At 40.9% G+C, this 228,459-nt stretch overlaps 3 protein-coding genes and 1 non-coding gene across 5 annotated transcripts; 1 reads left to right on the forward strand and 3 right to left on the reverse strand.

The window, feature by feature from the left end:
* Positions 1-4,922: 4,922 nt before the first annotated feature.
* LYN (LYN proto-oncogene, Src family tyrosine kinase) lies at positions 4,923-152,037 on the forward strand. 2 transcript variants are annotated; one of them, XM_007531519.3, is made up of 13 exons: positions 4,923-5,193; positions 77,625-77,761; positions 87,248-87,293; positions 88,422-88,527; positions 91,394-91,492; positions 91,612-91,715; positions 92,245-92,394; positions 93,261-93,413; positions 103,497-103,679; positions 106,666-106,742; positions 141,915-142,068; positions 143,415-143,546; positions 150,082-152,037. In XM_007531519.3, exons 2-13 carry the CDS (start codon positions 77,630-77,632, stop codon positions 150,282-150,284), a joined length of 1,539 nt encoding a protein of 512 aa, XP_007531581.1. In that variant the 5' UTR covers positions 4,923-5,193; positions 77,625-77,629; the 3' UTR covers positions 150,285-152,037. The 2 variants fall into 2 exon arrangements, with proteins under 2 accessions (XP_007531581.1, XP_007531582.1); XM_007531520.3 differs by having other exon boundaries at positions 4,950-5,193; positions 77,625-77,698.
* Positions 152,038-189,871: 37,834 nt separating this feature from the next.
* Positions 189,872-191,429, reverse strand: RPS20 (ribosomal protein S20). Its single transcript, XM_016191866.2, has 4 exons — positions 191,271-191,429; positions 190,812-190,911; positions 190,412-190,485; positions 189,872-190,093 (listed from the first exon to the last, which is right to left on the reverse strand). Exons 1-4 carry the CDS (start codon positions 191,271-191,273, stop codon positions 189,911-189,913), a joined length of 360 nt encoding a protein of 119 aa, XP_016047352.1. The 5' UTR covers positions 191,274-191,429; the 3' UTR covers positions 189,872-189,910.
* On the reverse strand, positions 190,689-190,758 carry LOC132532471 (small nucleolar RNA U54). Its single transcript, XR_009544430.1, has one exon. It is a non-coding gene; the product is annotated as a small nucleolar RNA U54 (small nucleolar RNA).
* A 28,397-nt stretch (positions 191,430-219,826) lies between the features above and the next one.
* MOS (MOS proto-oncogene, serine/threonine kinase) lies at positions 219,827-220,897 on the reverse strand. The gene has a single exon (XM_007531526.2). The coding sequence runs from the start codon at positions 220,883-220,885 to the stop codon at positions 219,827-219,829; it is 1,059 nt and encodes a 352-aa protein (XP_007531588.1). The 5' UTR covers positions 220,886-220,897.
* Positions 220,898-228,459: the final 7,562 nt, after the last annotated feature.

Raw genomic sequence — 228,459 nt, forward strand, 5'->3', positions numbered from 1 at the left:
GCTTTTCTAAGATGTGGACTTTTCATAGACCTTTAAGGAGAAAAGGGTAGACAAAGTATTCAGAAGATATGAAAAGAATCTGAGTAGTGTGGATAAACATGGTTTTGTTTGTTTTTCAAAAAAATAATAATAAAGAGATAAACTTAGCTAGGATAGCTGTGAGGGGCTGGAGATGGTGGAGCAGGTGCACAGTGAGCTCCACCCAATGAAGCTTGACTCCTTACTCCTACTGATATTCTACCAAAAACTACAGGAGCCATTCCAGATAGATTTATTATCATCAGACACAAAAAAATTTGGGAAAAATCTTATTTTCCATATCCATTTAGCCAAGACCTTGATGACTTCTCTCTCTCACCCTCTCTCTCTTTCTCTCTCTGTCTCTCCCTCCCTCCCTCCCTCCCTCTCTTTCTCTTTCTCATTGTCACTGGGTCTCACCTCCCTGTGTCAACTTATGAAAAAAATTTTATGAGTGATTTGTTTGATATTGACTTACAAAGCTACAAGACATTTTCACATCATTTCCACTACAAGAATTTTGTGTCCCCACTTCCTCTATTGGAAACTGCAGTAGTTCTCCCAAGATCACAGATACGGGTTGACTATTATTTCTATAATCGTATATATATTTGCCCATTTTTTTCTATGATCATGCTTTCTCTTCCTTTCTAAGTTACACCTACTGCTTCCAAGTGTCCTTCATTTTTTTTTTTTTTTTCCTTTCTCTTTTTCCTCTTCTCTCTCTGGGTCCTGGTAGAATTGGTGTTCAGAGGATTCTGAGCATCTTCTCCTAACATTTACCTCTCTAGGAGTATGCACCAAAATTCTTTATGGGATGCAGAAGGTAGAAGGTCTCTGGTTTCTATAAGTGCTTCTCTGCTGTACATGAGCATTGGCAGGTGGATCCATATCCCTAGCCTGTTTTTATCTTTCCATAGTGGGATTGGGCTCTGGAGAGGTGAGTTTCTGGTACACACTGGTGAGGTCATCTACCCAGGGCATTCAGGATGAAATCATGATTGTAGCATTCAAAAATCTGTGGCTGAAATGCAGTAAGATATAGGGATGCATTGGATCGACCTTCTCATGGTGCATCCCGTGAGTACCCATTTATTGGGGAAACTGACGATCCTTCCTAGCCGACTGAATCCACATGGATCCCAGTTACTTTCAAAGCCAGCAACAAGCAGCTCCTGACAGCTTTCAACCTGACCTTGTTGACTGGCTACGGAAGAAGGGCAAACTCTAGAAGAAGAAGAAGTAAGATATAAAATCAGGATAAGATGTTTAATAAACAAGAACCAAAAACAGTAGGAATAGAGCAGAGGATAGAGATTTTTGGGTGAAAAGAAGACAATAGGTCTATCTTAGATATGTTCATAGGGGCCCATGACTTTGGTAATCTTTGCTGGAGCTTGATAGCTAACATAGTGGTGGACTAAACTATTGTCCTGGAAGATGGTGTCAGAGTTGAGAATAGGACTAGAGAGGTGGACCAGGACAGAAAATAGCTCCCAAACTTGAAGAAAATACATAAATACAATTAGCTATTTACCATGTCAATCTGACCTGGGACTCATATATATTCATATTTAGAAGCCTGTATAATTTATACAGGAGCCTGTATAATTTCCGAGTCCCTGTCATTCTGTATTCACAGTCCATGGTCACAGCTAGGAATATTCTAGGCTCTGGGTCAACTTTTTTTCAAATAGAAAAAGACAGCAACAGGGGCTGGGCAATAGTGCAGTGGGTTAAGCACATGTGATATGAAGTGCAAGGACTGGCACAAGGACCCCTGTTTGAGCCCCTGGCTCCCCACATGCAGGGGGCTTGCTTCATAAGTGGGAAACAGGATGCAGATGTCTATCTTTCTTTCCGCTCTCCGTCCTCCCTCCTCTCTCAATTTCTCTCTATTATATCCATTTTTTTTTAAAGCAGAAATAATGGCTGCCAGGAGCAGTGGATTTGTAGTGCAGGCACTGAGCCTCAGTAATAACCCTGGAAACAAAAGAAAAAGAAAGAAAGAAAGAAAGAAAGAAAGAAAGAAAGAAAGAAAGAAAGAAAGAAAATAAAAAGCCAGCAACAGACAGGGGAAAGTATCACAACACTGAAACTTTCTTCAATGAGGTGGAGGCTGAGTTTGAACCAGGGTCCTTCAAGACAAAACAGTAACATGATATAGGTGAATAATTTTGTCTGCTTTAGGTTTACTACATTTGAAAAGGCATCCTGAAGTTTGTGTCTTACTCCACAAACCCTGTAATAGATTTTGATCACGTACTTAGCACCTTCCAACATGTATCTCATCCTCTCTTCTCCAGCAGAAACTAAAGAATGGCACACACACAGGTCTAACATCACAGGTCAAAGCAAGCTTTTTGTTTGTCTGTCAATTAAGGCAGTAGTTTGCACACCATAGTACTGTATTACAGTAACAAAATGATTCTGCTCTATTAGATTGTTTTACAAGTTGACAAGTTGGCTTGTCAATGTGATTGATTTGCCTTGACCTCTGGACTATGATTGCCAGCCTTTTTACAGCTAATGTTAATAAAAGATAATCAACACTGGGGTCCTGGTATGTGATGATGGAAAAGAACCTAGTTGCAGATGAAAGTGTTCTGCAGACCTACCTTGGGGACATGAGAAATGGTATCCATGTGTCAACAACTATACTGTAAATCATTAACAACCTATTAAAATGATAGAAAATAATGGTCTATTTATTTCCTTAAAATATATATAAAAATAACAAAGAGGGGGCAGGTGGTGGTGCACCTACTTGAGCACACATTACAATGCACAAGGACACAGGTTCGAGCCCCCCCCCCCCACCTGCAGGGGGAAAGCTTTGCAAGTGGTGAAGCGGTGCTACAGGTGTCTCTCTTTCTTTCTCCCTCCCTCCCCCTACCCTCTTGATTTCTGGCTGTCTCTATCCAATAAATAAAGTTAGTAAAAAAATTGCAGGGGCCGGGTGGTGATGCACTTGGTTGAGTGCATATATTACAATGTGCAAGGTCATGGGTTCGAGCCCCTGGTTCCCACCTGCAGGGGGAAATCTTTACGAGTAGTAAAGCAGGGCTGCAGGTGTTTCTGTTTCTCTCCCTCTCTATCACACCCCTCCCTCTTGATTTCTGGCTGTCTCTATCCAATAAATAAAGAACTTTAATTTTTTTAATTTTTAAATAAAAATAACAAAGAGAATCAAAATGTACTCAAGATCCTGGAGTTCAGAGGTCCTACTAAGTGTCTGCTATTATTAACACAAAGACCACATGTGCACTGACTGTCTTTCCTGTATACTCTATAGAATTGTGCAACACCTAAGCACTTAGTGAGTTTGAATGCAAGTTTACAGACAAAATCATTCTGTTTGTCAAGCACTGTATCTTTGCAGGGAAGCAAAGATAGCAGAAGTGAGATAGTAACTGTGCTAGGCACAGCACCAGCCATTTTATTTTCCTAATAACCCTGAGGAAGAGGCATTTTATTTCCATTTTCCCTAGAGATTGAAGCTATGAGGATGTGAGCAATTTCCAGAGCACTTAATTCCACAGACCTCTTGGGTGTGAGTCAATGCTATGAGTATGGCATGTACCATTTTAAAAAATGTTTATTATTATATGTAGGTAGATAGATTGTTATAGAAGTAATAGTCAACCCATATCTGTGACCTTGGGAGAACCATTGCAGTTTCCAATGTAAGGAATGGGAACACAGAACTCTAGTGGTGGGAATGGTGTGGAATCATAACCATTATCTTCTAATTTTGAAAGCCAATATTAAATCACTAATAGTAAAAATATTTTATTTATGATGGAAAAGGAGTAGAGAGAAGCAGAGCATCATTGTGGCACAGGAGATGCTGGGGATCAAACTCAGGGACCTCATGCTTTTTCTCCCTTTTATTATCTATTAATTTGTTTTTATTATTTTTATTTTAATTTTTATTGATAGAGACAGCCAGAAATCAAAAGGGAAGGGGGAGATAGGGAAAGAGGCAGAGAGACACCTGCAGCAATGTTTCACCACTTGCTAAGCTTTCCTTCTGCAGGTGGTGATCAGGGGGCTCAAACCTGGGTTCTTACACATTGTAACCTGTACACTCAGCCAGGTTGACGACCACCCGCCCCCCGTCTCCCCTTTTTATTAGTAATTTAATATTGATTTACAAAATTATGAGATAACAGGGGTACAATTCCACACCATTCCCACCACCAGAGTTCTGTATCCCCATTCCCTCCATTGGAAAGTATATTCTCCTAAGGTCACAGGTATGTGTTGACTATTATTTCTATAGCTATCTATATTTATATATATATTTGCCCCTCCCCCTTAATGGTCCTGCCTTCTCTTTTTTTCTAACTCGCTTACACTTATTGCTACTTCCGAATGTTCTTCCTTTTTTCCTTTCCTCTCTCTGCGTTTTCATGGAATTGGAATTCAGAGCTCTCTGGACATCTTCCCCTAACATTTTCCCCTAACATTCTGCGCGTATGAGCCCATAAATCCCATGGACATTTTTAAGAAACTTTCTCTGTACGTATGAATAACTCTGAACATCAACTCAGAACTCCAAATGCTGGAGAAAGGAATGTGCATCCCGCCTCTTAAAGCCCTGGGAGAGTAGGCTGAAAGGAAAGGAAAGGAGAAGTTTTCCTTGACGTGTCGACTCGGGAATAGCTCCCTGGAAGCTCCTTCTGTCTCCCAGGAGAAGGCGGGAGAGGAAGGGTCCCGTCGAGGTCGCCTTCGCAGGCTACGCCCGGGTCTCCAGGTTTCTTGCCCTCCACGTCCAGCGCTATGGCGACAACCACACCAAAGACCCAAACCTTGGGCAGGGGCCAGACGGTCACTTCCCCGCCCTCCCTCCAGCGCAGTATGCAAATCCAAGCACCAGGAAGTAGCTGGGACCTCTCGGCCGAGCCCAGCGACCGCCAGTTCCTCTCCAGCCGGGCCACCCGCCGCTCGCTCCCCGGCCGCGGCGCCTCCGAACTCCGACGCGCTGCAGCCTCCAGCCCGCTGCAGGCGGGGCGACCGCGCCAGCCGGGTCCCGAGCCCGCGAGACCTCGCTGCGCCTCCGCCGCCCGCCGCCTGCCGAGGTGCGCTCTGCTGGGCCGCCCCGTCGCGCCCCCCGCGCTGAGCCCGGGCCACCGTGGAGCGCCGCCGCCCAGCAGGTCCCACCGCGAGCTGGTGAGTCCCCTGCGCCCAGAGCGCGCGTGGGGGAGGGTGCCGGGAGGGACCGAGTGAGTGCGGGAGCCCGGAGTCCCTGCGGCCGGCCACGGGCCTGGGCGGGGGCCAAGCGTCCGCTTCCTGGCACCTCGGGCGGCGGGAGGGCACCCAGATGCCCTCTGCTTGGGTGTGACCCGCCCCGGGGGAGCGAGCCGGGGTGGGGGGCGGGGGCGGCTCTGCAGGTGTCGCCTAGGCAGAGCCGCGCAGGGGCGTGGTGGGCGGAGAGGTGCTGGGTGGGAGCCTTCGTCGGTGCCTTTGGGGGTTGGGGGGCGCAGCTTCTTTTCCAAGCAGAGTGGAGCACATTTTCTTTTCCATGCAGAGCTGGGGTCCTGGCGGGGGGCTCCTTGAATTGCATGTTCTGGTTTGCTACAACCAGTGCTCCCCTCCCTCCCTCCCTTTTTTTTTTTTTGAATGGGGCTCAGCCAAGATCCTCTTCCAGGCTCTTGGGCAACTGAGGACTTTGGTGGCCCCCAGGGCTACAGGAGTCCCATGCTAACCTTCCCACTGAGCTGGGCGCCTCTCCGCCTGTGGGGATCAGTCCTGTGCCGCCTCAGGCTGAGAGGAAGCTGAAGTTATTTTAAGAATTCAGGGGTTGCCTTTCCTTGGCCTTAGGGGGAGGGTAGAAGCGCCAGTTCCCACTGTCGTGCGTTATCCTGACTGGCTGCAGCCTCTTCGTCGTGGCTGTGCATGTGTGGTGTCCCTTCTCACAGCTGACGTGTGCATGTGGTTGTATCTCCTCCATTCGGGGTGTGTGTGTGTCTGTGAGCTCTAAGTCCTCCAAATTCACACAGCTTCCTTGCCATCTCAGAAACCCAAGCTGAGAACTTGTTAGGGAAGATTTGCATCCTGTAACAACCTGAATTGGGGCCTTGCATTTTCCTAGTAATGTGCGAACTTGGCCTTACTCTTGATTTTCCCTGTCCGGGTTTCTTCCATCTTTGAGAGAACATCTACCTCCTGAATTGTTTCTTATAGACAAAGTCCCAAGTACAGTACAGCAGTGTTCCAGAAGTGGCGCTGTTATGTGATTTAGGGCAAGAGATTCTGTTATAGCAAGGCTTCCTGGTTCTTTACAATGAGATGATTCAAAACCTAAGGCTACAGTTCTCCTTTAGCCACATAGTAAATGTACTTGATAAATGCATCAGGGGGTTGGGACTCTAAAGAAGAGCCTTGTAGTCTCATTCACCCTAAGAACTATTCAGTGAGAATATTTGGCTTGCTTTTGAGCTGTTGGTGCCCTCCAGCTCACTGTAGGGTTTAGAAGGGCAGGGATGATTTTCTGTGCAGGCAGCAGTTGAAGTAGTGTGCTGAGAGACTATAAGCATTTTCTAGGTACTTAAACGTGTTTTCCTGTTAAAGAGGAGTGAGATTCAATTTGTAGCTGGTCTCCAACTTGGAGCTCAACATTTTGACACTGGGAGACATTAAATTTGATCATAAGAGGCCTTTGGTGACTGGACTTTTTTTTTTTTATGCAGAATGGCATGAGTTGGTTCTTGAATGAAGGGTGAAGGAAAGCCTGTGGGGTGGGGGTGGGGAGGGAAGAAAATGGGATCCAGGAAACCTCAGTTTGGATCTCTTCTACTATTCACCAAAACTGGGATTTGGGACAATTTACTTGGACCATTTATTCAGTTTCCTCTTCTATAGCATTACAAGAGTGATATTATGGTTAATCTGCTTATGTTTAGTCTATATTCACTACGACAATGAAAACTTAGTGAAAGCAACTCTTTAAAAAGACTGGGCCAGTGAGAAGACATGATGGATATGCAAAAGACTTTCATGCCTGAAGCTCTAATGTCCCAGGTTTAATCCCCAGCATCACCCTATGCCAGAGCTGAGCAGTGCTGTGGTCATTGTCTGATATCTCTCTCACTAATATAAAATAAACAAAATGGTTTTTTAAAAAATTTTTCTTTAACAAATAATTTTTAAAAAATCGCTTTTCTTAAAGAGTTGGGGGATGGAACACTGGAAGCATTGTTCTGGCATGTGTAAAGTACCAGCAATTGAATCTGGAGTCTCATGCATGCAAGTCCTGTGCTCTCTTTGCTGAGCCACCTTTTTTGTCTTGTCTAAAATGGTAGCACGGGTTCTTATTACATACTTAACATCGCTTAAAAGAAGGAATGCTCTAAGCCTGACCCAGTCACACCAACAGGAAGAAACAGGACTGAGCTCTGTGCATGAGAAACCTGCTAGTCCTCTCTGTTCTAGTTTCTGAAATGGGAATTTGAAGAACTTGAACTATCATCCAGTACTGTGTGGTGTTACTGGCTTGATTGTGATTTGTAGTGCTAAATGGGGTGTGCAAAAACAGTTTGCTCAATCAAGGAGGCCCACATCATCTTAGAGTTATTGGTGCTACAGAGATAACATGGAGAATCTATGATATCACCCCCTTTAGTGGCATGCTATTTTAGAGAATAGTGTTCCAGGTTTTTTAATCACTGATTTTCAAATACTTTCAGTTCCACTATATTTGTTTTCAAAAGCAGATCACTGAGACATCTGAGGTTCCAGTTGGTTCAGAGAAATAGAATTGTATTTTAACACTTAGGGTAGACTACCCATAAGCAAACCCATATTGATTTTAATTTGTGTAAATAAGAACACAGTATGTCCCTGTATCTACAGCATGGGGCATGGCTACCATTCACACCGATCTTAATGGCCTCTGTGGCTTCAGGTTTTGGCAAGATTAACATTGAATTATTGCTAGTGGAGACACTGACAGCAGATGATACACTCACAGCAGAGGAGTCCTATGACTTTTCTTGCATTCTTCCTGGCAGTGATGGTGCAGGGCTCTGAGGTCTTCTTCCACTTTAATTTCATTTGAACCTCTCCTAGTACTCTGGGTTAAGCAGGGAGAGAGACACAGAAGAGGTTTGGTGACATATCCAAGTTCATGAACCAGGTAGCTTAAGTGGGAATTTGTGAATAGTTATGTTTTCTAGCTCTACTTTAGAATTTTTCTACTTTTTTTTATTTTGGGGAAGACATTCAGTGACTTATTTCAAAGGAATTAATTTATCAGTAAATTGATATTTTTTACTTTATGTATATATATATATATATATATATATATATATATATATCTTTTTATTTATTTATTTATTTATTGGCATTAGGGTCTCATGCATGTGCAGTTTTACCATCCTGGCCTCTTTTTCATTCAGATAGAGAGAAAAAAAGTATTGAAACTCTCACAGTGCCATAGCACCTCTCATATGATTCTGGAGTTCTAGCCTGGGCTGCATGCATGACAAGGAAGGAGGGCGGGGAAGTGACCGTCTGGACCCTGCCCAAGGTTTGGGTCTTTGGTGTGGTTGTCACCATAGTGCAGGACATGGAGGCCAAGGAACTTGGAGACTTGGACACAACCTGCCTACCCACTGAGCTATCTTTTCAGACCACTTACATAAATCGACATTTACTTATTTATGACAGAGAGAGGGAGGGAGAGAAGGAGGGGGGGGGGGAAGAAAACCAGAGCATCATTCTGCTCTGTTGTATTTGATGCAGGAGATTAAATACAAGACCTCATAAATGCATAAAATAGCACTCAACCAACTGTGCCACCTCTTGGGCTTCTTACATAAACATTTTTTTAAAGAGAAAAAGAATCATAAAGCAATTTTCTTCAACCACTTGGTAACTGTCTGAACAAAACAGCTGATTACTCAGGACAAAGAAGCTAATGCCCCAGAGCTTCTGTGCCTGTCAATACTGCTTCAGGCTTGGGGAGGGAGTTCTGATAATTGTTAAGGTGACACCTACACTGACTGAAATCAGAGCAGCTCTTGTGACTGCCTTGGGGCATTATCAAGTGTTCATTGATTAGTAGGGAAGTTTGTCAGTGGATTCCTCCTAGCCTCTAGCAAACCTCCCCATGAGAACCTTTGTGTGGTTGTTACAATAGGGGGAGCATCATGTGAGATGAAAATATAAAGGTGGCAGGGCCCATAGGATAGACACACATTAAAGCATGCATCCCAGGGTTGGGCAGTAGCGCAGCAGGTTAAGCACATGTGGGGCAAAGTGCAAGGACCGGTTCCAGCCCTGACTCCCCACCTGCAGGGGGGTCACTTCACAAGCGATGAAGCAGGTCTGCAGGTATCTTTCTCTCCCCCTCTCAGTCATCCCCTCCTCTCTCCATTTCTCTCTGTCCTATCCAACAGCAATGACAATAATAACTACAACGACAATAAAACAACAAGGGCTACAAAAGGGGAGAAGCAAAATTGAAAAAAAAAACATGCATCCCACATCTTGAGCAACTTTGGAGAAAGATACCCTTCAAAGCCCATAATTCTATAATAAGATGTCCATTGTTGCCCGTCTTTAGCAACTGCTAATGAAGAAAAAGACATGGAGGGAGAACTGTTTTTTTGTTTCAGAAATATTGAAAGATTTCTTATAGCTACCTGATTTTTTTGAGATTTAAGTTGTGACACTTTGCATTCATTCTATGGCCATCTCTAAAAATATATTTTAAGGGTGTTCCCATTTGGAGGAGAAGTTTTAAGTAGAGAAAAAAAAACAGTATGAAAGTCTTACAATTGAAGAACTGGAGTTTTTAGAACGAGCCAGTTTAAAGACTTGGACTAAAATAAATAAGACTCGGACCTTCTTTGAAATATCTTTGGTCTGGGTTATCTGGGAAGCTTTTGCATTTTAGAAGAGCAAGTTTAATAATTTCCTAGGATGATGTTTTTAATTTTATTTTTTTAATCTGTATGTATTTGATAGAGACAGCTAGAAATTGAGAGGAAGGGAAGATAGAGAGAGGAGACAGACACCTGCAGTCCTGCTTCACCACTTGTGAAGCTTTTCCCCTGTAGGTGGGGACCAGGGACTCAAACAAACCAGGGTCATTGAGCACTGTAACTTGTGTGCTCAAACAGGTGTGCCACCTTTTAAAAGTGTTAATGTTTTTCTCTTCTCCTACTTCTCCTCCTTCTCCTTCTCCTTCTCCTTCTCCTTCTCCTTCTCCTTCTTCTTCTTCTTCTTCTTCTTCTTCTTTTTTGGCTTATGGTGGTATGGGGGATTGAACCTGGGACATTGCAGCCTCAAAACATGAGAATCTCTTTGCGTAACCATTATGCCCAAAGGGTTTATCTTCATTGATAATGTGCAAGGTTTGATGATGGTCTTTATTCTTCATTCTTGAACTACTTCTTCAGTCTTGTCCCATGCTTTACTTTACCATAATCCTAAATAAGCTATCAGGATTTCTCATTTGCCACAGAGCTATTGAATAGTTCTTCAAATTTGTATTTACAATTCTGGTATAATTTTCATTTGTATAGAACTCAACCGAAGTGTTGATTAAAGCTGTCAGTATGTTGCTGTTCTCCCTTATCTAGCCTTTTAATCATGAATTGACATCAAAGGAGGTGGTCATTTATGGAATAAGGTTATTGATTAGTCTTTATATTGTAAATATGTTCATGTTTCATAATATTAAGACATTTAGATGATGTCCCTTAAGATTACAGAAATAAAGATGAGTTTTCAGAATGCATTTCTGTAGATGTTTTCTTTCTTTTTTCTTTTTTCTTTTTGACTTTTATACAGGTGGGTCCAAATCCTTTAAACATTTTTTTACTAGTTTTAGCCAAATAGATAGGTGGGTAGGTAGGTAGATATGAAGAAAGAAAGGAAGCTCCTTAGCTCTCAATTATGGTGCTGGACACTGAACCTAGGACCTCAGAACTTTAGGGATGAATGTCTTCTCCATAAATATTATGCTGTCTCCCTAGCTTCAATACATATTTCTTAATGACCCAGGCTCTGTTATTGCTGAGTTGTAGAGTACTGGAAGAAGTCTTCCTCACTAGCTCTGAGGGTCTTGTAGTCTGTCTAACTTCCTTCTACAGTTCACACATTAGATAAAGTCAAATATTGCTGAGCCTTTCCTAACTCCCACTCCTTTCCAACATTTGGGCATTCAGGGAGCTAGCCTGACTCTTTTGGGCCCACTTTCAGACCCTGGTGAGAGTGCACAATGAGGCTAAAGAGATGGGTCTGGATTCATTCTGCTTTTAGTGAGAGTGACGGTGCCTTCCTGGCATTTGTGATTTCTGGGTACCTCCCATCTTTCTATAAATGTTAACCCCCACCACATGGGGGTGAGAGAAATGGAGAAGCTGGTCTCAGAGAGACCTTATGGAGAGGGAGGACCACTTCTGCTTTCCACAGGGAAGCTGTGTCAGGGAAGCTATGTCACAGAGAGCAAAACTGAACAGAAGGCCCCAGAGAAGGCCTGACAGAGGAGACCTGAAAGGAAGTGATACTTCCTCCTGCTTCTAAGGCCCCAGGCCTGGTCATTTGCCTGTAGCCCCACCTTCTTTGCCACCCAGTGTTGGTCCTTTCTACTGCCTCTTGCTGTGTTCATTTTCAGTTTGGGAGAGACAGGAGAGGTGAGGGCAGAAGAAAGAAAAGTTAGTTGAATCTAGTCATCTGTCTAGAGCCTTCTCTAGTAAAGTTCATGGTGGCCATATTCAATTTTCCAGCATCAGAAAAAAAATGTATATTTTGAAATTTGTCATCATAGAAACTCTTAAGAAACTCAAGTAGATGTTTTGAAATCTCTTAATGTTTGGTCAATATGATCATTTCTTTTTTTTTTTTCTTTTCCTCCAGGGTTATTGCTGGGCTTGGTGCCTGCACCATGAATCCACTGCTCCTGGAGGTCATTTTTTCCCCTTTTGTTGCCCTTGTTGTTGTAGCCTCCTTGTGGTTATTATTATTACCATTGTTGATGTTGTTCGTTGTTGGATAAGACAGAGAGAAATGGAGAGAGGAGGGGAAGATAGAGAGGGTGAGAGAAAGATAGACACCTGCAGACCTGCCTGTGAAGCAACTCCCCCACAGGTGGGGAGCCGGGGGCTCTAACCGGGATCCTTACACCCGTCTTTGTGCTTTGCGCCACGTGCACTTAACCCACTGTGTCACTGCCCGACCCCCAATATGATCATTTCTTAATGCCACCTATAATGATACAGTGCTGGGTTTCTTTTCATTATTTGTTAAAAGATTTATTTATTGTTATGAGAGAGAAGAGAATGAGTAGAGAGATCAGAGCATTATTCATCTCTGGCATATGGAATGTGAGGAATTGAACTTGGGTTCTTAGGCTTAAAAGTTATACATATAATTGCTGAATTATCTCCTTTGTCTTGGTGCTTTTAAAAAATATTTATTAGTGTTTTAACAGTGCTTTATAAGATTATGAAATCACATAAGTATAGTTATTTTAAAAAAGGATTTACTTTGCCTCATCATATATTATTTTACTCTTTATTTTTTATATTTATTTATTCCCTTTTGTTGCCCTTGTTGTTTTATTATTATTGTTGTTGTTATTGATGTTGTCATTGCTGGATAGAACAGAGAGAAATGGAGAGAGGAGGGGAAGACAGAGAGGAGAGAAAGATACCTGTAGACCTGCTTTACCACTTGTGAATCGACTCCCCCTGCATATGGATAGGTGGAGGCTTAAACCGGGATCCTTACACCAGTCCTTGCGCTTTGTACCCTGTGCGCTTAACCTGCTGTGCTACTGCCCGGCTCCTACTCTTTATTTTAAATGAAAGAGAGATACAGAGAAAGAAACCAGAGCACTGCTCAGCTCTGGCTTATGGTGGTGCTGGGGGTTGAGCCTGAGACCTCGGAGCCTCAGACATGAAAGTCTTTTGCACAACCACTATGCTATCTCCACAGCCCCACAGGGGCATAGTTTCACACAACACCTACCATCAAAGTTCTGTGTCGTGTTCTCCTTCCCCAACTCTCTCACCTCAGATAGCTCCCAACAGTTCTCACAATGTGTTAGACTAGTTGGTTAAATTTTGTTATTGTTGCAAGTTTACATGTTTCAATTCCCTAAACTAGCAATCCATCTTGTAGTTGTCTTTCACCTCCTTCCTTGCTTCACTAAGTAAAATCACCTCGAGTTCCATTCATTTTTATTCCAAAGGATATAACATCATTGTTTTAACTGCAGAGTAATATTACATTGAATATGTATCCTGTACCTTTATCCAGTTATCTGTTTGTTGATGGACTTTTATGTTGCTTCTGTATTGGCTATTGTGAGTAATGCAGTTGTAAACATAGGGATGCAAATGTCCCTTTGGATTAGTATTTTCAGGATTAGTATTGCAAGATCATAAGGTATTTTCATTTTTATTTGTTCACAATAGTCCCATACTATTTTCTATAGGGGCTCTAAATATATACCCCCTATGCCTTTAAAATTAATGTATAATGGTGTTTGGGTGTTGTGATTCTGAGTAGTCCTACCCTTGGAGGAATGGTGATGGGTTATGAATGTTGCAAAAAGAGACATCATTTTCTTGAAGAAATGTCTACTAGTTCGGTTATACTTAGTCTTAAATTCAGCACAGCCTCTTGAGTTTCACCTGTGAGTCAGGCATAGTATCCAGAGTCGGAATGTAAATGTGCTCTCCTCATAAGAGGAAAGGCCTCTAGGACAGAAGGAAGAAAGAAAGATGGGCTCAGACCTTGAGCTTTTGAGCATTTCACACTAAGGCATCTATGATGTTGCCAAAAAGGAGTCAGTAAGCACTTAGTAAGCCTAGAGTCAGAGCTCTGTGATTCGCTGGAGAACCAACAGGGACTTCCACAGAGGTAAATTTGAGGCTAGACAATAACCTTTGTTGCTATTTGATATAACATCAAATATCATCCTCAGAAGACCTAGTCTTGTAGTCACTAGCAAATAGGTACTTGATAGTGGTCCCAAGTGGTGGTGCTATTTCTATTTTCACTTCTCTCTTTCTCTTTCTCTCTCTCCCCTTTCCTTCCCTTCCTTCCTTCTTTCCTTCCTTCCTTCCTTCCTTCTTTCCTTCCGTCCTTCTTTCTCAGTTGCTTATGGTGACTCCAGGGATTAGACCTGGGACCGCAGGCATGACAGCCTGTTGCATAATCAGCTACAGTATCTCTCCAGCCCATCATCATCTCTTGCTTTTTTCCTTTAAGCAGAGGTCTTCTCAGCTCTGTCGTAGGGTGGTGCCAGGGACTGAATCTGGACTTCAGAGCCTCAGGCATGAAAGTATTTTGCATAACACTTGTGCTATCTCCCAGGCCATAATTTTTTCTTTTACTTAAAAAAAAAATACACATAGAAAGGTACAAAACTAGAAAAGTCTGGGGGGTTGGGTGGCGGTACACCTGGTTGAGCACACATGATACAATGCATAAGTACCCTTGTTCAAGCCCCAGGTCCCCACCTGCAGGGGGAAAGCTTCACGAGTGGTGAAGCAGGGCTGCAAGTGACTCACTGTCTCTCTCCTTCTCTATCTCCCCCTTCCTCTCAATTTCTCTGTCTCTATCTAATAAACAAAGATAATAATAATTTTTAAAAAACCTAGAAAAGTCTATCTCAGTGCAAATGTAGATGTAACCACCCCCAGGTCAAAAAAGCAAAGCCACATTCACACTCAACATCTCCCTGTGTACCCTCCAAACCCATTCTCCTCGAAGCCATCTACTACCCTCATGTAGTTTTAACAGTACAGACATTTTAATAATGAAGTGCAAGACACTGAAAAGCAGCACTAAGCCAAAAAGGTCTAGCAGAGAAACAGATTTTCAAGCTATGGGTTTGGCAGTAGCCAGCATCTCTGTGTGTTGAATTAATATAATTGACAGGGAGAGCAAGTTCTCCTGTTTTCTATCCTGATTCTTCAGTTGTCAAGGCTCTCACATGAGTTTGATCAGAATCTTATTTAAATGCCTTTTTGTCCCACTGTTAGTAAATATATATATATTGTTGGCACTGGCCATATATGGCATGTTTTTCTACCCATCTCTGTGTAGCTAAGTCAATTTATAAATGCAAATGTGCGGGTGTGATAAGGGTGGTTTCCAGTGACCCACATCTAATCAAACATCCTGCTGTGTGACACAGAGCCAGTGTGTGTGGCAAAGCACTCACTTGTTTTGAGACTTCAGTTATGATAATCTGCAGTAAGAGAGGACTCATTCTTTGGCTGTGGAGCCACCCAGCACCCTTATTTACTGACTGTGTACAGCTTCATGCAATGTTGACATTTATTTTTGCTGGAAAGGAGGGAGAACCGTGATTTGGTTTGTGGAATTTATTAATCCCTCAAGTAATGGTTCATGTGTTCATCATTCAGAAAACATTGCCTGGCCGTGCATTACTCATGAATATTCAGTGCTGATGATTTGCCATCACTTCTCTGAACTCCCAATAACAGAAGCTCTCCACACAAACTCAAGAAGTGGAAATACTCAAAGCCAGGGATCTAGCTCAGCGTTAGAGTGCAGGGGTTGACTGCATGATCCCCACACAGTGTAAACCAAAGCCGAGGGGTACTTTGGCTTCTCCCTCAACAAATAAATAAATAGGGGCCGGTGGTTGTGCGGCAGGTTAAGCGCACATGGTGCAAAGCGCAAGGACTGGTGTAAGAATCCCTGTTCGAGCCCCTGGCTCCCCACCTGCAGAGGGGGTCGCTTCATGAGTGGTGAAGCAGGTCTGCAGGTGTCTGTCTTTCTCCCTCTCTATGTTCCCCTCCTCTCTCCATTTCTCTCTGTCTTATCCAACAACAACAATGATAAAGAACAAGGGCAACAAAGGGGAAAAAATGGCCTCCAGGAGCAGTGGATTCATAGTGCAGGCACTGAGCCCTAGCTATAACCTTGGAGGCAAATAAAATAAAATAAAACTAAATAAATAAATAGATTTAAATGCAGTTGTAGGGAAATTTTCTATTAAGATAACAAATAAAATGCTTCCCAAAAAGTACATCAAGGAGTCTAAGTTTCTATTTCCTATAAAATAGGAAGAATACACATAGACAGTGGAGTTCTTGGGTGCCTGTCTTCAAGTTGTGGTCCAGGTCCAGTTCAATGTCCTCAATGCCTACACCCCAACAGGAGATGCTGAGTCCGTGGTTTGACTGCCTTTCACTCTAGCCCCAACTTGATTTCCCTCCTGCCAGTGTTTCACATGCTGGGCATTCTGTACTTTCTTTCACTGCTACCTTTGCTGGTGAAGCCAGACATGGCCCAAAGTCAGGTGCTACACACAGCTGAACACTGGCATGCCAGCTATTGCATTGAGAGAAAAAGCTTGTTTATTGCCATTTGACCATACAGTGGAGGCCAGAGTGCTGTTCACAGCAAATTCTCCCTGGTCTCCGGGGGCATTTATACAGGTAGAGCTGGCAGAGTTAGGGGAGAGGTTGAAGGGGATGGGTGAGTGTGGGCTAGGGGGTATATTGGGGCTTGGAAAACCAGGAGATGAATTTCAGGGCAAGCAGAATGGGGGACCAAGGCGGCTAGAGTTTCCTCTCCTGGATCGCAGCAAATTTTCTGTGAATTTCTTCCTCAGACAAAGCCTATTAAATAGTGTGGTCTGGGAGGTGGCTTAGTGGATTAAGCATTAGACTCACAAGCATAAGTCCCCAAATTCAATCCCCAGCAGCACATGTACCAGAGTGATATCTGGTTCTTTCTCTCTCTCTCTCTCTCTCCTTCTATCTTTCTCATTAATAATAGGTTTTTAACTACTCTTCACTTAAAAATTATTTTATTTTTGAATGAAACTGAACCACTACATTTCACCAAATACAAAGGTAAATTCCAAGTGGATCAAGGATTTGAATGTTAGGCCAGAAACTATCACTTAGAGGGAAATATTGGTAGAACTCTTTTTCCATATAAATTTTTTAAAGATTTTATTTATTTATTTATTTATTTATTTATTTATTTATGAGAAACATAGGAGGAGAGAGAAAGAGCCAGACATCACACTGGTACATGTGCTGCCAAGGATTGAACTCAGGACCTCATGCTTGAGAGTCCTCTGCTTTATCCACTGCGCTACCACCTGGACCACTACTATATAAATTTTAAAGACATTTTCAATGAAACAAATCCAATTACAAAGAAGACTAAGGAAAGCATAAACCTATGGGACTACATCAAATTAAAGAGCTTCTGCACAGCAAAAGAAACCACTACCCAAACCAAGAGACCCCTCACAGAATGGGAGAAGATCATTACATTGCCATACATCAGACAAGAGTTTAATATATAACCGAAATATATAAAGAGCTTGCCAAACTCAACAACAAGAAAACAAATAACCCCATCCAAAAAGTGGAGAGGACATGGACAGAATATTCATCACAGAAGAGATCCAAAAGGCCAAGAAACACATGAAAAAATGTTCCAAGTCTTTGATTGTCAGAGAAATGCAAATAAAGACAACAATGAGATACCACTTCACTCCTGTGAGAATGTCACACATCAGAAAAGGTAACAGCAGCAAATGCTGGAGAGGTTGTGGAGTCAAAGGAACCCTCCTGCGTTGCTGGTGGGAATGTTAGCTCGTCCATCCTCTGTGGAGAATAGTGTGGAGAACTTTCAGAAGGCTAGAAATGGACCTGCCCTATGATCCTGCAATTCCTCATCTGGGGATATATCCTAAGGAACCCAACACACCCATCCAAAAAGATCTGTATACATATATGTTGTTAGTAGCACAATTTGTATTAATAGCCAAAACCTGGAAGCAACCCAGGTGTCCAACAACAGATTAGTGGCTGAGCAAATTATGGTATATATACATAATAGAATACTATTCAGGTATAAAAAATGATGACTTAACTGTTTTCAGCCCATCTTGCATGCACCTTGAAAAATTCCTGTTAAGTGAAATAAGTCAGAAACAGAAGGATGAATATGGGATGACCTCACTCTCAGTCAGAAGTTGAAAAACAAGATCAGAAGAGAAAACACAAGTAGAACCTGAACTGGAATTGGCATATTGCACCAAAGTAAAAGACTCTGAGGTGGGTGGTGGGGAGAATACAGGTCCAAAAAGGATGACAGAGGACCTAGTGGGGGTTGTATTGTAATATGGAAAACTGGGAAATGTTATGCATGTAAAAACTATTGTACTTACTGTCAAATGTAAAACATTAATTTTCCAATAAAGAAATTAAAAAATATTTTATTTTTAATCAAATATTATTTATTTTAACCAAAGCACTGCTTATCTCTGGTTTATGTTGGTACCAGCAATTGAACCTGAGACCTCAGAGGCTCAGGCATGAAATTCTTTTGTGGGTGAGGGAGACAGCATAATGGTTATGCAAACAGACTCTGAGGCCTGAGGCTCCAAAGTCCCAGGTTCAATCACCCACACCACTATAAGCGAGAGCTGAGCAGTGCTCTGGTGTTTCTCTCTCTATGTGTGCCTCTCTCTCTGCATCTCTCTAAAAAATAAAATTATATATATAATGTCTTTTGCATAACCACTGTGTTATCTTCCAAAGCCTAGTCTTCATTTCTTTGTTTCTTCTCCTTCTCTTCTTCTGTTGTTGTCCTTATTGTGCTTATCTTCTTCCCTCTCCCTTTTCCCTTGTCCTCCTTCTTTTTCAACTACTGCTCCTCCTCTTTATCTTTTTATTTTGAGTAAGGCTGAACAATAACAGGTGGGGATGAGTCTTTGATCTTTATCATTTCCTTCCTGAATTTCCAAATTCAATTTTAGGGTATTAATTCTTCCTGAGCTTGACCCAGTCTATCAATTTCAGGTCACTCACTCCCTCTAGGATGGTGTCAGACTGTCCTGTCCTGTTGGGGCCAAGATTTCATTGGCAGTCCCAAATTGCAACTGAGAGATTGAACAAGTCAGCTGTGGGGATGGGAGAAAGACCACATTCTGCCAAGGAGACTAACTATAGCAGAGGAATTTTTAAGTGGAGAAGTGCATTCCTCACTTGAGAATAAACAAAGAGAGGAGGGGAAATAACCATGTTGGACTTTTACTATTTTGTTGAAGAATGCAGGGTATGTATTAGTAATAGCAGTATAACTTGTGAGAAATATGTGGCTATGGTGTGGACACTGGCATTTCTGAGGAGCAGAGTGAGGTCAGAGTTAAAAACTAAGAGTCAGATATTGGTTCTCATCCAAGCTCTAGGCTTAGAGCATCAAGCTTTGCCATTAGATGAGAGTTGTTAAATGCTTCAAGTCTCATTTTTCTGATTAAGAGAGTGATGACATGCTTGTCTCATATCTCAACTACTTGCAAGGATTGAGTGAGGTGATATACTAGAAAGTTTCTGGACAAATCGAATTCATTACAAATTTCAGGGTATAGTTTTGGATTGAACTATAGGACTCCTAATCTTTTCCCTACTAGTTCTGACAAACCACAATAAAGTTCATTCTTCTTAAAAGGTTCTGGCAGAAGGCAAGGGGGTTGTTTCTTAAGCAGTGAAACAGATCTGCAGGTACCTATCTTTCTCCCTTTCTGTTTTCCCCATCTCTCTCAATTTCTCTCTGTTCTATCAAAACAAAACAAGACAAAACAAACAAAAACAGCTGCAGGAGCAGTGGATTCATAGTGCAGGCACAGGCACCAAGCATTAGCAATAACCCTGGGGGCAAAAAAGTCCAATCTTGCAGCCTGGGAGGTGGTACTGAGGGGAAAGTACTATACTCTTAAACAAAAGGTCTCAAATTTGACTCCTAGCATTACATGTGTCAAAGTGATGTTCTGGTTCTTTCTCTCCTCCTCTTCCTCTCTCTTATTAACATGCAAATAAATCTTTAAAATTAAATAAAAGTCCAATTATTATTTTTTCTTTCTATCTTATTATTATTATAGGACAGAGAGAAATTGAGAGGGAAGGGGAGACAGAGAAGGAGAGACAGATAGACACCTGCAGACCTGCTTCACCACTTGTGAAGCATCCCCACTGCAGGTGGGGAGTAGGGGCTAGAAACGTATCCCTGTGTGAGTCTTTGTACATAGAACTATTTGCACTTAACTGGGTGCACCACCGCCTGGCCCCCAAAAGTCCAATTTTTAAACATATAAGTTACCTTTTCAACAGGATTGAGCCTGTCTTACAGATAAGCGCAGAGAGTAGAAACTTTGCATGACTTGGAAGAGGTTTTCTCACCTTCATTTCATTGGCCTCCATTTACAGTGAAAGAGCTGTCACTTGATGGACTGCACTGATAGCCAAACCACCAACCAGGGTTTTGTGCAGGCCCTTTGTCCTAAAGGTTCTTGGATTGACCTCATGGCAATCTTGGCCTAATTTCTTCCTGACAAGGAATCAACCTTGTACACTGGAATTGTGATTCAGGAGACTCTTATCACGCCATATAACTGCATGTTCAGATTTGAGATTAAGAATAATTTCTCAGTTATCTCTTGAAAATGCACTACTCCCTTATAATAACTTGCATGCAGCTTGAAATCTGATCTAAGAACACTTTGATCAGAGAGAAGCTAGCTACTTAGATACAGCGTAAACTTGTGACTTCACCTGTAGTGATGCTACGACTTGACTGTGTAGAACCCTGAGTTCTAACATCCCCTTTTTTTCTCTTTTTTTTTAACCATAACTCCCCATTCTTCCAGGCCTTGCCTTCCCCATGCCCTAAGCCATGGTGGATCTCATTTCTGTTTCTATATATTTCATTTTTAATGACATTTAATTCTTAGCTTTTGATGTTTCCCAGCCTGAACGATGCATACCCTTACTAAGTTAATTTGCAGACTTGTGAGGTGTGATTTATAAAGCAATTTTTGTGCTGCTTAATATTGTCATTGTGAAGAAGCTACATTGTGTCTTAAGGAAGATACTCACAGGCTGGGGAGACAGCATAATGGTTATGCAAAAGACTTTCATGCCTGAGACTCCAAGTTTCCAGGTTCAGTCCCCAGCACCTCTCTCTCTCCTCCAATTTCTTTCTACTTCTATCCAACCAATAATAAATAAAATGTATTTTTTAAATTATTCAAGATGGTAGAGGGCTGTGACATTCACACAAGAATAAAATTTATTTGAGGAGGAGTCCCAGAGAGCTGAGTATTAAATTCTAAGAGTAAACAACGGATATTTTGTCCTGATGTTTGCCCCTTCCTACTATCTGAGAGTTATGTGATGCTCGTAGCTCCCAGGCTTACTCTGTGGGGGGAGAGGTCTCTGAACCCCTGAGCCCCACCTAGAAAATGAACATGTTCTCATGGGTGGTTGTAAGCATCAAGTGAGAGAGGACCATTTGAGCTTCGTCTTTCTTGTTGTTGTGAGAAACAGTGTTGTAAAGGGATGATGAACAGGGGACCCCAGTCCATGATTTGACTCTACCTTTGGAAGAAGAAATGATCATTCCTGTAGGCATAATCTTGAAGAAGTCACTTAGCTTCTTATTGACTCCTTGTGGCCATCAGTTGTCTGATGACTAATAATGAAAAAGGCCTTTGAAGTATAGCTGTGATTGTTTGTGCAGATGAACTTGAAACATAAAAGAAGTTCAACAAATGTTTAATATTTGCTTTTATTTTTAATGAAATAGTCATCCTGGGCCATCAGAATGTTTAGGAATCTTAAGTTGTGCTTCTGTATGGAAGTTACTGAAAAGATTCCCGAAGGCTTCAGTATGTAGTCTGAACTCAGATGCACACTTGAACTAGAGCCAGCATTGTGTTTTGTAATGTTTGTTAAAGCTCAGAAGCTCTGCATTGCTAAAAGGAAAAGAATGTTTGGATGAACAATGATGGACATGGAAGAACCTACCCTGGAGTGACTTCAGTTTTCCATGTATTCTTTAGCTTCTGCGAATTTCTGGCTCTTAGTCTTACTGCACACTAGCTACTGATGAACCACTTGATCCAATTTAAAATAGTTTTAGACAAAAGAATGATATAAGGGAATGGAGAAAAAGAATCTGGGAATGAGCCCTGCTGGCATAAAAGGGAAAACAAGTGTCTCCCAAAATTGGAAGAGTTTCCTAATGATGCCAATACAGTTTACATTTGTTTGCCTTTTATATCAGGTAATAATTACCTTCTACAGAAAACATTAAGAATAGCAACCATATATTATTGAATGTTTGTCCTCTGTTAGGTAACCAATTACTACCAGAGTGTGTTGTTGATAAGAAAAGTAAGCTCAAAGATAAGAAAAGTAATCTCTAAGAAAATAAATAATTTGCTCTTTTGACTATTAAGTATATGGGACCTGAGACTGACTGATTCTCAGGATGATGTATTATGTAACTTAGAGGGTTTTTTTTTTTTTTGTCATGGTTTGAACATGTAGAATGTAGTGTTATGACTTTAGTTTGTCAAGCTAACTTTATACACTAGCTTAAATATAAACACAGGACTGTGGTTACCCCAGAGACACTAATACACAAGTGTAGCAGTCTTACTAAGCACACCTGTGTCACTTGTATGACAGTAATTATTCTAAGCACTGTGTGTGTGTGTGTGTGTGTGTGTGTGTGTGTGTGTGTGTGTGTGTGTGTCCTGGGCCTTCACCACTTCAGGTCAACTTTTCAGGTAGACAGAGAGACATGGAAAGACACCAAGCACTGAAGCTTCCTCCAGTGTAGTGGGGGCTGGACCCAAACCTAGATCACCTGCATGACCAAGCAGGTGAACTACTCAGGTGAGCTATTCTGGCAACCCCTGAAGTCTTCCTTTAATCTTCACAACACCCCGTGCAACTGGAGCAGTCACCATCCCATTCTTGCAGATCAATAGATGTTAATGAACTTGCTCCACATCCTCTCTGCAAGGTGGAGTTGGAGCCAAAGCCTCCAGCCCAACGTCCTGCTTGCTGTGTGCCTCTGAATCTAATGTGCCTCTTCTCCATCCGAGGGGAAGGAAAAACCCCAGCGGGGCAAAAACCTGTGAGTATAGCCACAGTGAGAAAGAGCCCCCCCCCATGCTGTCCATCTGATTTAGTTGCTACAGTGATCACAGCTTGAAAAGATGAAGAGAACAATCATTGAGATCATAATGAAAATGTTAGCCAAGAGAGATAGCTCACTAGGAAGAGTGTGAGCTTTCCAAAGCCTATGGTGCAGGTTTGAGCCCTCCCTGGCACCACTTGGAGGTACCACAGCTGCTACAGAGGGAAACTCCAGTGCTGTGGTGGTGTCTCTCCCTCTCTTGCCTTCTGCCTTCTGTCTCACTATCTGAATGGAAAAAGTCAGCTTGAGAACTGTGACACCTCAACCAGGGACAGGAACTAGAGGAAGCAATCTCATTGAAAACTGAAACATTGTTTTATATAAAGGCTTAACAATCATCAGGATTAAGCTAGGTGAATTTATCTACATTGGTATCAACTGGCAATTTATTTTTTTAAAATCTATTTTGACTGTCATCCTGTGTGGAAAAAACCATTTGCAGGGGGATTGATGATTTATAGTTGACAGTACATACAATAGTTGGTACATGTGTAACATTTCTCAGTTTTCTACAAAATACTCTAATCCCCCACCTCAGTCCTCCTTCACCATTGTGCTCTAGGATCTAAACACTCCCCTCTGCCCCCCAGAGTCCTTTACTTTGGTGTAATACATCAAACTGAGGACATGTTCTGCTTTGTGTTTTCCCTTCTGTTCTTATTGTTTTTTAAATAATTTATTCCCTTTTTGTTGCCCTTGTTTTATTGTTGTAGTTATTATTGTTGTTGTTATTGATGTCATCATTGTTGGATAGAACACAGAGAAATGGAGAGAGGAGGGGAAGACAGGGAGGGGGAGAGAAAGACAGACACCTGCAGACCTGCTTCACTGCTTATGAAGTGACTCCCCTGCAGGTGGGAAGCCGGGGGCTTGAACCGGGATCCTTATGGCAGTCCTTGTGCTTTGCACCACCTGTGCTTAACCCGCTACACTACCACCTGACTTCCTTCTGTTTTTATTTTTCAACTTCTCTCTTTGAGTGAGATCATCCCATATTCATCCTTCTCTTTCTTGATATTAAGTCTTTTTTTCAGCATGTATTTGACATTTTTTTCTCTCACTAAAAAAAAAAAAATTTATCCAGTTTATACTTTCCTTCCCATTAAGCAATAACTCTGATATCTTGCATTCAAATAACTCTTTGCCTTAAATTTCTACTACAGAAAATTTGGACTTTGAAATGGGTTAATAAGTTGACTAGTTAATAGTTAACTAATGGCAAAAGGAAGGATCAGACCCCAAGAATATGATTCATGCAGTCATTCTAGGTTTTCCCTTTTAGACTTTCTTGATGGTGAAATTGAGTAACAAAGGACTAAAGTTCTGAGGGAGAAGCTAGAGTTCTCTAATGGCAAGGAGAGAGAGAGGAGAAGGAGGAGAAGGAGGAGAAGGAGAAGGAGAAAAAGAAGAAGGAGGAGGAGGAGGAGGAGGAGAAGGAGAAGAAGAGGAAGACAGAGAAGAAGAGATGCAAAGAGACTTTCATCCCTGAGTTTCTGAAGTTCCAGGTTCAATTCTCTGCACCACCATAAGCAGTGCTCTGGTATTAAAAAGTTTCAGGTTCAGGTGGTAGCACACTGTTGAGCACCCACATCACTATGCACAGGAACCCAGGTTTGATCCTCAGGTCCCTATTTGCAGGGGTATGGGAAGCTTCAGTAGTGGTCAAACAGTGTGGCAGGTGTCTGCCTTTCTCTCTCCCTCTCTATCTTTCTTCCTTCTCATTTTCTCTCTGCCCTATCAAATATAAGAAAAACAAAATAAAATAAAGCAAAAACAAGTCTCGTCAAAATTAAACAAATAGAATTTGTCTCAACGTAGACCAGATTTAAAAGCTGAACCCTCCTTTGAGATATTTATTTCAAGTAACTTAGTAGGGGACAATAGAAACCACCAAAGCTTTAGTATGCGAGGCCTGTGGGATAGAAATGAAAAAGGTGAAATACACATCAACAAGAGAAGCAGGAACTGGATTACACTTTAGTCTTTTGGCTGCCAGTGTTTCATAAATGAATAGGCTGGAAATGTTCTGCTGCTTTGAGTTTTATCTTTAGGATCAGGAGGTAAGTTATTTCCTAGGAAGCTATTCTTCACTGGAAGTTTCTTTTACATCTGTGTTGTTGGTCTAATCCAAATAATTTGGAGTTCATTGAGCCCCTCCCATCTGAAAGTGACTTGTCATTAACCTGACTCTGGCTAATGTAGAATTTAAAGTGTTTTTATTCTTCATGTAGATCTTGAGGTTTTATATAGTAACATTTTATCATTCATAAGAATATTTGTTCTCTGAGAGCAGATTTTGAACAAGGCAGTCGGCTCATTTCTAAAATAATGGGAAATGACAGAAAATTTTGAAATGGATAAACCTGAGCTCTCAGTGAATAATATTTTGCATAAAGTGTACCCCAAAGTTAACATGGTGTAAATACTTCCATTTTCTTTATGACTATGATGTAAATAAATATAGGACTATATAAGTTTGTTTGTAGTTGTCAGATGTTTAGAACAAAAGATTCTCAAAAGTGAGAATCTGGTAGGAAATTCAGCTTTACTGAATATCAACAAATTCATTTGCAATCATGATCCTTATCAGAGTTGTTTTTCTTCTGAGTTTTATGTTGTTTTTTTTTTATTTTTTAGTTTTGAGTTCAGGTAAGGGGCTAGATTGGAAATGCATGAATTTCAATTTTCTCCCTTTAAAAAGGGCATGGAGGGTTGGCCTGTGGTACATTAAATTAAGCATTACCATGCTCAAGGATCCAGGATCAAGCCCCTGGTTTGCATCTTCAAGGGAGAAGTTTCACAAGCAGTAGAGCCATGCTGTAGGTGTCTCTCCCCTTCTCTATCTTCCCTTTCATTCTCCATTTCTCTCTCTATATACATCAAAAATAAAATAGGGATGAAATTGTAATGCCACGTGGGATAATTACTATAGTGGTTTACAGTAGGGTGCCTGAAGTTAAACCAACCAAGAAATTTCCATTGCTTTGATATCAATTCTAATGCAAAGTTCATTTAAAACAAAAGTCATTTTGGGCCAGATGGTGGTGTACCCAGCTGAACATACATGTTAGGTGAGTAAAGATCTTAGTTTAAACCCCCAGTCACCACTTGCAGGGAGAAAGCTTCATAAGTAATGAAGCAGTGCTGTAGGTCTTGGTGTCTCTGTCTCTGTCTCTGTGTGTGTGTGTATGTGTCTCCCTCTCACACATACTCTTTCCCCCATCTTCATCTTGTCACTCATTTTTTTTTTAAAGACAGCAACTATTTATTCCCATTTGTTGCCCTTGTTTTATTGTAGTTATTGATGTCATTGTTGTTGGACAGGACAGAGAGAAATGGAGAGAGGAGGGCAAGACAGAAAGGTGGAGAGAAAGATAGACATCTGCAGACCTGCTTCACCGCCTGTGAAGCAACTCCTCTGCAGGTGGGGAGCCGGGGGCTCGAACCGGCATCCTTATGCCGGTCCTTGTGCTTTGCGCCACGTGCGCTTAACCCATTGTGCTACCGCCTGACTCCCATCACTCAATTTCTATCGCTATCCAATAAATAAATAATATATATACTCTAGATTATCTTATTTCAACTTTTTGAATGAATGGAATGCAAATTTCTATTTTCAGAACAGAAGAGGTTGTAGTTCAGGGCTTTTCTGGCTGTTTTCAACCCTGAATGATCACTGGAGAGTGTTTGGACTTCCCCATGCCTACCTTCTTCTTCTAGCGTTTGCCCTTTTTCCGTAGCCAGTCAACAGCGTCAGGTTGAGCCTGATGTCTGCTTGTTGCTGGCTTTGAAAGTGACTGGGATCCATGTGGATTCAGTTGGCTAGGAAGGATCGTCAGTTTCCCCAATAAATGGGTACTCACGGGATGCACCACGAGAAGGTCGATCCAATGCATCCCAAATGCATGCCTACCTATGTCTCAACCAATGAAACAGAATCATTGGACACCCAGGCATCAGCAATTTCTCAAAGTTTCCCCAAGATTCAAATTGCATACTGAGGTTGAGAAGTATTTCATTAGATCTAGACATCTCAGGAATCTTAGGACAGATATATATGTATCCAAATTAATCATATGTATATAATAATCATATGTTAATAATGTGTGTGTGTGTGTGTGTGTGTGTGTGTGTGTGTGTGTGTGTGTGACTAAGAGCAATGAATTAAAAGGCCAGATAGTTCAGTGGTAGAACACAGGACCTGAACACACAACATACTAGATTTAACCCCTAGCACTGCATGTACCAGAGCTAACTTATAATAAAATTAAAAATCATTAAAAATATTTTTTAAATCACTTTATTAAAAATATATAGGGATGTTGTCATTGGGGTATATATAGTTCCAATCTCCCCAAGATAAGGGTCACCACATCTCAGTCTCCATCCACCCATCATCTTCCTCTTACTTCAGTCACTAAGTCCCCAGCTCCCCTAACCCATGCCTACCTGTTCCTGACTCTCAGATCTCCTGTGATAGGCCACAGAGCATTACATCTTCACCCTGTTTTGTCTTTTGCTTTATTTCTTAGGGACTCAATTATGAGTGTGATTATCACCTTTCTCTTTTCCTTTTGGCTTATTTTGCTTAATATGATTCTCTCCAGTTCCATCTGTGTTGTAGGAAAAGAAAAAATTTCTGGTGGGTGAGACAACATAATGTTTACCCTGAGGCTCCAGGTCCCAGGTTCAGTCAGTTATACCACCGTAAGCCAGAACTAAGAAATGCTCTGGGAAGAGGGAGAGAGAGAGAGAGAGAATGGGCAGAGAGAGAGAGAGAGAGAATGGGTTAAGAGAGAGAGAGAGAGAATGGGTTGAGAGAGAGAGAGAGAGAAGATAGATGAGAGAAAGGATGGAATGTAGGTTTCATCTTATAGCTGAGTAATATTTCATTATGAAAAGTAATATTTAAAAAACATTAGTGAATTACAGTAGTCCTGTTGATATCTTGTCAATTCCCAACTGAGTGTCAGATGATCTGGAATGCTGAGACATGCCCAGATTAGCTACCTCAGGTTCTCTCAGTTGATGAAAAGTGACCACATTGGGCACTTGTTGGGAAGGGTGATAGTTTCTGTGGGCTGGAATGCTTGCTGAATCTTTCCAATACACTGACGTATCTGGAGTGGAACAGGGACACACTTCCTGTAGGGACACCAAAATGATAGTACCTTTGCTATGTTATAAGTTACGTGAAGGCTCATAGAGCTCCTCTTGCTCTGGATTCTCTCTCCAGTGCAAGGGGACTCTCTACAACATTGTTCCTGTAGTTCTGAGGGTCACTTCTTTGTCTTGCTTTCTGCAAAGCAAGGTTTTATCAAAATGACTCAGGAGTGAGAAAGGTGATGTTGTAGGAGCCTATGAAGTAGCATAGTTCAGTAGTTCATGTCTGCTTTCTTTTATTTTACAACCAGCAGGTTAACTAAGATGCTTAGAAATGGGATGCCTGTCTATTCAAAGGGCTGGGATGGTAAGATCTGCCCTGTCAGCTCTAGACAAGTTACCCCATCTCTGCACTAGAGGCTCTGTTGCCATCTGTTAGAATCCTATGTTGAAGTTGGTTGAAAAAGGGTATGTGGAAGAGCTTTTCTACAAAGGAAAAAGAAAGAAATGAAATGATCCCCATTTGAACTGCAGCTGAACTAGAGGTGTAAGCCCTCCTTGGGGGAAAAGAGCTGCTCTTCTCCCCACCACCCCCACCACCTCCAAATCATTCTTGGGGTTCAGTGACCCATTCTTGTCTACTACAAGGCTAATAATGCAAATGCAGTGATAATGTGGAAGACGAGAGTGTAAAAAGTATGCCCAGTACAGGTATCTCATGGACATTTTTTTTTAAATTCAGCCTCTCTACCTCTCAACCAAGAGGATCTACAACTAGATATTTTTAAAGACAAATATTTTATTTTTAATTTTTTTATTTGATAGAACAGAGATAAACTGGGGTTGGGGGTGGAGCAGAGTGAGAAAGAGAGCTGCAGCACTGCTTCGCCACTCCTGAAGCTTTCCTCCTACAGGTGGGGCTATGGACTGGAACCTGGTTCTTGTGCACGGTAATGTGGGCATTCAACTGGGTACACCACCACCACCAGTCCCCAGCTCTTAGATATTTAAACAAGAGAATTGGAGATATATGTGCAAAAAGAGGTGTGTACAGTGATACTCATAGTACCTTCACTCGTATTAAAAAAAAAAAAAAGAAAAAAAGCATGTGGAAAATGCCTCAAATGTACATATGAGAAGAGTGGTTCAATCCATTTGGATGACATTCAGATTATTATTATTTTTTAAAATCGGATACATAATGTAACAATAACTGGTTGAATCTCAAAAACACTAAATGATCCCATGTCAGTTCTGGGTTGGGGGCATTTCCAAAATTTTCTTCATGAAATTATATGCACATATATTTTTATCCCTGATTCTATTTTTTCCCATAATTTTATTAAGGGATTAATGGTCTATAGTACAGTTGTTGGCACATGGGTACAATTTCTTATCTCCCCATGATAGGTATCTGGAAAATACTCTTCTAACTTAGGTTCTTGTATTTTTTTTTTTTTTTAACCAGAGCACTGCTCAGCTCTGGCTTACAGTGGTAGGAGAGGGGGCGATTAAACCTGGGACTTTGGAGCCTCAGGCATGACAGTCTCTTTGCATAACCATTATGCTATCTACCCTCCACTCCCTAACTTAGGTTCTTTTCAATCATCATGTACCAGAACCCCAAAGCCTCCCACCTCCCCATCCCCTAGTCCCCTCCTTACACTGTCTACTCAGAGTCCTTTGCCTTAGTGCAACATACCAAACTCAGTCCAAGCTTTACATTGTGCTTTCCCTTTCTTATTTTTTTTAAAGATCTTATTTATTTGTTAATGAGAAAGATAGGAGGAGGAGAGAGAGAGTTATAGAAGGAACCAGACATTACTTTGGTACATGTGCTGGCCAGGATTGAACTCAGGACCTCATGCTTGGAAGTCCAATGCTTATCTACTGCGACATCTCCCAAACCACGCCTTTTCCTTTTCTATGTTTCTTCTTTCTGTCTTTTCATTCTACAGGACAGAGAGAAATTGAGAGGGAGAGGGGAGATAGAGAGAGAAAGACAGACATCTGCAGACCTGCTTTACTACTCATGAAGTGTCCTCACTGCAGGTAGGGATCGTGACTTGAGCCCAGGTCCTTGCTCGGATCCTTGCACATAATACTGTGTACACTTAAGCAGGTGCGCCACCGCTCAGCCCACCCTGAGCTTGTTCCTTAGGTTTGTCCATGAGTGAGATCATCTGGACTCATCTTCTTTTTGGTTTTTGTCTCACTTTATATGATTCCTTCAGGCTTCATCCAAAATAAGAAGTAAAGGAGATGACTTCATTTTCAGTAGCCAAGTAGTATTCTATTGGGTACATATACTGCCACTTCCTTTTTTCTTTTCTTTCTTTCTTTTCTTTTTTTTTTCCATCTGGGGTTATCGCTGGGGCTAGGTGCTGGCACAAATCCACTGCTCCAAGTGGCCATTTTTTACATTTTATTGGGTAGGACAGAGGAGAGAGGAGGGAAAGATACAGAAGGAGGGAGAAAGATGCCTGCAAACCTGCTTCTCTGCTTCTCTGATTGAGTACTTGTGAAGTGCCCACCCCCTACAGATGGGGCTCTGGGGCTCTAACCTGGATCTTTTTGAGGGTCCTCACACTTAGAACTATGTGTGCTTAACTGGGTGTGCCACCGCCCAGCCCCCTATGCTACAACTTTCTTAGCCACTTATCTATCATTTGACAACAGGGTAGCTTCCAAGTTTAGGCTAGTACAAATTATGCTTCTAGAACACAGGTATGTACAGATCTCTTTGGATGATTGTATTTGTTTCCTTTGGATGTATCCCCAGGAGAGGACTTGCTGGGTCATAGAGTAGGCCCACTTTTAGCATTCTGAGAACTCTCTAGATTGCTCTGCATAGGGGTTGGACTGAATAGCATTCCCACTAGCAGTGTAGAAGGGTTCTTTTACTCCCATATTCTCTCCAACATTTATTGTTACTGTCCTTTCTAATGTATGACATTCTCATAGGAGTAAAGTGATATCTCACTGTTGTCTATATTTTGTGTTTATATATGTATATGAATAAACAAAATATTAAATATATACATATGTTTTAATGTATTTTCTAATTTATTTTTTTGTTGAGAGAGTAATGTTTTATAGTTGACAGTAAATACAATAGTTTGTACATGCATAACATTTCCCAGTTTTCCACATAGCAATACAACCCCACTAGTTCCTCTGCCATCATGCTCCATGACCTGAACCCTCCCCCCCAACTCTCCCCACCCAGGGATAGGGAAGAAGAAGGGCTGAGAGAAAGAAAGACACCTCAGTATTGCTTCACTACTTGTGAAGCTTTTCCCCTTCAGGTGGGGACTAGGGGCTTGAACCTAGGTCTTAGTGCATTATAGCATGTACACTCAACCTTGTACTCCACAACCCAGCCCACTGTGCTCACATTTTTACAGCCCTTTCTGTCAAATGATTACAGGAGCTCTGTGAGCATTTCAAGTCAGAAAGTTAGAGTAGTTGGTCTGGCTTCCTGACACTTGCTGATTTGATATGTTTGCTCTGCTCGTTTTCTTTCCTCCTGATTAGAGGCAGCCAGTGGATGGGCCACTTGCACCACTGACTTGTGCTCTTCCTTGTCCGCTTCACCCTGTGGTTTCCGGTCATGACTGCCTTAGAATTGCCTCTAAAAAAAAAAAAAAAAGAATTGTCTCTAAACAGAACAAAAGGGCCCTGACAACCACTGCCAGCATTTTATTCTAATGGCAATCTCTTAAAGAGTTGAAACTAGACTTTCAGCTTTTCTTCCCCCTGCCTTTGGAAATTTCAACAGTTCCCAGGAATGGGGATGAGAAAATTACGAAAAGGAATTAATGTGGGTTGCTGTTTTAGGCCCTTGGTCGTTTTCCGTTCAAGTTGTGCCACGACCAATCCCCGGACAGCCTCTTCTTCCTCTTCTAAGTGTGAAAACCAGAAATAGTAGCATGTGATGAAGACTTTCATTCTCAGACAACTAAACCATTTGTAACCTTTTTAGTCGAGTCGTTCCCCTTCTAGACCCACTGTTAAACAACATGCCTAGCATTTCCTTCTTGGTGCTTACTTATATGCATTTTCTTTATAATGAGACTGCTAGGGCCCAGGGAGGCAGCTTATCCTGTTAGAGCACCAGATGCTGCAGGTTCAAGCCCCAGCACCACCCACCTTATACCAGTGTCAAGTAGTGTTCTGGTGTCTTCCCTTTCTCCCATCCAAGTACTAACTAGGCCTAACCCTACTTAGCTTCTGAGGTCGGACATGTTCAGGGTGGTAGGCCTGTAGACTATTGACTCATTCATTCTTTTCCTCTCATAACAAACCATTTTATTTTTAAAGTGATTAATTGTACTTGGGAGAGAGCACAAATGCTATGCAAAAGGCTTTTGTGCCTTAGGCCCTGAGGTCCCAGGTTCAATCCCTAGCACCACCATAAGCCAGAGCTGAGCAGTGCTTTGGTGTTTCTTTCTGTATCTCATTAAAAATATCAGTAATAGGGGGTTGGATGGTAGTGCAGCGGGTTAAGCACACATGGTGCAAAGCACAAAGTGTAAGAATCCCAGTTCAAGCCCCACCTGCAAGGGGGGATCACTTTGCAAGCAGTGAAGCACATCTGCAGGTGTCCGTCTTTCTCTGCCCCTCTCTGTCTTCCCCTCATCTCTTGATTTCTCTCTGTCCTATCCAAAAACAATGACAATAACAACCACAACAAGGTCAACAACAACAGCAACAAAATGGGAAAAATACCCTCTAGGAGCAGTGGATTTGTAGTGCTGGCACCGAGCCCCAGTGATAACCCTGGAGGCAAAAAAAAAAATTATATATATATATATATATATCAGTAATAGATAAAATAAAATGTTTTATAAAGTGAATGATTGCAGAATAAAAATATCCTTAAACTGTAGGATAAAACAGTAATTCTATCATACAACTCCCATGTCTATTTGCAAAGTGCTTCCATCCCTCTGCACAGTCTATGAACACTATAGACTTCATTAGGGCCCCATATGTAGTGATCCTCTAGTACTTTATGCCCACTGTACCCTAGTATTTATATATTTAGAACATAGGTTTAAGTTTGAATCTGGGTTCCACCACTGACTAATCATAAGACCTTTGGAAAAATTACTTAACCTCTCTTAACCTTTCATCTGTAAAATTTGAATCTGCATTATAGGCTATTTTGAGAATAAAATTAAAGAATGCATTAAAAGTGGTTTCTAAAATTTTTGGCAAACACACCTCCAAAGATGTTAAATTTATATATATATTTAAAAGGATAAAATTAGGGCTGGGGACGTACCATAATGATAATGGGTATGCACAAAGCTTTTATCCCTAAGGCACCAAAGGTTTCAGGTTCAATCCCCATCACCACCATAAGCCAGAGCTGAGCAATGCTCTAGCTTAAAAAAAAAAAAGTAAGGATAAAATGAAACTTCTAAAAGCAAATAATTCCTAGGGCTTTTTAAGAACTATGGTAGTTATCTTTGGGAGATGGGAGGGTGGGGATATAGAACTTGGGTGGTGGGTCCAGTGTGGAACTATATTCTCTGATCTTATAATCTTGTAACCCACTATTAATCACAAATAGAAAAAATCTACAAAACAAAAGGCTACAGCTTACATCCAAATGGAATGTTTTTCGTTAGAATAAAAGAGCCTTTGGTTTCAGTGCATCTGATGATTTTCATCTTGTCAAAATTGGCTTAGGCTTATAGTATCTCTGTGTCATTCAGTATTTGGGTCACCACCTGCCTTTTGTCCTTCTACAATCATTAGATTTTTTTTTAATTACTACTTTTAAACACAAGGAACCTCTCTAATAACTGTTCCTGCTATCTGTACAGGCTAAGCGAATCTGAACTCAGAGAGGGTGCCCTACCCCTCCAGTGACAGGTAGGATAATATGATGTAGGAAAAGTTGTTTAAGAATGCCAACATTTTATCGTAGAAATTAAACGTTCAGAAGTGAATACTACTTAGAATTTAAGGAAACCTCAATTTACCAATGAGAAATTCATTTATTCATCAGCAAGTTGATACTGAGGGCCTATTAAATGCCAGGTTCTTAGGTGGAGACAGTGATCAAGACCTAAAGTTTGACTGAATTCACATGAAAGTACAAACAGTAAAGCTTATCATGTTGCTCTATTTTCAAAGACATTCATATATTGGTAGGGGGCAGTGCTGCTTAAGTCAAATCAGCATAGAAGTTACTATATTGATTGCTATAAACACCCGCAATCTCCAAATGAATTATTTAATTCAGGGGTCTGCATCATTCAGGGCCCGAGTCTGAATTTTTTTTATTTGCACCCCCACCCCCAAGAGTCTGAATTTTTTTTAAACACAGTAATTCCTATGAAATGGCAAGTCTGAAAAGTACTGGCTTGAGTGGAAAAATTGAAGTTGTTCATTTAAATGTCTCAGAGAAGGAGCCTTGGAGAAACTTAGAGGAGAAATCATTGCTAGTGAATTAAATTAGTTCATTAATTAACCAACTCAGTACAGTTTACTGAGTGTCTCTTCCTTCTTTTCCTCCTCTTCCCCTCATTCTCCTCTTTCTTTTATTTTATTTTTATTGTTTTTTAAATTATTGCCACACAGCTTCTCTTATGCGTTTTTTAAATATTTATTTATTTATTCACTTTTGTTGCCCTTGTGGTTGTAGTTATTATTGGTGTTGTTATTGGTGTCGTTGTTGGATAGGACAGAGAGAAATGGAGAGAGGATGGGAAGACAGAGAGGGGGGAGAGAAAGATAGACACCTGTAGGCCTGCTTCACCGCTTGTGAAGTGACCCCCCTGCAGGTGGGGAGCCGGGGGCTCGAACCAGGATCCTGACACCAGTCCTTGCGCTTTGTGCCACCTGCACTTAACCCGCTGTGCTATGGCCCGACTCCCCTCTTTCTTTTATTAACATCAGGGTTATTGCTGAGGCTCAGTGCCTGCACAAGGAAGCCATCCCTTCCAGTGGCCACTTTTTCTTTTCTTTCCTTTTTTCCTTTTATTTGATAGGATAGAAAGAAATTGAGAGGGGAAAGAAAGACCCCTACAGACCTGCTTCACTGCTCATGAAACTTCCTCCCAATAGCTGGGACCTAGAGGAATTGTACCAGGTCCTCATTCATAATAGTAGCATGTGCAGTCAACCAGGTGTGCAGCCACTACTTGGCCCCCAACTGAGTGTCTTTTTTTTTTCAACTGAGAGTCTTCTAACAGACTTGGCATTGTTCTGGGCATGAAGATGGTAAGTAGAAGGCAGGAAACATGTCCTGTTCCTGAGCAGGTAGGAACTTGGAAGAAAACTTGCAGTTTCACCTGGAGACGGTAGTTGAAACCATTATTTGAAATGAGAAGGAGGGTGGGGTATTTCAGAAAGGAAGCATGGAGGAGGTGCAGCAGACTCCTGTGTGTTGAGTTTCCATAGGACTGGTCTGTAGGATGGGCTGGAAGGAGAAGAGCAGTTTATAAAACTAGGAGGGTACATTATATGAAGGGAGTTACTGTCCAGGTATGATGGTATGAGGAACAAGGAAATGGGAGAAGTGTTGCAGTTGTTTTTGGAGAGATGACTAGATGACTAGAATAGCAGAGTACAGTATAAAGAGTGAGTGGTGACTGTGTGTGTGTGTGTGTGTGTGTGTGTGTGTGTGTGTGTGTGTGTGTGTGGCGCAGTGGGAGGGGAGGGAGTTGGATGGGGGAGGAAAGCTGGCCAGTTGAAGAGTTTTTTTTAGTACACTCTGGTGACACATGATAGGGTCCTAAAGAGGGCTGGGGGAAATGCTGTCCTGCTGCTCCCTTTAACTCTGTATTTATTTAAAGTAAAATATGGTAAGATAATCCCATCTTAGGATGGTCTAATATATCCATACAGCAAGAGTAGAACAAGTGGAATGCTCTTATTTCCTAGGGGTAAACAAACTAGCACAAGTATTGAACTCGGGGAGAGACTGTGGATTAGCCCCAATCATCTATCTGCCCAACAGGAACCCTGGTTAGACTAGTTTGTACCCCAGCAGCTGCCTGCTCTGGAACCTTCTCTGAGGTCTCCATTTCCAGGACTCAGAGTGGGGATCCATCTGGATGACAGAATAACCATGGTGGCTGTGTTCTGTGAACGTTAGTTACCCTCATTCATTTACCTCATGCTCTTATTGCAGACATGAGAAAACACTTATGAAGAATGAAATTTGGTGTATTTACTGACTTGGTAAAATAAGAAAGATGAAGGAGGTTGCCGTTCTTTTAACCTCACTGTTACTGCCAGTTTTGTTTGTAACAGTGGAGCCAAGCTTCAAACAAATGCAGAGAATGTGAACAATGCTGAGAGATTTGTTTCAAGTGGGATTCAGAGCCAGCTTAACTTGAAATTGACTCTTAGCCAGCTGTGTGTGTGTGTATGAGGTTTCACCTGCTGTGCACTGAAATAACTTAATGATATGCAGTTAAACGGGGTGAATACAAATGGGTTTGTTAATTAGATGAACAAGTTACATTTTATAATCTTATCATGTTAGCCATGGATTGATGACAAGAGGCACACTCTACTTATTTATTATTATCAGTTCTCCCTCTGCCATATGTGTCTTCTCTTCTCCCTCCCCCTCCCTTTCATCTTTTTTTTTAAATTTTTTTTCTTGTTTTCCTTATATTTATTTATTTATCTACTTTGGATAGAGACAGAGAAAAATTGAGGTGGGGGGAGATAGAAGGAAAAAGGGAGATACCTACAGTACTGCTTCACCTCTCATGAAGCTTCCCTCCTGCAGGTGGGGACCAGGAGCTTGAACCCAGATCCTTATGTACTGTAACATGCACACTCTACTACTAGATGGGCCACTTCCCAGCCCCACCTCCTCCTCCTTTTTTGTATTTTCATGGATTTCACTGACTTTTTCAGATAGAAAGAGACAGAGAAGGAGAGTGGGAGAGATACCACAGCACCAAGGCTTCCTCCAGTGCAGCGGAGGACAGGCTCCAACCTCAGTTGCATGCCTGGCAAAGCAGGGGCGTTATCCAGGTGAGCTCTCTAGCTGGCTCTCAAATGTGTCTTCTTATTTCAATTTGCACTATGTTGTATTGCAACTGTCCAGTCTCTCCTAGTATTATTCTAGTATAGAATTGCATTCTGCCTATTTTCCACACTGTTGCTCTTACTTTTTGTTGTTGTTGTTATTTGTGAGGCTCAATGTAAACTTATATACCACAACTCCAGATACCCTTAAGCCTCTGATAGTCAGTTTTAATGATTATTAGTTGTAGCTTGTCTAAATATTTTTCTTTTACTAAATTCAGATTCTTAGGGGCTGGGTGGTAGTGCACTGGGTGAGTGCGTATGTTACGATGTGAAAGGACCCAGGTTCAGGTTCAAACCCCTGGTCCCCACCGACAGGGAGAAACCTTTTTTGAGTGGTGAATCAGGGCTGCAGGTGTCTCTTTTCCTCTCGATCTCACCCCTTACTCTGGATTTCTGGCTGTCTGTATCCAATAAGTAAATAAAGATAACTAAATCCAGATTATTTGAGGCTTGATTCTTTATACAATTAGAACCAAATAATGAGCGATTTACAGGTTCTAGACTAAAATTTTGAAGGCTCTTTGTCTGTTTTGTTTTTTCTTCAATTTTGCTATGTCTTTGTCTCTGTGCCTTGAGCATCACTGTCTTGTATTCAGAGTAAGGAGGTTAAACTACCTAAAGGGTGTGTGTGGAATTGGCACACAAATCCTCTGGAGGATTTACCAAGTCTAGACTGCTGATCTCATTTCCTAGATGGTCTGATTCAGCAGATTAGATGATTTGGTAAGAATTTACCTTTTTTAGCACAATCCCAGCAGATGTTGAAATTGCTGGTAAAGATGATATCTTAAGTCAACTCTTGCTCAAAAATTTAGGCTTTCTGTTCTTCCGTAAGGCCTCATGAGGAGACATGAAACATTGCATGCATGCACGAATAACTATCTACTCATTTCCGCTCTCAATTTTCACAGGTGTTTTCTGTAATTATTACTTTTGCTCCTGTAACCTTCTAGTCTCACCCCTGTGCTCTGTCTTCTCTGTCAAGCAGCTCTCTCTCTCTCTCTCTCTCTCTCTCTCTCACACACACACACACACACACACACTCACAATCTTTCAGGAGAGAGAGAGAGATAGACAAACATACTCTATCTTTTAATATCAGAGGGCAGGTCATACACCCCATTCAGTGTGGCACCATTTTGGAGCACAGTCTGAAGTGCAGACTATCATTTGTTGTTGCTGTTCATGTGATTTTGTCTTCTCTGAAGAGTGGCTTGCTTGAGAGTATGCATCCCAAATCTGGTTCACCTATTCAACTGCCACCTTCTCAAAAAGCATACTATTCAAAATCACAGTCTATCTACCTCTGTCACTTTGGAAAAGTGGAAAAGTTATTTTACCTTTCTCCAAACCTCTTACTTGTTAAATAAGGTTAATGGTAGTATCTGATAGGTTATTGTAAGAACTGGATGAAATAAGTCATATAAGTGCTTGAGATAATACCAGATACATAGCATTAAAATAAATAGATGTTAGTCTTTATTAACTCTTGTGGGGGCAGTGCTTGAATTGGAAGGTAAATTCAGCATGACTTAGATATGAAGATAGTGCAATTATCCTAGATAGGCCATGCACCAGACTTTTAAAATACTCACTTTCACCATTAAATAAGCAAAGAAGATAGTCCTGCTTCTTGTTCAACTCCATTAAAACTTCAGTAGTAATCACATTCTCCAAGATTAAAAAGAAGCAGCACTATCCAAAAAAAAAAAAAAAAAAAGACGTGTAAGGATAAAACAGAACAAAAATTATGATCTCTAAAATGAAAGAATGCTTATTCAATAAGCATGGAGTGACTGTATTTTTTTATACTTTTTTTTTTTATTTAAGAAAGGAGACATTAACAAAACCGTAGGATAGGAGGGGTGCAACTCCACACAATTCCCACCACCCAATCTCCATATCACATCCCCTTCCCTGATAGCTTTCCCATTCTCTATCCCTCTGGGAGCATGGACCCAGGGTCGTTGTGGGTTGCAGAAGGTAGAAGGTCTGGCTTCTGTAATTGCTTCCCCGCTGAACATAGGCATTGACTGGTCGGTCCATATTCCCAGTCTGCCTCTCTCTTTCCCTAGTAGGGTGGGTCTCTGGGGAAGTGGAGCTCCAGGACACATTGGTGGGGTCGTCAGTCCAGGGAAGTCTGGTTGGCATCATGTTAGCATCCGGAACCTGGTGGCTGAAAAAAGAGTTAACATACAAAGCCAATCAATGGACTGTCTTTTGTAGACTGTCAGACACGCATGTGTTTACATTTTAATACTTACAAAATCAAAGTTAATGGCACGTTAGTATTTTGAAGGGTAGCCCTTTTTTAACTGTTACATGAGATAATGGCATAAAAATTAGTGGTATGTTAGGTTTAGGAGAATAGAGAACTTTTATGTCTATGTCATTTTATGTCTAATCATTCCACTTTATGCTAAGTTATTTCTTGTGATAGTTAAACTTGCTGGCTTTAAAGAAACACTCATATTTTGGGGGGCTGAGCAAGGAGGGGAGGGAGATTATTAGGTAGAAATAGTGAATAAGTTCAACGTGTGCTTTTAATGTAGTACATTGAAACTGATGAGTTTGTATTTCCCACTGTATGTGATTAAGCAGTTTTATTTGCCCATTTAAAAGCAATGCTTCTAAGGCCTTCTACTTCTGTTAGACTTCCTCAGGTTGCTTCAGGTAATTTGGAAAGACTGACATCTGATTTCCAGACATGTCACTGCTTTGGAAGGATATGTGCTAAACGTAGATCACAGAGTAATATATATATATATTTATATCTGAGGACAGTGGGTGGAGACTGTTTCACTAAAACTATTGTTCTGGAAGTATCCTGTCTTTGATGATGATTCCTGAGCACCAGATGTTAAGGAAGATATAAATCCCTCATCATGTACTGAATTTCACAGTGCCCCTCCCTCCAACCCTTGCCTCCCACCACCGAAAAGGACACAGGTTGGCTCTATCCTGGAAACAAGAGATGATGACATGCTTTTTATATTGTACAAAATAGTCCATTGCTGCCTTAGGGTGTGTGTGTGTTGTCTCAGACAGAAAAATAAAACCAGGTTATGTTTCACTTGGGGCAGTGTTTGAGGTCAGGGGAGTTATTTTGAAAATGGACTTTAAAAGTTTTTTTTTTAATTTTTTTTTAAATTTATAAACTGGAGATATTGACAAGACCATAGGATAAGAGAAGTACAGTTGCACACAATCCCACCCCCAGAACTCCCTATCCCAGCCCCCCTCCCCCTCCCCTTAAAAGCTTTCCTATTCTTTATCCCTCTGGGAGTATGGACCCAGGACATTATGGGGTGCAGAAGATGGAAGGTCTGGCTTCTGTAGTTGCTTCCCTGCTGAACATGGGCATTGGCAGGTCGATCCATACTCCTAGCCTGTCTCTCTTTCCCTAGTGAGGCAGGGATCTGGGGAAGTGGGGTTCCAGGACATATTGGTGGGGAAGTCTACCCAGGGAAGTCTGGTCGGCATCATGGTATCTTCTGGAACTTGGTGCCTGAAAAAGAGTTAAGACATAAAGCAGAACAAATTGTTGACTAATCATGAACCTAAAGGCAAGAACATTGAAGATGAAGATTTGGGGTCTCCATTTTGGAAAAAGCTAGTAGGTCTATTTTAGGTATATTCCAAGGGGCCCCTGGCTTTACTAGTTTTTGCCTGAGATAGCTAACATGCTGGTGGACCCAACATATTGTCTGGGGAGATGGTGTCATAGTTGGGGAAAGGACTAGAAAGCTGGATCAGGGAAGAGTGTAACTCCCACGTATGGGAAACGTGTATAAATATTGTTCATTGTCAACCCCATCAATTTGATCTGGGGCCCATATTCAGCACAGGAGCCTATGGAACCTCTGCATCCCTGTAGGTCTGAGCTGGCATTTTGTAGTCATGGCTAGGAACATTCCAGGCTGCACTAATTTCAGGGCCCATCTTTCTTGAGTGGAAGAGTATGTTGTCCAACCTCCCTTCAGAGAATGAAACAGTCCCTACCAACATTGAGGACAGGGTCCTGTAGGGCCCCACAAAGGAGTCTATAATCATATTTTGCCAGACTTGTGGAGTTGAGGGAGTGGAGAAGGGGAAGATCATAGAATGAATTGATAACACCATCTAAAGAAAAAAGGAAAGGAAAAGAGTTCCCCAAATATGCACACAGTGGATAATTTTCCTCCATTTACACAAAGATATAATAGACTGAATTCCTTGAGAAGAGGGTCATGTTATATAGGCATTTCTGCCTCTAGTGTTTCAAAATATATTCGGCAAATGGAGATTATGCCAGTTTCACAGATACATAAAATTTGCATTGAAGAGGTGAATATTTCGTTTGACCTATTTAAGAGTGAGGAGGAGATGATGTAGGTCCAGGAAATTTTAAAAGAATTGTGAGGATACTCTGTTGGGAAAGGTAATAGAGTCCCCTAAATTTTGCTCAGTTGAAGATCTGTGTTTGTCCGATAGGATTACACAACTGATTTTTACTTACTTACTCACTTACTTATTAGTTTTTATTTTAACCAGAGCACTACTTGGTTCTAGCTTATGGTGGCACTGTAGATTGAACCTGGGATACAAGAGCTTCAGGATTGGAAGTCTTTTTTGTATAACCACTATGCAATGGACCACACAAATAAGACTAATTTAAACTAAATGACTTGTTGCATTGGTGGAAGTTTCTTGGGTTTCTATGGAAACCTCCTTTGGCTCACTTAAGCAAGAATGGGGAGTTATTGGAAGGAAGCTGAGGTATTGCACAAAATTGCATAAAACCAAAGAAGAGCTGAGCAAGCAAACTGCAGTGGGAAGGAACCAGGGTGGTCTGAGGCTGGTGGAGTTCTCTCATCTGCTGCTGACATTTTAGTCTCAGCTCCATACCCCCCTCCCACCGCCAGCTTTTTTCTCTCTGATTCATACTGCAAGCTCTGCATTGCTTTTTCCTTTCTCAGAGGCCTTATCCTATGCACAGCCTGCTCTCCTAGGCCTATTACTCACTCTCCTCTACCCTGGTTTTATTTTTTTCACTGTACTTAACCATCACCTAAACACTTGACATTTATTCTTTACCTGTGGAGATTTAAATATATGAATAAACCAACACCTGGGAGAGTGCCTCCTTTGCTGTGTGAAAGACCCAAATTCCAGCCCCTGCCACAGTGGGGGAAGCTGTGGTGCAATGGTATGTATGTATGTACGTACGTACGTATGTATGTATGTATGTATATATGTGTGTATGTATGTATGTGTCTATCTGCAAAAGTCAGAACAGAGCAGTGAAGCCACAATGATGGCAAAAATAAACAAATAAGTAAATAAATAAATGTTTTGTTTTAATGTTTTGTCTTTTCTTTTTTTTTTTTTTTTTTTTTTTTAAGAAAGGAGACATTAACAAAATCATAGGATGGGGGAGTAATGTTTTGTCTTTTCAACCAGAGCACTGCTTGCTCTGGCTTATGGTGCTGTGGGGGATTGAACCTGGAACCTTGAAGCCTTAGGCATGAGGATTTGTTTACATAACCATTATGCTATTTTCCTTGCACAATAAAAAAAGAAAGAAAATACTGATGCCCATATCCAGTCACACTCCACCCCCCAAGATTCTGACTTAAAGGCTAACAGATTTTCAGAAGGGTTAATAAGGAATAATAATTTGAACATAACCAGATATTTGGGGTTCAAATTCAACTTGTGCCCATGTTTCTTTGACAACCACTTACAGTGGTCCCAGGGCATCGAGATTCTGAGCACCTATCTCATAGTTTCCCACAAGGGGCCAGTGAAGCTGTGGAAACTTCCACCTTGCTGGGGGACAGAACCTGAGGCGGTGACTTCGGCAACCAAAGACATTAGTAGGACATTCCTAATGGGGAGAAATCTAATATTAGGAGGTGTTACTTAGGAGAACACATTTTTAACACAAGTGATAGGCAAGGAAAAGATCTCAATTAATTACAAGGACAGGAAAACTTGCTAGCCTTCAAGACTAATTAACAGCATGTGAAGGGTATCTGTATGTGAGTCTGCACTTAAAACTAGTTTAGTTAGAAGAGGAGCAAGAAATAAGGAGGGAATTAAATATGTATAGTTACATATACAAATACACATATACAGAGAGGTGAGAGACAAACAAGACATCATTCTCACATATGTGGGTCAAACTCAGAACCTCATCAATAAAGAGCCAATGATCACTGAAGCTTTAACTGTTTTTTGTCCCTTCAGCAAATTGAGATCTAATATAGTTTTTGTGCTTTAGAGTTTTGGTGAGAAATATATATACACACACACACACATATATGTCTAGTCAGCATAAAAATGTGAAGCTCTGTTATATAGCAATTCTGAAAATAACAGGATTGGCTAAACTTCACAGATTATTTTTTTTATTTCTTTATTGGGGAATTAATGTTTTACGTTCAACAGTAAATACAATAGTTTGTACATGCATAACATTTCCCAGTTTTCCATATAACAATACAACCCCCACTAGGTCCTCTGTCATCCGTCTTGGATCTGTATTTTGGTGCAATATGCCAATTCTAGTTCAGGTTCTACTTGTGTTTTCTTTTCTGATCTTGTTTTTTCAACTTCTGACTGAGAGTGAGAGTGCTGTTACCTTTTCTGATGTGTGACATTCTCACAGGAGTGAAGTGGTATCTTATTGTGTCTTTATTTGCATTTCTCTGACAACCAAAGATTTGGAGAATTTTTTCATGTGTTTCTCAGCCTTTTGTATCTCTTCTGTGGTGAATATTCTGTCCATGCCGTCCCCCCCCCCCCATTTTTGGATGGGGTTATTTGTTGTCTTATTGTTGAGTTTGGCAAGCTCTTTATATATGTTCGTTATTAAACTCTTGTCTGATGTATGGCATGTAAAGATCTTCTCCCATTCTGTGAGGGGTCTCTTGGTTTGGGTAGTAGTTTCTTTAGCTGTGCAGAAGCTTTTTAATTTTATGTAGTCCCATAGGTTTATGCTTGCCTTAGTCTTCTTTGTAATTGGATTCGTTTCATTGAAGATGTGTTTAAAATTTATGCAGAAAAGAGTTTTGCCAATATTTTCCTCTAAGTATCTGATAGTTTATGGTCTAACATCCAAGTTCTTGATCCACTTGGAATTTGCTTTTTTATTTGGTGAAATATAGTAGTTCAGTTTCATTCTTCTGCATGTTTCAACCCATTTTATCCAACTTCATTTGTTGAAGAGACTCTGCTTTCCCCAATTCATAGTCTGGGCACCTTTGTCAAAGATTAGATGTCCATAGGTGTGGGGGCTTATTTCTGGGCTCTCAATTCTATTCCACTGGTCAGTACGTCTATTCATGTTCCAGTACCAAGCAGTTTTGATGACAGTGGCTCTATAATACAATCTGGGAGTGTGATGCCTCTGGTTCTGTTCTTTCTTCTCCAGATTGTTTTGACAATTCAACTTCACAGATTCTTGAAAACCTCCTCTCTATCAGGGTAATTTGGAAATGACCGATTGTAACACAGAGCAGGCGTCTTTGGGTTCTTGCGGAAAGAATCTGTAATCTGGACCAACCAGTCAACGTCCATGTTCAGCGGGGAAGCAATTACAGAAGCCAGACCTTCCACCTTCTGCAACCCACAACAACCCTGGGTCCATACTCCCAGAGGGATAGAGAATGGGAAAGCTATCAGGGGAGGGGATGGGATATAGAGATTGAGTAGTGGGAATTGTGTGGAGTTGTACCCCTCCTACCCTATGGTTTTATTAATGTATCCTTTCTTAAATAAAAAATAAAAATAAAAAAAGAATCTGTAATCCATTTGGTTTTAACCATTAGGCAAATGTAGCTTCCTGGTCTCAGTAAGAGAAAGTACACCCACAAAAAGAAAAACTCAGGCCCGTGGGAACAAGTAACTTCCTCTTCCTGGGGGCTGCTTGAAAACCCTAATGCCTGTCATGAGTCCCTTTCCTGCCCAGTGTGAGGTGGAGAAGCATCCAAGAGGCTAGAGGGCACTGAGGAGAGAATAGCTCCTTTGGGGTAAGTCACTGAATTTCAAGGTTTGACTGAGTTGTAAGGTTTGAAACAAACCTCTTAAGGCAAAGAAGCTGGCTAGGCACATCTCTATGGTTCTGTGAATAACTGAGAACGTGAAGTACTATGGGACTGTCTTTGTGTCAGTATTCTGCTCCATTGTCTATTTTTTTCTTCAGAGTAACATGCTCCAGTGCAAATTTTTTCATTTGGTGACAAAATCAGAAAAGTCAAAGCCAGTTGGAAAATATCTACAAATGCAGAATGCATCTTTGTGTCAAATAGGTAGTTGTGGGCTATAAACAGAATAAAATGATTTCACAGATTAATTGAGAGCAGGCTGCCCTGAGTTGGGATCCCATCTGAAATGCAGACCACCTAAATTAGAGCAAACAGAAGGGGCTGGTGGGCTTTAGTAGAGAAGGAGGCATGGAAATGGCTCTTTAGAAATTACCTGGGAGATTTTAGAAATTGTAGAGCCTTAGTCTCAGCAGAATCCACACTCTTAAAGGCTCCTTCATAATTTCTAGTTACGGTTTTGTTTGTGCATGAGTCTTCACCTAACATGCAATCATATCACTGCAATCTTACTTTCTTTGTTTGGGGTAACTAGAAGGGGAAACTGGAAGTAACATTTGCTTAGGAAGTTCATTTGCTTAGGGTGCAGCCTCTGACAGATACTATTTCATTTAATCCTTATAGTAACCTCTGAAGGAGAAAAATTCTGCATTTTTACAGATTAGTGAAATGAGACTCAAGTAATATGTTAATGTCTATATGATTATTAATGAATAAAAGAACTGGGTTGGATGCAAATTTCCTCATACCAAAGCCCTATATCAATTCACATCAGGTAATTTTTTTTAATAGAGACCTTCAATGCAGTTCTTTGAATGTTCATGGGTTCTTAGATAATGTGGGTATATTTATTGTTGTTCTAGACCACATACATCTGAGAGTACAATTTGGGGAGCTTTAATCAATTTGTTGATTATCTATTATAAGTCAAAATGGATTAGACAGTGATAAAAATGAGAAATTCTGGGTTGTGGTAGGTATCTTGCACATGTGATTTCACTACTCCTGGACTGGCTGAATCCATAATAGTTAGATCTTAAGTAGATCTTTTTTTTTTTTTTTTTGTCTCCAGGCTTATTGCTGGGGCTTGGTGCCTGCACTAGGAATCCACTGCTCCTGAAGGCCATTTTTTTCCTTATTGTTGTTTTAATCCGTGTTGTTGTTACTATTATTGTTGTCGTTGTTGGATAGGACAGAGAGAAATTGAGAGAGAAGGGGAAGACAGAGAGGGGGAGAGAAAGATAGACACCTGCAGACCTGCTTCACTGCCTGTAAAGCGACTCCTCTGCAAGTGGGGAGCCGTGGTCAGGGATCCTTACTTACGAGGGTCCTTGTGCTTTGCGCCACGTGCACTTAACCCACTGCGCTACCGCCTGGCCCCAAAGTAGAGCTTTAAATACCTCATATTACATGGCATTTTTTAGAGACATGAAACATTTGGTAAAGGGGAAAAACATCAAAGTAAGGGGGTAGGGTGGTGGCGCACCTGGTTGAGCATGTTACAATGCACAATGACCCAGCTTTGAACCCCTGGACCCCACCTGCAGGGGGAAAGCTTTGTGAGTGGTGAAGCAGGACTGCAGGTGTCTCTCTATTTCTCTCCCTCTCTATTTCCCCTTCCTCTCTCGATTTTTGACTGTCTATCCAACAGATAAATAAAGATAATTTAAAAAAATTAAAAATTTTAAATAAAAGCATCAAAGTACACTGCATATCTAGTCCATGCCTTTTCTTAAGCCTAGAAACAAACCAAGCACAGTTAAATCATGAAATTGATAGAGCTAGATGGAGAATCAGTTCCAAAGTATAAAATGGTGTACTATGGAGGTCACAAACATGAGAGAGGTTCTAAGCCTGGGCAATTAGTTGGTGGTAAAAATGAGAAATTTTAGGGGCCATGTAGTGGCACACTTGGTATAGGGCATATATTACCATGCACAAGAACATGGGTTCAAGTCCCTGGGCTCCACCTGCAGGGAGGAAGCTTCATGCGCAATAAAGCAATACTGCAGGTATCTGCCCCCACACACCCTCTTGCCTCTCTCAACTTCTCTCTGTACCTTTCAAAAAGAGTAAAAAGAAATTTGACTAAGAAAAATGAAATATCTAAATTAAGGGTCCACAAAATATCTCATTTGGGTAATGTGCTGCTTTGCCATGAGTGTGACCCAGGTTCAAGCCCAGCATTTACTGTGTTGAAGGAAGCTTTATGCTGTGATTTCTTTTCCTCTTTTTCTGTCTTGATATAAAACAAATAAATGTGATTGTTAAGAGGAATATAGTACAGTCTAATGTGCTGAATGATCTAGTATTTCTCTTTGTCCAACAGATTTGTAATTGTGTTTTCAGTGACTACTCATTATTATTATCAATGTCATTATTTTTAAATATTTATTCCCTTTTGTTGCCCTTGTTTTTATTGTTGTAATTATTGTTGTTTTTATTGTTGTCATTGTTGTTGGATAGGACAGAGAGAAATGGAGAGAGGAGGGGAAGACAGGGAGGGGGAGACAAAGATAGACAACTGCAGACCTGCTTCACCACCTGTGAAGCGACTCCCCTGCAGGTGGGGATCCTTGTGCCGGTCCTTGTGCTTTGCACCACCTGCGCGTAACCCACTGCACTACCACCCCACTCCCCATTGTTACTATTTTACCAAAGCATTGCTCAGCTCTGGCTTATGATAGTGCTGGGGATTGAATCTAAGACTTTGGAGCTTCAGGCATGAATGTTGTTAGCATAACCATTATGCTGTATCCCCAGTTCAGTGGACATTTAAAATATCCCAAGAGGCCTGAAGAACTTTTTTTTTTTGCATTTCTTTTATTTATTTATTTTTATTTAATTTTTAAAATTTATTTTTTATTTAAGAAAGGATAAAGTAACAAAACCATAGGGTAGGAGGGGTACAACTCCACACACTTCCCACTACCCAGTCTCCATATCCCATCCCCTCCCCTGATAGCTTTCCCATTCTCTATCCCTCTGGGAGTATCGACCCAGGGTCGTTGTGGGTTGCAGAAGGTGGAAGGTCTGGCTTCTGTAATTGCTTCCCCACTGAACATGGACGTTGACTGGTCGGTCTATACTCCCAGCCTGTTTCTCTCTTTCCCTAGTGGGGAAGGGTTCTGGGGAAGCAGAGCTCCAGGACACATTTGTGGGGTTGTCTGTCCAGGGAAGTCTGGTCAGCATCATGCTAGCATCTGGAACCTGGTGGTTGACAAGAGAGTTAACATACAAAGGCAAACAAAATATTGCCCAATCATGGGCCTAAAGGCTGAAATAGTTTAGATGAAGAGTTGGGGGGGGGTCCTCCATTTTATAGATAGCTAGTAGACATATTTTAGTTATAATCCAAAGGGCCTGTGGCTATACTAGTTTTTTTTTTTTCTTTTTTCCCCTGAGCTTGAACTCTGATATGCAGGTGGATCCAAGTTATTGTCTGGGGACATGATGTCATGAATGGAAAAAAGGACTAGAAAGCTGGATCAGGGAAGAGAGTAGCTCCCTAATATGGGAAAGGGCTGTAAATATTGTTGACTGTAAACCCCACCGATTTGATCTGCTCTGAGGCCCATATTCAGCTTAGGAGCCTATGTGACTTCTGCATCCCTCTGGATCTGAGCTCACATTCTGTGGTCATGAGTAGGAATGTTCCAAGCTGCCCCAGTATTGACCCATGTTCCTCAGTTATAGCATAGAGTATGTTGTCCATCCTCCTTTCGGAGGATGAAACATTCTCTACCATTGTTGGTCCAAGTTGAGGACAAGGTCCTATGGGGGTCCACAGAGGAGTCTGTTGTGTTGCTCCTAATAGATATGACCAGTAACAATGGAGAGAGGGATTTATTTGATGTCTAGGCCCATCATGTCTGTTTGGGAATCTCAGGACTCCCCAGTTAGGGCCCCAGCTGATGGGGTGAGGCCTGAAGAACTTGAGACAAGACAAGTTCATTAGGTTCCCTTGTCCAGACCTGGACACACCATCCTTCTCATTAATCTAATGGCATTTCTTGTCCAAAACAATTTTAAGAAAGTAATTTTAAGTACTTTCATGACTTCCAGCTTCAACACTTTTACCTTTAAACCTCCGAAGTAAGTTTATTTTTTATTCATCAAATTTTTAAAAAGTCATATTCTGTGTTCTTCTTTTAAAATCATTGAAAATCCTATGGAAAGCTCCCTTATTTTTCCAAAATAATAGATTTTTCTTCCTTTTTTCAACTAAAGTGACACTTTTAAATACTCAGTAAGTAGGGTAAATTAGTAGGATAGTTAGCCAACTAATTATTATAATTCTTACCTTTCAGTGTTACTTCAAAACACTGGCAGAGGGAAGCAAAGAGGAAGATAAAGCTAAGCCATTAAGCATGATTTTTATCAAGTTTTCAGTTAAAATATTCTGTGCTTTCTTTATTATTATTTCCAATTTACTTATTTATTATTTTACCAGTGGACTGTTCAGCTCTGGCTTGTGGTGGTGCAGGGGATTGAACCTGGGACTTTGGGGCCACACACATGAGTTTTTTTGCATAACTATTATGCTTCTCAGTCCGCCATCTTCCGGGTACCCCCCCCCCAACTATTATGCTATTTACCCTGTCCAAAAGATTCTATGTTTTCCATAGGGAAAGTGATAACCAACATTTTCTCTAGAGAAGTTTCCTAAAATCTCTGTATTTGGAATGAGTTTAAAGTCACTCTCTCTAGTCTATGTCGATATATATATTGACAAGTCACTGATTTGGCTTCAAGCCAAATCCAAAGAATAGTTTCAGATTCCCTCTCAGCTTTTTGTATTTAAACGATTGGTGCTTTGACCGCTGGTCTTTGCCCAGCTTTTTAACCTCATCCTTTGCTACAAGCTCCTGTTGTCAGACCATGGGAAGTTAAGGCTGTCATGGCTCTATCTCCCTTGAATAAATTGAAAATTCACCTTAATCTCATGGAGACCAATGTTATCCTGATCATCCCTGTGTGAGGAAATTGAGGCTAGCTGTCCTGCCCAGATACCACAGCAAGACAGTAGCAACACCTGTAGGTGTCTGCCTGGCCTCAGCTACTGGAAATGTTGAAGAGTCCACTCTGGGTTCCAGTGGTAGGTAGGTAAACATAAGTGGCTCATTGTACCTGCTTTTAAATTTTGCAGCTATTAGGTTGTTGAAAAAGTCATGATCTATTTTTATATGTTTATTTATATTTGTTTTTCCCTTTTTGTTGCCCTTGTTTTTTAATTTTTGTTGTAGTTGTTATTGATGTTGTCATTGCTGGATAGAACAGAGAGAAATGGAGTGAGGAGGGGAAGACAGAGGGGGAAAGAAAGATAGACACCTGCAGACCTGCTTCACCACCTGTGAAGCGACCCTCCTGCAGGTGGGAAATCTGGGGCTCGAACTGGGATCCTTATGCCAGTCCTTGCACTTTGTGTCATGTGCGCATAACCCACGCACTACTGCCTGACTCCCTGATCTATTTTTTCTATATAAAAGTGTGTCTCATGACTTTTCCAACAGCCCAATGTTTTTAAAAATGAAAGTAAAACATTGTAACTTGAACATTGTTAGGTAGTCGAAGAGTAAAAAATAAAATGACACTGTAGGAGAAAAAAAATCTTAAAATTTTATTTCATTTAAAATATTCTTTGAAAATTTTATTTTATTTTGTTTTACTGAGAGGTGAATGCCGAGAAAAAGATTAGAGTACTTATGGTGGTGCTGGGCATTGAAGCTGAGACCTCAGAACCTCAGGCATGAAAGTCTTTGCTTGACCATATGCTGTCTCCCCAGTCCAATTTAATTTAATTTATTTACTTGATAGGATAGAGATAAATTGAGAAGGGAAGGGGAGGTAAAAAGGGAGAGAGAAAGATCGACATCCACAGCCCTGCTTCACAACTCGTGAAGCTTCCCGGCTGCAGGTAGGGAGTGAAGGCTTGAATCCAGGTCCTGACACAGATTAAGTCACCTGTGCTACTCAAGCCAGGTGCACCACTGTCCAGCCGGCCATAAAAACTTTGAATTTAGTTCAATTCTAATATTTCTTTTCAAATTTTTTCTACATGTGTTATCACAACACATACAAAACTGGTCTTCCTTGCTTGGAAGATTATCTGAGCTGTTAAAGCACAGGACTCACATGCCTGAGGCTCCAGGTTCAATTCCCATACCGCACACACTAGAGTAGTACTCTGGCATCTCTCTATCTCTCTCAATAAGTAAATCTTTAAAAAAAATTCTTACCTTGATTTTGTAAGTTTTTGTTTTGTTACCTACTCCTCTTGGGTATCCTAAAATGTTAATTCTGATTATATTCAAGATGATACCTGGACTTCCCTGGATTGAAGACACCACCAATGTGTCCTGGAGCTCAGCTTCCCCAGAGACCCATCCTACTAGGGAAAGAGAGAGGTAGACTGGGAGTATGGACCGACCAGTCAACGCCCATGTTCAGCGGGGAAGCAATTACAGAAGCCAGACCTTCTACCTTCTGCAACCCTCAATGACCCTGGGTCCATGCTCCCAGAGGGATAGAGAATGGGAAAGCTATCGGGGGAGGGGGTGGGATATGGAGATTGGGCGGTGGGAATTGTGTGGAGTTGTACCCCTCCTACCCTATGGTTTTGTTAATTAATCCTTTCTTAAATAAAAAAAAAAAAAAAAGATGATACCTGCACATAGTTAGTATCTTTCCAAATGCTTATCTGCCTCCTTTTATCTTCTCATATCTTTTGCTGATTTATTTTTAATCTTTTTTATTTTTTATTTATTGATTTATTTTATTTATTCCCCTTTTTTGCCCTTGTTGTTTTATTGTTGTAGTTACTATTGTTGTCGTCGTTGTTGGATAGGACAGAGAGGAAGGAAGAGAGGAGGGGAAGACAGAGAGGGGGAGAGAAAGACACCTGCAGACCAGCTTCTCTGCTTGTGAAGTGACTCCCCTGCAGGTGGGGAGCCGGGGGCTCGAACTGGAATCCCTACACTGGTCCTTGATCTTTACACCATGTGCACTTAACCCGCTGTGCTACCGCCAGACTCCCTACTTATTTATTTATTTAGCCTCCAGGTATGAATCCACTGCTCCTGGAGTATATCCTTTTTTTTTTTTCCTTTCTTTCTTCCTTTGTTTTGTTCCTGTTGTTACTGATAAGACAGAGAGAAATTAAGGGAGGAGGGGAGGACAGAGAGGGGGTGTGAAAGATAGATTACCTGCAAACCTGCTCTTGTGAAGCGACTCCCTGCAGGTGGGAAACCGGGGACTCATACTTAGATCCTTGTGCTTCACACTATGTGCACTTAACCCGATGATGCACTACCGCCCGGCCCCCTTCTGCTCATTTATTAATTGGGTTGTCTTATTACTAACTTTTAAGACTTCGTGATATATTTTGAGTAGCAACACCTTATTTTTACTGCTTTTTCACAAAGATTATTTTCTCCCAGTCTGTGACTTGACTTTTTAAATGGTATCTTTTTTTTTATTAGTGATTTAATATTGATTTACAAAATTGTAACAGGGGTATAATTCCACACCATTCCCACCACCAGAGGGTTTTTTAAAAATATTTTTAAATTTTGCTTTTTTTCCCCTTTAGTTGCCCTTGTTGTTTTATTGTTGTAGTTATTATTGTTGTTGATAATGTCGTCATTGTTGGATAGAACAGGAAGAGAAAGATAGACACCCGCAGACCTGCTTCACCGCTTATGAAGTGATTCCCCCCCCCCCCCCCCGCAGGTGGGGAGTCTGGGGCTCGAACACAGATCGTTACTCAGGTCTTTGCGCTTCGGTCACATGCACGACAGAGAGAAATTGAGAGAGGAGGAGGAGATAGAGAGGGATAGAGATAGAGAGGCACCTGCAGACCTGCTTCACCACTCGTGAAGCTTCCCCCGTGCAGGTGGGGACCAGGGGCTCAAACCTGGGTCTTTGCACACTGTAATGTATGTGCTCAATCAGGTGTGCCACCACCTAACCCCCTGCCCATTATTTTCTGTGGCCCTGTTGTATCTTCCTTTCTAAGTCACACCTACTACTTCTAATGTCCCCCACCCCTTTTTTTCTTTTCTCTCTCTGGGTCTGATGGGATTGAAGTTCAGAGCCCTCTAGTCTTCTTTCCCTAACACTTCTCCCCTTCCAGGAATATGGACCACAGTTCTTTATGGGGAGAAGAAAGTGGCAGGTCTGACTTCTGTAATTGCTTCTCTGCTGGACATGGGCATTGGCAGGTCAATCCATGCCCCCAGCTTAAATAGTGTCTTTTGCAGAGAAGGAATCCAACTTTGGAATTTTTTTTTTCTTTCATGAATACTGTGTTTGGTATTGTATCTAAAAATACATTCCAAACCCAAGATCCTCTCATTTCCCCTGTGTTATCTTCCAGGAACTACATAATCTTGTATTTAATTCTGTTACCTATTTTTAGTTAACTGTTATACATTATGTGGGAATTGAGCCCAGATTTTTATTATTTTTTATATATAGATGCCCTGCTGTTTAAGGACCATTTGTTGAAGACTATCCTTTATCCATTATCCTCTTATTACTTTAGATTTATTTATTGAGGCCAGGCAGTGGTGCACCTGGTTAAGCCCACACATTACATTGCACAAGGACTCAAGTTCAAACCCCTGTTTCCCCCCACCTGCAGGGGGAAAGCTTCTCAAGTAGTGAAGCAGGGCTTCAGGTGTCTCTCTGTCTCTCTCCCTCTCTGTTCCCCCCTCAATTTCTCTCTGTCTCTATCCAATAATAAATAAATAATATATAAAATAAAAAAAATTATTACCATCAGGTTATCACTGGAGCTCAGTGCCTGCATAACAAATCCACTCTCCTGATTATCTTATCTCTATCTATCTGTCTCTCTGTCTATCTATCTATCTATCTCTATCTCTCCTCTGCTTTTCTTTATTTCTCCTTTTCTTTCTTTTGTTATAAAGATAGAGAGAAACTGAGAAGGAGAGAAATGAGAGACACCTGCAGTTCTACTTCACCACTCATGAAGCTTCCCCTCTGCAGGTGGGGACTAGGGACTTGAACCAGGATCTTTGCACATAGCAACATGTGCGGTTTACAAGGTGTTCCACCACACACAATATACTTTTAAATGAGGTTATATGTTACTTTCAGTGAAAACAAAATCTACGAGCATCTAGTATTGTTTTGACTTCTTCAGATATTAAATTGTCAACAGCCAACCAAGGTCATTTAACATCAATAAAGTATATTGTTCTTGATTCAGTGTATAACAGAAAAATTACCAGTAATTAAAACTTAGGATTCCCAGTAATACAATGCAGCTTTCCCCCGTTTTTTACTTGTGATTAATAGTAGGTTATAGTATTTTTGAGATTACAATATATAGTTCCACATCATACCCAACACCAAGGTTGTGTCCCCACCCTCCCATTTCCAAAAGATAACCACCATAGTTCCTACAAGTCTTAGAAAGTTTGCTTGCTTCTGTGGTTTTTTTTCAAGCTCATGTGAATCAGTTCTCTAAATTCCACATGTGAATGAAACCTTCCAGTAGTTATCTTTCATTCCATTACTTATTTCACTAAGCATAGTTACTTCTAATTCCATCCATTTTTGTCCCAAAGAACACAATATCATGTTTTTTGATGCAATGTAACTTTTCTTAGGGTACATTTGGCAATGTCAAGAGACATTTTCTATTGCCATAGCCAGTGGTGAGGAAGAGGAGGGGGGACTACTGACACCCAGTGGGTAGAGGCCAAGGATGCTGCCAGCTCACCTGCACTGCACAGGGCAGCCTCCTGGAACACAGAGGTTTGGGGCTCATGATGCCCATATTAATGAGCTTGAGAAGCCCAGTTGTAGGACTGGGAAGATAGCGCAATGGTTATGTAAAAAGCCTTTCATGATTGAGACACCAAAGGTCCCAGATTCAGTTCCTAGCACCACCACAGGCCAGAGCCAGTAAAATAAGTAAATAAATAAAAGCATAGAAGGAAGGAAAGAAGGGAGCCGGGCAGTAGCACAGCGGTTAAGCACACATGGCGCAAAGTGCAAGGACCAGTGTAAGGATCCCGGTTCAAGCCCTGGACTCCTCACCTGTAGGGGAGTCGCTTCACAGGCGGTGAAGCAGGTCTGCAGGTGTCTTTCTCTCCCCCTCTCTGTCTTCCCTACTCTCTCCATTTCACTCTGTCCTATCCAACAACAATGACAGCAATAACAACAACAAAACTACAACAATAAAAAACAAGGGCAACAAAAGGGAATAAATGTAAAAAAAGAAAAAGAAAAAGAAAGAAGGAAAGGAGGCAGGAAGTTGTAGACAAGCAGATTTATTTACATTCCTGGACATGTTTTCCATTTTGTGTTAGCATTTAGATAGCCTGAACTTTTATAGATTTGTAGTCCACATCTAACAATTGTGCAGAAAACCAATTTATTATATAATATTCAGCCTCTTTAAACCATTTGGGGTTTAGTTTCACTTTTTCCTGATTTCATAGTGGTATTTATTATGTCAGACACATTTATGTAAAGTTGGCTTAACTCTTAAAGTAGAAAGTTTGTGTATATATATATATATATATATATATATATATATATATGTATATATAAACAGAGGTGGTTGGACTGTTGATCATAAAAATGTGAGATACAAACAAATGTGATGTTTAAGTCCTTCTTATTAGTTGTACATGCATACTTGAAACGTTGCTTTTGATTTCCTCTTTGAGCCCTGAAATATTTCCCTAAAATATTTCAGTTTTTATGAGCTCATCTTGTTTTCAGAGTGTTCCCTCTTATTAAGAGTAGCAAAGCCATACAAACTATTTTTCAGCAATCCCTGCTGCCTTCCTGTGTGTGAAATTGCTCAACTGAGAGTTATGCAAATTGTGACCAGCCATGGGGGAGAGGCTTCTTATTGCACATTATTGGAGGAACACCCATATCTGATATATTTGCTCTCAGCTGTACACCTGTCATAAAAGAGCCAGTAACCTGAATTCTTATGCTCAACCCCTCTGCTCTAGACTCCAGACTTTAAGGTGAAGCAGTTCTGCAGTTCTTCCTCTCCCTCTCTCTGTCTTCCCTTCCTCTCTCCATTTCTCTCTGTCCTCTCCAACACCGACAACAATAATAACTACAACAATAAAACAACAAGGGCAACAAAAGGGAATAAATAAATAAAAAGTATACAGCCCAGTGTTTTTTGATATACTCAGGATATTGTAAAACAATTGCCACTTTATAATTCTAGAGCCAAGTGCAGCTTTATGGGTTTGTAGAACTTGTGCTTTCTATAATCTTTTGCAGGAGTACATTTGAAGAACTGTTCTCTCCCTTTCCCCCTTCCTCTCCCCCTCCCCACACCCTTCCCTCCCTCTCTTCCTGCCCCTCCCTTTTCATCCCTCTCCCTGCCTCCAGATAAGTTATCACTGGGGCTTGGTTCTGGCACTGCTCCTGGGGGCCACTTTTTCCCTTTTATTTTCCCCCCATAGAATAAGAGAAATTGGGAGTCGGGTTGTAGCGCAGCGGGTTAAGCGCAGGTGGCACAAAGCACAAGGACCAGCATAAGGATCCCGGTTAGAACCCCGGCTCCCCACCTGCAGGGGAGTCGCTTCACAGGCGGTGAAGCAGGTCTGCAGGTGTCTATCTTTCTCTCCTCCTCTCTGTCTTCCCCTCCTCTCTCCATTTCTCTCTGTCCTATCTAACAACGACAATAACAATAATAACTACAACAATAAAACAACAAGGGCAACAAAAGGGAATAAATAAATAAAATAAATATTAAAAAAATAAAATAAAATAGAAAGAATGAGAGAAATTGAAAGGGGAGGAGGAAACAGAAAGGGAGAATAAATAGACACCTGTAGTAGACCTGCTTCACTTCTCATGAAGCGTTCCCACTGTGGGTGGTGCTGTGAGTACTTAACCAGCTCACTATGCCACTGCCTGGCCTTGGTTTTTTTGTTTGTTTGTTTGTTTTTGTTTTTTAATCCTAGTATTGAAGGCTATGATTACAACATATATTTCATCTACTTTTCATTTATTTTGTCAAAATAATTTTCCTTAATAGACCCTTATTGCAGTTAGGCAGTTTATACATGTTATCCATCCTCAAAGAACTTACCAACTATGTAAACTATTATTTTGTCTCCTTGTTTTTCTTTCTTTTGTTTCTTATTAAAGATTTAATATTTATCTACAACAATGTAAGGTAGTAGAGGTATAATTACATACGGTTTCTACCATCCAGAGCTCTGTGTCCTGTCCTTTCCATAGGAAACTCCAGTAGTTCTCCCAAGGTCACTGACATGGGCTGGTTCTTTATATATATAATTTTTATTTATAAAAGGGAAACACTGAGGCAGGGGTAGGTAGCATAATGCTTATGCAAAGAGACTCCAAAATGGAAACACTGACAAAAACCACAGGGTAAAATAAATAGACACCTGTACAACTCCACACAATTCCCACCACCAGAACTCCGAATCCCATCACCTCACCTGGTAGCTTTCCTATTCTTTATCCCTCTGGGAGCATGGACCAAAAGACATTATGGAGTGCAGAAGGTGGAAGGTCTGGTTTCTGTAATTGCTTCCTGGTGAACATGGGCGTTGACAGGTCAATACATACTCCAGGCCTGTCTCTCTCTGTCCGTGGTGGGGCGGGGCTCTGGGGAAGTGGAGCTCCAGGACACGTTGGTGGGGTCATTTGCCCAGGGAAGTCCGGTTGGCATCATGGTAGCATCTGGAACCTGGTGGCTGAGAGAAGAATTAACATAAAGCCAAACAAATTGTTGACTAATCATGAACTTAAAGGCTGGAATAGTTCACATGAACAGTTGGGGAGTCTCCATTTTGTAGATAGTCCTATTTTAGTTATATTCCAAAGGGTCCATGACTATACTAGTGTTTTTTTGTTTGTTTTTTCTGAGCCTGACATCTGATATGCAGGTGGATCCAAGTTATTGTCTAGGGAGATGATGTCATGGCTGGAAAAAAGGACCAGAAAGCTGGATCAGGGAAGAGAGTAGCTCCCAAATATGAGAAAGGTGTATAAATATTGTTGACTGTAAACCCCATCGATTGATGTGATTTGGGGCCCATATTCATCTTAGGAACCTCTGTGACCTCTGCATCCCTCTGGATCTGAGCTCACATTCTGTGGTCATGAGTAGGAATGTTCCAAGCTGCCCCAATTTCAGAACCCATCTTCCTCAGGTGGAAGATAGTATGTTGTTCAGCCTCCTTTAGGAGGATGGAACATTCTCTGCTGTTGTTGATCATGTTGAGGGCAAGGTCCTATGGGGGCCCACAAGGGGTCTATTTTGTTTTTCCTGATAGAAATGACCAGTAACAATGAAGAGAGGGATTTATTCGAGGTCTAGGCCCATCAAGTCTGTTTGGGAATCTCAGGACTCCCTGACTAGTGCCCCAGATGATGAGGTGGCCTGCTAATAACTAAGGAGTCATGGCTAAAGTATGCCAGTCTCTTGTCCTTATTCAGCTTTTGTAGTCTTTGCTTTGATAAGGTTTGCCTTGGAGTGACTGAGGGAAGTGTAATAGGAAGTAAATGAGGAGGGTATCTAAGTCTAAGTAGACACTATTTCTTTATGAACTTTTGTCAGACTAGCTTCATGAGCGGAGACAGATGACCAGGTACTCATGGCTGGGTTGTATGTAGTATCTCTTTATTCATGAGGAACGCAGCACAATCTAAGCCAAGCTAAGCTAAAATTAAACTAAACTAAACTGAAAACTCACAAACCTGTCCTTATATATACTTGCCAAGTAGAGAGTAAACAGGATGTGATGTAGAGAGGGTGGAGCGAAAAGAGCATGGTGGAAGGAAAAGAGAGTGGTGGAAAATCAGGGTGTGACAAGGAGAGGGGGTGGAGCAGGCGAGAATTCTACCACAGAACCACCAATGCCCTGGAGGGAGGGTGGTGCTTAATTAGTGATTTATGTAAATAGACCACAGCTTTGAGTGGTATCAAACCAATGCCATACAGGCATGCGGTGCTTAGTTAAGCAGGATTAGAGACAGAAGCCGGGGGAGCTGGCATACTACCCAACAAACTTTATGATGTCTTGTTAGGTCTTTCTACTTATTTGCTGCATTACTGACTCACTGCAGACTATTGTGCATTTTTGCATGGACTGGTTCTATATATATGTATTTTTTTCCCTCATGTTTTTCAGTGGTGCTGCTTTTACTTCATTTCTAATCCACTCCTATGTTGTTGAGCGCAGGCCGCAGAGAAGAGAGGAGGGGTCAGGAGCGAAGAGGAAACACAAATCTTTATTTGCGCTGGCACCTCAGAGTTGGGTGCTAGAGAAGCAGGTTGGGTCACGTGGAGGTAGCGAAAATGGCCGCCTCACGCAGTAACCTTTCCTGTGTCTGAACACCGGAGTGAAGCGCTGGCAAGAGAGCGAGGTGCGGAAAACGAAGGGCTTTTATAGGAGTAGCTTTCACAAGAATGGGAAGGGGGAGAAGTAACCATAGCACTCCAGGATAGGATGATAACTCTCGTGAGAATGGGAGGGGGGAGGAGTAACCAAAGCACTCCAAATATCGCAGGGATATAGACAATGTCCTGAGGGCATAACATGGCGGAACAGGCACTCCCAGAATGTCCCAACTCTCACGGGAACTAGTAGCCTGAGGGGAAAACATGGCAGGTGTGAATGCATCTGCACAATTTCCCAGCATCTCCCCCTTTCCTTTTATCTAATGCCCAGGGCAACAGTGTGTAAAGTCTGTGAACTACTAAGGGTCAGTCTATGAAAAACCAACAACGTGAAGGGAAGAAAGCTGCTGTAAAATTGTCTAAAGTGTTCAAAGGGTATACCAGCGAGTCCGATAGAAGTCTCAGTCCAAAGTAGGCGACTAGGGGGAGAAATGGCAGGGGATGAAATGCTGCATGAGGAAGGTCAGCCTCTGGAATTCTGCTTTTCTGTAGAAAGTGAGCTGGAACCGCCAAAACGTGACAGGTCAAAGCAAAAGCAGGAAAGGCAGACAGGCAGTAAAAAGGTTCTGTCCTTGGAGTCTGTGAATCAGGTTCTTCAGATCGCGTCAGGTGACATCTAGGGTTTCGGGGGGTGTGCCACTGTAGTCGTGCCATCTAGTGGGTGATGTCAGGGTGTGCAGGGGTCCAGATGTTTTTTTCTGGGATTCCTGTGGAAGAAACACAAACAATCTGCTTCTCGTGGTTATCAGGGCATCTGATTTGAATGCTTTATAGAAAAAGAGGTTTGGTGCCTTGACCAACTGAGTATTGGGGGATGTATCTTTCCAATTCATTTATGATTATATCAAAGGGGGAGATGCTGGGAAATTGTGCAGATGCATTCACATCTGCCATGTTTTCCCCTCAGGCTACTAGTTCCTGTGAGAGTTGGGACATTCTGGGAGTGCCTGTTCCGCCATGTTATGCCCTCAGGACATTGTCTATATCCCTGCGATATTTGGAGTGCTTTGGTTACTCCTCCCATTTCCCATTCTCGTGAAAGCTACTCCTATAAAAGCCCTTCGTTTTCCGCACCTCGTTCTCTTGCCAGTGCTTCACTCCGGTGTTCAGACACAGGAAAGGTTACTGCGTGAGGCGGCCATTTTCGCTACCTCCACGTGGCCCAACCTGCTTCTCTAGCACCCAACTCTGAGGTGCCAGCGCAAATAAAGATTTGTATTTCCTCTTCGCTCCGGACCCCTCCTCTCTCTCTTCTCCGCGGCCTGCACGCAACAACACTCCTACACTTATTACTACTTCCAAGTGTCTTTCCTTTTGTCCTTTTCTTTCTTAGATAAGCAAAACCATGTCTGGCTTCCTCTGGTGTTTTCCAGATTTGCTTCCCTTTCGTTGATAGTATAAAAACAAGATTCCAAGGACCAGTCAGTGGCACACCTGGTTAAGTGAACACACTACTAAAAACATGATTATGGCTTCAGGTCCTGGTAGAATGGGGATAGAGAACTCTCTGGTTTACTTCCTGTATCGTTTATCCCTCTGGATATATGGACCAAAATTCTTCTTTGGGGTGAAGAAGATGGCAGTCTTGGTTTCTGTAGTTGCTTCTCCATTGGACCTGGTTGTTGGCAAGTTGATCCAAATCCCTAGCCTGTTTCTATCTTTCCCTAGTGGGGTAGGGCTCTGGAGAGGTGAGGTGCCAGGAGGTGAAGTCTAGACTGTTCACCAAGCAAAATTCCTAATACAATTAAGTTAAAGTAGAAGCATCTTCCAAAAGTACTTGAGTGTGTTGAGCAAGTTATAAAAGTATAGTGTATTATGAGCCTAAGAGTTGCTGACATTGTCAACAGAAGTTTAAACTGAGGTATGAGGTAGTGTTTCTGAGGGGCATCCCCTTCAGCTTGGTGCTAAGGTCAGCCAGAGTCAAGGAAATATGAACTGTGGCACTACACAGTGAAGCATGAAGAGAAATTATTCATTTAAGTTGCTTTTATCTATGGAAATTTGGGTATAATATGCAGTCACTATGTTAGAATGAGGTACTTCCCTGCAGTCTTCCAGAAATTTGTTATAAATGTATTGATCAATGGTTCTATAGTAGTTAACAATCTCTTTTTGTTGAGCGATTAGTGTATTATATAATCCTACTAAGTATACATGGAGGCCCTGGAGAAATGTGTTGTCAATTTTGGTGCAATCTACTTTGGAATTTGAAGTAATGTTAATAAATGCCAGTGTATAGTTACAGCTAAGTTATGGTAAAAGTCATCATTCTAGAAGAACTTTCTATGGAAGACTTAGGCAAGACAATAAAATATCCAAAATTTGAATCTATGGTCTCTTTAAAAATGTTCTCTTTCCACTTGAGTTATTTGTAACAGCAGTAAAGGACTCTGGAGTGAGGGGAGGGTTCAGGTCCTAGAACATGATGTCAAAGGACCTAGACGGGGTTGAATTGTTATGTGGAAAGCCGAGAAATGTTATACATGTACAAACTACTGTATTTTATTTTATTTTTTACTGTACTTTACTGTTGACTGTAAACCGTTAATTCACCCAATAAAAAAGTAAAATGGAGAAAAATTGAGTTCAAACGTTTGCAGAAATATCTAAGTACACTGCAGAGATAGATTGTCATGAAATTACATTTTAAAATTTCTGAGTCAACCAGTGCCCTGTTCTTCCAGGATTCTGGGTTTAGAGTTTATTGCAGCACAGCTTGGGAATAGATCTGGAAATGGAAAAGGCCTTAATACCACTGGATTCACTCTGCACATTATGGTGTCTGGGAGAACCAGGGATGTCCTCCTCTGCTTGTCCTGTTGACTGTGCTGTACTTCCTCCACAAATCATCCCTCAGGCATATGGCTTTTCATATGACTACCTGATGCTTGTGTTCAGTCAGCCAAATACAACCACAGTCTAAAACAAACATAAGAAGCTTCAGCATGTGTACACACACACACACACCTTTTTTTTTTTTGCCTCCAGGGTTATTGTTGGGGCTTGATGCCTGCACTACAAATCCACTGCTCCTGGAGGCCATTTTTCCTATTCTATTGCCCTTGTTGCCTTTGTTGCTATTGCTGTTGTTGTTGATGGATGGGATAGAGAGAAATCGAGAGAGGGGAAGGAGACAGAGAGGGAGAGAAAGACAGACACCTGCAGACGTGCTTCACTGCTTGTGAAGCACGTCTCAACGTGCTCAAACTGGGATCCTTATGCGGATCCTTGGGCTTCGTGCCGTGTGCGCTTAAGCCACTGTGCTACCGCCCTGCCCCCACACACATCTATTTTGTTCATATTCTTTTACTTTCCAAATATAAACAATTGAGGTTTACTTTAAATTCTAGTGTTCTAATATATCATCATGAATACCATATCATTATAATAATTCACAGTATTTAACTAGAATACATATGATTCAGAAGAGCAAGATGAAATGTATAGATTCTCTTTATTATCTGAAAAAGAGAATATATTGTTTAGATAGGTTTCTAGACCCAAATTCACATTTTAGAATTTATCAAAGTAAGGATATGGTACAAAATGCACAGAGCGTCATCTGCTGTTTTTCTTTTGAAATTATTAAGTGTTAGAATTTTAAATTAAGTTGGGGGTGAGAATGTTCTGCAGACACCTAGCTCAGGGAGATGAGAAATTGTACCCAAATGTCAGCAACTGTACTGTAAACAGTTAACTCCCCCTAATAAAATTATTTTTTAAAAAAAGAATATATGCGACTACATTCTTATTAGAACACTAAACCATAAAGAAACTATATTAGTTGTAGTCTACAGTTGGACTGTACAGACACATTTGTAGTTTACAGTTTTTCAATATCTCTTGGACAGAGATGCTATGAAGCTCTTATGACCTGAGATTGACTCTACAGAAAAGATATGAAGGGAGGCTGGATGGTGGCACACTCAGTAGAATCACACACATGCACAGGGTTCAGGCCCTTGGTCCCTACCTGCAGGGGGAAGCTTCACAAGCAGTGAAGCAGTGCTGCAGATGTCTTTCTTTCTCTTACCCTTTCTGTTTCCCATTTCCATCTCAGTTTCTTTCTCTATCCAGTAAGTAAACAAGTTATTATTATTTTTTTTTAAAAGGCAAGGAAATATAACCAGATAGTTACTAAACAGTTAGAATAATTAGGCATACAAAAAAAAAAAAAACACCTGTTTTATTTTGTTACACATTACCTAAATTTGACACAAACACCCAGATCCTCAAAGGGGATACTGGCCTAAGGTGTAAACCAGGGTTTTACATAAAGGCCATGGACTGGGTTTGGGATTTTGTGTATCACAGGAAGTATAAATTTGTAGAATAATAATAATAAAAAAATCTTATTTCTGTATCTGGTAGTCAGCTCTCTTAGATACAACATTCCCCTCTTCACTACTTTAGGATAGATTATCTGACATAAGCTCATCTCTTTGATAATGCATTTCCTCGGGTAAGAATGATGTAATAGTAAGGAATACTTTCCCCTAGTACCCTGCATAAATAACTAGACCTTTAGGTTTCTGTCAAATCTAATTTAGGTTACTTTTCTGAGGCTCCAAGGTCCCAGGTTCAGTTCCCAACACCACCATTAACCAGAGCTGAATAGCAGTCTGGTAAATTAAATAAATAAACCTTTTTAAAAAAATAATGATAATATAAAGTAATTTTACATGAAAAGGGATAGTACTGTTAGAATACACAGTGCTTTATCATGTTCACATCTGAATGAACATTCCTTAACCTTATATTTTGATGTTCATTGGATGAGTTTCTAAAATTCTCCTAGTCAATTAAAAGGATAAATTGCTTTATTTAATTAGGGTAAAAGAAATAAGCTTTAATTTCTGAGATAAAGTGAAATGTTTTGTTTATAGGATTTAATGAGTTTTTATCATATTTGTTAAAATTCAAGAGGATCATAGAGCAATTCTCCCTTAATGAAAAGGTTCAGAACACAACCAGATGTTGGAATATTTCTATTCACTTATCTGGTCACAGTTCTTAGGCAAAAAAATCCATTGTTGAGTCATATGCATAACAAAAAGGTTATAAAAAAGCAGTAGTTCCCAATGGAATGTGAAATAGTTGTGACATTTATTAAATCCAAATTTAAATGCATAATTATTTTCATTTGTTACTCATTTACTTAGCACCTGCTTTAAGTTAAACATGAGTATTAAAAAGAATCAGATATTTTAAGGAATCCATAATCTAGTAGAAGAAAGTCATGAGAAAATATAACATAGTAGAGTAGGATACTAAAGGACTAGAAATCAGAAGTCAGAAACATTAGGGAATTTGTAGAGACTCGTGTCTTTTATTTAGTTTTATTTTATTATTGATTCAATAAGGATCAACAAGATTGTGGGATAAGAGGAGTACAATTCCATACAACCCCCACCACCAGAGTTCTGTATCCCATCCCCTCCACTGGAAGGTTCCCTATTCTTTATCCCACTGGGAGTAAGGACCAAAGATCTTTATGGGGTGCAAAAAGTGGGAGGTCTGGATAGAGAACAAAGGCTTCCTCAGCTGGGGCATTGTCCTATCTGTAAGAGTGTTAGATTCATCCTCAGTATTCTCAAAGCCTAGGTAGAAGTAGCTTTCTCTACTATCCCAGCTTTGACCACAATGAGGAGGGAGGGTTATATGTTCCTAGATCTTATAACCAGGCTGTCTTCTCCCAGTTGCTCCTTGGGCATATTTAACTGTGTTGTTTATCCCTCCAAGGACTTCCAGGGAAGAGAATTGCACAGACCCTGACAGTGAAATAGTGGCTAGATGATGGGTCCATACTTTTGACACTGAAGATTCTATAACCCCCGAAAGAGATTAAGACAAAGATGGGTCAGTGTTCTCTCCAAGACACTGCCAGCTAGAATGAATATGTATATTATATCACCTGACACTGTCAGTGTACACTTCTTCTCTTCCCCTAATGTTCCCTGACAGATAGGAGAAATTTATGAAGATGGTGCTTTCCTTCAATGACTCTAACCAAAGTTTGAGAGAAAACTGGGTCTCAGTAGGTTGATCATTTTGTTGTTGTTGATCCGTATGAGTTCATTGTGCATTTTGGATATTAATTTATTATCAAACATGTGAGTTGCAAATATCTTCTTTTCTTTTTATTGGGGAGATTAATGGTTTATAATAAATACAGTTGATAGTACGCATATAACATTTCTCAGTTTTCTGAAAAACTCTCTCTCACTTCCAGCCTAGGTCCTCCCTCACTATCATGCACCAGGACCTGAAAGTACCCCCTCACCCCCCAGGTCCTTTAGTTTGGTGCAATACACCAAGCCCAGTCCAAGTTCTACTTTGTGTTTCCCATTTCTGTTCTTATTTTTCAACTTATGTCCATGAATGAGATCATCTTGTATTCATCCTTCTTTCTGGCTTACCTCACTTAACATGATTTCTCTAAACTCCATCCAAGTTGAAGGGAAGAACGTGAATTTATCATTCTTATTAGCTAAGTAGTATTCCATTGTACTTGTGTGTGTGTGTGTATGTGTGTGTGCATATATATACCACAACCTTCTCAATCACTCATCTGTTGTAGGATACCTGGGTTGCTTCCAGGTTTTGGTTATTTTGTACTGTTGTGAACATAGGTATACAAACATCTTTTTGGATGGGTGTGTTTGGTTCCTTAGGATATATCCCCAGGAGAGGAATTATAGGGTTATAGGAAAGGTACAGTTCTAGCCTTCTGAGAGTTCTCCAGACTGCTCTCCACAGTGGTTGGACCAATTGGCATACCCACCAGCAGTGCAGGAGGGTTCCATTTTCCCCATAAAAAATTTGTTGTTGCTATCCTTTATGATGTAAGACATTTTACAGGGGTGAAGAGGTATCTCATTTTTGGCTTTATTTGCATGTCTCTAATAATCAATGACTTGGAACATTTTTTCAGATGTCTGTGACCTTTTGGATTTCTTCTTTGGTGAATATTTTGTTCATATTCTCTCCCCACTTTTGGATGAGATCATTTTGTTTTTGTTGAGTTTGGTAAGCTGTTTATATATTTTGGTAATTCTATTTATGTCTAATGTATGACATGTAAAGATTCTCTCCAATTCTGTAGGCAGTCTCTTTGTTTGGGTGGTAGTTTTTTTTGCTGTGCAGAAGCTTTTCACTTTTATGTGGTCCCATTTGGTTTATTTTTATTTTTGGTTTTGCCTTCTTTGCATGGGACTTGTGTCATGCAAATATCTTCTAATCAGTAGGTTGCATTTCCATTTTGTGGTGGACCTTTAACTTGCTATGAGGAAAAATGTGGTGACTTTTCAACTACAATACCTATATTTGATTCACAACTGTCTATGAGGGTGAGGTGGAACATAAAGGAATCATAAACAATGGATAGCCCGTGGATTATACTCCACATCACACATCCAACGGCCTTTTATTTTCATCCCTTCTCTTCTCTTAGCCAGTGTCCTCAGAAGGTCCCACTATCACTAGCCATGGATCTCTCCCAGCCTAGTTTGATGCCTACACCACTCTCTCTGAGATTGAAGTCTGCTCATGCCATTTATTTTTCTCTGCTAAAACATCCCACAGTTTCCTGCTGTAATAAGGTCCTCCCTGCTTGGCATGACTGACATAAGTGATACCCCATAGAATACTTTCTAATCTGTTCTCCCTCCTTCACACACACATAGTCTCTTACTCACTTTCTCCAGGAATTTCTAACATCTTGAACAAGTGGGGGTTTGTTTATTTGTCTGTTTGTTTACTCCAGAGCACTGCTTAGTTCTTTTTTTGATATATTTTTAAAATTTTTATTTCTAAAAAGGAAACTAACAAAACCATAGGAGAAGAGGCGTACAACTTCGCACAATTCCCACCACCAGAACTCTGTATCCCATCCCCTCCCCTCATAGCTTTCCAATAATTTTAACCCTCTGGGAGCATGGACCCAAGATCCTTGTAGGATGCAGAAGGTGGAAGGTCTGGCTTCTGTAGTAGCTTCCCCACTGAACATGGGCGTTGACAGGTTGATCCATACTCTGAGCCTGTCTTTGTCTTTCCCTAGTGGGGAAGGTCTCTGGGGAAGCAGAACTCCAGGACACATTGGTGGGGATGTCTGTCCAGGGAAATCTGGTCACATCCTGCTAGCATCTGGAACCTGGTGGCTAAAAAGAGAGTTAACATACAAAGCCAAACAAATTGTGGACCAATCATGGACTTAAGGGCTGGAATAGTGCAGATGAAGAGTTGGGGGGGGGGGGTACTTGATTTTGTAGATAGCTAGTAGGCATATTTTAGTTAAATTCCAAAGGGCCTGTAGCTATAGTAGTTTTTTTCCCCCCCGTTTTTCTTTTTCCCCCTGAGCCTGAAATCTGATATGCAGGTGGATCCAAGTTATTGTCTGGGGACATGATGTCATAGCTGCAAAAGGACCAGAAAGCTGAATCAGGGAAGAGCTCCCTAATATGGGAAAGGGGTATAACAATACAATATTTATTGTTGACTGTAAACCCCATCGATTTGATGTGATCTGGGGCCCATAATCATCTTAGGAGCCTATGTAACCTCTGTATCCCTCTAGATCTGAGCTCACATTTTATGGTTATGAGTAGGAGCATTCCATGCTGCCCCAATATGGATCCATCTTCCTCAGGTGTAGTATAGAGTATGTTTTCCATCCTCCCTTTGGAGGATGGAACATTCTCTACCATTGTTAATCCAAGTTGAGGGCAAGGTCCTATGGGGGCCCACAAAGGGGTCTGTTCTGTTTTTCCTGATATAAATGACCAGTAACAATGGAAAGAGGGATTTATTCTAGGTCTAGGCCCATCAAGTCTGCTTGGGAATCTCAGGACTCCCAGATTAGGGCCCCAGCTGACGGAATGGCCTGCTAGTGACTTTCTTCTTCTTCTAGCGTTTGCCCTTCTTCCGTAGCCAGTTAACAGCGTCAGGTTGAGCCTGATGTAAAGTTTCGAGACCTCCTTTGAATCTGGAGAGGTGGCAGTCGTTGACTATGTGGGTCATAGTCTGTCTGTAGCTGCAGGGGCAGTTCGGGTCATCTCTGGCTCCCCAGCGGTGGAACATAGCGGCTCACCAGCCATGGCCTGTTTGATAGCGATTGAGGAGGGCCCAATCATAACGAGCTAGGTCAAAGCCGGGTTGACGCTTGCAGGGGTCTGTGATGAGGTGTCATCATTAAAGTATTCCAGTCTCTTGCCCTTATTCAGCTTTTTCAGTCCTTGCTTTGCTAAGGTTAGCTTTGGAGTGAGTGAGAGATAGGAAGTAGATGAGGAGGGTATCTAAGTCTAAGTAGACACTATTTCATTATGAACTTGATACTGACTCACTAGAGACTATTGTGTATTTTTGCTTTCAGGTATATATTTTGCCCTAATTTATGGATACATGTGAACATATGCCCTATCTTATGGGATCTGGTCTAAATCTAGGTTTTGGGACTTGTTAGGAAGTGAATCTCCTGGGATGGAATTAGAGAATACCATGAAAGGAAAGGTCTTACCCGAATAATGAAGGTGAAGGGTTGGCGTTCTACGGCTGACATCTCTAGACCCAGTCTGAAGTGAAGCATGCTGAGGTGGTACTCGTTGCATTGATTAGGTTGGGATTAGCAGGTGCAATATCATTTGGTATGACTTGAGAGAAGGGTGCAGGAAAGTGAGCCCCACCTCAGAGGTTCCAGGACTGGGGGAAATATAGGCTCTATAGAGGAAGCAGGAGGTTCCTGCTGTCTTAGGGTTTAAGAAGACAATAGCTAGTTATTGCTATAATCACATTGCTAGGCAATTGGGTTAACTTTGAAAAATCCCTTTGATAGGATTTGCTGTATTATACACACCATCACCATATTTTATGTCCTTAGACATTATTTGCATATAGCTATGCCACTGGTTGCTTCTGTTCTCCTTGGACTAAGCTTTTAAGACGGTCAGTATATCAAAGACTCAGCCTATGTATTAAAAAGACTCAGTCTGTGCTTTTTTAAAGTTTGAGACATTCAATCAGTTTTTCCCCTCTCATATTACTTAGTGATTTATATGACTACAAATTAATAGGAGTGTACATAAACACCATTCCCACTACCAAAAAGTCTGTGTTCCATCCCCCTTCCCTTCCTCCCACCCCCACCTCATGAAGTTGAACATCCACCCTCACCTTCCACCCAGGGTTTTTCTTTGGTGCCCTACTACAAATTTAGTCAGATCCTGCTTTGAGTTTCCCTTTCTGTTATTCTTTCTCAGCTTCCGTTTATGAGTGGGATCATCCCATACCTGTCTTTATCTTTCTGACTTAGCTCACTTAACATAATCCCTTCTAGCTCCATCCAAGTTGGGTCTGAGAAGGTGGGTCCATTGTTCTTAATAACTGTGTAGTATTCCATTGTGTATATATACCACAGCTTTCTCAGCCACTCATCTGTTGTTGGGCACCTGGGTTGCTTCCAGGTTTTAGCTATTGTAAATTGTGTTGCTATGAACATAGGTGTACACATATCTCTTTGGTTGGGTATTATGGAGTCCTTGGTGAGGTGGTATCTCAGTGTTGTCTTTATTTGCATTGCTCTGATAATCAGCGACCTGGAGCAATTTTTCATATGTTTGATAGCCTTTTGGATCTCTTCTGTAGTGAATGTTCTGTTCATATCCTCTGCCCATTTTTGGATGGGGTCATTGGCTTTTTTGTTGTTAAGTTTGCTGAGCTCTTTGTATATTTTGGTTATTAGTCTATTGTCTGATGTACGGCACGTGGTGGAGCTGGGAATTGATTGAACCTGGGGCTTTGGAACCTTAGACATGAGAATTTCTGCATTACCATTATGATATTTCCTCCATAGTTAAGCAAGTTCTTTTTTTGTAAAGTTATTCATAATACTTCTTATTTAGTCCTTCAGCATCTTCACCAAATCTATAGGTGATAATAAAAACATGGCCTCTCCTATTTTCCCAAACTTTCCCTCCTCCTTTATTTAATTAGATATTTAGCAGTGCTTTACAAAAGTGTAACATTTCAGGAATATAATTTTACATCTACACATAGTGTAAATTACTGCAGCCTCCACCAAAGTTCTATGCCCCCCCTCCAGCCCCATAACTACACTAGTTTTCAGAAAATCCAATAAACAGTTTGGAGACCTTTTTTTTTTTTTTTGTAAATTTAGTTGTTTAGTGATCTGTATTACACATATAAATGAAACTCTTTAGTATTTGTCCTTCACCCTTTTATTTATTTCAACTTAATTACCTCCAGTTCTATCCATTTTGCTCCAAATGATCTAAATTTATGATTTCTCATTACACATGTGTGTAGTTACTCACTATAGTAATATTCCATTAAATAAATATAGTATCACATGACTTATTTAATATTTTATTATATAATGGATAAAGACAGAGAAATTGAGAAGGAAAGGGAGATAGAGAGATAGATACCTGATGCACTACTTTACTGCCTGTGAAGCTTCCCCCCCGCAGGTGGGGACTGGGGGTTTGAACCAAAGTCTTTGTGCATGGTAATGTGTGGTCTACCAGGTGCACCACCATTCAGCCTTCCTCATAACTTCTTTATCCAGTCATCTGTCCTTGGGCATTTAAGGTACTTTCATATTTTGGCTATTGTGAATAATGGAGCTAGATTCACTAACATTCTCATTCTTTGTAAATTAATTATCCACCATTCATCCTGACTTGCTTTTTTTATCCAGTTTGACTTAAGTGTTGAGATCTGCAGGCACCATGAGATGCATTCTAACATAGCTTTGTATGTATATCCTAAGACATGGAGCCCTCCACCCCAATCCCAATACCATTCTCCATTGAGAAAACCTAACCACCCACTAGCACGTTCACACGTATTCAGTTCTCCCCAGTGATCCTTTGCCCAGGATTCATTCAAGATACACACATTTTGGGCTTTATGTCTCTTTTAGTGTAGAATAGTTCTGCATCTTTGACTTTTCCCCCTTGTAACGTGGTGTGTGTGTGTGTGTGTGTGTGTGTGTGTGTGTGTGTGTTAGTTGCAGGGCCTCATACACATCTAATTTCACTGTCCTTCCTGATTTTTTTCAGCTGAGAGAGACAGATACAGATGGGTGAGGTAACACAGCACCTGCAGGATGTGAAACTCTCATGGGGTATGCTGGGACTTGAACCTAGGCTACACATGTGGCAAGGCATGCACCCTACCAGATAAACTTATCTCTCCACTGCCTCCGCCTGGTTACTTTTGAAGTAAGCAGGATAGCTGTCTCCAGCACACAGATTGGACTTGCTGATCATTGTGTTCCTCTAGCTTTTGTATGTACACTAAAAGTTCTAGAGATCTCCCTGTCCCTTTTAGAACAATGATGGGGGGGTTCTCACCCTTTCCGTCTTCACGTTCCTTTTTATTGATAAGGTTGAGAAGAGTGTGTGGGCAGCCCCCTGTGCAGCAGTGCGAGCCACCCACTCCATTCATGCTCTGAGCACCTCCTCTTAGCAAGTGCTGTATTCAGGACAGTGAAGAAACAGACTGGGAGCCATTCCTCATCAGCTCTGCTTCTTTAAGGTTGAGAGCACAGAGAATCTGATAAATAACAGATATGCAAGTCACAGTGAGGAAGAGGAGTGATATTTTCTACAGGGAAGTTGGGGATAATAGTATCTGAGGAGGTTAGGAAAGGTAGATCTGGAGGAAAACAGAGGTAAACCCCAGCCAGAGTGCACGGTTGAGTGGGTGGTGGTTCGAGGCTGGTGACAGGCATGCTGGTTCATGATGCAGCTTGGTCTGGGCATTCCCACTCTATGTGGGGGAGCAGGGTGTTAGAAAGAGCAGAACATGCAATGTGGCCAACCCCACTTCCTCAGGGGTCTGCCCTGGGAGGAGGCCTTTCCTGTTACCATGACTCTTTGTGCATACAGTCTCATTTTAATAACTGATCAGGCCAATACCACTTTTGAGGAAGTGAAAGGGAATCAAGACTAGAAGGAGAGGTGGACAGGGAAAGAACGTGTCTACTTACAGACCAACTCCAAGATCCATCTCTTCTTTGCAGATTGACTTTAAATCCATCTTCACTTCAAAAATGTTCACATGTGGAAAAAAAAAAAAAGTGCTGTTTTGAATCAAAGAAGTACTTGCTTCCGCTTTGTTTTGGGAACCACAGCTGGCTAGTTTCAGAAGGAGGTGTGACTGACTAGCCCTTAGAGGCTTCATACCTCAGCTAGCGATGTGGTAAACAAGTTGAAGTTCACAGAGCCATTGGAAATGTGCAGGACCGAAGGCAGCGGAGAGCTGTGACAACTTAAAAAGGAGCCCTTGAGATGGTTCGAAGCAATACCTCCCCACAGCAAGCATTCCCTAATCTCACCACCCATCATCCAAGCTTGAAGCCATTCTCTCCTCCTCTTAGGTTCTAGCCAGTAGTTCCCAGGAGGCAGCACTTCAGGCCTACACAGATTACATGACGACCCCAAGAGAATCTCCTGGGATCTGTCCATGGCCTCTGTTGAGTTGAGTGGAGTTTAGATGAAATCACAGTCTTGTAACAGGTTTTGGCTTTCACATGTGGACTGGACCACAAGGCTGTACTGACAGGCAAGGTTCATGTCTGATTCCCATTTGTGTGTGATGCTAAGACCTCAAGCACATGCAGCCTCACTGCTCCAGGGCTGACATTTTTCTGTCTCTTTTACTAGAGAGAGTGACCCAGAAAGAGGAGAGACAACATGGCACTGGAGCTTCCCCTTGAGCCAAGGCATTCCTATTTGGCACTGGAGCTCAAACCTGGGCCATGCACATGGCAGCATGGGCACCCTGTTGGCAAGCTATTCCTGACCAGATGATCCCAATTTTTAAAAACTGCTTTGGCTGGAAAAGTGGCTCAGCAGTAGAGTGTGGGACTTCCATCTGTAAGGCCCTAGGTTCAATTCCTGAGACTAGTGCTGTGGTATCTCTTTGTTCCGTGTGTGTGTGTGTGTGTGTACATACACTTTTACGTTTTATTTTTAAATATTTTCTTTGTTTATAAATTAATTATTTGTCATCATCATCATTATTTCTAGAGCACTGCTCAATTCTGTCTTATGGTAGTGTAGAAGATTGAACCTGGGAGTGGAGGTAAACAGCATAATGGTTATGCAAAGATACTTTCATGGCTAAGGCTCTGAAGTCCCAGGCTCAATCTCCTGTACCACCATAAACCAGAGTTGAGCGATGCCTGGTAAGAAAGAAAGAAAGAAAGAAAGAAAGAAAGAAAGAAAGAAAGAAAGAAAGAGAGAGAGAGAGAGAGAGAGAGAGAGGGAGAAAGAAAGAAAGAAAGAAAGAAAGAAAGAAAGAAAAAGAGAGAGAGAGAGGTTGAACCTGGGAGCCTCAGGCATGACATTTTCTTTGCATAACCAGTATGCTGTCTCCTCCACCCCACATAAACTTTTAGATAGAGACAGAGAGGCAGAGAGAGAGAAGGAAGGAAACCATAGTACGAAAGCTTTCTCAATGCAATTGGGGACCAGGCTTGACCCTGGGTCCCACACATAGCAAAGCAGTGCACTGTCCAACTGAGCTATTTCAGTGACCCAAGTAAATGTTTTGTTTTGTTTTTAATTCATTATTGGGCCAGGGAAATAACATAGTGGTTATTCAAGCAACTTTCATGCCAAAGGCTTCAGAGTTTCAAGTTCAATCTCTGCCACTACCATAAGCCCGAACTGAGTAGTGCTCTGGTAAGAAAGGGAAAAGATAAAGAAGAAAAAATGTTATTTATTCATTTGTTTATTTATGATAGAAAGAATCAGAGCATCACTCGGGCATATGTGATGCTGGGGATAGAACTAAAGGCCTCATGTTTGCTAGTCTAAACACTGCACAGCATCCACACACATGTGTATTTGGAAACTTTTTTTTTCTCCAGAGTAGTGTTCTACACATTCAAGTATTCAGTGAACAAACAGAAGAGTCCAGAGTCTAGAAACTTGGCTGTGTCATTCTGCACAGGTCAGGCATAAGCCTCCCCTCTGGCCTGGGCTCTCCTCCAAAATCTCCCCTGCAGTTTTGAAGTGCTAATACCACCATTTGTATCCCTAGTCCTGCCATCTTGCCTGCTTTCCGCTCTCAACTTACTGGTGAACCTGCTGGATTTGATCAGTAGGATATGCCGATTGCTTTGGACCTCTTCTCTTGTATTATGTCTCGTCTTTATTTCATTGGTGATAGCCACTACTGTTTTCCCAGACCCCAGGCCAGAGTCTATGTTTGCCCTCTTTTTGTTTCTTTAAAAATCAGAAAATTTAATGACTATGCAGAAAAATATAACTTTTGTTTGTTTACAGTTTTTTTTCTTTTTACTAGTGACTTAATATTGATTTACAAAATTATGAGCTAGCAGGTGTATAATTCCACACCATTCCCACCACCAGAGTTCTGTGTCCACATTCCCTCCACTGGAAACTTCAATAGTTCTCCCAAGGTCCCAGTTAACAGAGTTGACGGTTCTTTCTTTTTAATGATATTTTTATTTGTGGGGGCCAAGCGGTGGCGCAACTGGTTAAGCGCACACATTACAGTGCACAAGAACCAGGGTTCAAGCCCCTGGTCCCCATCTGCAGGGAGAAAGCTTCATGAGTGGTGAAACAGAGCCACAGATATCTTTCTCTCACTTTTCCTCTATCTTCCCCTCCCCCTCTCAATTTCTCTCTGTCCCTATCCAATAATAAATGAATAAAAATATTCTTAAAAGTCAAAGATTTAAAAATTATTTGTTATTAATAGTTTGTCACAAGATTATAAAATTACAATATATAGTTCCATACCACACCCACCAACAAAGTTCTGTATCCCTCCAAGCTACCAGAGATAACCACCACAGTTCTCAGAAGTCTTACAATTTGTTTGTTTATGATTTTTGGAAACTTCATGTAAATCAGTGCTCTCCATTCCCCATATGAATGAAACCATCTAGTAGTTGTCTTTCTTCTCTTTACATATTTCCCTAAGCATAATCATGTCCAGTTCCATCCATTTTGTCCCAAAGCACATAATACTATCTTTTTATTGCAGTGTAATATTCCATGAAATATATACCCCATAACTTCTTCAGTCATCTGTTGATGGACATTTAGGCTGATTCCACTCTGACTATTGTAAAAAATGCAACTATTAACATAGGGCTACATATGTGCTTTCTACTTAGTGTTTGAGTGTCCACTGGATAAATGCCTAAGTGTAGTATTCCTAGAGATTATTATTTCTATAACTATATTTGTATATATTTGTCCATTTTTTCCTATGGTCCTGCCTTCTCTTCCTTTCTAAGTCACACCTACACCTGTTTCTGCTTCCTAATGTCCTTCCTTTTCCCCTCTTCTCTCTCTTGGTCTTGATGGAATTGGAGTTCAGAGCCCTCTGGTCATCTTCCCCTAACATTCCCTCCCCCCTGTGGGGGTATGGACCAGAATTCTTTCGGAGATGCAGAAGGTTGGAGTTATGACTTCTGTAATTGCTTCTCTACTGGACATGGACATTGGCAAGTGGACCCAAATCCCCAGCTTGTTTCTATTTTTCCATAGTGGGTAGGGTTCTGGAGAATTTCTAGGACACATTGATGAGGTCATCTGCCCAGGGAAGTCAGGATAGAACCTTAGTAGTACCTGCAACTTTTTTTACCTGCCTTTCAAACCTCTCCCCTACTAACTTCTGTGCTCTCTATGTCATTTGTCTTTAGATAAAAAAAAAAAAAAAATAGAAATTCCAGCATGTGTTCAAGGTATGCCTCCCGCTCCAGCCCTACCTGCTCCTTAGCTAAAATCTTTCACATTATTGAACTAATTCCTCTGAGAATTAGTTAGAATTAGTTAATTAGGGCTGGGGAAGTTCCAGCTGGACATATAGGGCCTGTGAAACCATTTAGTATGATCCTGCCATAGCAACCCTAGGTGGGACTCAAAATTTAATATACCTAGGGGTGTTTAAATATATAAATAGTAACATTAAGTGCTCATTTTTTCGCTTTTGTTGCCCTTGCTTATTGGTGTTGTTACTATTATTGTTGTCATTGTTGTTGGCTAGGACAGAGAGAAATTGAGATGGGAGGGGAAGACAGAGGGGGGAGAGAAAGATAGACACCTGCAGACCTGCTTCACCGCCGGTGAAGGGACTCCCCTACAGGTGGGGAGCAAGTGGCTTGAACCGGGATCCTTCCTCTGGTCCTTGCGCTTTGCACCACGTGCGCTTAACCCACTGCAGTACCGCCCAGCCCCCTAAGTGCTCATTTGTAAGGTGATCATTTTGTATGGCCTGCCAATGATGTAATATCCAAATGACGCTTGGCAGAAAAATCAGGTTCCCCATGCCTGTAAGAGGTCAGGTTCACCTACTTCCTGGAAAAATGTATTTGACCTAGTTCCCTTAAAGGCCCTTGTGATCTCAGGGTAAGTACTTTGTAGGAGAAGATTCTTCTTCCTGGACTCTCTTTCCGATTCGACACCTGGCTGACCTCCCTCCTGTTTCTACTCACAGAGCATTTCTTTATGGAAACTCTCCCTGGCCACCTTTGTTTCCTCCTACCTGAGTTCCATATCCTTTTCTATTCTCTGTTCCTCTTCTGCCATCCCATACTTGCCACATTGTGCTGTCACTGTAATGGACACATCTGTGTCACATGAATATGAACATCTACAGAGAAGGAGTGGTGTCTTGCTGGTGTAAAATTGGTATTTAATAAATAGTTGCCCAATGAGTGAATGAACAACTCAACAAGCAAACTGGTTTGTGAACATATCTGTGTTTGAGTTTGCTGAACCGCTCATGATTTAAAGTACAAAGGTATATTCTTTGTGTGCTGAGATTTTGGTTGCTTGGATCCAATTCTGGAATGGTAAAACAATGTCATTGCTTTTCTATTCCAACAGGAAATATGGGATGTATAAAATCAAAAAGGAAAGACAATCTGAATGACGATGGAATAGATTTGAAGACTCAACCAGTACGTAATACTGACCGAACTATTTATGTGAGAGATCCAACGTCCAATAAACAGCAAAGGCCAGTAAGTAGATAGTGTCAGGGGAGAATTCCCACCACAGGATCAAAGCATGGCTGCATAATTTGAGCACCAAATCTGTAACCTGTGCATGCAAAAAGAAATCATCACATTGATTTCTCAAGTCTCCAATAATTTTATATGCTTTGTAACTTAATCTTTTAAATATCTGGCAAACATTTTCAATCAACTGGACCACTTATTATACAGTAAAGGGGCCTTTGGTCACCTTCTTATGTGTAGAGAAAATAATCTTTCATATCCCTTGTGCAAATACCCACTATTAAAGATATAAATATATGTGTGTGTGTGTGTGTGTGTGTGTGTGTGTGTGTGTGTGTGTGTGTGTAGAGAGAGAGAGATACAGACAATTAAACTTGTGCTACATAGGTTAGGTTGAAATGTTAATGCAATGGTCTGGAAGCAGAGGAATTTTGGAATTAACACAGCTAATCCTGCTTTCAAATCTTAGACAAACCTCTGGGTCAGACATTCCATATGAATGATGTGTGATCCTGTGCATTTGAGAAATGCTTAGCAAAGAAAGCACTAATACCACATTTCATGGAAGAGAGGAACCGAGCGTTGGATAGATAACTACAGTCTCAAATGCACCTTACTTCAGATCTCACCTGTTCTCCATTGGTTCTCTTCCTAGATAATGTATATCTTCCTATAATCCATTTTAAGGGAATTTCTTAGCGCTAAAACTGAAGTAGCTTATTCCATGTTAGCCCCAGTACACTTCCTAAATATTTCTTAATTTCTCTAGTACCACATATTATTTTTAGCTCTTTGGCATACTAAAGTGTGTCACTGTCCTCAAGCCTTCTGCCCATCTTTGTTCCCTCCTTTCTCCACTGTCCTGCAGGTAGGGCAGATGTCACTCTCTTATGTCATTATTGTAACTAATTAGTCACAAGTGGTTTTCTTAAACAGAGGTGGACATGAAATGTAAACATGTAAACTGCTATCGACTTACTAAACATGATATTTCTAGTTAAATAACACAATTTTATGTAGGAAAGATTTAGTGATAACAAGCATATAAGTATAGTATTTTAAAAGATATTATAAGTATATGTAGATATAACTAATAGAAAATAAAATTACTAAGATGTTAGAGTTACAAAGTTTTCATGTCAGAGACTTAAAAGACCTTATAAGAAGATTCTTTATTTCTTATGTCACGTGCATGTGGTACTTTATATGTTTTAAAACATTTTTTAATGATATGTGAAGAGGTTTCTTATTCAGAAAAGCAAAGAATACAAAATTATAGGCCATTTTCTTAGAGAGGTAGAGGAGGTTAGAAACTATCCCAGAGGGAGGCGGAGCTACGAGCAGCAGATCCCTTTCTCTCCTCTCCTCTCCTCTCCTCTCCTCTCCTCTCCTCTCCTCTCCTCTCCTCTCCTCTCCTCTCCCGGATCAACTAGGAATACCAAAGGAGACCACCGGGACCGAAACAAGACAGGACTAGAATGACCACAGGAACCCAGTAAATCACCTGTGAGTACAAACACGCGTGGCTGGTGACAGAGAGGAGAGAGGGGCCTAAGGAGAGATTAAGTGACTGCTAACAGTTCAGCAGTTTATCAGTTGAGACACCACCTCCAGTCTGCTCCACCAACAAGGGGACAGCTGAAGGGAGGAAAGGACTCCCCAGAGACTCACCAAGTGCAACTCTTGAGTCTCCTTTGCTACTACCCTCAGAATCTGGACCAGCGACAGGGAGGGACACCAGGGGACAGAGATCTAACCAGGAAACTCAGGAGAAGACCTATACCTCCTTGGCATAGCTGAGGGGCTGTGAAAGTCTCTTTGCATAACCACTGGATTATCTCTGCCACACCCTGCTTTATCTCTTGGTCAGGAGTCAGTGATTAAGCTAAGAAGCCTATTGATAGTTTAAAAGCCCTCACGCTCCCATAGCCTACAGGGGAAAAAAAAAAAAGAGGCTTTTACATCACTGAGCTCCAACTCAGGGATTGAAAAAACTGTTAACTTCCACCACTGTGAACCCTTTAATTAAATTACTTAGACACAAGTCATTCCAGACAATAGTGATCAATAATTTGAAAAGTACTGATAAAGGGAACTCAAAACATAATATATAAAATGGTTAAAACAACAAGAAAAATTATTGGAGACTCGAACCAGGACAAGAGTCCAGCTAAAAGTACTCCAGAGGGTGAAGCACAAAACAACGAGTTCAACATCCAAACATTAGCTAAGGAAATAACAACAGGAGTGAGTAAAGAATTTGAAAAAATTGTAATCAGAAATGCAGGAACAACAAATGAGAATATGGAAGAAAATTCTAATAATCTCATGGTTATTAGAGAGCTGAAAGCTGAAATCGCTGAGCTAAGAATGCAAGTAGCTGAACAAGCTAAAACAGTATCAGAGCAGGGCAACAAAATAGATGAACTCCAGAAAGCAGTAGAGGGCAGAGAGAATAGAATCTATGAGGCTGAAGACAGAATTAGCAAGATTGAGGATGAATTAGAGACAACTAAAAAAGAAGTAAGAGATTTCAAAAAGAGATTAAGAGATGCTGAAAACAACAACAGAGTCCTATGGGATGACTTCAAAAGAAACAATATACGCATTATTGGCTTAGCAGAGGAAGAAAGAGAAGGAGAGGAAGAAAGCATTCTCCAGGCCATAATAGCTGAAAATTTCTCTAGTCTAGACAACACCAAAGACATAAAGATTCAAGAAGCCCAGAGGGTCCCAAACAGAATTAACCCAGACCTAAAGACACCAAGACATGTCATACTTAGAATGGAAAGGAATAAGGACAAAGAAAGGATCCTGAAGGCTGCAAGAGAAAAACAAAGAGTCACCTACAAAGGAAAACCCATAAGATTAGCAGCAGACTTCTCCATACAAACACTACAGGCCAGAAGAGAATGGCAAGATATCTATCGAGTGCTCAATGAGAAAGGCTTTCAGCCAAGAATACTATATCCTGCTAGACTGTCATTCAGACTAGATGGAAGCATCAAAACCTTCTCAGACAAGCAACAGTTGAAGGAAGCAACCATCACCAAGCCTGCCCTGAAAGAAGTTCTGAAAGGTCTCCTATAAACAACCAGACCACCACAAATAGGACGTATATCAAAACACTCTAAAACTCTACAAGAATGGCGTTAAAATATCTTCAATCTTTGATATCAATAAATGTCAACGGCCTGAATTCACCTATTAAAAGACACAGAGTAGGAAGATGGATCAGAAAACACAATCCAACAATATGTTGTCAACAGGAAACTCACCTAACTCAAAAAGACAAACACAGACTTAAAGTGAAAGGATGGAAAACTATCATACAAGCCAATGGCCCACAAAAAAGGGCAGGAACAGCTATTCTCACATCTGACATGATAGACTTTAAAATAGATAAGATTAAAAAAGATAGGAATGGACACTATTTAATGCTCAGAGGATCAGTCAATCAAGAGGACTTATCATTATTAATATCTATGCACCCAATGAGAAGCCATCTAAATACATCAAACTTCTACTGAAAGAGCTACAGCAATATATTAACAGTAACACAATCATAGTAGGGGACTTCAACACCCCACTATCTCAACTTGACAGATCATCCAGGAAGAAAATCAGTAAAGACATAAGGGAGCTCAATGAAGAGATAGATAAACTAGAACTATTGGACATTTTCAGAGTCATTCATCCCAAGAAACTGGAATACACATTTTACTCAAATCCACATGGATCATTCTCAAGGATAGACCATATGTTAGACCACAAAGATAGCATCAGCCAATTCAAGACCACTGAAATCATCCCAAGCATCTTCTCAGACCACAGTGGAATTAAACTAACACTTAACAATCAACAAAAGATTAGTAACAGTGCCAAAATGTGGAAGCTCAACAGTACACTTCTTAACAACTTCTGGGTCAAAGATGAAATCAAGGAAGAAATCAAAATGTTTCGAGAGTTCAATGAAAATGAAGACACAAACTATCAAAATATTTGGGACACAGCTAAAGCAGTCCTAAGAGGGAAGTTCATAGCTATACAAGCACACATTAGGAAACAAGAAAAAGTACAAATAAACAGCCTGATTGCACATCTTAAAGACCTAGAAGAAGAACAACAAAGGATTCCTAAAGCAACCAGAAGGACAGAAATCACTAAAGTTAGGGCAGAAATAAATAACATTGAGAATAGGAAAAACATACAAAAGATCAATGAAAGTAAATGTTGGTTCTTCAAAAGAGTAAACAAAATCGACAAGCCTTTAGCCAGACTCACAAAACAAAAAAGGGAGAAGACCCAAATAAATCGGATAGTAAGTGAAAGAGGAGATATCACAACAGACACTGCAGAAATTCAACATATCATGCGAGGCTTCTATGAACAACTATATGCCACCAAGCTAGAGAACCTGGAAGAAATGGACGATTTCCTAGATACCTACCAACTTCCAAAACTAAGTAAAGAGGAAGTGGATAACATGAACAGGCCCATCACAGCTAATGAAATTGAAACAGTTATCAAAAATCTTCCCAAAAATAAAAGTCCTGACCAGATGGTTTTACAAATGAATTCTACAAAGCTTTCAAAGAAGAACTAATACCTCTACTTTTAAAAGTCTTCCAGAAGATTGAAGACACTGGAATACTCCCTGCCAGCTTCTATGAAGCCAACATCACCCTGATACCAAAAGCAAACAGGGACACAACCAAAAAAGAAAATTACAGACCAATATCTCTGATGAACATAGATGCGAAAATATTGAACAAAATTCTAGCCAGCTGGATACAGCAGTATATCAAAAAGATTGTTCATCATGACCAAGTGGGGTTTATCCCAGACATGCAAGGTTGGTTTAATATACGTAAATCAATCAATGTGATCCACCACATCAACAAAAGCAAGACCAAAAACCACATGGTCATATCAATAGATGCAGAGAAAGCCTTTGACAAAATACAACATCCCTTTATGATCAAAACACTACAAAAAATGGGAATAGATGGAAAATTCCTGAAGATAGTGGAGTCTATATATAGCAAACCTACAGCCAACATCATACTCAATGGTGAAAAACTGGAAGCATTTCCACTCAGATCAGGTACGAGACAGGGCTGCCCACTATCACCATTACTATTCAACATAGTGTTGGAAGTTCTTGCCATAGCAATCAGGCAGGAGCAAGGAATTAAAGGCATACAGATTGGAAGAGAAGAAGTCAAACTCTCCTTATTTGCAGATGACATGATAGTATACATGGAAAAACCTAAGGAATCCAGCAAGAAGCTTTTGGAAATCATCAGGCAATACAGTAATGTGTCAGGCTATAAAATTAACATTCAAAAGTCAGTGGCATTCCTCTATGCAAACACTAAGTTAGAAGAAATCCAGAAATCAGTTCCTCTTTCTATAGCAACAAAAACAATAAAATATCTAGGAGTAAACCTAACCAGAGAAGTGAAAGACTTGTATATTGAAAATTATGAGTCACTACTCAAAGAAATTGAAAAAGACACAAAGAAGTGGAAAGATATTCCATGTTCATGGGTTGGAAGAATTAACATCGTCAAAATGAATATATTACCCAGAGCCATCTACAAATTTAATGCTATCCCCATCAAGATCCCAAGCACATTTTTTAGGAGAATAGAAAAAATGCTACAAATGTTTATCTGGAACCAGAAAAGACCTAGAATTGCCAAAACAATCTTGAGAAAAAAGAACAGAACCGGAGGCATCACACTCCCAGATCTCAAACTGTATTATAGGGCCATTGTCGTCAAAACTGCTTGGTACTGGAACATGAACAGACACACTGACCACTGGAATAGAATTGAGAGCCCAGAAGTGAGGCCCCACACGTATGGACATCTAATCTTTGACAAAGGGGCCCAGACTATTACATGGGGAAAGCAGAGTCTCTTCAACAAATGGTGTTGGAAACAATGGGTTGAAACATGCAGAAGAATGAAACTGAATCACTGTATTTCACCAAACACAAAAGTAAATTCCAAGTGGATCAAGGACTTGGATGTTAGACCAGAAACTATCAGATACTTAGAGGAAAATATTGACAGAACTTTTTTCCGCATAAATTTTAAAGACATTTTCAATGAAACGAATCCAATTACAAGGAAGACTAAGGCAAGTATAAACCTATGGGACTACATCAAATTAAAAAGCTTCTTCACAGCAAAAGAAACCACTACCCAAACCAAGAGACCCCTCACAGAATGGGAGAAGATCTTTACATGCCATACATCAGATAAGAGTTTAATAACCAACATATATAAAGAGCTTGCCAGACTCAACAACAAGACAACAAATAACCCCATCCAAAAATGGGGGGAGGACTTGGACAGAATATTCACCACAGAAGAGATCCAAAAGGCTGAGAAACACATGAAAAAATGCTCCAAGTCTCTGATTGTCAGAGAAATGCAAATCAAGACAACAATGAGATATCACTTCACTCCTGTGAGAATGTCATACATCAGAAAAGGTAACAGTTGCAAATGCTGGAGAGGGTGTGGGGTCAAAGGAACCCTCCTGCACTGCTGGTGGGAATGTCAATTGGTCCAACCTCTGTGGAGAACAGTCTGGAGAACTCTCAGAAGGCTAGAAATGGACCTACCCTAGGACCCTGCAATTCCCCTCCTGGGGATATATCCTAAGGAACCCAACACATCCATCCAAAAAGATCTGTGTACACATATGTTCTTGGCAGCACAATTTGTAATAGCCAAAACCTGGAAGAAACCTAGGTTTCCAACAACAGATGAGTGGCTGAGCAAGTTGTGGTATATATACACAATGGAATACTACTCAGCTGTAAAAAATGGTGACTTCACCATTTTCAGCCGATCTTGGATGGACCTTGAAAAAATCATGTTAAGTGAAATAAGTCAGAAACTGAAGGATGAATATGGGATGATCTCACTCTCAGGCCGAAGTTGAAAAACAAGATTAGAAAAGAAAACACAAGTCGAACCTGAAATGGAATTGGAGTATTACACCAAAGTAAAAGACTCTGGGGTGGGTGGGTGGGTGGGGAGAATACACGTCCATGAAAGATGATGAATGACATAGTGGGGGTTGTATTGTTAAATGGGAATCTGGGGAATGTTATGCATGGACAAACTATTGTATTTACTGTTGAATGTAAAACATTAATTCCCCAATAAATAAATAAATTATTTTTAAAAAAAAAGAAACAGAAAAAAAAAAAGTAACTATCCCAGAAAACAGCCCTACCAAACATGTCTGCAGTCTTTCAATTTTCTCGTGTGCACCAGGAGTGTTTTGCTCTGTGCCTTCTGTGTTCACAGTGCCTTTGTTTCATGAGCCAATTAGTTTGGCCTAACTCCATCGCCATGGACAACTCTCTTTTCTCTAGCCAAATGTGCCAAAAATACATGCCCTGGATTGATTACAGGGGAGATCTGATGAGACAATGAGGCTGAAATTGACACAAATCCAACAGTTCTCTGAGGAAGGCATTGTAAAGAAAAGGGGTGAGGTCAGATGCTTTGTGTGTATGTCTTTTGGTCTTATGTATGTGAGGACATTTGAAAATTAAAACTTTGATTTTTGAAAATCAGCTTTCTGCCATTAAGATGCTCTAGTTTAACCTCTAATATGTCTTCTGAATAATTTACAATTGTTCACACATCCTACTTGTGCAAATGTAAATAGTCAAATGTCAGCATAAAATTTTATCAAATAAGTACTTTTAAAAGTTTCAGTGAGGTAGCCTTTGTTAACAAATGAAATAAATACTATAAAATGATATAGGGCTAGGGAGACAGCATAATGGTTATACAAAAGACTTCCATGCCTGAGGCTCTCAGCTCCCAGATTCAATTCCTAACACCATCATAAACCAGAGCTGAACAGTGCTCTGCCCCCCACAACCCCATATCCTTCTCTATCTCTCTCATTAATATAAATAAATTTAACTAAAAATTAATAAGAGAATAATATGAGGGGCCGGATGGTGGTGCACCTGGTTGAGTGCACATGTTATAGTGCACAAGGACCTGGGTTTGAGCCCCTGGTCCGCACCTGCAGGGGGAAAGCTTCTTGAGTGAAGTAGGAAAGCAGGTGCCTCACTGTCTCTCTCTTTACTAACCCCTTCCCTCTCAACCTGGCACCTCCATATAAAAAAAAAATAAATTTTAGGGAGTTGGGTGGTAGCACAGCGGGTTAAGCGCACGTGGCACAAAGCACAAGGGCCAGTTAGGATCCCGGTTTGAGCCCCCCCCCCCCCCCTGGCTCTCCACCTGCAGGGGAGTCGCTTCACAGGTGGTGAAGCAGGTCTTCAGGTGTCTATCTTTCTCTCATCCTCTCTATCTCCCCCTTCTGTCTTAATTTCTCTCTGTCTCTACAATAACAAATAAAAATAAATAAATTTTAAAGAAGAATAATGTGAACACATAATTTTCAGTATCTGAAAATGCTGTTAATCCTACTTCAATGAGTGAAGGAGTTTTACGACCTGAGTTTCATCAGAAATTTAATTTCAGTACAAATGTTTTGGCCCCATTACACTGAATCACGTTAGTCAGAGAGAAGGAGGAAAGTCACATCATTTGTGAGTGGAGATCTCTGAGTGTACAATCTTTAAAAGAGCTCCAAGAGATCTTATACTATCTCCCCTGGTCACTAAGAGAAAAGAAAATTTTACCTTAAAGGTAATGAAGTGGTCTTTCTAATAATTTACTTTCCAACTAACATAGCAGGAAATGCCCCGGAAGATTCATTCAGACGTGTTTAGCAGCTAGTCTGATGGAGTCCTGACTATAATTTTTCTAACAAGTCTGGGAAACATGTAGCTCAGCAGTCCTGGGCTGGGGGATGGCCAATTTCACAGTCACCAGGATGCCAGATCACTTCCTCCTTATGTTCTGCTGTTGGTGATGTCTGACTTCCACACCAGCTGAGACTGTAAAGAACCATCCCTGAAACTCCATACAATCATTCACTCTCCCTGTGCTCCCCCTACTTCTGCATGGGGCACTAGACAATATGGAAGCCTGGTCATTTATCTGGGAAAATTGCCACCCTGAATAATATTTGGATTCTTTTACTAAATAAGAAGACCTTGGCCCAATGTCTGTGTATTTCCTGTCTCCAGAAAAGAAGGAGCTGTTCCACTGATCTGTAGTGTTACAGATTTTTTTTCCTCATTAATCTTCTTTTTCCCAACTTATCAAAACTTCATTTTCTACTGTTAGAAAAATGGCATGGTACACAGTGTAAATATAAGAAAGGAAAGCTAGACATGGGCAAGGGAGACACCATAATTGTTATGCAAAGAAATAATCAGCTGGAGGCTCCAAAGCATCTGGTTCAATCCCCTACACCACCATGAGCCAGAGCTGAGTAGTGCTCTGGTAAAAAAAAAAAAAAAAAAAAAAAAAAGGAAGAAAATAAGAAAGAAAAGCTAGACATGAATTTTTTCTAATAAGTATTCTCTCCTAGGTTCCAGAATCTCATCTTTTACCAGGACAGAGGTTTCAAACTAAAGGTATGTTTTCATAGCAACATGGTGACTTCCTTTCCTTGACATCTGAACCTCTATTAAGTAGTTGTCCTGGGTGGCATATACACATATGCAGACACATGTACATGACCACTTTAACAAGTTTTCAAGTTTACTGCTCAGTGGTGTTAAGTATATGTCATCATCATGTACTTCTAAAACTTTTTCAGCTTCCCAAACTAATACTGTGAACCTCTTTAACTTCTGACTCTCCTCTTTCCAACCCCTGACAACCCCTACTTGACTGCTCTGGACATTTCACATAAGTGGAAGCAGAGAGTATGACTCTTTTTGAAAATGCTTTGTTTCATTTATGCTATCTTTGAGGTTTGTTCCTATCATAGTATGCATCAGAATTTCCTTCCTTTTTAAGACGGTAATATTTTATTGGACATATATATCACATTTTGTTTGTTCATTCGTCACTGTACACTTGGAGTATTTCCCCCTTTGAGATGTTGTGACTAGTAATATGAATGTAACATTTCTAAAATACAGAGTTGTGATTAGTTATAGCTCTAGGTCTATATGAACTGAGATAGCAACTGCATCTGGTGTATACACAGTGTTACTCACAGTAACCCACACAGCCCCATGCCCCACTAGGTAGCCGCTACATGTCATACCTCTTTCTGTCTGTTATCCCATCCTCTCATCCTTTATGCCTGATGAGGATTTGTTAAAACTTTTCTGCTGAGAGATTATGCTGCATGCTGCATGAATAAAGAGATGTTGCGAACAGATCAGCCATGAGTCCCAGGTCCATTGTCTCCCGTCAGTGAGGCTCAGCCCAACAAATAATAATAATAATAATAATATAATATCCACACACACACACACAAAAAAACTTTTCTGCTGAGACCCAACCAATGTGTCCTGGAGCTTCGCTTCCCCAGAGACCCACCCTACTAGGGAAAGAGAGAGGCAGACTCCAGGTTTAAGTATGTGAGCAACTCAGGGATATTCTGAAAAATATACAGTATTTGTGTTGCCCCTGGTTTTTGCCTCTCCTCTTGGGAAGCTTCCTGGAGATGCAGCAAATCTATAGAAGTTCTAGGTAGCACTGTACCTTAATGGATTCTTAGAAGTCCTTATTGTGTTCCTCTCTTTTAGATCCAGAAGAGCAAGGAGATATAGTCGTAGCCTTGTACCCCTATGATGGCATCCACCCAGATGACTTGTCTTTCAAGAAAGGAGAGAAGATGAGAGTTCTGGAAGAGTAAGCACACCTAAGTGCCCCTTAATTGTTCACTGAATTCTGTGACTCCTGCTCCATTTTGCTTCCAGTAACACAGTGATAGACCCCATCCTGGTAGTGAACTGGAGTTCTTCCAGGCTTTTGGCTACCTGGAGGGCTTTGGCAGTGCTAGGGTCAGGCAGTGATGGGGTGGGTGGAGAGGACTTTTATATAGGACTTTTGTATAGGACTTTTCTTCTTAAGTTCAGCTGTAAACATTCTGTAGGAAGGGTCCCTCTGAAGATACATTCCAGCTTCTTTCTCCACCCCCTATCCCCCGCTTTTTCCTTCATCTTTCTGTACCACCTGTGAAGTCTGGGCCTGTGTGAATTTTGTATGTTTATTTTCTTGCAGGTTATCTAACCTGTTTTTTATTGGTGGTTTAATACTGATTTGCAGCATCATAAGATTACAGACATCTAGTTCCACACCAAACCCAACACCAATGTTCTGTGCCACGTCCCTCAGCAGTAACTATCATAGTTCTCACAAAGACTTAATTCATATGTTTCAGTTCTCTATATCCCAGTAATCAAACTTATCAGTTACTTTTCACCTTCTTCCTATCTCACTAAGTATAATCACCTCTAGTTCTATCCATTTTGTCCTGAGGGACACAATATCATCTTTTTAAAAACTCTTGTATGTTCTTTTAAATGTCATTTTATTTTATTATAATATGCATTTTTTTTTGCTTTTCCTTTTTTTTAATTGAAAAATAAAATCCAGAAGTCAGGTGGTAGTGCAGCGGGTTAAGCGCATGTGGCGCAAAGCGCAAGGAACGGTATAAGGATCCCAGTTCGAGCCCCCTGGTTCCCCACCTGCAGGGGTTGCTTCACAGGCAGTGAAGCAGGTCTGCAGGTGTCTGTCTTTCTCTCCCCCTTGTCTTTCCCTCCTCTCTCCATTTCTCTCTGTCCTATCTAACAATGACGATATCAATAACAACAACAGTAACTACAAAAACAATGAAAAACAACAAGGGCAACAAAAGGGGAAATAAATAAATAAATATTAAAAAAGTAAAATCCTTTGTTTTCAGAGTTTTATTCATATTTTAACAATGGGTACTGTGCCTATGTTTTATTGTTATTTTTTTTCCTTTACTGGGAAATTAATGTTTTACATTTGACAGTAAATACAATGGTTTGTACATACATAACATTTCTTAGTTTTCTGCATAACAATACAACCCCCACTAGGTTCTCTGTCATCCTTTTCCAGGACCTATATCCCCCCCCCCACCTATCCAGAGTCTTTTACTTTGGCATAATACACCAAATCCAGTCCAATATGCAAATTTATAATTGGGGCTTAGATCCCATTTAACTTAATCTGTGAGGGTATTTACTGTGCTGAGGCAGCAGTTGTCTGAGAGAAGTCCTGACTCAGCAGTGTTAATGCTTTGGTGGAAGTCATTCACTCCTTGACTTCTCCAGTCTAACATGCAGACCTGTGACCCTGGTAAGACCACAGGGCACCATCTTGGTACAAAATGGTGGAGGAGGACCTAGGCTGGGGATGAGAGTGTTTTGCAGAACACTGAAAAAATTTACACATACTACCCCCCCACCACCACCAATTTAAAAGAAAAAAAAAAAAAAAAAAGACCACACAGGGGCATAAAACAGCTCTTCAAACAAGTGCCCTAAGTATATTAATTCCATCTTGGTTTTCCTGTTAAACTTACATAAATTGTTACCTTGGCCAGTCAATCCAGGTCAGAGAAAAAGATCCCCTCATTAGTCATATATATTCAGTGGTTAAAAGCAATTATTGATTACTAGTTGATTGACTTTGAGCCTAATCCTGGCCCTGCCTCATGATACCTCTGTGATCTGGACAAGTCTTTTCAACTTGACCTTAGTTTCTTTGCCTATAAAATGTGAGTGAAAGTACCTGTGACATGAATTTTTACATTAGGAGTGTGTGTGTGTGTGTGTGTGTGTGTGTGTGTGTGTAAATGAAGAAGTGTGCATATATAAATATAGTTTAGGCAGAGCCTACTAGTTAGTGTCAGCCGTGGTTGTCCTTCATGTTGGCAAACAAAGACCCCAAATGCATATGAATTGGCAGAACACATTTGGGGCTTTGGGGGCTTTCAGGGTCCCATTCATCCCTATGTCTTTCACTGACCCTGGCTTCCTCAGTTCCATGCTGAGGATAAAACATACTAATGAAACCTGCCTACTTGGAATTATTTTATGGCTTTATTTTTTCCCCTTGATGGCTGGAGAGATAAGTAAAACAGATGCCTTATTATGTCTCAGTCCAAATTTGAGCCAGGGCACCTTGTGGGAGGTGGCTGGCATCACTAGAAGCTTTGGTATTGTGATGTCTCCAACTCTGTCTCTATCTGAATGAAAAAGTGAGCTAGAGCCTTAAGATTGTGTGTGTGTGTGTGTGTGTGTGTGTGTGTGTGTGTGTGTGTGTGTGTGTAAGTAAAAGCCCTTGACATCTGTCTAGGGAAACTAGATGTTTCAACAAAGGAGTTTATAACATAAAATACAGCCAGCTATTCTGCTGATTCCTCTTTGTGTGTAAAGCATTTTTTCTTAGACATCCTAGGGGAAATGATAAAAATTTGCTTCTGCAGGATTAAAACCATTTCACCAGCAATTATCTGCATAGTGCTGAGTACAGTAATCCTTGTTTTACTTGTAAGATTCCTTTTCTTTGCTTTAGTCTCAAAGCACTTCTACTTCAACAAGAGGAATGACATTTCTGACTGGATGCTGGGGTCCAAGGGATCTTTCCTATCTACCCTCAGCTTCCAAAACAAACACATTTAATAACTGTAGTTTTTGAGTCACTGAATCTACTTTTTGATTTCTATATGTTTCTATTCCAGGCATGGGGAGTGGTGGAAAGCTAAATCCCTCTCAACAAAGAGAGAAGGCTTCATCCCCAGCAACTATGTAGCCAAAGTCAACACCTTGGAAACTGAAGAGTGAGTCCTTGCATGCTTTCTGTGATGGTTTTATTTATTGCACTGGATTTCTTCCATGTTCTTCATATTTTTATTTCCATGGCCCATAACACTTATGAAGTGTTCAATTGTCTTCCCAGATGGTTTTTCAAGGACATAACGAGGAAAGATGCAGAAAGGCAGCTTCTGGCACCAGGAAACAGCGCGGGAGCCTTCCTTATCAGAGAAAGTGAAACATTAAAAGGTAGGAAGTGACTTAAGGCCTCTTATAAGACACTGTTTAGGAAGTCACTCTGAGAAACTTTTCTATATTTCCCAAATAAAGAGGGTATGTTATATTCTGGCAGTGAAAGTTCAACAGCTTGAATAAATAACGAATGCAAATGATAACTTTAGCTACTAAAGTCTCATAGAACACAGTCATAATTATGACCATTTCTCTCCATGCTGGATGTTTTCGCTGAGCTTCTTGCTTTATGATATATATAGAGAAAAAAATCTGAGTAACTTTTTTTATTAAATAAAATAATAATAATAATAATAATAAAACTAAAGATAGTGATGGGGAAGGAAAATGACCCAGTGGTAAACGTCATATCATACAAAATGCAACTTTGTCAAATAGAGCTTTTAGAGGACTTTAAAATGTATGCATTACAGGCAGAATTAATTTCTGCATACTTGTGTGGGATAACATGTACCATGATGTTATATAGCACAGATCATATTTATAAAATACAAATGCAAATTGCATGTACTCTTTCTTCCCATAGGAAGTTTCTCTTTGTCTGTCAGAGACTATGATCCTGTGCATGGTGATGTGATTAAGCACTACAAAATTAGGAGCCTGGACAATGGTGGCTATTATATCTCTCCTCGAATCACGTTTCCTTGTATTAGTGACATGATTAAGCATTATCAAAGTAAGTAAAAACAGAAAGTTGGATGAGATGAGGTAATTTATTGTAATAAATGTATGGCATTAGATGAAATTGGAAGATCACATTCTATAATTTATTTTAAATTAAAATATAATTAAATATACATTCAGAGTCAGGCCTAATCTCTTTGTTCACTTGTCATTTGCTTATAATAGATCACTAATTGTGATGAATTAAACCAACTGTTTTAAATTGTTATTTAAGATGCCATTAAGATGTCATTTAACAGGGCTGGGCAGTGGCACACCTAGCTGAGCACACATGTTACAATGTACAAGGACCCGGGTTCAAGCCCCCATTCCCTGCCTGCAGGATGGGGAAGCTTTGCAAGTGGTGAAGCAGTGTTACAGGTGTTTCTCTGTCTCTCTTCCTTTTCTCCTTTTCCCTCTGTCTCTATCAAATAAAACCAACTAAACAAACAGATGCCATTTAAGGATTCCACAATGGTGGGCTAGGTGGTGGCTCACCCAAGTGAGCACAAATTACTACGCATCAAGATCTTGGTCCCAATCTAGGGAGGAAGCTTCACAAGTGGTGGAGCAGTGCTGCAGGTGTCTCTTCTCTTTGTCTCTCTCTCTCCCTATCTCTCTGTCTCCTATCCTCTATCAAAGAAAATGGAAAAGTAGATAACCTCCAAAGATGACAGAATTCTGTAGGCACTGAGCCCCAGAAATAACCTTGGTGGAAAAAAAAAATCACAAGTTATTATGCAAACAATATATCTATACACTTTTAAATTCATAAATAATAGCAAGCTGATAACTACAAGACCAATGTAAGTCTTAGAAATACTGGCAAAATAAGAAGTATCATGTTTTTTGAGCCTTGATTTTCTTCTTTCCAATTAGAGCAGTCTGATGGTTTGTGCCGAAGACTGGAGAAGGCATGCATAAGTCCCAAACCACAAAAGCCATGGGATAAAGATGCCTGGGAGATCCCACGAGAGTCCATTAAGTTGGTGAAAAGGCTTGGTGCCGGACAGTTCGGGGAAGTCTGGATGGGTGAGTGTGTAGTTCTAGGGTCTGAGTCATCTATGGAGGCAACCACAGGGAATAAGAGAGAAAAGATATTTCTGGTTAGTGTTTTGTGAGCCTTAGTATCATTTTGAATTTTTCCTCTCCACATGGCATCAAAAACTGGCCTGCTTGGACATTATGGGAGACAGCATAATAGTTAGGCAAAGAGTCGCTCATGCTGAAGACTCCAAAGTCCTGGGTTCAGTCTCCTACACCACCATAAGCCAGAGCTGAGTAGTGCTCTGGGGTGGGGGCACTGGCCTGTTAAATCTGTCTTACTAGTTTTGCTCTTCCATGTTACTTGGTAATTCTCTTTTAAAAATATGCTTATAGGAGCCAAGTGGTAGTGCACACATTACAGTACACAGGACCCAGTTTCAAGCCACTGGTCCCCATGTGCAGGGGGAAAGTTTCACAAGTGGTGAAGCAGGGCTGCAGGTGTCTCTTTCCTTCTCTGTCTTCCCTTCCTTTCCCAATTTTTCTGTCTTTATCCAATAATAAATAAATATATTTTTAAATGCTTATGAGGAAGAGGGCAGTGGCTACATATCCTGAGTTCTGTCTACTCTTTCTGGAATTTCTGACTCTCTGCACATAGACATTTGAAGTCCAAGGAATTTGCTTCTTCCCAGAGAATGACACACTTGGGTCTAGGACCATCCTAACCAGTGGAGTTAGAAGAGGCCTCATATTTATTGGAATTTCTCACCAAGAAAATCCCTAGAGATGCTCAGTGTTCCATCACTGATGAATCATTCCTCTCCATAAATTTTGCCTTCTTCATCTGGTAACAAGTGCACCAGTGATAGCTGTGGTTTTTCTCTAAGGGATATTTTTGGGCCAACTATCTTTTCTAATGTTTATACAGTAAATGTGAGTTTCCTTTTTGAAAAAATCATTATATTTGGGGAGGGGTAATGGCTTACAGTACAGTTATTGACATATGGGTACAATTTCTCATCTCCCTACATGTCTTCAGAACACTATCACCCCCAACTTGGGCTTTTTTTCCATCATCATGCACCAGGACCCCAGTGCCCTCTCCACTCCCACATCCCCTCCACCCAGTACAATACACCACAACCAGTCTAAGCTTCAGTAAATGGGAATTTCTTTCTCTCTCATGATAAGACTTTTTAATTAAAAAAAAAAGTTTCTTTAGAAGTATCATGCTGTCTACATAATTCTTATCGGACAACATGCCAGGTCATACAACTCTTACCAGATCTCTGTCCTGTCCTGTGCTAACTTTGTGTAAGAGTAAGATTGACTTCTATAGAGATGGGCCAGATGGCTTTTTTAAAGTATCCAACCCCAGCTAAGCAGAAACTAAAGAACCTTTCAACCTGCTGAACACGGTCATTTCATCAAGGAAGAAGTTTGGCCTTTAGTGGTCCAGGAGGTGGCTCAGTGGATAAAGCATTGGACTCTCAAGTATGAGGTCTTGAGTTCGGTCCCTGGCAGCACATGTACCAGAGTGATGTCTGGTTCTTTCTCACTCTTCTTACCTTTCTCATAAATAAATAAAATCTTTAAAAAGAAGGAGAAGGAGGAGGAGGAGGAAGAAGAGGAGGAGGAGGAGGAGGAGGAGGAGGAGGAGGAGGAGGAGAAGAAGAAGAAGAAGAAGAAGAAGAAGAAGAAGAAGAAGAAGAAGAAGAAGAAGGAAGAAGAAGAACAAGAAGAAGAACAAGAAGAACAGTAAGAAAAAGGAGAAGTTTGGCCTTTAAAATCTCAGCCCCTAGTAGGTTTCCAGCTGTGACTACTTTCTTTTGTTTCTGCTATAGCTCATGTGTATTCAGTTGGATAACTACCTAGCATGTAATTTTTTCCTCCTACAGGGCATACAGTTTTAATTATCTGAATTCTAGATTTGTATTCACAAAAATTTAAAGCGTAGGAGGAAAAAAAATTACATGCTAGGTTAGTGGTTATGCAAAAAAAAGTTTCATGCCTGTGGCTCTGAGGTCCCAGGTTCAATCCCCAGCACTAGCAGTGCTCTAGCATTTTAAAAAATTTAAAAATTAAAAAAAAAAACCAACCTATATATCCTCACCTTCTTCATAGAGGTAGCATATTTCAGAACCATTCTGCAAGGTACCTGGGGTACTATTACTTGCATCCAGTTAGTAGATTTGTGGGCATAAGGAGGTATAGTTTTTTTTTTGTTGTTGTTGTTTGTTTTGTTGATAGAGATATGAGGAAAGTGAAAGATACCATCGTATCTAAGCTTCCTTCAATGCAGTAGGGGCCAGGTTTGACTTGTTTTTCAATTGTACTTTTTCTCCTTCTAAACTTGTGTTAAGAAGAAGAATGGGAGAAATAAGGAAGAAAAAGGTGGGGTGGGTGCAGCAAGATAGTGCACATAGATAGTGTGCCTGCTTTGTCATGCACATGGCCTAGGTTTGAGCATGACCCCCACTGCCCTGGAAGAAGCTTCGATGCTATGGTGTCACTGTACCCTCTCCCCCAATCTCTCTTATTCTATCTGGAGACAAAAAAAAGAAGTCAGCTCAGAGTGTTTAAGTGCCTGCAACAACATGGAGAAGAAAAAAAGAAGGCTGGGGAAATGAAGAGAAGAAAGTAAAGGAAAAAGAAGAAAGGAAAAAAACCTGTGACTGAGGCCAAGTTGTGGTGCATCTGGTTAAGCACACGTGTTACAGTGCACAAGGACCCAGGTTCAAAGCCCTGATCCCCAGATGCAGGGGGAAGGCTTCACAAATGGTGAATCAGGGCTGCAAGTATCTGTGTCTCTCTCTCCCTCCCTGTCTCCCCTCCCTTCTCCATTTCTCTCTGTCTCTTTCCAATACATAAAAAAATAATAAAATAAAAATAAATCACTAATGAAAATTAAAAGAAAGAGAAAAAGAAAAGATCTACGGTCTTTTGCAGACATTATCCTGTGAATTTGACTGTCAGGAAGCTCCTCCTTAACTATTGAAATAACATCAGTATGTTGAATGCATTTAGCAGAGGAGTACTGGGAATAAATCCAAAAAGAACAGTGATTGGTGATGTTCTGTTTTGAGCTAGAGGTCAAATGCCTCCCTTCTCCCATTGTGTGTATGCAGATTTCATGCTGACTGTCCAAGGGTAGTTATAATAGCATAATAACAAAGTCCATGCAACTCAGAGCTGTCCAGAATTTGTTTTGTGTTTCTCAAAGGAAAATCAGGCTAGGATTTTCTTATAGATAACAAATAGGTGTCACTCTTCACTAAGCATGCTAATAAAGTATTTGGGGATACATTTGGACTGGTTCTTACACCAGCAGTCACATTTTATGCTCTCAATTTTGGGGGGTCTATGATACAATGAACAAATACTAGGAAGTGACCTGTTCTTGGCAGGGGAAGGGGGAGTGACACGGGGGCAGAAAAGGAGAAAGCAAGAGTTTCTCCCTCAAGCTGTTTCCTCTATCTGGTTCCTGTGATCCTCTTGACATCTGGCTTAATGATATGTTTTCCTCCACGGATTGTTGGATTCCAAGGGAACTGACTACTCTGTGAAGCTAAGGATAATAGGATGATGCTTCCTGTTACCACTTGATCTGAGAAGAGACTGTGAAGAAAGGAAGAAAGAAAGAAAGGAAGGAAGGAAGGAAGGAAGGAAGGAAGGAAGGAAGGAAGGAAGGAAGGAAGGAAGGGAGGAAGGAAGGAAGGAAGGAAGGGTGGGAGAGAGAGAGAGAAAGAAAGAGAAAGAAAAGATATATATATATATATGTGTGTGTGTGTGTGTGTGTGTGTGTGTGTGTGTGTGTGTGTGTGTATGTATATGTATATATTGAATTGAAATTTGCTCCGTGCATTTTCATGTGAGTTAATGCCATGAATCTTTAGCCAACTTCCAAAATCAATGATGAGCTCAGCCACTCCCCATCTTGTGCTCCCTCGTAGCAACCTAGTCATATGTGGCAATGGAGCATTCTCAGTCATTGGCTTTCTTTGGGGCAACTGGCACTCCACAGAGGCTTTTATTTTTTCTACCTTACTGGTTTGTCATTATTGTTTTGTTTTGCTTTTACCAAAATCATCCCCCATCTGTCATGCCAACCCAAATCTCTATGAGATAAATTTCAATTGAACCTGCATAATGACTGGGGAGTATCTTGGTAAAAAGTGTGATTTGCTTCTTAGTACTGAATAAAAACCATATTTCTTGTGCAAGGTGAAAACCTGCCTTCTTGTTTATGTCATAGCCCTCAGAGAACACTTGGCAGAAGCCACTGCCGTTCTTGTACTGTGTTTGACACAGCTGCTATATTCACCATTCATTTGAAACTCCTTATCGACAATTTTAATATTTTTAGCAGCTGGGCTATTTCCTGACAACTTCTTCCCCTACACATGGAAAGAATTTTTTTTCTTTGTCCTCTACTCATAATTTTATATCACATGAAGTTATTGATGATTTTTTTAAAGATTTATTTGTTTACTAACAGAATATCAGAGCATCACTCTGGCATACGTGATGCCAGAGATCAAACTCAACTTGATACTTGCTCGCAGGTCCAACAGTTTATCCACTGTGCCATCTCCAGGTCAGGTGTTCCTTGTTTTTATAATGGCAAAAGGTGAATAATTTTCTTTGATCTGCCTTTATTGCTATGTAAAATAGCAGCAGACAGGAAAGTTCATATAACACAAATACTCAATTTCACAAATATTTGCAGAATGAAAACCTGTGTGGTGACCACTGAGATCACACAGTGTTACCTGACAGTCCCCAGACTCCCCCTCCTCTCACTGTCTCTTTCACTCACCAGCAGCCTGTCCCCCAAAGGGGACATCTGATGTGATCCTCCTGGCTAGGTTTTAGAGTTCTGTGTATATTTCTTTTCATATGGAGATGCAATCTAGTTTCATTTTCCTATTTTTTGAATTTTTTAATATTTATTTTATTTATTGATTCCCTTTTGTTGCTCTTGTTGTTTTATTGTTGTAGTTATTATTGTTGTCGTTGTTGGATAGGACAGAGAGAAATGGAGAGAGGAGGGGAAGACAGAGAGGAGGAGAGAAAGACAGACACCTGCAGACCTGCTTCGCCGCCTGTGAAGTGACTCCCCTGCAGGTGGGGAGCCAGGGTTCGAACCGGGATCCTTCTGCCGGTCCTTGTGCTTTGCGCCACCTGCGCTTAACCCACTGTGCTATAGCCCGACTCCCTTATTTTTGAATTTGATATAAACAAAAAGTAGTGTTTCTATTTTTTCTTTTATTTACTATTATGTTTGTGGTGCTGGTCCATGGTTTTGGCATAGCTACCATCTTCATTGCTACATGGTTTCATGTTATCTGTGTCTTGAAGGTATATAGAAGTTTATCTGTCAGCCTCACTATCTGTTGATGGAATTGATGCTGTTGCCAGATTTAGGCAACTCTGAATAATGTGATGAACTTTTGTGGCAACACACAGGTATATGAGTTTTTGCTTTTGTTTTTATGAGGGCACTACTCAGCTCTGTCTTAGATGATGCTGGGGATTGAACCTAGGACTTTTGATGCTTCAGGCATGAAATGTTTTTTTGCAGAATCATTATGCTATCTTCCCAGCTGGTGTATGAGTTTTCTATTACCACTCGGTCTCTGAAGAGATTTTTGTGAAAGAAACAAAACTCTGATGGGTTGGTCCAGAAGATGGCATAGTGTATTAGGCTTAGACTTTCAAGCATGGGGGTCCTGAGTTCAGTCCCCAGCAGCACATGTACCAGGATGATGTCTGTTTCTTTCTCTCTCTGTCTCTCTCTCTCTCTCTCCTCCTATCTTTCTCATTAATAAATAAATAAAATCTTTTTAAAAGAAAGAAAGAAAACTCTGCCCTGCCTGCAGGGGATCGCTTCACAGGCAGTGAAGCAGGTCTGCATGTGTCTTTCTCTTCCTCTCTGTCTTCCCTTCCTCTCTTAATTTCTCTCTGTGATGTCCAACAACAAAAACATTAAAAAAAAAAAAGAATAGAAAACTCTGGTGGGCATAATGGCTCATTTAGATCAAACACCTGCTTTGCCATATACACTACTCAGGTTTGAGCCTAGCCCCCACCACAGTAGAAAACACTTCAGCACTGTTTCATTCAGCTGGGAGCAATGAAGTCCTGGTGATAAGAAAAGAAAGATAGGGGTGGGGAGCTAGGCAGACAGGCAATCTATATTGAATTCACCAGATGTCTTTTCATTTGTGTTTGGGTGACCAGGAATGAATCTCAGGACTGAATGTAGATGTGAGAATCTTCAACTCCACTAGACACTGCCAACTTGTTTCCAAAGTGTTTCCATTTAGACTCACCAGGGATGTACAAAGAGTTCTCAGGATACTGTTTTCTGACTAACAGTTTTACCTGGAAGGATATGGGCCCTTGGTCACTCAAGATGATTAACTTTAAAGGAGGCTGCTCTGTCAACATCCTTTTCTGTCCCTAGAGAGACAGAGTCAAAGATACACACTTTACATCTGAGTTTTAATAATGCTCAGGAAAAAAAAAATGGAGTTATCCAGTTTCCCACCAAGAGGCATTCACCAGCTAGTCAGATTTGTCATTTTTATCTAGCTGGGTATTGGTTTCTCCCTATACCTATATTTGCATTTCTCTGATTATTAATAAAGTCAAGTCTCTTTCACATGTTTGTTAGTCATTTGAATTTCTTCTTGAAATGCCTTGCCCGTTTATCACTTTTTCTTATTTGTTCACAGGTATTCTTTTTTTTTTTTTTTTTTGCCTCCAGGTTATCATTGGGGTCTGTACCTGCACTACAGATCCACTGCTCCTGGAGGCCATCTTTTCTGTCGTCATCGTTATTGTTGTTGTTGTTGTTGTTGTTGTTGGATAGGACAGAGAGAGACTGAAAGAGGAAGGAAAGACAGAAAGGAGAGAAAGATAGACACCTGCAGAACAGCTTCACTACTTGTGAAGCACCCTTCCTGCAGGTGGGGCTGCCAGGCGGCTAGAACCAGGATCCTTTCTCTGGTCCCACAAGTTCACACTATGTGCACTTAACCTGATGTGCTACCACTAGCTATCAACTATTCCTTTGTTGGTTGTATCACAAACAATGTGCTTTTTTGCTAAGCCTTGTTACAGATATGTTCATTGACTGAGGATCTGCCTATAAATAAATTCAGAATAGGCTTCTTGGTTCAGTGCAGTGTTAAAAGGTTTTGTTTGTTTGTTTGTTTGTTTTTGCCTCCAGGGTTATTGCTGGGACTCAATGCCTGCACTATGAATCCACTGCTCCTGGAGGCTATTTTTCCCATTTTGTTGCCCTTGTTGTTGTGCTTGTTGTAGTTGTTTTTGTTGTCATAGCTGCTGTTGTTGGATAGGACAGAGAGAAATGGAGAGAGGCGGAAAAGAAAGACACCTGCAGACCTGCTTCACCACTTGCGAAGCAACCTCCTGTAAGTGGGGAGCTGGGGGCTCGAACCGGGATCTTACGCCTGCCCTTTCACTTTGAGCCATGTGTGCTTAACCTGCTGCGCTACCGCCCGACTCCTGCTAAAGGGTTTTTGTTGGTAGCATTTACTTTAAATTTACTCTTAAGAGAGGAAAGGTTGTATTATTTCTAACTCTCTTTTTAGAGGACAAATCAGTTTAACTCACTCAGGACTATTTATTTTATTTAGGTTGTAGCTTTTGAAAATGATCTAGGAGAGTACTTTATAGTCTACTGCTATCTATTTATAGATTCTAGCACTTATTTTACATACAAGATTCTTTTTGTTGTTGTTGTTGTTGTTGTTGAACACTGATAGCCACCAAATACAAGTCAAAGTCGGATATAAAACAAAAAATTTAATAGAAAAATTAGTGTTAGTGACTGATTGGAGTTGAATATTAGCTATATAGTACTTTTTTGTGTTCATGTGATGGCATGAAATGGAAGCATGATTTCTTTTAAAAATACCTCCCTTGGGGGAGTCGGGCTGTAGCGCAGCGGGTTAAGCGCACGTGGCGCTAAGCACAAGGACCGGCATAAGGATCCCGGTTCGAACCCCGGCTCCCCACCTGCAGGGGGTCACTTCACAGGCGGTGAAGCAGGTGTGCAGGTGTCTCTCTTTCTCTCCTCCTCTCCTCCTCTCTGTCTTCCCCTCCTCTCTCCATTTCTCTCTGTCCTATCCAACAACGACAACAACAACAATAACTACAACAATAAAACAACAAGGGCAACAAAAGGGAATAAATAAATAAAATATTTATAAAAAAAAAAAATACCTCCCTTGGGGCAAGGGAGATAGCATAATGGTTACACAAAAGACTTTCATAACTGAGGGTCTGAAGTCCCAAATTCAGTCCCCACACCACTATAAACCAGAGCTGAGCAATCCTTTGGTCTCTCTCTGTATCTTTCTCTCACACTAAAATAAAATAAGTAAAATATTTTAAAAAATAAAAATAGCTCCCTTTGGGAAAAAAATCCTCTTTCACTAATTTAATAATGAAAAAATGAACAAAAGAAAGTAAAAGTCACTCCTAAATTCTACCTCAGTCTATCATCCTTTCTGTTTTACTGAGCACAAAGTCATTTTTCCGTAGCTAAATTTGTGCTGAGAAAGTTATGTGACCTAAAAAAAGCACTGGACATTGCCAGGCCACCAGTTCTTAGAGTTGTCATACACGGGTAAACCTCACTCACAGAGAGGTTCTTGGTGGCAACTGGCAGCCACTCCTCCCTCACTTTTTGTAAACTTCCCAGAAAAGTTTGGAAATAATGGGGGGGGGGGGGTGAGACAAACAAACATGATTATTTGTATTTATAGATTAAGGAGTCAGTATTTCTCCAAGTACATTCTGTGGAGTATAAAAAGGTACATGGTGATGTGTGCCATGGATCCATAAAGTGTAGAAAGTACTGAGCTTAACAGAATCGGTGAGGTCTCTGCTGTAAACCTCTAAATCTCAGTGTTTTCACTGTAGCTTCTGGGTAAGGGCAGGTCCAGTGGGTAGCTGCTGGATATTTGAACACAGAACCCCTACTTCCTGGAGAGCCATTCAAATGCAGTTCTTGTGAAAAACTTTGGGAAATGTTCCTTTGACAATAGTATATTGTGTTTTCCAGGTGGTGTGTCTAAGTAATTTTTTAATTTCAAAGCTTTTTTTTTTCTAACTATAAAAATAGTGCATGTCTGTTCTATAAAATCTGGTAACTTAAGGGCATGGTGAATAAAATTAAAATCATACATAATTACAGCATCAGAAATGACTAGTGTTGAGTGTATTTTGGTGCCTCTTCTTTCAGACCATTGTCTTTGTGTGTGAATGTGTACATGCAATATGCTTTGATTTGTAAAGTGAGTTTTGCAGTGTGTGTAAATGTATGTTTATGTATTAAGTGTGACAGACCATATGGAACATGGACATAAGTGTTTACTGGCCTTAAACAATATTTATTGGGAGGGATTGGTGGATTACACACATAGGTACAACCTAAACAACATTTTGGGTTTTGTTTGTTTTTAATGAAAAGATCAGAGCACTGCTCAGCTCTGGCTTATAAAGTGCTAGGGACTGAACCTGGGGAAGCTGGTGTCTGAGACAGCAAATCCTCTGCTCTAAAATGCTGAACAATTGGTGGGGGAAGGGCAGACAGCAGCATACCTGGTTAAGTGCACATGTTGCCATGTGCAAAGACCTAGGGTCAATCCCCTGGTCCCCATCTACAGGAGAGAAACTTCACGGGTGGTAAAGTAGTGCTGCAGGTGTCCCTCTTTCTCCTTCTCTATGTCCCTTTTTCCTCTTGATTTTTCTCTGTCTTTTTCTAGTAAGTAAAGCTTTTTAAATGTTGAGCTACCTCCCAGCTCTAAACATTTTATTAGAGAAAAGTCTTGGTCCTCATAGTAGAGTACACATATAAAATTCCACTACTTAACAAACTTTTTTTAATATTCAACTACTTTTCAATGTTTAGATAAAAATAATTTAAGGAGTTACCATACACCTTTCACTAGCCAACTCTAATGTTGTTTAGAGAGAGTTTTATGAATCTCTGATACTACATAGAGTTGTATGTTTGATCTTTAGATTTTATTCTGTTCAAAATGTCTCTGAATTTTCCGTTTGATATGCTTCCTGAATATGTCTTCCTAGGTTACTATAACAACAGCACCAAAGTGGCAGTGAAAACTCTGAAGCCAGGCACAATGTCTGTGCAGGCTTTCCTGGAAGAGGCAAACCTCATGAAGACCCTTCAACATGACAAGCTCGTGCGACTCTATGCTGTGGTAACCAAAGAGGAACCCATCTACATCATCACAGAGTACATGGCCAAGGGTGAGCCCTGACCTCTGCCTTCAAAAGCCATAACACCCAGAAGGGAAAATGTCTGGATGTCCCAAGAATACTCAAATCATTTTCACTATCAAATAGTAGGCTCACTGTGGGAGGGGGAGGGGGGAATCAGAGAAGATGGGAAACAAACTTCAGAAAGCTACTCACCTGAAGTCATCTGTGTTACAAAATTTATATACATTCTCCCTATTTGCATTTTCTCCATGTACATATTAGTCCCAACAGTGTTATCTTGTGCCTTTTAGGCCCCTAGTAAATACTTGCCACATATTAAATGAGAGCACTTCTTATTATATATTTAAAATGTGAGAGCTCAAAATTATAAACCTTACTAATTTTCCTCTTTGGCATTATCTATTATGAATATTATCTTATTCAGGATGTGACTTTCAACTTAGCATTTTTTTTTTTGGTAGTTTCAAGGTTAGATTCCACCATATTAGAAAAACTGGAAAAGAGATGTCAAGCAACCGACTTTTCTCTTTATGTTAATCTTCAGAGAAAAAAATGCCTGGATTGTATCCTTCCTCTTGATGTTCAGTGGGAAAAACTAATAATCTCCTAAAAGTTTTTTTTTCTCTTGGCCATCCTGAGCTGGCTTTTCTAGGTAGAAGGACTGGGGAAGAGAGGGAAAGACACTACAGCACCAAGCTTCCTCCAGGGTAGTGGGGTTAAACCTCAGTTGTACACATGGCAAAACAGGTGTACTACCCAAATGAGCTATTTTCCTGACCCAAATTGCCAATTTTTAATTATTTATTACTTAAATCATATTAAAGTTCTGTGTGTGAGAAAGAGAGAGAGAGAGAGAGAAGGGGAGGGGAGGGGAGGGGAGGGGAGGGGAGGGGAGGGGAGGGGAGAGGAGAGGAGAGGAGAGGAGAGGAGAGGAGAGGAGAGGAGAGGAGAGGAGAGGAGAGGAGAGGAGAGGAGAGGAGAGGAGGGCCACTCTAGAATCTGTGGTACTAGGGATATAACCAGGAGCAAATCTTTTACTGACTTAGCTATTTCACTTGACTACAAAATATATTTATGGGAGAGGGGGAGAGAGAGAGAGAGAGAAGCTCAAGTAAGTTTGAACCCCAGGCTACCACATGGGAGCACTATGCACTATGCATGGGAAGCTTCATGAGTGATGGAGTAGTATGGTATCTTTCTCCCACTCTGTCTCTCACTCCTGTATTTATGGGGGGAGAGAGAGAGACAGGTGGAGTGAGGGGGATAGTTTACCTAGACCTGTGGGATTGTGTAGGTGTAATACCCAGAGAAAACCTTAGAGGAAAATAAATATTCATTATTTAACATTTTATTTATTTATGTATGTATTTATTTATTTGAATGAAATAGATACAGAAAGATACAGAGACCAGACCACTGCTTACCTCTGGTTTACTTTGGTGCTGGAAATTGAGCCTGTGACCTCAGAACCTTGGGCCAAAAAATTGTTTTTGTTTTTTTTACCAGAGCACTGCTCAGTTCTGACTAGTGGTGGTACAGGGGATTGAACCTGGGACCTCAGATCCTCAGGCATGAGTCTTTTTGCATAACCATTATGCTCTATCTCCCAAACTCCCAACAATTTTTTTAAGTGGGAGAACCAGAACATCACTTCATTATATGCGGTGCTGGGGACTTTGGTATCAAACGTATACATGCAAGTCCACTAAGCCACCTCCCCAGCCTCTGCCAGAGGAATTTTTTTTTAATATTTGAAATGAATGAAGAAATAAATACAAGCAGTGACCCAGAAGCAACGTTCATCTCCTGTATAATGGAGATTATCATATGATGTAGTGTCTGAATAGATTAGAAAAATGAGTATAAAATGTTTCTACTTAACTGTGTTAATTTTGGGGATGTTAAACACTAAGAATCCTTCAAAAAAAGACATTTGTTTAAAAAAAAAAAGGAAGAAGCTGAAGGAGATATCAAACACATATGGTCTAAGCTGCAAGAACGCAGAAGTCAGGTTCAGAGTCGATACACCATAAAAACTCAGTAAAGACGTGTTGACTTAATAATATTCTTAGTTATAAATTTAGATAACAGTTTCCCTTCATAGTAATACTTAACTTTTAACTTTTATTGAACACATACTGCTTACCAGACTGTTCTTGATGCCTTTCCATTAGGTAATCTCACTTAATCTTTCAGCACTCTGAGAACTAAGTATCAGCATTCTGTGTTGTGGGTAAGGTCACAGAACATCTGTTGAGCACTTACTTACTACCTGTTAAGTGCTCTAGTACTTCCTTTAAGTCCTTCCTCACAAGGATTCTGCTTTAACTACTAAGACAAGTTCACTTTATAGGAACTTATAAGATAAGGTAAATAACTGTCCAAGGCTTCCCTCAGGTTGTTATTCTAAGTTCTAGGAGGAAAGACACTCAACTAGGCTCACTCCTCTACAGCAAGCAAAAGCATAGTACTTCATGCTTGCTTTAAGTGCTCATGAACTTTTCAACTAACTGATTTTTTTTAATTTTTAAATTTCATATTATTATTTTGGGTTTTTTTATAGAGGCAGAGAGAAATTGGGAAGGGAGTGGGCTTAGAGACAGAGAAAAAGAGCTGCCTGCAGCACTGATGCATTGCTTCTAGAGTTTCCCCCTTGCACATGGGGACCAGGGACTTGAACCTGAGACTTTGGAGCCTCAGATATGAGAGTCTCTTTGCATAACCATTATGCTATCTACCCCTACTCCAAAGTCAATCCTTTAGTAGATTCCCCCCCCAAAGAATAATGATCATTTGATAGCTGGGGAGATAGCATAAATAGTTATGCAAAAAAAAAATTTCATGACTGCAACTCCAAAGGTTGCAAGTTCAGTTCCTATACCACCATAAGCCAGAGCTGAGCAGTGCTCTGGAGAAAAAGGAAAAATATATATGTGTGTTGATCATTCAAATGCTGTTTGGATATCTTCTTGTGTGTTTAAACTGCCCTAATGTGTTGTTCCTCTCTCAACAGGCAGTTTGCTAGATTTCCTGAAAAGCGATGAAGGGGGCAAAGTGCTACTTCCAAAGCTGATTGACTTTTCTGCTCAGGTGAAGTAGTAGAAAGTTCAGCATGTGTGTTTGTTTGGAAATAGCCTCCCTGTTCAAGTCCATCATCAAAGTGTTGCTCCAGAGAAGAGGCACTTCTTCTGAATGTTTCCCCAGTAGTGGTTGTAATGATTGGTCACTGGCAAATGACGGTCCTGTGTGATATAAGCATAGCCTCTAAAGCATGCAGGTGTGCTCTTTAAGTCACTAATTGAACATACTGGCACTTTCAGGTTCTCAGTTTTCTTGACAATGGAGGTACTATCTCCCTTTCTTACTCAACCCTCTTTCAGTTCTTTGAGTTTGATATGGCTACAGGATTCTGAGAAATATTCTTTATATTGTTTCTACTTCTAGCTAGAACTTGCAGATTTGTGTACAGTAGAGTCACATGTTTCCTGAAGTATGTAAGAGCCTAAGAGGAAGGTCCCCAAGAAACCCAGCAGTATGTCTAGTATATCAAGGAAATCCACATTTGAATGGTATCAGCTATTGGCATTTCATAGCTTCATAGGCCTCCTAGTCATGTTGAGTAAGATTCTTGCATCTTGAGATTAGCTATGGATGGTTCATGCTAGAAAGCAATGTAGCATAAAGCCCAAAGCAGCATAAGATGCTTCTAGAAGTTCCAAGGCATGATGACTTTTATAACTTTCACTTTTGATTCCCAGTTCTCTTTTAGTTGGGGAACTGCTTTGTTTTGTATTATTTTTTTTAATTTTTTATTTTTTAGTTAACCAGAGTATTATTGTGCTCTGGTTTATCATAGTACAGTGAATTGAACCTGAGACATTAGAGCCTCGGTCATGAAAGTCTTTTGTATAACAGTTATGCTATCTTTCCCACCCAGTTGGGGAACTGTTAAGGCTTTCTTGGGAAGATGAGCTCAAAGGAATGAATTTGTACAGAGATAAAGTACTTTAGGTTAGATAAGATCAGAACTCATTCTCTCATGTATAGTGTTGTGGGCAGGGCTAGAGTTCATTATCTGCAGATTAGACTTTGTGTCGTGACTCTGCCATTCAGTATCCATTCTTACCATTTCACCACTCAGGTCAGTCTCTCCCCCTATCAAATGGAAGTGTTGATTCCTACCTTAAGGTGATACTGTTGATGGTCTAGTTGAGCAAACCTGCATCTTCACAGCACTTCAGATCATGTTAATAAAGGCTGAAAAAATATTAGGGAATGACAGTCACCATCACTTCAGTGACAAGTCATCCTGACCAACCGTCATCTCATTTATCAGAATTTGGCAAACAGAATGGGTTCCTTATCTGAGTAAGAAATTCAAATGTGGCCTGGAGCTCTAATATCTAATATAGAAAGAAGCATAATTACTGTGGTGGAATGGGGGGAAGGGTCAGGGCCTGGAAAGGCCTGTTTAATGCTCTCTCAGATTCTCAAAGCTGAGAAGCTACACTGGGACTACTTGGGCTCCAGAACTACAGCTAGAAAACTACCACAGAACAGCAAAGATAACTTAGATTTGAGCACCTCTGGATCCCATGTAGCTATTCAATAGAGCAGACAAGAGTTGGGTCTACTAGTTACACTTGGAACAGAGGAGTGAGGCCCTCTCCTGGGGTAGTGATTTGGATATCCACAGTTGGAAGAGAGTCTTAAAGAGAATACGAAGATTTGTCACACCTGTCCTTTAGAGAAGGAAAGGAGCTGACTATGGAGGAGAGGAACCCACAGTCCAGAGACCTCAGAGGTCTTAGCTCTTCCAGTCTTCCCAAGGGTCTACTCTGTACCTGCCATTCTATAGGTGGAGGTTATACACATCGATGTTTATTACACCTGGCAAAAGACTTAATTTTGTCACGAGGGTACTTTGTATTTAGTTTTGCATAGCTTATCCTGTAAAACCTTATCTTGACAGAATCAGAGTTTTTTGGGTGCCACCCAAGGTCTTTAATATAACTTTGTAAATTACTACTATAACTACTAAAAGTTATATGTTTGTTGTTAGTTAGCATCAGGGTTTCACCAATCCCAACTGACATTTTTTTTAGATAGAGAGAAACAGAGACAGACGGGAGAAGAAACCACAGTACACAGCACTGATGCTTCCTTCAGTGTGGTGGGGGCAGGGCTTAGACCTGGACCACATGCATGGCAAAACAGTCACAGCCATCCAAATGAGTTACCTTACTGGCTCGACAATGCTTTTTCTATCTTAGAAATGAGTTGGGCAGCTGGGGAGGTAGCTCAGCAGTCACGCACAGCACAGGAGTTCCATTAGGCCCTGGGTTTGATCTCTGGCCCCTCAAATACCAATGAAATGCTATGGGGTCTCTCTTCTCTTCCCTTCTCTCTCTCTCTCTCTCTCTCTCTCTCTGTCTCTCTGTCTCTCATACAGTTGACCCATCAAATAAAGTTTATTAAAAAAAGAAAATGAGTTGAGGGAGAGTGTTTTAGAAGTTTTTATAGCTTGCAAAAAAAGACTAAACTAGAGTCTGGCATGGACCATAAAGTTTTTTTCTACTAATTTATTTAACTAGAGCACTGCTCAGCTCTGGCTTATTGTAGTGTTAGAGATTGAACCTGGGACCTCAGAGCCTCATGCATGAAAGTATTTTGCATAACCACTGTGCTCTCTCTCCAGCCCCTGGGCCATGAGTTTTATTATTGCTTTTTTTCATTTATTTATTTGTATTTTTTTATTGCCATCAGGGCTTGGTGCCAACACCATAAATCTGCTGCACCTGGTCACCATTTCTTTCTTTTATTTATTTAGTTTTCTTTTCATTTTATTTTATTTGATATGGCAGAGAAAATTTGAGAGGGCAGAGGAAGAGAAAGAGTGACAGCTAACTTTGCTTCACCACTTATGAGTTTTCCCAACTGCAGGTGGTGGTGGTGGTGGTTGGGGGCAGATGTTGAACCCAGGTCCCTGAGCATAACTTTGAGAAATAGGCTGAACCACACTGCCCCACCCCTGGGCCATGGTTTTTAAACTGTAAGTTCCAGAGTGACTTATCTATCCTGATGGTGTGCCAGGAGCAATCAATGCTGCCACCAACACAAGCTAGCATAGACATCCAGCTCATGCTGAATGAGCCTTGGGCCCAGGTTTCCTTTCTGAGCAGTTTCTGCATGGAGCCAGTCTGCTGCTACGTGTCTGGAGTGCTTGGGTTTTAGTGGGTTTGGAGGGTGGGGGGAATCAGCGAGTCACCAGCACCCAGAAAGGCCTGAAGCACGTGGTGCTGCTCAAAATTTATGTTCTTTACAGTTGAATACAGCTTTGTTTTACATTCATCTCAGAATGAACCCCACCGAGACACTTCCATCATCCTTCCTAAGTGAAGTTGGTGAGATCTCACTGCCACGTACCCACCCTTAACTATCATCAGCTTCACTGGATTGTGGCTTTTTAAAAAAAATTTTAATTTATTTATCTTCTTTATTTTACTTGATCAGATAGAGAAAAAATGAGAGGAGAGAGAGAGAGAGGCATCTGTAGCATTGCTTCCCTGCTTATGAAATTTTCCCTGCAGGTGGGAACCAGGGGCTTAACCTCAGATTCTTGTTCATGGTAGAGTGTGCTCTCCACTGGGTCTCCTTCCCTCTTTGTGGATTTTTTTTTTTTAATGAGAGAGAGTATGAGAGCACATGACCAAATCACTGTTCAGTTTTGCTTATAAGGGTGCTGGGATTGAACCTGGGACTTAGGAGCCTCAGACATGAAAATCTTTTATACAACCATCTCCCCAGCCCTTGTAGATATTCTTATTACAGTTTTGATGGCTTGAGAAGGGAGCCTGGACCCTGATAACACTGCAGTCTGAAACCACACACCATACACATCTGCTTTCTGTTAACTACCTACCCCATGCCTGTTCTCACAGCGATACCTCCCATTCCCTGAATGACTGATACTGCCCAGTGTTCCTTCATGTTCCTTTCTGCAATGACCTCTCTGTACCAAAAAAAAAAAAGCCGTCTCTAATTTTTTTATTTTAAAATAATAATAAGTACTAATAAAGCTGACCTGAGATGATAAAGGGCATCTGCTACCCAGATACTTAATAGTCCAACTTTTCTTCCACTTGACTATTAGGGTAGAAAAGAGGGGTTAAATATCAGAATTATCTATATTAAGTCCACTTAGTATTTTAAGTGCTCACTAAGCAATTAGCAAAATATCTTTATTAGTTTCTTCTTCTTTTAAGATTTTATTTATTTATGAGAAAGATAGGAGGAGAGAGAAAGAACCAGACATCACTCTGGCACATGTGCTGCTGGGGATCGAACTCGAGACCTCATGATTGAGAGTCCAAAGCTTTACCACTGCGCCACCTCCCAGACCACTATTAGTTTCTTCTGTAAGCACTATCAGTTCATCAGAGAGAATGTATGCTATATATACATGGAATGCTATATATGGGTCTGGTTAAATTTAGAAATGTTTCTCAATGGAAATAGACATAAGCCTGCTCATTTAATCCTAGTGCCTTATGAATAAGAAATAAGGGTAAGGGACAGAGTTGGGGCTTTTCCCATAGTCTGTTCTCTGATCTCTTCCCCTCTACTCATAACCTACTTCCCCAAGCTCTACTTTCCCTTTGCCAGTCTCCCCATAAGCCAGTCGAAACAGGAAGTGGGTGGGTACACATGGTAGCCTCTCAGTGCATGTGAGGGTTGATTTCATCACTTCCTGTCTCGGGATGAGTTCTTAAATGTTCTTTGGTACCCAAGTGTAATACACACTTTTCTCAAACCACTTGCCTACCTCTGCTTTAGGAAGTCAACTGGAACTACTTTACTTCTTGTAACAAATGAAGCAATTTGTTACAAGAAATGAAACAAAATTAACCCATTGTACAGGAAGTCTAGCATTTTCAGAGGATAAAGACTTGGCATAATTCCCACATAGTCTTTAGCTACTGGAGGAGAAGAAAAATGGACTAGGACGAAAAGGGGGGGGTCAGTCGGTGGCACATTGGGTTAAAGACTCATAGTACAAAGTGTAAGGATCCAGGTACAAGCCTTGGGCTCCCCACCTGCAGATGGGTTGCTTCACAAGCAGTGAAGCAGGTCCGTAGGTGTCTGTCTTTCTCTCTCCCTCTCTCTGTCCCCCTCCTCTCTCAATTTCTCTCTGTCTTATCCAATAAAACGGGGACAGGGCAGGTGATGGGGGTGGGTGGGAGAAGAGGAAACAAACCAAAATGACTGCAGTTTGTACCGGTCCTTGCTGCATTGGAGGAAGCTTCAGTGCTGTGGTATCTCTCCATGTGTCTGTCTCTGTCTCTAGCTGACAGAGTCATCTTGAAACAGAGAAAGACCAACAACAAGAAGAAAAGGAGAGAGGGAGGGTTCAGAAGGAAGGAAGAAGGAAGGAAGGAAGGAAGGAAGGAAGGAAGGAGCGAGCCAAAAATGAAGTAGACTTTTTTTTATTGCAAAACTGCATTAAAAATGGAGAAATCTAAGCTGTTGTGATAACTGTGGCAGCTCATGACATTTAACTGCTCTAATTAATAAAGCACTTTGACCTCCACTATTTAATTTGAGTAAACACCTTGAAAATGTGTATATTGTTATTTAATACATTTTACAAGCTAGGTGGTGGCCTTGGATTTGCTCAGTGTAAGTGACATTGCTGGAGTTGATCCTAGCTCTTTGGACTCTGGATGACAGGCTCATTCCTGTCTACTATCTGTCACTCCAAGCTCAATGTCATTCATTTGATGGATAATTTTACACCAGAAATTCTGCCTGTGTGCACTTTTCCTCTTTATGGATTTTGCTAGAATAAAATTAATGGTATTTTAGCCCCCCTTCCCCTTTTTTTTCAAACATATCTAGTGCCAACATATATAGTGATCATGTTCAAGTTTGTTTTTTTTTTTGCCCCCTAATATTAAATTGTAGACACATTTAAGTGGGAATTGATAAAATGAGGGAAACAGCAAATCTCATTCTACCTCCTGGTAAATCTCAAACTTTTCAAGTACCAGAGCTTTTAGAGTACTCTCTCAGCATATAATCTCTTAACTAAGAAAGCAAGACTTAGGTCAGGGATTCCTTGTAATAACTTACGAGTCTTGGTGGTAAGTCAAGTCTTGGATTTTTTTAGAGTATTTACTAATTTCATCATCTTTCTTTTTGTAAGGTTCCTGAAAGACAAGATAAGTTCTGATTTTTAGCTCATGGATACCTAGCAGTCTCATTAATATAGTAAATCAACTGCTTTCTTTTAACACCATTATTAGCATTAGCCCTTGATTAATAATCATTTTATTTAAATTGCTTCAAGTAGAAAAAATTATATTGGACTGCTGAAATAGGTACAGTGGCCAGTGGAAGCCTTAGGTCATGAACTTGGTTTGCACTTTCTCCTGGAGGGAGACTTGCCCCTACTCTGTATTTAATCTCATTGGTTTGCACAGGAGTTCTCATACATGACTGAATTGTTCTCTCGAGCACAGGGGTCTCTACAAATGTGAAAAGGCTTACTCTGAAGACAGAATTCGTGGTTCCACAGAACAATCTATGCTAACTACCCTCATGGCTGAAGAAGCTACATGGCCATCTGTTGCCATGCTCCACCCCCACATGCATGATGAGAGAGCTATCATTTTCCAAATGTGAAATATCATAAAGAATATAGTGTCTGGGGAGTCGAGCAGTAGTGCAGCAGGTTAAGTGCACATGTAAGCGCAAGGATCAGTGTAAGGATCCCGGTTCGAGCTCCCGACTCCCCACCTGCGGAGGAGTCGCTTCACAAGTGGTGAAGCAGATCTGCAGGTGTCTTTTTCTCCTCCTCTCTGTCTTTCTCTCCTCTCTCCATTTCTCTCTGTCCTATCCAACAACAATGACATCAATAACAACAATAACTACAACAATAAAACAGCAAGGGCAACAAAAGGAAATAAATACATAAATATTTTTAAAAATCTAAAAAAATATATAGTGTCTATGGGAAACATCATTGTTGTTTTATAAATGAAGCCACCATTTGCAATAGTAGTAGAAACAGTATTTGGTGGTGAGTTGGGAAAATCCTCTCAGAGGCCCTAGCATCATCATGTGTAAAATGAAAAGGACTTTGACTAAAACATTGCTTGACTAAGAACATCTCCTCCTACTTAGAGCATGTGAATCATCACCCAGAAGTCACAGTGAATGGTTCTGAACCCAACTGGCATAAGTAAAAGATTTGACCTTGCTCTAAATCAGGGATAAGTAAGCCCTTTGCTACCAAGGGCTATTTGGATTTTTATCACATCATTAGAAAACCACACAAAATTATCAACTTAAAAAATGAGCACTTGGGAGCCAGGCAGTGGTGCAGCGGGTTGGGCGCACGTGGCGTGAAGTGCAAGGACCTGCGTAGGGACCTCGGTTCAAGCCCCGGTTCCCCACCTGCAGGGGGTTCACTTCACAAGCAGTGAAGCAGGTCTGCAGATGTCTATCTTCCTTTCCCTTTCTTTATCTTCCCCTCCTCTCTCAATTTCTCTCTGTCCTATCCAATAAAAAAATAGAAAAAAATGGCCTTTAGGAGCAGTGGGTTCATCGTGCTGGCACCAGGCCCCAGCGATAACCCTAGAGGAAAAAACAAAAAACTAGATTTATGGACTTTCATGTCCCACCTGCAGTTGCTTCGGTAGGGCTAAACCAAATGATTTCACAGGCCTATATGGCCCTTGGGTAGGATGTTCCACATCCCTACTCTAAATAAAGGAATGGGAATGTATCACGTTAATGTCACATCATGGTAATAACCCTATAAATAATCTGTCTGCTTTGAATAGTGGGTTTCATGTCTCAGACTTAAACTTTGGAAATGAAAACTTACAAAATAGTCAAATGAAACCAGGGTAACTCTCAAAATTGCAAAACTGAATCCTAAGCAGTTTCCTGAAAAAAGCTGAAAGAACGGGAAACTGTCATTTAAACATAGTATTAAAAGAGGAACTCTTTGGTGATGAATAAGTGGGAGATGATGTATGGCTTATTTCAGCAGTGGAACTGTGATTATTTATTTTACATCTTAAATAAGACAGAAAAAGCAATTGTTTTAATTTTGATTGACAGTTTTTCCAGCACCAATAGGAAACTTTAAGCAAATGTGAAGGAGAATATGGTGGAAGTTTTATATGGACAGAGACAGTGGACAGCACCCTAGAAATATTACCTGAGCTGTCTGCGATGGGCACTATAGGCTGTTTCAGGGCACATAAGGCAGGATGGAGTCCAGGAAGGTATCTTCCCGAAGGAGGGGACCCTGAGGTTTAACTGGTAAAAACAGGTTTAACCCTCTTTATCCTTGAAGGGGGTCATATGGGAAGTGGGGGTGAGTCTTTAAGGAAACTTGGTACATATAAACACAGAAAAGGTGTCTAAGGGAAGCAACCCAAGGGAAGTGTGGAAAGAGTAGGAAAGAAGATACAAAGAAATATACTAGGTTATTAAGGAAATAAGAATTACTGCCAACTCCAGTTATGTAGGAGGAAAAGCTAGCTGCTTTGTAAATGACTCTGAAAGTGTTTCTCAGAGGAAACAAAAAAGTGGTCATACTCTATAATGAGTTCTACAAGATTTATAATTTTATACCATCAGTTTTTTGTTTTTTCTTTTTTTTTATTGCCACCAGGGAATAAAATAGCATTGGGGCTTGGTGCCTGCACAACTAATCTACCACTCCCAGTGGCTTTTTTTTTTTTTTTTTTCTTTATTTGATAGGACAGAGAGAAATTGAGAGGGGAAGGAGAGAGACACCTGTAGTACTTGCTTTATTGCTTGTGAATCTTCCTCTTGCTTGTGGGGAGCAGGAACTCAAATCTAGGTCCTTGCGCTCATCCAGGTATACCACCATCCAGTCTTCTTAATTTTTTTTTCAGTTACCATCCAGGTTATCGTTGGGAATACACAGTGAGTCCACCACTCCCAGCAGCCTCCCCCTCTTTCTTTCTTTCTTTCTTTCTTTCTTTCTTTCTTTCTTTCTTTCTTTCTTTTTATTTGATAGAACAGAGAAACTGACGGGAAAGTGGGAGATAAAGAGGGAGAAAGACCTGCAGCACTGCTTCACCACTCAGGAAGACAGAGACCATTGTGACCGTAACAAAGCAAACACTGTTTTTAAACCTGACACTAGTGTAAGGGGGATAGAAAAGGAAAAGGAGAATCTGTGCTCCAGTCTGAAGCTCATCTTTAAAATGTACACCTTGAATGGCCAGAGGAATAGCTCACCATGGCATAGCCCTGCCTTGCTGTGAACACATCCCAGGTTCAAGCCCCACCATAATATGGGAGTATCAAAAAGCACACCCTGGGAGTCCAGCAGTAGTGCAGCGGGTTAAGCACACATGGCGCAAAGCGCAAGGACTGGAGTAAGGATCCCGGTTCCAGCCCCCAGGTCCTCACCTGTAGAGGAGCCGCTTCACAAGCAGTGAAGCAGGTCTTCAGGTATCTATCTTTCTCTCTCCCTCTGTGTCTTCCCTTCCTCTCTGTCCTATCCAACAACTACATCAATAACAACAACAATAATAACTCCAACAATAAAAACAACAAGGGCAACAAAAAGGGAATCAATATTTTTTTTAAACTTTTTTGAAAAAAGGACACCCTGAAATGTACAGGATTCATTCTAAAATTGTCAGCTCAGATTTCTCAGCATCTCACAACCCTGAGTCTAATGGCTTTTTTTTTTTCCCCCTGAGAGCCTGCAATTTGATATCATAGTGGTTCTAGAGAGAATTGAACCTCTCAACTGCATCACGTCCCACACACAAGATTGTAGGATAAGCAAGACCTGGGATCCAGACCCATGAGTTTGTAGTAGACTGCTTGGAGAGAAATTTCCTTCTTATTCCTAAGAGCATTGAGAGCAATTGAACATCTAAGGAGGACTGTAATATGAGGTCTGTGCTTTCAAGATTGCCCTGGCTACAGTGTTAAGAAATGACAAAAAGAGAGGAAAGCTAGACTCTGATGGTCCAGAAATCAGAGAAGGTGGAACTGAGAAAAGTTTATGCCCCAGATCACAAGTGTGTAGAAATAAGGAATGAAGAATGATGCTGAGATGATTGAATCAAAAGCTGAGCCATTGATTTCATGAACTTTGGGTTTGAAGGAGTGAGATCTTGACTGATGAAGTCAGTTTTATTTTAAAATGCAGTGATAGGGGAATGAACCCAGAACTTCTTGAGGTGTGATACAGCTAATCTACCTCCCTGGCCCAAGTTTTATTCTGTATTTTTTGAAAGAGAGAAAGGGAGAGATGCCAAACTACTACTCTATTATTCAGGGAACCTTCTTGATACTTTCCATGTGATACTGGGGCTTGGACCCAAGACACTCACATGTGTTAAAGCATGTGATTTACCTGCTGGGCCATCTCTTGGACCATACAAGTAAACTGTATTGAGCTAGGTTTGAGGTGTCATGAGATAACCAGATCAAGATATCCTAGGCCTTCTGTTGTTTCTTTTTTTATGATTTAATAATGATTTATAAATATTTTTAATGTAGCTCTTTATTTTTTTATTTAAGAAAGGAGACATTAACAAAACCATAGAATAAGAGGGGTACAATTCCGCACAATTCCCATAACCCGATCTCCACATCCCACCCCCTCCCCTGATAGCCTTCCCATTCTCTATCTCTCTGGAAGTATGGATCCAAGGTCATTGTGGGTTGCAGAGGGTGAAAGGTCTGGCTTCTGTAATTGCTTCCCCGCTGAACATGGGTGTTTGTTGTTAAAATTTTCGGAAGGCTCTTGCCGGGCTGGCTTGCTTCATGGGCGGGTAACAGAGACGCGGAGACAACGGCTGGGCAGGGAAGCTGTATTTCTTTATTCAGGAACAACGATTCATAAACTAAGACAAACTAATCACCAAACAGAACTCTGCTGTCTCTTTGCGGCGGCGCAAGCACTCTCTCTTACTCTGGAACTCAGGAACTCTGTCTCTCTGGGACTCTCTCTTACTCTGAAACCCTGAAACTCTCGAACTCAGGAACTCTTGCACTCTCGAACTCAGGAACTCTCGAACTCAAGAACTCAGGAACTCTCCAACTCTGGCACTGTCGAACTCAGGAACTCTCGAACTCGGGAACCCAGGAACTCTCGTACTGGGGAACTATGAAACTCTGGCACTCTCGAACTCAGGAACCCTCTCTCGGGGTTCCTTGGGGCGGGGCCAAGCAGGCCCGCGAAATTAATTGGACTGATCCAATTCTCTTGGCGGGGGAGGGCTAGAACAAACCAATGTAAAGCATACGACAGGCATTGACAGGTCGGTCCATACTCCCAGTCTGTCTCTCTCTTTCCCTAGTAGGGTGGGGCTCTGAGGAAGTGGAGCTCCAGTACACATTTATAAATATTTTTTAAAGAATTAAAAAAATAAATAATGATTAGCAAGATTGTAGGATAAGAGGGTACAGTTCCATATAATTCCCACCATCAGGGTTCCACAACTCATCCCCCCTATTGAAAGCTCTCCTATTCTTTATCCCTCTGAGAGTATAAAACTAGGAGCATTATGGGGCACAGAAGTTGAGAGGTCTGGCTTCTATAATTGCTTCTCCACTGAACATGGGCACTGACAGGTCGATCAATGCCCCTAGCCTGTTTCTGTCTTTCCATAGTGGGATAAGGCTCTGGGGAGGTGGAGGTTTCAGGACACATTAGTGAGTTCATCTGCCCAGGAAAGTCAGGTTGGAATCATGGTAGCATTTGTAAGTTGGTGGTTGAAAAAGCATTAAGATATGAAGCAGAATAAATTGTTTAAATGTTAGGGACCTAAAAAATATAGCAGATTTGGGGTCTAGAAGCTAGGAAGTCTATTTTAGGTATATTCCAAGGGGCCTGTGACTTTACTAATTTTTGCCTGAGCCCAACAGCTAATATGCAGGTGGGCTAAAAATATTGTGGAAGGATGGTGTCAGAGTTGGAAATAGGACTTAAAAGCTGGATCAGGGTAGAGAGAAGCTCCCAATTTTTGGAAAAGTATATAAATATCATTAACTGTAAACCCCATCAATCTGATGTAGGACCCATGTCTATTCATATTCAATACAGAAGCCTGTGTAACCTCTGCATCCTTGTGGGTCTGCAATCACATCCCATGGTCACAGCTAGGAACATTCTAGGCTACACTCATTTCAGGATCGGTCTTCTTCAATTGGCAGAATAGTTTGAACTAGCCTTCCTTCACAGAGTGGGGCAGTTTCTATCATTGTTGTTTTACATTGAGGGCAACAGAGTTGAGTTGAAGAGACTTCTGGAAGGTTGGCCCTGTGGACAGTTACTTCAGCATGAATCTGATTGGGCCTCTGGAGAATCATGAATGGGAACAGGGCACAACTCAAAGCAGAACCCCCAAAAAAGGACAAGAAGGCAAGCACAGTGGTCAAGATGAGAGCAGCAGGTATCTGATCTGGGAGGTAGCACTTTAAGGAAAAGACAGAGTCTGTTCATAACAGGGATAACTTTCTTTGGGCTTGCCATCAAGGAACTTGGTTAGGTCATCTCAGCATGTGATTTAAGTGGACATCAAGCATTTGGTCTCTTTTCTCTTTGCTGTCCTTGGCTTTCTTCTCTGCTCCTGATTCCTGGAATCCTCTTTGTCTCCACCACTTCTTCTACAAATCTAAGTGACTGTTCCCTGTCCTATTCCTGTTTCTTATTCTCCTCCCCTTATTCTTGCCTCTCAGTTGTTCCTCAACTATATTTTCAGAACAACCTGATTTCTACTAGTACTTAAGCAAAATTGTATAGTCATTAAAATTAAAAGAATATTTATTATTTTTATGAAGAGAAAATGAGATAAAATGAAAGAATATCATTTAAATTGTGGCCAGGCAGTGATACACATTGCCATGCAGGACCTACTTCAAGCCTCTAGTCCCTACCTGCAGGGAGAAGCTTCATAACCAGTGAAGCAATGCTGCTGGTGCCTTTCTTCTCTTCCCTTCTCCCTCTCTCTATTTCTTTCTTTCTTCTCAATTTCTCTCTGTATCTATCAAAAAGAAAAAATAGGGGGCCAGGCAGTGCCACACCAGGCTAAGCACACATAGTACAAAGCACAAGGACTCACACAAGGGGGTACGCTTCATGAGCAGTGAAGCAGGTCTACAGGTATCTCTCTTTCTTTCTCCCTCCCTACCTTCACCTGCCTGCTCAATTTCCTCTCTGTTCTACCCAATAAAAAAAAAAAAAGAAAAGAAAAGAAAAGGCCATCAGGAGCAGTGGAATCGTAGTGCTGGCACCAAACCAAAGCTATAACCCTTGAGACAAAAAAAAAAAAAAAAAAGATAAAGGAAAGAAAGAGAAAGAGAGAGTAAGAAAAAAAAGAGGTTAAAAAAATAATGTAATGAAGGAAGAAATAATAATAAATGTCCTCCAGGAGTTGTGAATTCATTATTTAGGTATCAAACCCCAGTGAAAACTCTGGTGGCAATTTAAAAAGAAAAAAAATAGCAGAATGACATTTAAATTATATAGCTCTTTAACCTTCTCTAAGGAAAAAAAAACAAAAAACTTGTTCTCCTATATTTGGAACTTTTGCTTTTGTCCCATGTTGGTCCTAGTACAACAACATGTGAACAACATGGAAACATGAGTTGAGACCTTTATATTGCATGGCTTATAGAGTTTTGTAAAATACAATGTAATGATTATTTTAAATGGGATCACTGGGAGAGGGCAGAGACAAAACAGCAGAATTGGGAGGGCCTGTGCTTATTTTCTCCTGCAACAACAGCAAAGCTACACTAGTACATGGAAAGATCTACCTACAAACAAGCCTGAAACCCAGACAAATCAGCTTCTACAACAAGGAGTAAAATGCCAGCATCCAGGCAGTGAGGACACAGAAAGATGCCTGTCCCAAGAAAGAAACTCTACAAATTGTAGATTGGGGGAAAACATCTTTATTTTTTTAATTTCTTTATTGGTGAATTAATGTTTTACATTCAACAGTAAATGCAGTAGTTTGTACACACATAACATTTCCCAGTTGGGAAAACATCTTTAAGGGGAGGACCTTTCATCCAGGAAGCAGGCAGGAAGTTGTACCAGACTATATGCTATTATGTTATAGCATGTGTAATTCCTCTATGTGCTGTATCCTCTAAAATGTGTGGAGGTCCTGGAAGCAGCCTTTGTGATATCTCTACAACATCACTGAGAGCTAAGCTGGTGTGAAGATAGAGAAAGGAACAGAATTTTATTTGAAGAGCTAGTAGTTGGGAACTTCCCCAAGCCAAGGAAAGAGACAAACTCAGATTCATAGAGTTCTAAGAGTTCCAAACAAAATAAGCTGGCACAGATGCTCACCAAGATATGTTGTAAGGCAAAATTTAAAGATAGAATCTTAAAAGCACCAGGAGGAAAAGCAAAGAGTCACCTATAAGTGAACCACCCCCCTCCTGAAGACTACTAACTGATTTGTCAACAGAGACTCTAAAGACCAGAAAGAACTAGCATGATATATTCAGAGTTTTGGATGGAAAATATATCCACCCAAGAATACTCTGTTCAGGGAGTCGGGCGGTGGCGCAGCGGGTTAAGCGCAGGTGGCGCAAAGCGCAAGGACCGGCTTAAGGATCCCGGTTCGAGCCCCCGGCTCCCCCCCTGCAGGGCAGTCGCTTCACAGGCGGTGAAGCAGGTCTGCAGGTGTCTTTCTCTCCCCCTCTGTCTTCCTGATCTCTCTCCATTTCTCTCTGTCCTATCTAACAACAAGGACATCAATAACAACAACAATAACAACAACAATAATGAAGAACAACAAGGGCAACAAAAGGGAAAATTTTAAAAAATTAAAAAAAAAGAATACTCTGTTCAACTAGATTATCATTCAGATTTCAAGAAGTGATTAACTTTGCAAACAGCAGTTAAAGGAATTTATCACTGCTAAACCAACCTTAGTTTTTAGAATAAATGCTAAAAGGAATTCCTATAAAAAGCAAACACTGAATGATCTCACTGACAAGGGGTATCTGAAGAAACAAAGCAAAGTCAAATGAAGACAGTCCATTGAACTCCAACTGCAGAACTTCCGTTACCAAAGGAAGTAGGGAAAGAGTTGCAAGGCTAGAACGGACCCAGTGGACTAGCCTGGTGGATGTGGCATGGTAGTGTATTTTGAGGAATTATGAGATTGCACTTTTAAAACAGTTATAGAGGGTCAGGTGGTGGCTCACTCCAATGAGCACACACATTACCATGCACAAGGACCCAGGTTCAAGCCCCCACGTCTCACCTGCAGAGGGATGTTTCATGAGCAGTGAAGTAGGTCTGCAGGTGTCTCTCCTCTCTTCCTTTCTGTCTCTCCCTTCCCTCTTAATGTCTCCCTGTCCTATCACATAAAAATAGGAAAGAAAAAAATAGTTATGGTCTTGTAAATTAAGGTTACCTCAAAAACAAATATGAGGGCTGGATGGTGGCACACCCAGTAGAGCTCACATGTTTCCATGTTGTTCACATGTTGTTGTACTAGGACCAAGGTTTAAGCCCCTGGTCCCCACCTGAGGAGGGGAAGCATCACAAGCAGTGATGTAGGTGTCTTCTTTTCTTTCTGTCTGTCTCCCTCTCCCCTCTCAATTTCTCTCTGTTCTCTATCCAAAAATAAATTAACTAATTTTTTAATGAAGTCACAGAATGTAACTCCCTTCCACAATTTATGAACAGTTTGTTCCCTTTCGCTTTTATTTGGAGGTCAGATTGAATCCTGGAATACCCAGGTTCCCTTGTGGTCAGGTTTGCATCCTCCACCCAACAAAGCACCAATTCAGCCTTCCTCCACTGGGAAATTGCATTCCTAGCCTTTCTGGTAGGCCTGTTCCATGTTGGAGTGACTGCTAGAACCCACATTGTAGGAGCAGAGGTTGCTGTCACCAGGACTCCCCCACACACACACCCTTCCCCGTGGACAGATTGCCTGGTGGAACAATGGTTCTCATATTAACCTTCCCACTCTAGGGGCACCTGGGATAGGCTGGAGGTCTCTTTTCAGGCTCTCTCCTCCTCCTCTTCATCATCCTCCTCCTTTTCCTCTTCCACTTTCTCCTCCTTCTCCTTCATCATTTCCCCAGCTCCTTTCCCTTGAGACTTTCTTCTTTACATCCTCTGCCCAAACCCTCCTGTTCCTTTTCCAAAATCTATTTCTGCCCCCTGTCTACCATCAGCTGTCATCTAGATGACTGAGCAAATAGAAAATTTAGGGTGCCTAGCTGACTTTGAACTTAGGGTACACTAAGACTTGTTTTCCCATGGATGTGTCCCTTTTGTATTTACCTGGCAATCCTTCTCTTAACACATCTCCTTCCTTTTTGGCTTCTAATTTGCAAGCTGCACAGAGTAGGCAGAGTCAGTTGGGTAAATCTGATTTGCATATGTACTGTGATCAAATAGACATTAGGTGAAATTTGTCGTTTTAAGTGCACAATTCAGGAAATTAGTAGAATGTGGAGTCTGTAATGTTTTTAGGGTCACTATTCAAGTGTATTTAACCATAAAATATTTTCCTGATACATTTCTTCCCTTTCCTCTGTGTTTACTTTCCTACATCAAACCGAACTTATTGGTTGAAATAAAAGTAAGTAAAGAAGGAAGTAGACTATGAGTACCTGGACCTTTATGAAAAAACAAAAAGTTGCTTTGTCTCCCTTTCTCTGTGGAATAAAGAATGCCAGAAGAAATAAGAAATTATATACTAAGCACTAATACTTAAGCCAGTGACAAATGTGTTCAACTTGGGGAGAAAATTACTGAACCAGATTTTTCATCTTTTGAGTCTTTTGCCTGATACTGGGGTGAACACTTTCTCCTGTACAAGCTGGCAGACATGCTACTGCTGATGCTGGATTTTTTTTTCTTTTTTGCAAAGTAAAGATTTCCAGTTTGGGGGGTCTGTGGTAGCACAGTGGGTTGAGCGCACATGGTACAAAGCGCAAGGACTGGCTTAAGGATCTCGTCTCAAGCCGCCAGCTCCTCACCTGCGGGGGGGGGGGGGGTCGCTTCACAGGTGGTGAAGCAGGTCTGCAGGTGTCTATCTTTCTCTTCCCCTCTCTGTCTTCTCCTCCTCTCTCCATTTCTTTCTTTCCTATCCAAAAACAATGACATCAATAACAATAATAATAACCACAACAACAATTTTAAAAAGGGTGACAAAAGGGGAAAAAAATAGCTTCCAGGAGCAGTGGATTCATGATGCAGGCACTGAGCCCCAGCAATAACCCTGGAGGCAAAAAAAAAAAATAGATATATATATATATATATATTTCCAGCTGTTATTATTTTACCCACACCATCAGTGTCTATAACATAATTAAGTTAGGGTTAGGGTTAGGTCACCCTCCATCACACACACACACACACACACACACACACACACACACACACACCCTCCCATACCTTGCTTCCATTGTCTTCAAGGAAAAAAAATAAAAGAGGGGGTTAGGCAGTAGTGCAGTGGGTTGAGCACATATGGTGCAAAGTGCAGGGACCTACGTAGGGATCCCGGTTCAAGCCCGCAGCTCCCCACCTGCAGAGAGGTCGCTTCGCAGGCGGTGAAGCAGGTCTGCAGGTGTCTCTCCTTCTCTCCCCCTCTCTGTCTTCCCCTCCTCTCTCCATTTTTCTCTGTCCTATTCAACAACAACAACAACTATAATAACTACAAGGGAAACAACATGGGAAAAATAGCCTCCAGGAGCTGTGGATTATTAGTGCTGGCACTGAGCTCCAGTGATAACCCTGGAGGCAAAATAAATAAATAAATAAAAATAAAAGGGCATAGACAAGAAGGTAGTATAGTGGATAAAGCATTAGATTCTCAAGAGTGAGGTTTTCTGTTCAATCTCCAGCATTGCATGTGCCAGAGTAATGCTCTGGTTCTCTCTCTGACCTCCTCCTCCTATTCCTTCTCTCTCTCTCTCTCTCTCTCTCTCTCTCTCTCTCATTAATTAATAAATAAATCTTAGAAGAAAGAGGAAAAGGAGGTGGGAGAGGGGGAAGGTGGAGGGCAGAGGTAGATAGCATAACAGTTATGCAAAGAGTCTCTCATCCCTAAGGCTCCAAAGTCTTAGGTTCAATCCTCTGCACTACAATAATCCAGAGTTGAGTAGTGCTCAGCAAACAAACAAACAAAAAAAAAATGTGTGGGCGGCTAAATCTTCACCAGAAACATTCATAAGCACACAGTATTAAGAAGACTTATTTCAAGAGGATTTAAATGTAAATAAACTTGTGTCAGACTTATCTGAAATTTATCAAGTCTCATTACAAACTTCCTTCAAATCTGTTGCAGAGCAAGTAAATCAGGATGCATCTTCAGAGTCAGTCCCTTGCTTTGTATGGGAACTCTTGCCACCTAACAAAACTCAGGTTCTTTTTTATTAATATATTTTTCTTTTTTTACTAGTTTATTTAGTTTTTTATTTCATTTATTTATTGGCTAGAGACAGAGAAATTAAGAGAGAAGGGAGAAAGAGAGGGAAAGAGAGACTCCTGCAGCACAGCTGCACCATTCAGGAAGCTTTCCCCCACAGGGATCAGGGATCAGGGTCCTTGTACCCAAGTCCTTGTACATTGTAACATGTACACCACCAGCTGGCCCCCAAAACCCAAGTTCCTTAAAGTATTTTACTGGAGCAGAAATAGAGCCTTTAGACCTATTTTTGGTGTTTTCTTCACTTCTTAGCTACCTGATAGGATGTATGACTCTTTTCTTTTGTGTCCATTTCTCTCTGCCAGACTACTGTTTAATTGCCTGCTGCACCGAGAACAGGGCCAGGTCCCCTGAAGTCAGGCAGGAAGGTGTATAAATGACACTGAGTAAATGACCATAGTTATAGGATACTGGAAAACTCTGCCTCAGAAGCATTTCGACTTTCATTCTTTTAATTGAATTTTAATTAGTTTCCAAGGCATATTATCTTACCAGAACTGAGGTTACACCCCTAACTGCTTTCTGTTAACTTGTGGCATTTACACAATTATCTGGTTGTGTGTGAATATCGTGTGCTTATTCATATGCACGTGAATAGTTACCTCGTCAATGAGGCTGGAAGTTTTTTAAAGTTCATGTAGCACAGGACCAGATGGTCACACTATGGGAAATCCCAGGAAAATGTGAATCTGTATCAGATCTCTTTTCTTTAAATAGTTTATTTTAAACTAGAAACCAATGCATGTATAATATAATATAGGATTACTAAGAAAGAGATCTTATGATTTCAAAGGCAAGTATGTAGATATTTTAATTTTGAATAGTTGTTCCTAAAAAAGAAAAGAAAAGTTAAAAAAATAAGAGTGGCATGGGTTGTTTTGTATTGTTTGCCTCCAGGCTTATTGCTGGGGTGCAGAGTCTACCCTACAAATTCACTGCTGCTGGCAGTCAGTTTTTCCTTTTTTCTCCTTTTCCTTCTCCATCCTCCTCCTCCTCTTCCTCTTCCTCCTCCTCCTCCTCCTCCTTTATCTTCTATTTTTATTTGATATAATAGAAAGAAACTGAGATGGAAGGGGAAATAGAGAGGGAGAGAGAAAGCAAGACATCTGAAAACCTGCCTCACCAGTGGTAAACTATTTTCCCTGCAGGCAGAGAGTGAGAGCTCAAGCCAGGTCCTTGCACATGATATTTTGGTTCCCCCTAAATAAGAGTATCTTTGCTTCATCAGTTTTCCCAAACCATATATTATGAACATTAATCCAATCAGATCAGTGGAATTTTGTGTTTCATTGTAACAATTTGTATTTCTTATATAGATGAGGCCAGGCATCATTTCCTGTCGTCTTAATTTGCAAATTATTTTCTTAGGAACTCTCTTTGAGACTGTACCAATTTTTTATTAGCTACTGCGTAGTAGCTATCCCTTTAAATTATTCCTTTAGTCCCTTTTTAAGTTTGTTATATATGTGCTGTCTTATATGTATTGAACCGAATGCTAGGAATTAGTGTAAGGGAGCCTAGCCACACCCAGTGAAGCAGAGACTCTAATTCACAGCTTTTCCTACTTAGCAAAAGGAAATAACAAAGCTGGGAGCTGCCAGCCAGTACCGTCTACCAATGGCCTTTTAGATATAAATGATCAGCTCTATTGTTTGTCATTTGTCCATTAAGACCCCAACCTGAACGTTAGTGTTTTTATTAACAAAAACAGTAGTAATATTAGTAGCAATGATAATTAACATCTGCCCTGTATTGGGCATTCTTTTTAAAAATGTTTGTTTGTCTATTTATTTTGCCTCCAGGGTTATGACTGAGGCTCAGTACTACCTGCACTACGAATCCACTACTCCTGGTGACCTTTTTTTTTTCCATTTTATTGGATTAGATAGAAAGAGAAATTGAGAAAGGAGGATGAGATAGAGGGATAAAGAAAGAGAGACACCTGCTTTACTGCTTGTGAAGCATCCCCCCTGCCAGTGGAGATTGGGGGCTCGAACCTGTATACCTAAGCTGTCCTTGTGCTTTGTACTATGTGCACTTAACCCTGTGTGTCATAGCCTGGCCCCCTTTATTTATTTATGGAGACGAGAGAGGAGGGGAGGGGACGGGAGAGGAGGGGAGGGGAGGGGAGCGGAGGGGAGGGGAGGGGAGCGGAGCGGAGACCTGCAGCCTTGCTTCACCACTTGTGCAGCTTCTCCCCTGAAGATCCGGACCAGGGGCTTGAACACTATAATATGTGTGCTCTACCAGATGGAACTAGGAATTCTTGCATTCTTCTTTGCAGTCTCATCTGAGCTCTACCAAGATGGTACTATTATCATTGTCATTTTTTATCAGGGAAAACTGATGTTTTGAGAAGCAACTGAATGTACATTAACTTAGGCTGATTCACTCTAAAATCTCTGATCCCTAATTACAACTGTCAAACCACCTCCTGATGAACACTCTGTTTCCTGCTAGTCTCTGCTTGTATATTTGCATCATGGTCAAGTTGATTTGAGTTTGGATTGAAAAACAGCCCTAAAGCTAGTTGTGATAGAGAGGGAGCTTTGATAGTTTGGTTTGCTCCAACTTTGGTTTGGTTTGCCCAGGTGACACCCAAGTCTCCCTTTCAACTCCCAACCTCAGGCCCTTGCTGTACTTGTAAGTCTACTGCCCAGCTGTTGGGTGGTGAGCCTGGCTTTTCTCTCTGCAGCAAGTTGCCTTTTCTGGCATGTTCTTCTGATTTCCTTAAACGGGAAGGTTCTTGTTTTTATTAGTGATTTAATATTGATTTACAAAGTTATAACAGGGGTATAATTCCATACCGTTCCCAGCACCAAAGTTGTGTTTCCATTTCCTCCACTGGAAAACTACAACAGTTTTCCCAAGGTTACAGATATGAGTTGATTATTATTTCTATACTATATATATATATTTACATATATTTGCCCTTTTTTTCCCCTATGGCCCTGCCTTCTTTTGCTTTCCAAGTCAGACCTACACCTATTGCTATTTCCTTCCTTTTTCCCTCTTCTCTCTCCAGGTCCTGATGGAATTGGAATTCAGAGCCCTCTAATGATCTTCCCCTGACATTTCTCCCTTTCTGGGAGTATAGACCAAAACTCTTTATAGGGTACAGAAGGTGTAAACTGCAAGTTTTAAGTGTTGTTTTGTTTTGTTTTTATACCATAACATCTGCATAACATAAAGTTTACCATTTTAATAATCTTAAAGGAACAGTTCAGGGATGTTAAGTATGCATGCATTGTTTGGTCATTACCTAAGCATCCCCAGAATTTTTTTCTTCATCTTGCAGAACTGAAACTCTGTACCCATTAAATGTTTACTCCCCAGTCTCTGTCTAACCCACTGCTAGCAAGTTTGACTCTAATCTATTTGTTTGACAACCCTAAGAACCTATCCTTAGAGTCGTGCAGTATTTTGTCTTTTAGTTACTGGCTTATTTTGCTTAGCACAGTGTCCTCAAGGTTCATCTATATTGTCACATGTGTCAGAATTTACTTATCCATTCACACAGGAAGGGATACCCGGGTTGCTTCCACCATCGGGCTATTGTGAATTATGCTTCAATGAGCAGGAGTGAACAAATAGCTGTTGGAATTCCAAATGCCAGTTCATTGGGATATAGAACCAGAAGTCTCATAATAGAATTGATGGGTCATGTTTTTATTTTTAATTTACTGTGTGTGGAATGTTGTTAGTTTTTCAGGGATTCCCATATTTTCCATAGCAGTTCATGATTCCCACCTACTGCTACCTAGCCCTATAGAACTGTTTTTTTGTTTTGTTTTGTTTTTGTTTTTTGCCTCCAGGGTTATTGCTCTCCCCATTAATTAAAATTTAAATTAAATTTTAATTAAAATTAAAGCTTTAAGAACTTTTGATCCAGAAACCATAGCAAAGAATATTGCATTCCATTTCTTGCTCCATCCAAATTATAGATTATAGAGGTGTCCAGTATAGTGGTCCAAGCAATAATAATAGAAAAATGCTCTTATAAAAAGTTTCAAATTTTAGAAAAACAGTCATAATATTAGAGGTATGGGGAATAGTGCTCTTAAGCTTTCTTTTTGCAGACTTCCTGTTTTCTTTGCATTCTATATTTTGCTGTTGTCGTCAAGTGATTTTGTTGTTGTTGTTGTTAGGGCTGCACCAAAGGAATCTGTAAAAACTCTTCAGAAAGACTATAGATATTTCCCAGTTGCTACTCATTTGTTCCATTCCAACCTATTAATATTGTCATTTTTTTCTCAGTCTTCTTAGGGCATTTGAAAGTAATTCATTATTTGAGACCCACTTTTCTCAAGTGTGGGAAAGAAATACATATATCCAGATCCCAGGTTCAGTTCCCAGCACCACCATAAATCAAAGCTGAGCAGTGGTCTGATGAAAAAGGCAGGGGGAGGTGGAATATGGGTGGCGGGGGGAGGGAGATAAAGAGGAAGGAAGGAGAGAAATATCTCCTGAGTAAAGCAAATAATGTCTAAGACCTCAGGTAAAGCCGCAAAGAAAGTAAAATTAACTCTTTCCTGCTTTTTTATCTTTTTTTTTTTTTTTTGCTCAATTTCTTTTACCATTGTCTAGATGACAAATGTTTTCCAACCAGCCAATTAATTTTAAGAGAGGTTGTGTTTTCAGTTCCAGTTTCTCATTTAGGCTGGAATTTCCTGGGCGGGGTTTAGCTTTGCTTGAGAGATCACATTTGAGTCGTTCACTGGGACCCTTTCATTCCTTTATCCCCTTCATCATCTGACTCAAATGCACACCTCTCCTTATAAAATTTAAAAACTCAACCACTGAGTAAAGCAACTTGATCTTTGCTAATTTCTCTGAAAAAAAGATAGTAAGTAGATGGACTCAGGGACACTAATGTGGGTGAGGAAATCACTCAGTGGTAGAGTTTGTACAGACATGCCTGAGGCCCTGGAGTTTTTTTTTCTTTTTGCTTGACTATTTGTATTCATCTTTATTTTTTAAATTTTTTATTGGGGGGCTTAATTGTTTATGATAAAGTCTTTAACACATAGACACAACTGCTCATCTTCCCTTGATTGGTGTCTAGGACGCAATAAAATTCCAGTGTCTATTCATCCTGTTCCTTCCCCTCCTTTTCCAGAGTCCTTTGCTTTGATACAATACACCATGTCTAGTCCAAGTTTCAGCTTAATTCTTAAGTTCCACCTGTAAGTGAGATCATTTGGTATTGATCTTTCTCTTTTTATTTTAATATTTTTATTCATTTATTATTGGATATATACAGAGAGAAGTTGAGAGGGAAGCAGGAGATAGAAAGGGAGAGACAGAGAGATACCTGCAGCCCTGTTCCACCACTTATGAAGCTTTTCCCCTGCAGGTGAGGACATGGGGCTCAAACCTGGGTCCTTATGAAGTCATGTGTGCTCTTAACCAGGTGAAAAAAATGCTCCAAGTCATTGATTGTCATAAAAATGCAAGTAAAGACAATAATGAAATACCACTTCACACCTGTGAGAAGGTCATACATGAGAAAAGTTAGCAGCAACAAATGCTGGAGAGGTTGCAGGGACGAAGGAACCTTCATGCACTGCTGCTGGCAGTTCAATTGGTCCAACTCCTGTGAAGAGCAGTCTGGAGAACTCTCAGGATAGAAGTAGACCGACCATATGACCCGGCATTTTGTCTCCTGGGGATATATCCTAGGGAACCTAACACACCTATCCAAAAAGATTAGTGTATACCTATGTTCATAGCAGCACAATTTGTAATAGCCAAAACCTGGAAGAAACCCAGGTGTCCAACAACAGATGAGTGATTGAGTAAGTTGTGGTCTATATACACAATGAAATACTAGTCAGCTATTAAAAATGGTGAATTCGCCTTCTTCACTTCATCTTGGATGGAGCTTGACCATGTTAAGTGAAATAAGCCAGAAAGAGAAGGAAGAATATGAAGTAATTCCATTCACAGGCAGAAGTTGAAAAATAACAGAACGGAAAATAATAAAAAGCTGAGCTTCAACTTGATTTGGAGTATTGCACTAAAGTAAAGGACTCTGGAGAGAAGGTGGATTTTTTAGGTCCACCATAGGAGGTGGAAGGGGGGGACACACAGAACTTTGGTGGTGGGAATAGTGTTAAAAATCTCATTAACTTGTAATCTTATAAACTATTATTTATTCAAAATGTCAAGGGGAAAACAGATTGAATATCTAAAGATCTTAATATATATATATATATATATCTTGTTCCAGTCTAGGTAGAACTTTGTTTGGCCATGAACCCACCATACAGCTCTGGCTATTGATGGTGCCAGGGTCAAGCCTGGGATCTCTCACTTACAAGTCAATTACTACTATTGTAGTAAAAGTTACTACAATTCTGTTACTACTGTAACAGAATCTCCCCAGACCTACGAAGAACTTTCTTTTCTTTTTTTTAAAAATTTTTTATTTAAGAAAGGATTAATTAACAAAACCATAAGGTAGGAGGGGTACAACTCCACACAATTCCCACCCCCCCAATCTCCATATCCCACCCCCTCCCCTGATAGCTTTCCCATTCTCTATCCCTCTGGGAGCATGGACCCAGGGTCATTGAGGGTTGCAGAAGGTAGAAGGTCTGGCTTCTGTAATTGCTTCCCCGCTGATCATGGGTGTTGACTGGTCGGTCCATACTCCCAGTCTGCCTCTCTCTTTCCCTAGTAGGGTGTGTCTCTGGGGAAGCTGAGCTCCAGGACACATTGGTGGGGTCTTCAATCCAGGGAAGCCTGGCCAGCATCCTGGTGGCATCTGGAACCTGGTGATTGAAAAGAGAGTTAACATACGAGGCCAAACAAATTGTTGAGCAATCATGGGCCCAAAGCTTGGAATAGTGGAGAGGAAGTGTTAGGGAGGTACTCACTGCAAAATCTAATGTACTTCTGCTTTCAGGTATATATTTTGCAGTAGTTTATGGATACGTGTGAACATAAGCTCTCTCTCACAGAAACTGGTGTATATCTAGGTTATGGGACTTTGTTAGAAAGTGAACCACCTAAGATGAAATTAGAGTGTACTATAAAAGGAAAGATCTCACCCGAGTAATGAAGCTGAAGGGTTGTCATTCCACACGTGAAGTCTCTGGACACAGTCTGAGGTGAAGAATGTTGAGGTGGCAATCGTTGCGTTGGTTAGGTTGTGATCGGCGGATGCAATATTATTTGGTATGGATTGGGAGAGGCATACGGGAAAGTGGGCCCTATCCAAGGGTTCCAGGACTGGGGGAAGTAGATGATGTCATGGCTGGAAAAAGGACCAGAAAGCTGGATCAGGGAAGAGAGTAGCTTCCAGATATGGGAAAGGCGTATAAATATTGTTGACTGTAAACCCCACCGATTTGATCTGATCTAGGGCCCATATTCAGCTTAGGAGTCTGTGTGACCTCTGCATCCCTGTAGGTCTGAGCTCACATTCTGTGGTCATGAGTAGGAACATTCCAGCCTGCCTCAATTTCATGACCCATCTTCCTCAGGTGGTAGATAGAGTATGTTATCCAGCCTCCCTTTGGTTAGAACTTTCTTTACCCTTCCATCCTTCCTTGCTTCCTTTTTTTCCTTCCTTCCTTCCTTCCTACCTTCCTTCCTTTTTTCCTCCTTTCTTTCCTACCTCCCCACCACCTTTCCCCCTTCTTTCTTCCTCTATTTGCCATCACCAGGACCTCCGTGTTCAGGAACCACCTTTTTCAGATAGAAAAAGAGACATGGGGAAGATGGAAAGATACCACAATACCAAAACCTTCCCCAGTGTTGTAGGGCCAAGGCTCCAACCTGAGTTGTGCACTTTCCAGGAGAGGTTTAAGTCCTAAGCAGTTTAAAAGTATATGATCTAGTGTAGTGCTTCTCCAACTCTGTACACAGATTTCCCAGAAATTTTGTTCATATTTGGGTTCAGTCCCTGGTACTACCTATGCCACTGAGCAGTGAACTGGAGTGGTGCCCACCCCTCTCATCTCTCTCTCCCCTCCCCCCTCTTATAAAATTTAACAGATTAATTTTTTTTACTACCAGACTTTTTGATGGAACTTCTGTATGATTCCACTGCTCCTGGTGCATTCTTTTTTTTTTTCAAATATAGTGTGAGAAAGAGGGAGAGACAGAGGAGAGACACCACAGCCTTGCTCCACCATTTATGAAGCTCCCACTTTGCATGTTACTTTCATGTGGTGGCTGGGGGCTAGAACCTAGGACCTCACACATGACAAAGTGTGTGCTTTACCATGTGAGCCATCTCCCAGCCCCCAAATATTTTTTATTTGTTTACTATTGGATAGAGACAGAGAGATATTGAGGGAGTGGGGAGACAGAGAGGAAGACTGACAGAGAGACATCTGCAGCCCTGCCTCACCACTCATGAAGCATCCACCCTGCAGGTGGGGACCAGGGGCTTGAACCTGGGTCCTTGTGCACCATAATGTGTGTGTTTAACCAGGTGTGCCACCGTCTAGTCCCCCCAAATATTTTTTTGACAGAGAGAGAGAGAGTATGGAAGAGGCCACAGCACCAAAACTTCCTTCAATATGCTTGGGTGCCTGATTTGAACCTGTCACATGGCAAAGCAGCACACTATTCAAGTGAGCTATTGCACTGGTCCCTAAATATTTTTTTTAAGTTTGAATTCTGGTTGACCTAATCAGGGTCAGAATCCAAAGTGTCACACCCTGACAAGCTCCCAGCCAGTGCCAAAGATTCTGCTGGTCTGGGGACCACACTCTGGAGCACTTAGTTCTCTACCTGGACCATTTGTTAGAATCCCAGAAGGTTCCTCTCCTCTCCTATAGGCTCCGGTTTAATTGATTCAGGCTGAGACTAGTGGTATTGTTTAAAATCTCCCCCAGTTCACAACACAAGTTGTGGAAGAAAAAAAACTAATTAAAGGGCTCAGATTTAATTTAGCCACTACTGCACAGAAGGGAAATTAAATTCACTTCCAAACAGTTGCTCTAACCTGCAGTGTGACTGTTAGAAAGTAATTTCCTTTGGGTCCCCTCAAAGTTGAAAAGGATGACAGTTATTTTGTAACAACATATAGGAGAGCAATTTGGATGAAAGAATACTTTCCTGCTTAATTTTAGCTTGGTTGTTTTTATTCTGTCCAAGTCTTACCCCAATTAAGTATATATCACCACACATCTACAATCCCTCTTTTGAGTTATAGGGCAAATTAGGCTTTAAACTCTCTTGTTCCACTAGTGTGTTCCAGACTGTGCATTTAAAATGGTGCCAAGATTGCCCTGAAGGGACTGACAGCTGGCTTTTTTTTCTTTTCTTTTAATAGAGATGAGTTAAGAGGGAATGGAAGACAGAAAGAGAAACACCTCAGCTCTGCTTCACCACTTATGAAGCTCCCCCTCTGAAAGTTGGAGTTGGGGGGCTTGAACCTGGGTCACTGCACATGGTAACATGTGCATTCTACCTGGTGCACCACTGCCTGACCCCAACAATGGACTCTTGAGGAGGGGAAAAAAAATCTAAGCTTTTACAATAGGTTCTGACCTATCACGGCACATACCCTCTTGACAACATTATTATTTTGTAGGAGAAACCAGGCATGGTTTCTCCTACTAAGGATAAATTGACGTTAAATGGAATTTTTGATATTTAATTAATTTTCTTCCTTAGAAACATATTTTTATTAGTTATTAATAATGGATTACAAGATTATAAGATTACAAGGATATAGCTCTACACCACACCACCATCAAAATTCTGTGAGCACCCACACACACACACACACACACACACACACACACACGTACACAGTAACCATCCTGGTCCTCACAAAGTCTTAGAGACAATTTGGTCCCTTTTTTCCTCCTGAAAGCTCCTGTGTTTAACTATCTATATTCTCCATAGGAGCTAAACTGTCCATCGTTGTCTTTCACTTCCGTACTTACTTCACTAAGCATAAATCATCTCCAGTTCCAACTGTTTTCTCCTGGAGGATACAATATCATATATTTAATTGAAGAGTAGTATGCCATTGAAAATAGGTCCCATCTCATCTTTTTTTAATTTAATTTTTTATTTGTGATTAATAGTAGGTTACAAGATTATAAGATTACAGTGTATAGTTCCACACAACACTGAAAGCTGTGTATCCCCACCCTCCCACCTTCCAAAGATAACCACCATAGTTTTTACAAGTCTTACAGCTTTTTTGCTCCTGATTTTTAAAAATTTTTATTTATAAAATGGAAATATTGACAAGACTATAGGATAAGAGGGGTACATATCCACATAATGCCCACCCCCAGAGCTCCGTATCCAGTCCCCTCTCTTGATAATCTTCCTATTCTTTTATCCCTCTGGGAGTATGGACCCAGGATCATTGTGAGGTGCAGAAGGTGGAAGGTCTGGCTTCTGTAATTGCTTCCTCGCTGAAGATGAGCATTGACAGGTCAATCCATACTCCCAGCCTTCCTCTCTCTTTCCCTAGTGGGGTAGGGATCTGGGCAGGTACAAACCCTAGCAATAACCCTGGAGGCAAAAAAAAATAAATTAATTAAATTAATTAAATATATAAATAAAAGTTGGGCCAGGAAAAGAGCCCATTAATAAAGCATATGTGTGAAAGTCTTTGGCACTGCATCAAAAATGATATTAAAGAACTTTATTTAAAAAAATAAACTGTTTCATTAGGTACTATAAGGTATCATTTTAGGTCTTTCTACTTGCTTGCTTCATTTATTGACTCACTACAAACTATTGTGCACTTTTGCTTTAAGGTATATATTTCCCTCCAACATAAGGATATCTGTGCCCTATCTCAGGGGCCCGGGTCTATATCTAGGTTTTGAGGTTTTGTTAAGAAGTGCACCACCCAAAATGGAACTAAGGAGTCCTATGAGCTAGGAAAGGTCTCACCAGAGTAATGAAGCTGAAGGGTTCACATTCCATGCCTGAAGTCTCTGGACACAGTCTGAAGTGAAGCATGCTGAGTACTGGTTGCATTGATTAGGCTGCATTGATTAGGGATCAGCAGATGCAGTATCAGTTGGTATGAATTTTTTCCAAGTTCATGTAAACCAGATTCCATATATGAGTGAAACTATCTGGTAGTTGTCTTTCACCTCTTTATGTAGTTCAATAAGCATAATCCCCTCCAGTTCTACCCATTTTGTCCTAAAGGATACAATATCATCTTTTTGACTGCAGAATAGTATTTCATGGAACATATATCCCATAACTTCTTTAGCCAATCATCTGTTGATGGGCATTTAGGCTGCTTCCCCTCTTTTGGCTATTGTGAATAATGCAGCTGTGAACATAGGAGTGCATGTGTCCCTTCTAATTAATGTTTGAGTATCCATTGGATAAATGCCTAAGAGTGGTATTGCTGTATCATAATGTACTTCCATTCTTATTTATTTAAATATTCTCCATACAGTCTTTCAAATGGGGCTGCTCCAGTTTGTATTCCCACCAGTAGTGTAGCAAAGTTCCCTTTTCTCCACAACCTTGCTACCACCTGTTACTCCCTGGTTTGTTGATGTAAGCCATTCTCTCAGATGTGAGATGAAATCTCAGTATAGTTTTAATGTGTACTTCTGTAATGATAAGCGAAGTGGAACATTTATTCATGTGTTTGTCTTTAGAAAACTGTCTAAACTAAGCCTGGTTTAGTTCTTTGGTCCACTTTTTTATTGAGTCATTTTTTATTTTGTAGATCTGTGCCAATTCTGTACAGGTATTTGATGCCAGTCGCTTAGTAGATGTGTGCCCCATCTCTTCTTTATCCAGTCATCTGTTGATGGGAAATTAGGTTGGTGCATATGTATCTTTGAATTAGTGTTTTCATGTCCTTTGGATATAGAGGCATGATAACTTTTTTTAAACATGGGAAACCATTGTAGACACTGTAGCTTGTATGTACTTTCTGAGTTGTTTTGCTGAACTCTACCTGGGGAGATCTTGTGATTTCCTTCCCGAGAGGTGATATTTGAATTTAGCAACAAGAACTCTGGGAAGATGTCCTAGGAGGTGATTCAATGGGTCAAGTGTTAGACTTTCAAGCGTAAGGTCCCTAATTCAATCCGTAGTATTGCATGTGATGTTCTGATTCTCTCTCTCCCTTCCCCCCCTCCCCTTTCATTAATTATGTTTTTTGAAAAAGAACTCTACTAGGAAACCTCACATGCACTTGTACTCTTACATAAAAATTATTTTCCAGGGAGTCGGGCGGTAGCGCAGCGGGTTAAGCTCATGTGGCTCGAAGCGCATAAAGGATCCTGGTTCAAGCCTCTGGCTCCCCACCTGCAGGGGAGTCGCTTCACAAGCAGTGAAGCAGGTGTGCAGGTGTCTGTCTTTCTCTCCCCGTCTCTGTCTTCCCCTCCTCTCTCCATTTCTCTCTGTCCTATCTAATAACAACTACATCAATAACAACAATAATAATAACTATAACAATAAAACAACAAGGGCAACAAAAGGAAATAAATAAATATTTTTTAAATTTTTTTTATTATTTTCCAGGTCAGGGAAATAGCTCAATCTGTTAGTGCACCAGTTTGCATACCTAAGGCCCCTGAGGCGGCAGATTCAATCTCTGGCACCTCCTTATGGCACAGATGCACAGTGCTCTTGTCTCTCTCATAATAAATAATAAAATAAATCTAAAAAATACTTCTCAGATAAAAATTTGGTCTAGAGACAGCTAGTTGGTTCTCTAGGCACTACTGAACTCTTGCTGACCTTCTACAGGTGTAAGTTAGACACACTTGGATATAAATCCCAAAAAGGAGAGAGCTTCACTGTGACTTTCAGCAGATTTTTTTTTTCTTTTTAAAGACCCTTTTATGTATTTACTATGAGAGAAAAGCCAGCTATGACAAGCACACTGCTGAGAATCTAACTTTGGGTCTCAGGCATGCCAAGTTCTGTGCTCTAACTCTGAGCAATCTCTCTAACTCTGAAAACCTTAGTCTTGATAATCACATCTGGCCCTGTGACCTTCCAACATCTCTGGAGAGCAAATACATGTCTCTACTACTTATCCTCCCAGGAAATCCTCTGAGCCACTCATGCCTCCTGTAGAGTGAGGAGGGGTCTTGCACTATATACCAAGGAACTGTACTTCAGGAGGGTCTGTTGATTCTTGGTTCTCTCATGAGAGAGCTTCAGCCCTTGAGCAGCTTCTTGAACCTCTCTTGGCCTCATTTGTATCTGTACAAATGGAAATAGAACTTTAGCTGGTTGATGTCTTTCAGATGAAACAAGAATGGGGTGCAAAAGATAGAAAAGCAGTGTGTGTTCATTTAGTGGTTTAAGTGGTAGTTATTAATATTTCTCTGCCTCTCAGTTATCTACCTAGCTGTCATCATAGTAAAATTACCTGTGGGCATAAAACAGCCTCCTAAATTAGACGCTTTGCTCAGCAGACCTAACCAGTTTCATAAAACCCTTCCATGAGTCAAGATTTCCAAGTTAATGAAGCAGGCGAGAGAGAGGTAGGCACTCTTCTCTCCCTGTTTGTCAGTGGCAGCTGAGTATGATATATTTAGGCTTCAGCTCTCTCTCTGCAGAGCTGATAACTATTAAACTAAATGGTCTGCAGGAAAAAGCGAATATTCTCTGCAACAAATTCTACCAAAGTGGTCTCTGTTTTCTTCCTTCTTGGTGTTTTGAAATAGAGCTGAATTTACTTTCATCAAAGTAAATACAATAGTGAGAGAAGGAGAGAGAGTGAGAGAGAGGAAAAGAAAAAGAGTGAGGGAGAAAGAGAAAGAGAGAAGAGGGAAGGAGAAAGAGAGGGAGAGACAAAGAGGCTAACTTTTTTTTTTCCTTAAGCCCAGAGGCCAGGCTGTGACACATATGGCTAAGCTCACACATTATCATGCCAAGGACTCTGGTTCAAGCCCCTACTCTCCACCTGTGAGGGGATGCTTCACTAGTAGTGAAGCAGGTCTACAGGTGTCTTTCTCTCTCCCTCTGTCTCCCCCTCCCATCTCAATTTCTCTCTGTCCTATCCAGTAAAATAGAAAAGAAAAAAATGGCCACCAGAATCAGTGGATTTTTTAGTTCTGGCACTAATCCTCAACAATAACCCTAGTGGCAATAAAAAAGGAAGGAAGGAAGGAAGGAGAAAGGAAAGAAAGAAAGTCAGTCATGCCCGAGGCTCCAAAATCCCAGGGTCAGTCACCTGCACCACCAAAAAAAAAAAAAAAAAAAAAAAAAAAGGGAGTTAGGTGGTAGCACAGTGGGTTAAGTGCACGTGGCGCAAAGCGCAAGGATCGGCGTAAGGATCCCAGTTCGAGCCCCCGGCTCCCTACCTGCAGAGGAGTTGCTTCACAGGCAGTGAAGCAGGTCTTCAGGTGTCTGTCTTTCTCTCCCCGTCTCTGTCTTCCCCTCCTCTCTTGATATCTCTCTGTCCTATCCAGCAACATCAATGACAACAATAACAATAACAACAACAATGATAACAAGGGCAACAAAAGGGAAAATAAATAAACAAATTTAAAACAAACAAACAGAAGAAGAAAAGAAGGAATTATAGACTAAAGGAAGCATAATTTTTTACATTTTTTATTATCTTTATTTATTTATTGGATAGAGACAGCCAGAAATTGAGAGAGATGGGGGTGATAAAGAGGGAGAGAGACAGAGAGACACCTGTAGCCCTGCTTCACCACTCACAAAGCTTTCCCCCTGCAGGTGAGGACTGGGGGCTTGAACCTGGGTCCTTGTGTACTGTAGCATATGTGCTCAACCAAGTGTGTTATCACCCAGCCTCTGAGAAGCATAATTTATGCCGAATTCTTAAGCAGAAAATAGTGATTATTGGCTTCAAAAATAAAACCTATCAGAGTTTCTACTTTGCTGTGCTATTATACAACTTGTCTAACATTATTGTTTTGCATCCTAGTCTTGGTGAATACAGGACTATTATTATCTTTGAAATATAGACTACTTAAAACTTGACATAGAAAATAAAGCCAAATAAACTGGATTTGTTGCAAATTTGTTACTATATCAAAGAGTTGCTTCTTCAAACACATTCAGATTTTTGTAAATAAAGAACTTGGGAAAGTGTGACAAGAGTCTTCCTGACAAACAGCTCATTAAAATCATCCCTAGCTATCAGGGGAGGGGAGGGGATACGGAGTTCTGGTGGTGGGAATTCTGTGGAGTTGTACCCCCTCTTATTCTATGGCTTTTGTCAGTGTTTCCTTTTATAAAAAAAAATTTTTTCTTAAAAGTCATCCCTAGGAATAATTGATGTGGGTCCCCAGTGTCAGACCATAGAGGCTTTGTGCCAACAGCCCACATCTGTATGTGGTCACTCAGCTCCCCTGGAGGAGTGTCCAGCACAGCCTCTTATTGCTACTGTCAGTGCAATTTCAGATTTAAATTGGGATGGCAGCCACAATGATTTTGCAGATTCTCATTCCTGTTTGCATGTAATTATCAGGATGTTGCACAATTGCCTGAGATTGCAAACGTTCACGTTCGTACTGTTCACCTGCTTGAAGGAGTTACATTCCTGCAACTGTCACAAGATCCTAGGGGAGGAAAAGGGAACACGAAGACCCCACACAGCAGAGGGGAGGAGACAAACAAAACTGCTGAGAAGTGACATCTCAGCTGAAACCTGAGGCATGAACTGGCTAGGTGGAAAGGGAAGGGGGGGGCAGGAGAGGACACTGTCATAGTGACGATGCAGGAAGGTTAAGTCACCCCACAGAGACCCTCACCCCACCTCACTCCCCACACATACCCCTGCTCTTATGTTTTGTTGTCAGGGTGACTTTTTCTGGTCACCCTAGAGAAACTAGGTAGGGAGAACTTGGAGAACTGGCTCTGTGGACTGTGATTAAGCAAAGGACAGTCTAGTTTTGACACCTCAACGATTTACTTTTATTAACATGTCACTTTCTTTGACTTTGTTTTTCACTTGGAAAGCCAGGATAATGATTATCTGTATAATCTGTATGCAAGGATTTAATAAGGGTGTTTAAAAGTTGCTTCACACATTAGAAAGTGTTGTGATGGGGGGGTGCAAGTGGTAGTGGACCATGGGTTTGAGCCCCCACTTGCCACCTGCAGGGGATCCACTTCACAAGCACTGAAGCAGGTCTGCAAGTGTCTTGTCATTTCTCTCCCTCTCTTTATGTCACTGTCCTCAGTTTCTCTCTGTCCTATCTAAAATTTTTTTTTAATTAGGAAAAAAATGGGAAAATGGTCTCTGGGAACAATGGATTTGTAGTGCTGGCACTGAGCCCCAGAAATAACTCTGGTGGCAGTGAAAGGAAGGGAAAGAGGGAGGGAGGGAGGGAGGGAGGGAGGGAGGGAGGGAGGGAAAATGTTGTGATGTAATTTGGGAGGTGAGAGAGTGAATAAGAGGTTGGATTCTCAAATATGAGGTCCTGAGTTCAATTCCTACAATGTATGTACCAGAGTGACGTCTAGTTCTCCTTTTCTCTCTCCTATCTTATTATTAAATAAAATATTTACTCTAAAGAGAGAGGGGAAAGTGAGAAAAATAAATGAAAGGTGGGGGAAGAAAGAGAGAAAGGGAAAGAGAGGGAGGAAGAAAGGAAGGAAAATGATGTGACATGTAGCTATGAAAAAAAGCATGTTGAGAAGTGTTACCATCATTGGAAATGGATGTGGCAGATGCTTAGAAAGGACTTAGAATTGTGCTTGTAATCTGCTCAGAATAGTAGAGATAAAAAGATTTCAAAAACTCTGCAGTATTTGTTTCACCTTGCTGGGATCCTGTGGTAGCCTAACCTAAATACGAAATCAAGCGTCATTGTGATTGCAGATCGCTGAAGGCATGGCATACATAGAGAGAAAGAACTACATCCACCGAGACCTCCGGGCAGCTAATGTCCTGGTGTCTGAGTCTCTCATGTGCAAAATCGCCGACTTTGGCCTTGCGCGAGTGATTGAGGATAATGAGTACACAGCAAGGGAAGGTAAGTGCTAGTAATGACCTGCAGGTGCTTCCATATTGTTTATTTATTTTACTATTGTTTTTTTGTCATCACCTTGGCTCCGCTGCTCTGGGATGATTTTTTTCAGATTGAGACAGAGTAAAACGGGCAAAGAGGCCAAAGAGAGAACATGAAAGAGGCAGTAGGGATGCTTCCTTCAATGATGTAGGAGCTAGGCTTGTACCTGAGGCACATAGCAAAGCACCACACTATCCAAGTGTACTATTTTGCTGGCTCATTTATTTATTTTTTACCAGCACACTGCTCAGTATTGGCTTATGGTGGTATCAGGAAATGAACCTGGGAACTCAGGACCTCTAACATGAAAGCCTTTTTCATAACCACTATTCTATCTCCCCAAACATATTTTGTGTTTAACAAAGCAATTATAATAGTCACTGTTCAAAAATAATTTTTTCCTTTATTGGGAGATTAATGTTTCACAGCTGACAGTAAGTAAAGTAATTTGTACATACATAACATCTCTCAGTTTTTCACATAACGATACAACCCTCACTAGGTCCTCGGCAAGCAAAATCTTTTTAAGTAAAATATTGAAAATGAACCACAGTCTGTTTATGATTGTATTTATTCTAATACTTATTTTTTAGAAAGTAGTGTCATGATGAACTCCTTGTGATAACTTGTATAAAGTTTACAAATGCTACTTGTATTTTAATTAAACAGTTTCATCCTCATCTCATATATAAGTCTGTAGATAGATAGATAGATAGTTATAGATATAGATATAGATATAATAGTCAACCCATATCTGTGAGCTTGGGAGAACTACTGCAGTTTCCAGTGGGAGGAATGGGAACACAGAACTCTGGTGGTGGAACAGTGTGGAATTGTACCCCTGTTATATTATAGTTTTGTAAACCAATATTAAATCACTAATGAAAAATATTTTTAAAAACATATGACATATGACATATGTCAAGACATTTATTTTATATCAGCATAATATTAATTCATTAAAGAAAGTTGAAATACTAATGAGATATGCTTTAGGGTGCTTTGATAAGGAACAAGTATACAAATTATGAATAAAAAGCTCTATGTGCTGTATTACTAATGAAACTCCTGGGAGGATACACAAGACAGTCTGCTTATTAACAGAGGAATAGCCAAGAAGGAGAAGCAAGGGAGAGAAGTAAGCATTTTTAGTATGACATCTTGGACCATTGATATACCAATTGAAAATAAATAAAATTCACCTTACTCCCACCCCACACACATACACATGAAGAAAAATGCACCACATGCTCGTGGAATTTATTGTTTTTGTTCCAAGGGCAAATTAATACTCTTATCTTCTCCCTTAGGTGCTAAATTCCCCATTAAGTGGACAGCTCCAGAAGCCATCAACTTTGGATGTTTCACTATTAAGTCTGATGTGTGGTCTTTCGGAATTCTCCTATATGAGATTGTCACCTACGGGAAGATTCCCTACCCAGGTATTGTTTACTTACCTGTAGCATTCAAGTGATAAATATGAGGAAAGTTTGAATGACCTGAAGCATAAAATAATAATAATAATAACCCCACCAGTGACTAGGGAAATTGCTCCATAGGTAGAGAGCAGGATTTGCATGCATGAGGGTTTGATTACCAGCATCACATATGCCATAGTGAGGCTCAGCCCTCTCTCTCTCTCCTCTCTCTCTCTCTTTCTGTCTCTGTCTCTCTCTCTCTCAATAAATGAATGAGTGAATCATTTTAGAAAGTCCATCTAAGAGGAAAGATAGAAACAGGCTGGGAGTATGTATGCCCATATCCAATGGAGAAGCAGTTACAGAAGCGAGACCTTCCACCCCAAATAATAATTTTGGTCCATACTCCTAGAGGGACAAACAATAGGGAGGTTTTTCATTGGAGAGAATGGGACACATAACTCTGGTGATGGAAACCATGGAATTACACCCCTATTATCTTAAAATCTTACAGATCAATATTAAATCACTAATAAAACATTTAAAAAATTCATCTAGGATTCAGGCAGTAGCATAAGCACTAGAGTTACTATGCACAAGGGCCTGAGTTCAAGTTCCAACTCCCAGTAGGGAGGAAGTTTCACAAGCAATGGAGCAGTGCTGCAGGTGTCTCTTCTTCTCTCCCTCCCCCATTTCTCTCTATCTCTATCAAGAAAGGAAAAAATGGCCACCAGGAAGAACAGAGGAATCTTGTAAGCACTGAAGCTCCAGTGAAAACACGGGTGGCAAGAAAAATTGTATATGTATATATAATTATAGCACACACTTATATATATAATAGACTCTTTGTGCTAGGGCTTATTTTGACTACTTTTAGTGGAAATTGTTTTAGAATTTCCTTAGATACTCTCTGCCGTTCTTATTTGACTGAATGTGGATGTTGTAACTAAAAATTAAAAGGGGCTTTGGCTGTGGCACTTAAGGTGTGTAATGGGTTCAGCTAAGGGACGGCTTGGAGTACATTTAAAGGAATTAAGGTTTTATTTGGGCAGTATGGAGGTATGGGATATTATTTTAGGTACTGCAAAATAAGCAATTATCATCAGGGGTTAAGAATACGCTAGTCCACAAAGTCCATGAGTAGTTATCAAAAGTTTAGTTCCATGAGATAAACAATTACCAGCCGAGGTATAGGTTGCTCATGGCTGTAGAGGAGTCTTAAGAGTTTACCAGTGGGAGTCGGGCTGTAGCGCAGCGGGTTAAGCGCAGGTGGCGCAAAGCACAAGGACCGGCAGAAGGATCCCGGTTCAAACCCCAGCTCCCCACCTGCAGGGGAGTCGCTTCACAGGCGGTGAAGCAGGTCTGCAGGTGTCTGTCTTTCTCTCCTCCTCTCTGTCTTCCCCTCCTCTCTCCGTTTCTCTCTGTCCTATCCAACAACGACGACAACAACAATAATAACTACAACAATAAAACAATAAAACAACAAGGGCAACAAAAAGGAATAAATAAATAAAATAAAATATTTTTAAAAAAAAAGAGAGAGTTTACCAGCTAGCTGAGCCACACGTGTTCAGTTCCCAGGCAAAGTAGCCACAGTGAGCACCTGGAACAGTCCCAGCCAAGATGTATCTGATCAGGAGAAGAAGCAACAGCCAAAAAAAGAGCTAACTTCTGGCTGGCTGTGCTTTTAGGTCTATTCAGTCCACCCACAATGCTTTGTGCATTTCCACAGACTGGATCCATCCACAGCTCACTGTATGCTCTGTTGCCAGGGCTGACATCAGCTGAGAGCTGTGCCGGACTTCCTATGGTCGGTCTGTATACTGCATCACAACATGTGGAGATCTTTTCTTCACTGATTATTTCTACCACTTAATGCATAGAATGTACCTGATACCATATTGAAGATAGATTAGAGGATTAGACTTGGGTGGTCCTTCTAAGGAATGCACCCAATACAGGAGGAAAGAGATGTATGAGTGAGTGTATACAATACTCTGTGGTAAATTTTATTTTTTTTAATTTTAAGATACTTTTTTATTGTATGAAGTTACATGTCAGTAGGGGTTTAAATCCACACCATTCCCAACACCAGAGTTCTGAATCTTCACTCTCCCCACTACAGTCCACCACAGTTCCCCTAAAGTTGTAGACATGGGCCAACCATCATCTCTACAACTATGTGTCTACATTTATACATAATTTCCCCCCTTTTTCTCCTGATTCAATCCTCTCTTCTCCTCCAAGTCACTCATGACACAAAAATACCTCAATATGTCCTTCTTCTTTTCTTTCTCTCTCTCTCTGGGTGCTGATGGAGCTGGAGTTCAGAGCCCTCTTATCTTCATCCTATCACTTCTCCCCCACTAGGTATGGTTTGGGATCCCATTTGTCTTTGTTGAATGAGTAACTGAGTCTTCTAGGCCCTTTCATCTCTCCTCCCCACCCCTCTCTCTTGCCTCCAGGGTTTTCTCTGGGGCTCAGTGCCCATGCTGGCACTACAAATCCACAGCTCCTAGCAAACATTTTTTCCATCTTATTGGACAGGACAGGGATAAATTGAGAGGGGAGGGGAAGATAGAGAGGCAGAGAGAAAGATAGACACCTGCAGACCTGCATCACAGAGACCCCCTTCACTCCTCCCCCCCACCAGAGGTTCGGATCCAATGACTCGAACTGGGATTCATCTGCAGGACTTTGAGCTTTGTATTGTGTGCTCTTAACTCGGGACACCACCGCCCAACCCCTCAAGGGCCTTTCATCTCTAGAAGATCTCTATGCTTTGGGTATCTAGCATTACAGGTGCCATAGTGATCTCTCTCTCTGTCTCTCTCTCTCTCTCTCTCTCCCTCACTCCCTCCCTCCTTCCGTCTGTCTGTCTGTCATGATTTGCATCTAGGTTCAAGGCCCTGATCCTCAGCAATGAGAGGAAAGTTTCATGAGTGATAGAACACTGCTGCAGCTGTCTCTCCTTCTTCCCCCCGCCCCTCTATTTTCCTCTGCCTCTAACAGAAAAGAAGGAAAAGGGGGACAAAAATGATCACCAAGATCAGTGGAGTAGTCATATAGGCACCCAGCCCCAGTGGTAACCACATTGGAAAAAAATTAAATATTTGTCATCTGACCTCCTTATTTTGCTTGTTGACTTACTTGTACACAGACTTCAGACTTCCTTCTTTTTATCCCTGTTATCAAGTTAAATTCTCCGAGCAGGAAAGAACATGCCTGGCCTTTGTATGCATCATTGAGAGAGTTCTTCAGAGTTAAGAAAACATGAAAGAATGAGGAAGAGAAAGCCTGCAGGGAGGCAAGGTGCTTAGCAAGGCTGTTACTCCTGGGTCCTTGCTAAGCTCTTATGTCACTGAGAATTCTCCCAAAAGGAAGTGAAGGAGGTATTATTTGTCAAGCTTGCTCTCCTGGCTGCTTTTTCTATAACCCTAGAGGTCAGTCTTTCCACAAGGACCCCACACCTTCACTCCAGGCCCAGGTAGAAGGAAATACAGATATTTTCTGCAAGGTATCTAACTAAGCTTGGTGGTTTACAAGAGCAAGATACATTTATTTATTTATTTATTTATTTATTTATTTATTGCCTCCAGGGTTATCACTGGGGCTCATTGTTGGCACTACAAACCCACTGCTCCTGGCTGTCATTTTTTTCAATGTATTTATTTATTTTTTTATTGTATAGGACAGAGAGAAATTGAGAGGGGAGGATGAGATAGAGAGGGAGAGTGAAAGATAGACACCTGCGGACCTACTTCATTGCTTGTGAAGCTTCCCCCTTACTGATGGGCTTGAACCCAGATCCTTGCACAGGTCATTACACTTAGTACTATGTGTGCTTAACTGGGTGCCCCACCACCTGGCCCATGTCACATACTTTTATGGCAGTCAGAACTCCAAGGGAAAAAAGTCATATACCAGGCATGATGGTGGAGAAAGGACTGAAGTTGGGAGTTAGAGTGTTTTGCAGACACCTGTCATGGGGAGATGAGAAATAGTACCCATGTGCCAACAACTTAAGCCCCCAATAAAGTATCAAACAAACATAAAGGACATGTAAATCAGGTCCCTTGCATCAAACAATAAAAATCAAATGAAACCTTCTGCTGTGAGCATTCCAGTTACACAAATATTTAAAAATGGTATTTTAGAAGTCGACTTGGATCAGTTCACCATATCAACAACTCTTACTGACTGTAATGTTAGCTTGGATCTTTCAATTTCAAAAACAAGGACTCTCCTAAGAGAAAAGAATTGTGTTTTCCTTTAGGGTTTAAAATCCAGGTAAAGCCCTTTAGTCATTGTGTCCTTAGCAGGGAAGTTCAGAGTTGACTGGCTTTACCCAAGATAAGAAATATACAGGCAATGGTGCACTGAGTTATGTGTACATGATACCATGTGCAAGGACCTGTGCTCAAACTCCCACTCCCCACTAGCAGGATGAAGTTTTATGAGTGGTGAAGCAGTTCTGCCAGTGTCTCTTTTTTTTTCTTTCCCTATTTTCCCCTTCTTTCTCAATTTCTCTCTGTCCTGTCAAGTAAAATATAATTTTTTTAAAGATCTGAAAAGAGGTAGCAGAGTGTACAAAAGGCATATGGGTATTTTTATTTAAAAAAAAAATATATATATATATATATACAGAAACCCACTCCATATAAAAAGCAAGTTTCATAAAGCCACACTGATGTTTATTATTACAATACATTCTGATGTCTTCTTCTTTTATTATGATTTGTCTTTAAATATACTGGCAGATCCCCCGCAAAAAAAATTCAGTTTGTGAAAAAATCCAGGCAGTGGTGTACCCAGTAGAGCACACACATTACTATGCTTGAATTCTGGGTTCAAGGCCCTGGTCCCCACCTGCCAGGGTTGGGGGGAGCTTCACAAGTGGTAAAGCAATGCTACAGGTATCTCTAGCTGTCTCGCATCCTCTATAAAAGAAAAAGTCACTAAGAACAATGGAATCGTGTAGGCACCAAGCCCCAGCAATAGCCCTGGTAACAAATGGGGGGGCAGGGGAGAAAGTCTATTTACTGAGTCCAGAGAAAGATTTCAGATTGTTAGGTAGAACAGGTGCTTTGTCATGCACACGTCTGGGTTCAAACCCAGCGCCAACCACCTGGGAGTGCCACAGCATCAGGGAAAGATCCAGTGCCATAGTATCTCTCTCTCTCTCTCTGTCTTAAAAAATTCAGCCCAGGATCAGTGATATCATTCATGCTCCAGGCTCTGGCTCAGCAAATTAATTAATTAATTAATTCAATATATTTGCTGATCCCAGTAGAGTAGAGGTCGATAGTTTGGGGAAAAAAAAAAAACCCAGCAAACTAGAGAATAACTTCCCCAAAAGGCTCTGTTTCAGATCGAGTACAAAAATGCTTCCCACAACACAACTCACAATCTTTTTAGACTTTCCAGTGACAGTAGTGATAGAATCTGTGGATCTGGAGACTGGGGCGTGGCAAATAACCTTGTTGAGTGTGCACATTACAGTGTGCAAGAACCCATGTTCCAGCCCCTGGTCTCCACCTGCAGTGGGGAAGCTTACTGAGCAGTGAAACAGTGCTGCAGGTCTCTCTCTCTCCACCCCCTTTTTCTCTCCCTCTCTCTCTCTCTCTCTCTCTCTCTCTCTCCCTTTCTCTATCTCTTTTCCCCTCTCCCTCTTCTCCTCTCAATTTCTCTATCCAAAAATAAAGGGAAAATAATTAAGTCTATAAATTTGGGCAGGAGATAAAAATGACAAGAGTAATTGTGATGAATGAGTACTTCATACACCAGATAATATAATATATGGATTATCCATGACACCATGGCGGGGGGGCGGGTCAAGCTTCAGCATACGGATTTGAAAAGAATACAGTTTGGGCCATGAGATCCTCTAACACTGGTATATGGATGCTAGATGTAAGTCACAAAAAGATGGGAAAAGGGGGTCAGGCGGTAGCGCAGCAGGTTAAGCGCAAGGACCCGGGTAAGGATCCAGGTTCCAGCCCCTGGCTCCCCACCTGCAGGGGAGTTGCTTCACTGGCGGTCAAGCAGGTCTGCCGGTGTCTGTCTCTCCCCATCTCTGCCTTCCCCTCCTTTCTCCATTTCTCTCTGTCCTATCCAGCAATGAACAACATCAACAATAACAATAATAACAACAACAAGGGCAACAAAAAAGGGGGGAAAATGGCCTCCAGGATCAGTAGATTCATGGTGCAGGCACTGAGCCCCAGCAATGACCCTGGAGACAAAAAAAAAAAAAACTATCAAGATGTTAGTTAACATTAATAAAAAATAAACAAATAAATGAAATAAAAGATGGGGGGGAAGACTTTCTTGCTTGAGGCTCTGAAGCCTTCCAGGTTCAAACCCCACCCCACACCACCACCACCACCACCACCACCACCACCACCACCACCATCACCACAGAAACAGCTCAGATTAAAGGTTAAAAATAAACATACAAACAAACAGACCTTGCCATGACTGACCCTAGAGCAGGTTCTAAACAATATGTACACACATGTATATAGTTTTTTGTTTGTTTTTTTTGTTTTGTCCTTAGGGAGAACTAATGCCGACGTGATGACCGCCCTATCCCAGGGTTACAGGATGCCACGCATGGAGAACTGCCCAGATGAGCTCTACGACATCATGAAGATGTGCTGGAAAGAAAAGGCAGAAGAGAGGCCAACGTTCGACTACCTGCAGAGCGTCCTGGATGATTTCTACACTGCCACAGAGGGGCAGTACCAGCAGCAGCCTTAGAACCGAACCAGGAAGGCACAGCGCCCCATACAGGGAGGACTGCCTAACTGCAGAAGGAAGATGCCCCGTGCCTGGCTGCAGTTATTTCTAGCGCCAGACCATCTGCTAACCTGCTTCCTGGAAAGGAGGCGAAATTACTCAGGAAGAACACTCTCCACGTGGCCAAGAGTTTTCTCTTCTCATGATCTGAAGAGGCCCATAGTCTTTTCAGCCTGAACTGCTCCCAACCAGCTGGCTTGCTTTGCTGGACCAACATCTGACTACAACGTCTTTCTGAGAAGAGAACACCTACTTCTGTTCCAGACACACCCACTGTGGCCCTTTGTTTGCAACTGGACAGGGAACTCTAAGGTTCAGAGGCTGTTTCAGAAAATCCTGCATAGCAACAGAACTAAACTCATGTAGGAAGCTCACATAGCCAGATGCCTAAGAGGACACACCTCTGCATTTTTCTCTCTGCTTTGGCTTCTTCGTTTAGGAATTACTAATATAACCTGTTTGATTCTGCAGGTGAAATCAGGAGCTGAAAAGACAACAATCTCTTTTCCAAATTCCAGCCAGCACCCCCTCCTAAAATCTGACCCCCCAGATGTGAAGCAGCAGTGCGGCTCTTCTGGCCTCTTTGCTAGTGCCAATGTCTTTTGTAAGATGCAAATTATTTTGTTGTTGTTGTTGTTTTGGGAGGGTTGTTTTGTTTCTTTTTTTTTTTCCTTGATAGAGACAGAGAGAAACTGAGAGGGAAAGAAAGACACCTGCAGCACTGCTTCACTGCTCCTGAAGAAGGAGAATATTCTGCTTTCCCTTACTTTTAACTGTTTTTTTTTTCCTGTGTGGTTTTATTTACATGTCCCTTCTAAAATAATCAAAATTCTCAGTTCACTAGTGCCATGGTCACAAAGACGCAATACTGTGGTCATATATTTTGCAGGTGGGGACCAGGGGCTTGAGCTTGGGTCCTTATGCAGTGTAACATGTGTACTATACTGGGTGTACCACCACCCAGCTCCAAAATTATTGTGTTACCCAACAGGGATCCCACTTCCCAGGGCTTGTTGGACAACCTGGCAAAGACAAGAATCTCAGAAACAATTCTCCATTAAAATAAAGGAAGGAAGGAAGGAAGGAAGGAAGGAAGGAAGGAAGGAAGGGAGGGAGGAAGGGAGGAAGGGGGGAAGGGGGAGGGGAGGGGAAGGAAGGAAGGAAGGAAGGAAGGAAGGAAGGAAGGAAGGAAAGGCCTTTTTTAAATAGTTTGACTTTTGAGTCCCATGATTTCTTAAATCAGACATTTGTGACGATATAGTTTGTTAAAAGGTAAAAGATTCATATGATCCAAAGAGAAATCAGTATTTGTTGACAGTGTTGTCTGGAAGAGTAATTATAGAGTCTAATCTCTGCAGAAACTTATAGAGCCTTATAGAAACCTGAGAATTTTCTTTATTGCTTCACGTGATCTGAACATGATTTCAGTGATCAAATGTTATATTGTGGGCTGTTTTGTGATTCAGCAGTCTTTTCTAAATGGTGTTTGGTGTGTGAGAGACTATTTATACGAGGATATGAAGGAAATTGTGTGACTAAGAGGCTGCAGTAAGCCATGCAAGGGATACAAGAGGTTTTATTTCCTAGATTTTTCTACTGTAAGCCTTGAATCGTAAATACTATAGCACATCTTGTTTCACTTATGCTGTCGTGTATATATCTAATATTTCTATTTTTTGATTTTATTTTAATACAATAACATCTGGACCAATAACATCTCAAGCTTGGTATTTGCGTTTAACGTTCCCAACTATAACTATCATTGAGGTAAACATGAGTACTGATAGCAGGGGTGGGGGGTAGGAGGATGAACAGTGATTCCCTGTAATTACAAGATTTAAAAAAAAACCTTTTGCAAGTGCTAACTCCATCCCTTAAGCATTTTCACTTTGGAAAACTGAAGAGTTTTGATTGTATGGATGCCTAAACAACCCTCTATGGAGACAACAAATAGAATTTGTTTTCAAATAGGCTTAGCAGACACCATTAAAATTTTCTTTTATGAGAGTCGTCAGGCGGTGGCGCAGCGGGTTAAGTGCACGTGGTGCAAAGCACAAGGGCTGGTGTAAGAATCCCGGTTCGAGCCCCCGGCTCCCCACCTGCAGGGGAGTCCCTTCACAAGAGGTGAAGCAGGTCTGCAGGTGTCTATCTTTCTCTCCCCCTCTCTTCCCCTCCTTTCTCCATTTCTCTCTGTCCTATCCAATAACAATGACATCAATAACCACAACAATGTTAAACAAGGGCAACAAAAGGGAAAATAAATATTAAAAAAACTTTTTTTTAAATTTCCTTTTATTCATGTTGGGTAGATAATGGGTACCGGGGGAAGAAAGAGAATATTCATATATATATATATTCCCTTTTGTTGCCCTTGTTGTTTTATTGTTGTAGTTATTATTGTTGTTGTCATTGTTGGATAGGACAGAAAGAAATGGAGGTAGGAGGGGAAGACAGAGAGGGAAAGAGAAAGATAGACACCTGAAGACCTGCTTCATCACTTGTGAAGCGACTCCCCTGCAGGTGGGGAGCTAAGGGCTCAAACCGGGATCCTTACTCTGGTCCTTGTGCTTTGCGCCACATGTGCTTAACCCATTGCACTACCGCCCAACTCCCGAAGGAGAATATTCTGCTTTCCCTTACCTTTTAGCTGTTTTTCCTATGTGATTTTATTTACATGTTCCTTCTAAAATAATCAAAATTCTCAATTCACAAGTGCCATGGTCACAAAGACACAGTATTATGGTCAAATATTTTACATGGCTAAATCTTCTCCATACACCTACCTATACCAATTGTATTTAAGATCATGAGGCCAGGCAGTGATGTACCTGATAAAGGACACATGTTACAATGTGCAAAGACCCAGGTTCAAACCCCTAGTCCCTACCTGTAGGAGGGAAGTTTCATAAGTGATAAAAAACAGTACTGCAGGTATCTCTCTGTCTCGCTCACTCTCTATCTCCCCCTCTCCTCTCAATTTCAAGCAATAGGTCCCAAATCTGATCCCTGGCATCTTACATACCAGAGTGATGCTCTGGTTCTCTCTATCTATCTCTCCCCCTCTCTCCCTCTCTCCCACTCTCCCTCTCTCCCTCTCCCTCTCTCCCTCTCTCCCTCTCTCCCTCTCTCTCTCTTTCTCTCTCTCTCTCCCTCCCTCTCTATCTCTTTCTCTCTCTCTCTCCTCCTCCTCCTCCCTCCCTCCCTCCCTCCATTCTATCTCTTATAATGTACATATGATCCAGCATATTCCATAGAAACTATAGAGCCCCTAAAGCAAAAAGAGGTTTGGGAGGAAACAACTAACATCTTCAGCTTGTCTGCTGTCATTTTTGCTTCCTTTAGCCATTCCACATTCAACATTTCCTTTCAGTATGTGACCTGCCCTTTCAGAGTGTTCCTTTTCCTCCAGCTGTCTCTTCATCAGCTCAGGCCTCCATGTGCACTTCCCATTTCAGCTGGAGTCAGGCCCTGCTCAGTGGAGAGCAAATGCTGTCCTCTCTACTCCCCTGGCAGTAGGGGTCTGTCTCCCTGTGACTAACAATATGAGGCTATGAATAGATGCTATGTAACCTTGACATCTCCTAAAGTGCAAAATGACTGATGTCACCACAACACAAAGCATCACTAACTTGCAAAAAAAAAAAAAAAAGACGCCTTTGCCCATCCCCCAGCCCCAAGACTTCATTTACCTGCAGTGGGGGGTTATGTCAGCACACAGTCATGTTCTCAATTGTGACATTTTAATTGAGGACATACCCCCCATACTCCCCTTTATACCATGGTGGCCCCAACAGACTATACCACACAGCCAAGGTGTGCAGTAAGCTAGACCATGCAGATTTATATAATTATACCAAGGACATTTGCACAAAGACAAAATCATGTCAATGATACCTTCGCATAACATATCCTCATAATAAAGGCCGCCCTACTTGCCTGACAAGCTTCTCACCTGAGTGGAGTGCCCAGCCTGGGGGCTGCTTCCCTGTGGTGACTCTTAAGATCTGCTCAGGAGAAATTCAACCTGCCCTTTCCTCAGACAACTTGGTTTCCTGGGGAGGGTGTCAGAGTAGCAGAGGGAGAAAGAGAAAATAATGACATTTTCCTGGTAAACATGAACCTCACTGACCTAAAGTCAAAATCTCAGTTTTGAAACAAGTGTTCCTCCTAGGAAGGGGTTTGCATGCTTTGGGGAGGAGGGGGTGGCCCTGTAAGCATGTTATCCATGATTCTGTCAGAAACTTGCTGGGAAAACATTGCTCAGGCTTCTTTCAGGGGAAATACTCGTACTCAGCATATTCACAGAAGTCAAACACTCACTATTTACAGATGATATGGTAGTATACATAGAAAAACCTAAAAAATCCAGCACGAAGCTCTTGGACATTACTAGGCAATATAGTAAGGTGTCATTAATTAACAATATAGTAAGGTGTCATTAATTAACATACAAAAGGTAGTGGCATTTCTTTATACAAACACTAAGAAGAAGAAATCCAGAAGTCAATCCCATTCACTATAGCAACAAAAACAATAAAATATCTAGGAATAAACCTAACAGAAGTGAAAGATTTGTACACTGAAAACTATGAATCACTATCCAAGGAAATAGGAAAAGATACAAAGAAGTGGAAAGTTATCGCATGCTCATGGATTGGAAGAATTAGCATCAACAAAATGAAGATTCTACCCAGAGCCATATACAAATTTAATGCAATCCCCATCAGGATCCCATCTAATTTTTAAATAGAACTAAAGCTACAAATGTTTATCTGGAACCAGAAAACAAGTAGAATCACCAGAACAATCTTGAGAAGAACGGGGGCCAGGCGGTGGTGGACCTGGTGAAGCACACATATTGCAGTGTGCAACTAAGCAATGAGGTAGGTGAAGGACACTGAGATTTAAGTATCAGTGAATTTCCAATTTGGCTTTTTCCCCTATATCCTTCCCCTTGATCTAATGAGCTACATCCAGAGTTGGTGCCAAGTACTAAAACAACAGCACCTGATACATTGAGCTGAGTTAAAGCATGCCTATCTTATAGATCAGCTCCCCAGCCATTATTATTATTATTAAACAGGGCACCATTCAGCTCTGGTTTTGAATGTGCTAGAGATAGAACCTTGGGCCTCAGCATGAAAGTTGTTTTGCATAACCATTTTTTTATTAATTTATTTATTAGATAGAGACAGAAATTGAGAGGGGAGGGGAGAGAGAAAAAGAGACAGAGAGACACCTACAGCCCTGCTCCACCACTCAAAGCTTTCTCCCTGCACACGGGAACTAGGGGCTTGTGCACTGCAGTGTGTGCTCAACTAGGTGAGTCACCATCTGGCCCCACATAACCATTATTCTATCTCCCTTGCCCAGCCCCTTTGGTTTTAACTGCCTATTAGTTTATTGCATTTTCAGTCAAAAAAGGACTTTCTGAGAAAGCATCTTTCTGGTTGGGTATTCTAAGTGGATGAAGGAATCACTTACATGGCCTCCACTGCATTAAAGGGAACTTTGGTGTCTCTCATCTCTCTCTCTGCCTCTTTACTTCCCTATTTCTATTAAAAAAAAAAAAGGTAGAAAGAAAGAAATTACTTACAAAATGCTCCATTAGTGTTCACAAAAATATGATGGGAAACTTCTTCCAAATTATTTTATCTGTAGAAGAAAGTTCATGTAAAGATTTAATTCAGGGGTGGGGAAGATAGCATAATGGTTATGCAAAGAGACTCTCAGGCCGGAGGCTTTGAAGTCCAAGGTTCAACCCCCCTCACTACTATAAGCCAGAGCTGAGCAGTGCTCTGGTTAATAATAAGAAGAAGTTAATTCAGGGGCTGGAAAGAAAACTCACTGGGTAGGGCACATGCCTTGCCATACATACAGCCTATGTTCAAGCCCTCATGCCACATGTGTGTACCACAGGTGCAGGGAGAAGCCCTGGTGGTCTGATGTCTCTCCCTATCTCTGTCATCTGAATGAAAAAGTAGCCCCAGGCAGGAGCAGTGAAATCATGCACACTTGAGACACTGACTCTGAAAGAAAAAAAAAAGCTCAGCATGTCTTACACATATTTTAAAAATTCACAGATAATGTATTTTTGAATAAAATACTCTGGTAGCATTTATGCTTTGTTTCATATTACACTGATACAATTTTATTCCAGAAAGTTTTTATCTGATAGATGTGCAGGAGGAAAGCCTTCCAACTTAATTTCCTATCTTCTTAGGAATTTCATTATTTCAGATAGAAACTAGTGCCAAAATAGCATAAGGCTCCCAAGATGTCCACCATGTGGTCCTGGGTAGTTAGTTCCTGTACATTTGGAATGATGGCAGTGTTCTCAATTGCCTCCATGTCTATCTGCTTGGAAAGCAATTAATCAGTATAATCTGTGTTTTTCGATGTACACTGTTAATAGACATAGCTTTTCTCACACCTCTAAAAGTAAATAGATGCCATATCATGATACTGGAAAACAATCTGAAATATTTTTATTATTATCATGCTGGACTTGGACAAGCCCTAAATGATTGATCTGCTACCTTAGGGAAAAACATGTTTTTGATATCAAGTTTGTTATTTGCTTTTGTGTTTATTTTTCATTTTAAAGTTTAAAACAATGAATATGGGGAATATTTATTTGGAAAAGCTTCAGGGAACAACACCTTTAATCAGATACAGCATTTCTTTCTTTCTTTTTTTTTTTTTTTTTTTGCCTCCAGGATTATTGCTGGGGCTCAGTGCCTTGCACTACGTATTCACTGCTCCTGGAGGCAATTTTTCCCATTTAGTTGCCCTTGTTGTAGTTGTTATCGCTGTCATAGCTGTTGTTGTTGTCGTTATTGGATAGGACAGAGAGAAATGGAGAGAGGAGGGGAAGACAGAGAGGAGGAGAGAAAGATAAGACACCTGCAGACCTGCTTCACCGCTTGCGAAGCGACCTCCTACAGGTGGGGAGCTGGGTGCTCGAACCAGAATCCTTACTCTTTGTGCCATGTGCGCCATTTCTGTAGAAAAATGCTTGCATTCACAAATTGAGTGTATAAACAGGTCAGGCTTAACCCGAAAGGTTTCTTTTTTTTTTTCTGCCATGGTTTTGTTTTGCTAGGGTTTCGTGCCTACACAATTCAATCACTACTGGCAAAGTCTTTCATATCTCTCTCTCTCTCCCTCTCCCTCTCTCTCTCTCTCCCTCCCTCTCCCTCTCTTTCCCTCCCTCTCCCTCTCCCTCCCCCCCTCTCTCTGTCTTTCTTTCCCTCTCTTTATTTCCCTTATTTTTTTTCTTGCCACCCAGGATTCAGTGGGGCTTCATGCTTGCACAATTCCATTGTCCCCACATTTTTTTTTCCAGTTAGAGGTTGAAAAGCAAAGAGGGAAAGGGGAAAAAAGAGAGAAAGAGAGAGACACCACAGCATGGCTTCATAACTTATGAAGCTTCCCTTTGTAAGGTGCACCCATGTGGTGGCTAGGGGTTCAAACCTCAGTCCTTAAGCATGGTAAAGCATGCATTCTACCAGATGATTTTCTGGTTCCCAAATGAATATTTTTTTATTAGTGATTTAATAATGATTGACAAGACTGTGGGATAAGTACAATTCCATATAATTCCCACCACTAGAGTTCTGTATCCTATCCCCTCCATTAGAAGTTTCCCTATTCTTTATCTCTCTGGGAATATGGGAAGAAGATCTTTATAGGGAGCAGAAGATGAGAGGTCTGGCTTCTATATTTGCTTCCTCACTGGACCATGGGCATTGACAAATTGATCCATACTCCCTCCCACCATTTCTATCTTTCCCTAGTGGGATAGGGTTCTGGGGAGGTAGAGCTCCAGGACACATTGGTGAGATCATCTGCCCAAGAAAGTCAGGTTGGCGTCATGGTAACATCTGCAACTTGGTGGCTGAAAAGCCTTAAGCTATAAAGTAGAACAAATTGTTTAATAATCAGGAACTTAAAGGTAAAAATATAGCAGATGAGATTTTGGGTCTTCATGTTAGAAGAAGCTATAAAGTCTATTTTAGGGAGTCGAGTGGTAGCACAGCAGGTTAAGCGCACGTGGCACGAAGTGCAAGGACCAGTATAAGGATCCAGGTTCGAGCCCCCAGCTCCCCACCTGCAGGGGAGTCCCTTCACAGGTGGCAAAGCAGGTCTGCAGGTGTCTTTCTCTCCCCCTCTCTGTCTTCCCCTCCTCTCTCCATTTCTCTCTGTCCTATCTAACAATGACATCAATAACAACAACAATAATAACTACAACAAGGGTAACAAAAGGGAAAATAAATAAATGAATAAATAAATACAAAGAACTTTTTAAAAAAAAGTCTATTTTAGATAAACTCCAAGAGGCCCATGACTTGACTAATTTTTGCCTGAGCCAGACAGCTAACATGCAGGTGGGCTAAAAGTATTGTCTGGGAAGATTGTGTCAAAGTTGGGAATTTTTTTTTTTTAAAACTTGATATTCAGGGTGGAGAAATAGGTTGGCACAGGACCCAGCACAGGACTTGAACACCCAAAATTCTGGCATATGCCAAATCTGAATGGTACTCTGATTCTCTCTTACTTGCTTGCTTGTAAAAAAGTAAGTATTTAAGAATATTTAAGAACTTGATTTTCAGAGGTTTTTTGTTTGTTTTGTTTTGTTTTTTCTGGACTTAAAACTCTGGGTAAGGGGTGAACCCAGGAAGTATCCAGGAAATTTTTGAGACCAGTAGTGTATTTGATGCAAATGATTAGTTAGTCAAAACTTAATGCAAAATACACGTGTCTCTTTGAAAGAACAGTATATCCTTTTGTTGCCCTTGTTTTTTTATTGTTGTAGTTATTATTGTTGTTTTTTTATTGTTGTCATTTTTTATTGTTGTAGTTATTATTGTTGTCATTGTTGTTGTTGGATAGGACAGAGAGAAATGGAGAGAGGAGGGGAAGACAGAGAGGGGGAGAGAAAGATAGACACCTGCAGACCTGCTTCACCACTTGTGAAGCAACACCCCTGCAGGTGGGGAACCAGGGGTTCGAACCGGGATCCTTACGCTGGTCCTTGCATTTGCGCCATGTGTGCTTACCCCGCTGTGCTACCGCCCGACTCCCGAAAGAACAGCATTTTTTATAATCTCTAATCAAATACAACTCAAGGAGGTCTAGTACTGAACAATTTGAGTGGGGCGAATACCTAGTGGTTTAGTTGACCACAAGAGCTGCCTGTATGCAGCAGCTGCTAAAACAGCTGAGGAATATGGTTCTCAGGCTACATCAGGAGGCTCAGAGAATGCCTCCAATACAAAGACTTGCAGCCTGAGAGGTGGCACAGTGGGTGGTATTGGACTCTCAGGTGTGAGGTCCCAATTTTTTGTATGACAGACTGATGTTCCATTTTTCTCTTTCTTGCTCTAGTATTAATAAATAAAAGTGGAGGAAAAAAAAAAAGCTGCTCTTCCATGAGCCTAAAGTCAGAGCATACAGAAGCATCACATTCAATTCTGAGTGTTAGATGGAGAATGTTGCCATCTTTGCTGCCCTAAAAAAGTCCCTTTAGAGTAGACACTGGGGTGTGTGTGACAGGGGTGACAACCTGTCAAAAAGGAACATGCCCTTGTAGAAGCTGCAGCACAGATGTTTTTGGTTTATTTCTTTCAATTGTTTATTTGTTTTTGGATAGAGACAAAGACACTGAGAGGGAAAGGGGAAATAGGGTAACACCTGAAGCACTGCTTCACCACTCATGAAGCTTCTGCAGGTGGAGAGTTATTTATTTATTTATTTATTTATTTATTTATTTGTTTTAGATAGAGATATCCAGAGAGTGAGAGCGAGAGAGAGAGGAAAAAAGTGAGAGAGACCACAACACCAAAACTTCCTTCAGTGCAGTGGGGGTTGAGTCAGAACTTGGTCACTACCAGCTTTTTCCAAAATGGAGCCTGCTATAGTATTTTAGATTCCTTGTTATTAGACAGTTTTCTGCTTTATATGTTAATGCTTTTACATTCACCACGTTGCAGATGCTACCATGATGCCAACCTGACTTCCCTGGGAAAACAATCTTACCAATGTACCTTGGAGCCTCACATCCCCAGAGTCCGGCCCCACTAGGGAACGAGAGAAATAGGCTGGGAGTATGAATCAACCTGCCAACACCCATGTTCAGCAGGGAAGCAATTACAGAAGCCAGACCTTCCACCTTCTGTACCCCATAATGATCTTGGGTCCATACTCCCAGAGGGATAAAGAATAGGAAAGCTTCCAATGGATGGGGATGGGATGCAGAACTCTGGTGGTGGGAACTTTGTGGACTTGTACCTCTCTTATCCTATGGTCTTATTGATCACTATTAAATCAATAGATAAGGAGGAGGAGAAGATGATGATGATGATAAAGAAGAATGAGGAAGTGGAGGAAATGATGTAGAAGAAGGAGGAGGAGATGAAGAAGGAGGAGGATGGGGAGAAGAAGAAGAACTTGGGTCACACACATGGCAAAGCAGCTCACTGCTCAAGTGAGCTATTTCACTGGCCCAGTACAGATGTTTCTGATCTTGATGGGAGAGACAAATGTAATCATTTTGAGACATTCGCTCTGTTAGAAAATTGTATTTTGAGTTCTTTCCAAGACTATTTTCTTCAAAGAGAATCATCACTGCTAATTTCTCTTGTTGTCACTGTACTTAACCCTTAGGTGTTTTGAGGGCTGAGCAGTCATGCAATATAAAGTTTTGTTTTTCTTGTTGGTTTTGTAGGTACTATTGAATTACAAAGTTATTGTTGTCACTGGGAAACAGTTCCACATCTCCCCAAGATAGGAAGTGAGCACATCACACCCTCCATTTTTCCACCTCCCTCCATTTCAGGGCTCTGGGTCCCCAACCCCTTACAATACTTAATTGAGGAATGGGAGTGGATATATGAGGAATCAAGTCAGTTAGTTCCATTTTTTTCCAGTATAAGGACAAACAGTGATAAAATAGCAACAGAAGAATATTGTAGTCTGTGTGTTGGAGGGGGCCGTGTACTTACTATGTAAAGACCATTTTGAGGAAAGACTGTAGAGATAGTAGCAAGAATAGACACAGAGGTAAAAAAAATTAAAGACTGCAGAAGATGGATGAAGTTGGCAAAGCAGTGATCATGTGTGCCCAGGACCTATGTTCAAATCCTGGATCCCCACCTGCAAGGGAGGAAGCTTCACAAGCTGTGAAGCAGGGCTACAAGCGTCTATCTCTCTCCCTCTCTGTCTTCTCCTCCCCTCTCAAATTGTCTCTGTCTTATCAAATAAAATAACTAAATAAAGAAAATATAGCCACTGGGAGCAGTGGATTTGTCATGCAGGCACCAAGCCCCCTCGTGGCAGAAAAGAGAAAAGGCGGAGGGGGAAGGGAAGGGAAGAAAGAAGAGGGGAGGGGAGGGGAAGGGAAGAAAGGAGAGAGGCGAGGCGGGGCGAGGCAGAGACCAGTGCACTGCTCAGCTCTGGCTTATGGTGGTGCTGGCAATTGAACCTGGAACCTTTGATCCCTCAGGCATGAAAATCTTTTTGCAGTGGTCCAAGAGGTGGAGCAGGTAGGTGGCACAATGGATAAAGTGTTAGACTCTCAAGCATGACGTCCTTAGTTCAATCTCTGGCAGCACGTGTATCAGAGCTATGTCTAGTTCTCATTCTCTCTCTCCTCCTATCTTCATGAATGAATAAATAAAATATGAATGGAGCTGTTCCACAAGGTCCCAGTTGCTACCATGATACCAACCTGACTTCCCTGGGCCAATGATTCACCAATGTGTCCTGGAGCCCTGCCTCCCCAGAGCCCTGCCCCACTAGAAAAAGAGAGAAATAGTCTGGGAATATAGATTGACCTGCCAACACCCATGTTCGGCAGGGAAGCAATTACAGAAGCCAGCACCTTCTGCACCCCATAATGACCCTGGGTCCATACTCCCAGAGGGATAAAGAAGAGAAAAGCTTTCAAAGGAGGGAATGGAATGCAGAACTCTGGTGGTGGGAATTGTGTGGAATTGTACCTTCCTTATCCCAAGGTCTTGTCAATATTTCCATTTCATAAATAAATATTAAAATTAATTTATTTAAAAGTCTTTTTGAATAACCACTATGATATCTCTCCAGTCTTCTATTAATTCATTTATGGTCAAGAGAAAAAGGGAGGGAGAACCTGAGCATCACTCTTGTATATGTAATTCCAGGAATCAACCTTGGAGGCTCCTCTTGACAGTCTCACATTTAGTCCCACAATATCACCTCCTCCTTGATTCTTATGACAAAAAAGAAACCAGAGCCCCTAGCTAGGAAATAGGAGTGGATTCTTCTCAGTGCTAGAAAACGTCTGACAGTAATAGGCCAGTCTTTTTAGTCGACAAACTAATATTTAACTACCCCCTGCTGTATGTGGTACCTCCTGCTGGCGGGATGGACCTCCCAAGGGCTAGCTGGAATATGTTCCCCAGTAAAGAAAACCTAGAAGCATTCTAAGGTGTCCAACCCCACACAGAGAGATTTTCCTCCCCACTTAGCTTGCTGAATACCAGCTTTCCATCTGTCAGCAGCTTTAAAAATAACCACACTAAAAATAAAAAATAACAAATAAAATTACCACACTATATTCCAAATAGCTGCTCAGTCTGCGGTAGGAAATAGAGATGACTGCAGCCCAGGATGTGGCCCAGAGGTAAAATGCCAGATTTTAAAGTTCTATCCCTCCCACTATATGTGCCAGAGTGTTGCTCTGATGGGGTGTGTGTGTGTGTGTGTGTGTGTGTGTGTGTGTGTGTTTCTCCTCCTCCTCTTTCTTCTTTTTCTCCTCCTCCTCCTCCTTCTTCTTCTTTCTCTCTATCTCTATCTCTATCTCTATCTCTATCTCTATCTCTATCTCATAGAGCCAGAGAAGGCAAAGAAAGAAACCACAGCACTACGGCCAGGTGGTGGCACACCTGGTTGATCGCATGTTATAATGCACAAAGACCCTTGTTCAAGCTCCCGGTCCATACTTGCAGGAGGAAAGTTTTGCAAGTGGTGACGCAGGGCTACAAGTATCTCTCTGTCTTTCTCCTCTATCTCCCCCTATTCTCTCAATTTCTGACTGTCTCTATTCAATAAAAAATATTTTTAAAAAGAACATTAAGGGAGTCGGGCAGTAGCACAGCCGGTTAAGCACAGGTGGCCCAAAGCGCAAGGACCAGCATAATAATCCAGGTTCGAGCCCCCGGCTCCCCACCTGCAGGGGGGGTCGCTTCACAGGCTGTGAAGCAGGTCTGCAGGTGCCTATCTTTCTCTCCCTGTCTCTGTCTTCCCCTCCTCTCGTGATATCTCTCTGTCCTATCCAATAATGATGACATCAATAACAACAACAATAATAACTACAACAACAATAAAAAACAAGGGCAACAGAAGGGAAAATAAATATTTTTTAAAAAATAAAAAAACATTAAAAAAAAGAAAGAAACCATTGCACTAAATTAAAGCTTCCTCAGTGTGCTGGGGGCAGGCCTCAAACTATCCAAGTGAGTTATTTCGCCAGCACACCCCCACCCCCTTCTCAATATCTCTCTATCCTATCATGTAAAATGATTTTGGGGGCTGGGCAGTGATGCACCCAGTTAAGCGCACTAAGTACTATGCCCAAGGACACCATCCCCCACAAGGACAAGGATTCAAGTTCCTGTTCCCCACCTGCAGCAGGGACCTTTTGAAAGTGTCTTCCCCCTTTCTATCTCCCCATCTTTTCTTAATTTCTCTCCATCTTATCCAATAAAATGGAAAAAGAAAAAAAAAAAGGCCACCAGGAGCTGTGGCTTTGTAGTGCTGACACCAAGCCCCAGTGATAACTCTAGAGGCAAAATAAATCCATAAATAAATAAATATTTTAAAATTTAAAATATAAGGTTTTTTTTTATTTTAAAGAAAAATATGGCCACTTGCAGCAGTAGATTCATAGTGCAAACTAGATAGGCCTGATCGGGAAGAAAAAAGAAAGAAAGAAAGAAAGAAAGAAAGAAAGAAAGAAAGAAAGAAAGAAAGAAATTGTCAAAATATAATAGAATTGATACTTTTCTCTAGATCAATTAATAGTGTAAAAAGTAGTTCCATTGATGAGGAAAATTTACACTGTAGATAAAAACAAACAAACAAAACAAAATACTGGTGCCCTCGCTAGGAAGCAAGTCTGAGGCAGAGAAAGAAAGTAAAAAATCCTTCAGATTCCCCGCAGAGAATTTAAGAGTGATAACCTCAGTAGCCCAGACATCCATACCAAACCAACCCTTTTTACCTCCGCATCAACTCTCTTTCTCTATGTCATATAAAATAAATCTTTTACAAAGAATACAATAAGAGGCCATGGGTAGCATATCCAGTTGAGCATACATGTAACCATACTCAAGGACCTCAGTTCAAGCCCCCAGTCCCTACCTTCAGGGAAAAACACTTCGTGAAAGGTGAAGCAGTGCTGCAAGTATCTTTTTCTTTCTCTGTATCTCTATCTATTTCCCCCTGCCATAATGATTGCTCTGCCCCTATCTTATAAACTAATTTTTAAAAACTCAATTAAAGGGAGTCGGGCTATAGTGCAGCGGGCTAAGCGCAGGTGGCGCAAAGCACAAGGACCGGCATAAGGATCCCGGTTCGAACCCCAGCTCCCCACCTGCAGGGGAGTCGCTTCACAGGCGGTGAAGCAGGTCTGCAGGTGTCTATCTTTCTCTCCCCCTCTCTGTCTTCCCCTCCTCTCTCCATTTCTCTCTGTCCTATCCAACAACGACAACAACAATAATAACTACAACAATAAAACAACAAGGGCAACAAAAGGGAATAAATAAATAAATAAAAAGAAGTAAAAAAAACACTCAATTAAAAAATTATCATGTCCTGGAAGTTAGTGCAGTGGATAAAGTGTTGGGCTGAAAAGCATGAGATTCTCTCTGTCGTTAGTTAATCTGAGGAAAGGGTGGGAGAAAGAAAGCAGAATAGGAAAGAAGGACGGATGTCAAAGCAAAAAGGTAGTTACCAGAAAGGAAGGAGGTAAAGTATGATAGGGATGGGTGAAAGAGGTCAACTGGATGGTAATGGTGGTGATAAGGTCCTTGGCAGTGAGTATATGTACTTGGTTCTTCTTCTTCTTCTTCTTCTTCTTCTTCTTCTTCTTCTTCTTCTTCTTCTTCTTCTTCTTCTTCTTCTTCTCCTTCTCCTTCTCCTTCTCCTCCTCCTTCTCCTCTTCCTCCTCCTCATCCTTCTTCTACTTCTTCTTCTTTTTCTTCTTCTTCTTCCTCCTCTTCTTCTTCTTCTCCTCCTTCTCCTCTTCCTCCTCCTCATCCTTCTTCTACTTCTTCTTCTTCTTCTTCTTCTCCTCCTCCTTCTCCTCTTACTCCTCCTCATCCTTCTTCTACTTCTTCTCTTCTTTTCTTTTTATTTTATTTTATTTTATTTAAGAAAGGATTAATTAACAAAACCATAAGGTAGGAGGGGTATAACTCCACACAATTCCCACCACCCAATCTCCATAACCCACCCCCTCCCCTGATAGCTTTCCCATTCTCTAGCCCTCTGGGAGCATGGACCCAGGGTCATTGTGGGTTGCAGAAGGTAGAAGGTCTGGCTTCTGTAATTACTTCCCCGCTGAACATGGGCGTTGACTGGTCGGTCCATACTCCCAGTCTGCCTCTCTCTTTCCCTAGTAGGGTTTGTCTCTGGGGAAGCTGAGCTCCAGGACACATTGGTGGGGTCTTCAATCCAGGGAAGCCTGGCCAGCATCCTGGTGGCATCTGGAACCTGGTGATTGAAAAGAGAGTTAACATACGAGGCCAAACAAATTGTTGAGCAATCATGGGCCCAAAGCTTGGAATAGTGGAGAGGAAGTGTTAGGGAGGTACTCACTGCAAAATCTAATGTACTTCTGCTTTCAGGTATATATTTTGCAGTAGTTTATGGATACGTGTGAACATAAGCTCTCTCTCACAGAAACTGGTGTATATCTAGGTTATGGGACTTTGTTAGAAAGTGAACCACCTGAGGTGAAATTACAGTGTACTATAAAAGGAAAGGTCTCACCCGAGTAATGAAGCTGAAGGGTTGTCATTCCACACGTGAAGTCTCTGGACACAGTCTGAGGTGAAGCAATCAATTGTATTGGTTAGGTTGTGATCAGCGGATGCAATATTATTTGGTATGGATTGGGAGAGGCATATGGGAAAGTGGGCCCTATACAAGGGTTCCAGGACTGGGGGAAGTAGGGGCTCTATAGTGGAGATGTGAGGTTCCTGCTGTCTTAGGGTTCCAAAAGACAATCGATAGTTAATGTTATCATCACATTATTTGTTAATTGGGTTAACTTTGAAAAGTCCTTTTGTTAGCGTTTGCTGTACAGTATCCAGTATCTTGTATATAGCTGTGCTATTGGATGCTTCTAATCTACTTGGTCTAGGCTTTTGAGAGAGTCCACATATCAAATACACAGCCTATATATTAAAAAGATTCAGTTTGTGTTTTGAAAAACTTTGAGACATACAATTGATTTCCCCCTCTCATATTGATTAACTACTGATTTATATGTCTACATTTTGCTAGGAGTGTACATAAACATCATTCCCACCACCAAAAGACTGTGACCCATCCCTCCCACCCATTCCCACCCCCCACTGTCCCAGGAAGCTGCATGTCTACCCCTCACCACTGGGTTTTTACTTTGGTGCCCTACTTACAATTTGATCAGGTCCTGATTTTAGTTTCCCTTTCAGATCTTCTTAGTCAGCTTCTGTTGATGAGTGGGATCATCCCATACTCATCTTTATCTTTCTGACTTAGTTCACTTAACATAATTCCTTCTAGCTCTGTCCAAGATGGCTCAGAGAAGGTGGGTTCATTGTTCTTGATAGCTGCATAGTATTCCATTGTGTATATATACCACAGCTTTCTCAGCCACTCATCTGCTGTTGGGCACCTGGGTTGCTTCCAGGTTTTAGCTATTATGATTGGGCCCTCCTCAATCGCTATCGAACAGGCCATGGCCGGTGCGCCGCTATGTTCCATCACTGGGGAGCCAGAGACGACCCGAACTGCCCCTGCGGCTCCAGACAGACTATGACCCACATAGTCAATGACTGCCACCTCTCCAGATTCAAAGGAGGTCTCGAAACTTTACATCAGGCTCAACCTGATGCTGTTGACTGGCTACGGAAGAAGGGCAAATGCTAGAAGAAGAAGCTATTATGAATTGTGCTCTATGAACATAGGAGTACATACCTCTTTTTGGTTGGGTGTTATGGAGTCCTTGGGGTATAACCCCAGGAGAGGAATTACTGGATCATATGGAAGGTCCATGTCTAGCTTTCTGAGAGTTTTCCAGACTGCTCTCCACAGAGGCTGTACCAATTTACATTCCCACCAGCAATGTAAAAGGGTTCCTCTGTCCCCACATCCTCTCCAGCATTTCTTGCTACTGTCCTTTTTGATGTATGCCATTCTTACAGGAGTGAGGTGGTATCTTAGTGTTGTCCCTTCTTCTTTTCTTCTTCTTCCTCTTCTCCTCCTCCTCTTCATCTTCTTCTCCACCTCCTCCTTCATCTTCTTCTTCATTTCTTTCTTTTTTCTTTCTTTCTTTCAGCTTTCATCTACCTTTCAATTTTCACCACTACATATTACTTTAATAATGAAAAAGGGAAATGCTCACAGAGATATAGAGCTAAATACTATTTGAAGGCTAAACAAAATATAGCAAAAAAGTAAACAGGTTTGGGAGTCCGGCGGTAGCGCAGCGGGTTAAGCACACGTGCCGCAAAGCACAAGGACCGGCATAAGGATCCCTGATGGAGCCCCCAGCTCTCCACCTGCAGGGGAGTTACTTCACAAGAGGTGAAGCAGGTGTGCAGGTGTCTATCTTTCTCTCCCCCTCTCTGTCTTCCTCTCCTCTCTCCATTTCTCTCTGTCCTATCCAACAACAAAGACATCAATCATAACTACAATAAAACAAGGGCAACAAAAGGGAATAAATAATAATAAATATTTTTTTAAAAGTAAACAGGTTTTTTAAAACAAAAAAAAAGAAGAAGAAGAAAAAAGAAGAAGCTAGGTGGTAGAGCACCTGATTAAGTGCAATTACAGTGCGCAAGGACCCGGGTTCAAGACCCTGGTCCCCACCTGCAGGGGGAAAGCTCTGTGAGTAGTGAACCAGGGATGCAGGTGTCTGCTCTCTCTCTCCCTCTCTATCTCCCCCTTCCTCTCGATTTCTGGCTGTCTCTATCCAATAAATAAACAAAGACAACCAAAAAAATTTAAAAATCAAAAGAAAGAAACCCTTGGGAGCTGAGCAGTGGCGCACCAGGTTAAGCACACATAGTACAAAGTACAAGGACTGCTCAAGGATCTGGTTCAAGCCACACTTCCCAAGCGATGAAGTAGGTCTGAAGGTGTCTATCTTTCTTTTCCTCTCTATCTTTCATATATATATATATTCCCTTTTGTTGCCCTTGTTTTATTGTAGTTATTATTGTTGTTATTGATGTCGGCATTCTTGGATAGGACAGAGAGAAACAGAGGGAGGAGGGGAAGAGAAGGATAGACACCTATAGACCTGCTTCACTGCCTGTGAAGCGAGCCCCTGCAGGTGGGGAGCCGGGGACTCAAACAGGGATCCTTAAGCTGGTGCTTGCGCTTTGCTCCATGTGCGCTTAACCCACTGCGCTACCACCCACTTCCCCTCTCTATCTTTCTCTCCCTCTCTCTATCTTCCCTCCTCTCTGTCCTATAAAATTAAAAGTTAAAAAAAAAAAGCTACCAGAAGCGATGTAGTGCTGGCACCGAGCCCCAGTGACTGGAATAAATAAATAAATAAATAAATAATAAAAATAAAAAAGAAACTCACGAAAAGGCTTTGTCAAAAGGACACAGGAACCAAATGAACAATATTCCAAGAACTAAAGCTGGAACAATTTGAGTTAATAAAATAAATATAGTAGTGCAGAATAATAACCCAGAATATGAAATAAGTATGACTGCATCTACACTGGGATAAGTAATTCAACAAGCAAACAAATGGAGGATGGAGGAGAAAAGAAAGTTTTTGCATGCAGAAGCATGCCAAATAGTGCATGTAGGTACTCTGACTTCTAAGAGATAAAGTCTAACAGCTCCTCCCTCCTTTGTTTTCTTCATAGCCAGGGTTTGACTGCTCCAGGTGGACCTTTTCAGACAGAAAAAGTGAGACAGGGAGACCAGAGAACTGAAGCTTTAGGCATTGAAATGGAGGTTTGGTTTGATCCAGGTGAGTTTTACATTTATAGAAAAAAAGTTCAAGAAATTACATTGTGTTCTATATGTACTTGGTCATCTATTGTTGTTGTTGTTGTTGTTGCCTCCAAGATTATAAATGGGGTTAGGTGCCTGCAGGATAAATCCACTGCTCCTAGAGGCTTTTTTTTTCTCCTTCCTTTTTGTACATGCATAACATTCCCCAGTTTCCCATATAACAATACAACCCCCACTAAGTCCTCTGTTATCCTTCTTGGACCTGTATTCTCCCCACCCACCCACCCCAGAGTCTTTTACTTTGCTGCGATATGCCAATTCCATTTCAGGTTCTACTTGTGTTTTTTTTTTTTTTTTTTTTCCTGATCTTGTTTTTCAACTTCTGCCTGAGAGTGAGATCATCCCATATTCATCCTTCTGTTTCTGACTTATTTCACTTAACAGGAATTTTTCAAGGTCCATCCAAGATTGGTTGAAAACGGTGAAGTCACCATTTTTAACAGCTGAGTAGTGTGTATATTATATACCACAACTTGCTCAGCCACTCATCTGTTGTTGGACACCTGGGTTGCTTCCAGGTTTTGGCTATTACAAATTGTGCTGCTAAGAACATATGTGTACACAGATCTTTTTGGATGGATGTGTTGGGTTCCTTAGGGATATATCCCCAGGAGAGGAATTGCAAGATCATAGGGTAGGTCCATTTCTAGCCTTCTGAGAGTTCTCCAGACTGTTCTCCACAGAGGGTGGACCAATTTACATTCCCACTAGCAGTGTAGGAGGGTTCCTTTGACCCCACAACCTCTCCTGCATTTGCTGCTGTTACCTTTTCTGATGTGTGACATTCTCACAGGAGTCAAGTGGTATCTCATTGCTGTCTTTATTTGCATTTCTCTGACAATCAGAGACTTGGAGCATTTTTTCATGTGTTTCTCAGCCTTTTGGATCTCTTCTGTGGTGAATATTCTGTCCATGTCCTCCCCCCATTTTTGGATGGGGTTATTTGTTGTCTTGTTGTTGAGTTTGGCAAGCTCTTTATATATTGGTTATTAAACTCTTGTCTGATGTATGGCATGTAAAGATCTTCTCCTATTCTGTGAGGGGTCTTTTGGTTTGGGTAATGGTTTCTTTTGCTGTGAAGAAGCTTTTTAATTTGATGTAGTCCCATAGGTTTATACTTGCCTTAGTCTTCTTTGTAATTGGATTCGTTTCATTGAAGATGTCTTTAAAATGTATGCGGAAAAGAGTTCTGCCAATATTTTCTTCTAAGTATCTGATAGTTTGTGGTCTAACATCCAAGTCCTTGATCCACTTGGAATTTACTTTTGTATTTGGTGAAATACAGTGGTTCAGTTTCATTCTTCTGCATGTTTTTTTTTTCCTTCCTTTCTTTATTCCATAGGACAGAAATTGAGAGGAGAAGGGGAGATAGAGAGAGAGACAGACAGAGAGACCTCATCATTTTTGCAACGTTCTTCCCCTTTTTTTGTTCTTTAGTTACATTGACATGGACTTTTAGTATATGTCCCTGAGGAAGTTTTTCTGTCAGTTTTTTTACACACATTGTGTAACTATTGTACATTTTTCTACTGATCATGCCCACCTTTCCGCCTCATGAATATGCATTATTTTCCTAAGATGTCTCCTAAAAACATACAAATATATATAGTATGTCACCTTAACTCTAAATGACTTAAAACAAGATCTCTGGAGTAGGGCACCAAAGTAAAAACCCTGGGTGGAGGGTGAGGGTGAATGTTCAGCTTCATGGGGGAGGGGGATAGGATAATAGGATGGGACACAGTCTTTTGGTAGTGGGAATGGTGTTTATGTACACTCCTATTAATTTGTAATCATATAAACCACTAAATAATATGAGAGGGGAAAAACTGATTCAATGTCTCAAACTTCTTAAATCACAGACTGAGTCTTTTTAATACATAGGCTGCGTCTTTGATATACTGACCATCTTAAAAGCTTAGTCCAGGGAGAACAGAAGTAACCGGTGGCATAGCTATATGCAAATAATATCTAAGGACATAAAATATGGTGATGGTGTGTATGATACAGCAAATCCTAACAAAGGGATTTTTCAAAGTTAACCCAATTGCCAAGCAATGTTATTATATCAATAACTAGCTATTGTCTTCTTAAACCCTAAGACAGCAGGAACCTCCTGCTTCCTCTATAGAGCCTATATTTCCCCCAGTCCTGGAACCTCTGGGGTGGGGCTCATTTTCCTGCATACTTCTCTCAAGTCATACCAAATGATATTGCATCTGCCAATCCCAACCTAATCAATGCAACGAGTACCACCTCAGCATGCTTCACTTCAGACTGGGTCCAGAGATGTCAGGCATGGAATGTCAACTCTTCACTCTCATTACTTGTGTGAGACCTTTCCTTTCATGGTATTTTCTAATTTGATTCCAGAAGGTTCACTTCCTAACAAAGTCCCAAAACCTAGAAATAGACCAGGTCCCATAAGATAGGGCATATGTTCACATGCATCCATAAACTAGGGCAAAATATATACCTGAAAGCAAAAGAAAAAAATAGCCTGTAGTGAGTCAGTATCAAGTTCATAATGAAATAGTGTCTACTTAGACTTAGATACCCTCCTCACCTACTTCCTATTACAGTCTCACTCACTCCAAAGCTAACCTTAGCAAAGCAAGGACTGTAAAGCTGAATAAGGGCAAGAGACTGGAATACTTTAACAATGACTCTTTAGTCACTAGCAGGCCATTCCATCAGCTGGGGCCCTAATCAGGGAGTCCTGAGATTCCCAAACAGACATGATGGGCGTAGACCTCAAATAAATCCCTCTCTCCATTGTTACCTGTCATTACTATCAGGAACAACAAAATAGATCCCTCTGTGGGCCCCCATAGGACCTTGCCCTCAACTTGGATCAACAATGGTAGAGAATGTTCCATCCTCCAAAGGGAGGATGGAAAACATACTCTATGCTACACCTGAGGAACATGGGTCGATATTGGGGCCACATGGAATGCTCCTACTCATAAGCACAGAATGTGAGCTCAGTTCCAGAGGGATGCAGAGGTCACATAGGCTCCTAAACTGAATATGGGCCCCAGATCACATCAAACAGTGGGTTTACAGTCAACAGTATTTATACCCCTTTCCCATATTAGGGAGTTACTCTCTTCCCTGATCCAGCTTTCTGGTCCTTTTTCCAGCTATGACATCATGTCCCCAGACAATAACTTGTATCCACCTGCATATCAGATATAAGGCTCATGGGCAAAAAGAAAAAGGGAAAAAGGGAAAGAAAAAACTAGTATAGCCACAGGCCCTTTGGAATTTAACTAAAATGCCTACTAGCTATCTACAAATTGAGTACCCCCCCAACTCTTCATCTGCACTATTTCAGCCTTTAGGTCCATGATTGGTCAACAAATTGTTTGGCTTTATATGTTATCTCATGATGCCAACCAAACTTCCCTGGACAGACGACCCCACCAATGTGTCCTGGAGCTCTGCTTCCCCAGAGTTCTTCCCCACTAGGGAAAGAGAGAGACAGACTGGGAGTATCGATCGACCTGTCAAAGCCCATCTTCAGCGGGGAAGCAATTACAGAAGCCAGACCTTCAAACTTCTGCATCCCACAATGACCTTCGGGTCCATACTCCCAGAGGGTTAAAGAATAGGAAAGCTATCAGGGGATGTTGGGACTATGTGTAAGCTTGATAGAGCTTAGGGAGAACTCTCCCATCCTTGGATGGAGGTCTGAGAAGATACCCTCTTGGTTAGTCTCTCTCAACCAAAGTGAGCAAAGGGGAGAAGCTCAGAATTAGTTCTTTCCTTCTTGATTCTCAGGCCCACAGAAATCCCAATACTTCTCCCCATTAACTGCAGGCCACATGGATGCCTACTTTAAGATTCACTTACTCAAAGTCACCTTACCTTCTGATCACAGAAGAACACACCTTATCACACACTCAGACCATCATACACCTCAGACCCCAGACAAGAGAAATTCCAAACTATACGGCCTTTTGATCTTCTCTCTGTCTCACCCTACTGGTTTAACCCCTATGCTTCTCTCAAATACCTTTGTATAATTAAGTTGCTTGCGTCATGGAGAATAACTCTCTTGTGTCTCATCAATTCCTGTCATACCAGTCCCCTACCATAAGGGCAAGCTGATCTTTAAGAAACCTGTAATTTCTGACATATTTCAATGATTCCCTTTGTTTGGTTTTCTATTTAACTCATGTCCACCTGCTAATAAACGAGATCTGAGCACTCTGCAGGTCTCCCCAGTGTCTTTTACTTCGTGTCATCCCCTGTCGAGAGCAAGAAAGAACCAGTCCGTTACCTTTCCCCTGGAGATCATCCCGCCAGAGACCCTGACAAGGGGAGGAGATGGGATACAGAGTTCTCTCGGTGGGAACTGTGCAAAGTTGTACCCTCTTATCCTATAGTGTAGTCAGTGTTTCCTTTTTATAAATAAAATTTTAAAAAAGAAAATATATAAATACAATAAACTATTTAACATGTCAAAAAAAAAACAAACCAAGATCTCTATTTCCTCTTTGATGACACTTTCTTCATAACAATTTTCCTGACTTTCAAGTCACCTTTTCATGAATATACACCTCTTCTATTCAAACATATTGCAATGATTATATCAGTTGTAATTACTGATGGATAGAACGGTAATTTTGAGTGAAGAAACCTGACAAACACTTCGTCAGGCAGGTAGTGTCAGTATCAACAGTCATTTGTCATGTTGACTGTACCCTGGAAAGGATATGATGAAATGACACTATCCTGGCTGGGGAGGTAGCATAATGATTATACAAAAACACTTCCATAATTTCATGTCTGAGGCACTAAAGTTCCCAGTTTCAATCCCCAGCATCACCATAAGCAAGAGAAGGAGAGAGAAAAAAAAAAAAAAAAAGAGAAAGAGAGAGGACAAAGCAAAGAAGCAAGAAACAGCAGACAGCATAATGGTTATGCAAATAGGACTTCATGCCTGAGGCTCTGAGGTCCTGGGTTCAATCCCCTGGTACCACCATAAACCAGAATTAAGGCAGTGCTCAGGGAAGGAAGAGAGAAAAGAAATGGCACTTCCCTGTGTGATACTACTCCCTCAAAATGTGCAACCTCAGAACAATCACGAGAAAAACATCAGGCATGCTCCAATGGAGGGCCTTCTACATCACACTGAACCATGAAACTGATCAAAAACAACCTGAGGCTACAGAAATAGCATAATAGTTATGCAAAAAAAAAAATTGTGTGTGTGTGTCTGAGGCTCCAAAGGTCCCAGGTTAAATCTCCAGCACCACCATAAAACAGGGCTGAGCTTAGCTTTCTGCTAAAATGTACTAACCAACTAATAGTCTAGAAGGGTCAGGGAAACAGTTGGGCAGTAGCCCAACTAGACTGCATGCCTGAGGCCCATGAAGTTCCAGGTTCAATCCTGACACCATTATTTGCCAGAGTTGAGCAGTACTCTGGTCTCTCCCTCTCTTATGAAGATAAATCTGAGGAAAAAACCAAGAGGAAACTAAAGAGACATGAGGAGATCCTGGGATAGAAAATGGGTATTGGATTGGGGAGATAGCATAATGGTTATGCAAGAAGACTTTCATGCCTAGAGGTTCAATTTCTAGCACCACCATAAACCAAAGCTGAATAGTGTAAAAAGAGAGGGAGAGAGGAAGGCAGAGAGAAAGGGAGAAAGGAAGGCAGTGAGAAAAGAAAGGGAGAGGAGAAAAGATGGAAGGAAGGAGGAAAAGAGGGAGGAAAAGAGGGAGGAGGGACAGAAAAGGAGGAATGAAGCGGTTTTAAGTAAAAACTAAGGAACTCTTGAATAATATGTGAATTTCACAGTCAATATCTATGCATCACTGTGATAATGTACCCTATTAATACGAGATATTCATATTGGGGGTTGGGCGGTAGTGCAGTGGGTTAAGTGCACATAGCGCAAAGCGCAAGGACCAGTATAAGGATCCTAGTTCTAGCCCCCAGCTCCCCACCTACAGGGGAGTCGCTTCACAGGTGGTGAAGCGGATCTGAAGGTGTCTATCTTCCCCCCTCTCTGTCTTTCCCTCCTCTCTCCATTTCTCTCTGTCCTATCCAACAATGATAACATCAATAACAACAACAATAAGTACAATAAAAAACAAGGGCAACAAAAGGGAAAATAAATAAATATAAAATAAATCTTAAAAAGATATTTGTATTAAGGGAAACTAGGATATAGAGACTCAGTGTAATTTCTCTTTTTTAAATTTTTATTAGTGATTTAATAGTGGTTTACAAGCTTATAAGATTACAGACTAGGGTGGGGGTAGATAGCATAATGGTTATGCAAAGAGACTGTCATGCCAGAGGCTCCAGAATTCTAAATTCACTCCCCCTCACCACAATAAGCCACAGCTGAGCAGTGCTCTGGTAAAAATAAATTAATTAATTAATTAATTAAATAAATAAAATTACAGACTGTGGGACAATGGGAGGGGAGCACCTATCGTGGCATACAGTGTAAGCACACACATTACCATGTGCAAAGACCTGGGTTCTAACCCCAGTCTACCTACAGAGGGAAATCTCTAGCAGTGGTGAAGCAAGTACTCTAGGTATCTGTCTCCCTCCCTCTCTATCTCCCCTTCTCAATTTCTCTCTGTCCTATTGAATAAAGAAAGGAAGGGGAAAAAAAATGACCTCTAGGAGCAGTGGATTTGTCCTGCAGGCACAGAACCACACTGATAATCCTGGAGGCAACAACAAAATAATAGATGACCGAGTATAGAATGCAATGTAACTTCTTGAATTTTTTTTCTATGAATCTAAAACAATTCTAAGAAATTGTTATTAACAGCAAGTTCAACAAGTACCATGAATTTAATTTTTCTTCCGAGATCAGACGAGATCAGGCGTGTTCAGGGTGGTATGGCCGTAGATGAATTTAATTTTTCTTACTCTGAAATCATTGGTACTTTTTACCAACAGTTACATAGTTTAGGAAATTTAGATTTGTTTACCCATAAATCTAAACTTTATTAAGAGTAAAAAAAAAAAAAAAAGTAAAGGACCGACGTAAGGATCCCGGTTCGAGCCCCCCCCCCCCTCCCCACCTGCGAGGGAGTCGCTTCACAGGCGGTGAAGGCAGGTCTGCAGGTGTCTATCCTTCCCCCTCTCTGCCTTCCCCTCCTCTCTCCATTTCTCTCTATCCTAACAACGACAACATCAATTATAACAACAATAACTACAACAATAAAACAACTAGGGCAACAAAAGGGAATGAATATTTTTTAAAAGAGTAAAAAAGTAGAGGAAACATTTTTATTATGATTTCCAGAAAACACAAAATAACAAATCCATTGAAGTAGATTCTAGTCAATTCCCCCAGAAGACAGCGCCATCTAGTGTTCCAGTATGTAAATGAACCAAAAGTGATTCTGGTGCTGGCTGAGCTTTCTATAATAATCCTACCCTAAATCCTACTTCACAGCTGAAACGAACAATGCAAGAGAAGCATATCCCCACCTCTTTGCCCTCGAAGTGTTTGTCATCTCAAATGACCTTAACAGTCAAGGAGAAGTAACTTGGGTTCATGTACAACTTCAGCCCACCCAAAAATCTTTCTGTTCATCAAGCGCTTCTATTTAAAAAAAAAAAAAAAGTTCAAAAATAAAGTTCGAGAAAGATGTTATCAGATACACAAACACAAAAGAGTGTAATATGATCATATAGTAGTCATTATTTATAAAGTCATAAAATGACATCTTTTTTTTTTTTTTTTTTTGCCTCCAGGGTTATCACAGGAGCTCAGTGCCAGCTCTACGAATCCACTGGGCTCCTGGTGGCCTGGTTCCATTTTCTTGGATTGGACAGAGAGAAATTGAGAGAAGAGAGTGATAAAGAGAAAGAAATCTGAAGACCTGCTTCACCGCTCGTGAAACGACACCCCCCCCACACACACACACACACATACACACGCAGGTGGGGAACCAGGGACACGAACCCGGGACTCATACAGGGGACTCGAACTGGGATCCTTGAGCTGGTCCTTGCGCTTTCTACAATGTGCGCTTAACCTGGTGTACCACCACCCAGCCCCCTAAAATGACATCTTTATGACATAGCAAATCTAACAGTTCTAGAAAGTATAAATCTATGACAAGTTAATATTGTCATTTAACATTAACCCAACACTTACAGTAAGTTTCTTTACTTAATAAGGCAGTGCTTATTTTAATATTGGATTTTTACTCATAAAGTTATAACTTTATTAAAAATAAACAATAAGAGAGGGGAAAATGGCTCAATCATGGATAAAATATCCAAAAAGTAAAATGTCAAATAACTAGTTAATATTAATAGTTTTTGAACCTCAATATTTTTTCAAGATGCATCATAAAAAGAATCACACCTGAAATAACTGGAGCTTTCCTATTACAAATAACCAATAGCCAATTGCCTACAATGTATGTGGCAAAAATGTCCTTTTTCTCCTAATTTCCTATATATGTGGCATATATAATATATGGGGAAGAAGAAACAGCTCTGGTTATAAATTTAAATATTTTTTATCCTGATTACAAAGACATATTAAAATATGCCCCTGAAGCAATTATTTCCATCATGACCAGTATTAGGGGGTATAGTGGTCTTACAATAAAAAATCATCTTCCAGAGCTGGTGGAATAATGTAATGGTTATGCAAACAATTTTCATGCCTGAGGCTCTGAGGGCCCAAGTTCAACCCTAGCACCACCATAAGCCAGAGCTGAGCAGTGCTCTGATCTCTTTCTTGGTACCTTTCTCTCTGCATCTCTCTCACTAAAATAAATAAAAGATTTTTAAAGTGGGAAAAAGAAAGTGATGGAGGAGAAGGAGGGAAAGGAGAAGGAGGAAGGGAAGTGAACGGGGAGAGGAGATGGAGAAAGAAGAGAAGATGAAGAAAAGAAGTAGAAAAAGAGGAGGGAAGGAAGGGAAGGGGAAGGAGAAAGGGAAGAAGAAAAAAGAGGAGGAGGAGGAGGAAGTCTTCTTCCAGATAAAATTTACTTTAAGTTTCAGTTTTGCAGATTTTTTTTTCCTCTTAAATTATCAGTAGGGTTCAGTGACTACACAAGTCCACCATTGCAGGAGGAAAGTTTTTCCATTTTTATTTATTTTTTATTTTATTTGATTTGATAGGACAGAGAGAAAGTGAGAGGGGATGGAGAAGTAGAGAGGGAAAGAGAAGACACCTGAAGTACTGCTTCTCTTCCAGGGGCTGGAACCAGGGTCCTTGTACATGGTAATGTGTGTACTCAACCAGGTGAACTACTGTCCAGTCTTTGTGGATTTCACCAAGCTTCAGTTAATAAAGAGATACAACTTACCCAAGCCATAATTTTTAAAATTTTTTATGTTTATTTATTTTCCCTTTTGTTGCCCTTGTTGTCTTTTCTTTTATTGTTGTTATAGTTATTATTGTTGTTGTCATTGTTAGATAGGACAGAGAGAAATGGAGACAGGAGGCAAAGACAGAGAGGAGGAGAGAAAGACTCCTGCAGACCTGCTTCACCACTTGTGAAGCGACTCCTCTGATGGAGCCGGGGCTTGAACCGGGATTCTTACGCCAGTCTTTGTGCTTCACGCAGCGTACACTTAACCCACTGCGCTACCGTCTGACTCCCCAAGCTATAATTTATTATAGTTCCCCTGAGCAAGCACACACACACACACACACACAAATTTCTCTTGGGTTTGTAGCTTAATAGCTTTTCTGAAATCAAGTAACATATTGTTCACCTTAAATGGTGATTCATTCCTGAGGTACAATGATAAAACAGTTTTTCAAATTCCATTTCCTAACAGCTTTTACTCTGGAAATAACAAAATTATCCAACTACTAAAAACAAAGTGAATGCCAAACAAGTGACAGGAAGAAAGCTGAAAACGTTCTGAAAAGTAAACCATATCGCAGAGCTGTAGGATATTTGCTGCTAAAAACCTTAGCTTCAAGAGAGCCATGTGATAATGCACCCAAGATGAGGATTTGGATGAAATGAACTCTGCTGTGAAACATGGTAATTTGTTGACACTTTTCTCCTTTCCAATAAAAATGCTTAACCTCCCTCCACTTCACACTGATTCCTGCCCATTTCTTCCCCCCTTTTTTGGGGGGGGGCCTAATAATATATTTTTTATATTTGTTTATGTATTCATTCCCTTTTGTTGCCCTTGTTGTTTTATTGTTGTAGTTATTATTGGTGTTGTTGAATAGGACAGAAAGAAATGGAGAGAGGAGGGGAAGACAGAGAGGGGGAGAGAAAGATAGACACCTGCAGACCTGCTTCACCACTTGTGAAGGTACTCCCCTGCAGGTGGGGAGCCGGGGTCTCCAACTGGGATCCTTACACTGGTCCTTGAGCTTTGTGCCACCTACACTTAACCGGCTGCACTACCACCCAACTGCCAACTAGTATTTTTTTTTCAGTGATGGTGGTCTCCACTGAATCAGTCCTTTGGAATTTTTGTCCTCAAAATAGAGTTATCTTCACTCCTACCTTACTGGTTCTCTCTAGAGACAAGCACAAGACTCTTTCCACTTTGATTTCTTACTGGAGAGAAAGAAACATTATGAAATAAGAAGTCACAAAGTGGAAGGCCAGGCAGTGGCACAGCTAGCTAAGTGCATATATCACTATGCCAAAGGATCTGAGTTTGAGGCCCCACTTCCCACCTGCATGGGAGAAGCTTCACTAGTGGTGAAGCAGGTCTGCAGGTGTGTCTCTTTGTCTCTCCCTTTCTGTCTCCTCTCCCCTATCAATTTCTTTCTGGCTTGTCAAATAAATAGAAAAATAAAGTTAAAAAAAAAAAAAAAGAAGTCACAAAGTTCTGACACGGCGGCCCTGGGTCTCCTAGTGTTTCAGTTACAAGTCAATAAATAGAAGCTTAATGCTCTCTGAAGAGAGATATGTTTCTGTTCTTGGTCTTGGTTTATGTTGGTGCTGGGGGTTGAACCTAGGACCTCTGGGTCTCAGACATGAAAGTCTAGTGTATGGGAGAGGAGATAACATAATGGTTATGCAAATTGACTTTCAGGTCCCAGGTTCAATCCCCAGCCCTACCATAAGCAAGAGCTGAGCGATATTCTGGTGTCTCTTCTCTCTCATTTTAAAAGAAAGAAAAGAATAAAAGAAAGAGAGAAAGAAAGAAAAGAATAAAAGAAAGAGAGAAAGAAATAAAGAAAGACAAGAAGAAAGAAAGAAAGAAAGAGAGAAAGAAAGTAATAAATAAATCTAATGCACAGCTGATCTGAAATCTTTCCCAGCCCAAGAGAAAAAGGTTTCAACATACATTTCCCTTTCACTCCCAGTATCAAAAAGGATGGTAAATTTAGTAGGACTATCTTTGATAAGTATCCTTTCATAGTTTACACAAGTTAATTTAAAGATAAAATGTTCCAGATAATTGGGTGCATTTCCTAGTTCACTGAATGGAGTAGGACTTCAATTTTGATACAACTCCTCACCATTTAATATAGTAGCTCAGGAATTATCCCTTGATTTTGCAAAAGTTCTACATAACTGGCATTATAAATATAGCCTTTAAGTGTTGAGTAGGTTCAAAGCGTTTAATGACTTTCTGTGGAATCGGTAGGTCAGAGAGATTTATAATTGAATGAAATTTGAAGTATACATCACTGCAGGTGTGTATGCGTTTTCCTTCAACTACTAAGGTAGATTAATGAATAAGGGGCTTTTTTAAAATTAAATTTTCAAATAAAAAATAACTCTCCTTTGGGAATCTCTTCTAAATTGCAATTAAATTGTGTAGTGACTTAAATTTGCCCTGGTAAATTTCATACCAATCTCAAGTTCCTGGGATTCATAAAAATACATAAAGATACATTGTGCTCTGAATTCTGTAGCCTTTTTGCAGAACTGAAGAGACTTTCTATTTTTAAATATTTTATTGTTTTGAATAGAGGCAGAGGAGTTGAGAGGGAAAGAGAAGAGAGAAGGGAACAGAGAGACGTCTGCAGTACAGCTTTACCATTTGTGAAGTTTCTCCCCTGAGGGTGGGGACTAGAGGCTTGACTTCAGGTCCTTATTCTCTGTTAACATGTGTGCTCTACTAGGTATGCCACTGTCCTGTCCAGGAAAAGACATCCTTTTTTAAAAAAAGGGTTTTTTTTTTTTATTATCTTTATTTACTTATTGGATAGAGCCAGTCAGAAATTGAGAGGAAGGGGAAGTTAGAGAGGGATACAGACACCTGCTGCACTGCTTCACTACTTGTGAAGCTTTCTCTTTGCAGGTGGGGACCAGGGTCTTGAACCCTGGCCCTTGTACTCAACCAGGTATGTGACCACCTGGCTCCAGAAGAGACATTCTTAAAAAACAAAACAAAACAAAACAAAAAAAAATATGTTGGGCAGAGAGGGCAAAGTGTGTCCTGAGAGCTAGTCCAAGGTCACCATTCCCCAGGGGATCAGACACGGGGGCAGGGTGCCATGTTCTCCAGCCCAGGCCAAGTCACAAAGGAGATGTGCCTTGGTACCTTTATTTAGAAGGACAGCGGGAAATATAATCTGGTGGGGTTTGGTATGATGCTTCTTTATTCTCAGGAAAATTGGGTAGGAAGAGAAGAGAACTGAACATCATTCCAGATTTATCCCCCCCCCCTTTTTTTTTTCTGTACTGCTGTCACCATCCATCGCACTCTTGGAGCCTCAGGGGAAATAAGAGAGGAGGTAAAATCCCTACACCCATGGTACTAGTATTTCCATCAAATCCCACATTAATTCCTACTCTCTTCAAATAAAGTCCTTTTTGTTTTACCTGGAATTCCCAGGTTTTACCCAGGAATTGTTTTCCCAGGAATTGTTCACCCAGAATTCCCAGGCTTAAAGCAGCCTCTTTGCGGAGAGTATGCCAGGAGTTGTCTTCAAGCAGCCATCTTGACTCTGCCCCCCAAGATTTTTATTTTCTTTATTAATGAGATAGAGAAAGAAAAAAAACACCAAAACATTACTCTGGTACATTTGGTCCCAGGGATTGAATTTGGGACTTCACACTTGCAAATTCAATCCATTATCCACTGCACCATCTCCTGGGTCACCTGATTTCTATATTTCAAAGATTTATTTATGAGAGAGAGAGAGAGAGGAAAAAGGACTACCATGTTGTTCAACTCTGACATTAGGTAGTACCAGGGATTGAACCTTGACCTCTGGATTTTAGGCAAGCAAGCTGGTGCTCTAACAGGCTGAGATACCACCATGACCCTATTTCTCATTTTTAAATCAGGGGATACAGATCTGTTTATTTAGTGAAAGCCACACAGATATAACCAGAGCATCACTCCGGCTTCTGTGGTGTGGGGGGTTCAAACTCAGAACCTTGTGTGTGCAAGTTCTATGCTCTACCACTTAGTCACAAGTCACACACTTTTTAGAAGACTTGTTCTAGGTGAAGAATGGGAGGAAACTTCTTTGAGAAAAAAATTAAAAGTGGCCCAGAGCAAGACACAGTTGATAAAATTCTGGAATCTCAAAATGAGGTCCTGAGTTTGATTCCTTAGCATTGTATGTGTCAGAATGATGCCATGGTTCTCTCTCCCTCTGTCTCATAGACAAAAATATAAATAATTCTTTGAAAATTAAAGTAAAAATAGAAGAGTAAGAAGAACATGAGATGGGGCCAGGCGGTGTCACACTTGTTTAAGCACACACATTACAATGTGCAAGGACCCAGGTTCAAGCCGCAGGTCCTCACCTGCAGGGGGAAAGCTTCATGAGTGATGAAGTAGGGCTGCAGATGTCTCTCTGTCTCTTTCTTTCTCTATCTCACCCTCCTCTCTCAATTTCTCTTTTTTCCTATCCCATAGTAAATAAAATAAAAATATTTTTTAAAGTCAAGAAAATGAGGGGCAGGAGACAGTTTACACACTAGAGTATACACTTTACCATGTACCAACACCCAAGTTCAAACTCCAGGCATCAAATAGGATCACTGTAGAAAGAGGAAGTTTCACGAGCCGTGAAATAGTGGAGCAGTGCTGCAGTGATGCTCTCTCTTGTCCTCTATGTGGAAAGAGAAGAATAAAAAAATAAGAAAAATTTTAAAAAAAGAGTCCCCCAGGTACAGTAGACTTGCACCAGTACAGCATTTCAGCAGAGCCTAGGGGTAGCTAAAATAAACACATAAACAAATGAGAGTGAAAGAGATCACAGTACACAAGGTTCCTTCCATGCAACCAGGACCAGGCTTGTACCTGTGTCTTGCCCGTAGCAAAGCAGTACACTATCCTAGTGACCTATTTTGCTAGCCCATCAAATGAATATTTCTATTAGCTTGGCATCTGGTAACTTCTGCTACAAGGAGAAACATTCTGATTGTGCTGAGATCTCTGTGTTGGGGGTGGTATTTGCCCTGTGACCTCAGGTCTCTGGTGGCTATAAGAAAAGTCTCTTAGTTTCCTTCTGTCCAGTTTTTCTTGTCCTAAAGAAAAGAATAACAAATTGTGGAATTCTTTTTTTTTTTAATTTTTTTTTAGATCTTATTTATTATTAGAGACAGAGAGAAATTGAGAAGGGTGGGAGAGATAGAGAGGGAGAGAGACAGAGAGACACCTGCAGTCCTGCTTCACCACTTGCAAAGCTTTCCCCCTGCAGGTGGGGACCAGGGGCTGGAACTCGGGTCCTTGTGCACTGTAATGTGAGCGCTTAACCAGGTGCGCCACCGCCTGTCCCCCAACTTGTGGAATTTTTTACAAGTCAGAAAGATACCACTCTAACAACTTTGTGCCTATCAACAGTTTGGGGCATTATTAAGATTTGGCGTGGGCTGGTGAATAATGTCTAGCCCAGTCCACTGTACATTGTGAAGGAAGCTTTGATGTCACAGGTCTCTTTCACTGCCTCTGTCTCTCTCTGGAATAATAATAATTGATGTTTAATATGGTGGAATAAGATGATGGTTTGGTTGAGCGTGAAATATACCAACACCTAAATTGGGGGAACATGGAAATGTATCCTTTTGACAACAAAAAATCGTGTAAATCAACATTTTTCTCAATAAAGTGATATTGAAATTGAAAAAAAGAAGGTAACACTTAATACTGCTGCAGCCAGGAAATGAAAATGAAAGAGGGGAACTATGCTTCTCACTGCAATTGATTCTCATAAGTCCCATCTGAAGAGGAAAACATTTGAGAGCCAGATGAAAGCTGTCTTTGAAGTGGATTTAGTAGTGAAGCAAAGCAGAAATGAAATCTACTAACACTGGGTGGTGACCTTATAATTTAGCATTTCAACTCAAACAGTTTCTAGAGTCAAATGGAGAGATTTCATTAATTACATGGTGGGAGGGAATACAGACACAAACCAGGACTGTTGGAGGCAGAGTAGGATGTATGGACAATCTTACTAATAGCAACAGTCACATGATAAAAGACAAGGCCTGGAGATTTTGGGGTTAGATGGTGGTGCACTGGGTTAAACATATATATTACCAAGGGCAAGGACCCAGGTTGGAGCCTGGGTCCGCACCTGCAGGGGGTCCACTTCACTAGCAGTGAAGCAGGTCTGCAGATGTCTTATCTTTCACTCCTTTTATCTCCCCATCCTCTCTCAATTTCTCTCTATCCTATCTAACAAAAATTAGAAAATTAGAAAAAGGAAAAAATGGCCGCTGGGAGCGGAGGATTCGTAGTGCTAGCATCATGCCCCAGCAATAACCCTGGTGGCAGAGAGAGAGAGAGAGAGAGAGAGAGAGAGATTAAAGTAACTGCTTTCTTTCTGCCCATCATCATCCTCTCCCCTCCGAGACATATTTAATGTGTGTTTAATTGTGGTTTACAACACTGGAGGATTACAGACTGTATTTCCACACTTCACCCACCACCAGTTCTGTGCCACCCCACCTCCACCCCCCAAGGATAACCAGCATAGTTCTCACAAAGTTGCAGACTCAGTTTTGCATTTTGTTTTCGGTTCTTGCAAGTTCATATGTTTCAGTTCTCCAGAGTCCACACTAGAGTGAAGCCATCTGATAGGTGTCTTTCACCTCTTTCTTCATTTCACTAAGTATAATCACCTCCAGCTCTAACCATTTTGTCCCAAAGGACACAATATCATCTTTTTTGACACATCATCTTTTTTGATTGCAGAGCTGTATTTCATGGAGTATATATTCCATAACTTTAGCCAGTCATCTGTCACTGGGCATTTTGGCTGCTTCCACTCTTCGGCTATTGTGAACATATGGGTGCCCATATCCTTTTGAATTAGTGTTTGCATGGCCTTTGGATAAATGCCAAGAGTGTTATTGCTGTACTATAAAGTAATTTCATTTGCTAGCAGCAACAAATGCTGGAGAGGTTGTAGGGAGAAAGAAACCCTCCTGCACTGCTGCTGGGAATGTCATTTGGTTCAGCCTCTGTAAAGAGCAGTCTGAAGAACTCTCAGAAAGCTAGAAATGGACCTACCCTATGATCCTGCAATTCCTCTCCTGGGGATATATCCTAAGGAACCCAACACACCCATCCAAAAAGATTTGTATATACCTATGTTCTTAGCAGCACAATTTGTAATAGCCAAAACCTAGAAGCAACCTGGGTGTCCAACAACAGATGAGTGGCTGAGCAAGTTGTGGTCTATATACACAATGGAATATTACTCAGCTATTAAAAACCATGACTTCACCATTTTTGGCCGATCTTGGATGGACCTTGAAAAATTCATGTTAGTGAAATAAGTCAGAAACAGAGAAGGATGAATATGGGATGATACCACTCTCAGGCAGAAGTTGAAAAACAAGATCAGAAGAGAAAACACAAGTACTGTGGTCTGGGAGGTGGCACAGTGGATAAAGCATTGGATTCTCAACCATGAGGTCCCGAGTTCAATTCCCAGCAGCACATGTACCAGAGTGATGTCTGGTTGTTTCCTCCTATCTCTCACGAATAAATAAATAAATACTTTGGAAAAAAAAGAAAATACAATTAGAACCTGAACTGGAGTTGGCATATTGTAGCAACATATTTTTATTTATTTATTTATTATTTTTGAGAGAGATGCAGAGAAAGACACAGAGAGAAACACCAAAGCACTGTGCAGCTCTGGTTTATGGTGGTGCAGGGGATTGAACCTGGGACTTTGAAGCATCAGGCATGAGAGTCTGTTTGCATAACCATTATGCTATCTACCCTCTGCCCGTATTGCAGCAAAGTAAAAGACTCTGGGGGGTGGTAGGGTGGTGGAGAGTACAGGTCCAAAAAGGATGACAGAGGACCTTGTGGAGGTTGTATTGTTATGTGGAAAGCTGAGAAATATTATGCATGTACAAAACTACTGTATTTACTGTCGAATGTAAAACATTAATCCCCAATAAAGAAATTTTGAAAAATAAAGTAATTCCATTTGGGATATATACACACATATACATATAGTTATAGAATAAGCCCCTATCTGTGCCCTTGGGAGAACTGCTACAGTTTCCAATGGAGGGGATGGGAATATAGAACTTTGCTGGTGGGAACCATATTTAATTATAGCCCTATTATGTGACGAGATCTGGCTTGTTTGGGGTGGTATGACCTATTATCTTACAATTTTGTAAATCGGTATTAAATTACTAATAAAGTAATTCCCATTTTTATTTAAGGATTCTCCATACTATCTTTTAAAAGAGCTGCACCAGTTTGCATTCCCACCAGCAGTATAGCAGAAAAATGGCCTCCAGGAGCACTGGATTCGTAGTGTAGCAGATTCCCTACATTTCTTGTTTTGCTGAAGAAGGCCATTCTCATATGTATGAGGTGGAATCTCAGTGTAGTTTTAGCTTGTATTTCTTTAATGATAATTGGAGTGTATCAATGAGTCTTTTCATTTTTTCCCCCCATGTCCCAGGGTTTTCACTGGGGCTCCATAAACACATGATTCCACTGGTTCTGGCAGGCTCTTATTTCTTTTAATAAAGGGTGGAAACAGGAAAACAGATGAGAGACACCACAGTTCCAGTCCACCACTGCTGAAACTTCCCTGTGCAGGTGCTCCTGGGGTGGCCAGGGGCTCACATCTGGGCTCTTGCTCATGAAGAAGTGCACTCTGTCAGGTGAACCATTTCTTAATCACTACCCCCACACATTTTTTATAACTTTTATAGTTTTATGTATCTCCTTGGATTTCCCATGCTGTGTACATTGCTTTTAATAATGAGAAACAGGGCTCAGGAGGCAGCTCCTCTGGAAGATGGTATGGAGAGTCCTTAAACTAATAAAAATTGAGACTCTCAAGCATGAAGTCCTGAGTTTAACCCCTGGCATCACATGTGCCAGAGTGATACTCTGGTTCTCTCTCCTTCATTAATAAATACATCTTTAAAAAATAAAAACGAAGATGGGACTGTGTGAAGGTGCACATGGTTCAGCACACGTTACAGTGCACAAGAACCCAGGTTCGAGCCCCCAGTCCCTACCAGCAGGGGGAAAGCTTTACAAGTGGTAAAGCAGGGCTGCAGGTGTCTATCTGCCCTTCCCTCTTAATTTCTGGCTGTCTCTGTCCAATAAATAAAAAGGACACAGGTAGATAGCATAATGGTTATGCAGAGACTCTCGTGCCTGAGGCTCCAAAGTCCCATGTTCAATCCCCCATACCATCATAAACCAGAGCTTAACAGTTCTGATAAAAATAAATAGTAAAAATGGGAAATGTTAGCATCTATTATTTACTACAAGTCCTAATAACACACTTGTTTTACTGAATGCCACAAAACTCCTTGCTATACCACTTTTTTTTAAACATTTATTTACTAGCAGCAGAGAGAACTAGAGCATCACTCTGGCCCATGTAATGCTGGGAATCAAACTTAAGACCTCCAGAATCAAATGCTTTGTCCACTCCAACACCTCCCAGTCCACAAATTCTCCATTTTAAAGATGGCGGGGAGAGAACCACAGTATCACTCTGACATGTACAGGTCCAAGGACTGAGCTCCCGTACCCTTTATGCTGTGCCACCTCCCCAGATCACTCTTAAGTTTGTTAATGGCAGTGTTCTCAGATCTCAACCAAATTTCCCTAGCCCACCCTTCCCCAAGAAGCTAATGTATTCTTCCTTAGTGTTTCACTAACTTATAATGGGCCCTTAACTAAAAATCAATCTAGGGTAGGTGAAACATCCACAAGGTGGTGGACATAGCATAATGGTTAAGCAAAAAAGACTCACATCTGGGGCTCCAGAGAACCTGAGTCCCATTACCAGCACCACCATAAACAAGAGCTGAACAGCACTGGAGGGGGCAAGGGGTGGTGGTGGGGGGACAGATTTTGGCTGTGTATATAAAATAAATACTCGATAGACTGGAACTGTATTTTATCAAAACCACATTGAAATTTACAGAAACATGACTTAGCAAACACTAACTTCAACATATAGCTCAAGCAGCTTTCTCATACGGAGCCAAATTAATATACTTTCAAAGAATCAAGAATATATTAAAAAGACCAATTTCCAAAAGCTTATGGGAAGAATTACTAAGAAAATGTTCATTAAAAAAAAAAAATCACCATTTTGATGTTTTGTTTTTACTATAGGACTCCCATTTATTTTCCTATAGCAATAGTTGACAGCTATGGTTATAGCAAATTCTTTACCCCATCTCCCCAAAGACCCAACCTGGTAGCTGTGGAATTAGCCCATTCCAATGGACAAATGCAGGACTGCAAGTTAGGTCCAGAATCTCATCCCCAGCACTAAATGAGTGATGTTACAACTGGTCCAGCCCCTGTGGAGAAGTCTGGAGAACCCTCACCAGGCTAGAAATGGACCTTCCATATGACCCAGTAATTCCTCACCTACAGATACAGCCTAAGGAGTCAAGCACAACCATCCAACATGAAATAGCATGTTTAACTTATTCTGGCCTAATGCTCTTTAAAAAGAAACCCTCAAGATTTCATTTGAATTCAGCTAATTTACAGTTGCTACATGGAATTTTCCCGAAATTTCATCAATTTCTAATTCCAATATAGAATGTATATGAAAGAATACACTGTGATGTGCACTGCTGAGCTCCTGAGTTTGATCCCTGGCATTACACGTGCTCCAGTTCTCATAAACCCTTAAACTTTTATATTAAAAACTTCATACAGAACTCTAATATGCACCCTCAACGGCAAGATCATGTATTAGTTGACAGAACTCAAATAACAGCCAGCTCACCTAGGATAACAAAATGGCTAGCATATAGCATAGGCAGTCTACCTGAAATATAAATGGTCTCACAGCTTAACTATGCTAAAACCTGTCCACAGGCAGGAAAGAAAAAGCCAACAAGTGTTAACAAGTTACCAATTTATTTAAAAAGGTTAATTTAAGCATCTGCAATGGTGACTTCAACCTCAACTCCCGGCTCAATACTGATGGAAGTAATCTGCTTAACAATCTCAGAAGGGCTGTGTAAGTCAATGAGTCGCTTATGGATCCTCATCTGGAAGCGATCCCAAGTCTTAGAGCCTTCGCCACAGGGGGTTTTCCTTGTAGTGATTCTCAGAGTCTGCATTAGACAAAAATAAGCACAGTATTTTATGAAGTCATTACTCAAATAGTAGTACCCCAGTCACTCTCAATTATTAAAAAAAAAAAAAAAAATCAAGCCCACACTTGCTCTGCTGGAGAAGCAATAAATATAGCACAGAAAAACAGAAGCACAGATGCCTCAACTGTCACCTTTGAAATTAGTCAACACGCAGTCCAACTACACAGCGACTGCACTCCTAGAGGCCACAGCTGGTCAGACCCTTTGCCCAAGAAAGGGGCAGCACGCTCTACAGCAAGTCTGTCTCCAACTCCTGTCCTGTGGGGCTCAATTTACCTTGGTAGGCATCCGAACCGGCCCTTTCACTTTCAGATTCTTCTCTTTTGCGCCCCTGATCAAGTCGGCACACACTACAGGGCAAAAAAAAAAAATTCAGTTTATTCACAACATGGAAGCCACCCTCAGGGCTTTTGTGGTTTTTTTTAAATTACTGGACGGACAGACGAGAAATCGAGAAGGGTTGACAGAGCGGCAGGCACTCGCACACTGTGATTTCAGTGCCACCACCTGCAACACCCCCCCCCCCGCTAAGGTTTTTTTTTTTCCCTTTTAGCGCTGGCTCAGAATAGCGTATACACAACTATCATCGTGATTCAACACAGTAGTTAATTTCCTCATCGCCAACCGCGGTGCCGAAGGCCCTGCACGGCCATCTCGGCGTCTCCCCGGCACTGACCTTTCTCCAGAGACTTCACGTTGCGGCTGGTCAGTGTGATCCTGATGCGGTGGATGGCCACCTCTGGCTCCACGGGGGTCTTCCCGGTATCCTTAAAGGCCTGTTGTCGGGTCAGAAGCAACCATCTTTTTAACACCAGCCCGTCAACTCCGCAGCCCGGCTCAACCCAGACCCCGAGCCCGGTGACTGACAACTGAACGGCGAGCGGCTCTGTAGTGAACACCACGCGTCTGCGTTAAGGAGGTCTACGCCGCTGGCCCAGTTTGTCTTTTAAAATCGATAATTCCTAAACAAAATACCAGGGGGAAGTAGAGAGGAGAATAATCTGCCTGGGGTTCTCACCGTCTCCCAGCCCACCCTCACTCCCTCACTGCCCCCCAGGCGCTCCCCAAACGAGATCGAGACCCAGGACTGAGTGTCGCCACGACCGGTGCGGATCAGCACCCGGCTCCGCCTCACCATGGCTGCGGGTACAGCTTCCTGACCGACTTGTTCCTCCACGAGAACAGCGGTGAGTCAGGAGCACGAGCGGACGAGAGCTCCGCCGCACTAGCTACCTCGCCTTCTGCAAAGAGAAAGGCGTGAGGCCTGCGTGGCGCTTATATAGCGGCACCGGTATCTACATCCGGGTTTCGCACGTTTCTCTGCGCCGCCCCGGAAGAAGAACTGCCTCGCGGGCTCCTGAGGCCTCAGAGCGAGCCAGGGCTAGAACGCTCGTGGAGTTGGCGGGAAAGGGCCGACGCCCGCGCCCCCTATCCGCATGGAGGAGTCAGAGCACTTCTGACGTCGGATCCTTGTAGTTTCAATCCGCGGGGAATTTGGACTAGGAGATGATTGCTGGGATTGAAACCTGAGCTCTTTGGCCCAAACCCTGCGAAATTAGTCACTCCTGTAGTTTTGACAGTGCAAATTTTGTTTTCCAAACAAATTGAATCGCGTGTTCTCTGAACAAGTGAGTAACTATTGAGTTTAATTGAAGACTGATTATGCATTAGAAAAAACTACGTCTAGAGCCAGGCAGTGGAACAACTGGTTAAGCATTCACATCAAAGTGTGCAAGGGCCCAGGTTCAAGCTCCTGGTCCCCACCTGCAGGGGGAGGCTTCCGGAGTGGTGAAGCAGGGCTGCAGATGTCTCTCTGTCTCTCTCTCCTTCTCTAACTCCCCTTCCCCTCTGGATTTCTCGGTTTCTATCCAATAATAAAAATATATTTCTTTAGAAAAAGAAAAAAAAACAAATCTGATAATCTGGGCATATTAGTCTCATTAGCAAGTGTGTGTTTATTTTGCCAGAGCAGTGCTCAGCTTTAGTTTATGGTGGTGTTGGGGGGGGGGGGGCTGAACTTGGCACTGCAGAAACCTAAAGCGTGAAAGTCTTTTGCATAAACATAATAGTATCGCCCCCTGTCCAACAAGCATCCATATTAATTAATTGATTGATTAATTAATTTTTGTACCCTGGATTATTCTTTTATCTGACTTCCCAGGTCCACGGAAGCATGTGTTTCTGGAAATCATCTGAGTTGGGTTTTCCCACTCTGGGAAACTGCGGGCAAAATGTGTGCTCTGCAAGGTGTGCTGTACCAGATGTGTCAACATATGGTCCCCATTCTTATTTTACTATCTGTGACTTCAGTGGAGTCCCTTAGATTAAAAAAAAAAAATGTGTGTTCTTATTTATTTATTATTACTTATTTTCCCTTTTGTTGCCCTTGTTTTATTGTTGTAGTTATTGTTGTATAGGGCAGAGAGAAATGGAGAGAGGAGGGGAACACAGAGAGGGGAAAGACAGACACCTGCAGACCTGCTTCACCGCCTGTGAAGTGACTTCCCTGCAGGTGGGGCGTGGGAGGACCTCGAATCAGGATCCTTACTCAGGTCCTTGCTTTGTGCCACGTGAACTTAACCCGCCGTGCTGCCGCCCAACCCCCCTTATTTACTTTTTTATTGCCACCAGGGTTATTGACGGAGCTCATTGTAGACACTATCAATTCACCTTTTTTGTTTTGTTTTGTTAAATTGGACAGAGTAATTGAGAGGGGAGGAAGGGGAGAAAGATAGGCACATGCATCACTACTCCCATCACAGGTGAGGCATCCCGCCCTGCTGGTAGGGAATAGGGGCTTGAATCCAGGGCCTGTGCACGTAACCAGGTACACCGCTGCCTGGGCCCATGTTCTTAGACTTGCCTTCTCTTTCAACTATCTATGGAAATGGTGAACAAATTAATGTTTTGACCATAAAAAATAATTTCTGTATAGAAAAAGGCAAAATATGGCCTAGCATATATGAGGAAGGTTGTTGGTTTTATGGGAACTGAAGAAATAACTAAGATAATAAACATTGGACATACTCAATGGGAAAGCACAGGTCTTACTGACATGAGATGCCCTTTGACCTCTTGCACCCCATCTGCCAGAACTGAGCGGTGCTCTCTCTCTCCCATAAAATTAAAGGAAAAGGGGGGGAGGAGTAAGTGAAGCATGTGACCCATCTGGTAAAGCACATGTGTTCTTATAGATAAGGATTCAGGTTCCAGTACCCAGTCACCACATGGGAGTGTCTGCAGAGGAGAAGCTTCATGAACAGTGGAGCAGTGCTTCACCATCTATCCTTTTCCGTCTATCTCTATCTTTCACCCTCTTAAAGGAAAGAAAACAGTGACTGCTGGTGCAGAGGTATAGGCACCGAGCCCCAGTGATAACCATGCTAGCTTTTTTTTTTTTAAAAATAGTATTAAACAGACAAAATGAAAACATCGCTGTCTTAAATTTGATATTTTCAGACATTTCATTTGAAAGCTTTTTTTTTTTTTTTAAAGATTTTATTTATTTAAGAGAAAGGAGGAGCGAGAAAGAACCAGACATCACTCTGGCACATGTGTTGTTGGGGAATCAAACTCGGGACCTCATGCTTGAGAGTCCAAAGCCTTATCACTGTGCCAACTCCCAGGCCACGAGAGCTTATTATTTTTATCTTGAAATTTAGCAGCTGCTGTACTTCCTTCTTCCATTTAGATTATGTTATTAGGTGTAAGATATTTATAGTAGGGAAAGGTAGAAATTAACAATAAACTAAAAAAACAAAACAAAACCAAAAAACAAACAAACAACAAAAAAAACAGGAGTCAGGCGGTAGTGCAATGGTTTAAGCGCAGGTGGCGCAAAGCTCAAGGACAGGTGTAAGGATCCCGGTTCGAGCCCTCAGCTTCACAGGCGGTGAAGCAGGTCTGCAGGTGTCTGTCTTTCTCTCCCCCCTCTCTGTCTTCCCTTCCTCTCTCTATTTCTCTCTGTCCTATCCAACAACAACAGCAATAACTACAACAATAAAACAAGGGAATAAATATAAAATTTTTTAAAGAATTAAAAAAGAACCCTCTGTTTACACTTTCAAGTGTGTACATACCTTTAAAATCAAAACTGAGGGAGTCGGGAGGTAGCGCAGCGGGTTAAGCGCATGCGGCGAGAAGCAGGGACCGGCATAAGGATCCTGGTTCGAGCCCCCGGCTCCCCACCTGCAGGGGAGTCCCTTCACAGGCGGTGAAGCAGGTCTGCAGGTGTCTATCTTTCTCTTCCCCTCTCTGTCTTCCCCTCCTCTCTCCATTTCTCTCTGTCCTATCTAACAGTGACGACAACAATAATAACTACGACAACAAGGGCAACAAAAAGGAAAATAAATAAAAGAAAAAATTTTTTAAATTAAAAAAAATAATTAAAACTGAGTTTGAGGCCAGGAGATGGTTCCCTCAGTAGAGCACGTGCTCTCCCATGCTCAAGGATCTGGGCTCAAGATAACAGCGTCCCCTGGAAAGAGGACAGAGAGGAGGACGGGGGTGCGGAGAGGGAGGAGGAAGAGCAGCAGCAACCATACTTTGAGACACATGTTCTAGACCAGGTGTTCTCAGTCTCAGCATAATTGACATTTGGGGCTTCCTTGCTGTGGCAAACTATCCAGGGTAGGATGTTTCATGCCATCTCTGCCTTTGCCCACTGGATGCATGTTGTGACCTCATCCCCTACCATTATGACAGTCAAACATGCCTCTAGATATTGTCAAATGTCTCCTATGGACTAAAACCACTATCAGTTGAGAACCACTCTTGTGAAGATAACTCTTTTAATTCATCCTTAGCGCCTTGGACCAATTATTAGATCCACGTTTCCTCAAAGAAAAAGCACATTTTATATAATTTGGTATTCAGTGAATTGCAAAAATTATCTTGTTCAGAACTTTTGCCACAGGTCTTTGTCCATGGACAGCCATCTGCTGGTCTCCTACTGCAATGACAATGTCATCTTCCTCCCCAGAGGAATCAAACTAACTATTCTTTAAAAACTACATAAAATAAATAAATAAATAAATAAATAAATAAAATAGGAAAGCTATCAGGGGAGGGGAGGGGATACAGAGTTCTGGTGGTGGAAATTGTACCCCTCTTATCCTATGGTCTTGTCAGTGTTTCCATTTTATAAATAAATAAATAAATTTTTAAAAACTGTCAAAAAAATAAAGTACCTAACTTTCAAAACAAAAACAAATAATACTCAAGTCCTGGGGACTGAGTGGTAAAGGACTGGCTTAAGGATCCCAGTTCAAGGCTGTAAGGATCCCAGTTCAAACCCCCCGGCTCCCTCCCTACAGGAGGGGTCACATCACAGGTTAATGCCCCAGCAATAACCCTGGAGGAAAAAAAAAAAAAGAAAAAAACTACTTAAGTCCTAATCCTGTGGTCCACTGTTAATCACATAATTAAGAGCTATATTAAGCAAGTTTGCTATCACTATTAAATAAGATTTAACAAAGACAATAAAAACAAGAGGAAACAACTCTTGCCCTGGAAGTACCATGCAAAGCACCATGAGACTTCCACGAGTGGTAAAGTGCTGTGGTTTTTCTTCCTACTCATTCTTCCCCTCTCTCTCTCTCTCTCCCTCCCTCTCTTTTTCATTCTGTGGGGAATTTTTAAAAAGGGGTGGAGGTAGGGAAGAAGTCCATTAGAAACAGTGAAGTTGACACCTGTCAGGCAGAAAAGCAAAACAAAACCTTTACATACAAGTACATAGCTTATGCTCTACGTACATCCTAAGTTGCATTATTCACAGACTATTTTGTCTCTCTCTGTGTGTGTACACACTGCTGCAACATGCCTTCCCATTGTATGTCTATTCTCAATGTCCAAATTGTACAAATGATTCATAATTTATTTCCTATTTCAGGATGCCTTTCCATTTTTCATTTCTAGAAACAATACTGGGGGCTGGTGAAATGGCTCACTTGGGATAGATGCTGCTTTGCCGTGTGTGACCCAGTTTCAAGTGTGGCCTTCCCTCATTGAAAGAAGCATTTGTACTGTGATCTTTTTCACTCTCTCCCACTTGCAGTTACTACCAATTACCCTTGGTGAATTTTCTTCTTGTCTTTTATAGTTAGTTGAATTCATACTTAATGAATACACTTTAATAAGTATTTGTCACAGAGAGGCTATATGGTCTGCTCTACTTGGGTATTAATTTTGGAGACCAAATAATGAAGTAACTGCTGTTGAATTTTTTAAATCATTTTATTGGGCAGGGGGGCAATGGTTTAAAGAGTCCCTTCTAACATGTCATATGATATACTTACGTTTCACTGTTGCTGTTAGCCTTCTGCCCAGTGGTGTTGATAGTTCCATGAGTGCACAGATTCTGTGTTTACTCACCGACAAGTTGCCATGGGGCAGCAGTGCTTGGCACAGAGAAGAAGCTCAAAATGTATTTGTTCAGGAGTCCCACCCTAGGATTTCCCTTTGTTATTCCCCTATGCATTCTCTTTCTTCCTATTTCCTGGACATCATATTTCCTTTCTTGACTTACTTCCTCATTTCGTAAAGCACATCCTAAGTAATCTTCTGCTTGTGAAATATGTACTTTTCAACTCAATAACTATGTATATAGTTATGCTCACATTGAATTTTTTTTTCCTACCAGAGCACTGATCAGGTCTGGCTCATGGTGATATGAGGGACTGAATCTGGGACTTGGGAGCCTTATACATGAGAATTTCTTTTGCAAGACTACTATGCTATTGGAACACATTTAACTTATAGTCTGACAAATTTCTTTTCTTGTGAGGTGGAAATAAGTACTAAGCTTCTCAAAAATTAGAGATTTGGCAGGATGAATGATCTACTGAGGAGTAATTAAACTTTCTAAGTTTCTTCTTTTATTTATTTATTTCCTTTGCTTGCCCTTGTTTTATTGTTGTAGTTATTGTTGTTGTTACTTATGTCATTATTGTTGGATAGGACAGAGAGAAATGGAGAGAGATGGGGAAGACAAAGATGGGGAGAGAAAGACAGACACCTGCAGACCTGCTTCACCGCCTGTGAAGCGACTTCCTTGCAGGTGGGGAGCCGGGGGCTGGAGTGCTCGAACCGGGATCCTCACCCGGGTCCTTGTGCTTTGTGCCACATGCGCTTAACACACTGCACTACTGCTAAGTTTCTTCTATGTTAATTGATTTACCTTGATACTTTATTTTTGTCACTGGGGCTTTACCACTCTGGGCCCCCTTTTCAGATAGAAAGACAAAAATAGAGACAGAGAGAATGGGACCACAGCACCAAAGTCACCATCAGTGTGGTGGGGGCTGGGCTCAAATCTGGCAAAGCAAGCACACTATCTAAGCTATCTTGCTAACCCTACCTTGATATCTTTTTCTCCTGGGGTCAGTTTTGGAATTTTTTGATTTTTCTAGAACAGTAATTCTCAAACTTTTTTGCTCTTTGGACCTCTTTACATCCTTAAACATTGTTGAGAACCCCAAAGAATTTTTGCTTATGTGTCCGTCATCTATTGACACTTGCCATATTAGGGTTGCAAAATGAAGAAATTTGTTAATTTATTTAAAAATAATCAGCAAGTGACCAGGAAAGTAGTAGAGTGAGTGGAGTGGAGGACTTGCCTGTGCAGGGTCCCAAGTTTTGGTCCCTGTCATTGCATATGCCAGTATAATGCTGTAGAAGTCAGGCGGTAGTGCAATGAGGAGAGCACGCACATTACCAAACACCAGTACTCCGGTTCAATTCCCTGGTCTTCATCTGCAGAGGCAAAGCTTTATGAGTGGTGAAGCAGTGCTGCAGGTGTCTCTCTTTCTCTTTCCCTATCTTTCCCTACTCTCTCAATTTCTTTCTGTCTCTATCCAAAGAGAAAAAGAAAAATCATAATGGAAAAACTAATGGTCAGCAGCAGGGGTAAATTTATTTACCCTCCTCTTATCCTATGGTCTTGTCAGTGTTTCCATTTTATAAATAAAAACTTTAAAAAAAAAAAACAGAGCATCACTCTGGTACATGAGATACTGGGGTTCCAACTGGGACCCTCATACTCAAATTTCCAATGATTTATTCACTGTACCACCAAACAGGCCATGGTAATTTCTTAAAGATTAATTACAATGAGAATTTGGGACCTTATTAATGAACTCTTTGGTCTCCCTTGTATTTCAAATGGCTCTTTCATTCAAACACATAGATGATTTGGTAGCATTGTATATTGGCTATTTGGAAACACTGTCTCCCTGACTTATAATGAGCATGTAAATGTAACACATTTCATTCTGTAATATAAAAAGCCACATTTGTTAGGATCACAATCCATTTTGTCAGAAGTCATTAAATTTTGGCACAGTGTCAAATTCATGTTGGCAGTTATAAGTTTTCCATAGGCCTCACTTTGGATTGAAGGCTCAAATTTTATTATTGGCAATGGGCTGTTGTATTCCTTCAAGTGACAGGCTCACTTTATTCTTTTCGAAGAATTGCCTGACAAAGCTTCATGTCTGAATAATCGTAGCTTGCCCTTCGGATATCTTTTGCCAGTTAAAATGTTGTTTGATGAAGAGGTTGGTTCAGCCACAGAAGTTTTTTTTTCTCAAAATAACACTCATACCAGAGTTTGCAGCAAGAGTACTTTATATGTCCTTCCTATTTGATTGAACAAAATGTTAAAAGGACATCAAGAACAGTAAGCTTGCCTACTAATTTTAGCTCTCTTGTTAAAATGTTTTTATTACTATAAGTGAATTAAACATTATTTCATAATTTAAGAACCTTTTATATGAAGCCAACTGGTGACTCACCTGTTGAGGGCACACATTATAGTGAATAAGGACCTGTGCTCAAACCCTTGGTCCTCACTTGCAGGGGGAAAATTGGCGAAAGGTGAAGCAGTGCCACAGGTGTTGCTCTCTTTCCCTCTCTACCCTCCCTTTCCTCTCAGATTTTCTCTGTCTCTATCCAGAAGAGGGAGAGAGAGAGAATGGGAACTGTTTATTTCCATTCCATTTTCCTGTGAATTGTTAGTTTATAACCCATTTGGTTACCACTCTCTGCTATGTAAATTATTTCTTAATCTTTCTTCTATTGTTGCTACCTTTGATATGCAGATGTTTTTAAGTTTGGTGTTTTTGTTCGCTGTGCTTTTGGTGTTGTATTTAATAAGTAATTTTCAAATCCAGCTTCGTGAAAATTTTCTTCTATGAATTTTATAGTTTTAGATTTTACATGTAGGTCTTTATTCTGCTTTTAGTTAACATTTGCATAAATGGGTAAACATGAATGTTTACTGCTGAACTCTTTGTTCTGCTCATTTGGTCTGTTTGCCTATCTTTTTTTTATTTCTTTATTGGGGAATTAATGTTTTACATTCAACAGTAAATACAATAGTTTGTACATGTATAACATTCCCCAGTTTCCCATATAACAATACAACACCCACTAGGTCCTCTGTCATCCTTCTTGGACCTGTATTCTCCCCATCCACCCACCCCCACCCCAGAGTCTTTTACTTTGGTGTGATACGCCAATCCCATTTCAGGTTCTACTTGTTTTTTTTTTTTTTTTCTCTTCTGATCTTGTTTTTCAACTTCTGCCTGAGAGTGAGATCATCCCATATTCATCCTTCTGTTTCTGACTTATTTCACTTAACAGGAATTTTTCAAGGTCCATCCAAGATTGGTTGAAAACGGTGAAGTCACCATTTTTTACAGCTGAGTGGTATTTCATTGTGTGTATATATAGCACAACTTGCTCAGCTACTCATCTGTTGGACACCTGGGTTGCTTCCAGGTTTTGGCTATTACAAATTGTGCTGCCAAGAACATATGTGTACACAGATCTTTTTGGATGGATGTGTTGGGTTCCTTAGGATATATCCCCAGGAGAGGAGTTGCAGGATCAAAGGGTAGGTCCATTTCTAGCCTTCTGAGAGTTCTCCAGACTGTTCTCCACAGAGGGTGGGCCAATTGACATTCCCACCAGCAGTGTAAGAGGGTTCCTTTGACCCCACAACCTCTCCAGCATTTGCTGCTGTTACCTTTTCTGATGTATGACATTCTCACAGGAGTTAAGTGGTATCTCATGGTTGTCTTTATTTGCATTTCTCTGACAATCAGAGACTTGGAGCATTTTTTCATGTGTTTCTCAGCCTTTTGGATCTCTTCTGTGGTGAATATTCTGTCCATGTCCTCCCCCCATTTTTGGATGGGGTTATTTGTTGTCTTGTTGAGTTTGGCAAGCTCTTTATATATGTTGGTTATTAAACTCTTGTCTGATGTATGGCATGTAAAGATCTTCTCCCATTCTGTGAGGGGTCTCTTGGTTTGGGTAGTAGTTTCTTTTGCTGTGAAGAAGCTTTTTAATTTGATGTAGTCCCATAGGTTTATGCTTGCCTTAATCTTCTTTATAATTGGATTCGTTTCATTGAAGATGTCTTTAAAATGTATGCGGAAAAGAGTTCTGCCAACATTTTCCTCTAAGTATCTGATAGTTTGTGGTCTAACATTCAAGTCCTTGATCCACTTGGAATTTACTTTTGTATTTGGTGAAATACCGTGGTTCAGTTTCATTCTTCTGCATGTTTCAACCCATTGTTTCCAACACCATTTGTTGAAGAGACTCTGCTTTCCCCATTTAATAGTCTGGGTCCCTCTGTCAAAGATTAGATGTCCATAGGTGTGGGGGCTCACTTCTGGGCTCTCAATTCTATTCCACTGGTCAGTGTGTCTATTCATGTTCCAGTACCAAGCAGTTTTGATGACAATGGCCCTATAATACAATTTGAGATCTGGGTGTGTAATGCCTCCGGTTCTGTTCTCTCTTCTCAAGATTGTTTTGGAAATTCTAGGTCTTTTCTGGTTCCAGATAAACATTTGTAGCATTTTTTTCTATTCTCCTAAAAAATGTGCTTGGGATCTTGATGGGGATAGCATTAAATTTGTATATGGCTCTTGGTAGTATATTCATTTTGATGATGTTAATTCTTCCAACCCATGAACATGGAGTATCTTTCCACTTCTTTGTGTCTTTTTCAATTTCTTTGAGTAGTGACTCATAATTTTCAGTATACAAGTATTTCACTTCTTTGGTTAGGTTTATTCCTAGATATTTTATTGTTTTTGTTGCTATAGTAAAAGGAATTGATTTCTGGATTTCAATTTCTTCTAACTTAGTGTTTGCATAGAGGAATGCCACTGATTTTTGAATGTTAATTTTGTAGCCTGACACCTTACTATATTGCCTGATGATTTCCAAAAGCTTCTTGCTGGATTCCTTAGGTTTTTCTGTGTGTACTATCATGTCATATACAAATAGGGAGAGTTTGACTTCTTCTCTTCCAGTCTGTATGCCTTTAATTCCTTGCTCCTGCCTGATTGCTATGGCAAGAACTTCCAACACTATGTTGAATAGTAATGGTGATAGTGGGCAGCCCTGTCTAGTACCTGATCTGAGTGGAAATGCTTCCAGTTTTTCACCATTGAGTATGATGTTGGCTGTAGGTTTGCTATATATAGACTCCACTATCTTCAGGAATTTTCCATCTATTCCCATTTTTTGTAGTGTTTTGATCATAAAGGGATGTTGTATTTTGTCAAAGGCTTTCTCTGCATCTATTGATATGACCATGTGGTTTTTGGTCTTGCTTTTGTTGATGTGGTGGATCACATTGATTGATTTACGTATATTAAACCAACCTTGCATGCCTGGGATAAACCCCACTTGGTCATGATGAACAATCTTTTTAATATACTGCTGTATCCAGTTGGCTAGAATTTTGTTCAATATTTTCGCATCTATGTTCATCAGAGATATTGATCTGTAGTGTTCTTTTTTTGATTGTGTCCCTGTCTGCTTTTGGTATCAGGGTGATGTTGGCTTCATAAAAGCTGGCAGGGAGTATTCCAGTGTCTTCAATCTTCTGGATGACTTTTAAAAATAGAGGTATTAGTTCTTCTTTGAAGGTTTTGTAGAATTCATTTGTAAAACCATCTGGTCCAGGACTTTTATTTTTGGGAAGATTTTTGATAACTGTTTCAATTTCATTAGCTGTGATGGGCCTTTTCATGTTATCCACTTCCTCTTTACTAGTTTTGGAAGTTGGTAGGTATCTAGGAAATCGTCCATTTCTTCCAGGTTCTCTAGCTTGGTGGCATATAGTTCTTTATAGAAGCCTCGCATGATATGTTGAATTTCTGTGGTGTCTGTTGTGATATCTCCTCTTTCATTTAGTATCTGATTTATTTGGGTCTTCTCCCTTTTTTGTTTTGTGAGTCTGGCTAAAGGTTTGTCGATTTTGTTCACTGTTTTGAAGAACCAACATTTATTTTCTTTGATCTTTTGTATGGTTTTCTTATTCTCAATGTTATTTATTTCTGCCCTAACTTTATTTTTTTTTCTGCCCTTATTTCTGTCCTTTTGGTTGCTTTAGGGTTCCTTTGTTCTTCTTCTTCTAGGTCTTTAAGATGTGAAATCAGACTGTTTATTTGTGCTTTTTCTTATTTCCTAATGTGTGCTTGTATAGCTATGAACTTCCCTCTCAGTACTGCCTTAGCTGTGTCCCAAATATTTTGATAGCTTGTGTCTTCGTTTTCATTGAAGTCTCAAAACATTTTGATTTCTTCCTTTATTTCCTCTTTGACCCAGAAGTTGTTAGGAAGTGTACTGTTGAGCTTCCACATTTTGGGACTATTACTAGTCTTTTTTTGATTGTTAAATGTTAGTTTAATTCCACTGTGGTCTGAGAAGATGCTTGGGATGATTTCAGTGCTCTTGAATTCACTGATGCTGTCTTTATGGCCTAACATATGGTCTATCCTTGAGAATGACTCATGTGGATTTGAGTAAAATGTGTATTCCAGTTTCTTAGGATGAATGACTCTGAAAATGTCCAAAAGTTCTAGTTTATCTATCTCTTCATTTAGCTCCCTTATGTCTTTATTGATTTTCTGCCTGGATGATCTGTCAAGTTGAGAGAGTGGGGTGTTGAAGTCCCCTACTATGACTGTGTTGCTGTTAATATATTGCTGTAGCTCTTTCAGTAGACATTTGATGTATTTAGATGGCTTCTCATTGGGTGTCTGTTTGCCTATCTTTATGTCAACACCACACTGTTTTGAGTATAGTAGTTTTTTTTTCCTTCAATTTTTTCCCCTTTATTAGGGGATTAATGTTTTACATTTGACAGTAAATACAACAGTTTGTACATGCATAACATTTCTCAGTTTTCCATATAACAATACAACTCTCACTATGTCCTCTGTCATCCTTTTCCAGGACCTGTATTCTCCCCCACCCCAGATTATAGTAGCTTTGTAATATGTCTTGAAATCAGAAATTATGACACCTTCAACTTCACTCCCCACCCCATCCATCACCATTGTTTCCCAAGAATATTTTGGCTGTTTGAAATTCCATATAAATTTTAGGTTGAAATTCTGTTTCTACAAAAAAAAAAAAAAAAAAAAGGAAAAAAAAAAAAGAAATGCCCTTTGGATTTTGATAAGAATTACATTGAGTCTATAGATTTGTTTGGGTTTTATGGACATTTTAACAATATTATTAGGCCTTCTTATATATAAATACAGGGTGTCTTTCTCTTATTTGTGTTTCATTCTATTTCTTTGTAGTTTTTAGCATAGAAGATTTTCAGCTCCTTGGTTAGATGTATTTCTGAGTATTTTATTATTTTTACACTATTGGAAATGTTTTTTTTCTTAAATTTTCCCTTTTCAGATTATTTACTGTTAATGTACAGAAATATGGGTGATATTTGTGACCATTTATTTTTAAATTGGAGGCCAGTGAGATAATTCACTTGCATAGCACACGGCTTTGCCATGTACACAGCCCAGGCTTGAACCCAGCCCCTATCATATTAAAGAAAGTCTTAGTGCTGTGATCTCTTTCACTCTCCTTGTCTACCTGTACAGAAAGGAAAAAACAAATTGGAAATAAGACATTTTATGAAAGGAAAGGCAAAACATACATAGTTCCTCAGACAACCAGTTACAAACAAAACTTTATTTTCAATCTTCTTCTCTGGATGTTTTAAGAAAAATTCATTTTCAAAAGAGTATAATAAAATTGAGTTTGTAATTTTATATTGTCTCAATCACTTAACAATGGGGCTTCCAGATTTTTATGTTATTGCAATTATCATTACAGTTTATTTAATTCTTATATTTTATTTAACTGTTTTAGATGTATTTACCTTGTTTCAAATTTTTCTCCAGGATAAATAGTGCTTTTTAAAAAATTTTGTAGATAAAACTACTTTTATTAATGTCAAGGTAATAGCATCTAGTTTGTCAGCTTTTACAGGTAGATTTTCTTTTTTTAATTTCCTTTTCTCTCTCAGGGTTATGATGGAATTGGAGTTCAGAGCCCTCTGGTCATCTTCTCTTAACATTTCTCCCCCTCTGGGAGAGTGGACCAAAATTATTTTTGGGGTGCCAAAGGTGGGAGTTCTGACTTCTATAATTGCTTCTCCACTAAAGATGGACACTGGCAGGTCAGTCCATACCCCCATCCTGTTTCTATTTGCCCTAGTGATAAATGACTCCTAGTGAACATCCTTCAATTATTATAATTTTTTCGTAGTAGGGTTGATTTCCAGCAGCATAATTACTGAGTCCATGACATAAATATCTTCAAGGTTCTTGACTGCCAAATTGCCAAATTGCTGTGGCTCTCCCCCAAAGTCTCAACAATCTATATTATCTTCAGTAATGTATGAAATATCCTGTTTTATCACAATTGTTCTAGCACTATGAATTTTTTGCATGTGTGCATTAAAATTTTTTCTATTTTATTTGATAGGATAGAGAGGAATTGAGAGAGGAGGGAGAGATTAAGAGGGTGAAAGAAAGACACCTGCAGATATGCTTCACTTCTTGCAAATCGTTTTCCCTGCAGGTGGGGAGTAGGGGCTCAAAGCCAGGTCCTTGTGCATGGTAATGTGGGCTCAAGTGGGCACACCACCCGCCCTCTGTGAGTTTTAATACCCCCCTTTTTCATATGCAAGTACTTATGAAACAGTTTCTGTTTGTCTCTTAAATATTTTGAAATGACTTTTCAAGATTTTTACCTATTTTTCTTTTGTGGCACAATTATTTTTCATTTTGACTAATACGTGTTCTTTGTTGAATACAATTTAAACCTCTTGCCACATTCTGATGAAATATTTTTCTCAATCCACTGTTTGTATTTTATTTATCTTCTGATATCCACAGTTATCATTTTTATGCAATTAAATCTGGCACTCTTCTTAGATTTTTTTTCCTGCTTCTATACAAGCATAGAAATCCCTCCCTCCAAATTTTCATTAATGACTCAATTCTATTTTCTACCAGTTTTACAGATGCTCTCTAATCCATCTGGAAATGATTTAAGTATGTGGTATGTAAAGTATTTATTTAAAAATACATAACTTTAGTAAAAATAACTATTGGTTGTAAGCTGAAAACTCCTTGAAAACAGGAAACGTGACTTAATCACTTTCTGGTTTCTTAGGCTTTCCTGACAAAAGAATCACTAAACAGCCTCTATTTATTCAGGTTACTGCAGTCCAATCAGCAATCATGGGTTTCCCCCAGTCTCCCTTCTGTTCAGTATACAAACTGCCTATTGCAAGTGTCAAGACATTTCCCTATGGCTGCTGAACTCTGTTGTCTCTTGGGGAGCATCTTCTACATTTGCAGAATCAAGGGAAAAGTTAACTTCTATGAGGGCGCCCCAGTCCTTTGCTGGCGCCCCCTGCAGCCTCTGATTTTAGTTGTTCTAACTTGAGCTATCCTGACAGTTCTCTATCCTGCCCACCTATCTCATTCGATCTCTAGGTAGCCCAGGCTACTTCACCCTGAAGCATTTTCAGGGTGAATTTCTTTTTATGTTTGAATAGCTCCTCCACAGTTAAGGAAAATCACTATTTCCTGGTTCCGTTTTTTCGTTTTGATAAGAGGTGGAAGTATTGTTTGAAGAAACAGTACTAGACCCATTTCCTTCCTGCCTGTCTTCCTTCCTCCCTTCCTCCCTTCCTTCCACCAGAGCACTGCTGGTGGTGCTGGATTGAACATGGGACTTCAGAGCCTCAGGCGTGAACTTTTTTTTTATGCTCTCTCCCTGACCCTGTACCCATTTTCTTAGTGATGACTTCCATGAAGTATTTGAGACTTTGTACATATAAAATCACAAAGAGGAACTTCCACTTGCTCTCTTGATGTCTAAAGTTTTGAATTCCAACTACAGATTAGATGGTAGGGTTAGAGAGAGAGAGAGGAGTTGGTGGGGGGAGTGAGTTAGAGTTTAAAAGAAGGCTCTCTTTGTGGAGAAAAGGGAACTCTACTACACTGCTGGTGGAAATAAAAACTGGTGCAGCCACTTTGGAAGACTGTATGGAGAGTCCTTAAACAAAGAAACAAACAAAAAATAGAAGTACCTTATCATCCAGCAATACCACTACGGCATTTATCCAGTGTACACTCAAACACTAATTAGACGATACATATGCACCCTTATGGTAATAGCTGCATTATTCCCAATAGATGAAGAGTCGGAGCAGCCTAAATGCCCACCAACAGATGACTGACTAAAGAAGTTATGGGATATATATTCCATGGAATATTACTCTATAATCAAAAAAGATGATTCTGCGTCCTTTGGGACAAAATGGATGGAACTGAAGGGTATTATGCTTAGCGAAATAAGCAAGTAGATGAAAGACAACTACAAGTTGGTTTCACTCATATGTGGAATCTAGAGATCTGATTTACATCAATTTGCCAAAAAAAAAAAAAAATCCAAACAAAACAGAAGCAAGCAAATTGTAAGATGTGAGAACTCTGGTGGTTATCTTTGGGAAACTGGAGGGTGGTGTGGAACTATATTTTGTAATCTTGAATAAAATTAACTATGAATAAAACTAAAATAAATAAAACTATGAATAAAATTAAAATAACAACAACAAAACAGACTCTCCTAGGAGCAGGTCTGCTTCTTTAGACTAGTGGCTCAAGTCTGAGTCCTGGCCCCAAGGGTACAGGGGGAAGCATTGGTGTTGTGCTGTCTTTCTGTCTGTCAGTCTGTTTTTTGCTATCAGAAAAAGGCATCCTGGAGTCGTAAAGCTTCAGTGATGACCTGAATAAACAAGTGAATAAATAAATAGAAACAACTCTTTTTTCCTGCTTAAAAAGTAATCTGTAAAATAGGGAGAATACAAACAATTCTAATCCAAGTTCTCAAGCAGCCCAGGAGGTGGCACAGTCGATTATTCATTGGACTCTCAAACCTAGCAACTATCAAACGATGCCAAGGATTGAGCTTGGGATCTCCTGCTTGAGAGACCAGCACTCTATCCACTGCTACACCTTCTGGGCCACAGAAAAGTGAACTTCTTAATATATCTTTGTCATTTTCCCTCTTAACATCCTAACATATATGCTAGAGCCTAGAATAGCTAAAGTATGAGTAGCAAGGGAGGCAGTAACGATGCTGGGAAATCTATGGCATACTTAATTTTGAATTCAACTGACTCTGTAACAGAAGCAGAATTGTCCAAGTGATGGACTATTTTATTTTAGCTCAACCTACAATAGCAGGAGATTCTGAAATACTTATGGAAAGCTACGGTAACTACTAGTGGTAGTTCTATGATCTACCCACAGTAAACTAGCAGAACCTTGTCATGAATTCACATAAGAAAAGGGGGGAGAAAACAAGTTATGTTTTTTTTTCTTTCCCTTAAAGGAGTGGGGGTGGGGATAGAAGGGGCTTATCCTTCAGGTTGTGGTGGAATCAAAATTTCTTGAGGATTTAAAGATTACTTAGTTTTTGACCAATGTTTGGTCAGACTGACTGTACAATGTGTTCTAATATGATTCATCATTCTTGAAAGGTGGGGGGGTATACTTCCAATTCTGAAGTCAAGGAAACTCTGTAACTTGACTCCTGTGTACAGGGATTTGCTTCTGGCATTGGCTACTATGATTCCATCAAGTATTTTCTTCGTTCCCTTTAAATCTTTCCTGGCTGCACAGTATTATTCCATAGACCTTTAGGTTTCCCCTCTTTGTAATGTGATGCCCTATTCAGCAGTGTTCAGGAAGCTGTCTTGCTTTAGTCCTTCTTGGCGGCTTCTGCTTTTCTTAGCTGAATGGGTGGCTTGTTCCTCCTTTAAAGCTTTTCCATATCTGAGGGAGCCTGTACACTTTTATGACTTTATTACAAAATAAGTATGAATTTCACAGTGATTCACATGTATCAAAAAAGCCAAAAGGAAGATTTGGCTTAAGTGCTTTGATACTGTTTCTTAAAATTCATTTCATAGAAAATGCATATATATATATATATTTTTTTTTTTTAATTTTAATTTTTTTTTTTTTTGTAGCAGAAACCAGGGCCTTGAATGTGCTCCACTTCACCAGTCAGGGCCACACTTTTTATTTAGATATACAGAAAAAAGAAGAGATGGAGAGAGGGAGAAACAATGCCATGCTGAAATTTCCTCTGTTGCCAAAAAATTTCCTCTGTTGCACAGTGTATGTGGTGTCAGGACTTGAACCTGGTTCATGGTCATGGCAATGAAGGCATTCTGCCTGGTGGGATATCTCTCAAGTCCATTTTAAAATATGTTCCAGGGCCCTGGTGGTGGCACTCCTGGCAGAGTGTACATGTTAACGATACTTAAAGACTTGGGTTTAAGCCCCCAGTCCCCACTTGGAGGGGGAAAGCTTCATTAGCAATGAAACAGTGCTTCTGGTGTCTTTTGTTCTCCCTTCCCCCTTCCCTCGCTAAGAAAGACAGAGAGACCAGAGCACTGATAAGCTCTGGCTTAGGGTGGTACTGGGGATTGAAACTAGGACCTCCAGAGCCTCAGGCATGAAAATCATTTTGCATAACCACAGCCCTCCCTCTATCTCCACAGCCCTCCCTCTCTCCCCACCCCTTCACTACCAATTTCTCTCTGTATCTCTAGTCAATAAATAAAATATTTAAGAAATAAAACATGTCCCTATCACCCACCTCCTTTTGAGACATTCCTCTAACAAACACTCATTTTTCTTCTTTAAAAAAGATGTATTTATTTTAGATACAGACAGAAATTGAGAGGAAAGGGGGAAACAGAGAGGGAGAGACTAAGAGAAACGTGCACACTGCTTCACTGCTCGTGAAGCTTTCCCTCTGCAGGTGGGGAACAGGGGCTTGAACCAGGGTCCATGCACATGGTAACATGTGCATTTAACCAAGTGTGATACCACCCAGCCCCCATTTTTCTTTTTTATTCTTTAAAAATGAATTATTTTATTGTTGCCAAGACTTTGCAGAGACTTTATGTTGATGTGATTCTACTACTTCCAGTGAATTCTCTCTCTTTCCCAGACAGAGGCTGAGAGGAGAGAGATACCACATCATGGATCCACTGAATGTGAAGTTTCTGCCTTACATGATGTTCCCATCTGGTAACCCAGAACTCAAGCCAGGATCCGTATACATGGTCATGTGTGTGCTTTACCGGGTGAGCTATCTCTACCCTCCTTCTTAAAATTTAGTTCATTTTCATCTTTTTAACATAAACATCAGTTAAAGAGTAGGATGTACTTTTTATTACATAAAGATACCTCATATTTTATAGCAACTTTTGGACTCATAACTATTTTTAGCTCTCCTTTTCTATTGTCTTTTATATATAACTTTGAATAGTTTGCTTATGTAGAAACTTCTTGATATTTTTTCTTAATTTTAGTTAATGTGTCTATTGTTTTCTCTTTTTGGAATGTGATCATTTCATTTTTTCCACTTTATTTTCCTTAAGAAATTTTAATAGTGCTTTATAGTATTATCACATTACAGAGTATAGCTCCATATCTCACCCACCACCAAAGTTTTTGATAGGACAGACAGAAATTGAGAGGGGAAAGAGAGGGTGAAAGAAAGACAGGCACCTGCAGACCTGCTTCACCATTGATGAAGACTCCCCACCTATAGTTGGGGAGCAGGGTTCCAACCCCAGCCCTTGTGTTTGGTAATGTGTGAGTTTAACTGGGTGCACCCTTACCACCATATTTTTTTTTGCCCTTAACATCCCAACAATAACCACCATAGTTTTCACAAAGTCTTGCTTGTTTTATTCTGTTTTTGAATGTTCCTATGTTTCAATACTCTAGACTCCACATATGAGTGGAACTACTTCATAGTTGTTCTTAACCTCTTATTTTGCAAGCACACCTCTAGTTCTATCCATCTTGTCCCAAAAGACAAAATGTCATTTTTCTGATCAAAAATTCTTCTTTTTAAAAAATTTTCCCACTCTTAGCCCAATATATATAATTAAGATCTCAGTCTATTCATCCCTTCCTTATTGTTATAATTTCAGTTCAGTATGCCCTGTTGTATTATTATAGCTATATAAGGCTTATTTTATTTTATTTACCAGACCACTGCTTAGTTGTAGTGATGCTAAGGATTGAACCTGGGACCTATGGTGCCTCAGGCATGAAAATATATTTTTTTTCTTATTTTATTTTATTTATTTATTCCCTTTTGTTGCCCTTGTTGTTTTATTGTTGTAGTTATTATTGTTGTTGTCGTTGTTGGATAGGACAGAGAAAAATGGAGAGAGGAGGGGAAGACAGAGAGGAGGAGAGAAAGATAGACACCTGCAGACCTGCTTCACCGCCTGTGAAGCGACTCCCCTGCAGGCGGGGAGCCGGGGTTCAAACCGGGATCCTTATGCCGGTCCTTGTGCTTTGCGCCACCTGCGCTTAACCCGCTGCACTACAGCCCGACTCCCGGTATGAAAATATTTTTGTGGGGCTGAGGAGAGAGCATAATGGTTCTGGAAAAAGAGTTTCATACCTGAGACTCTGAATCCCCAGGTTCAATTCACAGCACCACCATAAGCCAGAGCTGAACAATGCTCTAACATCACTTTCTCTCTGTGTGTATCTTTCATTAATAAAATAAATAAAAAAATTTTAATATTTAAAAAATTTTTTTATTTATTTTCCCTTGTTGCCCTTTTTTTGTTGTTGTTGTTGTTGTTATTGTTGTTGTTATTGATGTCATCATTGATGTCATCGTTGTTAAGTTAGGACAGAGAGAAATGGAGAGAGGAGGGGAAGACAGACAGGGGGAGAGAAAGATAAACACCTGCAGACCTGCTTCACCGCCTGTGAAGCAACCCCCTCTGCAGGTGGGGAACTGGGGGCTTGAACCGGGATCCTTATGCTGGTACTTGCGTTTTGCACCACATGTGCTTAACCCGCTGCACAACCGCTCAACTCCCAGATAAAATATTTTTAAAAGAAAATCTTTTTACATAATATTATGCTATCTCCCTAACCCTATAAGTGTTTTTTAAACCAACCACTCATTAGGCAATATTTGCATTACCCAAATTGTTGTTCTCCTAAAATTAAAAAACTTTTCATTTCTTTTTCTTTTTCTTTTTTTCCTAAGCTTACCATTAAATCAAACCCTAAATCTCCTTAAATTATGGAAATGCTATGTTAACCCAGTTAAATTCAGGTTTTCATTAGTTTTAACTTCTTGGAGTCTTCAGTTATGTTCTAATCTACAGTGGTGCACAGCAGAGAGCTTGAATGCATCATTTAATCCAACATCATCTTAAAAGATTCTCTTTGTCTATTTCTTTGGTTTTACCTATTTCCTACCTGCGAACAAGTCCTGGCCCTCTCAACTTAACATTGAAAATGGATTTCAGAAGAATTTAAAGACAGGTGCTGTCTTTGTTGATCTCACAGCAGCCTATGACACGGTCTGGCACCGTGGTCTCCTAGTCAAGATCTCAAGATGCCTGCCTCCATGGGTGGCCAACACTATATCGTTTCTTCTCCAAAACAGAAGATTCCGGGTGCATCTGGGTGACAAGTCTAGCAGATGGAGACTTGTCTCAAGTGGCCTCCCCCAGGGCTCTGTTCTGGCTCCTACGCTATTTAATATTTACATCAATGACCTCCCAGAAACTTCTTCAAGGAAGTTCATCTACGCCGATGACATCTGCCGTGCAACTCAGGCATCCAAGTTTGACATCCTCGAGGAAACACTCACGAAAGACATGTCTCTGATATCTGATTACTGTAAAAAATGGCGACTAATCCCTAGCACTGCAAAAAACGGTATCATCTGTTTTCCATCTACACCATGCCTCAGCCTCGCGTGAGCTTAATGTGCAGCTTGACGATACAAGAATCCGGCATGAAGCCCAGCCAGTCTATCTTGGCGTTACTCTCGATCACACTCTGTCATTTCACGAACATCTCATAAAAACTGCAGCAAAGGTGGGCGGGAGGAATAACATCATTGCAAGACTGGCCAGCTCCTCATGGGGCGTGAGCGCTTCCACACTACGATCATCATCTCTGGCATTATGCTATTCCACTGCAGAATACTGTGCCCCAGTATGGTTCCGTAGCCCCCATGTCCACTTGGTCGATTCCAAATTATATTCCTCCATGAGGATAACTTCTGGAACCATCCGTTCCACCCCAGTTCCATGGCTGCCAGTTCTTAGCAACATCGCCCCGCCAGATATTCGTCGGGATGCGGCATCATCTAAGTTCATTTCCCACGTCTACGCTCGACCGGACCTGCCAATATACGCGGATATCTTCGCCCACCCTGTCCAACGCTTGACGTCTCATCACCCAATCTGGTCCCCTATGCCTACACTGAACTTCTCTGTTCCAGACTCTTGGAAACAGAGTTGGCAGTCAGCTGAGGTAAAGAACAAACACCTCATCACAGACCCCTGCAAACGTCAACCCGGCTTTGACCTAGCACGTTATGATTGGGCCCTCCTCAATCGCTATCGAACAGGCCATGGCCGGTGCGCCGCTATGTTCCACTGCTGGGGAGCCAGAGACGACCCGAACTGCCCCTGCAGCTACAGACAGACTGACCCACATAGTCAACGACTGCCACCTCTCCAGATTCAAAGGAGGTTTCGAAACTTTACATCAGGCTCAACCTGACGCTGTTGACTGGCTACGGAAGAAGGGCAAACGCTAGAAGAAGAATCTACTTCCTGGATTCCATACCTTTTACCAAAACCAAGAGCATTGCTTTTGGTAGAATACTTCCTCAGGTGTTTCAGAGTAAGGTTTTGGGACCTTGAATGCCTAGCAACATCTTAGTCAACCTGTACTTTCTTTCTTTCTTTCTTTCTTTCTTTCTTTCTTTCTTTCGGGAAAGACTTATTTTATTTATTTTATTTTTGAGAGAGATGCAGACAGAGAGAGACACAGAGAGAAACACCAGAGCACTGCTCAGCTCTGGCTTATGGTGGTGTGGGGGATTGAACCTGGGACTTTGGAGCCTCAGGCATGAGTGTCTGTTTGCATAACTATTATGCTATCTCCCCCACCCTACCTGTACTTTAATAGATAGTTAGCTGGCCATATAATTTTAGGTTGGAAATTACTTTTCCTGAGGCCAGGTGGTGACACACCTGGTTAAATACACACATCACGGTGCACAAGGACCCAGGTTCAAGCCCCTGGTCCCCATCTGCAGGGGAGAAAGCTTCACAAGTGGTGAAGCAGGGCTGTAAGTCTCTCTCTTTCCCTCTTAACTTCTCTCTACCTCTATCCAATAATAGATAAAGGATTAAAAAAAAGATTTCAGTGTTAAATCACAACCAAATAAAGAGAAAACATTAAAAAAAAAAGAAAGAAAGAAATTACTTTTCCTTCAGAAATTTGGGGGTCATGACTCTTCTTTTTTTAATCCTTTATCTTGAGAGTTGGGCAGTAGCGCAGCGGATTAAGTGAACGTGGCACAAAGAGCAAGGACTAGAGTAAAGATCCAGGTTCAAGCCCCTGGCTCCCCACCTACAGGAGGGCCACTTCATAGGTGGTGAAGCAGGTCTGCAGATGCTTATCTTTCTCTCTGTTTTCCCCTCCTCCACTTCTCTCTGTCCTATCCAACAACAATAACATCATCAACAACAATAATAATAACTACAACAACAATAAGAAACAAGGACAACAAAAGGGAAAATAAATAAAATATAAAGAAAAAAAAAAAAGAATCTTTATCTTGTAGCCAAGGATCTGGCATAGTGGCATTAGACTTGTAAGTATGAAGTCCCAAGTTTGAGATCCCTAGTCAGCGTGATGTTCTGGATGCTCTGGTTTTCTGTTTTCTCTTTCCTCTATCTCTAACTGACCTTTTTTTTTTTTTTAAACAAATATTTCTAGAAGTTGTATATTGTTCTCACTGCCCCTACTATGCCCAGATTTCATAGTAGCACTCCTTACTGAGGTTTGTTTTTTCATTATCTGAGCAGCCAATATTTCTAGGGCTGCAAGGGGGAAGTTTTGCAAATGGTAGAGATGTGCTACAGATGTTTCTCCTTCTCTATCTTTCTCTCTATTCTCTCTCTCCCTTTTTTTTAAAAAAATTTTTACTTATAAAAAGGAAACACTGACAAAACCATAGGATAAGAAGGGTACAATTCCACACAGTTCCTACCACCAGAACTCCGTATCCTATCCCCTTCCCTGATAGCTTTCCTATTCTTTAACCCTCTGGGAGTATGGACGCATGGTCATTGTGGGGTGCAGAAGGTGGAAGTTCTGGCTTCTGGCTCTCTCCCTTTCTAACTCTGTTTCTCACTCTCTATCAATGGAAAACAGGCCTGGAGTGGTGGAATCACTGTGCAAGCACCAAGCCCCAGCAATAACTCTAATGAGAAAAAAGAATGAAACTCTCTCTGGATTATTCTGGCTGTTTTATTGGGGAACCTCCATCATTAAAATATGTGGGTCTGTCTATTTTCAGAGACTGTTCTTAATGCCCTGCCTACAAAGTGTTAGACTGGCTGCATATTATTGAACTTAAACTACCAGTGTTAAGATCTGAGGGTACTCCCAGCTACTATGATCATGGACTGCAAGCTCAGGCTGACAGGTACTAGGAGGTTTTACAGGCTCCTGTGCTATGACTATGCATGGGCCCTGGGTCTGACTGGTGTGGTAAGCAGTTAATTGTATTTATATATTTTCTTCAAGTTTGGGGAACACTCTCTGCCCTAATCCAGCTTTCTAACCTTATTCTCAACTCTGGCACCATCTTCCTAAACAATATTTTTAGCCCACCTCCATGTTAACTATTGAGCTCAGGCAAAAATTACTTGTCATGGGCCTCTAGGAACATACCTAAAATAGACTTCCTAGCTTCCTACCACCCTAAAATCATTATTCTCAACTGCTCTATTCCTACTTTTTGGTTCCTATTTACTCAACATTTTGTCTTGCCTCATACTTGGTGCCTTTCAGACACCAAGTTGCAGATGCTACTATAATTCCATCCTGACTTCCCATGGTAAACAACCTCACCAGTGTGTCCTAGAATCTCACTTCTCCAGAGCCCTACCCACTAGGGAAAAATAGAAACACGCTGGCATATGGATTGATCTGTCAATGCCCATGTGCAGTGAAGAAGCAATTACAGAAGCTAGAACTCCTACTATCTATACCCTGAAAAATATTTTGGTCCATACTCCCAGAGTGGGAGAAATGTTAGGGGAAGATGACCAGAGGGCTCTGAACCCCAATTCCATCAGGAACTAGAGAGAAGGGGGGGAATAAAAAAAAAAGGATACTCAAAAGTAGTATGTGTGATTTTTCCCAAGCAAACCAGGCTGAAGAGCCTAGCTTCTTCCTATATTCTCTGACCCTCTGCTCACAGCGACTCTGTTAAGGGTTCCACACATTTTGCTTCCACTTGTTTTTTTGTTTATTTTTTTTTTTGCCACTTGAGTTCTGCCTATGCTACACTCTCCCTTATTTTTCCTTTCTCTTCTAGCTCTAATAAACATAGTTTATTTTGATTCCAACCTTGTTTTCAGAAATTTCTTTTTAAATTTTTATTTATTTAGATAGAGACAGAGAAATCGAGAGGGAAGGGTGAGGCAGAAGTGGAGAGACACATGCTGCAGTGCTTCACTGCTCAAGAAGGTGGGGACTGAGGGTTGAACCTGGGTTCTTGCACATAATAATGTGTGCACTCAACCAGGTGGACCACTGCCCTGTCCAGGAATTTCTTTCTCAGTGTTTACACTCACAGTGGGCACCTGTTCTTTGGAGTTTCTATCTTTTGCCATGCCTTTCTTGACATCACACTGATTTGTCCCTTGGCCCCTGAGCTGTCCTCTGTTACTCCCTGACTCTGTCCAGTCAGTAAGCACCTGCACATATTTTGGAGTTTGTGAATTTTCTGTCTCCCAGTGTCACTGCACATGGAATGTTCTCTTCTGAAACTACATGGCTTTCAGGAAAAGAGAAGACATTTGAATCTATTAATAGTTGTGAATATGTTTATTCTGGAAATGAATTTTGGACTTGAATGCCTTTGTTGGATATATTTAGCTTTTCTATGTCAGTGTTGTATTTCATAAATTTCCAGAACCTAGTTATCTAATATCTCTAAGAGGAGACACTCAGCAGATGGGGAGGTGGCTCAGAGTACAAAAATTGTATGCACAAGGTTCCCGGTTCAGTACAGGTACTGCACGTGCCAGAGGAGCACTCTCATCTTAGAAACTAACTAAATAAACAAACCTTAACAAAAAAAAAAAAAGTAGGGGTTTGTGTCTATCAGAAACCCATTTTAATGTGCTAAGTGGACCAAACCAATTCATTTAAAAAGTTTTTTCATCCACTATATCTTAAACTTGTCAGCATAAACTCCTGTCGCTACAAGAAACAGAAAAGGGATTAATTGGTTTATGTGTGGTTTGTGATCCAACTTGGACTGAACTAGCAAGACCATGCCAATATTTTACATAGTTGTGGAAGCATTCTGCTTCCCTTGAGAGCTTGTTTGGAGGTTCTAGCAGGGGAGCGCAGCTACTCGTGTAGCCTTGACTGAAGACCAGTCTATTTCTGTTGGGGAAGGCCGTCCTGTTCAACTGAGCGCACAGCTTACAGAGGGATGGGAGAGACACATATGGAAAAGTGAGGGAGGAAGAGGACAACCGACTAGCCAACCAGATCAGCCAGATCAACCCTGGCGGTCAGTGGGGTGACAGATATCACAGCCAGATCACCCTCACGTCCATCATTTTGCTTCCCTTAAGAGTGATTCTAAACCATGATCTCACTTGCAAACCCTGCATCCTCAATCACTTAACAGGAAAGACCCAACTCCACAAACATGGATTTCGTCACTCCTTTTCCTACCTGAAAATGCACTTAGAATGGCAGTTTTGCTCACCTCCCAGGAAGAGACATCCTCACCAAGATTGCAGCCTCTTTCGCCGGGTCCTACTTTTTTTTTTTTTTTTCCCCTACAAGCTTTAAAACCTTAGAAAATATCAGGCCAGCAAAGTAGCTCACTTAGTGGGTTCTTTGCCATGTGTGCAACACAAGTTTAAACCTGGTCCCCACTGCACTGAAGGAAGCTTTGGTGCTGTGATCTATTCTTTCTGCCTGTTTCTGTTTCTGTCTCTGTCTAAAAAGCTAGCACATTATCAGTTATCTTGTCACCTTAAAAACAAACTTACTTCCTTTAATCCAAAACTAAACTAAACTATACCAAAAATCTAAATGTATTTCTGTGCATCTCTTTTTTAAGGTTTCTGCTTTTTTCTCCTTCCTTAATGGCTCAAGCACGGTTTCTAAATCAAGGTCTTAGCATAACCTTCCCCCGCCTCCACTTCTGTGTTATTTTATAGGACATAGAAATAGACAGGGGAAGGAGTTGGTAGAAAGGGAGAGACACACCTGTGTGAAGCATCTCTCCTGCAGGTGGGGAGCAGGAGCTCCAAGCCAGGTCCTCGCTCATGGTAATGTATGTGCTCAACCGGGTGCATCCTGCCCAGCTCCTAAGCTTTTGGCATAACTACATGGTTTATTATAATGGCCTTGCCCTCTACTATAGCCCAAGTTGCTATTCCTAAATGGAAATTGACCTTGTCCTACCAGCAAGCTCTAATCATCTCTTTTTTTTTTTTTTCAAGTCTTATACCAGCAGCCACTGTTCTGATTTCTAGAACAGGTTATCTGATTCTACTTGTTGGTTCCACTTTATCCAAATGTCAGATTTGACTATGCTTCTGAGTTTTCATTTTCCCTTCACATCACATAATCTCTTTGCTTTGTCATCTATTTCTGAGTTTAAACAACAGGTAAAAGAGACCCAGTTTCTAACTACTTTTTTCTATTTGTGTATGTTTATAACAGCATAATATTGCTTAAGATATTATTTCTTTAAAAATAAACTTCCCAGGTCAGAGAAGTAGCTCACTTGGGTAGTGTGCTGCTTTGCAATGTCTTCAATCCCATGTCTGGACCTTACTGCATAAAAAGAAGCTTTGGTGCTATTCTCTCTCTCTCTCTCTCTCACCCCCTCTGTCTGTCTGTCTCTGTCTCTCTTTCTCTCTCTCTCTGCCCTTCCGTTTCTCTGTATCTATCTAAAACATTATAATGCAAATAAATAAACTTACCTTGTGGCCTACGAGATGGGGGGGGGGTAATGTCCTGACCTTCTAGCATGAGGTCTTGAGTTTGGACCCTGTTTTCAATTATACCAGAGTGAGATGCTGGTTTCTTCTTTTTCTTGTTAACAAATGAATACATCCCTAAAAATAAACTTTAGAGGTAGATAGCACAATGGTTAAGCAAAGACACTCTCATGCCTGAGGCTCTAAAGTCCCAGTTTCAGTCCTCTGCACCACCATAAACCAGAGTTGACCAGTGTTCTGGTAATAAATAAATAAATAAACAAACTTACCATATTTAATTTGTGAATTTTATATCTGAAGAGAATTATAAATAAGTTTTGGAGGGAGAGACACAGGGAAAAATTCATATTTAAACAAAAAAAATTAATGTATTTGAAATGGGAGTGAGTAGTTTAAGATTAGATGATAGGCATGGAGCATATTATTTAAGTGTGTAAAAAACTCCTGTAATTTTTGTTGTGGCTTGGACTTTACTGCTCCAGACTGACTTTTTCAGATAGAGAGACAGAGAGATAAAGAGAAGTGGAGAAACACTGAGCACCAGTACTTCCCCCCACTGTAGCAGTACTCCCTCCCATGCATGGCATGATAGGTAATTGAACCTGGGTCTCAGGAATGGAAAAGATAGCATATTCTCAAGAGAGCTATCTTTCTGGTCCCCAAACTGTTGGCATTTCTTCAACTCAGTTCTGTTTTGGATGAATTACTTTCATCAATGTAAGTTCCCTCCCCCCATTTTGAAAGGTGACATTCTTATTTGGTGTGATTTGATGGGCTATGTTTGATCTTCGAAGCACCATCATCATTAACTCATACAAGAAAACTTCAGTGCATTTCCAGACTTAAGACATGGCCGATTAAATCATAGCAAGTAAGAACTTTCTTAATACTTTCAGATAATAGGAGGGAACCGAAACAAATCTGAATAGATGCAATGCTGTGGAACTGTTAACATAAGCACATTAATTGTGAAACTAAAACATAATCCTACAGAGGAATCAAGCTAGCTGCTAACAGTACTATGACAACCACTGAATTTGCAATTAGGAGGAAAAAAGCACTTGGATCTACTTGTTTTCTACATTCCATCAGAAAAGTTTATTGAGGTCTTTATTTTCTAAAAAAAACTATCCTACATTTCCCCTCCGGGTCTGCACTCTAAATATCAACAGAAAACACATAAACAAAAAAGCTTATCTTAAGATAGGGGTTCAGAGTCACTCCAGTTCAGCTTTTAAAGAGTTAAGGTCAGTCAGGAGGAGATCTGCACTTGGCCTCTGCAAAGCATTGGCCCTCCAGCAGCACTGGATGATCCTCTGGAGTTTTTTCCCAAGGATGGTAGTGAAGACAGCTGCAGAGAGAACCGGTCTGAGGTTACAGGCCACCACCGCATAGAGCACATACTCACGGTCCCCGGTATATGGCACCTCCTTGGTTGCCATTTGCCAGAGGGTGATGGCAAACGAATAGATGTCAGCTTTGGGTGTGAGGGCCTCGCCTTTCAGGAGCTCTGGGGCTCGGTGGGTGTAAGTGCCTCCTAGGTGGCACAAAGGAGTCTGGCAAGAGGGCTGACCCTCTAGCTTCTCAGAGCAACCAAAGTCACTGATTTTGCAGACATCCTGCTTGCTGATCAGAATGTTGGCTGGCTTCAGGTCCAAGTGCACAATACTCTGTGAATGAAGAAAAAGCAGGCCATTCACGACATCTAGGGAGTATTTCAGACACTTGCCCCAACTTAACTGCTCTCCAGCACTGCCTCGAGGCTTTCCCTCTTCTTCCTTCTCTTCCTGCTCAGGGCAGCTGGCAGCACCGTAGATGACTTGGTGTAAAGTGACATTGCCAACAAACTCCATGATGATGGTGCCTAGGCTGTTCAAGCCTGCAGGTGTGCGGGTGCTGGCTGCCACCACTCGTACGACATTGTCATGGCGCAGCCGTGCAACATTGAGCTCTGCCCAGAAACTCCGCTGCGATGCCACTCGGTTCTTGGTGTACTTGTTCACTTGCTTGATGGCCACTGGAATCCCATGGTAAGTTGCCTTGTACACTGAGCCAAATCCACCAACTCCCAATCGGTGCAGGAAACACACGTGTTCCCAGTCAATGCAGCACCAGGCCAGCCGGCGGGGCAGCCGAGGGGCCCGGGGCGGAGTGCCATTTGGCCACAGCTTCCCAGATTTCCCAGGCAGCTCCGAGGGGCTGCTGCAGGGTCTGGAGTCCACTGAGGGAGAAAACTCGCCTGGGAGGTAAGATCGCCTAGGAAGTGGTGAAGGCATCGTTCCTTCAAAGAGGTCCCTGGACTGTGGTGGATAAGTGAAGAGAATTGCAAACAACAAAACTACCCTGACTTCAAAAGCATGATGGACTGACTGGCCCTTCACTCCACCCAACCCTTTTTCTCCTCTTCTTTCATTTTCCCCAAATAAGCCACATCTGTGCTGTTACTCAGCAAGATTTTTTTTTTAATCAGATTGGGGTGGGGGGGCATTTGAATGAAGCAAAATTAATCCCTTTCAGATGAAAGTATTTCTCTATAACACTTGAAGTGGATATATACACACATATATCAAATATATATCAAATATAATATATATGCACACACACACACAATTTTGCGGGGGCAGAGTTTACCAGATAAACAGCGCCAAGCTGCCCAGACTCACTCTTCTTGTACATTATTGCTCTAATTATAAGAAAATGGGCTGTTTTTCAAGTCCTCATCCGCTGAACATTATCAGTCCTCAGGCTAAAGAGACCACAACACTGCAGTGAAATTATTTCACACTTTGCAGGCTATAATGATTGTCTGTGTTATTCTCCAGCTGCATTAAATCATGTCCAGCAGTTATTGGCAGAAAGAGTTGAAATGTGAACAGCTGACATTTGTTTAACCAATTATGGGGATAATTAGGTGCAACAATCATATAAGGATAAAAAAATGTAACCTGAAAATTAATCGATCCAAATAGAATCACAGACATTGGTCACGGCGTGCATCTCCTAAATTCATTAGGGAAAGAGAAAGTTCTCTGATACTCCATTCAGCTTAGACAGCAAATTAGTAAGACTTCTTAGCAACATATCAACTTCCTAACAATCCTTTCGTTCCACAACAGTTCAGCCCACCCAGTGAGCACACTTGCAAGAGAGATTCTAGGCTTTGCAGTAAATGAGTTACAGAAGTTCTGAAGCAGATTTGGGGAAGAGAACAACAACAAAAAAAGAACAAAAACAATTCAGAGCCATGATCTGAACTTCAAATAATAACACATATGAGAGAACCATAGAAAAAGAAAAATCTGAAGACACAAGTATGGCAGGGAGCCACTAGTGCCTATGTATAGTGTAGGAAACCAGATGCTGACATTATGTTTCATGATCTTGTCATTCAACCACTAAGTTCTTCCTTTCTGATTCTTATAATAAATTTTCAAACCATGACCTCGGGGAGAAAAACAGACTGACAATATTACCATGTGAGGAGGCAGAAAAGGGGGTGGTGGTGGAATGTTAAGATCTGCATATAAACAAAAATCAAATGGTAAAGTTTCATTCTGACTTGTATTTAAAGCATATAGGTAGTGTTATAACCAAATACTTATGGATATATATATATATATATATATATATACATATATAGTAGATGGGTCTTCACTTCTAAAATACATTAATTTGGAGAAGAATATTAAATTGACACTAGCTATTTATGTAAAGAATTTGAAGTCTTAGGATGAGTTTTCTATACTATACTTTCTGTTTTAGTATATGATCTTATCTATAACCTGTTTCATCTTCAATCTTTTCATGTAAGAAATTAGGATAAGGGGCTGGGTAGTGGCACACATGATAGAGTAAACATGTTACAATGCTCAAGGACATGGGTTCAAACCCCCAGTCCCCACTTGCAGGAAGAAAGCTTCATGAGTGGTGGAGCAGTGCTGCAGGTGTCTCTTTTTCTTCTTATCTCCCCTTCCCCTATTGATATCTATCTTTACTGAACAAAAAAATAGAATAATATTTATTAAAGTAAGTACTATTATTTTGGAATCCATACATCAGTCAAGCTTAACATCAACAAAATCTGAAAAACATAAACTTAAATATCTTAGTGGAAATGCAGACTCCAAATATTAGAGGACAGCAGTGAGTAGAAAATAAGAAAATCAGGACTAGGAGACAACTCAGTGTCGGTAGAGTGCATCTATCACCATATTTGAGATCCTGGGTTCAATACTGGGTAGCACATAAGAGCACATGGGTGTTGAAGCAGTGCATTGGTAACTCTCCCTCTTTTCTTTCCTCTCTTCCTCACTCTAAGTATATAGAATTTGAAAAACAAAAATGAACTGGTGAATTTGCTTACTGTTATCACTCATGTGCAAAGTTCTCAGTTTGTCCCCTGGAAAAGCATAAAAAAAAGGAATAAAGTTGGGGCTGGAGGATAGGTAGTTCATCCATAGGGCCCTTTCATTGCCGTGCTTACAGCCTGGGGTTTGAGCCCCGAGACTACATGGGGGAAGACTACATGGCACCAGATGAGGTTCCAGTTCCAGAGAGTCTCTTCCTACATATGCCTCTCCTCCCACTTCCTCATCTGAAGTAGAAAGAATGAAAAGGTGGGCCCAGGAGTAGGAAATTATGCATTTGTGGGTTCCTGGTGGGAAGAAAGAGAAAGAGAAAGAAAGGAAAGGGGAAAAAATTATGTTCTACAGTTAAGACCATATTGCAAAATTTACTCAATGGCCATTACATACTTGCAATTATAATTTAAGCCTTGAAAACTATGGTAACAGTGGTGTTATGGATAAGTGGTGTTAAATAAGAGTAGAGGACCTTTACCCCTTCCACATATGCAAAATGACTTGACTGGCTATATTATCATCTTCATTTAAAGATAGCAGTATAAGCAATTTACTTTTTCTTTTTTTTTTAATTTTTTTATTATCTTTATTTATTTATTGGCTAGAGACAGCCAGAAATTGAGATCAGGAAGAGAGAGAGGGAGAGAGACAGAGAGATACCTGCAGACCTGCTTCACCACTTGCAAAGCTTTCCCCCCTGCAGATGGGGACTGGGAGCTCAAACCTGGGTCCTTGGGCACTGTAACATGTGTTCTCAACCAGATGTGCCACCACTTGGCCCCTCTGCAATTTACTTTTCAAGGTTGCCTTTACTGTATGCACAAAATACAAAGATATTAATGGAACTGTGTTAGTACAAGCACAAACCACAGATTCATTAGATCTATCATCTACCAATCTGACCAAGGATATGTAACTGAATATCCATTTTAAAACAATCTCTGGGAAGGGGTGGAATTTCTTATTGTCCTTCAGTTTCCTCACTGGCAAAGTAAGACAAAAATGCCTGCCTCAGGATTGCTGTGAGGATTAATAGTTTCAAAGTCTTAGCTCAGGACTTGATATTTAAGTAACACCTAATTGCCAGTTATCATTTTTGAAAGTCATTTAAAAAATAAACAAATCATGTGAATCTACACAACAAAAAACATACATTAGCATTAAAACAGTATACTACTTTCAACATATGCCAAGACTAAAGTAAATCATTTTATTGTCAGCTAAGCCAATTTAAATTGTAAGTATTTTCTTCTTGCATTTAAAATTTGATATTAAATATATAAACTGTATTGTTTAATGTTTTTAAGGTTTTTTTCTATATTTACTTATTTTCCCTTTTGTTGCCCTTGTTTTTCATTGTTGTTGTTATTGATGTCGTCATTGTTAGATAGGACAGAGAGAAATAGAGAGAGGAGGGGAAGACAGAGAGGGGGAGAGAAAGTAGACACCTGCAGACCTTTAGCGCCTGTGAAGCGACTCCCCTGCAGGTGGGGACCCAGGGGCTTGAACTCGGATCCTTAAGCGGGCCCTTGTGCTTTGCGCCATGTGTGCTTATGCTGCTGTGCTGCCGCCGGACTTTATTGCTTTATTGTTACTAAAAACTATGGCAGAGGAACTGGGGGGTGGTGGTGGCACACCCAGTACATCACACATGTTATAGTGTGCAAGGACCTAGGTTCAAGTCTCTGGTCCCAGCTGCAGGGTGAGAAGGTGAAGTGAAACTGCAGGTGTCAAGTTGCAGATGCTATCATAATTTCATCCTGACTTCACTGGGCAGAGGACTTCACCAATGTGTTCTGGAACCTAACCTCCCCAGAATCCTGCCCCACTAGGGAAAGATAGAAACAGGCTGCCATTGTCCATGTCCAGTGGAGAAACAATTACAGAAACCAGACCTTCCACTTTCTGCATTCCATAATGATCCTGGGTCCATGCTCCCAGATAGATAAATAATAAGAAAGTTTCCAGTGGAGAGGATGAGATGGGATACAGAACTTTGGTGGTGGGAATTGTGTGGAATTGTACCCCACTTACCCTTTGGTCTTGCCAATCATTATTAAATCAATTAAAAAATGTATATTCTAAAAAAAAACCTGAAGGTGTCTCTCTCCCTGTCTCCCCCTTCCATCTCAATTTCTGTCTCTATCCAAACATAAATAAAATATTTTAAAAATTAAATAAAAATTATAGAGCATTTACACAGATCTAGTCAAATGCAACAATGTCATCCAAATAAGGGCAAAGCAAAAAGTTGTTAAAATAAGGGTAGGCCCTGCCTACCTTAGAATTACAGGTTATTGGGTCCTTAGAATAGTCTGAATTTTATGCTCTTTTATAGGCAGGATGGCAATTAAAAAGCATTTCAGTGTCAGGCAAATAGCATAATTATCACGAGATTTGACAGCTACTGACCAAATTTGTAACTCACTGGATTCGATTTCTTTCCTTTCTTCCTTTTTTTTTATGGGGGTGATGGTGGTAATGGTTTATAGTTTAGGTTTTTTTTTTTTGTTTGTTTTGTAGTTTAGTTTTTAACAGGCAGGCACAGTCTCGCATCTCCCCCTTAATAGATGTATGTTTGCGAAATACACTGGGACCCCAATATTCCTATATCCTGCCCCTTTTCCTCCTTCCTCAAAAACTTTTGCTTTGGTGCAATACAACACATCCAGCCCAAATTTCACCTTATGTTTTCCATTACTGTCGTTTATTCCACCGATAAGTGACATCAGTAGGTACAGACTGACTCGATGTCTACCAAAGAGATTAAAGGCACACTGACTAGGGAGGGCCTCCTCTCTGCCACACGCGGTGGCTTTCTGGCCACATACAGAGCACTGACACCAGACCCTCGAGCTGGCCCAGGGCTCCAGAAGGCGCTTTCTCTGCCCGGACCCCAAGTCGCTGCAGTTGGAAGTCTTCTTTTGAGGCAGCAGGATGAAGAGGTCGCCGCTTCCCCCTGCAGGATGCTTGCACCGCTGAGCTGTTAACTAGGGGCATCTCTTGTCCCATCTGCAGCGAGGTTGCTTCATCCGCGTGCTTTTTTTTTGGGGGGGGCAGCTAGTGCGTACATGACGCTGTGTTCTCCCCACCCACCGTCCCACACGAGATCTTGGTGATTTGCTACCCGAAGTCAAATGTGAGTCCAGTTGCTTTGTTTCCTTGTTCACTTGCAGAACTTCACTTTCGTTTTAAGACAGAAGCATTGAGTAACCTTTTGGAAAACACAGTTCAAGGTTTTTTTCTTGTTTTTTGTTTTTTTTTTCTTTTTCTTTTTAAGTTCTTGCCGTGGCAACAACACGCAGAACCTCACCAAAGTCTACCACGAAGGCCTGGCAGCGGCACGGTCCGCGCATGCGCACCGAGTCACCAGGGCGGTCAGGACCTGGCGGGTTCCCAGTCATCTCAGATTCCAGTCCAGTTTCCTAGTATGAAAACGTGCAGGGATACGCCCATCGGAGTCCTGGAAGTCTTGCATTACTATTTATGAATTACTGTGTATAAATTAAGATAGGAAAGTCCCTTAAAATTCTTTCAGTTAAAAGAACTTTAAAAGCCTATGAAAACGAGTAAAAGTAAAGTCAAACTCAAAAAGCATTAATTTAATTATTTAAATGAGAGAGAGACCACCTGGGACCTCAGAGCATAAAAGTCTTCTGACCCCTCGAAAAACATATTAGCTTTTTTTTTTTTTAACAGGGCTTGTTTTTACTCTGAAATTTGAACATGATATTTAACGATATATCAGAGATTTGTTGTCACGTCATCACAGTGCCCGTGAAATTACTTTAGTTTCCCTAAAAACTTTGCTGGGGCAGACCCGAGTTTTGTGGGACCCGAAGATTTTAACACATTGAGTGGGCGGGGGTGGGGAGCCCTCTTTAACAAAGATTTAAACAATTAATTATATAAGTAAAATCATAATAAAAACTATTTTTAACTCAGCAAAAGCACATATATTACAAAATCCAGAGATATGAACATTGTATCAATGGCTGATGTACCTGTAGATTGTTTTCCCCATATACTTGTAGGGGGGCAGGAGAGGATATGCAATTTTCAAACTTTTATGATAAAGATGCTATCAATACATGATCTTGGGTGCAACAACAACTAACGTCGGCATGAGAAACTTGGAGAAAAAATAGTAATATGGGTATATTTTATGGAAATTAGAACAATACTCATTTTGCATAGTATGGAACACTTGCAGGAAACTTCGTCTATAGAATTTTACTCAAAATCAGTCACACCACCAACGTATACCAGAGGAAATGGATAGATTTTAATCTCATGAAATAAAGTTTTAACAAACTGCTATCTCTTTAAAGTATCTAGTTGCATATTTCAAATTTTTTGAAATATGTTGGTTTGCACATTGTTCCTATGTAGAAACCCTGGCCTCCTGATTTTTACTACCATTAAACTTTTCATGTTAACACAAACAAGAATCTTCATTTGCAGATGGAACTGGAGGTGATTATGCTTAGTGAAATAAGTAAAGAGATAAAAGACAACTACCACATGGTTCACTCATATGTAGATTCTAGAGGTCTGATTTACATGAGCTTGCAAAAAAAATAAAATAAAACAGAAGCAAGCAAACTGTGAGACTTGTGAGAACTATGGTTCTCTGTCTTCAGGAGATTGAAGGGTAGGGATACGGAACTTTGGTGGTGGGTGTGGTGTGGGACTATATATTATAATCTTATAGCTATTTATAACAAATAAAAGTTAATTAAATAAAAAAGAATCTCCATTTGCAATGGGCATCCTAAGTCCTCTAATTAGCAATAAGATACTATGTATTGACCAAAATTAGATGCAGAGAGTGATATATAGTACAAAATTATACTAGACAATTTACTGTTTACTAGTATAATCTTCATACATATACAAAAATTACAGTACAAATTTTTTATATAGGGCTGAGGAGACAGCATAATGATTATGCAAAATACTTTCACGCCTGAGGCTCCTAGATCTCAGGTTCAATTCCCAGCACTACCAAAAGCCAGAGCTGAGTAATGTTCTGGTCTCTCTCTTTCTCTTTCTCTCTGTATCTTTCCCTCTGCACATCTCTGTCTCAAATAAAAAATATCTTAGATGATGAACTCACTACTTGCCAAAGTTGCATTTATGAATGGATATATGTATAATATATATGAAAACTTGGCAAACAGCAAATTCATTATTTAGTGTAATTTTTTGTCTTAAAAAATAGCTCATTGGGGCCAGGCAGTGGCGCACCTGCTTGAGTGTATATGTTGCAATGCAAAAGGACCCAGTTTCCCTCCTGCAGGGGGAAAGCTTCAGGTGTCTCTCTTGCTCTCTCCCTAAATCCCTCACTTATCTCGGTTTCTCTCTGTCTCTAGCCAATAGAAAGATAGGTAGATAGATAGAAGATAGATAGATAGATAGATAGACAGACAGACAATATTTTAAAAATAGCTCATCTAGTGAAACAACTAAGTGTGCCTCTTTGTCAT

Source organism: Erinaceus europaeus, chromosome 1 (assembly GCF_950295315.1).
Source record: "Erinaceus europaeus chromosome 1, mEriEur2.1, whole genome shotgun sequence".
Classification (NCBI taxonomy): Eukaryota; Metazoa; Chordata; class Mammalia; order Eulipotyphla; family Erinaceidae; genus Erinaceus; species Erinaceus europaeus.

Excerpts from the sequence above, each read along its gene's own strand:
- RPS20 (XM_016191866.2), bottom strand. Across the intron at positions 190,486-190,811 it reads CGTGAAGTCTCTGGAGAAAG|TGTGTGCCGACTTGATCAGG; the intron begins GTCAGTGCCGGG and ends TTTGCCCTGTAG. Across the intron at positions 190,094-190,411 it reads CGGTTCGGATGCCTACCAAG|ACTCTGAGAATCACTACAAG; the intron begins GTAAATTGAGCC and ends TGTCTAATGCAG.
- MOS (XM_007531526.2), bottom strand. The coding sequence starts at position 220,885 with ATGCCTTCACCACTTCCTAGGCGATCTTACCTCCCAGGCGAGTTTTCT.
- LYN (XM_007531519.3), top strand. The coding sequence starts at position 77,630 with ATGGGATGTATAAAATCAAAAAGGAAAGACAATCTGAATGACGATGGA. Across the intron at positions 77,762-87,247 it reads CCAATAAACAGCAAAGGCCA|GTTCCAGAATCTCATCTTTT; the intron begins GTAAGTAGATAG and ends ATTCTCTCCTAG. Across the intron at positions 92,395-93,260 it reads CATGATTAAGCATTATCAAA|AGCAGTCTGATGGTTTGTGC; the intron begins GTAAGTAAAAAC and ends CTTTCCAATTAG.